Below are 288,358 nucleotides of genomic sequence, written 5' to 3'. Positions count from 1 at the left end.
GCACCAACATTGTGATTATTCCGACAAATGTGACAGATAACAGATGCAACATGCCAGCGTTTCATCAAACAAACGCAGGCACATTTCCCAGCATTTCCACCTTCAAGAAAAAAGGCGATGCAGTGGGCTTACAAACAGGCTGATCAAACGCTCGCAAATGATGAAACCTCATCACATGCACAGATGCAAACTCTTTGAAAAAAACGCAGAGTGGAATCACTGAAACTGTTCCACGGTTTGGTTTTAATAGCAGCTGTTTAACAGTCTGAACTACCAGGACATAGATAGATATAAGGAGAAAATGCAACTTTGTTTAAAGCTTATATTGAAGGTTTTGGACCCTTTTAGATGGAGGAGTATTATTTCCTCTAGTGCTGCAGATCTGTTGGAAGTGGAAAGGTATATGAATACATGCTGATTAAATATGAAGTTAAATGTAATTGAGCTCAGCAGCTTTAGCACTAGCCACTCCATTCGGGCAGCTGAGTATAATATAATGTTTAATTAAAGAAACATTACCAACCGTAACATACTTCTCCGACCAGCGAAGGCTCCGATATGTCGTCATTATCATCTGGGCATCGCGGTTTAAAGCACATAACTGTGTTCGTAATTAAACTCAATAGACATTGTTCTGTTCTGTACATTAAGCTCCGGAGTTCGTCAGCACAGACAGTCGCGCAAGTGAAGGGAAGAAAATGCCGACTTACACGTAACAGTGGAGAACGGTAGCTGCATTTGTGCTCAGGTCCATTTTGAGGTTCTGCAACAACTGAAGGAAAACGCGTTTTAAAGATGCCATTGCTCACTTTATCAGTATTTGGAACAGTCATGCACATTGTAGAATTTAAATGTTGTTTATTTAGTAGCACTTGTGTCTGAAGACAATGCATCACAGACATTAATGTCAGTTCTGCAACTCTTAATTTTTGGGTTTTTAAAATGACAACTTTGATTTATGTTAAGTTGCTCAAACAGGTTTATTCTCCATCGCCTTGAAATTTCAAAAAGATGAGGAACGATAACCAAAAGTCACGTTAAGCCTAGCGAACGTTGTCAGCCACACGCTGGTGTTCCAGTATAAACTCTGCAGCTGTGCTGGAGTTGTTGCATTTGTTTAATTTCACCGTTTTAAATCTGACTGCCCACTGCCACCCAGTGCACGCTGGTTGTCTTGCTGGACGTGAGGAGGCGTGTCTGCTCTATAAACTGTGCATGCATGACGACGATAGTGTGCTTCACAGCCCCCCTACAGTATTTAGGCCTCATGTTTGTGTGCTCCCTGATTAAAGCATGTGTGCTGAGCAGAATGAGTCATTCACTCAGTCAGCCAGTCAGTCGGGCCCCTCTTGGCTCCTCCTGCAGGCCATTTGGTTCCTGGATGCTTGGCCGTTTAACTGGCCGGTGCTGCACAGGCACCGCGGCACGGACTGCGCCTGCTGAGTACCTACTCTTAGCTCGTCATTGGCAGCAAGCTCACGTCAGCCTCCCTCTCTCTCACAGCACGCCTGCAGGCTTTGATTATTGGTTATTGCCTATTTATATGGAGATACAGGCTTCAGCTGGATGGGGGTGCACGCTGCAGTGAATGTGTTGTTCTGGAGAGCGTGGAACCAGGAGTGCAGTTTTGGATTATTTGCTTTAACCAAAAAATAAAGGCAAATGATATATTGTTGGATTTACCACAGATAAGGACACATCTCTGAGTATGTGAGGGGGGGAAAAAAAACCTTGAAAATATTTACAAGCTCAGAGTAATGCTCTCTAGAAAAAAATAAAAGCTTATCACTAATGCTACACATCCAGTTGCGTTAATGGTTTACAAGCTAACCAGCGCTGCAGTGCTTCGCTGATTCCAGATTTTCTTACAGTCACGGAGCTTCTTTCCTCCACTGTGTCCACAGCGTGAGCCCCCTATCAGTGTCAAACAGTAGATGGCTGCTGGCAGTCTACGGATTGACCACTTTGTATAGATTGCTGTGTAGGCAAATGGCAAAACACCGGGGTTGATCTGATACAGCTCTGTGAGACTTTGTAGCCCAATAGATTATAGGGGAAATAATTAGGGCTGCAAAGGACCAGGACGAGGCGTGCATGATGTGGCTTAGTGTAAGACGGATATGTCTTTTGAATACGGTGAGGATTTGGTTAGGCCTGGTTGGGCTGACGGCGGAGCACAGAGAATCAGACAAACTGGATTTTCCTGACAACGAATGTCAATGCCTGATGTACGGTTTCCAAATTGTCCACACTAACTGTTGACTGTGAATGTAGTAGACAGGCTACGGACCTACAGTCAGATCTTATCAGAATAAAAGTCTAGAGCCAGAAAGAGTCACGACACTTTTACTAGTCTGTCCATCCTGATCACAAATTATGTAGGTGGAGAGAGGTTGGTGTGGCTTCCCAGCTACTAGGTGAGTAAAGAGAAATAAAGGGTTTAGGTAATTACAGTCAAAGTCAACTTTATTGTCAATCTCTTCACTTGAACCAGGCAAACAAAGCAATCAGGGAAAATTGTCTATCTAATTGTCTAAACTTCTATCCCACGGTAGAAGTAAACTGAAGTAAACAATAACTTAAGTGCTCAAATAAAAATGAAATGCAATAAAATAGTGTAGTATATGTAGACATAGAATCAGCCAGTTATTTTCTGTGTGATATAGGATTGTGAACATGCAAAAGACAAAATAGTAAAAATAGTTATAGCAGCAGTGAGTTTTCATATGATATATGTACATTTGCATGTAGTCAGAGGTGTCAGAGTCCAGAGAGTTTTGGGGAGAGAGTCCAGCTCCTGATGACTCCTGATGGCTCCTGATGACCTGGTGGATGAAGCTGTTTGTGAGTCTGGTGGAGCGGGAACAGACTTACTGGACACTCTTCAACACAGATGCACAAGTATAATATTTCTGTTTCATTGGTTTTCTTTGTCTATCTTCAGGTCTTCAATGTGAAAATGTGTGTACACACGAGCATACATACATATACATAAAAAGACAGGTCCTCCCTATTGTATAACAGGTGTTTTTTGAATAACAAGCCAGGTGCTTAGAATAAAGCATCAGCTGCCACCAATGAGCAGCATATTGCTCTGGATGATGGCAGAAAATAACGTGAACGTCACAGACTCGCTGTCACTGTGTGAACTAATCTAAATGCTAATTGTTTACGGACTAGTGTGTCTTGAAAGGGTCAATCCCGAGAATGCCACAGTGTCAGGATCATATACTCACTGCTGCTGCTGCTGTTACTGGCCTTACTCACAGTAACAGCTTTACATTTTCCACAGTTTGCAGGACCTTAAATTACCCTACAGGAAATAGCGTTCCCTTGTTTCCCCCACATAAAAACATAAGGAACTATAGACAACGGTCTCTCTCACACTGACTCATCTTCCAGTTTTAGTGCCTCACTCGAATTGTAAAACTGCGTGGGCAACTTTGTGTATGTTCTTCGGGGGGAGTGTCACAGGAATCTGAAATGAGAAATCAGGAGAAACGCTTTCGACAAGATGTCTTACACAGTTAATCTCCTGTGTGGATTGTGGGGAAAATGAAATCCTAGCCAACATTTATGGGTTGGTGCTATTGAAATATAAGCGCCACACATTTCTAGCAGCATTTAGAAAGCAAAAAGGGGGGAATGGGGACATGGTCGAAGGTGTGTGGATTGAGTCGGGATCTACGGGTTTTAATGGGACCTGTCAAATCTGTCGCGGGTTATTTATACAAACATTAAATTTATTCACAATGACGGCACAACCCCGTCTGCAGATGTTTATAGCTGCTCCTTTATAAAAGAAGAGAAAGAAAGAGTCGTATCGCTTCTCTCACAAATGAGAAATTAAGTCCTGGGAAGGGTATGTATTTTTACTTACAAAATATAAACGTAATTAAGAGAGGGCCACTTAATAGATTGGATTAATTGAAACTATACAAATATTCTGCTGCTCCACTTTCAACCACACCATCAAACAGCCTCCAAAAATGCTTTGTTGGTATAAGCTGCAGACAATTTATTATTTTCTGCTGTCATTCATGTTAGATTATGAGCAGCCAAACTCTGTATCACTGGTACATTCAACTCATGACAGGGAGACAAGGAGCAAAGATGCAAACAAATACAACATGAACTTAAATATCCCAACTCCCAACTCAGATCACTCAAGGAAAAGGATAATCTTTGTTACAACTTAACCAGCTGATTACTGTCATTACACACTGGGTTTATAATATATATTTTCCTCTTCCCAGTCCGTTTAATCCTTCGTTTGTCTGCGCTCGATCTCTCGTCTTGAACAGAGTTTACACCCAACCATTGTTTTCGTCTTTTTCAAATCTCAAGTGCTGACTTTGAAAGAAAGGCGCACCCAATGTACAGTAAGTAGATTTGTGAAATCAAAGAATGTGTTGTGCTTCTGGGCCTTTTAAACTTTCGACTGAGCAAATCCTCTTGAAGGAAACGGGGGGGAAAAAAAAAAATCCCTTTGTGCATAACAAACCCATTGTAGTCTTGAGGTTTTCAGCGACGGATATAGATGCTGTTTGTGTTATTTTTCTGCTTCGGGAAGAGAAAACTCAAAGACGGACAATGTACAAAAAGAAAAAAAAAAAACAGAATGTTGAATGATTGATGATGTGAACTGACTTCAGTTATTAGAATTTGCATTTCAGCTTGTGAAGTGTCATTTTTTGCGATTCTTTGTGACCGGCCCTAATGAAGAGAAAATGACTGCAGAGCAGATCTGGCCTGGTCTAATTTTGTATTGTCACCAGGCTTTATGAAACAAAAGGTGACCTAGCTTCCGACACTCATCTCTCACCGTGCTCCTAATTTCTCCCGCTCTGGATATCCGGCCCTTTGATGACCACTGCGCACGCACTTCCGAAACCGGGCTTAATCCTCCGGGTCGCATAAAAGACTGACGCAATAAAACGCAGACCTGCCTCCTTTCATCGCACCCACTCAAAGGGCATCAGCGCAATTTGCTCTGAAACAGATGAATAAGTCATTGGTGTTGCGCCCTTCGCGCCTCACAGGAACACGAGGTTAAGATATTATTGCCCTAATTAGACTTTATTAGCGCTGTTATTTCTTCACTATCATACTTCTTGCTGTTTTATTGTTGGGATGTGCCACAGATGTGCCGTTATTTCCTCCCATTGTTGAATTTTGCTTAATCACTGATGCCTTTTCAGAGACAGTAAAGTGTAATTGTGATGGTTCTGTGAAGGATACGTATTCACGTACAAGGTTTGTGTCAGTCACTGAAGATTTACATGTTTAAAACCAGCCTGGCATAACATTATGACCACCCTCCTAATATTGTGTAGGTCTCCCTTGTGGCTCGTCAGAGAATGGTCATGGGCCTTCTGAGGGTTTCCTGTTGTGTTTGGCATCAGTAGGGGGGTCTTCGAGGGGAGGGGCTTCTTCTATGGATCCTCTCATATATATTTGATCAGTTTGGGATCTCGGAGGCCAGGGCAAAACCTTGTGCTCTTCTTCTTGTTTTGTTTTTTTGAGATGTTCCTAAAGTGTTTTCATGTGTTGCATCCTGCTGCCATCAAGTAGTATCATTGCTATGGGGTGGGGGGGTCTGGTCTGGTCTGGTCTGGTCTGGTAAGAAACATCCACAAAACTGCCAGGTCCAAAAGTTTCCCAGCAGAACACGGAATTGTCACAAGATGGTTTTTAATGTTATTTACTCTCCTGTCCCGTCAGTGGTTTTAATGTTGTGGCTGTTCCGTGTTCATTCACTGAAGCATCTGTGTTGCAATAGCCAGAACAACACCATCATTCTTTTATTGGCTCTTCATTTAGGCAACGTTCCATGTTACAATCAACCTTCGTGAAATTCTTTATAAGACCAGATGTTTCAGTTTGTGAAATTAAAGTGAAAATGTGATTTGAATGTGAAACGTTGCAGCCTATAGGGTCCTGTTCTTTGATCAAACAAATTAAATCACCTTGATTTATCTTTCATAAGCAACAAATGTAAAAAAAAGAGGCTGAACATCCGTCTGTGACAGTTTGAAAAAGCGTCGGACGGTGTCAGATGAAGGGACGCCTCCGCATGCGGCTTTGAACCGAACAAACAGGGAGAACGTAACGCGGCACAGCGGCACATTTGATACGGCTCTGATTTATGAATTGCTTCGGCGCCAAGCAGTTGAATGGCAACCACCGTCATTTTGTCACTGCCTTGTTCTGTGAACGACTGAAATCAGTGCAACGAGAACGTGCACAATATGGCCTCACTTCATTTCCTTTTAGACATATTAGTCAATCTGTAAAAACCAGCCTGGAAGGTTATTATGACGTGTGACTTGTTCCTTTGTGTGCAGCGACGAGGGAACAAAGAAAAGACAATGAAACCCTAAGAAAAGAAAAAAAAGAGAGAAACATGTCCTAGAGACAGTTTAATTAAAGTGCATGTGATGGGAGATTCATCAGTCTCTTCAAAAAGGATCTCGCTTTGATTAATTAGTTAGCGCTTACCTTTCGCAGTAATTGGATTGTTAGCCTTTGCCAACGGGAGAAGGTTTGGTACAGTACCAAGAGAGTTAAAACGCACACCAACAAACTGCTGTGGTGCAGTGGGATGTAATTTAATAACACAATATTCAGCGTCATTCATCATGCTGTGGCACCCGGACCAATCTGGAAATTGTGAAACGATGCCTCAAATCCTTTTTCTTATATTATTATTACGATTGCCATGGACTGTATAACGACGCAAGTTAAAGCAGCCGATTTTATTTATGAACACCAATTAAATACCAGCGTCGGTATAATCAACCAAGCTGGAGCGCGGCCAAGGATGCAGTGGTGTCTTTCCAACGGCCTCATCAGCATGCAGCTACGCGCATCTGCTCAGAAGTGCACGTTAATGACGCGCAAGACGATGTTTCGTGTCCGCGTAAAAGACGAATGCTGTATTACAGTATTTAAGCATCTGTGACTGTTAAAAACTATTTGAGAATTAATAATTGAGTGCTCCATTTAAAACACACAGACACTACTTACCTTTTAGTCTGCAGGAGGGGGGGTAACCTTCCAACCAAACTGTAAATTCTCATAATTTATTAATCAATGCCTGTAATGTGCGGTGGAAACCGTTCAATGTGTGAAAGTACCAAGAGTTTCCTGCTTTAAATCACTGTAGTAATGTTGTTGTGTTCATTTGATTTGATAATAAACTTGGCTTTCACCTTCCTGGTTTATAGGTAAATACTCAGCCAATCACAGCGGAGCTCCAAAGACACAGTTCATTCCCTGTGATACCTATAAAACCGTCTTTTTGCTTCAAACACCAGAATAAAAATAAAGTGGGTCTTATATAAGTAGAAGAGCGCTGGAGAAAAGTGAAACGCAAAGTTACTTTAGGATCCGGTGAACATAGGCAATTCTCACATTATGGCGTGAAATGTAAAATGCCAAGTCCACCCTGTTCACTTAATCCTGTGCTGACACTGTTGTAAAAATGTGAAAATACCTCCTTCCAGCCTTAAGGACCCATAGTCCCCAAAGCAATTTAGAAATATTAACAGTGATACTGCTCCGGGCAGCGCGGTACGGTACCGAGTTAAAATTCCACCCTTCACGTCGAAGCAGAAGCTTCCTAGTCCCTAGGTCAGTGAATGAGAACCTTTTAGTTTCCTGTCAGCGCCACGGCTTCTAAACACAGTTAGGATTCAGTGCAGTGCAATTCAATTTTATTTATATGGTGCCAGCAACAATCACAACTGTCTGAAGGTGTTTTACAGAACCCGGTGCCTGAAACCCCCTAGAGCAAGCTGCAAGGCAAAGCGAAAGTCAAACGTGGACTGAGCAGCTAGTATGGGGTAGGTAGGAGGGGGGGGGTAGGTGGTGGGGGCAGCCGGGTAGAGAGACAGCAAAAAGCAATGAGAAGTAGGACAGAAGGGTCAACCTGAAACCAGCAAACACATTCATACATGCATCACACTTTGAGTGACAGGCCCCTTATTTGTGTCACAGCTCAGATATGATGAAATATAAACAGGAAAGGCAGAAATAAACATGTGTGAGGATAATATAGGAAATAAGGATGTAGAAGAACAAATGGTTTGGTTAATACATAACTAAATACCTATTTAGTTTATTTATTTGATTTAGAGTTTGTTGCTTTTTGATATATTTACTATACATTTAGCTATTTCTTATTTGTACTTGTAGCCAGGGCTTAACATTAACTTTTTTGTTCACCAGCCACTGTGGCTAGTTGCTTTTTTGTAAAAAAAAATTTTGTTGTTGGGAAATTATGGTCCTCATTGCAGCGTGGGTTTGATTCCTCCGATCAGGTTCTGCGTCGGCCTAAAGCTGGTTTCTTATCACATACGAAAAGCCGGCTTAGAAAACGACATACAACAAAATAATCTAGTAATGTGACTCAAAATAACGATCCAAGGACATTTTATTTGGGTAAAATTAGCTTCCCAGTTATTTTCTTCTTCTTTGGTGCTGTTATTCTTCAGCCATGTATCAAGTGTTTTGTCCTCTCCAAATAAATTAAATTTTATATTGGGAAAATACTCCATTCATCTAGTTATTAAGTGAGTTAAAGTTGGGTGTTGTTGGTTGCCAGGGGCAACAGTGTCTGTCTAGTTGGTGGTGAATATTAAATCTAATTTTCGCTCAAAATTTTTTTTTCCATCTTCATCTTCACCGCTTCACAGCCGTAAAATGACTACACAACTGTAGTCAGGCGTGTCACAACACCTGACTACAGTGACGTCAGTCACAAATGGACCAATGAGCAAACACTGTGCGCACGCAGTGCTCATGGGAGTTGTAGTGTCGAAGTCTCACTTTGCATTTCGTGTAATATTTCAGATGCCGTTTGAGACAACTACAAACGTCAAGCCCTGCATGACCTGCAAGCTTTAAGTACTTAGACTTTTCTCTTTCTGTTTCGGTTCGTACATCAACACTCGGCACAAAAATCTACCGCAAAGACGTTCAAACGAACAAATGGAAACAATATTTGAATTTCTTGGGCACATGCAAAATGTGACTTGTAGAGTCACTGCAGAGAATCCTGTGAAAAAGGCAACAGCTGGCACCAAAAAAAAAACAATTATCCGGCACACTGTGGTTACCTGACTGCCAGTTCAAAAGAAAACTCTTGTCCTGTTGCCAGATAAGTGTTCAGAGGCTTGGCCCAACTCCCTGCCTTGTCGCAATAATGCTGCTGCACAATTAAAAGCAGGATGTTTAATCTTCTCTGGTGGACATATTGGAATCTAGTGTACATTTAATTTTACTTTACAGTGAACATATTGACGCAGATATAAATAATTACCCAGTGAGTCTGTGTGTAATTTAATTTAACTCTGCAGGTTGTTTTTTACATGCACTTATTTCTGCGCGTATGTTTTGAGGAAAATCCATCCTTTCCTAGAATGGAAAAGTCCTGAGGCGTCCAGTCAATCTGACAAGTTTCCCTCGGTGTGTTTTTTGTGTGTGTGTGGGTGTGTGTTGATGCGTGTTCATTGGTATGCTGAGGCTTCCAGGTGAGCAGCCTTGACAGAGACCACAGTGCTCCCCGATGCTCCACGCTCCACTCAGGCCAAACACGCTGAGAGACGGCTGCTCCGGCCTGTTTCTGCATATTTACCTCTTTATTTCCTGCTCTGCTATTCCAGGTTGATTTGCAGCACGTGAGGTTTGACACGGTGCGAGAGGTCCCACCGTGTCCATGTGTCATAGTTGATCGTAATGTCATTCCAAGTACTTGAACAGTTAGGGCTGCATACAGATTGTAATTTCAAAGGATTCGGTGGAGGTGAATTAAAGATTGATCTGCAAAATCGACAAATGTAAATGAAGTGGCGCTGAAATACTTCGAATTCAATAAGACGGTGTGAGGAAAAAATAAATAAATCAGAGACTCATTGGAAATTCCAGGCGTTTTTGAAGGACATGTGCTAAGTGCCTGTGCCATTGTTTTTCATTAAATTTTCATGTCCCATGGTGCCAACCATTGAATGACTAAATCAATAACTCTGGAGGGAGGAGGGTCTATCAACTTTCAGTTAGCTACTTCAACCTGACGCAATATGTAAATATATATATTTTTTTTTACCTTAACATATTTACTCGGGGTTGGAAAAAATATCGATGTGGCAATAAATACTTTTTCTTCTGATACAATATTGATTTTGAACGTCTTAATATCGATTTTAAAAGAAAAAGAAAACGTCATGTTTTGGGTCCACCACCACGATTTCTGTACAAAGGGCAATTTATGTTGTTTTTGACTCAATTTGTCCTCTTATGTCATCTGATGCACATATATACATGTGTGTTTTAAGCTGCATTTAAAATGTATCAGTAAACTATGTAGAATATCACAATATTATACTATTGCAACAATCTTTCTACACAGTCTGTGACTGAATAAAACAAGCGCAGTTTTTAAATCCTCATCCATCACGACAATCAACATAAAGTTTAAATTCTGAGGTTTAACGTTATATTTAAATACAGACGTCGAAGAATAAAGAAAAAGGAACATTCCCCCCTCGGAATGAGCGACCGCATGCACATGTGCGCGGTAACACACATGCAGCACATATAGACAAAGTTCTGGTTGAGCTGCTCTTATTTCACACCTGACCTGTGTTTGGACAGACGGCCAGAAGGCTGTCAGCAAAGGAACTGCTTCACTTATTTGAGCTCTTCTCTTTCCTGCCATTTAGAGGGATGGCAAGGACGCTGTGGAGAAGGAGCATGAAGCGGATTCAGTGGATTATTCAAACCAAAAATTGGGAATTATTCTTCACGCTTCAACAGCTCGGATGCAACTCACTCTATTTACTTACATGCAGATAAATGAACTCCTGAGCTACATGCACTTTATTTCACCTTAGGATGTTTTTTTTTTCAGTGACAAGTGGTCTGCTGATTTTATTTCCCTCTTAGAGTATGAAGTGATGTGTAAAGAGGAACGGTTTCCAGACAAGTGTCACGTTTGTGACTAAATGAACGAGCCTCAAATTGCCATTCAGTGACACTTTACTGAATCAGAACTAATCCTGGGAACCAAATGCCAGGTGCTAAGTTAATGGCCCAGAAAAAAAGAAGTTTGTGATCTTTGTGTGAGCTTTATAAATGTCCCCGTCTCCCCAGCGCGCACAGACGAACGTCTCTGCGCCATTTTGTGACAGAAAACAAGCCCCAACTCTGCATCTGCACCTCCAGGCTTGAATGATGGGATTCGTAGCACCTCCGGAGAAGAATTAATAGTTCCACTGCAAAATGCGTTTCTGGGTAGAGGAGAGCAATGTGGATGGAATATGGGCAAGTGAAGGAGCCCATGGTTTTTAGAGAGGTTAGAGATGAGAAAAAGGTTTTAACAGATCATGCCAGGAAGAGAGAAGAGATGAAGATGCAGGCTGTGGGGTTATTTGTTTGGGTGTGTTTGGAGCCCCAGCTGGAGGCAGAGAGGGGACCGGGTTCTCTTCGGCAGCGCCAGCTGCTGCACCTGTTTCAACTCAAGAAACGGTTGAAACTCAATTACTGACGTGCATTTATGTCAGCTGAACTTGTGCCCCGGCAAGCAAATGAGCATATAGTGAGCTTCAAGTCGAGATGACCTAAATCAGCCTGCTAGGGAAAATAAAAAATAAATAGTAAATGCATCAGTAAACATCAGGACAACTCAACGATGCCGGCAGTTTGTTGAAATGAATAATTAGACCGGGCTCCGAGGCAATCAAAACATCATTTTGTTTTTGCATGTTCTTTCACAAACACAGTCATAATTATACTGTATGTAACTCCTTTCTCCGGTAATAACTGCCTGTCTCAAACATTTTGTCGCCCTATTTGTTGTTATTGTGCGTAATGTTAATTACGTAAGATTACAGACTTATTGACAACAAAGATGTCAATCACTGTTAGCGTTCATTGTTTGAGTATTTGGGTTTCCTGTTCCTGTTTCAGCTCATTACTCTTTCTCTGCCTCTGCTCATCACATGTTTACCTGAGTGGGAGCACGTCGCTGTGTAGGCGTACGCTGACGAGTGGCTGTGTCTTTGCGGGTCCGTTAATAGATCTCATATGCACAGGTCGGCGCGCGTGTAGGGGTTTTCACACGTGCGTCCGCGCCGGTGTAGAACACAAGCTTTTAATATGCACGGCATCCGCAGCGGCTCCTCTGCGCGTCCCATTAGGAATAGAAATGAGCCCCGTGATATGATGAACACGCCCGTGGTGTCATTACGGGGTCAAACCTTTCGCGCAACGTGGGCGGAGAAAAATGACGCGCTCCAACGTCGGAGCATTTATTCCGTTTATCTCTTGCCAGGTGCATTTCCAGCTTTAAAGTGAAGTATTCAACCCTGCACCCTTCAAACCTGGATTTTGTTTTTTTGTTTTTTTTTTGCATATCAACAAAAAAGTCTAGTTATATTAATCTGAACATGGTCTGTTTTAGATAAAATCACTGAATGAATGTTCCCTTTTCTTTTTAGTGTCTTATATGGAAATTCATACCAAACACTTTCTGTTTAACACTTTACATTAAACCCAACTAATTAGCAAACCGTGATTCTTTTTATTAATTAGTTATATGAAATGTAAGTCATTGCCACTGAGCTTTGTGCTTACAGCTATATTTCAATAAAGGCAGAGATTATCTTGAAAGCAGATCTGTTTGAAATATTGCATACTAATGGTGTAATAAAGAGCAGCCACAGTGAGCTGTTAGATGAAGACGTAGACCTCTAATCTCTCAAAAAGCTAAGCAACTCTTTACTGTTGGTTGCATGAACTTAATTATTTACATTGGATGATGTATCATTAGATATATTTTAATTATTTCTACATTGAAATCATCGGAAACAAAGCCACAGCAACATCAATTCAACAAGCACTTTTTTCCTAAAATGCATTTAGAAGTTCATAAATAAATAAATATAATATAATATAATAATATGACGGCCTCTTCTTTTTGCTGATTGCATCAGTTTATAAATCAGAGGCTCCTTATTTCAGTGGTCCATCACATATTAGGTTGAAGGTTGTAGCTGCTGACACAGGCATTGGATTTAATTTGGCCAAATCCTGCATGAATTAGCTCATGTTCATTCAGCTGGACAAAGAACCTGCAAATAATATTTAACAGGTATTAATATGTTACCATGTTTATTTTTGTTTTTTTGTCTTGGTGGTTCAACACTCATAGTATTTTCATTCTATGTACAATAGTATTACAGACTGTTCCTTTAAAAAAAGAACAAAAAAGGGTTTACCAAGCATCAGTGAGCAAGCTGAATTAAGCAAGAAGTGGGCACGTGTTTGGGAATTGAGAGTCGCCCCTACAGTGTTTGACAGAGGCCTGACAGCCCTTGAAAATACATTAATACTTGCCACAGTGTTAAAACTAACCCAGTCTTTAGCACCATAACAACACAAAGTCCCCGTAGATCCGACACTAATAAGAAGCTTGGAAAGTAATTTTGGGGGGGGAACCCAGGAGAGAGAATAAAGTAATTCTGACCCGTTTAAAGCTTCAGGGATCACGTTCAGAATCAGAACTGTGACCTGTTCTCGGGGAGTAATTATTCTTCAAGCGGCCTCGAAGAGGAGGAACATGATCAACCTACCTCAGTGTTTTCGCGAGCCGTGCAGAGGGGAGTTCACCGAGGGAATCGTTTTGTCCCTAATTGTCTTGTCAGATTCTGGATTCAGGGACCGAACCGAGGGCTTGACGTGTTCACTGACCTGGGCTTCACCATTCACAGTCATGTTGTTGCTTCAAGGTTTCTTCCTTTCTTTCTCGAACAAGAATAATCAGTATGCACTGTCTGGCCAAAAAAAACATCACCTAGGTTCAAACAACTAAGAAAATAGGTAGGAGCTTCCTTTTGGATAATTACTGCATGGGTGATTATCTTTCAGCTGGTATTCAACAAATAATTTAACCCCAACTGATGCAATGAGCAGCTTCTCATTTCTTAAACAACTATGTGTAAAGACACATCCAGTGGTCATGGAAAAGGTGTTAGTCTGTTTCAGAAGGGTCAAATTATTGGCTGCATCAAGCAAAGAAAACATCTAAGGAGATTGAAGCAGAAAACTGCTAAAACTGGGTTAAGAACTGGCCAACGTTGCATTATTAAAAACTGGAGCGATTGTCTTCCAGGAAGAAATGTGGTTGGAAAAAAAATCCTGATTGATCTCGAAATGTGATCACTTAAACGTTTGGTGAAATCAGATCAAAGAAAACCAGCTGTAGGACTCAGGGCTATGTTTAAACTCAAGGGATTGGGACTGAACAGCTGTGTAGCCTTAAGAAAACCACTTATCAGTGAGGCTAACCGGGAAAAAGGGTTCGGTTTGCTAGGGAGCCTGTTACAGAGTGATGCCCCCATCATGCCTAGTGTCTACTGTACCAGCCTGTGGGGGCAGTGCTATAATCTGGGGTGGCTGCAGTTGCTCAGGTCCAGGTTCAGCATTTTTCTGCCCAAAGAATGAGGTCAGCTGACTACCTGAATATACTGAATGACCAGGTTATTCCACCAGTGGAATTTTTCTTCCCTGATGACATCGGCATATTCCAAGATGACAACACCAGGACTCATGGGGCTCAAACTGCTAAAGAGTGGCTCAGGAAGCATGAGACCAGATCATTTTCACATATGGTCACCACAGAGTCCAGATTTTAACCCCACTGAGAATCTTTGAGATGTGCTGAAGAAGCGTTTTTATGCATTGGTTAGACTCATCATCAATACAAGATATTGGTGAAAAAATAATGTAACACTGGATGGAAATAAATCTTGTGTCATTTCAGAAGCTTCTTATGTGTGACCTTTCTTCCAATGTTCGAAACCGTACAATGTGAGTATTTAACATGCATATTTTTTTTGTTGGCTTTTTTATGGCATCTTTCGCTTTATATTTACTCTTCCACTTATCAATCGCTTTTTGCCGAAGCCTTAGCTCTGACATTAAATTTATTCAAGATCGCGAGCGTGACGGTCATTTCTCATGGGCATTTGGACATACTGTACATAACACTCCAGGGCAAATCTCAGGTTGGATTATCTGGTGTGCATAACTAATGTATAATAAGCTACTGTAGAACACGTAACTGCTTTGGCATTTATTTATTTCCAGTGAGCCTGGAGGGCGGGTTGACACCGAGAAGTGATTTCAGTGTAAATTAAACCACTGACATGAGCTTCATGTTAAAACACTCGTATGCAGCATGATAAGTGGTTAGTGTTTTGGTGTAAAGGGCTCTCTGTGTATTGTACATACATGTACGGCTGATAACTTAATAGTGTTTTTCTCATTTTCTCTCGGTTGATACAGAATGTCACTCTGGAATCATAATTCCCACAACAGAGCCTATTTATTTTGGCCTAATTATATGTTTGTGTGCAACAGCAACCTTCTTCTACATTAATCTCGTCAATTTAGACCATTGAATTAAGAATTACTTCATTAAAATATTCAAATTTTTCTGTTCCTAATCAAAGGTCTTGTCTTGTGTTTGTTCAGTTCTATTACATTTGCGCTTAAGAACATAAGCTGAAACACAATCACACCAAACTGGCATTTTATGCACTTGTTAAGTGTTTGCTCCTGCGCACAGCAGTGGAGTTAATAATCGACTTTCAGGGAGACGTTGTGTTCTCGTCTAAAATCAATTGTTTGTAATAAAAAACAAACCTAAAATTGTTAATAAATTACGACATAATTATGCTCTTATGTGCAACAAAGTAGACGTGGAATTCTAATTTTCTGTTCTTTGTCATTTGAGGATCAGACAATCTAAAATCTTTGTATTTTTTGAGATATTTAAGGCTCTTTTGAAACGCTGGCTTAACGTAGAAGCTGAGTAATAAGTGTTTCGCTTGGCACCTGCACTGCTAATAGTTTGCTAAAAGCTAAGTCAACATGTTGTTTTGGTTTTTCACTTGTACTTGCTCCTTAGTAGTCTGAGATTAATCGTATCTTGAATTCTACGCAAAGACATTTGCATGCTATGTAACCACAGGACACATCTGGGCGTAGTGGACGTTAAGAGCATCTTGGTCGTCTCATTAATGGCGGCGTTAACTACGACCTACTTGCGTGCTCCTTGCTTAAAAGGGAGCAGGACCATAGTTCAGCAGGGAGAAGCGTGGGGGCATTTAAGAACAGGTCCTCTGAGGAGACCATTAAGTGGTCTTCAGTGTAAGAGTCGCCCATTAACTGGATGATGTGGAGCTGTTCAGCTGCGTTTGGTACAATGGGAGAATACTTTGGCGACAGACGCTCTGTTCCTGTTTTTGCTTTTTTTCAAATGTAACCTATAATTGTTGGTATAGAATAAATGCTTCTTTCCACGGTGGTGTCTTTCAGTGAGCTTTCACACTGCTCTTTAACATGACTATCCAACAACCGTCACATCTTGCACATTCACTCTTAAAATTGGTGGGTTGTTTCTGTAAACACATATTTTATCAACCTTTTGTATACAAAAGTTGTAAAGCGTTCTAGTATTTCCTTCTTTTTTTATTGATATGTATGCAGTTTAATATCTCATTTTACATTTTGAATGAAAGCATAGACCAAATAAGCATCTTTGAGCTATTTAACATGTGAATAGTTCATGACAAACCAGCTCCATGGGGTTAAATCTAAAGACCGGGCCATGGTCCACTCCATGTTTCAAGCTTTCCATCTAGTTTTTTATCCTGAGGTAGTTCTGGTAGAGTTTGGAACTAAAGTTTTGGGTCATTATCTCGCTGCAGGATGAAGCTCTGACCAACTGTACCAAAGGAGACTGATGCTGTTCTAAAACTTTTGACCGGTAGTGTACTTATTGCTCTAGTCTGTGTACTTTTAATACTTTTTAAAGTCAGCTCATACATTTGTTTTCACGTTTTGTATTTGTTAATGTAAAAGGACGTCATCATCTGACTGCAAAACAAATCTACCTACGAGTAAAAATGAAGTAACCTTAACTTGAACCCCGTCTTATTTTTGTGGCTCATTTTTTAGTGCCCATGAGTTTTCAGAATGTTTTATGTACCTCAGTTGAATCACACAGATCTGGGCAGTTTCTAAATAGAAAGGAGGAGAAGGTGATACCGATCTGCTAACTGATTTCATCAATCCTCACAATCTGAGATATAAAATTCACAGACAAAACTCTCACACATACCACATCCAGACGTAATGCAGGCACAGATAACACAACCCGACCAAACATTATCTCATTTTTGTCTCCAATAACAAATAAAGAGCCATGGCAGCAACTTGATCTCAGTCTGATGTTTCCTCACCAATGCTCATCGAAAGTTTTTCCTTCCTGATGGTTTTAATGGGTTGAGAAGGAATCCAGAACCAGGGGGATACGCAACGTCTTCAAGTGAGATGGAATAAAACTGCACTAAACTATTCATCAGCTGAGATTGTGTTCAGTGCAAGCCTGAAACACACACAGACACGCACACGCTCCAACACACAATCTAAGTGCTCTGTTCTTCCCTACCTCCCTTGACTCACCATGACAGCCTTCCAAATTAAGGCAGCCGTGTCTGGATGTTGTGTAAGTTAGCGGAAACTACTAGATTGTGCGCTGCTTTGACTTCCTGAGATGAGTCATGCCCTAAGGAGATTCATCCTACAGACAAGATGGAGGACAGATGCTTTCATTTATCTGCATATCTCAGAGGCTATCCCCCCTTTTTTCTGTTGCTTCCATTTCATGATTGGAGAATATGCGGCACGATTTCCATCAAAATGGGACTCTGTCGAAACGCGTGCAGCATAGTACGGGATGAGGCCTGCGCCACCAAGAATAAAGTCCGTCACTGTCCAGTTTAGCTTCGTTTGAGGTAACAATGGTTGTCAAGTGTAAAAGGAAGTTTGAATGGAGTTAGTGTGGACACGCTGGATGCTGCTAACATGAAATAGTTTCGGTTCTGGGCTTGCACAACCGTAAAAATCTTACCCATGGAGATCAGATTGTGTATATTCGTGCTGGTGTGGTTGCTATACTGATATACACCAATCAGATCAGGCATAACATTATGTGTATGTCAAGGTTCTGTGTTTCCTGTTTTATTTTGACACAGTTTCCAGATTTCCTGTCTTGTGCCTCTTTGTCTCTTGATTAATAATTGGTTTCACCTGTGTTGATTGTCCTGATCTGTTTCACCTGTGTCTTGTCAGCCCTGAGCCCTCTTGTGTGTATTTATGGCCCTGCCTTTCCCTTTGTTCCTGGTCGTTAATGTTAGATCCATGTTTCCACGGCTTGTTTCATGTTACCTTGCCATGTTTGATCATTTAGATTTTCGCATTTTTGGTTTTCCTGCCATGCACAGCACTTTTTTATTAATCATTAAAAACCATTTGTTTGAACTTTGTGCCTGCACCTCCTTACTACCTGGCAGTCTAGGTCTCCCTTGTGCCTCCAAAACAGTTGTGGCTCTTCAGAGAATGGACATGGGCCTTCTGAGGGTGTCCAGAAGGGCCCGGGTCAAGTCATTGCTATGGGGTGGAGGTGTTTGGTCTGGTCTAGGTGGTTGCTAAATGTCTAAGTAGCATCCACACTAATGCCAGGGGTAAATGTTTCCCAGCAGAACGTTGCGTTGTTACAAGATGTTCAATGTGGCTCACGTCTCCTGTCAGTGGTTTTAATGTTGTGGCTGATTGGTGCATTTCAAGCCCGGGGGAAATCTAAAATCTGACTGTGGCTAATCCTTCCTGCACACCAGGTACCAGCTTATTCCGAGGCTGGGATTTCACAAGTAATTCATTCTCCTTTGTTTGTCCAGCGGAGGAACGCTGCCAAACGGATTCCTATTGTGTTACTCACACTTTTTGTTCTACTACCGTTACTCTCTTCTCATCTCATCTCAGTACGAGATGTTTTGCTCACCCATCACTTTCAGCAGCCAGATCTCCTAAAAATGAAGCCTGTATACAATTTGTCTAGAAGAACGGACGTGTATGGTACTCGTATTTATTTGTTAAATGGCAGAGAAAGATTGTGACCTTGTTTAGATACTGATACAGTCAAATGAGGCTTGAAGCAGACATGTATGTTCTTTATTTGATATTCAACCTAAACCACAATCTTCTCCTCAGCTTCACCAAAAAGTCTTGGTGACAGTGTTTTGAACTGAAGTGATGTCATTAAATATATGTAATCTAGAGAGGTGATTGCTTCTGTGTAATATCTGTGATTACGACTTTCAATCAGTACGTTTCCATGCACATGAAAAAAACAAATTATTGCCTTAATCCGACTTTAACTGGACAATTTAGGCGCATGTAAACATGTTACTCTGACTAAAATCTTTATCTGACTAAGACACCCAGATAATGCGATTGGAAATCGATATTCTCCAGACAGTTGGACGAGACGTGTGCACATGCTCCACAACCACTTCGCTGGCGTATGATCCCAGAGCAACAACATCCAAGAAAGTCGGTCACAGAAGAAGAAAGTGAACAGGGCCGGTAGAAGAACCACCTGAGAGATAGCGCCATCTTAGCTGCACCAGAAGTAGCGCACACATTACGTATGAGATTAAAACAGCTGAACTATTATCCATCTGGTTGTTGTTTGAAATGACTCTTGTTTATTATATGACATAAAGGTCAACCGGAAAGGGAGCCTTATTAACCCACTGAAAAGACACATATCGCCACCTAGTGTGGAGGAGGAGGACATGTTCCCATCAGTTATTCGATTTTCTCCGTTGCATGTAAACTGGGACAAGGACCAGGATCGATTAAACTGTGCGTACAAACGTACCGAAAGTGAAGAATTGTCCTGTTTGCGTATCTGTCTCTAGCTGCGAATAGACAGTCGTCTATTGAGGCAAGCGCCTGTTGCCATTCTCCACCTGTGGGCAACTGTGAGTAAGAAGATAATGAGTGAAACGGTCAATGAGACTGAGAAGAGGACAGATGGAGTGACTGAGTGAGAGAATGGCTGATGGCAGATGGAACGGCTGAGAGTGGGAGAACGATGGCGAGCGGCGCAGGGATTTGTGAGAGGAGCGGAGTGAGTGATTGCCGTTGAACGGCGCGCGCCCATGAATGTGTCAGAGGTGGGGGTGGGTTGTCCTATCAATGTCTAATTGTCTTTGTCTTAAATTGCAATTCCACTGGTCTGCCAGTGGCACCATTAGGATGACCTTCAGTTGTTAATGGATGGAGAATGGGGAAAAATTGTTGTCCATGATGGGGGAGGGACACAGAGAGAGAGGGAGGGAGGGAGGAGGGAGGAGGTATGTGTACATGACACCAAAACAAATGCCAGCCATTTGTTTTGGTGTCTGTCCAGTCTGTTGTTTTCCAATTTGTCCTTCATAGTACTCTGCTACTTGGACCATGGAGTTGGCTCAAAACTGCAAATGTGGTTTGGAAATGAAATCGGCTTTTAATGTGGTTTGTAGCTGTCCAAACTTTTGAAACCAGCCTTGATTAAGGCTGCAGCGACTCGTCGACATCATCTGTGACATTGGTTACAAAGAGGCCTCGTCAATATGTTTAGAATACATCAACGAGCCACCATGTTTACTGAAAAAGTCCTTATCCGAATGTCAAAGTAGAGGGCAGCAACACGACCAGTAACTCAAACCTGACAAAATCCTGTTTTGTCCTTACCAGTAGGTTTGTTTGTTTTTTTAGAAAAGAACTTGCAACACTAATCACTAGCATGTCAGCGCTGCTTCCCAGTCTATTCACAAGTTGTAACCAGATTGTTTCTTCACATGTAGACGTGTAAAACAGGGTTCTTCAACGTTTTCCAGGCCAAACTGATGGAGAGATTAAGCAGGAACCTCCTACCTGCTATATATGTTCTATATATGCATTTAATATTTTAGGCTAGAGACAGGTCCTGTATCGCTGAATGAGAGAAACGCTGACTGAAAGATCACATTTTCTGCCTCCATTTATCTCTTTACTAAAATAATCAGAATCAGAAAAACTTTATTTATCCCCGAAGGGCAATAAGAAGGCGAAGAGCGGTACATAAAATAAGAGCAAGAGAATAAGATAACAAAAGAATAAAAGTTGCAAATATATAAAAAATGTCTAATCAAGCAAAGGTTTTGTGATGCCCCTGCAGGACGCCCTGTTGAAGACCTCCCTCTGCAGCTCGTATCCTTGACCTTCAGTTCACACCTTTCAAAAATTCAAAGCACCTCTTCACGCATGCACACAGCCAAGGTTTGCCTCCACAGTGTGATCAATACGGCATGCAGAACACATTCCCTGTGTGTGTTTCCACTTCCCGTTTGACAAAAACAGAAATGCATCTCCGATGGGGCCTGGCCACCGGCACAAAGAGTCCCGTTTCTGAAGGGCATTTAAAGTAAAATCCCCCCTCCGCTCACGTGAGATGGCTTACGCTCATCAGCTTTGATTCATGAGTATGGATAGTATAGAGGCAATGTGCATCTCAACAAACTAGGACAAAATCAAATCTAGGTAACAGCCGCACAGGCAGAAGTGCACACACACACAGACGTGGAGATACACATGAGATTATTTTACATGTCAGTGGCATGGCATTGTCCTTGACAAAGCGTTACATTTCTTAAACACAAATCAATCACGCTGAGAAACGATTAGCGGCCTAGGAAATTACCCACTTTTTTTTTCTCTCTCTCCTTTTCCCTGTGCTCCCTTTTCGCTGCCTTTCTATCCAAGGAATATTTTAGAGGAAACACACACTGAAAGTCATAGTCCAAAGTCAAAGATCTTTACAGAGAACAGTGTCACCTACTGGCTTAGCGTGAATTTATTTCAAACCATGTGAGGGTGAGCGGACTGATGCGAGGCCAGATATGCGCTGTTTGCATCCACGTCGCTCGTGGCCGAATTAACCCACATTAGGAGCCACGGCGCACAACACCGTCAGTTTCAGCACACTGCTAAATGCCAAACAGGAAGTGGATCATCGGCGATATTAAACTCGATCTATCTCACAGACCTTTAAAGCTATACTTTACTTACTGGACCTCACACTTTGAGGCTTTAAGGAAACATACGCCGTCTGTTTAATCACACACACACACAATCTGGAGCTGTTTGGATACCTCACGGTTTAATGGCGCCCCGGGGCGGTTTTTGCTTTGCCTGGTTAGTAATCCAGTGTTGTCGTTCAATAGCTTCTTCTTCATTTATCAGCCGCAGTCATAGAGCAGCATATCACTTAAGGACGCCAAATAAAATAAATCTTAATTTGTTGAGCAAAGGGGAAAATAAAAACGTAACTGGTGAAAACGAGATGATCACTCCACTTCACCAAAGAAGATTGTGATCGCACAACAAAATCAACATGCGGTATTTGATATTTGGCAAAAAAAAACTAAACAAAAAGCTTCTGGGCTCCATTCCTGCAATGATTTACAGATTGAAAACCCGGTTTTGTTTCCATCAATTGGTTAAAATGATCTCTTTGTTTTTTCCTTTTTAGTAAAACACCATATTTCAGTTTCTCTGGCACGATTTTTTATTTTTTACTCCCCTTCCTTTCCTTATCGTTCCCCTTTTTTGGATCGCACGCGGTATGAACGCCAAAACTGTTTGCATGACGAGGCAGATAGGGGAAGATCCTGATCAGAGTTGCAGAGCATGATATTAAATTGCCCCTCTCAATGGTTCGCCTCTTTCACCGCTCTGTGCGTGTGTCTTCGACCCATTGATTCTTGCCCGCCCAATAACAAGACACAGTTTAGTCTCTCTCTCTCTCACAAACACACACACAAACGTATGCGGTGTCAAGGTTTTACCAAGTATCAAGCGCCTTGCATCATCGAGCACTAGGGGCGAGGCAGCTTGTCCCCCTGTGCAGCAGACTGGAAGGCTGGAATCCCAAAGGTCAGCTGTTCTATGCATAAACAGACATGAACCACTGGCCCGGATGTTTTCGGCAGCACGCGACGCAGCTCGCAGCCAGATAAGCACAAATCAAAAACAGCGCCAGTCAGAACCTTTAAGCCTTTGAGCACCATCTGGTTCTGAGCCTATCCAGGAGGAGCAAATCCCAGCAGGTTAGGGAGGGCAGGAGGATAAACAAGGAAAGGAGACATGAAGGAGCGCGGGGAATGTTTGGATGGAGGAGGAAAAAAAAATTAGCACTAGAAGAGAAAAATAGCTGCTTCGGTGTGGATGCTGGTGATGTTTACAACAGGAGACCAAAAAGTAAATTAATGCTTATAAACTAGTACAAGTTACCTACTTATTTACTTCCATTAAATCACAGAAGCTTTAAAACATTTCTAGAATAACAAGAAAAGCACTTAGAAAAAACGTGCTATGCAGTACATGTCAAAGCATTTGTAAACTGTAAAAGATTCAGTCCTGGTGGTGAAATAACACATATGATTTGTGGACCTTTACTTCAAACTGTGATTTTCTCGGTCGCGCTCTCAATGCGAAGCCGGAGGGATCAGAATGTACAGTTTGAGGCCTTCAGAATCTGCCGCTCCGTTCTTTGCAGACGATGTGGTTTTGTTGGTTTTTATGAGGCCACGACCTTCACCATGAACCGGAGCTGTTTGCAGTCCAGTGTGAAGCGGCCTGGATGACGGTCTTCGCCTCCTCTGAGACCGATGATTTCGATTTCCTCTGGATCGGGAGTGAGGAGTGAGCTGCTGCCCCAGGTGAAGTGACTTGAGGGTCTTTTTTTTTCATTAGTGAAGGAAACATCAAGCGTGAGACTGTTGAGCAGAATGGTACGGCATCAGCAGTAATGTGGAATGGGTGTTAAACTATTATGTTTCCCAGTGCTGACGCAAACCGTAGTAACCAGACCGAAAAGCAAAGCAGATTTTCAGTGCCAGTAATTTTTTATTTACCAGCCCCTTAGCTCCTTTTTTTTCCTCCCAGAACTTTATTGTAAATTTTTTAGATAAATATATATCAAAAAGTCCCACATGCCGACGCTATACGTGACGTCACGTCAGTGTTTCACCTTCAAAATGCAACCTGCAACAAGGGAGGTAACAGCTGGAATTTGATTAAACATCTGACAACGCACAGCATTTTTTAAAAGCTGAGAAATGAACCAGCTTCGATAACCAGAGCCCACGCCACTGTTTTTATTAGTTATGACAGTTTGTTGTGAATTTTATTTTATTTTGGTTCATTTATTCCTTAGTCTCAGTTGTATTTATAGTGTTTAAATTAATGTTCTGTCAACAAAGTTGACATCATCTGCAAAAGTAAACTGACTTTACTTACGAATTAATCAAGACGACTCTTGTTTGATCTACGGGATGAAATGAAGCAAAAAGTTGCTCTATTTTTTTTCTAAGTAGAATTAGCACCGTATGTTTATCAGTGCATGGCCGACTTACAGCTAAAACCCTTTGCTAACTATGTTAGCTAACAGCTGACCGGTGTTAGCTCCATAAGCTAACGTTATGTAGAGGGAAAAACTCATGTCTGCTCACTTTAAATTAGTCATTTGCAAACGTTGGCTTGAATTTAAATTTGAATCAAGTGTTTTAAAACAACTTGCTGATATTAGTTTTACCTAAAAGACTATTGAAGCCACTGTTGTTAATTCCAAATTACATCAAGAGTCTCCAGTTATTTTACTTATTCATTTCTACAACAATATAAAACCTGAAAGACTGCAGTAATTAACCAACTATATCACCAACATTAACTTCATTCTTCCACTTTCTTCTTTCACGGAGCTGGTTGGTTGGTGGGATTTACCCAGAATTCATTGCAGTTAGAGCCACACGAACTTTGTAACTGTACAAAACATTGCTCATCTGTAGTGGTCCCTCCTGAAACGTTTGAGGATAAACAATAAACTTAATTATTCATGCAGATTTGTCTGAGAATGACTCTGCTGATAATCAGTTTACACAGAACTCAAGGAAGCAGATGGAAGCCACAGACTTGTCCTTCTTTATAGCCTCAGTGGTATTTTATTTTTTCACAGAGGCAAAGTGTACCAGACAAAATCGTGGAACAACACCAGACAAACATCTGGGGTAAAGCTTAAATAGCCTTGGTGTGTGTGTGTGTGTGTGTGTGTTACTCACCGACGTGTGCGATAAATGATACGTTGATGTGTGTATTCTGGAAAGACATTTGATTGCTCAATTTTACTCTGGCAATAGATTCATTAGGACAGATGTTTCTTCATCACATTTGGTCCTAAGCCCGGGAATTCTTTCTTGTTTTTCTCGAGGTCACCCTGGGTAACTAGTGTGCTGCCTTGCAACCTGTTTATTATATGCGCAGTCTGTTTATTTATTTATGAATCTATAGGTGTATGGGATTTCTGTAGCAGCATACAGTTGTCAAGCTAAAGTGCCCTCTTTTGGAATTTATAATTAATTATTCTGTTCTCCAACTGAATTAGTGGATTTAAGTACAAACATTTCTTCACAAAGGGTCAAAAAGGGATAAACATACACACATCATGCATAGCAAATGTTCACAAAAGAAAGAAATCTTAGTATTTAACTTAGTGTCATTGCACTTCACTGACAATCTTTGATTCGCAGAGCGCATTAATTGGCCTTTACTCTGTAAAGTTGACCACCTTGGTCGCCATTGACTCCCCGTCTATGACACATCAGGGTTTTCCTTTTCAAAACGCTATGAATCCGTCGTCCACGCTGCTGCAGGATTTCCAGCTCAGGCCGTTTTAATGAAAGAATGTGCTGTTAAAAATGTCCTCTCCTGTCCTTCTCCACTCCAGAGATTTGCAAAAAAAAAAAAAAAAAATGTCATAAAAGTTGTCATTATCGACGTATCTCATAAATGCTGTGGATTCATCCAGCTGCAGGAAAAAAGAGGCACCAAGCTTTTCAACTACTTGCTCGATAATATTTGTTCCCATTTTATCAACTTTGTGGCAAATGGTGTCAATGGGCAAAGGGCATTTTTGTCCAACGTCGTCTCCGCAGACAAAACACAACGCAATGGGTCAAAGCTTTGCCTATGAAGGATGATTTTCTAAAGGCAGTGGTGAATAAGGTGAATAAGGCCCATTGACCATGTAGCATGTGCCAGGTTGGGTCAAACCATCCTGGTATGAGGGACGTAGGGGGCTGGATAACTTTCAGCTGAAATATTTATTAAGTAACTGTTTTGAAATATACACATACCCCTTTTGGGAACCACTGATTCAGACTACATCACTTGGTCTGGGACCAAAGTGCAGAAAAACACTTGGGAGCAAATAGCGCTGAGCTCTGACGCTCCAGTGACTTGACTTTCACCTTGCACTGTTCGTTTCTAGCACTGCAAAGGGAATTGTGCGCAGTGGCAAAATAACAATTGTTTCTTTAAAGTCTAAGCAAACAAATCACCCCCAGGCAACAACTCCTGAAGAAACAAGAACCAGAACGTCAGCAATGTAAGAGTTTGCTGTACTTACATGGTTTTGAATTCTGTTAGTGCAGCGAAAAAAATAAATAGTTTATTTACCGAGCTCTCCCTGTGACACATGCTTACTAATGTAGTTACAGTGCACTGAAAAAGTGTTCATACCCTTTGAACTTTTTCACATTTTGTGACCTTGCAATCACAAACTTGAATGGATTTAGTTGAGATTTTAAATGACAGACCAACAAAAAGTAGCACATACTTGTGAAGTGGAATGAATCCCAGCATCTGTGGCAGGACTTGAAAATTGCTGTTCACAAACGCTCTCCGTCCAATCTGGCCGAGCTCGAGCTATTCTGCAAAGAAGAATGGGCAAAAAAATTCAGTGTCTACGTGTGCAGAGCTGGTGGAGACATACCCCAAAAGACTTGCCGCTGTAATTGGAAGGAATACAAATGCACACCACATTTTTCTCATTTTCATTTGCGTAGAATTTTGAAGACTATGTATCATTTCACAATTATGTGCTACTTTGTGTTGATCGATCACATAAAATCTCAATAAAAAACATTCAAGTTTGTGGTTGTAGGTCCTAATGACTACTTTTTCATTGTAAATTAAGCTGGAAAACATAGTTGAGCTTTCTATTCCGTTTGTTAAATGCAGGGTACAATAAAGTTTTTCTGAGATTAATTCAGCGTTTTAGCGAATTCAGTCCAACAAGGGGGTTTTAACAGTTGCCTCTGTTCCGTCACTGCCTCGTTGAAGGGCTCCATTACACCACGTTAATCATTAGTGCACACTCACCAATTGGTGCTAAATGAAGTGCAAAGATCACTCCCTGCACCTCGGAGGACATTACCTGCAGAGGTCAGACGCCACAGGAAACTGGACACAGATGTCTGACCACTACATGGACATTTCAAGTTTTGATATGGCTGGAATGGGTTATACAATCACAGCATTAGTTTCACTCAATCTCTATCCAAGAAGTTTAAATAGTGCCACCTTGGTTTGTGTTTTTCCCTTGACCAGATATTTGTCCTGCTGGAGCCCGAACTCAAACGTCCCCGTTGGTTTTTCATTGGCTCAAACTCTCGCTCGCTTTTTACTTAAACTTGAGTAATTTAGTTTCGCTCCATTTGTTGTTCTAGTAGCAACAGTGATCTATGGAGGATGATTGTTCTGTTGACAGTGCGTGTATGGCCAGCGATTTCAATGATTCTCCGAGGACCTATAATGCCGTTCTAATTACCGATCGGAGCGTCTGAGGGAATTACTTTGCTTATGCGAGGCGTTCATCATGCTTCCTTGTGCCTGTGGGCTGCGCAGCTCCAGTGCTTGATAAATTGAACACTTGGAATAGTGGATTCTAGCCCTGAATAAAGATAAGACATATGTTGGCACAGTCAGGTGCATCTGTAAGCTCAACCATGCTACCCGATCCAATTTCTCATTGTGAAGTAATATCCTTCAAAGGAAAGTCCTACAAACTTTTAGAGTCTTCAGTATTTACGTTTAGATGCAGTTTTTTCAAGGTGTTAAAGCACGTAAATGAACTTATAATGTATAATAGACATTTTTCATATAGATTTATACAAAAAAATACACTGATCAGGCATAACATTATGACCACCTTAGTGGTGGACATGGACCTTCTGAAGGTGTCCTGTGGTGTCTGTCAACAGGATGTTGGTGGGGGCCATCCCACAAATACTTGATCGGTTTGGGATCTAGTGAGTTTGGAGGCCAGGTCAAGACCTTGTGCTGTTGTCCACACAAATGCCTGGTCCAAACGTTTCTGAGATACGCAATATTATTTATTTCTCCTTTCAGTGGGTTTAATTTTGTGGCTGATCAGTGTATATACATGCATTCTCTCTACTACGTAGGTCTTCAACAGGGGGCACTGCAGGGGGGGTCAGAAAATCTTTGATTAGAAATGTTTTTGTGTATCTTTCAAATTTTGCCCCACGATTTTCCCCGCACTTTCAGCACTTCACTCATTCAGCGACACAAGAGCTGTCTCAACAGCGCACCACTTTACACAGACCCCCACACTACCCGAGGCCTATCAATCTCAGCCCCCTTTACACAGTAGACCCCACCCCTATCGATGCTGAGCCAATCACGAGGATGCATATTACACTGACTCGGTCAGGTTACCCGCAACTGGCCAAGAGCCTGTTCAGTCCCTACGTGAGATCCCAGACGCTTGTTGCAATATTAGCAAAAGAGAAGCTAACAGTGCAGCTAGCTCCCATGAGGCCAAAATGGATTGCTTTGTTTGCATATAGTGTGCAGTATGTGCACATTTGCACATACTGCACAAAAAAAATAATATTTAAATCAGTGCATTTGAATAGCTGAATATTGAATGCAAAACTATAATAATAATAATGTATATTTATAAATAGCACTTCAACATCTGTTCTCCATCCAGTTCTCCATCAGTTTGGGGTCCTTGGTCTGAAAAACATTGAAGACTCCTGCTCTACTACAACTACACACACCACCAGTCAGACGTTTGCACTTTCTCGCTGAATTGAACGAGCTGAGCTGTGTCCAAACTTTTGACTGGTAGTGTACATCAGAGTTGTATTTGTTCCGAACACAAAGCTGACATTTCCTGTTGCTTGACATTAAAGGTACACACCTGCCAAAAAAGAAGGGAAAAAAGAAAGAAATGTGATGACATTTACTTTTAGGAGCATAAGGGAGAATGTTAAAAGTGACTGCAGTGAGCTGTTTGGTGAGGAGTCGCAAGTGACAGGTTGTTCCTGAAGTCTGTGCAAAATGGCAAGGACGAGGAAAAAAAACCCCTAGACTACGTGTGCTTGATAAACTGGTATGTGTGCGTCTCTATGAATGTGTTTTATTTCCGTGGAGTGACTGTGCACACAGATAAAACCGGCAAAGGATCCAAATCATTTTCGCTTTCGTACATTTTCGCATTCAGCGGCATGTCCTTGTTTCGCGCTCTCAAATATTTGCACGGGCAGGCCTGTGACCGCCGTCGTCTCAGTGCGCGTTTATCCAGCGGTGTGTGCTCACCCACTTGTGGCGCCCTCTGCACAACCAGTCAACAAGCAGCCGCTCTCGCTGCACCCTCCATTTCACTATTCAGGTCAGCTGTCCTCCCAACCTGCCGGCGCTGCCCATGCAGCAAATAGGACCTGACGTCGGTAAGCAGTCCTCCCCGCACTACGTGCAGGTGGCCCTGCAATCAGCTGTCACGGCCTTTAAATGGGACTGACTGTTTCAGCACTTTAAAACAAACAGGGGAACAGAATTTCAATTGCCTTTTTATACCTAGATATGGTTAGGGATAACAATCCTGCTTTCTTTTATTATCATCACCCTCGGTTTTTATCGTGTCTTGTTGAATGCGTGCGCATAAAACTGACAGGTTATAAATGTCAAGTCTAGTCGTTCACAGTGCACCGCAAACCGATGCTCTCTCATGCTTGTGGGGATCAAGCATGATCAAAAAGTACGTATCAGACAGGATGCGGTGACACTTTGAGTCACTCACCAGCATCTTTGGAGCGCAGTCTACGCTGCATCACGTTAGATTGATCCCAGTCAGTGACGCGCCCAGTTTACTTTCCTGGACACAGCAGCGTTCTGCCTGTGGCCAACCTGGTTCCACCTCTTTTTAAATGGTTGTCGACTTGTTGCCGACTCTTCGCGTGTGAGTTATCACCCGGGATGTGCTAATTGTGCGAATCACTGTTCCACTTACCGTGGAGGAAATAATCCGTAGTCTTGACGAGTATTTCTTCCCCTCTTCTTCCCCTTTCTCGCTAACGATGGGAATCTTTTAAAAGGTGAAGCTCTATGAAATGGTGAAACAGTCGTAACCCCCCCTCCTCCTTTTTTAAGAAAAGCTTCAACGCCTTAATTATCACGTAATGCTGTCGATCACCTACTCACCTGGAAAGTTAATTAGTTACTTGGGTTTTTCCCAAATGCAAAGGCTCCAATTAACAATGCTCAGCCATGCACTGACTTTTATTCCTTTGCGTGCTGCTCTGTAGAGAAACAGAAGGAGCAGAAATGTCTGAGAGACATGGAAGTGGAGTTCATAGACTCCCTTGCATAAATGCTCAAGAATATTAAACAATGAATTGAGTTTCGACATGTGGCAACTGTCCTGATCAAGCAATATGGACTTAACAAGGCAAAAGCGTTTGAGCTGAAGAAAATGTGAAATATCAACGAGAGACGAGGCTTAAAGTCTCACTAATGAGCGGTTGGAGTTTCTTTTCGTTACGCTTTCGCAACAGTTTGTCTTGGATTTTAAGTGGCCTTCGTCAAAAGGGGGCGTTGACAGCAGCCGCGGCGGTTTTTAATTATGTTGTCAGCTTTCCTTTAAAGCCTGCAGCTCACTGACTGCAGCTCATTCAATCTTTTGCTGGACGAGATTGTCGAGACAGCTGTGGGCCGCCAGGTTTGTAATTTTCAGTTAAACCTCTAAGGTGACGCTCAAACACCTTTTATATCAGAAACCCATTCCACATTTTCTATTTGTAATCTGATTTCATGCATGTACAGTTCACCTAATGAAAGTGAGTTAGACTTTATATTTAGACTTTTAGGTGGAAAAAAAAGATGTCCTGTTCTCATTTTCATAGCACTCCAGCGTAGTCATTATCAGCTGTGACGGTGAAGTGACACGCTATGCTGGTGTAAAGCTGTAGCTCACATGTACGTTCAGGTCCAAACAAGAGTTACACACACAAAAAGTTATTTTCCTTTTCTTTTATTCCCGTTCTTTTTGTACAGATTCGCTGCCATGAGTGATGCTGTTCCAGAGGCCTTTTTTTTTTTTTTTCCATTTTCCATCCATAATATTTGCTTTTGTGAAGAATTACATGCCTTACATGCTGCTGTGAGCAGCTGGTCTCTGCCAGGAAAGAAAACGCACACGTACAGATTCATGTGCGTGCAAGACAGACACAAACTCACCATGACAACAGTATCTGGGCCCGACATTCTTCCATATCTATTACAGTATTTTCTGCTCTCGTTGCCTTTCAAGTCACAGCCTCGCAACACAACTTCTCCACGTTTCCACCCAGGATACGACTAGTACATGACTTACTGTGGAGCTCCATACAAAATGTACACGTCTTACAATGTACACTTAATGTGTACAAAATATTCTTTCATGTACAGTAATATCACTCTGGCCAGATCTCAGATCAAGACACAGAGTTAGGGTACCCTTCTACATGTCCCATGTAAATCATTTATCATTAAATTCATACTTGACATCCTAGTACTCCCACTCCTTCCTTTATATCTACTTTTTTTCCATTTTCATTTATTATAACTTCAGACCCTTGGCAGAGATTTGAAATGCTGTTGGTGGCACAGCTACCTTCTCCACCACCTAGATTTCTCTTTCTCTCTCAGGCTTAATGCTCTGCTCATACCTTTCCACCTCTAAGGGTAATTAAATCTTAAACCATGCACATCACTGAACTGGGTTTTCATTACAACAGACAGGACCCTGCTGGAATTAATTGTTCCAGCCAGTCACATTTCAGACACACAGTAGCCAAAGTGAGAGAAGAGAAAAGATAGTGTGGAAAGAGCTGGACAGAGAACCAAGGACACTCTGGCATAGTATTAACAATGAAGGCCCTGAACGTCTCACTATGTACCTACTTACAACTTCAACACTGAATTCACAGAATTAAGACTCACTTTCAGTACATGTAATAACAATAAAATTATTGCCTATAGAAAAAATCCCAGGGTGAAAATATGGTGATCTCCAAGAGTCAAAGAACCTCAGTATCATGAAACTCCTCATGAAGCCTGAAAACAGCAACTTGTAACTCGTTTGTCGGGGGGTAATACATGAGATGCGTGTGTGCACGTGAAGCTGTACAATTTGAGCGTGAAATTGGACCCATGACCAGTTTCTGGGTGGGTTCATAGATGCATAACACCTCAGCAAATGCATAAATCATTGAACAAGTGCAGATTAAAATGCACATTTAATGAGTAAGGTTAAGGCTATTCTTGCTTATATTAATATTGGATGCTTCCCCTGCTTCAGGGGAAGACAAAAGCCTCACGACTGTTTGCATGAGGGATGAAGATGAAGCCCGAAGTGTCAGAGGCAGCTGTGTGCTTTGATCCCTGGAGAGGGTCTGTTTCTGTCGTGCAATAGTAATATTAATAATAGTAATAACCTAACTTGGGTCTGTGTGTTGTCAATGACGACGGTTTGCTGTCTTGGAGAATTAAGGTAGTACACACCAAAGCACTTCAAGCTGTGTTTATTATTTTAGAAATAAAACCATGTACTTTTGCTCAGGTGCAATTCCACAAGTACTCACATCTCTGATTGTAAGGAGTCATGAACCCAGAGACATTTTATTTCTCCGCACAAGAAGCTGTCATTATGTGCATTGCCACCCAGTGTGTATTGTGCATACCGATTATCCTTCTGCCGTTATTCGGTGCACAACTTCTCCCAGGAGTTCTGGGCGATATGGACAATATTATATCAAAACGTGTGTATCCATTGGGAAAGGTGTGCTATGACTTTTCAAAGAGATTCTTTCAACGATGTAGGAATAAACGACAAAAAAGCTTTGGCCCATTGAAATAAATGGAGAAGCCCCCAAAAAATCCAAAATTACCTCACTCGCTTTTCTGAAAGATTACCCAGCCATGCTTTGGAGGAGAAAAATGATTGAAAGTTTGTAAGAGGCACGACAAGTGTGGCATTTTTTCTGCTATGGTTTGGTCGCATTCGCAGTTTAAGTTTTGAGAAAATTTTAGAAAGAAGCATTTTAAAAAATCTCGTTTAACATGGGAGTCTATGGCTGCACTCTAACTCGCACTCTAACTTCAGACTCTCCTCACATTTCATGAACAAAAAGTTCTCTGGTGGTTTAAAATTTTGAGGTACAGAGATGGAAACTACACAAAAACAGGAATATTTGTTGTCTTTCACATGGTGTGGGTGTGATCTTTGTATAGCCTACAGTTCGGACTCCATCCTCAACTGCGCCGAGTGCGCCCAGCACTTTTCAGCCTTTTTCCCATTCGCGTGTATGTGATAATTGGGTCCAACAGTGGCCACAATTTCCAAGTTACACGCATGGAGCAAACCTAGAATCGAAGAGGACCCTCAGCTGTCGCTCACGATGTGTTCATTTTCCCCATACAACTTCTCGTTGCTGAGATATAAGCATTTGTTCAGAGGGCAAAACCTAGGGTCCAGTCTTTGTACCTGCGTTCAGGCAGCAGCTGTTGGCTGTGGTAGCCATGGCAACAGAACCTTGACGAGCAGGCACACACACCCACGCAGTCTGCCAAAACATTATGACCCCCTCAGACCCTTCCATTCAAAGGAGTCCACCATAACATTATGACCACTTAGACAATTACAGCCACATCAGGACCTCATTAACGCAACAGTTCTGGAATTGGCAACGTAATCCCGAGTCTCACACACACCGCCAAAACATTATGACCCCCTCAGGCACTTACAGCAATAGAGGAGAGGGCTGGTCCGAGTCCAATGCCCGTCTCAGCATGCCCCATGACCCCCCACCATGAAATGTGCCCCTCCCATTCAAAGGCGACCCCCGTAACATTATGACCCCCTCAGACCATTATTGCGATAGCCGCTTATTGCAGCATTAATTGTGCTTTCTTTTTAACTTGGGTTTTAAGGGAGAACATCTATTCTAACCATCACAGATTACATTGAGGTTTACCCCTTATAAACCTGCAGAGATGTATGGGAATATTAACTGCTTGCTAACGGAAAGAACAAAAAGCTATGGGACTAGTTTTTTAGTTTCTTCATTTTCCTAATGACAACAATGCAAATGGTAAGTAGTAGTCCTTGCTGGACTCCAGGGGTGGTAGTTTCACACCAAGAGTGGGGGCCAATAAATTACTTTTGACTTTCACACTTCATTGCATTCATTATTGCTCTCCCGGGTCAATTAAAATGTACTGACAATTCCACACTCGATACAGTATACATTCAAACATACAATGCTTACAATATAATGTTGCACAATTATTCAGAGGCCTGCCTGCAATGCCGCACATGCTATTGCACAGCTGAGTGACTCAGAAGATGTGTGATCGAATAAAATCACTTTGCAGCCAGTAATACATTTAAATCAGCCTTCACCTATTTGCAGGCATGTGCATTATTCATAGCAGCTAGCATTTTGACTCTCTTTTGGAGCCAAGCCTTGGTTATGTATAGTATTTGTAGACGTGTGTATGTGTCTATTGAGGGTGTTAAAATTGCTGTTCGTCGAAAAATAAATTTGTGTTGCTGAATAGGTGCAACATTACTGGATGGTTTCCGTTTGAAATCATTACTTTGCAGCAATGCCATTGGGAACTGTATAATAAAACAAAAAATACCGCCGTGGTCTGAGACAGAGCTGTAGATACTCTGCAGAGTTCCTCCATACCAGTGATTCTCACTGATTATTCAGCAATGTACCCTCTGTGAGATACTTTTTGAACGATGTGCCCCCTCACCAGAGAAAAGTATTTTTTGGCTGAAAGAAATGCCTACATAAAACAAAGCGTTGAATTTATTAAACTGTGCAACTGTACAAAACCCATCTGTAGTGGTCTCTTCTGAAATATCTGGAGATATAAAAAAGAAATACAAACAATAACTTAAAACTTGTTAAATAATAAACTTAATCATGAATACAGATTTGTTTGCATTGTAGTCTGTGAGAATGATTCTGCTGATAATCAATTTATTTACTATTAGAAATCACATAGAAGTCAAAGTACCCGACAAACAGGACAAACATCTGGAGTAACGTTTAAATAGCCTTGGTGTGTGTGCTACATGATGATGTGTGTGATGAATGATATGATGTGTTTATTCTGGGAAGACGTTCGATTGCTGAACTTTACTCTGGCAGTGGACTCGATAGGACAGATGTGTCCACATCACATTTAGTTCTTAGCCCTGGAATTCTTTCTTGTTATTCTCGATACCAGTGCTGCTAAGGTGTTGACAGCACTTAAAATGTCCTCTCCTGTCAATCTCCAGAGATTTGCAGAAAAGTATGTGGTCACAAATGACGTCAGTATCTCACAAATGCTGTGGATTCATCCAGCTGGAGGGAAAAAGAAGTTTTTCCGTAGCTTGCTGACTTTGTTTTCATGAGGATTGCGTTAACCATGACTCCACTGTTTCCTAAAGGTAGTGGTGATTGACAGTTGAGGCCCAATGACCATGTAGCATGTGCCAGGTTGGGTCAAACCATCCTGGTATATATTTATCAAGTAACTGTTGAATTCATGTTATATCAAAATATATATTTTTAAAAAATCTCTCATGCCCCTTGGAGTGCCTCTACTACCCCCAGCGGGACACGTACCTCCATTAGAGAACCACTGGTCCACACTAAGCAAAGCAACATTTTTACAAATATGAATTCATGGACATTTAATTTACAAAGCAGACTGAGATTATCAGAAGAAACCCTGATTCATTACTCTGTAATAAGAGGCTCGCTCAATCCAAGCTGCAGCTAATTTCACTAGCGTCATGAGGAAATCAGTAAAACCTTGCTGCTGGCTCCCTCATTGAGCCCCGGACAAATCTCAGCTAATTGCTCGAAATGTCATGTCAATGGGTGAATCTATTCCAGTTTTCATTTGCAAAACATTGTCTGAGCTTCACTTACTCGGGAACTCACAAAATCAAAACCACACAGGCTGGCTGCAGATGTTTCAGAGGCTGGTGGAGAACGTGCAGCTGGAGCTGTTGAAGAGGGCGTCGTGTTAAAAAGAAGCGTTAAAATGATCATGACTCGTGTACATATACGACGCCCAAGACTTCCCAACTATAACAGTTTAAGATTTAAAGTTATAATTCTTAGGATTTGTTTCAATTTATTTGGCAGCAAAAGTTCCCACAGAGTAGATCTGCTTTAGTTGCCTTTGAAAAAACGCACACAATGATGAAGGTATGAAGCCGACTATAAATAACTTTGCAAAAACCAAGACTTGTTCATGAGGTCCACAGTGGGCTGTGACCTTTCCTCTCATATATGTTCTTGTCTGTTTAAATGTCTATAGACTCTCAGACCAAAGGCAATGAAAGATTCCATTTGATGAAATCAAACCCATGTATAGTGAGTATATATATATATGTGCTTACACAGTATGTAGACTGTCTATATGCAAAAGTTGAAGAATGTGGTAATAAAACTAGGACGAAAGATGATGAGGAATATTTCCATGATTTAGTGATTTGATTAACTACTTATTTATTTATTGCCGTCAGTGAGAAGCAGGATGCTGTTCGTTTTTTTTCCATGGTGAGTGGCAGGTTGCGGTAGAGTCATATTTCTGGCGCAGCTTCATCTACTTCCAAGGTGTGTGGAGGAGGAAGTAGCAGATGGACCAGTTTTATTAGACGGGCACATTTCTGCATCTGCATATTCAGTGTAACTAAACTACACAGCAATTCCTTTATTGCAGCATAATCATAAAAGAAAAACAATCATCCTCTCTTGGAGTCCTGAGAGTTCCATAAGAAAAACTAAAAATTTTCCTGCCTGGGTTATCTCATTCCAGATGCACACATCGTCTCCTCCTCACAGGAATTTGTACAGTATGTGTGCCTCTGGTCTTATCTGTAAACACACTTTTCTATTATTTGTTAAGACCTGGATTATGACACTCTGAGAACAATTTCATATTCTTCTGAAGTGTGTCTGGGAGACGGAAATAGTCGGTGGAAAGGCGCATGAGGGTGGAGATCAGCTAACAGCGAGAGAACCGTACCCCTGCAGGCTGGAGACCTGGATGTTAGCTGTAGCTTGGTGCATCCCTGGAGAGGTGGAGGCTCCAAAGAGGAGCTTCTTTGTCCCAACAAAGTCAAATTTGCATCGCTGCAATAGGTATTTTCCCCTCTTCAAGGTGCATGAAACATGAAGTGTCTCAGGAAGAACGGGGTTAATGTACAGTACGAAATCCGTGGCTCCTCCTCAACACCTGCTGCACACTCTAACATGCACAATGAAACACCACGAACATCTGATAGTAAATAGTATCTTTTTGGTGAAATAATGTGCCTGGTTTAAATAATACTCCAAAGTACCGGTGGCCTGAGCTAAACATAAAGTACAGAAGGCTGGTAGGTGATGAGTATTTCTCTCTTTCTTTCTTTCTTTTCAAGTGTAACGTGATCGCATCATGTTGGATCATTAAGCTCAGTTTGTTTTACTAAGTGCGGAGGACTGTGTCCGGCAAAGCAGTCAGTCAGAACTAAACGGTCACGTAACATTTGCTGACTCCGGACTTTCACGCCGAGTCAGAAAGCAGAAGCAGGCGTGTCCAGGAGGCTGTGGGGTATTAATGCAGAGGGAACCCTCAGTTTAGCATCACACCAGCTGCTTCCTCTGAAGCCCTAAAAACTGCTCCTCTACACTTCACCAGACTCCTCTTCCACCTCTGCAGGTGAGTCCATCTCCTCTTGTGCCTCTTCTCCTTCCCTCTCTACTTCTTTTGACTATTTTAATTCATCATCAACTCATCTACCTTGCTGTTACTCCTCTTCACATTCTCCTGCTGACATTTTCTCTTCTTATTTCTACATTATTCTGCGGCTGGTCACTATTAATTATTTATGGAGAAATTGTGCAAACTTGAAACCTAACTATTGTTTTGAGTGGCGAACTTTCCTGCGTCGACTTATAATTTCTTTTTTTTTCTGTGTGCAGCTCCTTATGGCGGTTCTGTGGGTACATGCAGTCTCTGTGCTGGTCTTACTGGTAACTTCATGCGAGGGCTTCCAACCTGTTGAAGGACAGCGCCTATGCGGCTCTCACCTGGTCGATGCTCTTTACCTCGTGTGTGGACCCAATGGTTTTCACTACACGCCCGCGAGCGGCGGCAGCCTTCGGCAAAGTGAGGTTACGCGCAGCGAAACAGAACGGCTTAAATTCTCCTTAAACCCCACGTCGCCCGTACATTGAGCAGCGATTTAGCGCGTGTTTCTTGTGTCTGCTAACTTTTAAACCAGCGTGATGACTTCTGACCGTCTGTCCCGTCAGGTTTCCTTCCTCTAAAGGCAGACAGAGCAGCACCAGATGACCAGATGATGGTGAGGCCAGATGTGGTGCAGCGGTGCTGTCTCAACTCCTGCAACATCTTTGACCTTCTGGAATACTGTTTGCCCGCTTAGCTTAGCTTAGCTTAGCCTAGCCCCCTACTGGCCGACTAAGTGTGCAGCCTCTCCCATGACTGATGTGATCTCTCTCTCTAAGCAAGCTGATTGTAATCTTAACGCTAACTGATAAACAGCATTATTTTTACTAGAAAATAAAGTTCTGTTAGTTGAAAAACATTTTTTTAATGATTTCTTGTGGTGTGTATCGTTCTTTTTGTCTATCAGCTGTTGGTCTCTCTCCAGGTGCGAACCATTGGCTACTCATCTGATAAACTAGTAATCCGTCTTTTATTTATATTATAAATAAAATAAAAGGAAGAGTCATTGTGGCTGTTTTTAGCTTCAACTTCATTCAGCAATGCTGTTGGTGAACCGATGCTGTCAGGACACTATCTATTCTCAAAGTATAAACCACTGCTTCAGTGGCTCCATCACAGTTAAATGAAGTAGGGCTCAGTACCTAGAGGGTGTTTTAAGACAAAGTCCAAATGTATTTTTGGGAGAAAAACTCACAGTTGTGTCTTGGTGCATCCCTGGAGGCTCCAAAGAGGAGCTTCTCTGTCCCAACACTCTGGAGCATTCAGCCCAAGTCAAAGTTGCATCGCTGCAACAGGTATCATCCCCTCTACAAGGTCCATGAAACATGAAGTGTCTCAGGGAGAACAGGGTTAGTGTACAGTACGATATCCGTGGCTCCTCCTCCATGCCTGCTGCACACTTTGACATGCACAATGAAACATAGTCTGAGTCAGAGAGTGGACAAATCTTGAAGCTTTTAGCGTCTTTGATAATAAATAGTATCTTTTTGGTGAAATAATGTGCCTGGTTTAAATAATACTCCAAAGTGCCGGTGGCCTGAGCTTAACATAAAGTACAGAAGGCTGGTAGGTGATGAGTATTTCTTTATTTATTTTATAAGTGATCACATCATGTTGGACCATTAAGCTCAGTTTGTTTTCCTAAGTGCGGAGGACTGTGTCCAGCAAAGCAGTCAGTCAGAACTAAACTGTTACGTAACATTTGCCGACTCCGGACTTTCCCGCCAAGTTATCTGATCTGTGTAAACTAGTTTGGAAAAAGCAGGCGTGTCCAGGAGGCTGTGGGGTATTAATGCAGAGGGAACCCTCAGTTTAGCATCACACCAGCTGCTTCCTCTGAAGCCCTAAAAACTGCTCCTCTACACTTCACCAGACTCCTCTTCCAACTCTGCAGGTGAGTCCATCTCCTCTTCTGCCTCTTCTCCTTCCCTCTCTACTTCTTTTCACTATTTTAATTCATCTGTCTGTCATTAAATCCTCCTTTCATCCAACACCACTACCAGGAGTTTGACCTCCTCTTTTGCTCTAACTTGTTGTTACTCCTCTTCACATTCACCTGCTGACATTTTCTCTTGTTATTTCTACATTATTCTTGCGGTTGGTCACTATTAATTATGTATGGAGTCATATTTTTTCTGGTGTTTTGTGTTTTATAACCACATGGAATTGTAATATTAATATATTATAATATTATTATGAGGTGGAGACTTTAAATGAGCCCAGTGTGGGGTATTTTTGCCTCTCCCTGCACTGTTTGATTATTATTTGTCATATTTTATGTGCATTTTTAGAAATTGTGCAAACTTGAAATCTAACAATGTAATATTTTGAGTGAATAGCTTTCCTACATCTACTTATATATATATTTATTTTATTTTATTTCTGTGTGCAGCTCCTTATGGCGGTTCTGTGGGTACATGCAGTCTCTGTGCTGGTCTTACTGGTAACTTCATGTGAGGGCCAACCCGCTGCAGGACAGCGCCTATGTGGCTCTGACCTGGTTGATGCTCTTACCTTCATGTGTGGACCCAATGGTTTTTCCAACGGCAATCGGCAAGGTGAGATTACGCACAGTGAAACAGAACGGCTTAAATTCTCTCTAAACCCCACATCACCCGTACACTGAGCAGCGATTCTTACGTGGCCCTGGCCTCGCTCTCAACCTTTGTGTCTGCTAACTTTTAAACCAGTGTGATGACTTCTGACCGTCTGTCCCATCAGGTATCTCTCCTCTAAAGCCAGACAGAACAGCACCAGGTGACCCGATGGCGTTGCCGTTAGAGGCGTTGCGGCGGTGCTGTCTTAATTCCTGCAACATCTTTGACCTTACGGATTTCTGTTTGCCTTCTTAGCTTAGTTTAGCTTAGCTTAGCTTAGCTGCCTACTGGCCAACTAATTGTGCAGCCTCTCCCATGACTGTGCTGTGATCTCTCTCTCTAAGCAAGCTGATTGTAATCCTAAAGTTAACCCATAAACAGCATTATTTTTACTGGAAAATAAAGTTCTATTAAATGAAAAACATTTTTTAAAATGATTTCTTGTGGTGTGTATCGTTCTTTTGTCTATTAGCTGCTGGTCTCTCTCCAGGTGCGAACCATTGGCTACTCATCTGATAAACTAGTAATCCGTCTTTTATTTATATTATAAATAAAATAAAAGGAAGAATTATTGTGGCTGTTTTTAGCTTTTTTTTACCAGATGATGGTGAGGCCAGATGTGGTGCAGCGGTGCTGTCTTAACCCCTGCAACATCTTTGACCTTCTGGAATACTGTTTGCCTTCTTAGCTTAGCTTAGCTTAGCTTAGCTTAGCTCCCTGCTGCAGCCTCTCCCATGACTGTGCTTTGATCTCTCTCTCTAAGCAAGCTGATTGTAATCGTAACGCAAACCCATAAACAGCATTATTTTTACTAGAAAATAAAGTTAGTCTGTTCGTTGAATTTTTATTTATTTATTTATTTTTTTGTGTGTGTGCTGTTGGTGTACCAATGCTGTCAGGATACTATCTATTCTCAAAGTATAAACCACTGCTTCAGTGGCTCCATCACAGTTAAATGAAGTAGGGCTCAGTACCGAGAGGGTGTTTTAAGACAAAGTCGAAACGTATTTTTGGGAGAAAAACTAATTAATGTCAGTTTATGCCCAACTGAACTTTTGAAGGGTGTGTTTTCTGCTTCTTTTGCTAACAAGAAATTAAAAGCAGAAGCCATCAGAGCCTCCAAAGCTAAATAATAACCACTGGCGTTTAATTTGGTCTGTGTGTCTTAACAACATGTTGACAAAGAAGGCAGTAAGTCAGCTGCTGCTTTTTAATCGCGTGCCTAAAAACACGTTCATCGCTGGACTGAATAAATCTTTCAGACGTACTTTTGACGGTTGAAAAACACAGCTGAAACTAAAATTTGCATTTACATGCAGCTGTGCGTTGTAAAGCTCAGTCATTTAGTCTCAACTGCTCATGCATCTTTAGCATGGCCATCTGGAGACGAGCACCACTCGTGCATCATGATCCAGACGTTGTGAAATCTATAGTCCCATGCATTCTGCATTCCTCCCAGATGTGCACGAGCAAACAGAGCCCTCCATGGTCGAGCAGAACTCATTCCCCCCTACACCTCCAGCCTCTTCTCAGATCCACAGACCAGCATCTCCCAGGTAGTAGCTCCAGGTCTCTGGGAATCACTCCCCCTGGACCTGACACCTGCCTGTATCATTGCTTTGCACTCGTGCTTTTCAAGGCTCTTTATTAGTAAAGTTTTACTTCCACTTACTTTAAAATATGTCGTTTACCTTTGGGTTGAAGCAACTCAGGTTCTCTGATGTTCTTCCTGACACAACACCAAAAAAAAAATGTGGTTGCTGCTTGAAGAGATGGTCACAGTTGTGCCAGGTAAGAGGACGAGTTGGATGGGTTCAGAACGTTATCTTATGAGTGATGGAACCGGCTGAGGACACTACACTAAAACATTCATTTGTGAGTTCTGTATCGTGTGGTTGTAAATAGTCGTTCTCAGAACAAGCAGTGGAACAAAATGTGATTTTTTTTTTGTGGTTGTGTGTGTGTGTGTGTGTGTGTGCGTGTGTTTTGTCACATTTAGCAGAGATCAGCACTCCCCCCTACTGGCTACTCTGCAGACCTGCTGGAATTCAGCTGCCCTTTGAAGCCTCTCACACAGTATGACGAAACAATGCATTATTCTTATGTTATTAAAGTACGTGAAAATGTTTTGCTTAAGAGGCCAAAAGTCATTGCAAGCTCTCGCTAAAGTACAAACTGCTGCCTAGTTGTAGTGTGCCGTGTTGGGTAGGAAGTATGGCGTCGTAAACTGAGCACTTACACAGTTTATGTGTGTATTTGTGGTAGTAATAATAACAATGATAAAGTAAATGCATTGGGGATTTCACTGGAGCGCTGCCCTCCACTGCCAGGAGAGGATGGGGGAGGGAAGAGACGGAGTCTGTTAGTATTCCATTTGAGACACTGTGCCTCCATATTGCAATTTCCTGTTTCAGTCTTATCTGGAGCAACCTGGAACTGCACTCCAGCGAAGCCTCGCCCGGCTCCCTCCGCTCACCTTCTGCTTTTCCATCTCTGTTTCTATTTCTCGCTCCCGTTTTCTCTTCTTTTTTTTTTTTTTTCCCCCTTCACACTCACTTTCACCCTCTCCCGCTGCCCGCGCAATGTCATGATTAGTATGCTAAGGAGTAGTAAAGCTTTACCTGGACACCAGTCAGTCAGTCAGTCAGTCAGACGATCCGTCAGCTGTCTCGCTGTCTGTCATTCGGCTGATCAGTCCCCCGCTCTCACGGACAATCCAAGTTTGGTCTTTAAATTGCAAAGTTTTGCTCTTTATGTGTAGTACATCCTAGGAAACATGTATGTACGAGACCCACCGAGAAAGACATATTCCGGTGGACGTTTGCTCTTTGCTTTTTTTTGTTTTTTTAAATTCCTGTAAGCGCTTTTGGAGCTGGCCTCTGGTCAAAACAGTCGAAATTGCTTGTTTGAGCAACTGCTGAGTGCTCTCCAGGACAGAAACAGCCCCGAGTGCTGGTGATGTTTCGACGTAAAGACAGGGGGGAAGGCACTTCTTCTGACAGATGCGGTCCCGGCTTGTGCATTATACATACGGAAAGAAAAACCGACCTGACGTTTTCCAGTCAGATGTTACAAGATACGCTGCGCGGCGTTGACCTGGGGGGGATGGCGTGCCTGTTCTCTAGCCACACGTCAACGTATGTTCAACAGCTTGCCTCGGAGCTCCGGCCTTTATAATCTGTGAATTGTCACCACGGCAACGGCAGCGGTCCTCTGCCTTTTCGCAGGGGAATCGAATTACGTCCGTTAGACTGTCTGACATTTGCATCCTTTTATGGCAACTTTAAGGTAACCCCCCCTTTTGATATTAAACATTAGGCACATTTCAATATGAACGGAGCGATGCGCAGTGGCAGCTTAGATGAAAACACTGATCCCCTGTTCCTGCCGTGATTACATTCTGTTCAGGCCTTGTTGCGGGGGAGAAGGAGGAAGATCAAGCTTCGGCCACAGAATATGAATTTTGTATCTGCAATGCAGCCAGGAGGCGCTTTCATGCAACAGCCTGGTTTTGGCACTGAGCGGTGAGGATCAGCTGTTTTGGACGTGGCGGCTGATTTGTATCGGCTATAGCTCGGTTGTTTAATATGAAACGACAGTGCTTTGTATTTCCTTTGCGCTTCACTTAGAACTTCCAGCAAGTGCATGGAAGTCAACACCACGGGCGAAATTCGGCGAAGCAGAGAAGTATGACACAAGAGACATGTGTGTCAGGCTGCAGAGTGCACAGTCAAGTTCTCGTGTGATGAAATATTCATGAATTGGTCCATGTTGCAGTCACAGTGGGCTATACCGAATGAAGGGTCATTAAAGTCCACCTTAGAGCTGTGTGATGGATGAGTAGATAAATGCTGACAGGTGCTTTCCGTTTCCTTAATCATCAGAAAGGTTTCACAGTCATGTAATGAAGGTGCTGTTTGCAGGGTTCATTTATTTAAGTGGTGGATTCTTAACTAAGGTAAAGATTACTACAAAAGAGAGGGAGAGGTGTGAGGATTTTATTTAAATCAGCAGTGAATTTTTATTTGTATGCACGTTCATTCGCCCTCGGCATGCGGACATCTGGCATATCAAGTGGAGGCTTGGGTCGTGGTCAGTCAGATAAAGCCGTGATGAATTTGTGCCAATTTGTGGGTTGCGGCAGGGTTAGTGTGGCTGAGGAACAAGAGGAGAATTGTTATTGCAATATTGCACATTACAGATTTTCCTCATAAGGTGCAGGGCTATTTCAGTTCAATTTTATAGAGAGGGACACACGACTGGTAAAATGCTTTGCACCTGTAAGTAAGTAGTAAGTAAAACTTAATTTATATAGCACCCCTCACAGCATGAATGCACAAATGCTTTACAGCTATAGAATAAAAAGGAACAATCAACAATACATACAAAATGCAAATGCATGTGTACTTACAGAGAACAAATATAGAGGATAGGAGCTTGGTGCTGGAGAAAGGAGAGTAGAGGACAGGTGCTCAATGCATCTTGCCCCAGCAGCCTATAGCCCTATAGCAACATAACTAAAACATTGAGTTTCTGGCAGTATATTTGATTGTGTCTCTGAAATTCTGGCCCTACATCACACAGAGACGGAGATTCAGACATTCTCCAGTGTCTCAAAGTTAAACCTTTATAGGGAATTCATTGAAATACTTGGACATTCTACATCACAATGTTTTTACTTTTGTGAAATCTTTTAAATGTTTTCATTTTTATGGAGAAAAACAAGATTAATGGATTTTACCATATATGGCTCCTTGACGTTAAGTGGTTAACAAATGCGTATTTAGAGTATTAGAACATAAGAGCTGATTCAGCTGAATTATTCCACTTCCTCATGATACCTAATAAATCAGTTATACTCCTTGAAGACCACATTTGACCTGAGAATGTTTCCTTGGCCTTCAATGATTGGCTGAATGGAAACCACATGCTTGTAAGTCTCACTGAGAGGCACATTTTAATGCATTTTAAAATGTGACCGAATATGGTTCCTTGCCCCATTAAGGCTTAAGCTGATCAACTCACAGTGGGACTGCTGCTGCGACCTCGTGTACGTCGACTAACCAAGAAATCAATGCAGTTTGCTGCATGAAATGACGACCAATGCCAGACATTACACAGGTTTTTAGAGCCACAACCAAAGATATTGCCTAGATAGAGCTTTTTGTTAATTAATAATGATATTGGTTTGCAATATCACACCTAGCAGATTTTTCTCAAATCATGCGCTGTATTGTATTGACGTGTTAATAATAACTGATAACTAACTCTTACCAAAGAAACATAAAGAACTTCATTAGATGTTGATGGAAGGTGCCAGCTGATGGAAAAAAAACTGTATCAGCACAATACTTCACAAACAACAACACATCAGATTGGTTAGGATTAGGCCTCAGGCCACAACAACCCATCGCCAGGCCCGATTTTCTTTAACTTTTTCTGTCTGGAACCTGGAAGGGCTCTATTTATATAATGACACGCCACCACCGCCTCAAGGCATGTAAACATCCTATTACATTATAGCTGTTTTTTTTTTTTTTCTTGACTGCTGTAGAGTGTGGTGTGTTCTGTTTATCAGCACTTCTTGTCTTTTCCAGTTCTTCAGTTGTTCCATGTGGTCTGCATTTCGTCTCAGCTATGTTTCAACACAGCAGGGGTAGAAATCGTGCAAAGAACGATGCTTTGTCAATTAGTAAGAGCAAGAATTGAATGCAGTGTTTTAGTATTTATAGTATTTAGTCTAGGATTGGTGCACATTCTGGTGCACATTCTGGCCGCGTCCACAATCCCAGTGGTTGACTTATCTGATTCTGTAGGCCTGAATTAAGCTTTGAAACAACACCTTACATCTATAATTTCACGCTGATCACCTCCACTGATCTTTTCCTATCCTGTCCTTTTAGATTCGAGTCAGAACGAGATAGTTAAGCCCGTCTTTCCCAACCCTACCTGGACAATGCACCTTCAAAGAAATCAAAGGACGGGAAATGTCACAATGTCAATATGACATTTTGTTGCTTGAGGCAACATGGCATTGAAAAACAGCTTGAAGATTAGTAGATCGGATAAATCCAGACAGCTCAAGGTCATACAACACATGCGCAAAAAAGAAATACACATTTGCAGTCAGACTACTGGGAAATACACTCAGAAAAGCTCCCGCCAGACACACTTGCGCATTTGTATCAGCCCATTGCTGTTAAGCTTGTCAACAGATCTGCCCTTCATAATACAAAACAGTAGATTCCATTGTTGCTCAAATCAAATCAAGTTGGTTTTAACTGTGCAAATTCAATTTCAGCACTGATAGGGCCTCAGAAATGAAATGAAAACTCTTGTCTGTTTTCCAACAAAATTCGTAATCGGGAAGAAAACAAGTTTATTACGTTGTGTTTGTGAAGCTGTGCACGTTTATTTAGGTGATTTGCTTAAATGGCTCCTCTGGTGCCTTTCAAGTCGAAGATAAAAAAAAATAAAAATTGGAAATAGAGGAGCTGGTTCAACATGCACCTCCATTCATTCATTCATTCATTTTCTATAACTGCTTGTCCTCTGGAGGGTGCACCTTGGACTAGTCACCAGTCTGTTTCATGGCCAACACAGAGAGACAGACACTAACCCTAACCCTAAAACCACATCTGTAATCTAATGAAATTATAATCCGCCCGATTTTCTTCTGCGTACTTCCAATTCGCAGCGTCTGTCTTGCGTTGCTTTGGCTGAGCCCTGGTTATTTAATCAGGTGAAGTGAATGATGACCATATTGAAGAACAATCTCCCCTTAAAGCATTAATCATAGGGTAATTGGATTGAAAATTAGGGAGACGTTGTCTTTGTATTCCATTAGCTTGGAGTGGATTTCTCATCACTCGCTGGCAGTGACTGCGTCTTTCTTTATTTACATACTTTGTGCTCCTCCTGCCTTCCCTCAGGCTTTCAGACGAATACAGGGAGAAAGACGGAGAGACGGAGAGAAAAGACAGAAGGGGGGGATTGCAGTGGAAAAAGAGAGAGTGGGTAGAGTAAAGAGGAGGAGTTTGGTGAATCTGATTCACTTAATTTGGTATAAAGGGGGCTGGTGTCCTCAAAGGGTAAATTGATCCAGTCATTGTGATGAATAGGCTCAATTAATCTGCCCAGCGTGGGACAAGGGTGAATACATGTGTTAGGAGACGCCCCCTTGTTGGCTAATTTCTCAGACATCATCTTACATCTCTTCAAGAGAAGAAATCATTTATTGTCCCTTTCTCCTTCCGATGTCTTTCTCCGCTTTGTTTCTTTCTCCGTTTTAACACAAAACTAACAAATCATTTGAGGGAACTTTTTGTTTGATTGTTTTAATGTTGGTTGAGATGAGACAGTTCACAATGGATCGGTCTCTAACACGTCATAGCGAGTGTTGTGTGTAAGGTTTTACCTTTTTTCACACACACCTTTGCAAACTATACATAAGTTATTATAAAAGAGCTTAAAATATGTGTAAAACAACCCCAACTTAAGCTCAATTTACTGTTTTTTTACACAACTGTGAAATTTAGTCACTCACCATATGAACCAGAGTTGGGTAAATGAGAAGAAGAGTTTTTAAATCAGCCCAGGCATCGTCCTACTCCGGCAGGGCAGCTGTTAGCTTTAGCTTAGCATAGTCGCTGTAATGTAGCGTTTCAAATTAGCCAGTCGTTTGCAAAAGTGATGAATAAACTCAAGAAGTTTCCTAATTTCTTCTTGTGGCCTGTAGATTCATATCAAGTACAAATGTCAATGCAATTAACACAAAGGGATTTTCTACTCCTCATTTCCGTTAACACAGCGGCGTGACTGGTTTTCAGGTGCTGTGTGGTGTCTTTGGCAGCGGTGCTTTGCCGGAACATAGTCCCAAGTCTATATCTGCCCTAGGAAATACCTTCATGTTAATTGCATTGACATTTGTACTTGATATGAATCTACAGGTCACAAGAAGAAATTGGGAAACTTCTTGAGTTTATTCATCACTTTTGCAAACGACTGGCTAATTGGAAACACTACATTACAATGCATATGCTAAGCTAAAGCTAACAGCTGGACTGATTTAACCCTCATATTGTGTTCGGTCAAATCTGAGCGAAGTTTTCTCTTTTAAGAAAATGCACTTAATTTCATCTGTTGTCATGAGATTCGATGACTTCGTTCACACAGAGCACATAAAATGAATTTGGATTTTTTTTGTTAAATCTTGTGTGTTTTATTCAACCTGTACAGACTCAAGGTCAAAAATGACCAGAAACATTATATTTGATTACAAATCCATGATAATACGTCACATTATCACCTAATGTTGTGTTACAGTGTTAAACGTGTTCATATTTTAATTGTGGTTGTAATGTGGTCAAGTTTAATTAAATAATTTAACAAAATAAAATAGTTTGAAAACAGTATTAAGCATTGAGATAAAGTACTCTGTGATAAATAGTACAATATGTTCCATCTGATAACTTGTTGTGGTCAATATAATGGCTATATAATGTTTTTTTTTTCCCTTAAAATACGAGTTGTATGAGCTAAACTGGGCCTAGAAGGACAAACAGTACATGGCAAATAGAAGTCCAAAACTTTTCACAAGAGGTAATAATGTATATATTATTGTGGATTTAGAATCAAATACAATGTAAATGGTCACATTTGACCGACAACATCATGAGTGTTAGTCCAAACGAACACAATAGTGCTGTTAAAAACACTTTTTCTCACTTTTCTCCCTCTGAAGAATACGGTGAGGGACTAAATTTCACATGGAAGGTGGCGTATCCCTTTAAACTTTTATGTTTCTCGCTCAGCGTTCCCTCTTCACCCCACTCAGGTCGTATGTTTAGTAAATGCCAAGTAATCACGGCTTTGCAAATTAAATTGCAGAAGATGCCATCAACAGCAGATCTGCAAATCTTTGCGCGCTAGTAGCGGGAGACGGAAGTAGATAAATTGCAGCTAATGCTTCTTGTGGGAATTGTCATTTGCCGGGTGCGTGTTCATGATGTATGACGATAAACCGCGTGCTCGTGGACGCTGGCAGGGATTACGTACTCCCGTGTAGCATGCAGATTCTTTTACTCATGAATCTGTAAACTTTTATGCTTCTCGACCCCGAAGTTCAGCCAAGGCTTTCAGTGGTGTGAGCACTTAGTAAATTTCCGAAGAGTAATTTTCACAAGGCTGATATGATATTCTGTACATCTCCCCATTCAAAGAAACCCCATCCATTCATGCCTCTATTCTCCTGTTTCTCATTGTACTCCTGCTTCAGTGTATTACTTTTTCATCACTTTAAATTGGATATCCCAGAATAATAGTTGGCCCTGTCTATTATTTAAACACTGAATCCATAATGGTACAAAGAATCAGGGTTTGGAAACTCTGAGGAAGATCAGGCTTGGGGGAACGTTTCCGTATACAAACCCTCCGCAACTGTTCGTGTTGGTTGTTTTAGTGGCTCCTAATTAGAAGAATCTACCTCACAAACAGCACAGTTCACACAGGAGAGACGGACACAGAACACCATCTGTTGTCTAGTCAGTTTAACTTTTCTTCCCCATGCATTTTCTCAAGTCTCACTCATGGGAACAGTAAATCCAAACTGACATTTTAACTGATTAAGAGATGGTTTGAAAATCTTCGATCCGAGCGTTTTTCTGTCTTTTGCAGTGAATTATGTCAAATTTGTGAAGCTTAAACCTTCAAATTAATTACAGTGTTGGTAGTTATGCATGTTGCACAAAACGGTTGGATATAAAAGAAACACCAGAGACACCTAAAAATAAATGTTCTATTGTCCCTTGTATCAGCATTTAGCTTAGACTTAGACTTTATCATTTAGAATTCCATCGAAATTAAATAAAATCCAATCATTCGTCGTGGGAATATGAAATTAAAATATTAACTTTACTTTGAAATCTTCTCTACCTGTACACAAATTGAATTTCTCTGCAACTCTCAGCTCCTTCCTGTGAAGTTTCATGGTTCCTTATCGGACATTGTTACATCTACCATTTGTTCGATCTCAAACGTATGGGCCGCAGGTCAAAACCGGCCCGACAAAGGGTCCGATCTGGCCTGTGTGATGAATTTTCAAAGTGTGAAAATAAGAAGACGTTAAGGGCAAAATGTAGTAAAGGTTTGTGTGTATAAAAACATGTGCAAACTCATTGTGCGTGCAAAAAAGATGCACAAACTGATTTACTAACAGCGCACACTAAGGGTTCGTCTTTCAAAGGTGTGAAATAGCACGTCAGCGTCCAGTTAGCACGTTTTCCTCAATGAATATGCAATATGGATAGTTTTGTGTGGGCTACATTGATTTAGTACACACAAAGGGAATTATCAAACTTGAAAGCAATTTTGCAAATAGAAACTGCGTCTATATTTAACACTACTCAACGGTTTGTCTTATGCATAACTGCTGTTATTGTAGCGAGGAGAAATTCATGCAACTTCATTTAGCAACTAAACTTTACCCCATGAAACACATTGTTTTTTTGTTTTTTTTTATTCTGTAAATATCCAAACAGGTCAAATGTATCCAGTAAATAAGTTGCGTGTTTCATATGAGCTTATCGTGGTCTACAATGGCTATTCTGTTGTGCGATAAGTCAATCCATCTAACTCTGTGATGCGTTTTTTACCTCTTCAGCAGACACCTTTGATGTAATGTCACCAAATGTCATTTTGCACTTGCAGTCTCAACGGTGAACACGAAACCCTCATTTACACACAGCTGTCATTTACACCATCAGTCTCAGTAAATCACCCACAAACCGCAGCTCCAGCCCAAACGCAAAAGACAGAGCAAGCCGATAAAAGGGACAGGAATCGTTGAGATATTATCATTCCCATTTATGATGCGTTTAGGGAAAATACGTAATGATGTGTTAAATAAATTACACTGAATTGACATGTGAGTTTAAAATGGACACTCAAAAAATATGCACGGCCCGCCTGCATGAGTCCGTGTCTGTTTGATCATTTCTAATGATTTTGGACTTGGTTTAACCTTTTAACAAGTTTGTGGCAGCTCGCACAGCTTGACCTTTCATTTCTTTGAGCCGTTCTTCTGTATTGTTCCTCCCACGTTACAGAAGAAGGTGATGGGCCCCATCACCAGCTAATTCACCGCTGTCAAGACTCATACTGGTCTGACACTATGGTGCAGTAACTATGGTGAGCTTCTGTATAAGAATAATTGTAAGTTAAAGCAATAATGAATAATAATAATAATAATACAAACGCACACCATTGTCTATTGTCTATTGTTTCCAAGTCACATCCTTTGTAAGCTCAAGACTCGCTCACTTGCTGCAACCCTGAGAAAAGCGTTGCTGCTGCTGTTTGCCAATATTTGCATCATTACTAAATGGAAGCAGTTTTATTTTTATTTATTTATTTGTTGGTTTCATTGCAATCCATTCTTGACAGTGTGCAATCTGGAGTAACTGAAACTTGCAGCTTGAAGGCAGTTGTCTCCAGGTAATTGAGCAAATAAATGACAGATAACGTTTTGCCCTCCTCCGTTACGTAGTGTGTGACTTTTTCTTTAACCCTTTCATGCATGAATTATGAGAAACTTAGACAAGGACAAGATTTGTTTTTCTTCCTCTTTAGCCATATAAAAAATTATGCAATTGATTTTTTTTTTCAGGAACCCATTTTTTCATGAAGCTACAAAATTGTCCACTCACATGGTTAATTACAAATTTCTCCTAGAATAAATTATATTAATTCTTAGATGATTCTTGGTTGATATGCACTTACAACACCAAAAAAACCATACACACACAAAATAATCAGCTTGAATAGCTGCACACTATAGTGACCACTATAAACCCATCTCTTTAACTGCAAACCTGTGAGCCACCACCTCACCCAACCCCCTTGTGTTTAATACAATTACCGAACAAACAGCCTTTAATGTTGTTCTTATTATTCACGGAGGCGCCGGGTACCTCACATTTTAGAGCAATGTTCTGCTTCTGTTACGGGAGTGAGTTTTAATAATGGGCACGCTGATAACATACAGAGTAACGCGTCCGAGCCGCACTCATTACACCAGCACGAGTGTCTTCATGTTAACTTGTGGGTGTCTGGATGCATGTCTGACACATTGTTCGCCGCGTGTTAACGTGTATATTTGCAGCGCACTAAAGTGCCTTTCAGAGCTTTATTGTTGTCATTTTGGCTCCGCATTAGAGGAGTTCTTTGTTCGAGGTTGAGGGTGTTTGTCTCCATTAGCTGTACTTTGTCGCTTTCTGGTACTTCCCCGGCCTCAACATCAAATTGAATGCCTTGTTAACATTTACTGTGGGAGTGGAATAACAACGCGGCGCAGGTTTCATATTTCTTTTATAACTCGCTCGAGGTTGTACTAGTTTTAACAAGGAAAAAGTCAGAGGTGCAGTTGTGTGTTTGGTGCGTTTGCTAATTTGGCTGTCAGCGAACGAAGCTCTCATCAGACCGGTGGGATTGTGGGTGATTCACAGAAAGGCTGTCACACAGGGGAAGCAGTAGGGTGTTTATTAGCATTGTGAGTACGTTAAAATGATTAATTTTTCCTAATTAATTTGAGGGGAAATGATTTATCCGAAGATATCTGAGGGAAGGGAGTGTCGCTTCCCTCCTGCGGTGCACTCACAAAAAAAACCCATTTCAGCTAAGACCAAGTGCATTTGTCCAGAAGCAGGGATTTAACAAAGTTGTTTACACAGAACGTGGAGCAGCCAGATGGGAGAAGACATTTGTGAAACATAGGTCCGCTCAACAAAACATCGCCCTCAGCACCTCACAGATGTCTCTACCAGAGTTGGATAACTGTCTCTTTTAATGTTCATCAAATTACTGCAGAAATGTTTTCGGGCTTAGTGGTGCAGTACGTGGCGTACACGCACCTGTGAGCATAGAGGCTGTCCAAACATCTACCTGAAACCCATGCACATATGTGTCCAGGCACGCGATGCTAAGGCAGAGACTTTTGTTTAACCCCCTCCTAGACAACATGCTGTAACCACCTCCATAAATCTTTATCATGTTTTGGGGGAGAAACTTGTCTCAAGGCCAAAGTATTAGCTTCGGAGTTTTGAAACTTCATATGAAGCAGAGACATCACTGTATATCGAGACTCCGCCGTCTCGTCTGCCAAGTGTAAGCCAGCGCTGTGAAGTAGGGCACAATCCAACAAGCATAACTCGACAGGCTCCCGGGTGAGCTCTTGAGAGAAACCTTAAACCCTTGGCAACCGCCCAACTCCTAGATTGCTCCCCGGGTGCTACCCAAGTGGCAGCCCACCACTCCGAGCGTAGCAGCTACTGTTTGAGCGAATGGATGGGTCAAACGCAGATAGAGAGTTTCCCCATGAGGGATCAATAAAGAAATAACTCTTTCCAAAGTTATATAATAACACTACCAGGGGGAGATATGGGTGTGCGTGTTGAGTGTTTGATGTATTCGGTTTCACTAAGTAGCAATCCCGCCATTTAGAAAAAATATTCCATTACCAGTAGAAGTTGTATACTGAATGAATCCTAATGGTATATGAAGACGTTACATAACCCGCTGGATGGCGGCTTATGGTTGGCATCTTCTTTTCCATTAGGCTCAGGGCCTTCCTGCCACCTCCCAAAGGCAACATTAACTTACTGGAGATGGAGTGGTCCATGATATTAGGTTCTTTATATATATATATATATATATATATATCTACTGTGATAAAAGAAGAGATGTCGTTATCAAGTTGGGACATTGAAATGATCAGAAGTGAAAACACTGTAGAACTTTGTGCCTGTGAGCACGATTCTATTTAGAGGATGAGGATGAGAAAAATGGCGCCAAGTCAATTTCAAAATGACTCAACATATGGAAAGTACGGAAGCTGATCACCCTCCTCGTTTTTGTTGTTTTTCCTTCATGACAATTGAAAGAAATTTGAAACAAACTGCCATTTCAGTCTGAAATATTAAACTTTTTTTTTTTTAAATATTAGGGTAAATTCCCTTTAGATTTTAAACATAATCACGTTTCAGTTTCAGAGTTCTAGGCAACTGCTTAGAGGAACAAGTCGTGTGGTTCTTGTGTTGGAGAACATGGGGGTAGATCGATGGTGCTTTGGGTTTGTATTGAATCCAGTGGCACAGAGAGCATTTCATGTAGAGGGTTGAATGGATTCAATTAGATTCCAACAAATGCTCTGGAAGCAAATGTAACTCCAGCCGTAAAAAAAAAAAAGCTGACGCCAAAAAGAGGATCGCTTCTACAGACGGAGAGTCTCCCTAAACACATCTCAAAGGCTGAAAGGTTTTTCTGTGGCCTTCACTGTCTCCTGACCTGAACATCATTGAAAACCTGTGGATAGACCTCAAAAGAGCAGCGTGTGCGAGAAAGCCCAGGAATCTCACAGAACTCGAAGACTTTTGTGAGGAAGAATTTGCGAAAATCCCTCAAACAAGAATTGACAGACTCTTGGCCGTCTACAAAAAGCATTTACAAGCTGTGATATTTGCCAAAGGAAAGGAGAGAGGGGGGGTACTACGTATTAACTTTGCAGGGTGCCCAAGCTTTTGCTGTGGGCCTTTTAAAAACATGATTCTGTTTAGAATGTAAACCACTACTGTACTAACAATAAACCTAAATGCTAAATCCAGGATTTTTGCCGACACAGTAAAGCCTCTGTTCTCCGTAAGCATGAGTGACATTCTGTTTGTCCCGTGCACGTCTTTTCATCTGCATCACTTGTCGCTCCAACAATGTTTTTTTTTTATTTTTTTTATTTATACCAGTTGCTCAGGGCCCTGTGGGGAACTGGTGACCTAGAATCCAGCTCAGATTCTGTCAGTTGGCTCCAAAGCAAGTTTTTTTTTTAGTGGTTTCTCTGGTGCACGTGAAATAAAAGAGTGTGATGTTGAGTATTATTACTCAACAATCACAATATTCAACCTCCTGCCAAGTTGAGCGTTTATTTTTGGATTAACAGCTCTTTGTCCAAAGGCAGAAAAGGTTAAATAACTGGATCTTGGCATGTAGCGGCTGAGTTTAGGGTTCGCTGTGTGTGTGTGTGTGTGAATGATTCCCCAAGGAGGCAAAACTTAATTTAATCTTTTGTTTATTTATGCTTTCATGTGGCACCAGCGATGTATGTCCTCAACCGCTTTCCCCTCAAACTTGACTTGTATGCCACTGTTAAAAAAAAATAAAAAAATCATACAGCAACAATTTGCTTTAGAATAAAAGCAACTCGAGGGCCCCTCAAGGGAAGCATGGGTGGACACGGCTAAAATCCTCTGGCAGAGATGGAGATTCTTCTCTTATATTACAAGGGAGCAAATAACTGAGTAATTAAGGTTTGCGTAAAGTGAAACACACCATTGGAACCATTATTTCTGCTGTGTTTGTTCATGACAAGTGTCCCGTGTCTAGCTAGGAGCTATCCACAGATATGAATGTCATGTATCTTGAGCTTTTAGGTGACCGCCGTCTTCACGGCCGTCACCTCATCAGACATCTGCAAACATCACAGCCGCTTCTCGCTGGATCTCTCTCACATCACATTTGCCTCTCAGAAATATCTCAGCAGATACAAAAATTGATCTTTCGTCCACGAAATTTGATAAGTGTGTCATATGGTCTGGTTTAACTGCTGCTAAGAAAATGGCTGTTGTTGTATTTTTATCCTGCCAAGACAATGGAACAATAAAAAAGCACTTAAAATAACCCAAACTCTAATAGGTTTTACTAGAAGAGCGTGTTAAATCCTCTGCTTGTGGCTCATTAGAGATAATTTGTGTAAATTAAATACATGTGCTGTTTCTCTGCAAGTTTGACACCTTATCCACGCTTGTTTCTTTTTAATGATGTCTCGTGTATGTATGCACAGTTACTTAGCTTAACCTGCACGCAAGCATTTTCACTATTTGTTTTATTTTAAGTTATTTATTTAAGTTACAACTTGCACTTTTAATATTAAAAAAATAACTAAAAGGGCCATTTTTTTGGCAACGCCACGGTCTGTAGTAGGAGGGGGGGTATCGATGACCGTAACCATAGCGCCGACACTGGGGGAGAACCTAGGGGTTGTGCTTGGTCCTCAGCTTTTATTTACATTTAATACATTGACAAAAAGCAGAATGTGCATTAGAGATGAGAGGCTGGAGGCTAGAGACATACTTGTTTAGTTTTTTCTATAAAAATAAAAAAATCGTATTTAGATGTGGAAAACCTTCTCTCACATGCATCACTGCTCCAGGGCAGTCAGTGTAAGGGACAACAGAGGTTTTTTCCTGAATGCTGGGGAAACTGTCTGGATTGCTCGTGTTCACTGCATTGACCAGGTCATGCACAGAGGAGTTTCCCAACGCTGGCTTTAAACGCATCATCTCTCAAAGTGTCTGTCAACAAACGTTATGCCGGCCGCATATTTTTCAAAGATTTCACCAAGTGTGACAAAACTGTGGAGGTTTTTCACTTTAAGAGGCCAGGTTGCAGGATCAAAAATCAAAAACTGACCACATGACTGGAGGGGTTCATATCTGCTTTCAAACTCATGACGGTGACGGTGATGATGCTGTATTAGTGTCAATTCTGTCCAAACCGCTAACATAAAACAGCCCTAATGGGCACAACGTGCATCCTCTGTTTTGAAGGACACTTAAAATTAGCCACTAATTAGGCTTAATTATTATTTTTATTTATTTATTTAGCAAAATCCACTGATTGGTGTGAAATTAAATATTACGCTCCCCGAGAGGAATTGTTTTATTTTGAAGATTAGACAATCAGTTCTCACATCAGGCAATTGTGCTCATCTCATCTGCTCCGTCCCACACATTCGTGTCCCACATTCACGGCGCCTAATTAAGCTCAGGTGGTTCCTCTGCCTCGCTTTGTCAGCTCGTATAAACTCCGTCCCCGGGTTCCCTGCCGCAAACAGCACTCAACTTCAGTCTGCAAATTTTTCATCTGATAAGGTGGCCATCGCATCAGACAGTTTCTCCTACACGATGTCACTGGGAATGAAGTTGAGCTGTTTTTCACTTCACCAAGCTTACGGTTGGACGAGGAAGTCGTCTTCTCCTAAGTGACATGGGACACACTGTTAAAGTGGTTCCAGGAAGGCGAAGAAAGATCAGACTCATTAATCTTTTTGTCAGGATGCTGTGAGGTATCCAAGAGTCAGGCCATCTCTGTGTCTCTTATTATTACTGTAACATCCATATTTGTACCGTGAGTTGTGTGAAATTTCTAGCTGATTCTTTTTTCTTTTCTTTTCTTTTCTCACAGATGGCTTCTGTCATTTTAGGTACAAGGTGTTCAAGGGTCAATTTTTTTTAAAGGTTTCGTTTGGTTCTCCTCCAAAGCAACAAGATGAAACTGTATTCCTGGGAAAATAGCATCAGTCTGACCAATGCAAGAAAGTAGAGATGCATTGTCCATATTTACATACATAAATATACATATATATGTATATATAAAATTTAAAGTGTGGCTGAACACTGGGAAGTTGCTTTATGTGGGAAAAAAGCTGCCATTACGGTAATGATGACACACCATTGCTGTCAGCTGCAGGTTGTGGAGCGACACAAGACAAGGGACACTCAGGGAAAGTTGTTTGGAGGAATTTGTTGGTAATGACAAAGTTAATTATACCCTTGAGATGGCACGAAGGTCTTCCAGACAAAAGCACAACTTCCCAGTGTTCAGCCCCACTTTGAATTTCGTCAGTAGCCCAAACCACTGTGAGTTACGGTAATTTAAATACTGCTTAAACAGATCGGGTTAATATTTAGCAAAGTGTAGCGTTGTCAGGGTTGGGAATGAGAAGGTTGGTCAGTTACACCAGCATCATTCCTCAGATTTTTTACATTATAATGTGGATATAAAATATTAGGACAATTGTAAATGTGCATGTGCACGTCCAATATTTTCAAAAAAAAAAAAAAAGGACAAAAAAGAGGAGAAAATCCCCCACTAACAGCAAGCAAAATGTCCTTGTCTGCTCTTTTCTTCTTTCCAGTGCACATATCAAACTCAAACAGGACAAGTTTGGAGCTTTGATGAGTTGGCTTCGGAGAAATTGATGACATTAAGCAATGGCATTTGAAGTTTTCTCAACTTGTGAACTACAAAGCATGCCTCGTGTCTGACACTAGAAAGGCTTCTACGTGCGGCGGCAGAGGCTGTCAGACACATTCACAGGCTGGCTTCCTTTCTGACGTTGCATCACTGGAGCTTCCTCACACCTCAGGATACAGAGTCTGGTGTGTTGCTCAATGAAACACATTTTTGAGAGGCTGCAGAAAACCTGCAAAGGTTTGCAACTGTGGTGAAACGTGTTTCGTGCGTCTTGGGTCAGTAGCGCTCGCTATAGCATAAATAAAAACCCAGTGTGCCTGGTACACAAAGTTGCAAGTCACTGCTTGCAGCCTGGATTAACAGTTAATTTGATTCAACTTGATCAAATATAATTATTCAGCCCCTTTCCAGTATTTTCACTAAGCCACAGATATCCTGGATGGAGATATAAGGCTTACAGTAATTATTCAAATAATACATCAATAACTTGATGTTTAAAAACCTGTTGGTTTAATTGGATGGGAAACTAGTTTGTCATATTGAACATATAGTCAGTGCATGAAAGGGAAATCCTTAAACTACACATTTAAAGCTTCTCTGGGAACTCTGATTGGGACAACATTTTCTTAATCTGTCCACATTTTCAAGAGCACACGTGAAATTAAAGCATCCAGTTTATTATGTTAATGTAGGACATGCATTAGTGAGAATAAAATGTGTCCTGCCAGTGTAGCTTAATGGCATTTCATCAACAGGGACGACAAGCCAGTGATTGCAAAGATGTTTTAGTCTATAAATCATCATGTATAATCATTTTTTTTTTCCAACTGAGAGACATGACATGTTGTAAAAAGCTTTTCCATTAAGTGCTTTCAAACCAAAAGAAATTAAGAGAGGCATATTTATAGCCTCCAGCTTTATAAACGCACACGAATAAAACCACACAAACACCTCTTCATAAAATCTTTTTTTCCCAAACATCGTAAGCTCAGGAACAATATTCACATATCTCTGACTTATACCATGTATCTTCTTGCCCTTTAACCATCACAAATCTCTAGCCCCTCCAGCTCACACAGCTATTTGAAGGTCTGTGGTACAAATCTCTTTTCAAATGTCTTAAAGTCTGTAAGTTCTCCCTATAAACACGTGGCGGTTAGGTAAAACTACCTGGCAGCCATCTGGGTATGTGAGATTGTGATCTTCAGGAACCTCCGCTGCTCTGTTATGTCACAACACTGTCTCTCAATAAAAGCCAAATTGCAGAATTTATACTTCAATTACATGGTTCCAGTCTGCAGATGTGAGATGCTAATCACATAATTCTTGTTGCATGTAAACAGTTCTCCGGATAAACATTCACCCAATCCAATGTATGTCACCGCGTGAGTCACGGTAATCGGTAGCAACCTGGAAGCGGAGCAGGATGATGTGTGCAGAACAGACTTCGCAGCCCGAGGCGTCCCTTCAGAACGTGTCTGTGTTTATTCTATATATGGAAGCGGCACTGAGGCTAGAAGCAGAATTCTGCTTGAATGTGTCATATGTCCTGACAAGCCCGCCGACATCCTTTGCTTACAATGACAGCCATTCTTACACATCACTAACTCCACAATGTCAGCCCTTCCCAGAGTGACATCTGTGTCATATATATCATACATGGGCAGTATTAGCTCAATTCCTGTGAAAGGAGTTGAAAGAGGACGAGGCTTGTGTTTAGTGTGAAAATCAGAGCACCAAATCAGGCTATGTTTAAAGGGATACGGCACCCCCTATGTGAAATTTAGTCACTCACCATATTCCCCAGAGTTGGATAAATAAGAAAAAGCATTTTTAAAATCGGTCCGGGTATTGTCCAGTTAGCTTTAGCTTAGCATAGGCGCTGTAATGGAGTGTTGCCAATTAGCCAGTCGTTCGCAAAAGTGATAAATACACTCAAGAATTTTCCTAATTATTTCTTGTGACCTGTACATTCACATCAAGTACAAATGACAGTGCAATTAAGGGCAGATATAGATTTGGGAATATATTCCGGCAAAGCACCGCTGCCAAAGACACTACGCAGCACCTGAAAACCAGTCACGCTGGTGTGTTGGCGGAAGCTGGCGGTTTTCTTGAGTTTATTTATCACTACATAAGAGTGCCTATGCTAAGCTAAAGCTAGGACAATGCCTGGACTGATTTAAAAACACAACTCTTGGGGATACGGTGAGTGACGAAATTTCACATAGGGGCTGCGTATCCCATTAACTTGCCACTATTTTCAGATTGTGAGGAGAGGAGGACCAACACACCATGTACCATCATATGATACCATGATACTTTGTTTAGCCTCTAATTGCTCCTCCATGCTTTGAAATATATTGAGCCTGTCAAGCCACAGTGGAACCAGATCCGGGATCAAAGACTTAGAAGATAAAGAGAAATATATGAAGAAGGAGATCAAACATGCTAGCCTCACAGAATTATGATCTTCTACTTCCTAATATTGTAGGTCTTGCTTGTGCCCCCAAAGCAGTTGGGACTCATCAGAGAATGGACATGGGCCTTGTGAGGATGTCCTGTGGTGTCTTCCAACAGAATGTTGTTAGTGGGGGCCTTTGAGTCCTATGGATTGTGGAGAAGGGTCTCTATGGATCATCAGTTTATGATCTCTAGATCTAGTAAATTTGGCGGCTAGGTCAGGCTGCGTCATGACTGCTGCTGCCATGAAGGAGTGTCATCGCTATGTGGTGGGGGTTTCTGGTCTGGTCTGGTCTAGGTGGGTGCTACATCCACCCAAATGAATGCCAGTCTCGGCACAATATTTCCCAGCGGAACATTGTGTTGTCACAAGACAGTCACTATTATTCACTTCTTCTGTCGGTGGTTTTAATGTTGTGGATGATCGGCGTACGTGCTAAATGTGTCTGCTGATGATTGATGGAGGAGAAGCATTAGTTTGGTTTGTCAGACGCATGATCAAATCAAAGTTTTTCCTTCTATCTACAGAGTTGGTTAATCTCCAGCATTAAGCGTTGAATAGCATGGCATCATTCTCCGGCTTTCAGTTTCATTATTGCACCTTATCTGTGCTTTGCAGTGGGATGTTTATTCTGAGACTTTCACAGCTGAAATAGAAGCACATGCTCTCCACCAGGACCCGTGAGAGAGTCACGTTGAATGCATCTCGGCACATATACCGATATAGATCAAAACGACGCCGTCTTATCATCTCCATCCCTCTTCCCCCGTATACCAACAGTGAAGCAATGTTTTATTCAACAAAAACATCCACAAAACGCTTTTTTCCCCCGCGAGATTCTTTGATTGAGGATGCTATCACAACCATATTTCAAGTTACATTTGTATTCACAGGGCTAACAAAGCAATCGAGGCACTCACACAACTGTTTTGTGAACGGTCGAAAGTACATTTGGTGGAAATTTATTATCATGATTATTCAGAACTCGGCGTGTGTAGCTAAATATTACATTATAGTTGTTTGATGGAGATTATATTCTCTATAATTACTGTTCATTAGCTGCAGGACACCTTTGAAAAATCTCCTGCAGGGAATCCTCAATTTCTCCTCGTACGTGTCTTCTTTAATAATGAACGAGACGTTGTGAGCATTATTATTCCTATTAATAGGAACTGTTTTACTTAAAGACCAGCACGTCTCTCTTTAATGGGTGTGACAGCTGCTGTCGTTTCATCAGACGAGGAGTTGAGACAGGAAGAGGCGAGACATTTGTGTTCATTTTAGAAACGTTTTATATGGTCTGTGGTTTTATGTACCTCATTGCTTTTCACAGCATGGGTGGTGTTGCTCAGTTGGTGTTTTGGCTGTTTTGACTTTTGGATAAGCTAAAGCACTATCTCAGCCAGATGTATGTACATAAAAAAGGAGTTTACCATGTCCGATGGCCAGTTTCCTGAATCGTTTCGTTTCCGATTGATAAGGTTTTGAGTTGATTCATCATGATTCTTTTCGATTCGATATTGATTCAGTATTCATTGATCTTTCAAATTTTACTCGGACATTTAAAAAGATTGTCAGAACAAAAGCTGTAGGTGTTGCTATGAAATCTCTACCTGGTAAATTATTAAAAATATTAATGTTTACACGAAGACGCCACTCCAATGCAGTCATAAAACACAAGCATAGTGAATCTTTTGGAATAGTTGGAATAGTATAGTTGGAGTTGGAATATATAGAATTTCCAACTTTTCGTGAAGGCATCATCCAAGCCGTGTTTTATCATCAAAGTCTGTTGTTGGAAAGATGGAGAATACATTTACTTTAAGCCCTGAATACGTTTCATGTATAGATGGAACTGGATATTCTAATCTGTTTGTGTATGGGGCCCCTCTTTTAAGTTGACAGGGGCTCCAAGTTAAAAAGGTTGGGACCCACTGCACTAGACCATATGAGATAGTGTAAATTTACTCCAGTGTGCTACATCTACTCCAATAACTTGATGGCTATATTGTGGTTGAGGGCATGGGGAAAGTTGTTCTAAAGCTGCTACAGTCGGAGAGAGTTGAGGAATATTAAGCACTGCCAGACTCCCTCCTGTTTCCTAATCCTAAATGAGCACGGGCACAGTTTGTCTGAGCACTAAATTGTAAGAAAACTGAAAGGTACGTTCGTGACTAGCCGCGTCTCTGCTCAGAAAAACAGACGGTGTGCGGTCAGGTAAAGCCATCAGTGAAGTGGGTAAATAATTAATGGTGGAAAATAGGTTTTGGAACAGCGGTATGGTTAACAGCGAGCGAGATGATTGCCTCTTTTCAGCGCCGCATTGGTGAGGTCACAACACAACATGCCTGACAGCGCAGCAATCAGTATGGGGACAGTGTCACAGACTCCACAATGATGGTCAGTAATGTTATGTAAATATAGAGGGAAGCTATTATGTTCACAGATGGGAGGGAGGTCAGCCGATTCCAGCTGTCTAATGAGTGTCATTGTGTGCAAGCGAAGCGCATGTTAATCGCTGAAGCTGATGTTGGATAGCAGCTGAAATCAGACATGAGGCACCGAGCTACATTTTTGCTGTAATGATGTTATTATTGGCTACATTTTTGTTGTGATCTCCTTTTCCCATTCTGTTATTTGTTCATAGCTTTTTAGTTGTATGCAGTATAAAATACGTCCAGAATTTGCATTTGATGTGACTTATTTATTTATTTATTTATTTGTGCATCTTGGGTGATCAGACAGAGCTACCCAGTTGTGTTTAGTTGTATGTACATTTAGGTATAAATGCTTCCAATGTGTATGGATTAGGGCTGGGTATCGGTAACGACATAATACCAAGCAGTATCGAAAGTGCGCCTGTCAAACCGTACTGTCAAAATTAACTGTTTCTATGGTTTTGCTCGCAGCCAATCAGCGCAAGCGTTCTTCAAATCAATGCGCCCTGTGATTGGTCCACCGCCGCAACAACAATAGTTTGTATGGCGGTAAAGCGGGAAGCCGTTGCCCGGTCCGCTTTCCAAGATGTCGGCAGCAAAACTTTCAAAAGTATGGCTATACTACACGCCTGTGGGGCCGGCTACAAATAGATGTTTACAATGCGGCAAGATAATTTCGGGAAAAACGGGGAATACTAACATGATGATACATGATGAAGTACCTCATCAAGCACGGAACAAACTTCAGGGTGGAGAATTGCTCTGTGTTTAAGAAGCCGGCTTCTACGACACCAGCATCGACGTCGTCGTCATTTCAACAGGACACGGCGCAACTGTCGATAACCTCAGGTAATATAAATGTAATATAAATGACACTGGTTAGATTCAGAATATTGGTTGTGTTGTTTAAAAGTATACATCCCAAATAATACTTTGTATACATGTTTGTGCAGTTATTCAATGCATATTTGATCACTGTCAAAATGTATTTATGTAAAAGATCTTTTGAATTTACGCAACCGATTGCTTGCTTTCTTTTCACACGATTAATATCGAATGAAGTTGAAAAAAAGTATCGAATGAAGTACTCAATTGGTATCGGTATCGTTTTAAGGGTACAAGTATCGGAACTGGTATCCAGTACTCTGTTGTTGGCTACACCATAACAGTTACCCTTACACTTAGCGGAAGCTAACGTTGACTACATGCTAGTAACTGTAACAACGCATACGATCAAACTGAGTCAGATTCTGAATCAAACTGGTAAAGTTGAACGTTAGCGTCTCTACCAGCCATAGCCATAAATCCACTGTAAACATTAGCGCATGGTAACACCAGAGAGGGGCGTGGAGTAGGCGTGGACAAACACACGCTCATTAGCATTTAAAGGTACAGGCACAGAAACAAAATGTTCTCAGTACAGCTCAGTAGTCACTTTTTGACTGGATGAAATTCAGGACCAAGGCTGAATTTGTGGTAATACACTTGACACTTACATGAAATTACTGAAAAAAATAATAATAATAATAATAAGGGAACTTTAAGTGGTACAAGCAAATCTGTCAGATGCTTATTTAACATATTTCCAGCAAAAAATGGACAGACATCTTTCAGGAACAGTACTCTTAGTTATGTTATGTTAGTTACATTTACATGTAATGTGCACAATCATAGATGGTTATTATATAATATGATTCCGGGTAGCTCACCAAGGCAGCTTTGGAGGTGGTTTTTGGACTTAAAGAATGATTAGGATGTTCTCTTATGGTGTTAAATCTTGATTGCATAGGATAATGCCTGCCTTGTGTGGTTCCATTCAAAATCCAATAATTGGATTTGCAGAAAGTGAGTCAAATACAGAGATAGGGTGGGGTAAGAGAGAACACGGCAGGGTGGAGAAGGATGGGGGGGGGACTATTTATGTTTTTTGGTTCACTTTCCATTAACGGAGATGGATCATTGCGAGGTCGACCCTCAATTTTTTTTAAATGACGGTAGTGAGCCCCAATCAATCCACTGAAATGTTGTGAGTAGTTTCATTTTGGGAACAGTGGATTGGGGAAGGACAAGCGGGATAGAGGGAGGGCAGTGATGAAGATTAATGTTAAAGCCGCCTAATCGACCTTCTGCCCAAGCCATTACCATAGACAAGGATGCAGAAGGATTGTGTATCGCATTTATGTATGTTTTTTTTATCCTTTAACAATTTGACTAATTTCCCAAAGCTTCTTGCGATCTCCATTTAATTGTCATTTACGCTATTCCCTGTGGCACAGTTCTCTTTTATTGAAATATTATGACCTCGAAGATTCATGTTATGTCTGTTTTTCTTCTTCCCCTAATCCTCTTTCACTGGTCTGTGTCAAACTTTCTCTTCTACTCACAGAAATGTGTCACATCACCTAATGTTTTGCCCCATGTGGGACAAACATGTGCAGAACAAAAGGGTTTTTGTTGGAGGGATTTGGGATTGACAGGATAGGTCGACACTTATCTTTTCAGGCAGAACGTTTATATCGACACAACATGACACAAATGTTTAATTTAGAGCTGGACCTGATCATTTTTCGATTTCACAGGGTTTCACATATTATGTTAATACTAGATTGCATTTGGTTTGCAATTGTGGTTTTCAGGCAATCATATATTTTGACAGCAAGCTCGGAAAGTCCCCTAAATGCTACTGGTCTGTTGTTCAATGGTGTAAAAAACCATGGCCATACTAGCTAGCTTAATTTAGCTAATGTCTGTTGTTCTATTGATGCAACAAAGCTTTGTGTTGTTTAACCAGTTACAAAGGGCATGTGTTGCAGTGTTGTACTATAAGAAACTATTTTCAGCCACCCAACCATGCTGAATTATTTATTTACGGTTGATTGCTGTCCAAGAAACGATATTCAAGTATTTTATATGTTCTAATACCGCTGCTTCGAAGGGAAAATTGGTATTTAAATGTGCAATAAGCTGCTTTTGAAACTTGAAAATGTAAATTGCAGAGTTAAGTACGTCCTTTCAAACTTTCCTTTTATATTTTCCTGCCTCATTATATGCTTCTAATGCCACGCTCGCACATTTGATGCAATAAACTTCAATCAGCTTCCGGCATAGCTGAGCTGAATGCTTTGTGGCCACCCTGCGGTTAATATGATTACACTAAACAACACTGGCACTACAAAGTGGAGGCGGACAGCTGTGCCACGTACATATATGAAACATCCATGTTGCTGGAGACAAACGCACATCACAGAAAGTGAATTACATGACTCCAGCGTTGAACGGCAACATCTCAGAACAAGATTTGATTTATTTATTTTGTTTAATCTTAAATATCAGACAGATGTGAGGCAAACAGCTGTCAGTGTTTTGTTCAGACAGTGAAAAAAAACCTATTTAGTGATTTACTCCAAACATCCAAATGATAATATTAAAAAAAACGGACAGTTCATACAATAATTGGTGTATACATACATATATATACACAGATACATAGGCTGTATCTTCATATATACATATTCGAACATAAGTATACTTAAATACATACATATTATCTTACATATTATTTATATGAGTAACTAATAATTAATTAAAAAGTAAAGACTTTTCAAAGACATTTCAGAGATGAAGAAGAACGTTCCATGTCACATTATTTCACATCACCGTCCTGTCTGGTGTATTTTCTCAGCGTTGTCCCGTTGCCATGGGGATCACAGCCAAGCTGCCTCTGTGTCCTGTCAGGTAATGGAAACGTCTCTGGCACAAACATGTCACGGGCGTGTCCCGAATGCAAAACGAGAGCCGTCTCACTCTCCAGCCATCAAAACGCTTCGAAAGGACGCTTCAAATCAGTGGCTGGCGAACGTCCGCAGGCCGACGGGGCCAAGTCGCAGCGGATCCCACGAGGCTGCAGAGATGGCAGCGAAGTGACATTTAGATTCAGCCGACCGCAGAATCACAGATCCCCGCTGATCGAGTATTGTCTTGTTTTTGGTTGTCAAATCTGATAACGTAATTAGCTGCTTGAATTTCGGAGGTGATTACGGCTGTGATCTCTCCTCCTATCTGCAGAGGCATGTTGTGCACAAAAACCCGCCCTTCCGGTCGTAAACAAACAGAAAAGCAGCAGGATTCGCACGTTGCAATGCTGATAAAATATTCCCCTTTTACATTTTTGTAAAAAAGTGCTCAATATCTCCGGCTACGACACTTACGCGACGCCTGCAGTTGTCAATCATCGGTAGTGGCAGGTTGTCAATAATACGACAAATAGTGATTATGGTTACGGCAGAAGGAGAAAATGTTTGACACGTTTATCAATGGCTTTCAGTTTGATGCATTGGCCGTGACAGCTGCAATCTCTTAACTGTGTTCTCCCCTATTGAGTCCATGTGCAATGATCTGCGACATGCGAGTAAGCAGACATCAATTTTAATTTTGTAAAGACAAATGAGGAAACCCTTTATGTTGATAAAGTCGTTCCACCACAGTGGGATTTATTGGCAGGAGTCTGCCCTTTGGGTAGAGGCGTGTTTGTGAGTGGTCACGAGCACATGTGTATGCTGATATTCACATGCTTTTGATTGTTATGTGGTTGTTTTTTTATTGTTATTCAATTTTATAATTTGAATTGGGCTGTTCAAGAAGCATTATATGATCTAATCATTAGTGCTCCTGTCATAATCGTCAATTTTGTATCGCATGTTGACCAAACTATTTGTATATCGTTAGTTACGCTGCGCGCCACAACACAAACCTATATGTTGGGAAAGTAATTACACTAAAACACATTTAAACACATTTAAAGCCCACACTTTCTGTGGTTAGAGCATATGCCTCCCAGCGAGAAGGTCTGGGTTCGAGCAGGCTGCAACATCCAGGTCTGAGCGATGAAGCCCATGTGGAAGTGCAAAAAGCTGCAGTTCATCGAGTGGCCACTAGAGGCTCCAAAAGGGAGCAAATCCCCATAGACCCCAATGTTAAAAAGCCCAAACATGTTTACAGCCTGGTACAAAAAAATATTTTGGTCGCTATAGTTTATTTCACTATTCATGACAACTGTACGAGGGGTTAATGTTTTACTTTTAGATTAAGGTTTAAAATTCTGCATAATTAAGGGTGTGACTGCTTTGAGTGACAGCCAGTAGCCTGAGCTAACAGGTAGCAGAGAGTTGGGTGGGTGGAGTAAAGCTCATTCAACATGGCGACTGCAGGCTCCGCCCACTTTGGGCTTACTTTTTCGAGGTTCAGAATCCAATGGGTGATGTCACAATGGGTTTGTCCGTAGTATATACCAGGGGTCTTCAGTGTTTTTCAGACCAAGGAGCCCCACACTGTCACATCACAAAAAAAAAAAAATAAATAACAGAAAGCAATATGAAAGTAGTACTTTGCAACGAGAAATGAAATCTGTATTCTTGACCTGAATATGTATGCTGAGAACAAACAAATATGTATAACCTGTATAAAAACAAGCTGCAACTCCAATGGCATTTAACAGTACATGTTAACAGTAAATGTGGTGTTTCTGTGAAACCTCCTCCCTGTGCTAAAGGTCTAATATCTTTGACAATGACATTCACCAGCAAAAAGCCCTCTTGCAGTTACTTTTTCTTTCTTTTTAATTGATATTGTTTGTCTTTGTCATTGAAGTGATTAAAAAAAAAAACACAGATGAAATGGTCCATCATAAGGTCCCAGAGCTCAAAATGACAAATTGCTTGTTTTGTCCTGCAAACAGTCCCCGACCCAGAGGGATTCTCTTTCCTAGTCACATAAAACCGAGAAAGCAGCAAATTCACACTTTGCTTAAAACATTGTCAAAAATGTCAAGTACGCTCAATCACACCGAGTTCCACCGTGTCCCATCTGTCTCTTTTTCAAACAGCGGCGCGATGAGGACTGCCCCAAATTCATTTTCTTTTTTTTTTTTTCCCTTCTTTCACCTGGCCCCCTCCTCTTCGATAGGCTCGGTGAACTATTCAATAAAGATTACGGCAAACCTTGACCACCTCAACCGTTACAAATTTCCATTGATTTTAATTTCCACACATAACTGCTGGGCATACACGGCGAAGCATGGGAGACTCGGGAGTGTCGTACCTTATTACCTTGAACAAGGCGTGCATATGGATGGAAAAGCCTCGCGGGGCAAGGTGATACCAAACTGTGAGGAGCCCCCGCTGGGACCGAGGTGCGGGGATCCGGCGGTGTCAAGCCACCAGTAATGGGCAAGAGAAGCTTTAGAGAAATGGTTTCCACAAATCTCTGTGTTCCTGTGACAATTTGTCTCATTCGTGACCAATGATAGTGTTTACCTTTTTCTCCACCGGGATGAACAATGCAGCATTTTGGTGTTGTCATTGATTGACTCTGACAAGGTGCTCTCGCAATGATAAGGAGACGCGGCGGTGGTGGATAGAGACGAGGAAGATTAAGTCGAACGCCCGTCCCCGCGTAAAGAAATCCTTGCAATATTTCATTAAGTAAACTTGTGCTGGTTCTTTGCAACAAAAGAAAAGTATCAGAGAAACAAAGTGCTGTGAGATGATAATAATGAAGATAATTTCAGAGACGAGGCAGTGATTAAAGCAGATGCACGTGGACTGATAGGCCGCGACAAGGCTGTCAGAGACGGAGCTGGGACACCTCTACTCACCGGATGCCAGTCGAAAATGCCGGCATCTGCCAGGCAGCCTCATGTCTGCCCGTCTCCCCTACCCGGGGAAAAGTATTATTTATGAATACCAGAGTTGTTTATTCACTGCAAAATAACACCCTGAGTGGGTCAAAATGGATCCTGCGCCGTGATGGGAACCGCATTACTTTCATTACACCTGCCGAAGCCGACGAAGAAAGTAATATGAAGTGAGACGAATACCGTCAGCGAATCCCATTAAACCGCTTCACCATCATGTTATTTGACTGGTCATATTAGTTATATAATGGCAGAATGGAGGCTGCCAGAGTTCTCGCATGAATGACAAGAGTATTATTTTGCTTTTATTTTTATATTGATTTCTGGAGGGCCATTCTTTTTTTTTTTTTCTATGTTAGGGAGGCCAGGCCAGGGTCAGCTGCAGGTTTATCTTGGATAACTGTTCTTCCATCTTAAATGATCCATGTCTGCAGAAGTCCTTATTGGACAATGTGCGATAATGAGATACTGCCTAGAGTTTAGAATAGGATTCTTGCAGTGACCCCTGGAAATGGGAGCCCCACAGGGTTATATTTGCACATAAATATGCTTGGGGGGAAAAAAAACAACAATTAGATACTCATAATAACTTACAAATTCTGCAGCCCAACAGATTTAGCCTCTGTGTGGGAGTTTCAGTGTTCATAAGTTCATCTCACTCAGAATGAGATTTTTAGTGCACTTTTCTTTCTCAAGACACAAATCGACAACAAAGAACTAGCAGCACTGATGGCCAATTACGGCGTCGCCTCAAGTCAAGCACCACAACTCATTGTATACGTTTCAAACGGATTATTTTGACGTTCCTATGGGAATGCTTCACCAACTGGTTGTAAATGGAAACTGTCAGTGATTGTTATAATAATAAATAACTAAAATGAAACTTCTCTGAAAAATGGACATTTGAACATATGTCACCATTATATTAAACACCTAAAATGACAGAAGATATCTTTGAAAAACATTTGATGTTGTTGCAGTTTGGGCCAAATGACTAACATGGAGGAGGTGGAGCTTATGACCTGTACTGCAGCCAGCCACCAGGGGGAGCGCTACATGTTTTGGCTTCAGTTTTGAGGAGCTTTGAGGAGTTCACATTTTTTTACAGTCTGTGGGTCCGACTAGCGGAGACGATGCCCAAACTAAGGTCACTTATGGAGTGCTCTGCAAATGAGACGCACATGTGTACGCCTGTGTTTAGCTACATGCCCGTTTGCGTGGCTGAGTTACACTTACACACATGTAGAAATCTTAGTAAGTAATGAAGTCCCTTTCTAATCCCTGATTGTAACAGACACAGAACATTTCCCAAGTTTTACCTCCTAAAAACTACAGTAGCTAACTACAGTCTGAACATTTTATCATCACTGTGTAAAAGTCAAACATATTAATGCAAACCATAAAACGTAGATATTGCCAGATATGTAATCTGTGCTGAGGGCCTGAGGCCCAAATGGTTCTCCAAGCCGGGGATAGCAATTCTATTTATTCGGCCGCACACGTACATGAACGATTGCGCACACAGATGGGCATCTCATACAGAATGGACTGTTTTGCCAGTGCAGCAAAGCTTCTATTACTGCCAGAGCGGGGATCTTGATTATTCAGTCTATTACAGTGGCACAGCGTGGTACCTTTCGCCAGTGTTCCTAATGGGCCACTTATTATCATGCGGTATTCTGCCAGTAGTTCATCTGGCCCGGTTCTGCAAAGATGATTGCCGTGCTCTCAGAATGCACAGAATGACAATAAAGCGTGCCCTTTCCCTTTCCTTGATGCCTTTTCTTTTGATAAATGGCCTGTTACGATACAAAATTCAGTGACACTGTCATGTTTTAATTTTTCTGTTGTGCGAGGAAACTCTGCCTTTCGTTTATCGAATATGTCAAAGCAATTATCGGTCAAATTGTGAGAAAATGGACCATTTTATTTCACTTTAAGTGTATGCGCATGAACTCCGCGTGTGATTATCTTGCAGCGTAATTTGCGACGTAGTGCATTTTGGTTTCCAGTCCCTCAGTTTCAGTTGTCAGACACTCCGTGCAGGGCTGATTGGGCCTGCGACCGGTCCTGTGGGTTTGTTGCAGAAATAAATGATGATGAGAACATTCCTTACAGGTCATGCATACGCAATCACTGTCAGAATTATTTGCAGGGATGGCTGTCCTGGTAAAGCGTTTACTACACCTCACTGGAAGCACTTGAAAACTTAATGTGAGTTCGGGTTTCGCTGTGCCACTACCTTGTAAGTGTCAAGAAATAGGGTGAAGCTTCACCTCAACATTTTGGAGACAGATATTTCTGCCAACTTTCCAGGTTGAGAGTCCTTCTGGGGGAGACTGAAAATATGAGCCTGTATCTCCATATCTGAATGATATCATGACCTTCCTGTCGACTCAGGCCTCTTGAACACCACCGTAACTCGTCCTCGGTGAGCACAGTTCAGTTCCAGTTCAACCGGTTGGTTTTGGTACCAAATAAAACGGTGAGAACACAATTTCTATCCTCACCAGGAGGATTCAAAGGCTCTCCGTTCGTGTTAACACGCCACTGAGCCAATGCAACGAGAGCCCAGAGTTCATTTCAAAACACTCACATTATTCATCTCCATATGGTCCGGCAGTTTGGCCCAAGTAGTTGACCACGGGACGAGGGCTCTGTAGCCGAGCCCCCCCTCCATCTGGGCATATGGCCTCCCCGGCTCCACCGGGCGCAGATGATGCTCCGGCCCCTGCCGACCGTCCGCCTCGCTGCCAGGTAACTCCCACCCGCAGACGCACCTATCGGTGAGTTCTGCGATGGCGTGGAAACTGCGCTTGTTTTTCAGCAGCGCTGGCTCACGCAGCTTCTGTCATGTTTTCGTTTATTTGCCTCGGGTGTCCGCCCCGTGGCAGGTTACGCAATTGGTGCGAAAAACTGCACGGCGGAGACGCGCTACACCAGCCAGGAACTCTGTGACAGCAACATTAGCATCAGGTTCTCTTTTCATGTGGAGTCGGTCTGCTATTTTCAATCCCTGCCTCATTATTTGCTCACTTGTGTACCGAGCCTGTGCAACACCCCTGTCGGCTTCAGACATTTGAAATCACACATTAAATAAACCGAATGTGACTTTAATGGACTGCACTATGCTACTTCTTTGACTCAGTCAGGTCCTGAACATAATCATTTAGTCATCTCCGCCTCATCTGACCCATTTAAAAAGCGAAATCGAAATCAAAAATGAAGTGTTTACATATACTGTTCATGAACATGTTTTTCATGCTGCATGAATATACACAGCCACAACATTAAAACCACTGATAGGAAAAGTAAATAACATCGACCACATTGTTACAATTCAGTGTTTTGTTGGGAAACTTTTGGACCTGTCATTGCTGTGGATGTTACTTAGTCATGTAGCACCCACTGAGACCAGACCACATACCCCAACCCCATAGCAATGACACTCCTTGATGGCACCAGCCATCCCCAGCAGGATGCAGCCTGATGCAGGCACAAAAATGGTTTAGGTACAACCTGGAAAACATGAAAAACAGCACAAGGTGTTGACCTGGCCCTTAAAATCACTAGATCCCAAACTGATCAAGTATCTGTGGGATGATCCCCTCAAAGGCCCCCACTAACAACATTCAGTACGTTTACATGCATGTAAAAAAAAAATTGCCTTAATCTGACTTTAACTGGACAACTGAGGTGCACATACACATGTTACTCTGGCTAAAATTGGAGTTCTCCTTATTTGATCAAGACACGCAAATAATGAGATTGGAAATCAATTTTCTCCACCGTGTATAAGCCTTAATCTGACTTTAACTAGACAATGCGTATGTGCATGCTCCACAACCGCTGTGCTGGTGTGTGACTGCGGAACAAAAACATCCAAGCCGGTCACAGAAGAAGAAGGTAAACAAAGTGGGTAGAAGAACCACCTGAGAGATAGCGCCATCTTATCTGCACCATAAGTAGTGCACACATTGTGTACAAGATTAAAAAAGCTGAACTATTATCCATCTGGTTGTTGTTTGAAACACAAGTCTGACACGTGAACAACTCCAGTTGTTTATCATATAACGCAATATGTTAACAGAAAGGGGGCCATATTAACCCGCTGAAAAGACACATATCGCCACCTAGTGTGGAGGAGGAGGAGGACATGTTCCCATCAGTTATGCGTTTTTCTCTGTTACATGTGAACTGGGACAAGAACTGAATTCAGAAAGTCTAATTCAACAAAGCTCGATTAAGAAGTGCATGTAAAGGCACTGATTGTGTTTATCAGACACCACAGGACGCCCTCAGAAGGCCCATGTCCATTCTCTGATGACTGTTTTGGAGGCACAAGGGAGACCTACCCAATTTTAGGAAGGTGGTCATAATGTTACGCCTAATTGGTTTTATGGTGTTGATGCTAACACTACTCTGTAGGACATTTGCAACTATTACATGCCAATTTAAACATGGATGCACCATAGTATGAGGAATAGCTGAGAGGTCAGTACAGCCATGGACCTGCCCTGCAGTATGGCCAGGTTACGGCTTCATACGGAGAAGAAAGCTAAAGTAAAACAACCCGCTATCAATAAAGGAGCGTGCTGTGCGATGAGGCCTCAAGCTGTTTTCCTTGTGTCAGTCATTGCTTCTAATTAGTGTACATTTAGAGGATGTCCTGACATGCTTCGGCTGAGCTCACGCTGTGCCTTTTGATAACAAGCAGCCAGCGTTGATTGTGACGATGAAAAGAGACGCGACCCTCGGTGCCCTCCTCTCCACCGAGCCAGCTCCCACCTTGCCAGACTTTTCTGTGGATTTAGTCTGCGGAGGTGATGAGGAGGCTTCACCAAAGGCAATTAGCGAGTCTATAATAACAAGCGCTGCCTGTGCTGCTGCTAAGGCTTCTAATGCTTCTAATGCGGTTAATTAGCGTAAACTTTAATGAGTAATACCCAATTAACTCTTGAGCAGGATCAATAGAGCCAATGAGTTATCAATATGATTAGCTCTTAACCCCGCAGTTTAGAGGTCGGGGAGGCTTAGAGGAGATCAATGAGAGCACGTTTGTGAGGTTTGTGTGAGTTTTATTTTGTATGAGAGAGAAAGAGAGTCTTTAAATTTAGATTGTGAGTTTTTGAGTCGGCCAACAAACACACAAATGGGCAGGTTTGACGTTTGCGCTCAGTATATTCAGGAAAGGCTTGAGATTTAAGTCTCAACTTCTGGCTCATTGCTTGGACGGTGCTAGTTGCGCAGCCTGCCCTGATAGCCATTAATCATGTAAACAGAAGCTCACCATGTCCTGCACTCACCCACTGAGGTCAAATGAGACGTCTTAAGATTTTCATCACTGATGTCTCTATTCTGTCATGTTCTCCGGGCTTAAATGTCCTCAAAGTCAAACTACAGTCTTCTCTGCTAATGTGTGGTCCATGCGATGACCTTTTCACTGACTGTTATGTTTGTTTCTGGGGGATGATTGTCTATTTAGTTTTGTTTGGTGAATGCTGTTGCAGAACCTGTGTGGTGACCCACAGACATTCGCCGGAGGACTTTATTGTGAGCTGTAGGGGCAAAGTGGTTCCGGGTTAACGGCATATATTTCCGGTTGATGCAGTGTTGTGTGTTTTCTTAATGGATAGTAAAGCCGATCAGATGCGTTTCAGTCTCCTGCCTCTCGCTGGCTTTTGTGCGACTGTGGACGCTTTAAACAGACGTCAATTGCTGCAAGAGAGGTGTCAATCAAAAGCTGAGAGATTAGAGATGTTTAGGGTATGATGGTGCAAGCAAACTCACATGAATGTTGTCAGTCTTCCAGGTCATGGTACACCCAAAAGGCGTTTAAAAGAGGCAACTGGACTTGTAGAATTTTGAGAAGGCGTTTTGCTTTAGTTGAGGTTTAAATGGGAAACTCTGTGGGTAAAACCTCAACTTCTCATCAGTCCCTTAAAACTGAAGAAGCTCCTTGGGTGAGTGGTGAAACGTCTTCTCAAAACAGTCCAGTTGGACAAGCAAACTCGCGTTTTATGTAAAATACGCGCTTCTAACGGGAATTGTGAAACTGTGCAGCTGCAGACGTTGTGCCATTAGTTTGACCTGGTCTTTGGGGCTCAATGGATGAGTCGTATACATTTTTGTGTTGGTTTGATGTAAGTGTTAACTGAGCCTGACAGTTATGATCGCACCCTGATATGGTGCGCAACATTCTAATCCCAAGAAATCAAGCTTTCCAGTGATGTATAATATATGTTGGTACATAGACAGTGGGCTGTGGTGAGAGAATCTTACAGTGAAACTCAGTTAAATGAATGAGATCATTGCTATTTGCTTCTCGCTTGCTCAGTCTAATCAGACTTGAGATACACACAATTAATTAATAAACTATAATAGACCTGTCAAGCTGTTCACATGCTTAGTGCGTAACTGCTTCATGCTCACACTAGGGACTCGGAAGTCGAAAGGGTCACTGGGGCCGCAGGTCCTTGGAATTAAAGCGAACATCCACTTCCAACTGAGCAGATTTGTTGCTCGAATCCGACACAACCACAGCGGCTCACACTACAGCTGTGGATGCATACGAGCGCACACTCACATTCTCCGGCAGAGATGCAGTCTGGTCACGTCCCGAAGCGACTGCAGTTCAAAGAGACGCTACTGACTTCCCCGGCCGCGCGTGTCTCGCCTCCGTGCCCCACCTGTTCCTTTTCTGCCCTGACACCACATGCCGCCGGGGCAGCGTCCGCGCACGCAAACACGACGCACGCGCGCACGAGCAAACGCCCACAGCGCTTAACGCTGGCGTCGACCGCGCTCTCACGCGCGTTTACACAAGCGCAGAGTTCCCCTTCCCAACCTCCAACAGCTGCGACAACAGTAGGTTAGAGGAGGGAAATAAATGAACAACATCTGTAGACTGCAGATTAATGGGAGAAATCATCTGTAAATTAGGCGCGGAGCTTATTCGTCCGCTCGTTCATGCACCGAGGAAAGAGAAACGAGAGGGATGCGAAGTCACATGTGTCGAGGGCTCATCCTCTGGAATATTTTTAGTGTGTTAATTTTGCCGAGAAGCATTTCTAATGGTTTTAATGTCTCATAAATTCTGATTTGTTTTCCCGTGAAGTGGAAATTTTCCTCTCACGGCTGTTTAAATTGGTTACACAGTGTGTGATTATTCCTGCACTGTGAATAAATTCAAAGGGTTATAGAAGCAGACGCAGTTAACATAAAGTATGACCCATTTTATTTGAGCATATGCAAAAAAGGAAAATGTTCATTAGACCAACAGTGTTTCCCTCCGACTTCAACTCCCTGCAGGCTGGAAAGTGTTTTTTTTTTTTTTTTTTTTGGGCACTCTAATATTGACACCATGAGATAAGATGAGACGCGTATCGATCGGCTGTGGAAGAACAAATAGAACTTTTATATGAGTAGAGCAAACCTCTAATTAGTTCGTCGAGTTGATGTATCACACAGGCGACTAATCCAACTCGGTTCCAGTGCAGAAGCGTCCTCGGCTCTGAGCGCAGTATCCGTTTCCTTTGTGTAACAACAAGCCAAGCTCTTTTGGCAGAACGGCTGGCCTCTGTTTCACCTTTCAAGTCGTCCGGTGAGGCCTCAGTCAGGCAGGAAATTAAAAGAGCCTCTTCATCCGGGCGTCCTGCTTTGAAGTCGGGGGGAAGCGCGTGTGCCAAACCCGGCCGAATGTGGGTCGCGTTCAAAATGAAACAAAGCAACCGCAGACACGAAAGAGCATCTGTATGTGTTCTGTAAGAACAGAGAACAAGATAACAAGGAAGTCATTCCTTCAGATGCATAGGTCTTCAATGGGGGGGTCCGCAGAGGTTCTGCAGGAGATTTGCAAAATCTTTGATTGATTAGACATTTTTTATATATATTTTTGAATTTAAATTTCTTTAAATACACATTAACATGAATCCAGCATATTTTAGTGAAGGGATAAGTGGAGGTAGAGCGCGTTATCTTTCAGTCGACACTCATTTAGCGATGCAGGAGCTGTCTCTACAGTGCACCGTTTCACACAGACCTGTTAACCTAAGCCTCCTTTACACCATAGGACCCGCCCCTATTGCTGCTGAACCAATCAGGAGGCTGCACGTTACACACTGACTCTGTCAGTTACCCTGCAATTGGCCAAAAGCCTATTTATTCCACAGGGGAAATCCAAAAAATAGCACAATATTAGCAGAAGAGAAGCTAACAGTGCAACTCGCTCCCATCGACATCCAGTCACCCAAGGTTAGATGAGTTATGTGCTTCTCCTCGGACATCTCACTAATGTGTGCCATCAGATGACTTGATTCACTGCCCCTGTCCACTACATTTAACTATGTTTAAAGTTAAAACTCGAATGTGTCATTTCCATTTTTTATCTGTCAATTATATACACAGGTTTATGTCAGGTATGTTTATTACCACCATACTGTTGCATAGAAACAAAAAAATAACATTATTCGTATGATTTGAATAGCTTAATATTAAATGCAAAATGATAATAATAATGTATATTTATAAATAGAACTAGGCCAAGTTCACTATAGAACACATGTAGTAGGTGGGGTTCTCTACTTAATCCTTGGCCTTAAAAAATGTCCCCTGGGTTAATGTAATGATTTTTAAAGTGCTTCACTGTTGAGTGACGACTTAATAAAACCTACAACAACTGTGAGAGACAAACGGATAATTGACTAAAATGTCCGTAAGTTGAATAAAACGTAACCCAATAAAAGGAGAAAAACTAATCAATGCCATTAAACATTAATATGAAAAGCCAGGTATCACAGTCTGACTGGAATCCACAGAATTTATTTCACACAACTAAAAGAGAGAAAATCAACTAATGGGTTGAAATCCAGGCGAGACGGAGAAAATGGCCGACTGCCAATGGCTCGTTTAGCGAGTGGTCAATTAGTCCGGTTGAGCTGAGTCTCCCCGATGAGCCCAGCGCGTTGCCTGTCAGGCTCCTGCAGGGAAAGACAAGGAGTCCTGGTCATCCACAGTCATCGCACAGCTTTTAATGTTAACAACCATGTAGATATTTTACTCAAAATATCAACTTTTGATTCGCACCCTGCAGCTTCTCTTCAGGAAGCCGGTGGTTAAAGATACAAATTCAGAGGAAAAAGCAGCATTTTAATTTTTTTGTTTCGTTTCTTTCTTTCTTTTCGACTATTTGCCGGCCGATTTGGCCCTGAGCAAAGATCGTCTTTCATGAGAGGCCAATAATTGCTTCAGTGTCGGAGGTCAAGAGATCAGAGCGAATAATAAAACATAAAACAAGTTCCCTCCAGGGAACCTCTCTCCTCTTTAAGAAGACGTTACTTTAATTAAATGCTGTCCGGTTTGTTTTGAGAGTCTCATCAAAAACTAAATAAATAAAAATAAATCGTGCCCTCTCCTTGTGACAGTGTCTTTTCATTTTAATTATTGTTTGGAGAGCCGGATGTGGACTGTCACAGAGAGAAAGATCCAATGGAAGCGCACACATTTCACTGTTTATCAGCGCAAATCCCTGTGGGGCCGGACCACAGTCTGAAAATGACGCTAATGAACATTAATTAAAATTTCACACACGATGAGCACTTTCTTCAGATACCAGGGGATGCAGTGAGCCCTCTTTTTCTTTCTGGAAGAACTTATTTATTTTATAGCTCAGACTCAGCCACGAGTTTAACATTTTCATAGCTGAGACTCATGTATTTACTCAGAAAGATGAATGGATTATGGAAACAAATGGTCTCAGAAAATTAGACCATTGCTTCATTAAATGTATTAGTTGGTGAGTTATTTATATATTTATACTATGTTAAAACACCTTTATTTTTCCCTATTTTCCGCTTGTTTATTCATTCTAACCTGGGTCTCTTAGGAGATATGCACCGCAAAGACAACACAAAAACCCACACCATTAAAACTGATGTAAAGCGTCACTGCACTGTAAAACCCTCCCACTCACTGGAGCATCTTGCAACTTCTAAATTTCTCCTTTCGCTCCTGCACTCACGCAAACTTTTGGCTCAGTGGCAAACTGACGAGTAAAAGCTGCTACACACTCTGAGAAAAGCGTGAAGTTTGAAGAACATAATGACGCCATCTCGTTCTTGAAACATCAGCGTTTTTTTCTCATGTTGTGTCCGACAGCTGTTCTGTGATTGGTCAGAAATTGGAAGTGGGTGTGGTTGATGTGGAAAAGCAGAAATGCTAGCAGCCCCTCTGTGAGCTCCTAGATGCTAATATTCGTAGTGCGACCGCTAGTCTCTCCCGGGTAGAGATCATCATACTGTGCGTGGGTGCACGCTGAATGAACGACGTAATCCAACGTGTGACATGCGGCCTCGTGATTGGCTCAGCAGCGTTAGGGGCGGGTCCCACTGTATACAGGAAGCTCTGTGTGAGGCCGCTCCTGTATCGCTGAGTGAGTGGAGTGATCACTGAAACATAACGTTGTCTCCCTCCATTTATCTCTTTACTAAAATATGCTATTGTGCATTTAAAGAAATTTAAATTTGTGGGGGAAAATTAAAAAATCAACCAAAGATTTTGCGACCACCCTGCAGTACCTCCGCGGCCCCCCTTGGGCTCGTGGACCCCCTGTTGAAAACCCATGCTTTAGAGGATGCAAACAGGAACAGTGCAGTGACTCAGCCTCCATTTCAAACCGTCACCGTAAAGAGCTGAAACCTGCTATGCAAATGTGACGTATTAGCATACGGGAAAGGCACAAACGCGGTGCTTGTGTGATGAAATTCAGAGTCCGTCGGTACACTTGTAAAACTGGATCGAGGTCACACCGTCCCAGGGTAATGCATATCCAAATGTAGTCATTTGTCCAGTTTTATTGATTCTACTGCGGCACTGCGAGTCTTTATTAGTTGGCATATAATTTTCCCCCTGGCTTGGCCTGTGAAAATGAGCTACAAGCTTAGCGGTGGCCCGTGGCCAGGCGCCGCCTTCGTGAAGAATAGGCATGAAGCGAAGGGCTAAGCCATTACCATTGCACAAATTGACTTTGCCTGACAAGATCATTTTAAATTGAACCATATAGAGAGATTTTTTTCTTCTTCTTCAGCCAAATGAAAACATTGTTGCTACGAGTTAGGAAGGGTTGGACAGAGTGGAAGCATTAATGATCATAACTTGTAAACTAAGACCAACTTAGCCTTTATTGGCAGCACTGTATTTATAACATGCGATCTCTGCAGCTTGCAACTACGGGTGAATTAAATTGGCGACAGGAGGTTATAAGGCAAAGGTAAACTTCACCAGAGGGTAATAACATGTTCATGTATGCGTCTCCGCCTGAGCCCAGGCTTTTTAATACAATGCTCAGCAGACAGTATCATCATTAAATAAAGCTTGTGACAGCACGTAAGGCGGCATCCATTTCGATGATGTCCTACAGCATGCCATCACTGGCAATAATTACTGCTGCAGGTCTTTTGCATGAAGTAGGTGAAGCTAATTATATGGCGCCTGGACATATCGATCCGGTGCGACAAGCTGTTTAATCACAGGCCTCGTGCTAATAAAACGTTTGCGGTCGCTGGAGTCGAGCCGTCGGTTCCGTGAGGTATTCTTAGGTTTCCTCCCCGCAGCAGGAATCACATTGATCAGAAAGTGGGCACAGACTGGAGCCGCCTGTCGTCTTCATCCGAACCTTTTCATCGTGACGGACGGCGGCTTTACAGCTTCTTCCCGTTCCAGCTGCTAATGAGAGCACGAGGAGGCAGGAGTGGACAACTTTTTGTCCTTCAAGGAGACGCCCAAAAACATTTGAAATGAATCCGCATAAAAATGCACGGGAGAAGTGTTCTGCCTCCGCACTCGCTGCCTTGCTGACCTTTATTAAATTTGCTCTGCCGTTGCTCTCTTCCTGTCAGCTCGGCTCGTTATGCGTCCTGCCTAACTTTGCCCTCGTTTTTCAGTGCCGCGCACTTTCAGATCGGGTTTGCTTTGAGTGAATTGTTTGATGCTAATAAGCCATCGCAAGACTTTGATGAAAAGGAGGAACCTGAACAACTTTGTATTCCCTCTGAGCTCGAATCTAATTGCCTTTTAATTGATAGCTCTCAGCCTGTTTCGTTGCCTGCTGCGTACGTGTTCAGAAATCCCCCAGCTTGAGATTCTTCCTTTTTACGGCGTCTCAGCCAAAGTTCAGATTATGATTTGCATAGCGCAAATTGGTTTATGTTTTGTCATTCGGTTTTTCATTTTCCATTATCATCCATGTGAAAATGTCCTGTAACGGCGCAGTCGTGTTTGAGCTCGCCCTTTCAACCCGCCGCGTTTTATTATCTGGCTCTAGGTGGTTAAAAATGCAATTTTCTTTTTTTATCACGAGTGCATGCTACGTTTAATCATGTCATATAAATTATTTGTGTTATTCACTTGACTAATTCAAGTGTCCTAGATTATCCCATTCGTCATTGAACATATGAGAGAGGAACAGCAGCCTATTGCTGGTTTAAAGGTACAGTAAACGCTTTAAGTCAGTGCCGCATCAGGAACTGTTAACTGGGAGGTTGTTTATGGACTAGCAGGCTAATGCGCTAATATCCTGACAGATGGTCGACCACCGATGAGACTTAATTGGAAAATATGATGCTAAAAGACAGGAAGAGAAACAGAGAAAGAGCTCAGCATCAAACCTCCAAACCTCAGTATGGTCTGGTTAGCTCTCGTGGAAGCCATAATATACATAATATATATCGATCAGCCACAACAATAAAACCACTGATAGGAGAAGTGAATAACATTGACCATCTTGTGTTAATATGTTGGGAACCATTTGCACCCACAGAGGCACTAACAACATTCTGTAGCCGGACGCCACAGGACACCCTCAGAGGTGGAAGGAAGGTGGTCATAATTTTATGCCTGATCCGTATCTTTGAATGTATTCTTCATATGGCTTTGCTGCAATGCTGTGTCTATAAACAGGAGCCTGTCCTAAGGACTGGTTTTGATCATTGGTCTGCAGGAGACTTGGACAATTAGCGCATGTTTGATGTGTAATTATATGATGGCGTTATATTGATCCACGTTTTGATAAAGAATAAACAGACTATGTTTTATTCATCATGAGGATCAGTGTGTCAATTCAAACCATGATAACATCTCAGTGGCTTAGCTTCTATAGCCGTCTCTACTGCAATTTACCCTTTCCCCAATTTTTTTTTATTTTTCTTGTTCAGACTGTGAAGGTTTTGTTTTATACTTTTCTCTGGATTACAAACTCATTGGACTGTGCACAAACATGGTCGTATCCTCTGGAACGTCATCCACAGGTTTTCCAGAGGAGGCGTTTGGAAGGTCCGTGTGGTGGTTCTGGGTTTTATCTGGGCAGAGCCAGAATCAGGTTCTCCTATAACTGAAGCTTATTAACATGGTGGGCGATGGGATCACTTTTGGTATTTTCTATTTTGGCTCCGCTGACAGCCCCTGACAGAGTCGGCGTGTTGCGTGCGGCCTTGTGATTGGCTCAGCAGCGATAGGGGCGGGGCCTACTGTGTACAGGAGGCTTAGATTGACAGGTCTGGGCTTGTTTGGTGCTATGTGTGAAACATGCTGTTTCAGCTCCCGTGTCGCTGAATGAGTGGAGTATGACTCAGAGATAACATCTTCTGCCTCCATTTATCCCTTTACTAAAATATATTGGATTCATGTTGATGTGTATTTAAAGAAATTTAAATATGTGGGGGAAAATTTTAAAAAAAAAGTCTAATCAACCAAAGATTTTGCGACCCCCCTGCCGTACCTCCGCGGACACACTAGGGGCTGAAGTCCCCCTGTTGAAGCTTTATTTATTAAGCTAGCCTGGCAAATAAAAACACCTTTAATGGATTCATGTAGAGTAGAATTCCTCTACAGAATCCGTGTTAAGTAAAGATCATTAATGCATTATGTCAAATTTTGCAGTTGGACAACTTGACTCAGTTTCCGTCTCTTCCGAATGTTGCCCCAGTCCTTCAATTATACAACTTCATTTAATCCGTCTGTGCACGCTGCTACATTAACAACGCCTCCTCCCCTCCTGCCTGTAAACCGTCAGCGTCGTACGTTAGAGCTGTTAGGCTGTATTCACGTGTTGGGAAATCATACGCGTTGTTATATGTGCGCATGTTTACAAGGACCCCGCTGCCATCTCAGCGGGAACCTGGTGGCCTCGCTCCGGCGCGTGGCGGCAGCTGTCTCCCCGCGTGTCCCTGTTTCAGGTGACAAGGCGGCTTCTCATGTCACGACACCAGAACTCCGGCTCAGCTGCACACGCCGAGACCGGGTAGCTCTCCCCGAAGAAAGTGGTAAAAAACAAGAGCGCTTATTATCACGCCAGGGCTGGTTGTCGTGGGTAGGTGTGTGTATTTGCATGCCCGAGTGTGTGTCCTCTCTCCTACATCGTTCCTCCAGTATTTTGGGACAACTGTCTCCGAAACTCATAGTTGGAGAAGCCAGAAAAGAAAATAATTCACTTTAATTTCTTTATTATCTTCCCTCCAAGGGCATACGGATATAATGAATTCATCATTCTGTTATCAGGAGTGAGCAGTACATTTGCTGATAAGTTTCGCCGAGTGGACTTAAATGACGTTAGGAAAGTTTCGCATTGAAAAACATGTTCAGTCCTCCCTTTGTACGCTTAAGTAGTTTATCTGTGGTCCTCTTCTAAGGACTGAAGCCATGTCAAGGTGATCCGAGTCTGTGTCTGGATGCATGACGATGGGTCTTTTGAATATGTAGTCACTTCAAGGTCCATTCACAGACCAAAAAAAAAAAAAAACAGTACTTGTCTCATGTCTATTCCCAGAAAACTTCCCTTCACTTCAAATTCACATCTGCAGGTGATTTTCTTGCAGGCGCGTTAAAACTTGCAAACATTCAGAAATGAATGCCTCATCCTCAACGCATATATTCTCCAGCTTTACAATTCAGATTCAATTACGACACTTTAATTTTCCTCAGTAGCTCGCAAGACCAAAATACAGCCTCTCCTCCACCTCGCCCGTCTTCTTCTGCAAGATCCAGACTTCATCTTGGAACATGGAATGTCTATTTTCAGACGAATTAAAGTTTGATGAATGCATTTAAAAGCAAAAAAGAAAAAAAAAAAGGGTATTGGTTGAGACGATGGACAAGGAGCTAAACCTGAGATATTGGCACTCGGGGAGGGAGAGGGCTCGAGACTGGGACACCGTGCAATTCATCAGTGGCTGAGAGCGCCGTGATCCATGGCAGCCACCAGCATGCTAATGTTCTCCTCCTGACTGGATATGTCACTCTTCTCCCTGATGTCAGTGCGCCAGGGTGCCAGTTTAATCTCATATAACAGATGTTTTGAGTGAGACTATAGAATTTAACTCTCCTCGTGGCACTGGTGAATAATCCATTCTGACACTTCCTCCTACACATCGGCGAAAGCAGTTTACGCGCTCGTCGTCGTTAGGCAGAAATTAATTCACGTGAGCGTTAATGTTTCAGCGGGGCTCTGTGAAAAAGACACATTATTTGATCTATCGCAGCCTCTAGCTGAAACCAACACATTCCTTTCAATTAACATCACTGAGACTTACGAGCATCCGCAGATTCAATGTGTCTCAGACAGGAGTACTGTGAAGAGTCACACAGACGGAAATAGAACTTGTACTTGTTATGTAAGATGAAACTTCTGCAGTGAGTAGAGGCAGGAAACTCTTCCAGTCTTGGGTCAACTAAACAGAATTGGTCAAAGTTTGTTAAAATGCTCCAGACTGGCCCTTAAGTTGAGTCAATCCCTGTCAACTTTGCCCAACCTTAGAAGAAATAAACATGTTTGCAGTTTGGTACAAAAATGGTTAATTAGCCTATTTGTGCCACTTGTTTTGATTACAATAAGGCTTAAATATATCTATAATTTAGGATATTTGCACCTTGAGTGACAGATAAAGAGGGAGCACCAGCAACAGGGAAACAGTTTGAAGCTTGGTGAAAATAATGAGAATTTGAGAATGAGAATTACACAGTTAAACAATGGCAAGGTGATGAGAGTTGAAGCCACCCATCCTGATCTTTAAAAAACACTCTTTACAAGTCCCACACTTAAAAGTTTCAGTTTACTTTTCATTTCCTTTCTTTTTTTTCCCAATTACCTTGGTAGTGAATTGTAGGGACTGCATGGCTTCAGATTTCTTAGATTCTGTGGTGAAAGTCAAGTTGACACCGACATCATAATGAAATCCATATAATAATAATAATAATAATAATAATACATTTTATTTATAGGTGCCTTTCAACACACCCAAGGGCACCGTACAGAGTAAGACAGGGTTAGAATGCAGACTCTGGACTTCTGTCTGTTCTCATTGTTCTTGACCTGACCGCAGGTTTTGACACCATCTCCCACTCACCGGCATCCATCAGATTATCCTGCACATCTCTGGACTGGTTCCATTCATACCTCACTGGCCAAACTCCATTCACTCAACTAGAAACTTTCACATCCCAGCCATCTCCCATCTCCACAAGGTGTCCCACAAGGTTCTGTCCTCGGTCCTCCTGCTTAGTCAAATGTTCCATAAATATAATATTACCTTTCATTACTATGCGGACGACACGATATTCTTAACCTGAATACATATGCTGAGAACAAACCGTTAACAGCTGTAAACACGCATCATCTCAGCACCATCAGTAGTATTTTATAGTGCTCTGCTTGTTGGTTAATAGTTTAACCAGTTTAAAAGCAGCATTTCTTTAAAACCTCTGTGTACTGCAGGTACAGGTCTAGTATATGTGGCAATGAAAACGTGAAAACGTTACCACAACATGTTTGGTGAAGTTGTTAATGGACCGTTCATCTGCTAGCGTTAGTGGACGCCTTTTCAGATGAGTCTGCATTGCAGTAGTGCTTTCTGACATGACGATAGTATGGGATTCATCTTTAGTGAAGTATTTGTTAGTTTCCTGCAGCGACCGGGTGGGCTCCTTACATCCCAGAGATGTGTGTGTTGTTATTATCACGTGATCATTGACTGGCCGACGTGACGCTTAAAGCGTCGTGGTACAGCAGTGAAGTTGACAAACCGACTGATAAACTAGTCTGTACAACAATTAGTGTAATGTTGAGTTTCTCCAACATTTTGCATACTGGGGATATACATTGTTCTCCACGTGACACATTTTAAAAACACCCATACCCCTACATTAGGAAGTCCAGCATCAGTCAAAGCTGCATTAACTAGAGCCACAGTTCTGATCAAACATACACACAACGTACAGCACAGTGTAAGGACACTGACAGATGTGTTCCAGTTTATAGTAGTGGGTTTTGTTATCAGGTCATTTATCGCGACTACATTTCGGTTTCACCTAGGAGATTTCATTCCCGCATTGATATTCTGGTCTAGGTGAGGCATTCAGCATGCTGAGGGCAAGCGGCACAAGACAGGATTTATGAGAATTTCCCACGCTGTGCATCACTTGTTTATTCAACTGCTCTGAAAATGTGCAACCTGTAAGAGCTTTAGAAAACAGTGCCAGTGTTTTGGCCCAGAGCTACAAAATCAGCCTACACAATTCATTGACATTCTGCATAGATGACGGTATTATTCTTGCTGTGTGGCATACTGATCATAGTGCAGAACAACACAAAACGCTGCATGCTGAGTACTTTGTGCAGACAGAAAATAATGGCAGGCATAATATAGTCAATGAAATGATATGGCATCGAAATAAAATATGCCCAGCTCATATTTGCTTGTGGTGCAGGGGAAAACAAAACTAGAAGGATTCATCATCTCCAATTAATCTCATAATTAATCGATTGCCATGAAAATCAAATCATCAAACCAACGTAGATAACTGCATTAGGTTGCCATTAAACTTAACTTAATCTTAATTTACGGAACCATAAATAAAGTTGAGTAAAGACAAGAGTTAGGCCACAATATTAGATATTCTTATCAGTACACAGAGGAAACTGGAAACTTACCAGCTGACAAAACTGGAAGGGAGGACACAGACATATATATATATATAAAAACTTGATTGAGCTGCCGTTGTATTCCCAGTGGTATTCAAATTAGAAAAAGGGACGCCACTGCTAAAACAAGGTTCATAAAGCCCATTTCTGTCGTGACCTGAGGTATGTAACTTTGTTACGTTTTTTTAGATTTATTTGTACGTATCTTTTGCTTGGCTGTGGCAGTGCAATGCAACTAAACAATCTAAACAAATGCAACCAGACTGTTGCACGGTTTATGCTTTTGCATCTATTAGACACCTTATCAGGCCAAACCCTGCACAGACTCCATGCACCGCCCCAGAAATGTAGCTATGCTTCGTGGTGATTGGTCGATGTGGTGGTAGTAGTAGGGGCGGGCGATACTGGGAATTTTGGTATCAATCCGATACCAAGTAAATACAGGGCTAGTATCACCAGTACTAGCCCTTTACTTTAAATGTCAGGATCATTGAGTAACTTTGTAATTTTGCCTTTAGTTCGTTGATTGTGATTATGATAAAACACAGGACAAATATTTTAGGCAAATAAACCAGTTTCTATTGACTAATTATATATAAACTAATTTAACAGCATAAAAATGAAACAATCCCCTTTATACTACACAGAATTGCTTTAGGGATAAAAGTAATTAGTGCAAAATAAGAAATAAGAAAAAGAGAAAAAGGAACAATGGAAAAAAAATGTAAATATATAATAATGTAAACAAAATAATGTAATAATTAATATAAAAATTGCTTAATTCCTTCATTCATTTTCCACCAAAGAAGTGGGTCTGCATCCCACATAGTTGTCTTCTCTTCCAAGTACCAATGCATTTCAATAATAAAATGCATCAGTCCCAGTTGTGCGATGCTGCTGTGATGCTATGATTTGAGTATCAAACTCTGTCCATATCCACCTTTTACTACAGGTGGCGATGGAGATGGATGACGCACACAGACCTGGAGAGAAGTTGCACTCAAACAAACTCTGTGAGGAGTAATTTACTGGACGTATAGAAGAGAAACTGTAACAAAGGTATCAATCTCATTATGCTAGTATCAATATGATATCGATACTAGCCGTGGTATCGATACTATCGATATTTAGATCGTTTTCCCCCGGCCCCAGGTAGCAGTGTATTTCCGCTTTAGTATTTCCAGCTGTTTCTCCATCTCTGCAGTTTTCAAATTGATTGTTTTGGATCCATAAAGATGGATCCAAACACATCGAGGAAAGGTTAACTGAGGAGGTTCAGAGGTACAACAAATTGGGAAAAAGTTTCAGTCGTTGAAAGTGAAGCAGGAAGTAGAAACTAAGATTTAACCCGACATGGGAAAAAGACACAGTGCGGCCTAGAGTTTTTATAGAGTGAGCCAGACTGACGCCATCTACAGTATGTCCCACAAAGGCATAAACCACACATGAATCAGTGGACTCTGTTAACAGCTTCTCTCTGAATGCATGACTGATCTTTTTCATCCTGAAAGTTGGAGGAAAAAAAAATCTTATTCGATTATACACTTGGCAGATTTGATGCTTCACGGTGGCGATAACCACTTTTAGCCATGTCAGTTATATTCCGCTTGATGGATCCTTTTACGTAGCCTCCATGTTGGAATTTCTGATCAGAATCAGGCTGAAGAAATGCAGCCTATTAGTAAAATATTAAACGTATCATACGATGGATGGCTGCATGTTCGTGTGTTATCCCCTTCCACGCTTTCCCGAACCTATATCCGCACTTTGTTCTGTTGTATGGATGCGGGGTAAATGAAGGGTTGGAGTAATCACACCGTTCACCCACACCCATTAAATGATAAGAAGGCCATCTGCTGACAGGTCTGCGCGTTGAGAGACGCGCCACTGACAAAAACAACAAAGTCAATCCAATTGTTCTCTTCCGCATTGTTCTTCATCAAAGGCAGCCCAGGGGTGGAGGTTATACGGGAGAACGTCTAATGATGTATGGGCTCCATCGATCTGTTCACCCTTCTGAGGCTGCTTTTCTCAACACAATAAGTAGATGGAGGATGCAGATGGCAGAGGAGGCCCTGTGTTGTGTTAATGTGCCAAGAAAAAAACACAGAAACAAATGAAAACAAGATAACAAGCGAGGCGTTTTTGTTTTATACGGGTTTTAAAGAGAAGCTTGTTCTGCAGCCTGTATAGAAACTAAAAGAAGTCATACAGTGTTGCTTTCCACTTCGGCGCCACTATAGATCCACGGCGTCTAGTCTAGGGGTCCATCGGCTACTGTTTGATACCTGGAGCTAATCTATGGCCAGTGTTTTTGGTGTAGATCCACGCCAAGACTTCCTATTTTCTAACAATCATTATCCTTAGCTTTATGTAATTGCTTCATAGTTCTGGTTCTTAGCATGTTTGCTGTCTTAGCTTGCGCCTCATGAACATACATTTTTCTGTTTGGAGATGTTTGCTGACCTTCAGAAGTTTGTTCAAGGTTTAAGCGTCAACCCAACTTTGATTGTCCAAAACCTCAATAATCAAATATTGATCAATACACTAAAGTATAAAGCGCAGCTGATGTTGGTTTCAGACTCGGCAGGCAGCAGATGTGCCATAACTCTGGGCTGAAGGACACATCGTTGGTTTTGAGGTCAGCAGCCCTGTAAGTCTGTCGGCCTTAATCACCTCTCACATTAACACGTCGGGGCTACCGGGGATCGACCGCCTGCCCGCGCTCGCCACGCGACCCGGTCTTTGTTCAATCACATGTGCCTTATTCGAATCAACAATAATTCATTTGTCTTACAAGCGGAGGAGAGGGATACCGAACGGACTTAATCACTGTTGGAAGGGAGAACGCGGGTAACGGATCGATCCCTCATTATCCCACCGTGGGCACGTTTGTGGGGAGGAAGGGCGCCAGATACAGATGTAACTGTTGCGGCCACACCTATCAGGCATAACATTATGACCACCTCCCCGATATTGTGTAGGTCTCCCTTGTGCCTCCAAAACAGTTGTGACTCATCAGAGAATGGACTTTCTGGGGGTGTCCTGTGGTGTCTGGTAACAGGATGTTGTTATTGGGGGCCTATGAGGGGAGGGGCCTCTGTGAATCATCCCACAGATACTTGATCAATTTGGGATCTAGTGATTTTGGAGGCCAGGTCAGGTTCATGTTGTCTTGAGTTGATCCTAAACTACACATTTTTGTGGGTGTGTCTGTCAGCACGTTTACATGCACATGCAAAATAACAAATTATTGCCTTAATCCGACTTTAACTGGACAACTTGAGTGCATGTAAATACGACTAAAATCTAAGTTCTCCTTGTCTGATTAAGACACCAAGATTTAACTGGACAACGCGTGTATGCATGCCCCACAACTGCTGTGCTGGCGATTGACTCCGGAACAAAAACATCCAAGAAAGATGGCTGCAGAAAAAGAAGGTAAACAACATCTTATCTGCACTATAAGTGGCACGCGCATTATGTACAAGATTAAAGAGCTGAACTATTATCCATCTTGTTGTTGTTTGAAATGCCAGGCTGTTGCATGAACGACTCCTGTTTATTATATAACGTAAGAGATCAAAAGGAAAGGGGGGCGTATTAACCAGCTGAAAAGACTCATATCGCCCCCTAGTGTGGAGGAGGAGGTCATGTTCCCCGTTTTCGAACATGAATAACAGGTTTTACATACGACTTAATAAGCCTCTTTTTGGAAAGTTACTTATGCGTTTTTAATTGCCTTACAACTGTATCCAACAGGCATTTGGTTAGATAAGCGTTCATTCGTAGAATGGCATTAAGACTCCTTAAGGTCCTGAAATAACATGTCACGAATTGAGAGAGTTCCTGGAGAATTCATTTAAACTATGCTTCTTCCTACCTCCACAGCTTTCTTGGCTTTAATTTTGACAGTCTCAATGTCTCAGAGAGCCCTTATGGATGTCTCACCATCTGCTGCGTCTCAGCTCTGTAACTCAGCCCACATATATCCACCTGTCAAACCTGCAGAGTTCTGACAGGCTCCCCAATTTATTCTCATGCGGCTTAATTCCTGGGAAATTGTCTTTAAGGTACAGCGGAGAACTGGGTCACGCTGCTGAAGGAGTTGTGAGGTTGAGAATGTTTGAAAAGTGGTTTGTTATTCGGGATGCGTGAATGCACTTAAAGGTTCTTCAACTGTCACTTAGTATACAGTTTTCTTATAATTGTTTCAAGATTGTGTCCCTTTGTGGTGTTTAGATTTTCACATCATGCACTCAGGTTGTCTAAATTATACAATTTCATATTTACTTAACTTTTTTTTCTTTTTTTTATGGAAAGTCCCAGAAGCAACAGGCAAAGAGGTTCTCATGTTTGTCATTTAGATCCTTTATACAAACTAAGTACTTAAATGTTCTCTTCAAAGCACTTGGCACAAAATGCTGTTCAGTCACACGAATGAGATGAAGTTCAGTCACAGCACATCTACAATATAATAAGAGGCAGAATCCACTTGACAACCACATGTTATTATGTTTTTCAGAAAGCCACTCGCATGACACATTAAATGAGAAATGTAGCCTTCTTTCGATTTGTTAATGGAAAGGGATTTGGGGTGGGATTCTGTTACAACCCTGCTCGTCTAGGGAAAACAGATGCAGTACAATATACAGAACTAAAAAGTTATTTATTGACAGGCGTTTAGTGGAAATAACACGAAACTCAAGTTTTGCCTGAAAATGTACAGGGAGAAAAACAGAAGGACTCCAGTGGAGCTAAATTGCTTGAGGTGACAACGTAAATAGGAACTATGGAAATTAACAAAAGGTAACAACTATTTCTCAAAACCTTAGGGACCCACCAAAGATCACATCAGGATAATCAGAATCACCCCACCGGGGAGTTTAACAGCAACAAAAAAAAAAAAGGAAATTGGATCTGAGTCCCTACTAAACGAAAGAGCAAATTCAAAAGACCTGGTCCAGGAAACACACTCTTAAAGACAATAATGAAAACTAGTCGTAAAGTCAACTCAGAAAAAGACCATGGAATACTAATGCAGAGGGAAACGGACAGCTCTAAATCCTAATGCTTTGACATCAAAGTGCCAAGAAGTCTGAGCTTTTATATCAATGTCCCATCCGAGGGGTTAGGATTGGCCAGAGTTCAGCCAGTAAGACCCACAGCAGGTCTGCAGAGTGGAGGGGCTCAGCAGAGTGGGGGCAGGCTGGACCAGGAGGGATTCATTTATATGTTAGGTAAAAATTATATGAAATACTGTCACTTCATCAATAAACCTATGGAATGGCTCAGAAATATCCACAGACTGCACAGATGATTTGCAGTTCACCTGGTCATGATAAAGGTCTTCAACTGAATGAAAACAGTGAACGTTTTAGCTTGTGCAAGCTCTATTGAACGACATCAGTTTGCGATCCAACCACAGAATATCATAGAGTTAAAATTATAAAAAAAAAAAAAAAAAACCTTTGTTAAAACACTATTTGTGTGATCAGAATTTTTTATCAGAGAAGACGTATCTTGCCTGCATGTAAATGTGAAGCAGCAACTGGAGCCGAAAGTCAATGAACCAGTTTAGCTTTGGCTTAGCTGAAAATGCAAATGAACACAGTGCGTGTGTGAGTGCATATGTGCGTCTACTACACTGTGTGTGTGTGTGATTAAAGTTAACTGGCATGCTTTGAAATAACAAGTGATGGCAATATGGGATTCCCTGTCGGGAACCAATTATATGGAAGCTGTGAGAATGCTTAGAGCCATACGTAAGGTTGCCAGCATGCAGCAGGCCAAACTTCCAGCAGTCACAAGGGCCTTGCCGTCTACACACAAACACACACACACAAAGCAAATGCACACACAGGTCCCTACAAAAGCACATATGCAGCAACCGTACCCAAATTATTTATTTTTTTCAAGTGTTTAAGTGCTTAAAATGAGCGGCTTGGGGTGAATTCTGTCATGTCGTTATCATCTCTTTGTGTTTTGAAGTCTGAACGATGTTTGAGGAGTCGAGAGCACTCGAACAAAGTATTTGGTCCAAAGTTTCGTTAGAAGATGGGATCTGAAAGTAGGTTACAGACGAGAGGAAAATCATTGAACCCGGGAAAATTATTTCTTCACATTTCCTTTTCTGCAAAGACAACTCTCCGTTAGTGGAATATACGGCATGAAGCGCGGCGCACAACAGAACAAGGATACCAGCTCATTGTGCCACATATCGTTAGCCTGATAGCATAATTGCCTAAGTCATATTTGAACGTTTTCAGAAAAAAGAACGAAAAAAATTAGCAAGCATATTAGTATTTTTATTGCTATTGTAAAAAATGACATAGGCAATTATGCTGTCAGGCTAACGTTATGTTTATTTGTGGATCATATTTCGTATGTGACGTTTGCTTGCTTCTGTCTTCCTATTCATCTGATCAAATATCGCACACACCACCTGCACTAACACCCTGTTTAGTTGAATGTGTGCCCTGTGTAGGCGTTCAACACTGGCTTCAATCACACAGGTCCACTAAGCTACAGAAACAACCACCGCTTAAGACCAAGATCTATTCAAGTGATCAATATCACAGGGTTAGTGTTAGTATTTTCTCCCTCCACAGTTTAGCATCACTTAATCTCCATTCTGCAGTTGTACACACATGTAGGAAGAAACAAAAAAGCATTAGTCATCTGTCTCTTCCATGTAAGCTCGGTTGATTTGTAGTGGGCTAGTAATTAGTCAAGCAGGTGGGAAGTCGTTAAGGAACAGCCGCTGTGTTCTCGCCACATGAGAAACGTACTTTTTGCATATGTATGAAGTAGCCAGTGTGTGAAGAATCTGTTTTAAGCAATTGCGTTTTTGTATTATTATTATCGGGGAACCATCAAGACTAGGGTGAGGGCTTTCTGAAAAAGTAATCATCTGATGCGACTTTCACGTACTTCACCAAGCTATGTTTTGCAAATATCACACTGCTTGCAATTACCTGCTGCAGAGTAAGTCATCACAACGTCGTGTAAAGTTGTTTTAGAAATCGTGCTCGCGAACAGAGGGCAATAAGAATGAAAACTGCACAAATGATGAAATGGACAAAATCCCATGCTGTCTAGTTTCATTCTGTGTCCAGACGCGAACGGATTGCAAACAAAGTCAGACATAAGGGGATATGAGCTTGCTCAAGGAAATATAACAAAAATAGAAGATCTGATATCCTTGGAGAATTCTGCAAAAAACACATTTATTTAGGTTTTCCAAGGGTATTGAGAGCCACTGAGCGAAATTCAAGGTGCATCCATTGAACCGTTGAGCATATAGGGTGAATCCATAACGCTCCGGAGAGGTAACATTATGCTATGCTACATTGCCTTGGAATACCAGAGTACGCAGGAAGAGCCGGACGGTGCGACTTGAAAGAAGGGCATGTGAGTTACCTTGTGTAGCCTCAGGTCAACGACATGAATGACTGGTTAAAACTCTGCAGCCTCAGCACTCCTAACCTTTTCCGGAACTGCAGATTCTGCAGCTCGCAGGCATCACCCCGCGCTGAACGCGAGTCAGTTTACCTCACTGACATTTCCTTCCTGTGCAACATGCTGCAGGCGCTAAGGGAGATAACACTAACTCACATTGATCCTCCTTTTCAGCTCCGTTGTTAGCTGATTACTGGAGAGGCTCGGGGCCTCAGGCTGTTATATTGCCCGACGCCCAATGTCAGGTCTAACTTAGGGCAAGGAAACTGGAATACATTATGCAGAGGGTTTCTGATATATCCCCGAACGCTGTTAATCCCTGATGATACAAAAGACGCCAAAGGCTTATTGCCCCAGAGGTGACGTGAATCACCCCCTTACACAGAATTTTGCATGGGAAAAAGCAATTGTCTGTTGTCTCTAGAAACTCTACACATGCAGAAGTGAATGTGATCTAGCACTCAGTGTAGCCGAATGGAACACATGGTACTCTCCTACGTTTAGGGCAAGATGTAAAGGTTTGCGAGTATAAAAACGTGTACAAACTCATTGCACACACAAAAAAACATACAATAATGCACTGGTTTTCCATAGCGCTTTATCAAAGACGCTTTACGTTGGACACTTTAATTATTCACTCACACAGTCACACCCTAGTGGTGGTAAAATACCACAGTTGCCCAGTGGGCAGACTGACGGAAACATGGCTGCCGATCCACGCCTACGGCCTCTCCGACCACCACCAAACATCACTCACTCAGTCATACACCCGGGGAGTTCACAATGGGGGCAAGTGGGTTAAAAGTCTTGCCCAAGGACACAATAGACGGAGTAGGGATGGAGCGGAATCGAACCTTTCAGGTATTGGACGACCGCTCTAACTCCTGAGCTACTACCGCCCCGAGCTGATTCACTAATACGCACATATCAGAATCAGAATCAGAATTACTTGGTTGATCCCAGGGGGAAATTGCTTAATATATATGCAATATATATTACATATATGCAATGTGAGGAGGATAAAATGCTAATATATTAATTTAGCATACGCAAAGCGTTTTATCAAACCTGAAAGTAATTTCGCTCATAGAAATTTTTGCATTATTCACACGTCTCGAAAGGACGTGCGAACGGTTTGTCTTATGCATAAATGCGCCACATGGCGGCTGTTATTGTAGAAGAGGAATTTACACATCTTCATTTTGCAACTAAACGTTACCCTGTGAAACACAAACCCTAAGTGTTACATCTGAAATATGCTCGTGATAGATGGAAAAGATACCAGGGACTGTGGCTGCTTTATTTGATAGAGATCTGCCTTCTTTAGTTTTAAAATGCAGCACTTCCTGTTTGTCTGTGAAGGTTCTCAGTCATCCAGGTCATGGTAATAATCCAAAAAGGTGTCGAATAAAGGCAACTGGCCTGTGGGTAAAACCCATCAGAAACTTGCTTGACCAGAAACTGGTGCCACTAATTTCCATAATGAGTGGCAAAACGTTTTCAAGAAATTCTACAAGTCCAGTTGCCTTTATTCAGTGCCTTTTTGGAGCACCTACTGTTGTGCCTCAGTGGTGGTGGATGAAGAACACAGTCACTGATAAACACATTCTTAAATTTTCCCCGATAATTTCATTTTATTTAAATACATATTAACATAAATGCAACACATTTTAATAAAGACATAAATGGAGAAGACGCTACTGCTGAACATGTGTATTATTTGAATAGCTTAATACTGAAATAAAAATAATAATGTATAATTATAAATAGAGCTGAGCTATAGAACACATATAGGTGGGGGGTCAGGGGGGTCCCTACTTGTTCATCAGTTTGGGGTCCTTGGCCTGAAAATCGTTGAAGACCTCTGCTTTAGGCGATCAAAGAGAAACGGACAGACTTTGACGTCTCTCTCCAGTTAGCACCGAAAGTTATGAGGGGGCTCGAAAGCATTTAGGAATCCACATGAAATCATCAGGGGTCTCTAACGCTGAGAATCTCATCGCCTGGCACAAAGTCAAATAAAATCAATTTTACACAGCCCAAGGTCATAATTCCCGATTGGCCGCGAGGGTCTACAATCCATAAAGCCGCTTCGACTTAATTTGTAGCCACAGCAGGCTGTTTTCAACAACAGCATCACCTGCCCAGTGCCAACCGCCAATGGCAACAACTGTCTGTCTGAACACAGAGAAACAACTATACAGACACATGTGTGATATATCTTTGATCTCTGATGTTGGCGGAGAATGAAACTGACTTAAAAGCAAAGTGGAAATGGCATTTACTCAGTGAGTACCAGCGATGGTTTAGAGGATCTGTCGGCAGAGATGGAACATGATATTCATACTGTGTAATAATCACCTGGACACAGCAATTGTTGTGTTTGAATTACCATTGATTGCGAAATGATAATAATAATGTATATTTAAAAATAGCACTAGTTTAATATAGAACACATATAGTAGGTAGGAGGTCCCTACTTAATCTCTCCATCAGTTTGGGGTCTTTGACCTGAAAAACGTTGAAGACCTCTGTCTTAGAAGATGATCGGTCAGCACAGTAAAGTGATTCCAATTTGTTTAAAAGCTAACTTCTTTAAAACCGATGTCTCTAAAGCAAGGCTTCGTCCGGCATCACATTATTTCAGATACCCAGAACCCAACGCTGCAAGTAACAGAACACAATATTTGAGAAGGTGATCATGTCCCTCTCTTCGCTGCCTCAGGAATCAAACAGGACACAAAGAGATTTAGCTAGAGGGGAATTTAATCTTCCAGAGAACGCTCTCAAACTATCGCTTAACTCGCTTCGGGGGTCAGATGAGGAGATGGGACCTGTGAATTGAATTTTGGCATAGCTTGTTTTTCCAGACAGGACAGTTGAATGTCATGTTGCTCCGAGCAGTGCTTTCACTTCATTGTCCCCCAGCTTTCAGACAAACACTTCCTGATGGCTCGGAACAAACACAACATCCATTTTCCATTAAACTGAATTGAGTCCATGAATAAATGCTTACCAAACCCCCAAATAGTTCTTGTAATATCCTTGGTCCATGTCCATGTGCAGGCGACACTGGTGCATTTAAGTGTTTATCCAGCAACTTTCTTTTCACTACCTGCAGATGCATGTAGAAATATTTGTGCTTAATTTGCATTGCAACTCAGACATGAGCTGCAGACGATACAGATGCTTTAAATCGTAGCAGCTTTTCTGTGTGGTGCAAGGTCGACACATGACTGGTTTATAATGTCGGTTATTTTTTATTTTTTTTCTCCACACGCTGATGTGTTTCCTGTGAAGACAGAGCCACAGAGGGCTACATATCCTGGCCCGAGGGGAGGACTCGAAAATCCACGGAAGCCTTTTAATTGGCTGCAACGTTTAGTACAGAGGAGCAGGATGAGCCGTGGACATTTTTAAACAGTTTCCCAGTTAAATCGCAAAAGTAGATTCGCAACAAAATGAAGTGTTTTAATTGAATGTCATATGAAAAACAATTGCACATCAAATTTTATTCCATGGAGGCGTGAACCGGCTGGTGGGCTTTGCTGTTCATTTAGCACAAGATATGTTTTGGTGTTTAACTCTTCTGTTAATCTAATCATTATAAACACTGTATTGTTCTCCAGGTAGAACGTGCACTATGTTCAGAAAATGAAGACTGATCGATCAGTTGATTGACAGAAGAAACAGCAACTATGAATTTTAATTTTTGCACAACATGCAATCCTTCAAGCTTCTCCACTGTGGCTTTTTCACAATTTTATGTAATTACAATTGATTAAAATACAAATGACATTCGGGGGAATTTTCTGAGCTCAGGCTCCTGCACGAACTCGGCGGCGTTTTGTTTGTGACGCTGGCTATTTATATGTATTAAGAGCGTAATGGGATCAATGTGGCTGTGGTGACAGTGCAGGCTTATGACTGCTCTGTATTTGAGAGATTTTGCACCAGCTGTATCCATAGCAACCAAGGAGCGAAGACTGCCCCTTTTGGTCCTTTTATGCTGCCTCACAGTGCTGCTCCCGTTTGAATTCAGATTGTCATTCAGAGCAGTCAACTCTCAGGCTATTCTCTGTCACTCGCCTTTTATTGTTGGAGTGACTTAATTACACAAGTTTTGTGTACATGCAAATAAACCAGCTGACCTCTGCTTTCATCAGATATCCCGTTCCTCGCCTCACTCCACACCGAAAAAAAAATAAATAAATAAGGCTCGATCCCTGCGTGAGTCACCTACAATGGCTTAAGAGACTCTCCTCGGGCCTTTGTTATGTCCACTTACTATGTCAGAAGCAGCGCTCGTTGCAATCTGTCTCTGAAAATGCATCAGCGCTGCTCCTCTTGTCAGTTCTGGACAATGTTCCCTGTGATGGGAGAGTGAAGGAGGTGGAGAGGTGCCAAGGTAAAGGAGTTCCTAGACATTTATCTATAGAAAAACATGTGAAGGAGAAACAACTGTGTAACATAGTGATAGATTCTGCAAGATATAGGCGGCATCTGCAGCACCTGTGAATGTGCAAAGAAGCCAAAGGGAGTGAAGTGGAGAGATACTAGACTCAATGTGATGTTCAGTCAATCTCACTTCTCTTCGCTTCTCTCACATGTGATAAGAAACTAAAGCACAGGTCTTCAACATAGGTACTGCAGGGGGAGTTGCAAAATCTTTGGTTGATTAGATATTTCTGTATATATTTTTTAACTTTTCCCTACATATTTCAATTTCACATCAACATGAATCCAACAAGCAACAAGCCCTGTGATAGACTGACCACCCATTCAGGATGTATCCCACCTCTTTCCCAGTGAAAACTGGGATAGAAAAACCACAAAACTAAAACACAAGTGAGCACGTTAACTGATTAACACTATCTACTGTATATGCTTTTATATGCACATATGAATAGAATCTTTCCAAACAAGTTTACAAAAGGCTAATTATGACCACAGTGGCAGGTAAATCACTCTGTACGTATGGATGTTACCAGTAGTGCTGTGATTTAAGCTCACCAGAAATCATGGGTTTGCCGGAGTTGAAGAACTGTAACATCAGGAAAAGAGAATCAGATTGAATTTAGGAATCTAACCGTCTAAGAAAAGCTTCTGATTCTCCATTCAACAAACCCAGAGGGAGGATTACAGTCGAATAAAAAAGTCGATCAGTGGCAAAAACAAAATGAAACATGCAACAGGCAACATGATGTTCTTTTCTTTATAATTTCATATTCACTCAGCACAAGAGATCCCTGAAATAAAACAATAAGCTAACTGATAACGATGACAACCCACTGAACTACTAAAACATACCGTGCTATGGAAAGTAGTTGAACTTCAGCAGGATGTAAAATATACATAAAGGCTTCCTGTTCAACCATTAATAAATCATTGTCGTTTTGAGATGATGCACTTTTAATTGTACATGGCTAATGGAGGTCATCGCGTTGCCACGGTGCAGCATACAGTCAGAACACAAAGCTCACTCACGAAAAGGTCAAAGTCGAGCATTGTGACAGACACTGTGGATGATAAATACAGGATTACTGGACACATAAGATTAAATGGGAGCTGTGGGGCAGATTTATAAATGTGGGATTATAGGGTAAAGAGGGAAAGCTAAAAAAAAAAACAAGGAGAAAGAGTTTGCAGAGAGAGGACAGGAATGAGGGGTTGTCTGAAGAAAGAAGGAGCGAGAGAAAGGAGCAAAAATAAGAGACTTGGGCTCATGATAGAGCATTAAGAGAGAAAAAGGGAGGACGTGGAAGGTGAGGACACAAGGAGAAAGAAATGTGAAGATGGAGGTGTGGTTGACGACAGAAAGACGCTCAGTGTCTTCACCGAGTGATGAAAGTCATTTCGGTTTTACAGCCATGATGACATGTCGCCCAGCGTGCAATGTCAAATTGATCAACACTTGCATGGATGCACACTTGTGTTGATATGTGCAAATTCGACCCATTAACAGCCAATGGCCGCCCCTGGAGTCTGGAAATACATTGCAACTATTTACGAGTATAATTTTGCTCCTGGAGTGCACACATGAGTTTGAACAAGTGCATTTTCAGTGGTTTTGTTTTGTACTATAGAGAAGCGTCCATGTTGGAACAGGAAGCTCTTTTGTCAAAGAGATATTTTTTAAAGCAAAGTTATGAATGTTTTATTGCCTCGTGACGCGGTCTTTTGCATCTTTTAAGAACGTAGCTGTTAAATGTTGTCCTCTGTAGCGTTTAATAGTGTCTGTCTTCTTCCTCCAACTTTGGAATATGTCTCTGTCTCTGCATACCTTCTTGTCTACCAGGGTGTTCTTTGGTGTGTGTGTGTGTGTGTGTTATGATTTCTCTTTTGAGGATGTGTGAATGGACTTGTCATGTTCTTGGCAGCCTCAAGTGAAAAGGGGGCAAGGCGAGGGTCTTCCTAGCCTCTTTCCTCTTCACCTCTGATCTGCCCTACTGGGTGGTGAAAGGGTTGACGTGACCTGCCACTCTCCTTTCCGTCGACATGCACACACAGACGCCACCAGTACAGCTAACACACACTTCATGGATCACCGAGTCGCATCGGGCTCGCGACACAAGGTTGCACATTTGTATACAGAAGTAACATTCACACATGAGGCATCGCAAGGAGGCTCGCTGACAGTGAGTGTGTGATTCGGTGTGCGGCCGTCGACGAGGAAAGGCCGATACATCGGCGGTGCTGAGCGCCAGAGACGTTCAAGACAAGCTTTGACCGGTGAGCATCGGTGGCATCTTCATTCACTTTGCTTCTGATGAATGTGCAGCAGGTCATCACCGGGGTAGCTGTGGTTGCTTCACAGACAATGAAGCAACCGTCGTGTGAAGGTTTTCTATCTTAAGCCCAAATTTTTGGGCTCTGCAAAACCCCCTGGACCCAAAGCCTTTGTCAAGGTTTAGGTTTCTTGCTTCCCAACAACTGCATTGAAGTTCTTGGGCCAACCATAAAAGTTACTAGGCCTACGTAGGACTTTAGAACTTAGACGGGGTTGTGTAGGACAAGGAGCCCATTTTGGGTCCAACTTTTCCAATTTTTTGGATCTCAGGACCAAAATGCACAACATCATTTCCACCCAAGTTGTAGACATCAGAGGAAGCTGTTCAGCAAGATTATCCAAATACTACATTTCCATACCTTTGATTGGATTTAGAGCTGTGCACAGGTTGCTGCATAGCAATACCTTTCTGATGAAAAATTTCCAGAACTAACAGTCTAATTTTTTGTCTATATTTGTGCTATTTTCTCTTCTCAAGGACAAAGCTGTGGTTGCTACAGAGACATTGGCAATGGATGGTAGGTAGGTAGAAGTTTTCTATCTTAAGCCCAAAGCTTTACATTTTAAAAACTATTTATTGTTATTTCTAGACCAAAAAAAACAGCTCCTTCCATGGTTGGTTGAATATGCGTCCAGTAGAGAGGGAGGACTGATTGAGTGGGTTTTCATCCAATCAGTACAACATCATTCCCAGCGTGCACTCGCATACTATACTAGTATATTTCATATTCAACTGTAAACATGAAATGAACAACAATCAAGTCATTCAAGTCATCGTGTCTCAATCATCTCTGGCGACGTGTTCATGTAAACCTCAGCGATCTCACCCAGTGCAGAGTTAAGCTTGTCCTACCGTTCAAATACATATTCTCTATGTATTTTTGATTTAAAGTACGAGATTTGCAGAGGTACGTGTGTTTACTGAAGCCAAATCCGATGTTCGATTTGCTTTACTCTGCCAAATTTGACAGGGATTACTGTGTCTTTGCTACAGAGAGTAAATACAATGAGAGTACACGTGTAGCTGCTACAGTTTCACTTCAGTCCGTGACGGATAATTCTGGAGATCTTGGGTCGATGAGCGACTGTGTAAAGTTCTACAGTATGAACGTGCTGTAAAATAATGAAGAACCAGTCTCGTCAACATTAATGTACAAGTGCGTTTTAGAATGTTGAATCATTATTGCACCACAGTTTGTCTTTATGACATGGATCTACATTTGACCCCTTTTATTTGGTGACAGGATAAGGCCCCTCGTAAATTGCTTTCTGCAAAGGTGAGCAATTCAGGAAAAAAGAAAAAGGTGAATGATGAATGACAATTTTCATCCGCCTAACCTTTGATTTAGCGACTCCCTGGGGAGACTAGAGGAAGTGAATACCTTACAGCAGGTTAACTATGAATTTCAGATCCCGCTCACCCTAAATGCGTCTTCTCTTTTCAGACTCTTTTCACCTATTGCGTCATTTACTGCTGCTGTACCCAAGAATACATCCGAGGCACTTACCCATCAAACACCTCGTTCTTATGTGTCTTTCTGTGTTTGCTGCAAGGTTGTTGGGTTCACTCAGCAGGCAGACATGCCATCAAGCACTGCAGACTACAGTTTTCCGAACTTACACAAACACGAGGAAGGTACTAAGCAAATGCTGAAGATAAATACTTGTAATAAATGCAATCTGTCTTTTTACGACGTAACCTTACCTTGCGTTACTGAATAGTGCACCAGGAGCTTAGGATGTATTTTTGCAGAGAAGCTTTTGTTCCTTGCAGGTTGACAGACCCTGAGGGAGGCTAATCCCAGAAAGGTGGCAAAGCAATACACAGATGCAGAACTGCGACATTAAGTTCTACGTCTTGGGCCAAAACTTAAAAGTTACAAGGCCTACTTAGGACTTTGTTTCTATTGTCAACTACGGGGATGTGTAGGACAAGGAGCCCATCTTGGGTCCAAATTTTCCAATTTTTGGATCTCAGAACCAAAATGCACAACTTCATTTCCATTCAAGTTGTAGTCTATCGTAGCAGAATCCAAATACTGTGGGTATCATGGCACATTTCCATACCCTTTATTGGATTTAAGGCACATTTTTAGTATTTTTGGTTTTAGATTAATGGTTTATTTTTTCAACAATGACATTTTACAAATGTTAAAAGGTTATTTAACAAACTGGGAAAGTTATAAATTATTAGTTTATATGGGAGCATGCAAAGCACTCTAAATCAGGGGTCTTCAACGTTTTTCAGACCAAGGACCCCCAAACTGATGGCTATTTCTATATACTTCTATATTAAACTCAACCTACTTATAAATATACATTATTATTGTAATTTTGCATTCAATATTAAGCTTTTCAGATAATACACTGGTTCAAACTGGTTGAACTTTTTATTTCCAACATGTGCCGCAGTAAAAATATATACAAAAATGTCTAATCAACCAAAGATTTTGCGACACCCTCCTGTAGTTCCTCAGAGGACCCCCTGGGGGTCACGGATCCCCCCATTGAAGACCTATGTTCTAAATTTCCCACCACAGTCGTCTAAGTCATTTCAATATTGTCCTCATATGCTTCAAATTGTAAATGAATTTGTGCTTCATAAAATGAGTACATAGACTAGAAATATTCCAACATAGAAAAAGTGAACTGTGAACAGAAATGGGGTGGAACAAACCCCTGTGGTCTCTGAATTACTTTGCCAACATTTGAATATGTGTTGTCATCCGCATGCACCCAGGATCTCCATCTAATGTGAAATTATTTTCCTACGGCACGCGCCATCATCGTTAAAGGAATTCCCTCCTGCTCATATCTTGTCTAAATTCCGATGCAATTCTGAAAGTTTCTTGGGTCACATTGCCTCCCTAATGTATACCCCTCAGTGCTGTGCCAAGCTAGAAAGAATACACTGACGCTATGTCTATGTCTTGACCCCAAAGAGACACACATCACCAGTCCTGAGAGATTAATACTTCCTCTATAAATATTTTGCCGTCACTTCATGAAAAATTGCGCACAAGGACGTTTAGAAATAAAGATGTGTGTATAAAAAGCATCCCGGTGAAGGAGACACTCTCAGAAGTAGGATGGCAATACCATTATGTCGTCTTTATTTAGTGTTTCCTCCGAAAATCCGGATCATTCTACAGCGCAAGTCAACCTTGTCGCAACACTTTCAATACATTTATGTTTAATTTGGTCCATTTTCATTTCCGTACCGTAGGAAAACGCCTGTCCTGGTTTTCCCCACACAGAAGTCACTCCTGGGTGCACTTGTAAGGGACCTCATTGGCACAAAGACTCAATAATGTCCTACTCAGGACAATCTCTCTGCAGTCACATGGAAAAGGCAGACACCCATTGTCACTGCAGAGAATCTTTATAGCCCCAGATACTGACGGGATGTTGGCAGAAGTCCAGCTACAGGAGAGAGGGGAGTTGTAGAAGAAGTCCTCCCTTTACTTAGGGAGAAAAAGGGGAAAAGAGAAGGAGGAATGGTGTGTTTCTGCTATCTTGAAGTAGGCCACGTACACAGTGTAGCATTTGTCATAACTGACAGCCCTATTAATCATAGAAGGGGCAGTGTCAATGCCCAATGGCTCTGCTCTGCAGGCGGGTTGTCCCACTGGATGCCAGGGCTTCAACCTCAGTGTTCTACCTGTGTTCTTCCTCCAATCCTTTCCTCCTTATCCCTCGATGCTCCGGCATTCTGAAACGACTCTCCTTGCCCGCCCTCTGTACAAATCTAACTCACACCTCTTTCTTTCTTTCTTTCTTTCTTTCTTTTTGTTTTTTTAAATCTGCCGGTTGCCCGCCCTTGGAACTTTTCACCAACTCCGTCTCCGACCTTCCACACTAAAGGTTGACTTTCACGGATCTCCTGAAGTTTATTGTCTTCATGTTTTTTTCAGCAGCTTGTCTCTGTTCCTCTTTCACAAACATGAAAGAGGAGCCGGGTTTTTGGGAAAATAAGCAAAGCCTGTATCAGTAATGAGCCAGTTAGCGCTCAAAGCTTTGGGCGGTTCCCAGGTGTAACGACCGGTCTTGCACCACTCTTGTTCCACCTGCCTCTTCATTCCTTCATTCCATCCACTCGTTGCTGCTCGTAGAGTTTTTGGTTCGGGCCTTAAGGGAGGAGAAAGTGAGCGTAACTGACTGGTAGTTTGCAATTTGCTCGGCTTTCTGAATACTATGGGGATACTGAAGTGATATTCAGAATTAAGAATGAGAAGTGAATAATTATTCCTCAGAGAAACTAAATGTTTAAACACAGCAGAACGCTGGCATGTAGCAGGAGCTTTTATGTAACAGAAGAGGAGAAATGTGACTACTGCTGGATCAGAATTTATTGGACGTCCAGCACCTGTTGACCTAGCTCAGGACTGAAGGCTATCACATCCATAGAAGTACTATAAAGATGAACAAATCCTCTGCGACGTCATTCAAAGGTTTCTTGAAGAGTTGTGAAGCTCGGTGTGGTCTCTCTGACCGCAGTCATCTTGGCAGAGCCAGACTATGCCTAACTCCCCATGGGTGGATAATTAAATCTAAACTACCATGCCGTAATTATGCATAAGCCTTAATTGCATTTAAGCAAGTGAATTAAAAAATAACTGAATTAAAAACTCTCCCTTGCATAGCTAAATGGAGATATAACTGTGGAAACAAAAGTAGTTTTGGTCCGAGCTGTAAAAATGTTTTCATTTCATTTTAACATGGACGCCTATGAGGACTGACTCACTTTTGTAGCCAGTGGTCATTTAAGGAACTGCAGTCGTTGGCACTTGCACATTCCCCCAGAGTGAGACTATCAGTGAGCTAAGCTGGCTGCTAATTAACCACATTTCCTCTATTTCTTTTCTGCACTCTTACACAAATTAAATACAGTAACACAAACATATTGCATGTTGTGCGGGTTAGATTTGTAGTTAAAAGGCACCTTTAACGCATTAACAAAAGAAAAGTACTTGGCACACAGATGGCTCTTAAGATGATCAAAGCAGCACGGCCTCTTTTTCTGCAACTGCAAACACTATTCTTCTCCTTCACAACTGCCTGCGCATTTATGTGCGTGTGCCTTTATTATTCACATTGTGGCAACATCAATGTGTTTTAAGTCAAGCTGGGGAATCGCATTAGTGTAGGGCAACCTGGAGAATATCGTAACAACTGAGATTGTCCTCGATGGAAGGTAACAACTCGAGAGTGTGTGATCGGTTTGGAAAGGGTTCGTTCCACGTCATAGTTGTATATATACAATAACAGGATTCAGGGCACTTTCGGGTAGCATTGAGACCAGCATAAGAAGGATTTATGAACGCGTGCCCTTGCTAAAGTCAGGTGTGACGCGGAGGAAATTGAAATAATGTGCTGTCGGAATGTCGCAAATTTTGTTTGACCCAGTGTAGTCGTGTGTGTGTGAGAGAGAGTATTACTTGGTGCGTGATGTATAAAATTTTCTCTCCCTGTGCACAAACTGTTCTAATGCTAGATCATTACTGTTGTTGTTGTTTTTTCAGTGATTAACTAATAAATTTTACCAACTCATCCTAATTATTTCATCCAAACAACTTCTCATGGTCCAGAAATCCACATCTATTTATTCTTTATTATCCTGCCCAAACTAATTGTTTTTGCAAAACTATTTCAAATTTTTTTATTTATCTCGAAAACAAATTATAAACAACATGGTCACACTTCTCACGAGAATATTTTTTTTTACCCCAACTCATTGACCAGTACTTTAGTACATTTGCACTATGATAGACAACTTATACTGACCAGTTACCCCCCAATACAATTGCAACTTGCTTGATTAGACATATAATTTATTTCTCTTATTTTAATGAAATAAAAAAAAAAATTCATCAGCATATTGCAATAAAGAAAACCAAACATAATAGAGATCCAGTCAACCTTTTCACAACTGTGACACTAGCACCTAAATTTTCCAATATTTAATTTGACCTGCTTCCATCAGGAACAGCTAATGAGCCCAGTGGTGAACCTGTGTACATTTCCTCCAAGGTAACAATTTTCAAATATGGATGAAACTACAAACTTCCTGCTGCTACCCACAGCCGCTCATAGGTTTCAAATTCAACCAGCAGGACCACAGTATGTATTAAGGGCGGTTGCAAAAACTTGGTTGATTAACATTATATGTTTTTTTTCTCGCACAAATTCAAGCTCACAATGAGTATAACAAACAAAAAACTTTCACTAAGATTCGCAATTTTAGTAAGATGCCAATGAGCATTTCCTGACATCATTCATCAGTCCTTCACTGTCATTCAGAGCCGCTCAAACATCACTTTTGCTAATGCAATGCGCCACCCAATAGCTCAACAATCCTCCAAATCCCATGCAACAACAAAATGTTTAGACATAACCCCTTTTGAAAACACATGCATTGACAGTATTATGTGAATAGCTTAATATTTAATGCAAAATGGTGATGTATAATGTGTGATATATTATGATATATTTTTAAGTCCTTGGACTGAAAAACGTTGACGAACCCTGCTCTAGCTAACCCACAGCCGCCGCCAGCAACTCTCTCTGTGCTTTTCAAATGTATTTGCCACCTGAGAAAACTACAGTATGCACCAGGGCCTTTACTGATTGTGGTTTAAAATAGTAACCACGCATGTTGATTCTAAATAAGGAAAAGGACATCAAATGTTCACAATGGGTGTAGCACAACTAGGGCAAAAACTGTGTCACTAGAACGGCATTTTTAATTGTCACGATGCCCATCTGATGCTTCCTGAGATAACATTAATGAGGTGTGGCCTTTCCATCTGTCATTTCTTATTAGCGAGTAAAGGGTCATTAGACAGAGCATTAGTGCTAACTTTGTCTTTTTATATGGGTCAGTTGCCAACCTCAATTTATTTGCCTTCAAACAAGCTCCACCTTCACTATTTATTCCACCGTGTTGTCCAACAATCAGAAATGGACCAACAATGGGCCCTTGATAGGAACTTGCTCAAGTAACCCCCGTTTTTCTGAGAAAGTACACTATGCACTTGACAGTTTTTGTAAATGATGCTAATGACGTCTTGTTTGTTTTACTCTGATCATTCCATGTACGTCGAACGTTAAGTTTGATAAATATCCAATATCCAACCGCCAGAGACCACCAGCCTCCCGTGAAGCATGATTAATGGAAGTGATTGATCAAGTCATCAGTCCGATACCTTCTTCTCCTCTCATGTGAAGCCTCTTTCTCTTTATGCTTCACTGACCCATTAGGAGCGTGTTTTCCGTGTTGGAATTATGGCTGACACTTGACATTAGTGTTGCTTCATTTCTGTTCAGCTAGCCAGTGAACTGGGCACTTTACAAATTAATTATATTACACGGCCCAATCAGTGTTTTAATATCAGCGCTGGATCAAGTAGCTACGTGTAATGGTAACGAGGTCACTCGGTCACCCTCAGATTTCAGGGGGTTGTTTCGGGTTTGGTCTCTCAGTATGAACATTCTTTTTTAGCCACAACAGGCAGAATTTAAATCCGTCAACAAAACGTAAATAAATCTTTGAGCAGCATTAGCAGCTAAACAGACATTTACAACAGTAGTTTGTTAAGAAAGAAGAAGTTGTTTTGTTTTTTTCCATCAGGTGCAAACCCACAGCGAATTGAAGTAATGCTGTTGCTTATGTCTGCTTTGCGTCTGCTCAGTGTGAATGGGCAGCTATTTGCTCATGAGTGCAACACATAAAATGCGCAGGGTTATTTTACTGGAGGCTGTTTCTGAATGGTGCAGCTTATAACCTCTTTTGTTGGCCAAGAGTGACCAAAAAAGCTAAAGGCCCCTCTTGACTTCACTCAAAGGCCCCGCTAAAGCAGTAATCCATCTATTTAGCATTGTAAACTTTGGCATGTTTGTCAGTTTTATATCGAGATGAAAATTATACCAGCAAATCACTTCCTTCTTTGCCATTTGTGAATACAGGGTTTGAATAAAACCTCTCAGACAGTGTCTTAGTAAATTACTACGCTGAACTTAGTGAAGAAGAACTTGGTTGTTATTGCAGTTCAGTTAAAACCACACAACGGTTGTATAACTTCAATTTATTGAATCGGGTCAGTTTTGGGAGTCAGTGAAATATAATCTGGGGTAGAGAATCCCACCAATACTTGATGAGTTTGGGATCTAGTGAATTTGGAGGCCAGGTCAACACTTTGTGCTGTTCTTCATTCCTACACCGTTGTAGGTACTAGATTTGCTCGGGGAGTATCCAGTGCTTCCAGATGACGTCACAGTCGTCAGGGATGTTGAAGTCGTGTTTTATAACTGGTTGGACAACAGGAAGCAGCGGTAGAAGAGGACAGGTTATCGGTTTTAGCTGTTATGAATGTTTTATCTCCTTTTTTTACCCATAAAATGAGTTCACTTGGAGCCACACAGAGACCCTCATGGTCCCAGAGCTGCTCCTCCTCTATCGATCCACAGCTCTACAAGGAGGAAAGCGTGGTCTTCAGGTTTGGGAACATTTTCTGTTGTTGTTTGTTTTTTGAACAGTTGCACAGGTGCCTGCAGAAAAGTCGATTTTTAGAAAACAGGATTGGAGAGGAGAGCAGTGTTGGCTGATGTATGTCACTCCTCATTGTGTGTCTTTCCATCCCCACCACCCATCCACCTGCCACAATCCTAACTGAGGAGGATCAGCCCTCGCACAACACAGCGACTCCTGCCTCTTCGTATTTTATTATTTCATTGAGGATTCTCTGTCTTTTTGAGCTTTTCTTTCGGGTCTCCTTTCCCTTTGCGTCACATAACTTTTCCTCCCTGCCTATTTCCGACTCCTTACCCCCTCAGGAAGAACCCAGGAGCCTTTCTCTACTTTCTTTAACACACAAAGAGCTCTAGGTAGAAAACTGATCAAGATAAACGGATGTTCTCGAAGGGGAGGGGAGGGGTCTATTACACTGATAAGACGTAGCTATAGTTTGCTTGCTAATGAAGTAAGCCATTTCACGTTATCGATTTTGGGTTCATGGGACCATAGCTCAGACTCAAGGTCATGGGATAATGAGAACACAAGTCAGAGAAGGATCTCTACACTTTATCTTAGTGGTTTTCTTTCTGTCGTTCAAATGATACATTCAGCGATACAGTCTGTGAAGGTTCTCAGTCATCCAGGTCATGGAGTCTACTGAAGTCCAGTTGCCTTTCTTAAATACCTTTTGGATATTTAATGATACAAGTGCTTTAAATTAATCCATGTCATCTTACGAAGTCTCTTTCACAACAAATACAACGGTTATATTCATAGTTTGAAGTCTAAACACTTGGAACAGTAGCTATTGGTTTGCTAGGTCCTAGCTCAGCTCAGCCATGGACACAGGAGGATGCAAATCTGTGACCCAGAGCTTCTAATTCACACCTGTAGACATGTTTCTTATAAAATACAAGTCAATTAGAACACAGCGTTGTCCTTTATCTATCCCATGAGTCCACACTAAGTAAGTCTCCAATAAACAGCCTCTTGTGTTCCTGTGTGAATTCTCACTTTAAAGTTATGTGTACAGTGTATTTGCGTACCGTCACATAGATGGAAAATATTCAAACCACCTGTGATTCCGGTGACAAACTACAAATTCCCTACATGGGGATGGTAAAAGAACACTGGTGCCATGGGGGTGCAGCGTAATTAGAATAAACTTTTACACATTTTACACAACTCTTACACGAGGTTCTTCGCCAAGTTGGTCAGTGCTTTCTGTGCTAAGTGGGCAAAAAGGCACCCCCGTGCATAATTTATACAATTTATGTCTGCGGCTGTGGTGACACTAATGATGCCTGTTAACAATGGCCATGCTTTAAGTCCACGGTTATAGTCCATGGGTCCATTAGCGCACATTGTAGCTCTCTTTTCCTTCCTGTCTACCAAATTGCACCTTTCATTTTAAGACATGTACGTCGGACACACGATATGCACATGACAGCAGATACTGTACAATACACAATATCTGTGGCCCTATTTTTGCGGAGCAGTCGGACCTAATTCAATTGCTTTTTCGGCCGATTCAGCGTGTTGAATCACCAGCAGGGCATCTTTTCAGAGAGATAACTCTTTACAAACCAATGCACAAGGAGGAGAAAGGAAGGGACATGAGAAAGCAAACATCCACATCTCATCTGAACATTCAAATACTCAAATGTTTTCAGAGCAGTACACCCGTCTAGAATGGACGAAATGTGGACAAATGCTTAGCATGAGGGTTTCTGGTTCTTCCCAGCGTCTTAGCTAGTCCTTGCTCTTCCAGTTTCTCTTAAATACAAACTATCACCAACTCGTAGTTTGGGGAGTTATTCCCTCTCATGTGGAAGCAGAACATACACCAGCTGTACAGTGCGGTGTGTTACAAATGTTTTGGCTCAAGCTCAAGCAACATGAGGCGAGGCCACAGTTGGCCTTCGTTATAGCTGGTCCTTTGAAGTAGTTTTTTTTTTTTTAATTGGCCTTTTTATGGTTGTTATTTTGATAGCTGCTAGTGGAGAGAGATGGCAAATAATGGGGTGAGAGAGGATGGATGGCGCACAGCAAAGTGTGCAGGCTGAAATGGGACGCTGGTTCTTTGATGTCGATTTGATGTGTCTAGGTCTTACAACCTTCTGATTTTGTCTGGTTTTTAGACTACGCGTCCTTCAATTTCATTCACAATTTGATCAGCGGCTGTAAAGATGGTTGGTTTTTGGTAACTCGACGTCTATCTTTGAAAGGATGTGCTGGGTATAGTGGACTAAAGGTGCGACCTTACAGAAAGGTCAGCTGTCCGCCGTGGCCAGAAGAACTTAAACCTATTTTGTGACTTTCAAGTGTGTTCATTTTCGCAGCTAAGCGTGATAAAACTGTTTTTGTTCCTTTCGTCTTGTCTCCCTCACAAAGTTTAAATCGATACGCTGACTTTTATTGAGGAACCAAAAATGCTCAAAGCATTCTAGTTTTCTAGGGTCTGCAGTTTTCCATTCATGAAGTCAACATCTTAATGTGAAATCGCTTTGCTCTGAAAGGAACAAGTTGTAGGTTGATGGTGAAACATTTTTGTGCGGTCAGTGAGCGTGAGAGGGACGAAACCAAAACTCCACACTTTAAAAAAAGCCCTGCTCTGTTAACAGACGCTGTCTTATTACTGATTCCCCCCAATAGTGTGTTACCTAGTATGAATATGACAAACTATGTGGCGTCCTAATGCTCCCCATGCAAGTGTTAATGCAAAGCGTGGCGGCATGACTGGCTGTGAGACAGAGGCAAGAGACTCAGCAGGAAAAGTTTAAATAAGTAGAATTATTAAAAAACCTGATATACGTTTGGCTACTGTTGAAATATTTAACAGGTAGAGTGAATGACGGCCTCATAGGGTTCCAAGTAAAACCCAAACTGCTTGTTTCTTTTAAACAAGCAACCCTGAATGTGTCACTTCTCTAAATGACCTCTATAGGAGGAGGAGGAGAAGTAAATAACGTTGACCATCTTGTGGAAATTCAGCATTCTACTGTGAAACTTTTGGACTGGCATTCATTCATGTTGATGTTACTTAGACATGTAGCACCCACCTAGACCAGACCAGGGACCCCCCACCCCACAGCAATGACACTCCTTGATCCCCAGCAGGATGCACACTTTAGGAACAACTCCAAGACCATGAACAACAGCACACGGTGTTGACCTGGCCTCCAAATTCACTAAATCCCAAACTGATCAAGTATCTGTGGCATGATCCACAAAGGTCCCTGCCATCAGATGTCCCCCACAAACACCACGGGACGCCCTCAGAAGACCCATGTCCATTCTCAGCCACAACTGATTTGGAGGCACAAGGGAGACCTACACAATATTAGGTGGGTGGTCATAATGTTATGCCTGATCTGTTTAAGTGTAATCACTGGTGGAGAGAATCAACCGTCCTCATTCTTTACCAAACTACTGGATCTAAAGTTCAGCTGAAGTTAATATGTCTGACCTAAAATACGTCCGTGTGAACAAAAGTCTTCCATTTCTGGCATCTCATATAAAGAGCACCCAAGACACACAATCTGTGAATCTCTACCCCTGTACATCTAACATCTCAGATTAAATTATGTGGAAAAGCAATCAGATTTCACAGACAGTTATGATCCGTTTAAAGAGGTCTTCCCTTGTGTTTTTACGCGGATCGTTATAGAAAACTGAACACAACAAACCGAGCAGAGGTGACGATTAGCAAGCAAGCACAGTGACACAGTTATTGGCAGGCAAATCAAAAGTTTTCTCTTTTATTTTTATCCCCCCTTCCCCCCCACTGCCCGCTTTCGTTCTCATGCACATTTTCTGTTTATCTCTCTCTGTGATCTGCCTCTGTGCTTCTCTCCAGTTAGATACTATTTGAATGATCACGTTCCCTGGCATGAGAGTGCTATGTAATTAACCTATGAGATTCCTGCTGTTGCAACGTGCCTCCTGCGCGGCCTCGCCGCCCTCCTCGCCGCCCTCCTCTGGTGGATTATTACTGCCATCTTCTGGCCAGGCGTGAATCTGAGTTGTCCCCCGGTGCAAGTAGATGGATTCGACAGAGGAGCGAGTTGACATTTTCACACCTCGGTTTACCTGAAATGACGGATTCAGCCGGCCAAGTCAAAAGTTATTAACTGGTAACCATTGTCAGTGACCGTTGGCAAAATTCTCTCTTATATCGACTTATATGGCTTCTGGAGCCGTTAAGAGCCAGAGTTGGAGATACTCGGACAAAAATCGACACTATAGGAAAATGATGCAGTTCATTCCCCTGTGCTATTGTCCAGTGGGCTGTGGACCGGCACCAGGCAACAAAGTATTTGCTACCAGGCCGTGAGGAAACAATATGATTTGGGCCAAGAAAAATATTGAACATTGACACATAACATCCTGGGCTGCTGGCCGTCTGCGCTCCACCTAACCCTCCCGCCCACATGGGGGAGATCTGGCCAGGGTTCATTCAGGGAAACAGCAAAAGGAGTGAACAGCAAAAGTCACTTACCTGTGTGACATCTCAGGCTCGACACTTGAAGGGAGGCTGACGCGCGTCTCCCCTGAAAGTGTAATTGTGTGAATGGTGAGTGGACAGGTCCGTGTAATTGACATGTTTGCAATAAAAGCCATGAGCGAGGATGAACCATACTTGTCCCTTGGTCCGTGTGTTGGTGGTTGACAGAATTTGACCATGAAACGCATCAGAAAGCTTGTTTAGTGCAACTTTAGTCCCAATAAATGGTGGTAAAAACTCACAGAATAATTGTATAATCCACAGGTCTTCAACAGGGGGTCCGCGACCCCCAGGAGGTCCACAGAGGTACTGCAGGAGGGGTCTGAAAATCTTTGGTTGATTAGACATTTCTTATATGTATTTTTTTTTTTTAATTTCCCCCACAAATGCAAAATGATAATGTATATTTAGACTTAGCACTAGGCCAAGTTTAATATACACATACAATAGGTAGGGGGCCCTGCTTAATCATTGCAGACCCCGGGTATGAGCAGCTCCCCTGCAAACAAACTTTAAAAAGTCTGGGAACTTTGTTATAGACCTAAAGTACACTCTGGTCACCTTTACACAATAAAACCTGCAAACTCAGTTTTTTTTTTTTTTAGATTACTGCTCAGCCTTGTCTCGTCTCTTCCTCCTTCAATATTGTTCCGCTTTGTTTTTGTGGCTGCATGAAGGACATTTGTCGTTTTTGCTGGTCGGGAAGATATATCCTGCCTCAGAAGAAACTGAAAGTCACGGTAGGTGACCGAAATTACACGCGGCCCCTTAAGGGGAGCTTTGCAGGTTTACGTCGTTGCGGCAGTGGCTTTTCGAAAAAAAGGCCGGAGACGTCGCAGGGTTTGCCAGCACCGTGGAGCCAAATCAGTTATACTCCTCAGCGCTTTACTGCAGCGAGATCGTCGTTGGGGACAGTTTGTTATCCTCCCACCTCTCTGCAGCGTCTCAACCTGTGGTGTCTCGTTAAACAATAATCCGCCGAATGGTTTATTTTGATACTACAACTCTTTATTCCCTGCCTGCCAGACAGGTGTATTAGTATCAATTCCTCTCTAATTACGTGTGTAGCAGGAGCTCACTAATGCTAATTATACACCGAAGCTGCATTGAAGGAGTTTTATCTCGGAAGCGTGATGTAAAAATACTGTAATTATAGATAATGTGGGTGTAATTGGGTACTTCCTAATGAACAGACTTTAAACGGGATGGTGCTCCGATGGGAGCGGGAGTCAGATGGGAACTTGCGCGAGGCGTCGCCCCGGCTCGCCGAAGTCCGTCGTCCCTCCCGTACGCGTTCGCGGCAACAGCATTGGCAGCGAAAACGGGGGTCATCTGCGCCGCGCGCTCATCGATGCAGCCTCACAGTGCAGGCGCATCGATCCGGGGGCTGCGCTCGCCACGTTTAACACCTGGGATATGTTTCGTGATGAGCGGAATATCTTCGTCTCATTTTCCCCCCGCTGAGCGTTGCCCTTGGTGCCAAATATTCTTCCAGACTAAGAGGTTTATGACGGTTTCATGGTTTTTTTGAGGCAGAAATTAGAGTAGCTACGCCTCTAAAAGCTCCGTGGAAGAAAAGGCCCTAAATCAGACTGTGCTCCCGGTGAGGGCCTGTTTCGCCGTGTTTCTCAGCTGTGATTTTGCCCCCTTTTAATTGATTTATCCCCGTACTCCACCTCCTCTTGTGCCGCCTCCTCCCTCATCAAAGCGTAAGGGCTGCGATTTAGAAATCCTCCGCGACGCGTTTGATATTCCTCCTCCCCGCCGCTGATCTATCAATCACGAGGCCGCGCTTTGATCTCGACATGATCGGCCGTGACATGTGAGACGCTCGCCGCCTCGGCCTGTCACATCCGCCGCCGTCGCTGCGGCCGCTCCTGCGCGGTTCAAAGCCTTCTGTCTTGAAAGTCTGAGCTCTCCCTTCTCCCCGACTTTCCTTTCCCTCACATCTGTGGCTCCGTCGCCTCTCTAAGAATGAAGGGAGCGTTGCAAGTAGGAATGTCAAATGGGGCCGATTGTCTGAAGGGCTTAGATGGATTCCAGCGTTATTATCGGAACTTACCCGGGAGAAATGTAGACGCTGGCGAGTGTTTAAACAGCTTCCGGATTCGTATTTTTGCACTCGTGGGAAGAACATACACTGGACGTGGTGATAAATGTAGTGGGGCTGCTGTGTCGAATATACACTCGTCTTTTGGAGAATATCTGATTGTTTATAGCTCTGGGATAACACATCTGACGCGTGCACATGCCTGCGAGGCCGTGCGGCCTAAAGATTTCAGCAACATGCATGTCTTCTTTTGCTCCGTCGTCCCCCTGCTTGTCGCTTTTAACTCCTTCTGTGGGGGAATCCGCGGGAATTCACAGGAGACGCAAAGAACACGGATTGACATTTGTGTATGTTAAAGGTAATTCCTTGCCTAAATGTTGTTGTTTTGTTCCCTGCGGACCGAGAGCAAGACGGAGACGCGCGGCCAGACTTCAGTCCATCCATTAATGCCCTTTGAGAGGCCTCCAGGCGTCAGACATGGAAACGCTTTTAATGGAGCAGAATTACTTTGACTTTGGTGCCCCCTGTCTGCCGCTGACGGCATCGCAGCGCTCATTCCGTACCCGACAAGACTATTCAGGCTTTCTAAATGCCCCCTCCCTCAAGCCCTGCAATATATATGTTTACAAATTGGCACAACCAAGTGGGTGTGACTGGACACAAAAGGCGATTTTAGACCCTCAGACCAGGTCCAGTCCACGACTACAGAACCTTTTCACCAGAGGTGTTTCTTTCCCCTGAATGGCAAAGAAAAGAAAATTATAATCTAATGAAAGCAGCTCAGAAAGTGAGATGTCGCCGTTTTCTTTCAGCATATAGTCTGCAAACTGTCTCTCAGTTGCAGTGCCTTCAGCCTTCGCAGGGAACCGCCTGACTGTGAGCGTTTTCTTTACAGATGACAGCGGCCTGAATGTCATTTGATGCAGGGCTGACGGTCTGCTGAAGGGAGCGGGGTGGAGAAGGAGGGAGAGTCGGGAGAATTAGAATGTATTTCAGGTCTAAAGCAAGTGGTGCATTGCTGCAACTCGTATCTCAGGGAAGGAGGGAGTTTTGGGGGAGAGCAGGTGGGAGGAGGAGGAGGAGGAGGAGGAGGAGGTTTTTGCAGCAAACTGTTGCTAGGAAACACTTGTGGCATCTCTTCTTCTTCTCCTTCCCCTTGAAATGCCAGAACAAACTGACAGAGAAGCAGGAGTGAAATGTCGCTTTGTATCCTCCCGGGAGCTCGAAGAATATGCCGCATGTTTCTATTTAAGTAGCCGTGTTTATCAAAGGCTTCTCCCAGATTCAACGCAAGCCTTTCCCCCGGCAGAGCAGGAGCAGGAGCAGGAGCAGGAGCAGGAGCAGGGGCAGGAGCAGGAGCAGGAGCAGGAGCAGGGGCAGGAGCAGGCCGACTTTCTTTTCTAATTTCAACATGACTCTGGCACTTTTTCTAAGCGCTCTCTTGTTCCTCGCTCCTTAACCCACTCTCTCCTTTTCAAATTCCACACCACAGTGTTTATCCTCTGCCCGGCTATTTGATTACCGAGTCTGTTTGGGTGTGAAAGGATCAACACTCCACCGGCTGCAGCTCAGTCTCATTCATTCTCCCGCGCTCAATAAGTCAGACAGAGTCAACAGCTCAGAAGTGGAAATAAAAAAATATTCAAATTCTACAGCGACCTCATCTGCGCCACAGTGCATCAGGAGAGGAAGTAGACAAGGACGTGCAGACGGGGAGAGACTTAAATGAGTAAACAGAAATGAAATAGCGCTTCGTTTCTGGTTTCTCTTTCCTTGCTGCAGTGGTGACGTTATTCACCTTAATTCATTTGCACGTGCAGAGAAACATTTATCGTCATTTTTATCAGACGGCTAGTTTCAGAGGCCAAATCCAGACCGTCCCTTATGCTTTTATCTCATTTCTTTCTTCTTTTTTATCCTAAATAGACTGAATTAGCTCAGTTTTGGGCTGGATTACCACGCACGTAACCTTGAAGCAAACCCGAATTGTCTTTGGCTTTCGCAGCTTACGCGCGGCACAAAGCAAACTCTTTAATCCGCATCCTTTCCAGCTCTCCTCCACGCACCTACTCCTCAACCTCCCACAGGGAGGAGAGGAAATTCATCCCATTGATTGACTTCCATTGCCTAGTGTGAGGCCTTAAAGCCAATTATCTCTTAATAGATGCCAGGCTCTTGTGCTGAACACAATGATATCTCTCTCTCTCTCTCTCTGCTTTTATTATTTTGTGTTCCATTGTTGTCTCATTAAGCTCGACACAACAGCCCCGTGCCTGGTAGCCACACTTCACATGCTAACCTCATTTATATGAGGAGGGCGTAAGTGAAAGTGATGCGAAGTAATGCGACGCAAGGAGCGCTTTAATTTCTCACCGTAACGTAATTGGGAAACCGTGTTAATACTGTATAAACTTAATTTACTGGAGAAAACTTTACAAAGGAGAGGAAACAACACGCTTCCAGCCTCGGCAAAGGCGTAATTATATTTTGTCATATACTGAAGCAAAGCAAAATATAATTGAACTCGAGGCTTATTTGCTCAAGCGTCACCGCTAGCTGCTTTTATTTTTTCTGAATGCCGATACCCAGCTCTGTGTAGCATTCTGAATAGCAACAAAAAGTCAATAAAGTCTCTCTTTTCCTGCCAGTGAATGGGTGTGTATTCTAAAGGCCAATATCAATATTGACAGTGGGGGAACGTCCCGTGGTCCCGGCCTGTAGCTCCCACCGCGGGTTGGTTCTCCGACAGTCCCTGCTCTGTGTTTCTGCTCAGTGTGCCTGCAGCCACATAAAGACTGCTCCATAACTCTGGTACGTATGGTTTCATTTTCTCATACTACAAATTCTAAATTTAGTCAACTTGATTTGAATTCTCTGGTGCAATTTATAGGTGCAAATCCCCCCCTGTAGACTCATTGGCCTGCTGCCTTCCTGGCCGTCTTTCATGTGTTTTTGTGTTTTTGCAGATTTTCTTTGCCTCCGATCCTCTAATGATGAGAATGTCCTTGAGGGTCTCTCTCATAGCTGCATTTCTAGTATTCTGTAAGTAGCCTGTTGCACTTTGCTGCAGCTTACTACAAAGGATACACTATGTTGGTCTTCCTGAAGAAACTTCAGTTTATATTAATTAGAAAGTAGAGATCGACCGATATGGATTTTTAAGGGCCGATACCGATTTGTTTTTACGTCAGCATTGGCCGATAACTGATACGTGCTGCAGATTTTTCTGGGCCAATATTTGGAGCCGATATTGCTTTTTCTCCGTCCATTTAATGATAGAAACTGAACTCAAAGAATATTTAATGCTCTTATGCATTCATACACTCTGCTAGTGGGGGAGGAGCAATGTATGGGCTGCACGGTCCGCAGAGCCTCCAGCAGCACAGGGCGGCCTGTGGATGCGCCTGTCTGTTAATCTTGCCGGTGGAAAAAATCTATATCTATCGGCGAACGCACCTGTGTATCGGCCGAAACCGATACCAGTAAAAAAATGCAAATATCTCTATTGGAAAGAATTTTTTTCACATGTACATATTTTAGGTTTCAGATGTCGACACTGTTCAAGAATCCTTGGAACCGTTTGACTTCATTTGCCTGAGTCGGACAAATTAACTTCAGCTGAGCTTCACATTTAGCAGTTTTGTAAAGAATGAGGACGGTTGATTCTCTTCCCCAATGATTACACTTACACAGATCAGACATAACATCATGACCACCTGCCTAATATGGTGTAGGTCTCCCTTGCGCCTCCAGAACAGTTGTGACTCATCAGAGAATAGACATGGTCCTTCCTGAGGTTGTCCTGTGGTGTTTGTGGGGGGCATCTGAGGGCAGGGACCTTTGTGGATCATCCCACAGATACTTGATCAGTTTGGGATTTAGTGAATTTGGAGGTCAGGTCAACACCTTGTGCTGTTGTTCGTGTTCTTTGTGTTGTTCCTAGGCTGCATCCTGCTGGGGATGGATGCTGTCATCGAATGAATGCCAGGTCTAAGAGTTTTTCAGCAGAACACTAAATTGTCGCAAGAAGGTCAATGTTGTTCACTTATCCTGTCAGTGGTTTTAATGTTGTGGCTGATCGGTGTATGAATGCACAAGATCTATTCACAAACACATAATATAGTCAGGCATTTGTAACCACAGCCGCACACACACACACACACACACACACACACACTTATTTTCCTTTAAGCAGTGTACACTAATAAGATTCCTATTATGGAAACAATAAATGGGGTATAAATGTCTGCCTGCCCCTGCAAATTACCATGAACCGAGCCCTATTAGGAGGCTGTAAACTCCTGTAAACACAAACCTTGGGGGGTTTCGGGGGCTTCGGGGGTTATTGCTAGAGAGACTGTTTGCTGGCGCAAGTGGATGACACATTTAAAGCATGACTGAGTGCTTAATGCAACATTACATCATCGCATCTGAGCGAGAAGCTTAAGGCGCGTTCTAACTCTGGGGGATTGTTGAGCGACATGGAAATGAGACGGCTGCCTTGTTACTGAGATCAAGTGATTCACAGTGGACACGGGCGTGCAGCGGCAGCAGAGGTACCCGGGCGAGTGGAGTTATTGGACACGTGGTGGCCCCGTCGGTGTTGTGTCTGTGTCTGGTGGCATTATTCTGTTCAGGTGAAGAGTTAATACTTAAATAATTGGAAGTTAAAGTTCAGATCAGCCATAACATTATGACAGGAGAAGTAAATAACATTAATATTCGGCTGATAAACTGTTGGACCTGAGATTAATGGTCATAATGTTATGCCTGATCCGTGTCTAGCAATACATTTAGCTCTAGTATAATAACCCCAGTTTTTTTTTTTTGTCTCAACATGAATTCTAATTTTAGCTCACATGCTATACCTCAACCGACTGTTCTTCCTTCCATCTCTCAGTCATTAAGGCCTCCAGAGATAAGCAGCTTCTTTCAATCACTCAGCTCATACGCACTGTGTGTGTGTGTGTGTGTTCCTGTGTCGGGGTGGCGTGACTGAAATATTTTCCATGCGTCTGAGGTTAATGAAGATCAAAGACTCGTGTCTGGGCAGGATAATTAGTGCGCTGTCAGAATTAAACACACACACACACTGAATAACCGAGCTATGACGCCCTCTGTCTGTCGACTCGGTTCTCGACGGCTATAACCAGGCGCTGGGTTTAGACTGGCGACGTTAACAAAATGTCACGAGTAACTACGTGCGCCACAAATATTTAATCACAGTCGTAACCTTAGAAATTCATTCATTTCTTCGTTTGTCGGTCGTTAATGTAAGAGCTCTGTTCGTGGTGTCGTGTTGAAGTGATAATCTGGGAGCATCGGGACATTTTAATGGTGAACTAATCTTGTTTTCTTTCACTTTATTAGGAGGTTTCTTTGCGATATCTACATGTCCATCCTCTGATGAGTCACAACTGTTTGGAGAAACAAGGGAGACGTGCACAATATTAGGAAGGTGGTCATAATGTTATGCCTGATGGGTTTAATTTACTTCAGATGCTGATATATCAGAAGCATCCTTTAAGCGGTATTATCTGAGCAGTATGTAAATGTGTAGCGTCTACTTCAAAGTACGTAAAGTAACTAAATCCAAAATTGACGGTGAGCCACAAATATCAATCTCACAGAAGTTTGGTTCAGTCCTTAAACCGAGAAAGTTTCCTCGTAGAAACGTAATCCTTCCTCCCTCCCTTGAATTCTAACCTCTCATCTCTCCCTAAGATGTGCTGTTAAGTTGTGCTCTGGAACACGAGAAGAGGGGAAGCGAATTTGAAAGCCCTGACAGGCGCGTTGACGGCGGCGTCGGGGTGAGGAGGAACGACACGGCCGCTAATGACGGGAGAGCCGAGGCTGCGGCTCCGCGAGGGAAGGTCAAAAAGACGACGAGGAGGAGAATGTTAACGGGGCCGAGGAGCGACCACGGCTGCACCGGGCTGGGGGGCATCTGCCAGTCAAAGCGATACATCTGCCAAGGCCGGTACCTGAAAGGCAAATGTTCAGGAGCCAAGTCGAGGCGGTGCTGCGTTCAAGGTACGGTGACACAACTATACATGGGACTTCAAATACGTACCTCCATGTGTGCAGATCTTCTTGCACCAAATCGTGGAAGCGTGTTCTGTGACGACACTGATAACAATCAAGCGAAATAGGAGCATTTGTGGTGGATTTAAGAAGTTTGAGATGTGCTACCATTTTTACATCATTTTAGGTTTGGTACCGCTCTTGTCTGACTCATGAAAATGTTTGTGTCGAATACATTTTGAATCGTGTCTTTCTGCTGTAATTGGCCTCATTTCCACATGAATAGAACATACGGTGACTCAGACTCTTTTTATTTTAAATATCATCCCCACGCTCGGTCTTTTGGTATGCGGCGCTGCAGCCTCCAGTACGCTGTGTTTTGGGAATAAAGTATAAACTGACACAGTGCACTTGCCTTGTCATTGTAGCTGGAGCTTGGAGTGTCCTTTGTGCAGGTCACCACAACAACAGAGTGCGGGCCTGTGATGCGCACGGCTGCGGAGCTTTCAACTCCAAAAGGTGATTCCCTCCCACCACCACACACCCCACCCTCGATCTGACGTTTATGCTTTAAACACTTACTGTTGCTGCCTGCACCGTGCAGACGGCGATGCATTCGCTCCCATCCAATCAGGCTTGTATCCCCGCTGTCGTGTCTTCCTGTGTGATCAAACTGGTAATAGATTCATCTGGCCTGGCAAGTGCTTCACATCAAAGACAGACCTTTTTTGTTTCACCCACTCGAGTTGATTTCACAGCACCTTCTGTATTGGATTTGTATTGATTGTCTATGTGGAAGGCTCAGACATGTACAAAGTACTGGAGGCTCAGACTTGAGTAAAAGTACAAGTACTCTATCAAAAAAGTGACTTCAGTAACAACTGAAGTATTCTTTAAGCACCACAGTTAAGTAGAAGTACTAAAGTATTCAGTATTTTTTGTACTTAAGTATTGCAAGTTGTTTATTTTAAGATTTGCGACTACTTTAATATTTACTCTGTATTTAATATTAAGTATTGTGTTATGTAGTTATTAAAGGAAGAAGTCGAAACTTTGAATATCATTGTTTCATGTTATTTCAAGTGTTAAGCCTAAAGGACACTCACAATTCATTTGGCTGTAGCAGCAGTGCAGGAACAGACATGTACAAGACAGAGTACATGTACATGTACAGCCAGTAGCCTCAGGAGTAGACTGTTCGTTCACAAAATACTACATGAAAGGTGAAAACACAATAAGTTAAACAGCCTGTTCTATTGGGACGCTATGTTCAACTTTGGTGTAACATAACGTTAGAGAGAGCTCCCAGCATTGAGACCCAACGCTACAGTTAAGGTTAGCCAGCGAACATTAAGTTAACTACTGTTAGTTAAGCACTGATATTACTAATATTTGCTAAAACTTTGATATACAGTTTTGTATATGTGAGCGTCTTGCTAGCTGGACGTTAACTAGCTAGCTATTGCTAAGGCTTTAGCCCATTCTAGCCTTACCTTGGAGCAGACGTGTGCTTGCTTGTTTATTTTCTATAGATTTACCTGGAGTAGGGCCTTCCAGAACTGTTCGATCCACTTAAGGCTCCGCTTCTGTTGGGCAGAACATGACTCCCCCAGCCAAACTCTTGGGGAACCTAGTGTCCAACCACACTGCTTCAGATCTTAGCTTATCGGAGGTCATCAGTTTGACAGATCCTGTTTACATAGTAACGGTTACTAAGATGTATGATTGGACAATGACTGTTTGGGGGCGGGGTTTTGCGAAAAGGTCAGTGGTAACAGTAACGTAAAAGCATTAAACTCATCGGAAAAATGTAATTAAAAAGTGAAAGTAGGAGAAAAAAAAATCAGAATACAGATACGGCATTTTAGTACTTTAGTACAGTTATGAAGTAGTTCTACTTCGTTACTATGCAGGAAGTATAGTAAATGTGGGAGGGCTGGAGTATAGATGTTCGATACCACCGATTTCCTTTCCGATCCTTTACTGAGTAAAATTCAAGCTGGTATCAACGATACCGATCCGATACTTGTGTTAATACACCCTAATGTGTATTGTTTCTGTGTTGTGGTTTAACCTTAGGTGTTTCACAGGGTTTGTTGTGTTGCAACAACACAGTAGTTCAGTTACTTTCCACTGTGTTCCTACATTTTCTTGAATAACTGAAGTATCGAAAGTATCGATATTTTGATTGGAGAATCAATTTTAGAGCCTAAAGACCTGGTATCGGAAGTATCGATATTTCAGTATTGATCATCAATATAGTATGAAGCAGATGACATATACTGTATCTATAACCAAATGTTACATTTTTTGAGATGCCAAAGTTTTTCCAGTCTTACCTAACACTCCTCCTGCAGAGATAACGGCCTGCATAAAGCAGTGGACCTGGTGTGTGATGACTACGGGATCATCAACACTCCGTTCACTGGCTCTCTGGCGGGCCCTGTGAGTCGGAAGGACACAGCTGGTAATCGGTACGATGGGGTCAAACTTCTCAGCGATGGTAAGAAGGACGAGACGCCGGCACAGTACTTAAAAAGCACGTGCAGCGGTGGAAATACCAGCACACTCAGGAAGATTAAGTGGCAGTCTTGAGGATTTTCATCTTAACAAAGCGGTGAAGGCCTTTGCTTTTACAGTGTTATAGGAGATTTCAGAAAAGTGAGGTTCAAAACCGTAACTACAGTTATCACATGTTGCCATAGATGCTTCCAAAAACAAGCAAACAAACTGATAGCTCCCATTCTTAATAAAGAAAACAAAACAGTTATAAAGACTCCAAATCTACAGGTCTGCACCAATCCAGTGAAATATTTCAGTAGAAGATTTTCATTTTCTGTAACCACTTGTCCTTCGGAGACGGGGGGGTCCATTAGGCGACACCCTAGTCAGGTTTCTAGTCTATTACAGGGCTAACACACAGAGAGACAGACAACCATTCACACTCTCATGCAAACCTACGGCCAATTTCAGAATCACCAATTAATCTAAGGAGCATGTCTTTGGACTTTGCTAATCACCAAACCGCTGTGAGTTAAAAAGTTTTGGTGGTAGTAGATAAAAAAAAAGGGAATCGTTACGATTTGTCCTCTGGGTGCCATAAATATATCTTGTGCCTAATTTCATGACTAATCATCCAGTAGCTGCTGTTGGAATATTTCATTTGAATATACACGGACCCACAGACATTAAAATCCCTTTAGACAAACAGACATCGCAAGTGTGGTTAAAATTTCTGGACACATTTGCTGTGAAAATCTGTTTTGAATTTTAAAATTGCTGTTATCAACTCAAATTTGCATAACTTCTACAAACCGTTTCATGTAATACGTAGCGTATGGGGCCATGGCGAGGGCAAAAGAAACGCTACACTGTTGGAGGAGGTGGGGACATTACATGAGCTTGAAGAAGCAGTAATTTGGACGTGGATTAGCCAGGTGTTCAAAAAGCAGAGCTGAGACTCCATTAAACCCTCGGTAGCCTCTAACACCGGGACCCGTCTTTCCTGTAAATCCCCTTCAAAGGTTGTTGGTGAATAATGATCCCCACAAAGGGGCCGTCATTACAGAACAAAGCAACGCATGTGTATTTCTGGCAAACAAAATGCACGTTCTATGGCGTTCGCCATTTACATTTCTGTGTTTATGCGCACAGGCGAGCAAATGAGCTTGGAGACCACCCTGAGCTGATAAGGCCTCCAGAATGATGAGTAAACATCATTAGTCCTCATTTTGCCTCTACCCCTAATTGAACTGTGTTATCAGTAGGACACATGTTCTGTCAGCTCCTTTCATCTCCGGCTGAAGCGCAGACATGATTAGACATCACAGAGACACATTACCTCGCCATGATACCCACATTAATGGTGAGACGCTGATCATTAGGAGCGAGGGTTTAATGGCGGCAGACTAATTTCAGGTTGCTTGTTTCTAAGTCGGCAGCTCGCTGGCTTTTTTTTTTTTTTTTTTTGAAAATGGTGAAACAAAGAGGGTAAGACACATTTTCTGGAGGAGCTCAAGCCTTTGTTTGACTATTTGGGGTTAAAAATTAGCAATTATAAGTTATCTCAACATTTCATAGCAGATGCACAACCTACGAACATTTCCATCTGCGAAAGTAAAAGGAAAGCTACAAGTCACCATTGTCAACGTACACATTTTTTAACTGATTGTCCATGAGTCATATTTTACATGTACATTTAGCTTTGCAACTGTCTTTTACTTAAATCCACTTTCTTCTTCCACTCATCCACTTCCACGATTATAAATGTGAATTCTTTTCTCATAATCCGTCCCCACTGAAGTAAAAATGATATGAGCAACCTGGATAATTTTCCTAAAATACTCTCAGTGGTGACTATGAACTGAGCTGAGTCATTGCTGGCATTACCGTCATCTAGAAATGTGAAAAGACAGAGTTAAACAAATTGGATAAATTCAGGATTTAATGCCGTGAAAATAAGGATTTAATATTTGTCTCTGTCTCGTTCAGTGCACTGCGTCCACATCTTCAACATCCGTCCGTACCGTTACTCAGGTCCGGTGGCTCAGGGAGAAGCCTTAGGATACCTGTTACCGCTGCAGGAACGCTTCTCCGGCATTACATCACATCTGGAGCTGCAAATGTGTGATGGTACTGACCCTTCACCTTTCATATGAACCATGATCTTGAATGAATTTTTTTATACAACTTCTCAGTTGACTTTAAGATATGAGCCACGATAATGCCTAAAGATGTTTATAACCAGTTATGTGCTTTTAACTTTCCTCTGCCCTATGAAGGAGCAATTTTAATTTTAATATTTCTGACATAACTGACATCTTACAACCTCTAATGTCTCATTCTAATAACAGAAATTTATTTTTCTTACCAGCTTGTAATTACCAGCTCTTGAATAACTGATGACAATCTCTCAGTTACTCCTCCTGAATATTTTTGTATTATCATTATTATCTTTTTCCAGTGTTTCCATTTTGAAAAAAAAAGGAATATTCCAGAATATATATTTTTCTTCTTCATTTCTGTAAAAAAATAAATAAATAAATAAAACATGTTCCATTCCACAACATGGATTAATTTTATGCAGTCGCTTTATATCTGCATGATGCAATAAATTCCTACTTCCGTTTCTGCATAAGTGGTTTCTGTTTCCCATTACAGCTCAAAGTATAATGTAGGATTGAGGAGTCATACATTTGTATGACTTGTCAGTGCTATATTAATATAATTGCTATTCTTTTTTTGTATTTTGTATGAATCTGCAGAGGTTCTTCTATTGCGGCCGTGTCTCTGCACGTAGGGGAGAACTGCCACATGTACAGCATTAATGTAATGAGTACAAGAAACCAAAAGATGGAGCTATTTTGCAACAAAATTGTCAAGTAAAGCTCTGCACTGGTCTTACAATCTAGAAATAACAGCGATGACATATGTTTTAAATTTAATTTACGTCTATTTTGCATGGCCAACATAAACTGAACAGAATATTTATAACAGCAATAAGCTAAAAATAATGATCACACTACTCATACAAGAATAGCATTTTTCCAGTTTACCTGTCATGTCATCTTACGCCTGGAAAGGAAACACTGAGACAGGAAGATGTGATGTCAAAACAATGACTCATTGTTGCCTTTCCATTTCTCCCTATTATTAGTAGTAAATGTTTACCTGAGCTAATAACAGACAGCCGGGGGCATTTATGCTACAAAGCAGCTCGTGTTTCTGTCTATGAATCCAATTTCAACACCTCTGTACCACTCATCACACATTTGACCTTTCAACGTGTCAGGTCATGCATGAAAATGTTGAAGTGAAAAGGCAGAAATTACAACCTTATTACATGCACGTGTGCCAGACATAACATCTGGAAAATGTATTTTGTAATTAGATCCACGAAAGACGTTAATACCAGTGAACACCCAGAGAAATAAGCTAAACAACTGGCTAAGCCTGATGGCTAACGCTTAGTGATGTTAGTTGAAACAGATTAAATGAATATAACAGCCTGAATAGCCAGCTCAAAGTGGTGAAGGGTTGAACTAGTTAAAACAATGGGTACATAGTTGAAGTGTCATTGCATAGATAGATAGATAGATAGATAGATAGATAGATAGATAGATAGATAGATAGAAAGAAATGAATACAATAAATGGTTGATGCTAATAGCTTGCCAAAAAAGAAGGTTGATGCTAACAATTAGCCGTGGATAATTAAAGATAAAGAACTTTTCATGTGGCTGAAACTAATAACTAACCATAAATAATAATGGCTAAGCTAAGGGTCAAAATGTTTGATGCTAACAACTACACGCTGATGGTGGTTGCTAATAACTAGCCATAAGGGTTGAAGCGGCTACATTTTGCATAGCCAGCTATTAAGCTAATTGCTACATGATGAAAACATGCATGTCTAAACTATTTTAAGTAAAATAAACACTGTTAACACTGAAAACTAGCTGTTAGCTGGGCTAGCTTGGTTTAACAGTTAAAATGTCAACTAAAAAGGTGTAAAGGCAGGTTAGCTGTATGGATAGCAGGCTGAGATTTACTTTTGTTACTGCACTTTTTGAGAAATATTTTAACAGTGTGGACTTTTGCATCATTTAGTTAATAATGCACCCCTAAAAACACGTTTTTTTGTTGTTTATTTAAAGGTCTGTCTATGATAAAATGACAAATAAATAAATAAATAGTAGAAAGGATGTGGTTTAAACCAGAGGGGGGTTGGGTTGAGTTGGCCGCTAAAAGTCTGCAGTGTCTGTTCAGTCCAAAAGGAGAAACAAGGATATCTTTAAGTTTTTTTTTTTTCATTTGTCATTCGTACTTCTCATTTAAATGTTCTTCTTCTTCTTCTTTTTTTTTTAACTAAATGATAGCTTCGTGACACAGTAGTTTGACGTTAAAGCCCCCCCTAAAGCTCGCCCCTGGGAGGGTGGTTACGTCTCATCCAAGGAAATAAAAAAAACTCAGCTGTTTCCTATTGACATTAAAAGCGTTTGCCGTCGCTGCATGGGTGTCACTGAGCACATGCAGCGATACAGCTTTAAGTGAACGGATTGAACCCTGCGCTGAGCTGAGTGATCCTCCAGCAGACTGTGGTTTGCTCTGACGCTGGAGGGTTGGTCCACGGAGGCATTAAACGCAGCTCGAGTGGGAGTGGGCGAGCCGGGATAGGCTGGGAGTTTGGTTGGAGCCGTCAGCGGGTCGGGATAAGGCACAGGAAAGGAGGGCGGAAAAAAAAAAAAAAAAAAAAAAAACGAGGTACCCGACCGAGCGGTAACTTCTGGCTTAATGTTGGCACAGACTGTTTGACGTCGCTTGTCGTGCGTCGCGGATCGCAGCGGCGCGGATGACAAAGGAGCGTCGCGTTGCAAACTTTTTTCTTTTTATTCGACCGGGTGTGATCGCTCGTTAAAAAAAAAAAACCCAACGGTGGGATTCTGCTTTTCTTCTTTTTTAAACCGGAGCCACAAAGAAGAGGACGTCATGCCACGGCGCACCGTGCAAGAAGTAACCGTGCAAGATGTCCAGAAGAGAAGGAATCCAAACAAACACTACGTAAGCCTGTTTGCTCCTTATTCTTCTTTTTAATCATTATTATAATAATCGTGACACCGATTTGCTGCCTCGGTTGAGAAACTGGGCTTATTCTGCGGCTCCTCTCCCTTTCCTGTTGTGAAAAGTAAAAACCAACAAAGAGAGTGTCGGATTACAGTTTAGCCAAATCAGCCGAAATGGACCGGATTTTTTGGAAACTTCTGCTCAAGACTATTTAGATCAAATTGCGATTTCACTGTGAAGATGACAGTTAATTTAGAAACCGTTAGATCTTGACAACCCACAAAAAGAAAAAAGTAAAGCAATGGACTTAAGATGGTGTTTGGGGTCTGAGATTTTAGAGTCTAATCTCCCCATGGTTGTTTTGGGCATCATTAAGGAGCATTCATGTGGATCTGGCACATGTGACCTATGGCCCTCCCTCACACTTGACCGTATCACACTTATTATGTGTGTGAATATTGGCATTGCACTGCCTCCCTAATCTCTTCCAGGGCTCCCCACTGCAGGCGAAGGTCCTAGAAAACCTCATAACGGGCACATTTTTTTTTCCAGCCGGCACACCACGCAGCCTGATCCCTATGGTTACAGGGTTCAGACTGTGCAGTGACAAAGAAAAAATCCAGGCACCACAAACAAGGAAGTATAACTAACACATTCTCTAAGGTCATCAGAGGGAAGCCAGTGTTTGAACATGGGATGGGCTTAAGCATTACCACATGTCGCGGAGCGTTTGCAGTTTCATGACTTCATTTTAACAGAGCCGTTCAATTTATGATTCAACTCTTAAGGAAGAAGAAGAAGAAGAAGGTACGTTATTCCTGCTGCCCAGGAAATGGATTCTGTGCATTCGCCCCATAGATTTGGCGCATTGGGCAGCCGCGTGCGGGACTTGGGCCGCTCGGGCGGTTGAGTGCCGTGCTCAAGGGCACTTTACCCACAGATGACGAGGGGAAAGCGCTGCTCATGCATTCACTCCTCCCCCTGCAGACTTCTTCCTATCAGTCCTGGGTTTCGAAACCATTCCTGCGCCTCTTAACTCAAACCACTAGGCCACTCTTTCCCCTCTCTCCTAAAAAATTAGGATTGCTGCAAAAAAAAAAAAGTGTGATAACATTTTGGCTGTGTCTCAGTTGGATTTCATTGTATTTGCCCGTTTATGGATTTGTGTCGCCTCGCTCAAATTTGTTTACTGTTTGGAGGACTGAAGATAAGGAGGGAACGAAGCAGCAGAAGAAGAAGAACTCGTCCCTTCACGACAGTCACTGCAGAGCTTGTGTGGGAGACAAGACCACAAAGCTTTTAGCAGTTCACGCACAATGAAGCTTTCATGACTTTTGTCTGAATGTGAGTGGTGGGAGCGAGACGTGGGTGAATTTGCCTGCGAAAGCTCACACAGAATAACCCATGACATCACACAGCCCAGAATGCCGACCGTGAGAACGGCGGCCAAGGCCTCGGCAGGTGTTTGTGTTAGTTCCGTGCACATGTCGTGTTGTCGTATGTCGCTTCGCGCCCGTATACGTGTGAAAATTAAACCGGGGACGAAGGGCCAGTGGGCCGCTGTGAGCACTGCTGGTCAAGGACACAGAGTTCTCGTAGTCCTGCGTCTTCTCCGTCTGTCAGTTCGCTCCCCGGTGCATCCAAAGTGGTTTTGCGTTTTTCCACTGCTCGCGCTGCACCTTAAACCTTCCAGAACCCTGAAGGGTGGTTAAGAGCGAACAAAAAGCAGCTTAAAGCTCATCTCATGGAAAGTAAAAAACAAACATGGGAGGTTTGTAAGCACAGGAGCGTTTATGGGTAAAGTTAAAGCTTTTCTTCTCTCCCACACATTTGTCCATCAGATTTCAGATAAGAAGAGTTTATTCGACCTTAGGGTCAGGATAATGTGTCCTCTTCACATTGAATGCTTCATTCTACAGGTGATAACCTGTAATAGATTTCCCTCTGAATACGGAACGAACGTGTTCTGCTTCGATGTATAATGAAGACCGCTTCCGTGCTCGTCTAAATGGCTCCTGCAGTCGGTCCGTCCATGGCTACGTCTGAATTCTAGTGCCATGAAACAGAGCACGAGGCCAGAGGAGCTCTGGGAGTGGGGCCAGCAGCATTCAGCCAGACACAGCGAGCCACCCGGGAGTTTCCAGTCACCTCCTTGCCTCTCTCCTCCTCTTCTTCTTCTTTAGAGAAGAAAATGTGCCTGCTTTTTTTTTTTTTTTTTTTTTTCAGAACGATTAGATGAAGATGTGTTAACATTGATATGTGGATAGTTGGAAAAAAAAAAAAACCTAGGGCCATTCATGTTGCAAAGACAATTGATTATTTCCCAAAGTGTTGAGTCTGCTGCATCCTCACAGGAAGCAGGAAATGATGCACGCGTTTGAAATAATTGGTTTATGTTCATGTGAGCGGATGATGGCACCGGCTGCTGCCAGATGTGGCCAGACGAGTGCCTGCCCTTCCTCTGCCAGTGAATAGGGGCTGTGAGTCAAAAGTGATGGCTCAGGGAGTTTACCGTCATCACTGCAATGACTGTTTATTATTCGCCATATTCCAGTCATTTGACTTCTCCATTTTTTTTTTTCTTTGCCAGGTTTACATCATCAAAGTGTCCTGGAGCGATGGCAGTACAGAAGTCATTTACAGACGCTACAGCAAGTTCTTTGACTTGCAGGTGAGTTGCCCGTCTTATTTTTGTGCTTTTCATTTTATACTGTTAGTGTGTGAAGTTGCAAGTTTTAGAGGGCAACGAGTAATCGGCAGAGACGGGCTTAATCCATCACAAGGGAACCGGAGGAACCGTATCTATTAGACAAAGCTCTCACCTTCTAGACCTTCTACTCATAAGCAGCCTCTTCCTGCTCCACCCACACGACACTGGTAATTATATTGCGCGAGCGGAGTCGGAAAATGCCCCGGCGATGTTAATGGAGGACAGCGATGAATGCGACGGCCGCGCTCATGACCACAGAAATGTCTGAATCACCCTCAAACGTCACGCTCTCGGTGCGCGTTGCACGAGGAGGGAATTTCGTCAGCATCCCCGTTTCCCCTTCCTCTTTTGAAGGTAATGGATCTGACCACGTCTGAGCCTGGAGGAGCGTGGACTCCAGAGGAAATCCAGAAAGCCAGTTCGTTTTTAATGAGCATGTGGTCACTTCTGGCACAGCCTTCTGTCCACCCTAATTGGATTAGAGTCCTTTTAATTGATCAGGACGGTCACAGCATGAGCAGTGAAATAAAGGACTATAATGCCGCCACCGTGGTGCGGCAAGCGTAATGTTAAACCTAAGAATGTGGAGTATTTTATTACTAATTTAATTTGTTTCACTTGAACCTGTGAAGTCTGCCAACAGAACACTTAGAAATATGCCCCTGTGCTGTAATATTTGTAATGTTTCATTTGATTAAAGTACCTTTGTGTTAGTGGAGTTGGGGTTAGGGTTGTGGCTTAGGGTTAGCTTTGTCACTGATCATTTTCATCAATATCATTTCATGCTTATTATTCCGTCCTAATTTTACCAGTTGCTGTGACGTTGAATCAGATGGCATTTACAGTGTGATATATTTTCAGCATGGAGTTCCCCCCAGTGCTGTACAGCTGCTTTCTGTCGTGTTGACAACCTGTGGGTGGGCTCGCAGTGCAGAGGCAGATATAGATAAACCTAACTGAAGAGATTGCTAAAAGAGTCTCTTATCTCTCGTTAGGTTTGGCATGAACGTATTATGAGCCTGCTTTGTAGAAGATTGCCAGGTTGGAAGGCTTTAAATGTCGCCAGTTTCACGATGATAACGAGATTTTTTTGTGTGACAGAGTTTTGTGGAGTTGAATGTGTTTACGTGAGCTTTTTGACTTGCTCCACTGTGGGCTATGATGAAGCAGTGCGGCGGTAGTTTGGCATCCTCCAGGTGCGAGGCCAGGATAGTGACAAAGACCTGACTCATTCAAGTCTTCCCGTTACCACTTTTTCATTTCCCTTTCACCTCCCTCACACCATGCCACCTTTTTCCTGTCTGCTGATGAGGTCATCCCGGCCTGTGGCTTCACGCTGTTGTCTTGTGATTTATGAGGAGCTTGCACTTATATCAACACGGAAAAGAAAAGACGATGCTGTAACAGCTTGTAGGCTGAACATCTGGTTCAGTGTGATCAGAAAACCAGAATTTATTTATCTATATTATTACCTGTACACCTTTTACCAGTGAATAGCGAATAGTTCAGTCCCAATTTGATCTCAAGTGGCCCGGACCAGTAAGAGAACAGCATAATAACCTATAAGTAACGACAACTTCAGATTTTTTTCCATTAGTTTTATAGCAAAGAAGAACTAGTAAATTCAAGTATGGGAGGGTATTGGCAAGGACTTCACGATACGTATCGCGATACTTGAGTCATGATACGATACATTATTGCGATATTTTGATATTGTGATATTCTACATAGTTCACTAAAAAATGTTAAGTGCAGCTTAAAATACATGTCGTATACATGTACATCAGATGACAGTGACAATTCAATGGACAAAATGAGTCAGTGACTTTTTATATTTCTTTTAAAATCAACATTAAGACATTCTAAATTGATATTGTATCAGAAGAAAAAATGTCGCGATATATTGCCATATCGATATTTTTTCCCTCCCCTCATTATGAGAATGGTTACATTTACATTTACAATAGAGTATCCTTAGAAAAAAATAAAAGTTATTCAGAAAAATAAGTGTGATTTGTCCTGGGTCTCAGTGTTGTGTTCTGTCCATTTCTCTGAATACAATCTTCTATGTAATTGTTACACTTTGTAAATTCATGCTGCAGTTTAGACTCTCTGATGAGCCACTTTTGCAAAGTTGAATAAGAAGTAGTTGGATCAGAAGTACAAAGTGTGCAAAAATGCATCATCAGATATTTATAAATTAGCATTTCTTAAAGTCGTAATGACCTTTTTGCCCGATTAAAGCACTGTTAATGAAAGCAGTGCTTAATGAGGTCTACCACATTAAATGCACAGTCAGTCTGCTGCTGTGGATTGTCCCTGTAATTACAGGCATTCAATGGCATTCGGCTCCTCAGAATAGTTGACCCAATATATTTCTGTTTCCTCCGGCTTGTCTTTGTCCTGCAACGTCCAGACCAGAGTCTACGTAGCTCCACACGCTAATTAGCACAATGTTTAATCCAGTGCGTGAAACTGTTAATAAAATTAGACTGCACTGTTGCATCAGAAAGATGGAAAGAGTTTTTTTTTTTTTTTTTTTGCCATGTGCTCATCCTGGCAGCTCTGCGGTTTGATTTCTGTGTCACCGAGAACCATTTTCCAAACTGCACACGTGTCCAGTCCTCAACTTCCTGAGTTTAGACTCCCAATAGTTCCTGCTGCTCTGTGATGTAGGATACATTTCTACTTTAAAGTTGTAGGGGGGAGAAAAAAAGAAAGAAAACAATGTTACTTGAACGGCTGTTGCATATTTTCCATCTGCAGTAACCAGCAGCAGTAGTGTTTCATGGGGACAACTTTTTTTTTTTTTTTTTTAAGCAATGAAATAAGAACTGAAGCTGTCTTCCATAGGTGAACATGGTATATTGCAAGGATTGTATTTTTCACAACAGTGTGAAATTAACATGAAACAAATTACCTTGGTAATTTTTTCAGTGTGTTTTTTTTATACACTGTACACAGATCAGGCATAACATTATGACCACCTTGCTAATATTGTGTAGGTCTCCCTTGTGCCTTCAAACCAGTTGTGACTCTTCAGAGAATGGACATGGGCCTCCTGAGGGGGTCCTGTGGAGTCTAGTTTTTGTCCCATGTTTTAAAGGAAGGAGCCTCTATCGATCATCCCACAGATACGTGATCAGTTTGGGATCTAGTGAATTTGGAGGGCAGGTTGAAACCTTGTGCTGTTCTCCACGTTTTTTTTTTTAGTTGTTCCTAAAGTGTTTTTATGTGTGTGTCAGTGTCAGGCTGCATCCTGCTGGGGGAGTGTCATTGCTGTGGGGTGGGGGTAGTCCGGTCTGGTCTAGGTGGATGCCACATGTCTAAGTAACATCCTCATGAATGAATACAAAAGTTTCCCAGCAGAACACTGAATTGTCACAAGATGCTCAATGTTATTTACTTCTTCTATCAGTGGTCATAATGTTATGCCCGATGTCTGTATCTGTTCCATCATTGTGGAGAATGAAAGAAACATCTTTGCATCAGGGACAAAGCTCAGAGAAAACTGTGAAAAGTGAATTCCGTTTTGATTTTGCTGTCATTTTTTGATTTGGTTTGGCAACGTTATCTGTAGCTGTCTAACAAATGACAATCCTTGATTTGGTGTAATACAAATATTTAGAAAATGGCTTATTGTTGATTGCCTAATTGAACCCACTTGTGTTTGCATCATTTCATTTCGGCTTCATGGTCCAGTTCTTTATCAAATGACTAGTACTAGTTCCTCAGGTGCTTGCTGTATTAACACTAAGTCCAACAGAAATAGTACAGGAGGTGTAAAAAGATTAGTTTTCTCTGTCAGAGAAAGAAATCTGCTCAACCTGTCTTTGTGTTGTTAATGTTATTATTACATAGGATACTTGACTGGAAAGTGGCAGAAGTTGTGTAGTACAGAGCATCATATACATGGGCGGTTAATGGTTAAATTCCGTGTATATGACACTCTGCACTGTTTTCACCATTACATAAAAAATTGATTTGGCACATGTGACAATTGCCACTGTAGTGAAATGAAGCTTTGTTGAGGGCTGAGGATCTTTCCTCCCCCTCCAGCGCAGCAGCGCCGACGCATTGAGCATGAAGTCACTGTTTTGCAATGCGCAAATGTCGGAAAAATGCATCCACATCGATAAGAAGGAATTGGATTGGACGAATGGGACGATATGGGATCCGTGCCCAATGGTTGTTCTCTTAACTCAACAAGAGGTTGAGCTATAACGTCTAATGTTTGACTTCCTGCGAAGGGTTAAAAATGACCTCAGACATGAATGTACAGTGAGTGGAGTCAAAGGATCACAGGACTGTTGAGATGAGAGCGCCCATTCTTCATGGACCTCTTCTACTCTGCTACAGTCAACAGTCTGGTGCTTCTTAGATCTTCTTTAATAGGTCTTTACCCGAATGCTGATGATGTAGCGAAGGCGGATGTGGACTAGACAAATGATGGCCTCTTGCGAGATTACGTTACCCTCTGAATAAGCAAGAATTTCTTGGTTAAGATGACAGTGTTTAAAGGATTACATCATGACAGGCACATAAACAGACTGGGTGACGTTAACTAGGGGAAATTCACTGTTTCTTCTTTCTGGGATATTGATTCTGATATTTATTTTTTTTATTTTTTACATCATTTGGTAAAATAATTAACCAACTTCTAAGGTAAATACAATGATTTTGTTTTCAAAGTGTATTCAGCTTTTCCTTATTCGGCAGATTTTTGCTGAAGTTTTCTTTTTTTTTATTGTGGAAAGTTTTTATTTTTAGAAAAACCACAATATTTCCCTGGCAGTGTTTTTAATTAACAAGCTAATCCGATGCATGTGGCACCGCAGTTCAGGATTCGAACTGAACTTTTGACACTTTAATTTATTTAGATGTTCTGTCTGGTAGTGATACAAAGAATGCTACATGGTCGGACTCTGAGAAGGCAGGACAGGAGCCCAGTGGGTCGTTACAGCAGCGGTTCATCAAGGATACTTGAGATGAAGCTCATTCTAACGTGACATGCAGAATATGCAAGTCAGTCCTGAAATGCAACAGATGCACTAGTGCAGTGTACACTCATCTGAAAAGGAATCCGCTAATGCTAACAGAGGATCCAAACAGAGGGAATCCTCTCAAGAGCTACTTCAACTGTGAGAGAAAGAGGCTGCACGTCAACAATTTGTTGGTGAATTTCATTGTCTAAAATTATTAGACCGTTAGCGGCTACACACAGGAAATGATTCAGAGATATTCTGCTTTTTCTTTTTTATATTGACTACATCACACTGTCTTAAAACACGCTGTGAAGTGACTATTAAACCCTATTGAAGGTGCAGATTTCTACAGGCTAAACATATCTCACAGTAGTGATGTGATTTAATTGTTGTGTTCATTTGTGTTGTGTTCTATGATGCAGAAAAGCCTCCGTAGCTTCTTTTCTGTGAAGCGCTATAAAATGAATTCAGGTCAAGAACATAGATTTCATTGTGGCAAAGCATTACTTTCCACTATTTATGTGTCACGTCGTCAACTAATCGACGTCGACTCGACTTTGACCACGTATTAGCCGCAAAAATTCAACCCGTCGTTCAGCCCCTTGTGAAGCTATATTGATCTAAATGTTTGCCCTAGGGCTGCACAGTTAAACAAAGTTTAATCGTGATCATGATTTTGTCTGATCGTCGGCGATATTTATATTTAAAATGCGGTTTCTGCTGCATATCTAATCAAGCAGTAGTCAGCCAACCAGTTAAGTTAAGGCTTCAAGTTACCCGGTGTACTGACTGAGTTATCGTGGACTGGTTTTGGATTTAGGGCGAATGACGTAAAACAAGAACAAGTTGTGTGCTGCAGGGTTGTGTCTGCTCCACAGGGTAACACAACTAATCTGTTCTAAAAAATAAATAAAAATCACACTCCAAAGTACGTTAGCCAAAGCTAACGGTCCTCGTCCGTGTCCATCAGCAACCCAGACAGCCATTCGTGTACATTTTTATTTCTCATTATTAAGCATTTATTCTAAGTTAAAGTTTCATTTTGCAATGAAAAATGTTTGAATATTGTTTGTTTAAAAGTAATAAAAATACAGATGTTTTCCCTGACGTGACGAATAATCGCGATCATCATTTTGGCCAGAATCGTGCAGCCCTCAGTCTCCCACATTAAAAGAACTAAACGGTTATTTGGACTGCTGAACTGTTCTTCAGGAAAGGTAAACTTAAAGGACTGATTTTGTGATCTGGCCCAATATGGAAAATACAGTTAAACATTATAATAGTAGAGGCCACGCTGTAGTTCATATGTTGAATCTTGGAGTTGTTTGCATCTGTCGTGAGAGTGAGACGCTGAACTTTGTAAATGAGATGGAATCAGCAGCTTCGTATTTAAAGTCACATATTTTTGAACGGCTCTAGACTCTGCTCTTCCTCAGCCTGTCCCATCCTCCTCCCTTCAGAACATGAATATTTGATGTTGAGTTTGTGATGTAGCTGGCATGTTGAAGAGATTCTTTCTCTATATGCTTCTCCTGGTTTGAGTGGTTCTGATTACAGAGTAGATACGAGGCTTGGAGCAGACACAGAGGCTCGGGTGTGTCTGCCCCCTCAGACAATTACAGTGCGCGGGGACGTTGGCCTTTTTCTCTGTTTGTCTTCTATCTCTTTGTCTCTCATCCATCTTAAGGCAGTGCTACGTTATAAAGCGTCTGTACTGTAGCTAATGCTTTTGGAGTTCAGGGCTTTTTCTTCCTCCTTTTCTAACTTCGTTTTATTGCCTTCGGTCGTATCCTTGGAAACTGCAAAACTCAAGATGGGAAACTGACTCACCTCTTTTTGTTTTTGTAGACAGAGAGACTCACTTTTCTAACCGCTTTTATTTTATTGTTTTTGATGGTTGTTGTTTAAGAGGGGACATACAGAACATGTCTAAGTCAGAAGTAATTGGGAGTTATGTGTTAGAAACAGGGAGATCTTTAGTCTCAGGAAACAACACACGCTCTTATTTTTTTTCAAGTTTATGAAATAGTGTTCAGTGAATTTAAATGAAAACTGTTCTTGTTGCTGGCCAACATGTCAGACACCCTCTGAGACGTGAGAGTAAATTAGTCAAACATTTTAGTGCCGTGCTTCAGCTGCTTAAATCTGCAGGGGTCATAAAAGGGCTCGGAAAGCTCATTAAAGATTTAAAGGAGGTTAAAATGAGATTGTCGACAGATGAACAAGGGGAAATGCCTTTAAATATCCAGGCTGCTTGTTTCTTCTGTGTCTGTGGTCAGGCGGTAAATTACACACAGCTACAGAAGAGCCGCTATGTGCATCATGTTTAAGGTAACTCCGACCAGACTGAGAGAGTTCATTTTGGAAATGCCGCTTGGCTCCGGTGCTTTTTTACATAAGCTCTCAATCCTTTCACCTCATACATCTCCGGTGTGTGTTAGCTTTGGCTCGGGTCAACTTTTTCTTTTTTTCTTTGAAAAGTTGCCAAAGGACATTGAATCAACATCTTTTTTTTTTTTAAACTCACTTTTCGTTCACATTCATGGCAAAGCTGGAAGCTTCTGTTTATCATGTAGGAAATGAGAAAGATCAGCACTTCAGATGCAAAATCCGCTTTGCATAACACATAGAAAGTCTGTACCCTTAGAAATACACACCGATGAGCCACAACATTATGACAGGACAAGTCAATAACACTGACTGGAATTGTTACTTAGAGATGTACCACAAACCTAGACCACAGCAGTGACACACCTTGATGGCAGCAGCCATCGCCAGCAGGATGCACACACACAAAAACACTTTAGAAACAACTCAAATAAACATGAAGAGCAGCACACGGTGTTGACCGAATGCACTAGGTCCCAAATGGATCAAGTATCTGAGGGATGATCCACAGACGCCCCTCCCCACTAACATTCTGTTACCAGACACCACAGGACACCCTCACAAGGCCCATGTCCATTCTCTGATGAGTCACAAGTGTTTTAGAGGCACTAGTGAGACTGACACAATATTAGGAACGTGGTCATAATGTTATGCCAGTGTATGTTCTTGGTGCTAAATTTAGGTGGAAAGTGATCAGTTTACATGCACGTTGAAAAACAGTGTCCGACTAAGACACTCAGATAATGAGATTCGCAGAAGAAGAAGGTAAACGGAGCTGGTAGAAGAACCACCTGAGGGATAGCGCCATCTACCTGCACCACAAATAGCTGAAGCATTATATACGAGATTAAAAAAGCTGAACTATTATCGATCTGGTTGTTGTTTGAGAACGACCTTTGTTTATTATATGAGGTAATAGGTCAACTGGAAAGGGGGCCGTATTAACCCGCCGACAAGACACGTATCGCCACCTAGTGTGGAGGAGGAGGACATGTTCCCGTCAGTTAATTGATTTTCTCCTCAGCATGTAAACTGGGACAAAGACCACATTCAGAAAGTCGAATTTCGAGCCTAACTTGATTAAGCTGTGAATGTAAACTCACTGACTGTGTAAACTTAGCCATTTTGGGTAAAACTATTACATCACAAGGGCTCGTGGCTCTTTTTGTTATGCACTACGGCACGACTCAAGTGCATATCAGTATTCTTGTGACCAGACTCGCTTGCAAAGGAAGTAGGATCAGAAATAATAAATAATAACCTGTCACGGTCCATTACATTCACAATAGTCTGTGACCACAGTGATTAAATAACCTGCGTCTTGTTCCATTCAGCCACTGATTAATTAGACTTTTTAAGAATACGATTGAGGTTGACAAGAGGCTGGTTGATTGATCGCTCATTTCTAATCCAGAATACTTTTGTTGAAGGCTGCATGTGTTGTTTCTTTTTGTTAGACAGTGCATAGCTGTTGTCAGAAATGTGCACTGCAGAAAGTGGGTTAGAGTTCATTGGGTCAGCGTGACGAGGTGCCAGTTTATTGGCCTCAGCTGCAAGTACAATTAAGGACAAACACATACACATGTTTATTTACACATGCATCAACATCCATATACACACACACACACACACACACACAAAAACAGACAAACTCTTCAGATAGAAAGGACGAGCCAGGGTTCTTATTAAGACGAACAGGGAACCGCTGCTCACTGGTCTTTAAAATAATAATGGAAACAGAAATGTTCCACTATGTCAGTGGTGCCTTACTTGCCCCTTAGCTGCAGCCACATATGAAGAAGAAGGGGAAAACCGTACCATCTGCTCAGTTCATTCCTAATCATTGGCAGACCTGCCCCGCACTGGACACATTCCTTCTAGGAACTGCTCATTTATATATTTATATATATATATATATATGTGTAGTTCCTACAAGTTCTACAGTTCCTTCCTAAACACCTTCAGTGTCCTGTTTATTTATATGTGTGTTTATTGTACGTGTTAAAATTAAATCCTGTGTGTCCTAAATATGTGTTATTTAATTGTGTGGTTTCAGATGGAATTGCTGGACAAATTCCCGGTGGAAGGAGGGCAGAAGGACCCGAAGCGTAGGATCATTCCATTCCTGCCAGGTAAGAGTTTAACACACAGCCGCGTCCCCCCAACGGCCCAATAATACACTCAAATACACTTAATAACACACACACACACACACACAAGAAAGTGAAAATATTTTTTTTTTCTGCCAACCAAGCAAGAACATGTTCGTCCACGCGCTCCTAAATCCCTGAGTCGGCGTTGAGCGTTTGAGTAGAATATCTGCTGATGTTGAATCGTAACCTTGACTGAGCTGCTCCCTCTGATCCGACTGAAACTTCATTCTTTCCATTTCTTTCCTACGAGTACTCGTGGCAGTCAGGTTTGTTTGGGATAAGGTTCTTTTGTGTGCGCTCTTGACCAACATGTGAGATCCTGCTGAATGTAGGCCTTTATGAGATGAAGAAAAGCCTCCTCCTCCCTCCCCCGCTAGGTTTGGGATGCTTGGGGGAGAGATTACATTTTTCTTTTTTTCCTCTATGCCCGTGCAGGTCTGGAACTCATTGAGTGAACACACGCACTGTTGGATGAACTCTTGATTCTTGAGTAGGAGGGGAAGAAGGAAGGGAGACTGCCTCTCCTCTACTTTCCTTTATCTCCCACAGACATGAAACCACATCTGCTTCCATTGTGTTTCTTCGAATTTAACATTTTCTCTCATCTTCTGTCCTCCTGTGAGACTTTTCCGTCTTTGAGTTCCCCCTAGGAAAGACTTTAAATCCCTTCCTCCTCCTGCAGAGCTGTGCAGACACTAGACTGATTGGAGCTCCACGTGGAACCGTCTAGAGATGCTACTGTGAAACTTTTCTTGTTGTGGAGGGATGATGATGATGATGAAACTAAGACAAGCTGAAGTTTCCTGACAGCTAAGAAAATCTTTCACTTACAAAGCAAAAGCTTTGAGAGCATGGGCCGAGGCCAACCCAACAAGGGTGTTTTTCTCCCCTTCTTGGTTTGGTTTGTTCAAGGCCCCAGGTTGTTTTTCCTTCTTTGGTATCTCCACATCAGCAAAGTGGTTTGTCTGTATGTGTACACAGTGCAGAGTTTCTGCTCGGTGTTTTTGCCAGGTGCACAAACCAAAAAGCTCGCCTGCGTTTTACGCCATTCCTTCGAACTCTTAAGAGGATTTTCTCTCAAAGTGTTTCATTTAAACCCACCAACTTTTATTCTTTCTTTTTTTTCATACGAAAGATCAGCTCTTGTCATCTCCAGATCGCGCAGCATGTCTAAGAAATGATTCATTTCAGTTCATTCATCCCAGAAACCCGAGCGACTCTGTTTAAGTCGGTGTCAGCAGGTCAGACCTTTGAAAAAGACGAGACCTAAGATGGAATGTGGGTCTGTTTTCTTTAGGGCCTCCGGAGGATTAAAGAGGTGATCTTCTCTCACAAGTAGGCTTTGAGTTTTCCTCCCCTACTTTAGAAACTTTTCCCTCTGTTACTGTTTAGCTGGCGATTTCTCTGCCTGGTGCCGGAGGAGGAACAGTGTGTTTAACAGGTCAAGTACATTTCAGTTGACACGGGTTGGTTCTTGATGAAGGTCAAAAAAACAACAACACACAAAATCACTGCAAAGTTTCCCAACACTCATCAGTAACACATTCATCTGTTGTCAATTCTTACCTAGATACCACTCATTCCTTGTTGAAGAGATACTGTAAAATTCCACCTGTAAGAGTTTCAATTAGAGAGAGTGTGGCCAACTAGAGATTGGACCGTCTGAGCTGGTCACGCGTTTGATGGGCGCCATGTTTGATCCATCTAACCAATATAGAGAAGTGGCAATAACATAGAATAAAGTTGGATTAAAGATTAAAAGTGCTCAGCCTGCGGCTCCAGCACAGGATCAGGAAAACACGGAGAAAGTTATGGGAGCAGAAGATTAAGAGGAACAATTGGATGTCAACTGAGTTCTCCCTGTTATATGAGATAAATGTCAATGTCTCTCTTTGACATTTAGTAAGATTAGGACAAATAAAGTCATACCATCATTAATGTGAACCCTGAGCTCAAAAGAGCCCAACACCGCTTTACAAATGAGTGAAGTTAACCAAGGCTTATGCTAGGCTAATGCTAGCTAGTTATCTAGACCATAGGTCTTCAACAGGGGGTCCGAGGAGGTACTGCAGGGGAGTCGCTGGAGTTTAATTTTCCCCAGTTTTCTCCTACAAATTTAACTTAACGTAACTTTAACTTAACCTAGCCACCCCATAGGGTTACACTGTAGAAAACATGGCGCCCCCTGGTGTTGGAGCAGTGTATCGTATTTCACTTAAGGCCCGTGTCAGGTTTTCTTGCAGATTTCTTCGAGTGAAGTGAGTGACAGCAGTCCTCTCCGTGGTCCCGTATCTGTCTCTTCTCACCATCTACCTCTTTCACTCCTCCAAGGATACAAATGGTCTGAGAATTGCCATTTACTCTACCTTGGCTCGAGGGCAGCAGCTTCCTTTCCCTCCCTCCGTCCCCAAACACTCCCTTTTTCAATCGGCCGCATCCATGAGCTGCCGCGCATACAAAGTGGGCAGTGTTGAGTCAGTGCTTCTCTCCTGACCCCGGAGAGCGTTGGAAAACCTTCAAGAACGCTTTCTGTTGAGGGGAGAGGCGAAGGGAGGAGAAGGAAGAACGGGGGACAGAAATGGAGGAGGAAAAGTAAGCGTCTGAGGGCCGGCTTTCAGATCTCGTTAGTTTTCCGGAGCTGTCCAGGGAGGAGTGTGTCCTTTCAGCTGCTCGGGCGAGATGTTGCCAGCACCTTTTTAGAGATTTGGAATGTCTTCTCTCATTCTTCATCGAGTTAATCTCATTTGGGAAAAGTCTCTCTTCTCTCTTAGTATACGGTTCTCCTCTGCATGAATGTGATGGGGGGGAAATTACACTGTTCAGATCATTAACATTTTCATTTCATTACTGGAATATAGTAGTGTACAGCCACGCTAACAGCAGAACCAAGGCTGCAATTCTACTTGTACCAAATCTGAAAAGTGCTTAAAAGCTGATGTATGACTGCGGTCTTTCCTATAAATAATAAAAAAAAAGTTATTGGTATATAAAGTTTGACCCAATCAGACCCTTTTTTGGGAGTCTGTATAAGTGTAAACTAGCTAATTAATTTAAGGAATTATTCAATTAGCAAAAAAAAAAAACAACTGTAGTTCATATTCTGAATCTAAATTGCTAAATTTACATCCTACTATTTAATATTAGTTATTATTATTGTCATTATTTTAACTATTTTTAAGTCATTTGTTTGCAGTTAGGACACATTCTCTTAGCTTCATAAATTAAGCAGCGACTTCATTGAAAAACCGCCAGCTTCGATGATGTCTTCATAAAAACTCGGAAATTCTTTATTCCAACTTGGAAATTTCAGATTTCCAATATCGTGTTCATGCTACAGGTTGACTCAGAGAACAGGAACTAAATAAGCTGAATATGAACTATTTATGTTTTATTTTAGAATGAGTTATTTCTGAGTTTGACAACTCAGCTTATTTTTTTCCAAGTTTAGTTGAATGCAGCATCAGCTGCAGCTGGATCTCAACCAAACTTTCCAAGAACCACCCTCACCCTACTTCTGATTGGCTAATGATGTTAGCTTGGAGGGAAAGCTGCCTCACTGTTATTCCATTGGTAGGACTGCTCGAGCCTGACAATATCCACCATTTTTTTTTGTAAATGTTTATCAATCGTGATCAAACACCACATGCCAGAGATCTGTCACGGTGCTGGAATACTTTAACCTCATGAGAGCTGAGCTTTTGTTTGGTTTGCAGTTTTAATTTCTCCAAGGTATTTGGGATTAGTAAGATTTAAGAAGTATAAAAAAATATGTCCTCATATGTGGACACGGGGATTATTTCGCTGTATGTTACAATAAAGTCACCACTGTGTAACAAAATGTAAAACTGTTTATTTTAATACCGGACATGGCTACGCAAAGACAGAATTGGAAACAATGAAATCCCAACGTCCTCAAACAAGTACTTAATTAGTACTAGCTAATTAGTTATGAAGACAACAGGTCAAAATAAAGTAGAATTAGCTGCCACAAACCTACAAGTCAATGTCCCCATATGAGGACATAGGGTCTCAGGAGGTTAAGTCCTGCACTTTGTACATGTAGGGAGAAACATGCAATACTGGTTAAAACGTAGTGTTGAGATTTTGAATACTGGCACCAGCTATTTGATTTGATCACAAAGTGTCTCCTTGTGCCATTTGTCTTCTCATCAGTTAGTGAGTCACACTTTGATTTTAAGCTACACCGGTTTAAAGGATGAAGCGGTGGAGCTGGTGGTTGAATGGTCAGCAGCATCCTCCAGTTAGCTGCAACAGATTCATGTTTCAGCAAGTTGAAAGCAAACGCTCTTGACGCCTTTCGATGAGGGTGATACAGTAACTGGAAAGAAAAAAAAAAAACTTTTGCGTTCTTGATCTTATTACATTCCTGACTTCCTCTCCAACTTGTGTTTTCATTATAAATGTCTCGGTGAATTATGTGGTATAACTTAAGGACCCTGGACGGGGAGAAAATAGATGCTGCCGCCTTCTCAAATTTCCTGCATACCGTCAAGTTAGGAGAGTGTTTTTAAGAGGCCTATTTGTAGCCGTTTCTTGTTATTGTTATGGCGACCCGACTCGTCTGTGCCTGTGGTTGTGTGTGGTTGGAGATAAGAATGGGGGGGGGTAGCATTTAAACTGTCACGCAGACATAATTTGCTTTCCCAAAATCATTTATTCATGACTTGGAAAGGCCAGCTATTCACCTAGCTCCTTACCCAACTCATTGTGCTGTCAGTGTTATTGATGACTCGACTGTATTGTGTCTGCATTCTAATCCCCTAACCGTATTTCCTAAAAGCCTCTGAGTCCCTACTGTCCTTCAGTGGACCTCTGATTTCACTAAAACTTGGCTCTTGAAAAGAGCAAACTTTTCTAAACATGTGTGTACATTTTTTTTTGTCAATCTTGCTTTTGTGTAGGTTACATTAATATACGCCGATCAGGCATAACATTATGACCATCTTTTACATATTTTAAGGTTCAGATGTCGAAACTGTTCAGGAATCCTTGGAAGTGTGTTCACTTCATTTGCCTGAGTTGGACATATTAACTTCAGCTGAGCTTTAGATTTAGTACTTTCATAAAGAATGAGGACGGTTGATTCTCCCCACGAGTGATCACACTTACACAGATCAGGCATAACATTATGACCACCTGCCTAATATTGTGCCACTAAAACAGTTGTGACTCTAATCCAGTGAATTTGGAGGCCAGGTCAAAACCTCGTGCTGTTCTTCATGTATTTTTAGTTGTTCCTAAGGCATTTTCGTGTGCGTCTGTGTCAGGCTGCATCCTTGCTTTGGGGTGGGGGGTGTCTGGTCTGGTCTGGTCTGGTCTGGTCTGGTCTGGTCTAGGTTGGTGCTACATGTCTAAGTAACATCCTCATGAATGAATACCAGGTCCAAAAGTTTCCCAGGAGAACACTGAATTGTGACAAGATGGTTGTTGTCATTTACTTCTCCGGTCATAATGTTGTGGCTGATCGGTGTACATATTTAATATAAAGTATGATTATTGGAAATGATATAACGTTGAGGTAGTGAACTAATCCTAAACCTCTGAGGTTTACATTTGAACCTTTTCTGCTCCTGACCGAAGCTGATGTGTGTTTTTCTCACTTTGTTTCAGGGAAGATTCTGTTCCGGAGGAGTCACATCAGAGACGTGGCGATGAAAAGGTTAAGGCCGATCAACGAGTACTGCAGGGTGAGTGTCCGGCTCAAAATCTGTAAATCATTTTTTCTTGTAGTTAGTCAGTCTGACTTAACTTCACGGTGAGCATTTATGTTCTTGGCGCTAAATGAAGGTAGAAAACGGTCAGAGTTAAAACGAGTATCCCACCCACGTTGTAAGGACTCGGTCGTGAACTTGAACATGGAAAAAAATATTCTTTTTATGTCGTCTGTGTTTATTTGAGCGCCGTCAGTATTTTTAGCACGTTTTGGATTCGATGGAGAGAGCAGACTTTTGCGATAACTCAAACAAAAGCTCCTACTTTCACTTTAACCATTAAAACTGATCATTATATTGACTATTATTGAGCTTTCAAGATTTTCCTAAGAGCAACGTTATGTTTACATGGTTCCAGCGACATCTCCATGAATAATGCTATTGTCCTTGCCTTGTAAATTGCCACTTTGTGGTGTGCGTCACGTTAAAGTCCCCGGAGCAAAGCTTTGTGACAACAGGCAACCACCGTGTCGGGGTGTTCTAAAAGCTCCCCAGGTCCTCTGTTTCAGGCTCTGACCTCCCTGTAAAGAGAAACACGCTGAAGGACATTGTTCTCAAGGGAACAGTAGTGTATAAGGAATTTTTGTAGCTTACTGAAAAGAGGATGTGATTGCAGGTATGCTTCCCTTAGACAAACGAATGAATTACTGTGCTTTTTACATTCATTTTGTTAGGTTGCAGTCAGCGATCTAAGAAAAACAGCATGGACATTTTGTGCTCATGAGCTGTAATGTGTAATCACTTTGATAGAAATGTAACCCTGCAGCCTAAATGAATTCATTATGATTGATGTTCAGGTTTCTGGCAGCAAAGTTTATTTAGTTTTAATCCTCCAAAATAAATTCAGATGGACTTCAATGGTTTGAAGTTTTCCCAGTGGGGCTCCGAACTGTTTATCTGCAGTAATCATAGACTGTATATAAATATGGTGGCGTCATCTTGTTGAGTTTGGAGCCATGGAGCAGTATGGTTGAAGAGTGGAGTTGCGCCTGTCCGTGACGAATGCTCTACCTTGGATTACACACTGTGCTTATCTGTTTAATTATTTTTTCCAACTCTCACAGCTCTCACGGCCCACTTTATGGAGCGGTTGGCATGGCAACTTGTAGTCCTCATGATGTCACATCCTGTTTCTATAGCATCAAGTTTAAATTCTAAATTTGACGCTAAAATGAAACTTATTAGGAAAATGGACCCTTGAATATGCACCAGTATTATATTACTCATCGAAATAGTTTAAATTCTAAACTTCAAACCTAAAGTGTTATTGTAGGGCATAAGAAGACATTTTTACTTTTATTCATTTTTTTCTTTATAATTTTCTTGAAATTTTAATGAAATTAACATATATGGTTCCTTGTCCTTAAGTGGTAAATGAATATGATCATGTATTTAGACCATTAGAAGAGACTTGCTGATTCAGGCACTTGTCAGTATTATCACATTAGACGAGATTAGGACAATTCTTCTTCCTGGTACCTAATAAAGCAGCTACGTTGCCTTGATCTTCTCTGATTGGCTGAGTGAAAACCACATACTTCTAAACCTCACTGAGAGGAACAGGGACGCAATTTAAAAATGTGTGCTGAAGTTACTAAATATGGTTCCAAGTCCTATAACGACCTAAAATTACTGAAATTATCCTGACTGAATTTGATGTGTAAATTCTTGTTTCTAATTTGGCCCAAGACCCATCCACTAACATGTAGGGGGCGGACCTTATGACCTATACTGCAGCCTCCAGCCACCAGGGGGAGCACTTCCGCCGTCAATCTTTATACAGACTACGGCAGTAAACGAGAAGTATTCTCGTTTTTACAAACTGCAGTCATAATTTTTTATGTCTGTGGCTGCAAACTCACATGATTAAGGTGCGGGAGAAATATCCGTTTCTTGCTCTATTAAATATTCAAGTTGTGGGGATTATCGTAGAGTTGTGCCAAAAGGCAAGGAGCTTACTGTTGCTGAGCTTGCTCCAGTCAGCATATTCACAGCCCTTAGGCTTTGTTTTTGCAAAGTTTGAGTGGGTTGCTTTGGGGTTCTTAACCATGCACACCTCTTCCTGTCTCCCTGAGAAGGAACGTTTACTTAACTAACATAGTTATGGCTTTTTGTGCTTTAAACCGTTCTTAATTCCATTCCTTGTCTCCATGATTGCACTCATAAAACCCTTACAACTACAAATTAAATTCTAATATGGAAATCAAAGGTCGTTTCCATCTTAATAAAAAGAACACTCTGTCACAGACTGAAAAGATTTATTATTTATTTTGTCTGATAAGTAACGTTGAGGACTGAAGGGCCTCCGTGTCATGTGGGGTTAAAGGAATGTACAGCTGGTGCAGGCAACATCTTTAACCACTTATGTGTTTGGGGAAGGAATGGGTAGAGTTGTTGGTTCATGTCTGTGGGTGTGGATGTTTATGGGAATGGCTGGGCCAATTTTGCATCAGTAGGGATTCTGCACTGAAAGGTTGTTTTTGTGGAAATAAGGAGTGGAAATTGAGGAGTAAAATGGCCATTGATTGTTTCCATGCTTTTGTCAAAATTACTAGAGATTAAGACTGAATGAAGGTTAAAGAGAATAATTAAACTGAACAACATGGTGGCCAAAGTGAAGAAGACGAGATGAGTTGACAACCAAGCAATAAATTAGAAAAAAACAAACAAACTGTACAGTACAAACACAGTAAAAAACAGAAACTCCACGTTCATCCACCCCCACAAGAAGTCAGGTTGACGAGGTGAACCTTGGGTTTTCTTATGGAGGAGCTGAGTCAGCCCTTTTCTTGTAGAGCTGAGGCTTTAACCTGACTCATATGGAATTTCCCTGGTTGCGTAGTCTTATGTTTTTCATTCATGTCAAGAAACACAGTGTGGACGAAAGAAAGAAAGAAAGGAAAGCAGGGAAAATGTTTACTCAAATCAAGAGTCAGACTGCTGAGCTAGAACCACTGAGCATGCAACTGGAAATGCAAGTATAATGAGAAAGATGTCAGAGAATGGACATGGGTTTTCTGAGGGTGTGGTGTCTGGCAACACAGTGTTATTAGTCAGGAGGCTTTGGGTCCTATGGATCATCCCACAGATACTTGATCAGTTTGGGATCTAGTGTATTTGGAGGCCAGGTCAACACCTTGTGCTGTTCTTCTGCCATCAGGGAGTGTCATTGCTTCTCTTGTCAGTAGTCATAATGTTATGCCTGACTGGTGAACACGTTTTCAATCAATTATTTATAAAACTACATCAATTACCATCTTGTCCCCATTAACTGCATGTGTCCACATGTGCAATAATATCGATGCAGTCGCGATGAACTGTAGCTTATGAGAAGTACGTCTTCCATTTCCATTGTATACACAGTGTTTTTCCTTGGAAGGAATACACATATGCACGCATGCGCGCTCTTGCACAATCTCAGGACCACACAATTACCTTAATGCGGCCTCCTGTAAAGAACAGCCATAAAGTCCATTTGCTGTAATGTACCCTGAGCCTCCCTCCTGTCTCCTCCCTGGGGAGAATTGTAATGAGTGGACTGGGCCACAGGCTGACACGAGGAGGGAAATAAATCCAAGGACAGGATAGTGAGTTCAGAATGCACTCTGACCTCACAGTGGAGTGCAGCATTCAGTGTGTTCGCTGGTTGTAAACAGTAAAACCTCCTAAAACAGCTGCTAAGATATGGGTTAAACAAATGTAAAATTGGAGTTTTTGTTGAAGCGTGTCAAGGTTGTGTGAACTGTGACTCAGCAGACTTCTCCATGGTGGTAGTAGTACTACTACTCTTTCCCCTTTTTAATACGAGTTGTTGGCATGAACGTGCGGTCATAAATATGACGCGGGCAAATGTGGCGAACGGGACGAGGACACTTGAGTTTGGTCTTTGGCTTCCGTTCCGTATCCATCAGCTTTGACGTTATATCGGCGAGTGTCAGGAAGTGTGAGAGGTACTAGACTGTGCTCCCTCGAAGGACAAAACAGAAACACTTAAGGGTATTAAAATCAGAGGTAGAGGCTAGCGGGAGGAAGCTTGATGGATGGCACTGAGCTTTGCTTGCCAGCAAATGGAGGAGGAGTGGCTTAGCTCCCGTACAAGTAAGAGAGATCGTCTCCACAGTGTCGTTGGGGGAAGTTGTTCTGTCTCATGGTTTGGGGCATCAGGCTGTTGATGTGATTATCTGTTCTTTAGAGGTTTGATTGTGAGCGAGTGAAAGACGGAGTACGAGGAGCAGGGTCTGGAAAAGAAAGGGCAAGAAAAAGAGACTTTGTGATGACGTGTCCAGCTGCCTGTGTGTGTGTGTGTGGGACCGAGATCACACTAATAAAGAGAAAAGTGAACGTGACTGTTTGCCTTTCATCCCCAGCTGTGTTGTCAGGGATTATCTGTCTGCTGCTGGTGAGTTTCCACAGAGACATGAGGTGACAGATCAACAAACTGAGCTCAAGACAAGACGATGGAACTGGTGGGATAGAAAATGCTGAAACACTGCTAATGTTTACACTGTAAAGGACCCAAAGGCCCCCACTAACAACACACCACCCATGTCCATTCACTAATAAGCCACAACTGTTTTGGAGGCACAAGGGTGATGTCTAATGTTCAGCATTAGACAGTCTCCGTATTTTGATACAGGTTGACCTCTGTATTCGCTGAGGTGACTGTACTCGTCATTTTGAACGATTACCAAAGTTTCCTGATATCCTTTGTTCATGCAGGCCCTCATTCAGCTGCCAGTCTACATCTCCCAGTGTGAGGAGGTCAGAGTGTTCTTCGAGACCAGACCCGAAGACCTCAACCCACCAAAGGAGTAAGTACTGCGCAAAACACACGCACACGATACTTGCCAACGATAGCAAACCATTGTTTAGAGGGTTCGTGTCGTGTCACGTCCTCTCAGCGTTTACCCTCCGTCCTGCTGATAATGAGCATTCATTACACCCCATAATGGATATGATTTCATACTGTTGCGCCACTTCCTTTTGGGTTTTTTCTCACAGGAACACCTTTAATGTGTTCCCTGTTAGATGCTGAGTTTGCATTTGAGCATGTAGCTACGGCCCAGTTCAGACATGAGGCTCCAGACAGCTGAGAGTACATGGCAGCTCTGAAGGCATGTAGACCTGCTCTCGCGTCCCTTGTAAAGATAAATCAACACATTAGCGTCATAAAAGAAAACTTAAGACGTCAGCTGAAAGTGAATGCCACCGCGCACGCTGTCCTTGGCTACAAATGTGTTGTTGTTATTAAGGTTACCGACACCTTCAGGGCGCTAGAGGTTATGAGTGGCTGGCTTTCAGAGAGACCGTAATATGGAGCTCACGTTTTGACCCTAGACATTTTTCACCAGCAGCTGTCAGCGATGGCATTAGTTTTAAGCTTTCTGTCATCACATACTGATGTATGGCGTTGAGAATTTGCTTCAGTAGGAAGGAAGTTGAGTTGACGTGTCCTGTGACATATACACGTAGGGCCAATAGTAAAATTACATGGAAAACTAACAATTCTGCAAACCTCTCATAACTTACTGCTATTACTACTGTATAACAGTATAGACCCCCTCATGGCCAGAAGGAAGCTTGAGGTGAAAACTGTCACCGCCAACAACGAAAATGTCGTCTTGTTATATTTTTGGTGCCAAAGCTGAAAAAGCAGAGACACTAACCTGAAGTTTTATCGCACACCAGCTGCTGCCAGTCGTAGACGACTTTGTCTGAATGGGATTAAAAGAAAGGATTAGGGTGAAACAATCATCAACTGTTCTCTGTTTGCAGTGCACACTTGATATCACATCTAATGCATAATAACATTATAGGTTAGACTAAATTGTGACTGAAATTAGGTTAACTTGATCATTACTTGGGGGATTCTTGTTACATGTTAATGCTAACAGCCAGGCTAGCTAACTCAGCGTTAGTTGCATGTTCCAGTGGTGTCCAAGTAGAAGTTGCATTTACTACCTTACCCTCCACAGTGGCCCACTTACTTCTTGTAATATCTTTGTTGGAGAGACTTCACTTGATAAACACAGACCAGACTTCGTCCCCTCTGTGTCCTCCTACAGTCAAATTGTCCACTCAGTGAGTGAGAGTGAGAGCATCAACTTTTTAAAATAACACTCACAGACTGAGGGAGTGAGCGTATTAGTATATTCTCTAAAATATATATGTTTTCCTCGTCCATTCTTGCCAAAACAGTCCGTTGAAACATGCTAACCGCCGTTAGCAAGCTACAGTGTTTGAGATCTTTTGCCTCCAGCTAAGCCCCGCCCCTCAGAAAATGTCACACTGTTTGCACACTTTGAAGGGGCTAAACTAATAATATGAACTTCACAGCAATATGACAATCTCTGTCTTGTTCTCTTGGGCCTGGGAAGTCCTTTAAGCCCTTTTTTTTTTTTGGCATATTAATAAACTGAAGCTACAGATGCAACAGTGTGGATTTGTTTAGAAAAAGGTTAAACTATTAGGAGCTAGGAACTCAAACATATGATGTAATTAAGTGTTAAGACTTTTAGATTCCTTCCACTTGATTTATTTTTCTGTGTTGCTTTGCCATGTAGGCAGTTTCTGAGAAGATTTCAAAATCCTGAAAAAACAAGTTGAGGTGCAACACTTGAATCAGAGTATTTTAAAAGCTCACAAACAAGTATTGCCTAACATAGCGTTGATGCATCATATCAAAAGCACTAGGAGTAAAAGCATAAAGGAGTATATTTGTATTCCTAATACTTCCCAATAGTGACTCACTGACTGAGCGGCTGGAGATTCTTGTTCAAGGTCAATTAATGGGATGCATAGCTGATATGGCGACTGAATATTAAATAAGTACTTTCAACCCGGCCGCTGTATTTACATCTATAATGTGGATGAATATAATGTCGCTTTGTCGTGTTCTTTCTGCCGCAGTCAGGCCTTTAACTGAGCCTCCAGTTCTACAGCCCAGTGATGGCATAAACAAGAGCTTTTAATTTACTATCCAACTATCTGCCTCAATATCAAAGTACAGTGTGAAAGTAATAATTCACCAATGTAAAGAACTCATTTACTCGATGATTCCTCGTGTGTTTTTCATTAGGATGCTACTTTTGCTTTGGCAGGAGTTGAATATTTCCCCCGCCTCTGATATTATGAAACAGTGGATGCGCAAGAAGAGTTAATATTAGTGTCCTTTTTGATGTGGGGAAAACATTGCAGTCAAATATAGCTGCTTGCCATTTTCTTTATTAAAATCAGAGGGATCGCTGAAATGGCCCCGATCAGCCACAACATTAAAACCACTGATGGGAAGAGAAGTGAATAACGGTGACCATCTTGTTACAATTCAGTGTTCTGTTGGGAAACTTCATGTGGGGACGTTCATGTGGACGTTGATGGCAGCAGCCACCCCCAGCAGGACGCAAACACAAACACACAAAAACGCTTTAGGAACAACTCAAAAGAAATATGAAAAACAGCACAAGGTGTTGACCTGGCATCCAAACTCACTAGATCCCAAACTGATCAAGTATCTGTGGCTCAAACACGAACACAAACTCCATTCCTCCCGGTGGCGGTTGCCAAGGACACATTCCTCCTTACTCCTCATACATGCTTGTGTCAGGAGTAGCAGGAATGAAAATGAGCGTTCACTTAAGGCGGATGAATATAGGAAAGACCTTGGTTTGTCTTCATTGAAATTGGATTACTGCTTTCTGCTAGTGCAGCCTGTTGTTTGGCTGACTGACAACGAGGCCGATGTAGAGACACAGCAACCGCTCTGGGAGAATATTTATCACGGCCTATAAATCTGTGGCCGTGAGAGGGACTTGTTAGACTTTCTTGGTAAGAGCAGCAAGAAAGAGGGGAGGAGCAGAGCAAGAAAGAGAGGAACAGGAGGACTCGATTGTAAAGAGGAAGTGTGTGTGGTCACATGGTCAGGAAAGATGCAGGAGGAAGGAAGAAAGCTTCAGAAAAGAGGAACGAGAGTGAGGCACGGAAAAGAAAAGGAAAAGTAGACGGGATCGTTAAAGGCCACGAAACAGAATAAGATAAGTAAGTAAGAAGTAATGCAGGGGGTGAACGTCGCTGGTGATGGATGTCATTGGTCATTGAAATCAATACCCTGACTCTGCACCTGTTCACCGTCACGAGTTACTAATATGAAAACATAGGTGGGAGGATTCATTTGATTTCACTGTAAACTAATTAACATAATCGTATTAGGCCACTCGCTGCAGTACGTGACCCAGCTTTCACCTCTGTAAAAAAAAAAATCAAAGTAGGGCTGAGTGTATATCACGCATTTTTCAAAATTCTAACGGTTTATTATGGTATTTTTTATTTTCTTGCCTGATCACGTATTCACAAGGTTTTCTGCTGGTTGAGAGAGGAATTAAGGCAGTAGATTGACTAAGGATGGACTATTTTACTGTGGTGATGAGTAAATATTGTAGAATAATCCTACATGAGTAGTAAAACAGGTTTACATGGCCCTGTGTTAGCACTGACTGCTGATCTGGAGACATTTACAGCTCGAAGATAAAACAACACAAAAAAAAAAAAAGAATTGAATGTTATCAAGATGACAATTACTGCTTCATTTATTTTGACATATTTATTCATAGTTAAACATATTTAGTCGGTGTCTGTAATGTCAATAGCAGCGCTACCGTAATAACTGTAGTCTGCGCGCAACGCTTTTTTTTTTTTTTTTTTCATTCATAAAAAGTAAAAATTTGTGGGGACAGCTCTTTAGCCGGGGGACAGGTCATCCAAAAACAGGGCTGTCCCACGTCTGGGGATGTCTGGTCACCCTAAAAAATCCCCCAAACAACTGACATGGTACCATTTTTTGGTAGAAGTCCTTTTGCGTTTTACCGCTCCTTCTTTTTTCTGATCTTTCCGTCTTTACCACACCTCACAGCGATGCAGTCGCACCATGCGTTTTTTGAACTGCTACATTGATAATGAAACAGTGTCCTGTGACGTAGTGTTCCAGACGCTGTGTAATCAAATACTGGTTTACCCATAATATACCGGTATGCTGTTATATTTAAAATTCACATCACAACGGGAAAAAAATCCCAGTATTCAGTATGAACCGATACACCACCCAGCCCTAAAACAAAACATTCACATACTTCCCCAATGATCACAATCACTGGTGCCGCTTTGGTTGGCCTGTCTGGGCGTTTCTTTTTATAGTGCGCTAATGGGATCACTTAAATGGGTAAAGATTTATTGCGACTAACGTCTCCACAATTAACAGTTCTACCGATCGAACAATCCTTTATGTGGCTGAGAGGACTCGAGGTGATGCGGGGAAAACGGAGGAGGGAGCAGCTGCCGGGGAAAATGATCGAGGGAGATGAAGGAGCGAGTTAGGTAGACGTGGAAGGATGAAAAAAGGGAAGGCAACGTTTAGATACTGAGGAGGGAGGGGGGGCAGAGTGAGGGAAATAATGAGCATTAGCCACCAATGACTTTTCGAAGGCATCTGCTCGTTGAATCATCCCCCGGCTTCTCCTGCTGCTGCTGCTGCTGCTGCTGCTGCTAGTGCTCTATTTATCTGGCTAATGTCTAAACCAGACACAGTAGATGCTGTATTGAATTTAACAACAGCCTAAGTGTACGAGGTCGGATATTTAGAGGCTCTTTGATTCGCAGTGACCTGGGTCCGACAGAGAGCAGAGGCCGTTCCTTTTTCTCCTGTGTGTCTGTCTTACAATACGATACGTGAAGATGATGCTTATTCTTAGAGAAGCTGACTTACAAATTCACAAATCTTAAAATCTTAGATAGCAGAAGTAATGTGAAGTACATGCAAGTACTATCACTCCCTCAGGAAATACACGTAACCAGGGTTGTTATTTACTGGTGGATTTCAAATAATCAAATCCACCGTCGAACTAAAGGAAATACATGTAATTACACATGGAAAAACACGTATTACACACACACAGCGACATTCAGACAGACACGCTTCTGTTAATTAGCTTAACGAGCAATTGAACTTTAACAAAAAAAAAGAACATGCATGTTACAACTTAAAGTTGTCCCCCTGCAACAAACACACAAAATAATACTAAATGTTCCTCTCATATAATTCCATCAAGTTACTATGTATTAAACGAGAAACACAAGTAATACATGCAAACAAGTGTATAAAATGGCAACATAAATAATACTTATGTCAGCTAAAAGAAGTGAGAACACAATAATGCATTCCTCTATTGATTTTCTGTGCAGTCATTGTGTTGCTTTCTTCTCTTTTAACAGGGAGCCCATTGGAAAGAAGAAGTCTGGTAAGACACTGCTTTCATTATGAGTTTGAAAAGGAAAGTGAGCTTATGTGGCCTTGTAATAAACTGTCTGTTATTTGTTTGTGTGAGAGAGAAAGAATCAGGTACTTTACTGTTGTAGTTTTGCTTTTTATGGACCTTATAATGATGAACACAACCCTTCCTGTCTAATATGACATTACCTCCATCTAGTGGCCACTGAGTTTTCCAAAAACTTTTTCCACTAGTGCAACTTTTTCCTCAACAAAGGCATGTTCTGTCTGTACTCACATGTCTTCCTCAATGTTTTCCTCGTTTTTACTGTAACAGAACAACAAAGAAACCGCCTGTTTTTTTTTTTTTTTTAATGCACTCTGTATCTTTTTAGAAATTCATCTTTTATCCTTCAGTTGCATCCATGTTATTTTGATTTTGTTTTTTTCAGTTTTCTTCTCCATTCATTTTCCTTTCCATCAGGGTTTGCAGAGAGAGCGACTACTTTCCTAAAGCGAGGTAGTAGTAAAGGCACTGTCATGCTTGGTCGTGCTGTGTGTGTAACCTGGTGGGTTGCCTGTACCCCTGTACACCCTGTCCTCACCCCGCCCACCCCCCCGCCCCACCTCTCTCCTCCCCCGCCCCGGCCTGGGCAGGGGGGATGTGGCTCTGTTGAAGGCTTGGGGCTTGCATTGGCTCTGTTTCAGAAGAAAAAGGAAGCGTAGTTGGTGATAAGAACCCACGTTGGCTCATGTCCTGGCTGGATTTATGTTTGGAGTAGATGGAGGATAACGGCAGCGTTTCAGCTGCGGTCAAAGTCAGGGAGGTAGAAATAATAGAAATACATGTTTGTGTGTGTGGTTATACAATAAAAATAAAATCTATTGGAAAGTTACTATTATTAACTTTGCATTTAAATAAGTCTAATAAGTTACTGTCACTAGATACTTATTTAAAAGCAAAGTAATATATAAGTTACTATTATTAGATATGTATTTAAATGCAAAGTAACATAAATTACTTTTAGTCGATAGATACTTAAATGCAAAGTAATATTCTAATGGTTGTTTTCGTCAGTTGTGCTTTTGAGAAATGAGACTTGGGCCTCACGTGTCTCAGCTTGCAGCTGCTCACTGAAGGATGTGCACGGATAAAAGACGAGCTGTGGTTTCTCAACCAGCTTTAAAAAGCAAATCATTAGAATTTTTCCCTTGTCTGCTTTTTATATTTTATGTTCTGCTTGTTTTTTTTATTTTAAGAAAAAAAAATGTGTCCCTGAGCCCCTTCAGTGATGTGCATGCTGTGCTGGATGTTGCCCGTTGCTCGTTTTGATGCAAATGTTGAAAAGTTTCCCTGCATCAACCCAAAAAAAATTGCTGTTTATTAATTAATTGTTTATTTTATATAAACGTCCATTAACAATAGGTTATTTAGTTTGCAGTGACCTATCAGGGTTTTTAGAAATGAATTCCAAACAGCCAGAGTTCTGTGAGGTTTTCTCTGCTGTAGATTTGGAGCTGATGGTGGCGGTGGGTCTTATTGGTGTTGGTTTGTTTCTACGGTGATTCCACAGCCATGTTGGTGATCAGTTAACCACCTACCAATCAATCAATATCCTTAACTTCCATCCTCTAAATCTCCCTGTATTTCTCTGTTTCCCTCCTCACGCCATCTTTCCAATCACGCGCGCTGCCTCCGCCCCGTCGTGTCTCGGTGAATCTCCATACTGAAGAAAAGCTTCCTCCTCCCTCACACCTTTTACTCCGGCGCAAAAACCTGACCTCAGAGTTATTCTTGGCATTTCACCAGAGAGCGAGTTGTTCACCTCACTGCTGAAATTTAGGACCTCACAGAGACTGACGTTTCAGTGACGTGTTCTTTTAAAGTGCGTATGAAATCTGACATTTTAAAAGGCCGTATTACATTTGGTCAATGAGATACAAAAACCTTTAAAGGTCAACACCACAAAACCACGCAGATGGTTCCTCTGATATCACAGCAGCAAACGCTGTCAAAGCACTTCAATGAATGACAGACATTAAGTGGAGGCTTTTTTCCCACGGTATTGAGATTTCATTCTTAACCTCCCTAGAAAAAAAAAATGAATAAATAAGGGGTTAAATTAAAATCTGCTGCCATTTTCTTTTCGTTTTTCTTTTTCCTTTCCAACAGGCGACTCTTCCTCAGCGGATCCTCTGCTCCTCGATCAGTACGTGGCAGTGACAGACTATGAGAAGCAGGAGAGCTCTGAGATCAGTCTTCACGTGGGTCAGGTGGTGGAGGTCATTGAGAAAAACGAGTCTGGCAAGTTTTAGACGACAAATCCTGTTTCTCCATTCTTTTACTCCTATCATTCAATGATAACTGATTTCATGTCATCCTTTTTTTTTTCTTAAGTCATTATTTATCCCTGCAAGTAATTAACAGTTTCTTTTTAAAGGTCCCATATTATGCAGAATTCACTTCATAAAGGTTTTTATAAAGGTTTTCTAACAGTAATATGTGTCCCAATAGTAACATTTACAACATATTTGAAAAAACTTAACATACACACAATATTTTTAACTAACCATTCAGAAACATCGAGCTGCAGCTGCAGAATCTGAACGTCTTCAGGACCCCGCCCCCCCCACCCCCACCACCCAGTTGTCATGAATAGTGAAATAAACTATTTTTTGTACCAGGCTGTAAACATGTTTAATAATGCTGTAAAGTTGGGCTTTTTAACATGGAGGTCTACGGAGATTTGCTTCCTTTTGGAGCCTCAAGTGGCCACTTGATGAACCCTCTAAAATTACAGAACGGGCGACATTTTTTTCTCCTCGCAAGTACACAGGACAAAGGTACAAGCAAAGCACGGCCTTTGCTCTGTTGTTGGCTTCATCAACGAACCTTAACTATTATAGTTAGTGGAAACTAGCGTTAGCGACGTGGTTGTAACTGTAACAACACATAACTAAGTAACATATTCAGACACACAATATTTTTAACTAATCCTCCAGAAACGTCCTGCTGCAGCCGCAGAGTCTGAACTTTTTCAGGTACCTCAGATTCTGGTTCAACGTTACCGTCTCTACCAGCCATAGTCATAAACATTGGCGTGGAGTAGGCGTGGACAGACACAGCTCATTAACATTAGAAGGTACACATTCAGAATCAGCCTGTTCTCAGTACAGTTCAGTAGAGCCACTTTTTGACTGGATGAAATTCAAGACCAAGGCTGAATTTGGGGTAATACACTTTGAAAAACAATGATGTTGAAGCTCTGACACCTGTATGAAATTGTTGAAAAAATGTATAATATGGGACCTTTAACCAATGCGGCAGAATTTCCAGAGATGCTTAACCTGAAACCTCTCCAGATTTCTCATATGTCCATGTGGTTATACGTCTCCTCGTTTAGGGTGGTGGTTCGTGAGCTCAGAAGATGCCCAGGGCTGGGTCCCTGCCACCTGCCTGGAGGCGCAGGACGACCCAGATGACTTCACTATTCCAGGGGAAGAAGGTACAGAAATGTTTTACATCCGGGGACGAATTGTTTAGAATATTCCTTCAAGGAAAAGCTGAAAAATATACTCTCAAATCCAACTATGTATGTGCACCTCATGTCTCACCCACTAGATTAGAATATTGAGCAGTTTGAGTGACACATAAGCTTCACTATTACGCAGCCATGATTAACGAATGTGTGCTGTTATGTTTCTAAACCCACAAAACATGTATTGCAACATGAGCTTGAACTCCCCGTAGGACGTGGAAGTCCAGGCAGCATATTGTACGACGCTGTAACGATAAAGCACAGCACATGCAAGGGATGCTAGCTAGTGGCAGGAGCCAGTACAAATTACAGAACACATTTCAGGTCTTGGCGAAGCCTTCAAGCGTGCATGTTTAAAAGTAGAACTGGCTGCAAAATCTTTGTTGGGCAAGTCGACCACATCTAACATGCACATTCACTCAGATTTATAGAATTACATTATCAAAACCAATACATTAACAGTTGAGCAAGTTCATGATGAAATGTGGTCAAGTTGGCATCAGTGTTTTTTTCCAAGTGTCCCACTAATTAATGTGCACCCACTCATCCTAAGTTGCCAGTTGGAAGTAGTATCAGCAACATGTTGGTAAGGACAGTGCATTGAGACTGAGACTGGAAGCTGCAATGTAATGATCTAATACAAGGTCCAACACTTTCAAAATACTTTCATTTAAGATGACAACGTCCTCCAGAAAGCATATGTAACGTTCACTTCCTATTTTGCCCCAATTACTGTGCTGGGATGTCAGTCCCTCGGAGGTTCTGGTCACTGCCAAGGCACGTGGGTCGTCGCAGAACTTTAGGGGATCTTTTCAGCACAGGCTTTGGGCAAGGTGGAGCGCACGCCTTTCTTCCCCCCTCCCCCTCCCCCTCCCCCCTCCCCCCTCACACCTTTACTGAATGTGTGTGTTCATGCAGCATGCATACACGGCCGTATGCATGTTTGTCCATGTGTGTGCATGAAGTGTATGTTGCACGAGTGACCCAAGCATGTGGATTAAATCCTTGCATGTGAATTGGATTGTGTGTTTCCATGTGTTATAAATAAAAAGAAAAAAAATGTGTAGTTAATAATAATAATAATAAAGTGTCATTTCAATTAACCAGCAATAATACAATACATAGACTGTTGATAGTGTTACATAGACTATCTGCAATATAACTGTAGAAGTAATGATAAGTAAATTGTAGATGTAGCTGCATTTTTTTGTCAGTAACAAGTTTGTCATGTCTGTGGTCAGTACCTGTGGAGGATGTATGTGTCTTTTGTGTGTTGCACACTTGTATCTTACGTCTTCTCACTCCACTAGATGCAGCTCAAACCTTGCCTCTTGAAATAAGTTGGATAAGTCTAGAGTATCTCATCCTAAACTGCACAAGGCCTCAGGGTTTCAGTTTGACCTAAAGTTACCGATTTAAAGAACCTACGATCCATTGTAATCCGAGTGTGTCATTTTGTGCGTTGCCCTCCCCAGCTATTACCCCACATTAGCATTTATTTGTGCATCCGTATGCGTGGAACTGTACACAAGTGATCTTCAAAAAACGTCTGTCTTCTGACGTTTAACAACTCTTTCCTCTTCCAACTCTAGAGGAGAAGTATTCAGTGATTTACCCGTACTCTGCCAGAGACCAGGATGAGATCGACCTGGAGAGAGGCATGGTGGTCGAGATTATTCAGAAGAATCTGGAAGGCTGGTGGAAGATCAGGTAATTCAAGACATGCTTAAAGAATTCAGATCTTCCAGATTTTGGAAGATGGATCAATTTGCTCTTGCTTCCATATTTTGGCCTGTAGTGGAGCTACAGAGGGAGAGTTAAGATGGCTCCAAGCCTTCACTAGTCTTTGTCAAAGAATATTCCTCCATATTTTCCTCTTGGGCTGTTTCACATTCGTCTCTCCTTCCAGGAGTTCAGCTTGTTAGCCAGGTTTTTATTCTCCTCCTCTCTCTCTGTCTCAGTGTTTTACCTCAGGCTGCACAGCTCAAGGACCAGCAGGAGATACTCACTGATTCTGACAGTTTATTGGATTGGAGTGGCCAGCTCTAACTTAGAAAATCTAACATAATTCTTTGTGTGAAAAGTTCTCCTTGTGCTATTTTCTTTTAAATAAATAAATATGTATTAAATTGAAGTCAGCTTCTCCCACCCACAAATTTCTTTCTTGGTCACTGATTATACTCCAGCGAAGGTTTGCCAGGGATTTAGATTCACAGTATATTAGATATAGATAAATCGGTTCTAAATCTACCTAGACAGTTCCTTAATTTTTTTTTTACCCAGTATTGTGCTTGACATATCTCTCCTTCATCCAGGTACCAAGGTCGTGAGGGCTGGGCCCCCGCCTCCTACCTGAAGAAGACTGACCTCCAGAGTCAGAAGCAGTCAGCCGGAGCCGCCAGTACAAACGACATAGACGGCTTTTCCAAACAAAACCAGCAAAACAATGCAGCCAGAGACAACGGGCAGAAAGAAAACAGGCTCTCACTTTTCTCTGAAAACACCAAAAGTAAGTAACAATAGAGGTACTTTGTAGTTGTGTCTGTCAGCGATGACACACTGAATCCTGTAGACTAGCACAGCAGTGTTTGTTCTAGCTTTACAGCTTTTAGGGGTCGAGTTTGTCCATTTTTCAAGGGTTGACATGACTTGTTTTCATGTGCATGTGTGTGCACGTGGACTCACTACAGAAAGTAGATGAGAATCGTAAACCATGTTGAGACAGAAATGACATGTCGCCATATGAATAAGATAAATAACATAAAGTTTCTTAGTTTGTTTAATTAAAGAAATGGGGGAATATATCTATTATATAGGAAAACTAACGTTAAACGATTTCAGTAGTAGTTCTGTAGTCTTTTTTTAATATATAAAAGTAAATTTGGGGATCAGGGCGCCCCCTAATAAAATGGTTGGGGAAAGTTCACACAATACAATCCCTTTACTTTTTGGCCAGGGAAACATTTGCTTCAGGTTCTACTGGCAGAATACCCAGTATGAAGAGAAAATCTAAATACAGAATGTTGAAGAATTGTGTAGTGAGCAGATTGCTGCTTTTTGTTAATCTCAACTCATTGATGCATATTTTTTTTTTCCTTCACAGAAGTGGGATCAAGACACAGACCTCCACCACGCAGAGATCTTACCATCGTAAGATTTTCCTCTGTGATTATGTGTAGCAAGATACCGCTGTGTTTCTCAAAAAAAAAAAAAAAAAAACACGTTTTCCATCAACTTAATCTACCTTCCTGTATCTCTCTCACAGCCACGTGGTACAAACTTACCCAAGCCGCCCGTTCCTCCACAAGTTGAGGAAGAGTTCTACACCATAGCCGACTTCCAGACCACCATCCCTGATGGGATTAGCTTCCAAGCTGGAATAAAAGTTGAGGTGAGTCAGGAACTCGGTGAAATGTTTGATATAAATGAAGGCAACTTATTAAATAGCATTTTTTTTTTTTTTACCTACTAGGTGATTGAGAAGAATGCGAGTGGTTGGTGGTACATCCAGATAGATGAGAAAGAGGGCTGGGCCCCGGCCACATTTATTGACAAGTACAAGAAAACCAGCAACGCTCTGCGACCTAATTTCCTTGCCCCACTGCCGAATGAAATGGAGAAGCTCAGGCTGGAGGATGGTGGTTCTTCAGGGGCGGATGACAGCTGGTCCAAGCCTCTTCCAGATGAGCCAACCGAGTCCTCTGCTCGACCTAAGCTGAGAGATTGGAAGTCCAGTAAGGGGGCCCCTGCCTTCTCTGGGCCCCTGCCCCCAGCCCCGTCTGCCCCTCCGGCTGAGGAGAAACCAGCTCTGCCACCTCGAAGGGAGTCCATTAACAAGAGTTTTGAACTGGAGGTAGCGGAGAAACCAAGACCGGATCATTCCAAGCCTTTGCCTCCAAAACCCCCAGCTCCTGGGGTCATCATGCCGCTGGTTACACCCAAGGCCGCCCCCTTCAAACCGGACAAGCCCTCAGAAGCCAAGAAAGAGGATAAGAACAAAGCTCTCCACCTTCGGAATGAAATGGGTCTCGAATGTGGCCACAAGGTCTCTGCCAAAGAGGTGAAGAAGTTTAACCTGAAACCTGTTCCTAAACAGCCACCAAGGCCCAAGTCAGAGGTGGCAGAGGAGAAACCTGAGCCCCCGGGCCCTGCAGCCTTTATGAAGGCCAAGCCAGTGGTCCGACCAAAACCCGTTCCAGCCGCCAAGCCGGACCCCCCAGCGGAAAACAAACTAGACATCACCAACTTGAGAAGCAAGCTTAGACCATCGTCAAAACCAGCAGACCTTGGCTCTGGGTCAGTGGAGGCGAACCATCAGAATGACGCCTCCGCAGCAGTGAATAGCTCCCACCCGAGTTCACCCCCTAGCTCCCCCCCGATCCACATCCCTTCCCTTAATAATGGTAAGTACTCCGAAGAGCCAAAGCTGCCCCCAAAACACGTCAACGGCCATAGCTCCTCACCCCCTGCAAAACCAGCCGTGCCTCCCCACAAGGATGCCCCCCAGAGACCCCCGGCCATGGCTCCACGGAGACCACCTCCTCCAAAGAAAACCGACCCATCGAGCCCGACTGAACTCAAACCTCCACCTGCTCTAAAGGAATCCCAGGACGCTCCTCCCAAGCTTCCACCACCACAGCTCAACAGACCCCCTCCCCCGAAACCTAAAGGGTTTGTTGCGTCACCACCGAACAAAGAGAAGGAAGAGTCCAAGGGGAACAAAGTCCCCGTCCCTCCCAAGCCCCAGTTAAAGAGCGAGAAGCCCGGGCCGCCCAAGGACAAGCTCCCGCCTTTAGTCAAGGAGCCCAGTAAGGACGAGCTGTATCTGGCCGTGGCGGACTTTGAAGGCGAGGACCAAACATCCAGCTTCAAGGTGGGTACGGTCTTTGAAGTACTGGAGAAAAACAGCAACGGCTGGTGGTTCTGTAAAAATATCGCCGCAGAAGTTGAGGGCTGGATCCCCTCAAATTACCTGAGCAAGAAACCTTAGGTAGAAAATGTATTTTCAAACATCACCTGACGAAGAAAAGAAAAAAAAAAAGAACAAAATATCAGTAGTTTTTAGCTAGTCGGTGTTTTTTTTTATTATTTTATTTATACGTGTAGGTACCTTTTTTTTTTGTTGTTGATTCATTTTGATAATATTCTACCAGCAATAACACGTGACCTTGTTGGGTTTTGTGACATTTTACTTTTTTCTTCCTAGATATTATATCAAATCTAAGGTAAAAAAAAAAAAAAATGCTTTTATCGCCCTGTGCTAGTGACGGCGTCGGTGTTGCCATAACTCAGGCTAGACACTAGAATAAATGTATCCACACCTTTGCCTTTTATGATACCGTGCCTCTAATATTATATGCAAAGTGCTTCAGTGCTTCTTAATAAACTGTATGCAACTGTAGACATAGTCCTCGTTGGAATCTTGAAATCATTCGACTTATGACTAGATGTTCAGATCCTGCCAGTAGACAAACAAACAACCTTAGATTAAGACTGCACATAAACTCACTGGGGGAGTTAATTATCTGGGCTTTCAAGTGCTATTACAGATGTATCTTTGCCAAGTAGGAGTGCTGTTTGTTATACGAGAAACATGCACGTTAGTTTTTTTTTTTTTTCCTTCTTCTGCTATTGCAACGCTTTTCTTCGTTGACTGCATAATTATTGTTGCAGTGACTTGTAACAGACGTGCACTTTCAGTCAGTTCAGTTGGGGTGAGTTTCGGGTTTGCACACACTGAAAGAAGGGAAAGAATGCCGCAGTGCATTTTAGTTCCTCTAGCCATACTTTTTATTATTGTTTTATTTTTTTGGCCACAATATCAACCCATGGTAATGAGGCTAGATGACCCAAACAAAAGAAGAAGAGGAGTTCTTTGTATCTCACACCAAAATATGAGATTTGTAAAATGTGAATCGACAGTTGAGGGAGAAAAGAAAAAAAAAAAAGATGAAGATCTACAGTGATTTGTGCAATGATTTACAGTATTGTGAGTGTATAGTCAGTTCTTAACCGAGGTTTGGTGCTCAAACAACAACAAAGTATGACCATTGTATAAAAAAAAAATAATGTTTTACATGAATGCTTGACTGGTCTCAAGCACGGTCAGTATAGCAAATTATTTTTATTGTACAGTAATGAGACTCGTATCTTAACTGTTGTCACTTTTCTGTCATGGTCCGTCTATTTTAGCTCTTTGCTTTATCTCTGTGCTGATCGGGGGGTGAAAGAGGAGGGACGTGTGTTGACTGAAAAGCAGGTCACTTGAGGGAGATGCGTGAATTTCACATCATGGTGATTTAAATATGAGATAAAAATCCTCATCCGTGGAGCTGGATGATAATAATTAGACAAGACTACAAGCTGTAACACTGATTCTGTTCTGTTTCTAGTTGCTTTAATGTTAACAGCGCCTTCCAGTTGTGTTTTATACAGAGAATCAAACTAAAATGACATAATTCAGGTGTATGTTATGTGGAAAAGGGGGCAGGAAGGTACAGTCTGCAGTACAGTGCAAGGCAAATGTATGTGTTGATGGTATCATTTCAGTATTGTATGCTATTTACTTTCCTTTTTTTGCCATGTATTTTTTCATTACAATGAGTCTGCTTTTTGCTTTTAGTCAATAAAAGTTTCCGATTTTTCAATTTCTGTGTCTAAATCTGTCTCAATATCCGTCTGTAGCAGGGGTCCGCAATTGAGAATAAACCACGGCTGCAAAGGAACAATGACAACTAAAAAAAATATAAGGTTGGTAGTATGACTAGAAATGAACAGGATACTGAACAGGATACTTACTTTCAGAATAACTTTACTGGAACATTATTCATTCTTGGTGTAATTCTTTTCTTCACATCTAAATTTCTTACAGCTTTTAATGTCAGAAAGAGTCTCTCATCACAGCCGAGTAATTAGAAAATCTGCATTTATTAGGAGTTATTATTTACAACAGTGGTTCCTTCTGATACAGTTTCATTCACACTCACAAGCCCTCCACACAAATAATGTTATGTAAACTGAGGCAGAGAGGAAGACATGAGACGGGGCCGTTAAACAGGACAGAACATATGTTTTCAAAATAAATTTAAATACTTCAGAGAGAAAGGGAGCTGTACCCGACTGACGCCCTGAATCATGACTCTACAGGCCAGGCCGCTGCTTCTTAAGTCTACGGGTTCGTCATGATGTTCGGAGAATTCATGCAGCTCACAACGTTTTGTTGCCCCCTCCACCCCCTTAAAACATCTTAAAGAGCTGCGTTTCAAAATCACATCATCAGTTACTAAATTAAACCACCGCATTATTGCTTCCGACTCTCTAAAAAAATGATTTACTTGTTAAATGTTTCTTTCACGAAGGTTCCGCGCATCTTTATATTATTCCCCGTCTCAGTGCAAAGGAAGGTAAAGTTTAGGAAAAATAAACCTCTTCAAGCAAAGACATACATAATAATATTGCACATTGATAAGCAGGCAGTTAATCCGCTGCGCATCGTATTGTCCTTATCCACATAATACATTTCTTTTTTTTTTTTAATTTTTAAATCCGGATTTGAATCACCTATCTATATTAACATCCTTCAAAAAGCTTTGGCTTTGTCAGTTCCCATCCAGTGTGACAGATCTTTACAGTAAAAAATAAAAATATAATAACAGAGCAACACTATTCATTTGTTAAAATCTAAAGAATCATTTAAAAAGAAATCATTAAATTCGAATAACTTTGGATTTAGCCTCATCCCTCATTAAAAGAAAGAAGACGCACACAAAAAAAAAAAAAATAAGCACGTCCTTCATACCATTGGTTTGGGTTAAAGAGCCAAAGAACAATATTTAAATCAAGATTTACAGTGAGACATCTGATATCATTGTTCTGTTAGCGGTAAAAAAATAAATTAAGGCAGACTTTGGCAGCTGGGGGCAGAGGGGAGTAACGGGGGGTGTTAGTAAATCATTTTTAGGGAATTTAGGGTTAACAAAAGGCGCGATGGCATATGTTCTCATCATCCAAACAGAAACTCCCTGGCCTGGCTGAGCACTTCGAAGAAACTGCTCGCTCCCTAGCATAAAGATTAATTCAAATAATTCAATTTGGGATATTTGGCTTGTCAGAATTATTCTATTCATGCCTTTTTTTTGTTTGTTTTTTTACTAGAAAGCTAGTAAGCTAACAGTAAAGCAGATCTTTAGTGAATTATGTGAAGCACAACAAACCTATAAAGAAACCTAATGGAGGGATGGCTACGCTGCAAAAATTCAAACTGAGGCAGCAGGCGACTCCAACGCCTGCGGCCGTGTTCAGTTCTGACGACGGGCGGGGAAAAAAAAAAAATTGTGCAATGTCACAGCATCTGTTTTTATGAGTTTGAAGGTTCTTGGTAAGGCACAAACTTGGAGAGCCTGGTGGGGGAACTGGGGTTGGGGAAATCAAAGCTCTCGCTCATGCTGAAGAAAGCCTCCTGCTCCCGTTTCCTCAGGTTCAGCTCATCTTCCAGCGTCTGGGAGGACGGAAACCAAGGTGAGTTTAAGACGGAGACGATGCACAAACAGTCAGCAGAATCTAATTTTAGACGCATGCTTTGCAGGATAAATCTGTTCATTAAATGTGGTTCTGAAGTAGAAAGCCAATTTATGGAAAGCAGGTAATGATGAAAATGTGATGATGGAAAGAAAACATGCAGAGAAAGATCAAGACATGAAAAGATGAAGGTTTAATATTTTGTGTTTAAAATCCAAAATATCGTTGCTTTAAACATGAAGCTGAATACTTTAGCTGAGCTTAGCTTAGCATAAACATCGTAAAAACTACTAAGAAGTTACTACACCAGACTGTTTGCCAAAACCTATAAAACCGCCATCTATTTACATTTGGAGACACAACTTAGTGCGAGTAGTAGAGGTGGACGTAGGGATATGTTTAAAACTTTAAAAGTGCCAGGAGAGAAAAAAGGCAAACGATTCCTTTAACTTGAAAGCTAGGACCTAGCTAGAACAGAGGTCTTCAATGTTGGTCTCCAAATTGTGTTTGCATTAGCCTCTTATCAGCCTAGTTTTGAATGAGTCTTAGTTAGTTTCTAAAGTTCATTTAGATTCCTTCTATGCTGAAAATTGTGTCCGGATCATACACTTCCAGAGCCCACTTTGGTTTTTCCTGCTTTTTTAAAAAAATTTTATAGTCAGCACTGGAGAGATTCACATACCGTCTTTCTGGGCTTCAGCTTATCCCTCCACTCCTTCAACCTCTGGTTGTGTTGCTCGTCCAGTTGCTTCAGCCTCTGAGTCTCATTCTCGATCAGCATGTGACATTTTTCATTCTGGGGGAACAGAGTGAGCTCTGGTTAACAAATGCAAGCTGGCGTATTGCGCTCACTTCTGTCTCGGACAAAGAACTGTGGAAACTGGGAACGTGACAGGACAGGGACTCACCTGCAGTTGCTGCAGCTCGCGGGTGTTGCTTTCACACTGACCGATCATCTCCCTCATCTGGTTCTCGTGTTTCTGCTGCTGATGCATCCTCTCTGCCTTCTGCCGCTTCTCCTCCTGCAGAGTAAACTGGAGACAGACGCAAAACGTGGTGAATTAGCAACCGCGACCGACAACGCCCGAGCTCAGAGCGGGGAAGGCCGCCGCCCGTCTCCTCACCTGTTTGATCTTCTCTCGGTCCTCGGCGGCGCTGCCCGTCGAGTTGATGCGGAGGCTCTTCTTGAACATGGCCAACCGAGTCTTGGCCTCGCTGCGCTGGATTTTGGGCAGGCGGCTCTTCTCCTGCTGCTGCCGAGCTTTGAGAATCTCGGTCATTCGCTGGTTGTAGCACTGCATCTGCTCCTGCTCCTGTGGGGTCACAAGCAGTTGAATTGAAAGTTCATACATGCTGAAAGTTCAAAGCGTGCAGGACGGTGGCTGTGAAGTGATCGAGGTCACTCATTTACCTTTTCGTGCTTCTTGAGCAGCTGATGCCTCTGCAGGAAGTACTGGTCTTTAAGCTGCTGCTTCAATAGCTGGTGCATCTCGTAAAGGTTCTTCTCCTCCATGTCCCACATTGTAGCTTCACGCTCTGATCAAATAAATCGAAAAAGAACATGTTGTTATTATTATTATTAGTTTATTGAATTGGGCTGATGCACATTAATCAACGTTGGTGCCATTAGTATAAATGCGCCATTAGCACAAATGCTAAATTTCAGCCAAGGCACAACACAGACACAAAAGACTATAAAACAACAAACTACAGATGTAGACAGACAATGTCAACACAAACCAAGAAAAAGACACAGACAGACAGAACACTGAAACAGACAGAACATTATAACAAAACATTTGAGATTAATGGACCGAGAACCCAGAAAGTATGCATCAGATTAAGAAAACTGTTTAGGCTATGTGAGTACATTTCCGATTTATTTTTAACCAGTGTTTTTTAGAAAGAAAGTAGCTCGGATGTGTGGTGGTGGTAACTTGCTCCAGGGATGTTTCAGTTCTGTGCCTCTTTACAGTCACCTCAAGTTCAAGCTCTCATTCTTTGTCCTTCAATGTTTTTTTTCTGGATGAATTCAAGAGTCATTATCAGTTTGAAAATTAGACAAACATCCATAAAGTTTAGGAAACTGTCTAGATCAAGAATATTATACTTTTTTTTTAAGACATTACAATAATGAAAATGAAAAAGTTTAACTGCCTCCTTTAATAACTTGATAGGTTTTACTGTCCTTTCTTTTGCGTGTGTCCAGGTTGTAAAACATTATCTTTGTGTGAAAATATCATGCCATGCATATAGACTTTAGCTGTTTTGGAGGTAAGAAATGACAGAAATCTGATAGATTGAATTTAATGAGAGAGAAAAACATGAAAAAGAGTCTTTTTAGAGTTGCAAACAAGGTGCAAACAAGACTGATTAAGCCAATGAGATGTAGGCGTCAGTGCAGCTGATAATTTTGCAGTAGCTCCTTGTTTTGTTTTTGCATGGACATGTAGTCCTGTAACATCAGCATAAAGGTGCAGATTAAAACCTGGGCAAACTTTAGGTAGGTCATTTACATAGAGAATGAATAGAATCGGGCCAAGAACAGAACCTTGGGGTACACCAGTCAGCATTACAAATGTAACCTCCCACCGAGGACAGAGGCAGTCGGTTAGTTTTACCTCGGATCAGCTGGTGCTTCTTGTTGAGGCATTCCCTCTCCATCTCTGCGATCTCTTTCTTGTTGTTGGAGATGATTTTGTTCAGCGTGGCGTCCAGGTAGGCCTTCTGGTTGGACTGGAACTTGTCCTCCTGCACCACAAAGAAGAGAAACAATATTTTAGTCGGGTTAAAGCAGGCAAAGAAATCCCATGAACTCAACCAAACGAGCTGTACCTCTCTCAACTTCATTGTCTGGAAGGCGGTCATGCTCTGCTTCAAGGTGTCTTTACGTTGGTTTCTGGGCAGTTTATCAATAGATTGCTTCACCTAAGAAAAAAAATACAGGATTTAAAACTCAAGAAACATCAGGAGATGGACAGTTAAGGCTGGAAAATGAATCATTTCAAATGTACCTCCTTCTTCTTTTGTTTTACTTGTTCCTGGAACCTGCGGTAGTCTCGTTCCTGCTCCGCTTTGATGCGCTTATTCTCTTCTTTGAGTTTAACGTTGTGATCTGTCTCCATTTTCTCAATAGTCTGCTTCTGGTGCTTCTCTAGATTCTCTAGCTCTGTGTCGTAGTACTTCTTCTTGGCCTGGGACACACAGTGGGGAAAGAAGCACAATGCAAGTGTTAGGTGGCAATAAAGCAGCCGCCTACAGTCCCTTTAGCAAGGCCTTTACAAACGAGTATCTAGTACACTGTACACTATGGATGTGATAATTTGACCAACTACAGGGTGCAAACATCAGTGGCTGTTGCACTGCATTATACGTTTCAAGTTATCCTTGGGAAACTTGTGGCTGACTGACTGACTCACATTTATTTCCTGATCGAAGCGTCTTTGCATTTGCTCCCTCTGCGACTCCAGTTTGGCGTTCAGAGTAGACAGAGCGCGGTGCTCCTCCTTCTGCAGCAAGCGCAGATCACGCAGCTCCTGTCGTCTGAAAAAACACAAGTTTTAACATGGATTTATCTTCTCTTTAAGCCTTTAAATGTGGGAAAATAGAGTCTCTGTTCCGAGGACATACTGCAGTTAGTGGTTTCTAAGATATGAACTGAAAGACTGAAAATTTTTAGATTTTAACCAGGTTATTTATGTTAAACCTGGTTAAATAAAAATAAAAGAACTGTGCTTCTTGATGCTGTATATTGTACATACATAAATATTATAATTCATTCACTGCATAATAAAAATCTATCTATTTTTTGGGGAAAAGAAGGTATTGACAGCATCATTGTTGAGGTTAGTACTTAAAAGAAAAACGCATTAGCAGAAAATAATCGTGAAGAAGTTTCTATCGAGAAAAAGCAGCAGCTGGTATAATAAAAGAAAAATTCATGTATATCTTTGTTGATGATATTTTTTTAATGTATAAGTCACCAAATATAATGCACTGGATGACTTGCAGAAGCCGAGCACAGATTTCACTGCAGTCATAGGTGTAATGTAATACTCTAGCCACTAGATGGCACAGCTGACGCACAGGATCTGCTTCAAATCTGATGCAGTGTGTTCTATTATGTAATGAAACTTTTATTAACCGGAGAAAAAAATGCTTTAACAGCAACAGATTTTAACAGTAACATATGTCTGCTCAAAACTGAAAAATAAATAAATAAATAAAAATAAAAAACAGCTGGACCATCTTGAATCCCTGCACCAAAACACAGATAACCTCATCTTCACCCTGTTCTCAAAGTGACTTCAGAGACTTTTTATTTTTCCCCCAAAGCAGCCCAAGTTCAGTAGTTTTTCCACAATAGTTGGGTTATTTTTAATGTCAGGGGGACGAAAGAGCCCCAAAGAGCACGCTTCCATAAATGGTAAGTGCACTAAAAGCAACAACATCCAAGAGGCCACTTATCACAGCGGAGGCTTCGCCCTGCGCCGAGGAACGAACAGATGAGCGAAGAGTCCGTGGACTTGTTTACAGAGAAGGGAAAGATTACGTTTCTCCAGGAAATAAGTGGAAAGAATCGAGCCTGTGCATGTAACTATATCTCTGAGTGCGGTATGATTGTTGCGTGCGCTCGACCAACATACCTCAGGAATCTCATCTCCTCGTCTTTCTTCTCGTCATCCCTGATGATCTTGGAGGTGGTGACGCTCACCTCCACGCCATCGATGACAAACTTCCTGGTTCGCTTCAGGGTCTTACTGGAAAAGTCCTGATGGGGAGACAGAGGAGGGTCAAAGGTCACAGGGGGAAAAAAAGAAATAAATAATAATAAAAGAGGATGTATGTAAGGGACTTGACAATCTTTCATGTTAAAATCATTACCCACAATGCAACGTCCTCAGTTTGGTGCTCATAGTGATATTTTAAGTTTAAAGACCCAACTCATGCAGCTCCCTGTAATGAACTCCCCCCTGAAAAGTTTATGAATCCCAGCACGGTATTTGAATCTGGTGGAAAGGAGAGGCCGCTGTTTGTGTGTGTTGACGAAGGCATTAATATTCCTGTCAATCAGGTTCGACTTTAACAAGCGGCGCAATCCGTCAGCGTAACGAGGAGCGCCCGCCGCGCAGGGAGTAACCAACAGCAGCAACAACAACACGGCCTCCTCCACCAAACGTGACGGCGTGACCTCAGCTCGTCTTTATCTGGATTCTTGTAAAACTGATTTGGCCGGTACTTGGAATTTAACTCAAGGACCAGAAGTCAACACGCAGCCGCTGTCATAACAAAGTGGACATTTGTTGTCACGCACTTTTTCCATTATCTCATATCTAAATTAGCATCCTGAGACAATATTTACAAAAGTGATACGACCGGTGTACTCGGTAAACAGTGGGCAGGTCAAACCCTGGATGTCGTCACTTCCTAGTTTATAAATAGATTCCGTATATAGGGACAGGTGGAGGTGTGTTTCAAGGCAAAACTTTACTGGCTCACAAAGGTGCAGGATGGAAAACTCCACAAAGACTTTATTATATCCACGCATTTCTCAGTCACTGATGATGATTGTTTTGTTTAACCTTTATTTTATTTTCAGGTTAGTCCTGTTGAGATGTTCAGGGGAGACATGGTCAAAATAGCAGCAGCATAAAAAGCTACAGACAACAAACTATAATAAATATATTAAGAGTAATATTAATCCAATAGAAATGATAACACTGAAATGGCTACAGACAATGACAAGAACAAACTGATATATTTATCATTATTCATGCTGCTTGTTGCCATGTTTTTGTTATTGTTTGTTATTTGTTATGTTTTTTTTAATTTTTCAACTTTATTTATCTCATTTTATTTATCTTGTTTAGTCACGGTTTACTAGTGTCTATATTATAGTTACTATGGGTAACAATCCAGGACCTGAGTGCATAATTTTGTTCCTGCGTCTGTATGGTTGTGAATGACAAATAAAAATCCTTGAATCCTTATCATTAAAGATTTTTCCCATACATCCCATACATTTGGTACAGACACATCGTGCTCTCAAGCTGTAGCTACCACCAGCTTTCTGGACAATCAAAGACTAAATACAAGCAGGGAGCTCTCCTAGCATGGCTTGAGATGAACAGGTACCACAGTGAGTGAGGGCCGGCTCAATACTTAGAGCTCAATCAATGTGAGGTCAGACTGAACCGAGGAAGCTCTCCTCCGCGCACCGACGGATTTATTTTGCCTGAAATGTTGCTGGCTAACTCGTGAGGCCAACACAGCTGAGCAAACACACTCCGCATGAGGCCGCGTGCGTCTCCTCTCCCGTCACGGTCGACAGCAGCTGGATGCTCCTGTGCCGTTTAGCGCCTCTCTACCTGCTGCGCTGGCGTGGATGTGTTATTAGCTACGCGCTGGGCACGTCAACAAATCCCCATTCACAAAAACCACACGCCTGTCCAGAAACAAAGACAGCCCCGTCACCCCTCTCCCTGCACGGAGTCGCCTGCAGAATAATCTGGAAAAAAACTTTAACACGCCGCAAACAGACGTGACTCCGCGAGCAGCCAAAGGGACTTCAATCGAGGTCAGTCCATAAGGCTCCAGAAGCAACTGGGGGACAATGAGCTGCATAGAAGCTCCCATTCAGAGTGGTGAATGCTGGACTGTGCCCGCACAAAGGGCACCACTGCTCCCGATGAATGGAAAGTGTCGCATATTTGGCTTCTCTTCTCTAACTTCTAGCTTCCTGACCGCTCTCCCTCAGTGGGCGTAGACCCAGCGATCAGTGAACTGTGAGAAACTCATCGGGAAGTTGATACAAATAAATCAGAGGTTTTTCTTTTTCGGGGGCGGAAGCCCAATTCGCCGCAATTAGTAGAAAACACAACAAATAGTAGAAGAAAAGAAATAAATAACAGCGTCACTCTCTGTTCCTCATGGGTGCAATGTGTGGCGCAAGCCTAAAGGGACACAGGCAATCGTCTGTTCAGACGGAGCCGACGCCCACTCCCAAAAACACAACACAATGCAGTTTCAGTTCCTCCGTGGATGTAGAGAAATTATTTTTTCCAACGAGGGGTTTTCCTACAGAGGCAGGGGGCTGCACTCGAATACTTTCACGGTGAGGAAATGCCCGTCTGAAACACTCCAGGGACACATCTGCATCAACAAAGCCATTATCTCGTCTCATCATGGTTAATCTATTCAAATGAGAGGATGTCTCGCTGCGCGTCGACTCACCCTTGCGAACATGGTGGAGCTCTCCTTGTGGATGGAAATGTCCATGCTGTCGGACGCCATGCTGCCCGCGTCAGAGCACCGCTTGTTGATGATCCCTCCATTGATGAAGGCGTTTCCTCCCAGCGATATCCGCTCCGGGGTTCCCTTCGATAGGTTTTCTCTGGGCCGAGAACGGGCCGCGGGCACTGCCGTGGGGGCGAAAGCGGGAGCGGGCGTAGGAACGGCAGCGGGACTCGGACCTGGAGCCGGCTGTTCTCTGGTGGCTGTAGTGCTGTTGGGATGTTCCTCAGACGACTCGGACTGACGGCGAGGCGGTGGCTGCTCCGTCTCTGGGGTCTCCACGGCAACCTTAAAATAAATTTTATGATCAGTTCAGTCAGTCAATCAATCAATCAGACCTTAACTACTTTTCATGCAAAGAGCAGCACAAAGCGTTGAGGGTTAGGGTTAGGTTTAGCTAACCCTAACCCTAACCCTAACCCTATATAATAATTCCACCTGTACCCCCCTCTCCTCCAACACAGACACACAACTTAAAAAATGTAAAACAATTAAAACAATATTCAACACTATAAACTACTGGGACAATAAAAGAAAAACTTAAATAGTCTGTCCCGTAATGTAATGTCTGGGCTGTAACAGTAAAAGTGCCTTGTCGTGGGTTCTTGTTCTACCTCTGGGTTTTATTAAAAGGCCACAACCAGAAGAGTTCTCTACGAGGTTCATGTGATAAAAGCTCAGACTGACACCATTAAGAGCTATGAACAAATTAAAGAAACTTAAAATCTAAATCAGTCAATACTTCGATGGAGCAATGAGTCATTTTCTCATCTGAAAACTTTTTAAAAAAGCACCTTCTCCTCCTCCATCGTCGGGGTGCTCTTCCCATCCTCGATGCCCGAGTCTGAGCTGGACGTCTTGGTCGACGACTCGCTCTCCGATTTCTCCGACTCGATGGTCGCGACTTCGTCGGCCATTTTGTCGGCCATCTCTTCCGCGTCCTTCGTAGGGAGGTTGTTCTGCGGCACCACAGCGGGGCCCACCGCCGCCACCACCGCGGCGGCGGGGCCCGGGGGCTCCTCCACCGGCGTTTCAGGCTCGGCCTCTTTCCTGACGAAAGGTACTGGTGTGTTTGAGGAGGGCGTGGTGGGGCTCGAGGTGTCCGGAGTCTGGTCTCCCTCCAAACTGGCATGACTAGTCTGGGAACAGAGAGGTGCTGTTAAGCTTTGGTGGTGGTTTTTAGGCTTTAAGTGACTGGTAGTCTCCCAAATGTTAATGCTTTCAACCTTTTCTTTTAGTCCAAATGCTAATGGTTAAAGGCCTCGCTGCTTCCTTAACACGAGCTTAGCAGGAATGACTGCATTCCTGCTTTTAACTGGAGGAGCCTTGATCTAATGAATGTATTGTGTAATAAATACAGTAGACATGGAAGGCCTGTGGCAGCGCTGACAGTACGGGAGCGAGCTACGTGTTTACAGCATTTCTAATATTCATATAGCCACAGAATGGATGTGATAAGACTTAGAACATCTCACAAATTACATTTAACAAAGTCTACTAGACAGAAGTAATGCCTGCAGCGACAGCAATCCTGAAAAAGATCACATGCTAAAAACATCAAGGTAAAAAATAAGTAAGATTAATCCAAAACTAAGTTAATTAGTGACCCCACTACATACCCTACATGTCCCAGATCTGAAGGACCAGCATCAGTAAAGTGTGAGACTAGAATCTCACGTTCTATAATTACAAAAACTGGCAAAATTGTTGTTTGGTGCTTAAGTGTTGATGCCAGCATCTCTACATCTGAGCAGCCCTCCACATTGGAGAACCACTTCCTCTGTGGTAAACAATACCATCAGACATGTTTACGATGAATCTCAACCACACTCAGTCTCACGCTCAGACGTTTCAGTCTGACCATGTGTGATGTATAGGAAGAGATGGGCGCTTTGGAATTTTATGCGTCAGAACCAAATGACATGAGAAATGTGACGTGGTTTTGCCAGTTAACGTCCATTATTATGTTAATAAAGGAAGATATGTAGATATTATATATTTTTTTAATCCAGATAAAAGCAGCACGGCAGCAATTTAAACCAGTTATTTTAGGGAAAGTACATTTTCAGCACTCATGCATTGTGCAGAGGCAAGTTATTGTTCTCAAATCTCTTCTCCTTCTTGCCTTTTAAATCCCCTAAAAGAGGCGATATATATATTTTTTTTAAAGCGTTCTTCCTTAGCTTTCACTCCTACAAAGTTTCATTAACGAACCACAGCACCATGTCCACTTAGCACGGCAGACGCTGCCAAAAATTAAGGGTGTACGAACTCTAACTTTCCTGCCACTGCACCGGAGTCAAGTCATTTGCCTCAGTGGATTTAAAATTTGTCAAACTCAAAGTGCAAAGAGATCAGCGAGAAAACCGTTCATCTCCGTGACACGCAACACATTTGTCTCATTCCAGCTTCCTCTGCTTTCCTTCGCACTTATTTCCTTATTTAAGGGCCAGGGTATCTTGCCAGAACAATGAGCGACCTTAAATAATTTAGTCCATCGGGGGGTTTGTGAGGCGACGGCCACTTTTACGCAGAAGTGAGGCCAAAGGCAGAGCCTATATTTAACCGTGTGTGGGTGTGGGTGAATGCCAGTATTCCGGGTTCTGTTCCTTTGTTTGTGCAGAGGGCAGGAGGTAAACTTCGCCCCCGGTACGGAGCGACTTTCTAATCTCGTGGCCTCTGTGGATTTATGAATGACCTCTGCAGAATGCATCATCGATCTCGTGTCTGGGAGGCTATGTTTACCGAAAATAAATGAAATAATGAAAAAGTGCAGTTCAAATGGGGTCGGTTAGGGAAGTGTTTACCGCATAAGCATGTGCAGGTAAGTGCATGCCTGTATGTGATTGTGGGCATGAGTTTAATCATCCTCTGGTGACACTAAATGAAGGCCTGTTTTTTTTTTTTTTTATATTCAGACCACACACAGAGTCAACAAAATCCTTCTCACACAATTAAGACAATACATTTTACTAAGTAAACCACAGCAAATTTAAATCACTGAATTCACTCTGCCATTATCACGTTGTAAATTCAAATAACTCTCACGATGCAACAGATTAAAGCCACCAGACCTTTCAGGAAGAGACTACTGAGGCTCCTTAGGAAAGAAAAAGAAAGGAATAAAAAATTAACAGAAAAATAAAATAAAAACAAGATCCAATTTGGGTACCCCAGTGAGCTCCATGGCGTCGTCCTCCTCGCCTTCCTCTCTATTGTCCTCTATTTCCTCCATGACCTCAGCCTTGGCCTCGGCCACCAGCTCTCTCAGCGGACGGTTGGACGTCACCGATCTCACAAAACGGTGCTGTGGACAAAACATGAGTGGCCATTAAAAAAAAAAAAAAGAAAAGCAAAGAAAAGCAAAAACAAACAGACACTTGTTAGTTTTAAGGGTCGTAAACAACGAACAGTTGGTGCCTGTACAAAGAAGGAGACTGAGACACTTGTGACCACAAGATAAATAACTCATGAGAACATATTTGCTGGGAGCTACATTATACTTTATCCACAGATCAGAGTAATCTGAGCCGCGGCGCGTACGGGGGGGGGGGCTGTCATATTAGCTGTAAAGGCAAACGCACGATGTGAAAGTGCCTTTAATTAAAGAAACGTGTGTAAAACTGGTCACACATCTCAAAGGGCCACCAGGAAAATGAACTGTTTCAATTTCTAGAATTTTGTGCATTCATCCGTTTGCGGAGCAGCAAGAGTCCACGGGCGCACATGACGGCTCCAGGTAACTTTCCCTGCAGGAGACACTCTATCCGCCACCTGCTTCTTCCTCAACGCCCACAACAAAAGCTTTACACTTTACAACACAACTCTCCCTCTTACTTAAACCCGACGTCACGCGCTCAAAATAGTAAAGCGACTTCAGCTCACGCGTCGGCCGTGGAGAAAATGTGTTTCGTAAAGTGCAAATGAATTATCAGTTGAGTGCATGGGTAATAAAAGGCTAAATTAAAAGGCTGATCATCTATTATTTAGATGCGTTGCACCGCCGTGTAATTTAATTGGAACAGCTGACGAAGGGGAAAGGCTACAAGTGGTGCTGGACCGTGAAGTGTGCAGCGAAGTCAGGACGTGCGCGTACGTGCGCGGCCTTTTCCTTGAGGACTGCATTAGGCTTTTAGCTTCTCCGATGACAAACATCAGTCAGCTATCGCCTAATGAGTATGAGGCGCATGCTGAGAGCCAGGTCACCATTTGTTTAAGCCACAGTGGAAACAAGAAGAACTGTTGTTTTTCCTTTCTCTACACTGGGACTTGTTGTTTGTGTCTGTGCCCACCTTGTGGCGTGAGATTAAGATCCAGATGAAGCTGTTCTTCCATTCAACTGTGAATCTTATTTTATGCAGTTTGTTTTTTTGTTTTTTTTTATGGCTGCTAGAACAGCAAGTGTGTTTTCACTTCAAGCAAATATGAGAAGTCATGACTTACAAGCTGCATTATGTATGTGTCTGTATTGAAAGAAGATTGAAATTTTTTTTGTGTGTTTTTGAACACCAGAAGTCAGAAAAACAGACCCTTATTTAGTTTTCTGCTTTCATCGTTTTCATATAATAATGAAAATAAACTTATATTCACAGTTTTTCCACAGTGAACTTGATCAAATATCAGATGAAGGAAGGACACACAGATCTACCCTTTATATAAATAGATAAATACTGGAGAGCCCTCGGTTATTTTTTCATGATTACTTCAACACGAGCTGCAGCTGATGCAGAGGACGGCCGCGCTGGTTAATTAAAGACACACACACTTGAGCCGAAATGATTCGGATTCCAACAACAACCACAGCACCGCTTCCTGAGTCATCAACCGAGAGGCCGTTAAAAACCTGTGGTGGTACACATGTCACAAAAATGGATTCAGTGATGCTTGGAAGAGACAGTTCTGCAGCGCACACATGCATTTAGGGGTCAAAGCGAAGGGATCTGCACTGGGAACGCTTTATGGACGGACTTAAAGCTCGAGTTTAATATAAGACTAAGTCATGTTCTCAATGAGTGGAGGGGAAATATCCACCGGTGCAGTTCAAGGAGAAAATAGAGCAGCTTATTCTTCAATCCTTTGTTTCATATCCAAATTCCAAAGAAGCTGCAACATTAAAATCCCTGAAGGCAGTTGAGTTGAAGGTTTGATGCTCGGGACAGTTTGCATGACCTCTCTCCTCTCTGAGCTGAAAGCTGCATGTGTCCAAGCAGTCGATGCTGTTCCAGGTATGGGAGGCCTTCTAAGGGCTTCAGAGCTAAAGACTCTGCATGATATTTATATATTTATCTATATCTATCGAGCATGACTTTAGTATCAGTCCGTCTATAAATGACGGGAATAACACAGATAAAGTTCATATGCAGGAAAACTGAACATAATATTGTTGAGACGTGGTATTTTATGGACAAATGTATGTAAGATTAAATGAATTATCTTTAAATAAATCTCATTAAAGTAAATTGTTGACTTAACATTTAGCATTTAGCTAGGTCACGTTACGTCTGGAATCGCTCCGGGTTTTGAACAACTCTCTTAAATAACTCTTAAATAATGTTAAATCTCCACAGTCTAAAAACACAGTCAGTTCATTAAATACAGCACAGTATCTGGTTCTACCCTTCACTACTTTCTCTAATGTCTTTCTTTTTTACACTTTCGTTTTTACGCTTATTTAAGCCAAATTCCTTGTATGTGCGCTCATACTTGGCCAACAAAGCTGATTCTGAAGACCGTGCTTGAGAAATTAGATCCTAGTGGGCCACCGTCGTATTAACATCATATGGGAAACACTGAAACAAATAGTTTTTTAAGCACAATAGTGAACATCTTAGTAGTCAGCTTCTAGTTATTTATTGTTACAACTTAAATCAAAACCTCACAGTCTGAAGGGAAACGCAGCTTTTTTCTTTCTTTCTTTTTTTTCTGACACTATGGATCAGGATGTGGATCAGTGGAGCTTATTCTGTCTCTCTTAAGGTTCGCGTTGCGTTAAGGCCAGAGGGGCTGGAGATCAGTCACGCATGGCTGGGTGTGAAAAGGTTAAATGTTAACAACCTTCGCCTTCCAGAGCAGGAGGCTTCATTCAGGGCTGAGTTACCTGACGACGGCGGTGGCTGGATCTTTCTGTCTGGACATATTTGATGTTTTTTTTTTTTTTTTGAGGGGGGGCTTTTCCTGTTTGACTGAGGAGACTTGGGTCAACGCTCACGTCTTTGATGGGTGGCTCAGAGGTTAAGAAATGTTTTTAAGGGTTAAGGTTATAATTAGTTTAAGGAAGTAGCAATTTTGGTTTTAAGTGAGACACGACTTCTTGTTTATTCAAATTTTGAAATATCAGCCTCAGATTTCTGTTTCACATGAGACACATGCTCGCTGAACTGGAATATTTCATTGATATTGTATATATTTACAGAAAACAGTCTCGTACTTCCTTTCTTTCTTTCTTCTTATGGCAGAAACTAAATTGTTATCATCACAGACTTGTTTGGACACTTCTTCATAAGCTGAAGCGTTGCCAGCGACACCGTAAAGCTTCTGACCACAAGAAGCTATGTGGGAGGAGAAGCTCCACTCAGTATAATGAACACTAGTCACCCAGATGGTTTCCTGCCAGCCGCACGGCCACAGTGACTGATACTGTGTCATGTTGTTTTGTATACACATGTGGGACAGACGGAAGGCTAGAAGGAGCACGAACGAGGTTAAAACACGTTCGAACTAATTCCCGTTTGATGACAAATGTTTCACGGAGCTTTGTAGCCGACGCGCTTATCTGTGATTCATTTCCATGCGGCCGAAACCTGTCGTATATCTGACATCATGAACGATCAGCAGAATGCAATGCCATCATTGCACAAGTATCCGCAGCCGTTGGGAGCAGCAGGCACGATAAACATCTGAAAGTTCCAGCACGGCACCAAAAACTGGGCCGCGCCCGTCTCTTCTCCCCCCAAACCAAACCCAACCCACCCCCTCGCGCACACACACACACACGCGCTGTAGAGCACATGCAGGATTCCCAGCGGGCCTGGGTCTAGGATTTTCATCTTTCCCTCTCTGTAATTGGCCAGAGGTGGCGAGCGCAGGGCGATCCAGGCGCGCCATTGGCCGAGCAGCAGGAATGTAAATAGCTGGCATTCCCTCAGCTGTGGGATACAGACAGGAAACCGTGGCTCTGAATTTTAATAGACACTACCCTTGTTCCTTAATCCACACCCTGTTCAAGGCTTTCCTCTGGATTCCGAGAAACACTTGTCACAGCTCATATTTAAATTGTTGGCATTTTAATGCCAGGATAAATGTTATTGATCTCTCGCGGACGCTCGCTCATGTGAAGCAGTGTTCAAACATTTCCGGTCCTCTTTCCTACATTTACATGTCATTCTGCGAAACGCAAACCGGACAGAAATATGAAAGTAGAAGAACAAGATGAGCAGGAAGTAACAACAGAGAGAAACAAATGGATGAATTGTTTACATGGTTATTAGACACTTGTGTGTCTCATTGAATGGATCATCAATGTTTTACACCAACCCTCTAAATCAAATTCATTCCCAACGCACCAGTCTGTGGTGACTGGGCTATCAGGACACACACAGAGTAAGAATATTGATGTTCTCAGTTTAGGTCGACTTAAAATAGTATAAGAAGCTTCCTGTTGTGCAACTACTTGAGAGTGGCATGTTTGTGCGTTAGCGCGTCCTTAATCGTGGTTTATACTTGTGCAAGATGTAGACGCTGTAACCAGCGCACACAGCCGTTTATAGTGGTTTTTATAGTTGATGGACTTGTTTTTATACTTTTTTTGCCAGTCAGGTGAATTTTTGTCTCAATTTCCTACATTCCTGCTTCACATTCAACAATGGTGACTGACACTGAGTATGAGTTTAAATAAATAATTATATATGATGACTTATATATGATCATAACTGAGTTTCTGGCTGGTGATGTTAGTTTGGAGAGGGAAAGCTGAGTCACTGTCATTCCATTGGGAGGTGAACTCAAGTGACTGCTTGAACCTGACAATATCCCGTATCAGCATTCTTTTATTTTTTTAATCGTGATCAAATGCCACACGGCGGTGATTCAGCACAGTGCCAGAATACTTTAAACCCTGAATACTGTACATGTAGGGAGACACACGCAATACTGATTAAAAATCGGTAAAACAGGTGAAAACTGATGGTGGGCTCAGATTAGACAAGTTTTGGCAAACCCCCTGCCCCCTTGGTGGGGCGCGGACCCCAGGTTGGGAACCACTGCTTTCTTGTACCCTTGTTTGTTTTTTCTACTGCATTTCGTTCCCACTCTTTTCTACGAGCCGTGCCCTCCACAGAGCACGCTCACTTCCCTGGCGTAGATCACTCCATTCAGGTCTTAAAATAGAAGATTAAGTCGCCGAGTATGTGTGTGTTCGTTCAAGATAAAGACCGAGCAAGGACAATGTTCCATCACTATGTCAAAGTGCAGCATTGTATTATATTTTCTAGAAACTTAGCTGCACATGCTGCATCGCCGCCTACCTCCAGGAGCTGTGCTGCGGTTGGACGAGTCTCTGGGTTTTTGTCCAAAGCCGTCTTCAGGAAATCTTTAAAGTCTTGCGACCTTGAATGAAATACAAGAAAACGCCGTTAATCAAGGAAGAAAACAAAGAGGCAGGGAAAGATGGATGAAGGAACACTTGCGACACGGCTAAAATAATTTGTGCATTTACAGATATACGATGTTGATACATGTGGATCGTCTTTGTGCACATCTGCGTTTCGTAACACGAAGCTTTCGGCGGGGATGATGAGTCAGCGCTCCACCTGATAACTTTGCTTTTGCAGCAATAAATCTGCTGCTGTGGAACAGTCGGGCTCATAAAAATGATAGGAAAGAAGTTTGGCTGCTCTCTGCTGAGCTGTTGCTGTAGTTTTGGAAAAGGCAGAATGAATTGCAGGTGGAGAGGGGGAGGACACGCTGATTCATGGAGTGTCTACTGGAGATTACAGCAAACCGAGTGTGCAGAAAATGGTCATCCACAACGTAATTAAAGGACTTGATGAAATCATGCAACAGCTGAACTCCTTTCTAACGGACCCTCACCATTTGCTGGCCTGCTCCAGGGTGGGAGGGTCCGACTTGGCGATCTTCAGCAGCACCCTCATGGGGTTGAGCTCATGGTGCGGGGGCTCGATCTGCGCCAGCTCGATCAGCGTGATTCCTAGAGACCAGATGTCGGCCTTGTAGTCGTACGGAGCATCCTTCATGGTCTCGCACATGACCACCTCCGGAGCCATCCTGAGACAAAACAAGAAGGTTAAACGTTTACAGGGGCCACGGCATATAGAACATACGATGTAGCTTTCCAATAAAGCTGAGCACCACGTGTCCAATCAGGGCAAATAACCGGACCATCGTGGCCTAGAAGGAAGTGAGAATTATTAAGAACATATTACAGTCTGAACAACACAACACATTCCAATGAATTTTTAGACTTATTCAGATGTGTGGTCGTGTATAATAGTGATCACATGTTCCTTTTATATCACAATTTATCTTTTTCTTTCTTTTTTTTGTCATCTTGTCTGTATATATGCATTTTTATCCCCCGGCAAGATTTACAGATGGGCGCATCCACAGGCAGCCCTGTGCTGCTGGAGACCATGCAGCCCATACATTGCCCCTTCCCCACTTGCAGAGTGCATGCAACTGGAAGCTGGAAAATACCCCTAAAAGTAGAAGTTGAAATAACAAATATTGCTTGTGCTATATTTCTTTTTAAAACGGCAGCACATATCGGCCATCGACCAATACTGGTGTAAAAAAAAATGGTATCGGCCCTAAAACTCCATATCGGTCGATCTCTACACTGTACTGTTTATCAATGTGCATTGTGCCTTCTTTCTAAAAATCAAAATCAAGATCAAATAAATAAATACAATTATTCCTTCTAAAGCATGCTTGCCCCCATGTGGGTTAAAACTCTGGTGACATGACAAGTTTCCAGTAAGGACAGAAACATGATGAATGGAGGTAGCAAAACAACACCTTGTTCCAAGGCGATCAAAGCATCAAAACTGGAATCTATGCAGGCAGCATTACTGAAAACATGGGTCAGTCTCCGTCTTCTTTCCACTATTAAACCTTCTTCTTCTTCTGTTACATTTCATGCAGATTTAATGCTACACAAAGGGCATAAAAATTAGAGCTTTGGCTGCATGTAGACATCAAGTCGGATGGTTTCAGTCGAGGTAAACTCTAGATCAGATTGAGGTTGAGGTTCAATGAGGTTGCAGAAATATGGTTCAAGTAAACTCAGCCACAGCTGACTTCAGCAAAACTTTCCAGGGCCAATGCGAATTGCGCAACACGAGGGCGCGGTCATATTTTCACCAATCTGGGAGGGTAACCCTATGGACGATAAGGTGTTCTAGTTAATGGTTAACTGCTTCCAACCATATACGCATTAGGAGGATGATACTATGGAACAATGTTCACTGAGAAGCCTTTCCAGTTTGTTAACTTCTAGAGAAAAGACCTTGCACTGTTGTGACAACAACGAAGGGTTGAAGCATAGAGTTGAGTTTCTCTTAATAACATCACGCTCTTTCCAGGACTATAGCATGAACCCAGTGCCTTTATTCTCACATTCTTCCAGTGTGTCAGGGGGAGTCTTACTCACCAGTATGGCGTTCCAATGAAAGAATCTCTTCTTTGTAAGGTTTTGGTATTTTTTGCAGAGACACCAAAATCAGCTGCAAGAATGAAGAGAGAGACAAAAAAAAAAGGTCATGACATAGTTGAAGTATGACACAATAAGAAGGACTTGAAATTAAATCAAGATCAATTTTATTTCCCTTGTATTGGGTTGAGAGTTTGCAGCTTGTAAAACTGTCATGACTTTGTAATGGGAGGAGATGCAAGGCCAGAATCGAGTGAATTTATAGCAGCCTTGTTTCTCAAACTAGTCGCCCCTATTCCCTGACATAACCCTCAGATTACAGGCGTGCTGTTTTCATTTTGGTGGAACACGTTTTTTTCTTACTTTTTTTGCGCTTGGCAGAGGCTCTAAGATTTTGCACACAAGGAATCAGGCTCACTGCTACAATTACAACATGGCATGTTCTATTACAGGGACTCTCTCGGTTTCGCAAACCACAATTCAGAAAAAAAAAAAAAATGTGACTTGCAAGTCAAGCAGGTCATTTGAAGCAGACTAAACTTTAGCAGGAAGGATTTTCACCTCCTACGAAGAGAATACATGGAAGTAGTGATTTTATTTTGAGTTGGAATATGAGGTTACACACCAGTTTTCTGCAGAGCGGTGACTTATCCTGGTCAAATGCAACCAGCATTCACAACATTCTGTCAGAGACTCAGCTCTCCTCTTCGACTTCCTTCCATTCTCTTGGTTTAAACTGGAAAATGTCTCTTTGAAGAATCACCCTGTTTCTCTAGAAGACTCATTAGCATTGTATCATATTGTGTGTACCACTCATGCCTGTCATACTGAACCACGCTACCAGGAACTAAAGAGTGCACAAATGCAGATGGGGATTCCCAGACTTCAAGAACGGAAATTATGCGAATGAAAACTTCTGTGCATCACCCCATGTTATTGTGTCTTGCTTTTTTCTTTGCAAGTGCAATAATCCATACTAATGTTATATTGGTGCAATGCATTGGTTTTCGAGAGATGTTCCTGCTGTTGGAGTTTGTCTTCACTGTTGTCCCCTGACATTTAATTTAATAAAGTCCAATCTTATCTCTTATCTTTCAGAATTTCAAATGGAAACACACTGTATTTAATTCAATGAATATCGCTACTATGGTCTTAATTGTTCTGTATCGACTTTTCAATCATTGTCTTGACAAAGGAGAAGCAGTAATGATGGAAATGGACATTTTTTCCTTAATAATTTTGACCATTCATCATGTTCTATGAACCGGACCCAACGAGAGCTGCACCAAGAACATTTAATGCCACGATTCGGCGCATTTGGCCGACCTCAGTCAGTTAATTGCCGTCTTCTTGTTTAAATTAACATGTAGTTAGAAGTTTGGAGACTGCAAATAAGTCGGTGTCATGACATAATGAGGTAAAAAGAGGCAACTCCCAGTGATTAAATCCAACCGTGCTGGAATGTAACACAGTGGAAAAGAAGCGTGAAGCGTACGAAGCTCTCGTGCAGCCCTTCCTAAGCCTCTGCTCAGTGTTTTTAGTTGTTGTGCAAACATCATGCATGCGAAAAGTGTGCCAGATATTTCTGTTTTTTTGAATCCAAATGCTGGGCACGTCACATTCGCCGACACCTACGTGAAGCACATCAAGAAACAATTTCATCCTTTCTGTAAAGCTCCACTTTAATCCAAAACACACTGGCCCCTGGATCGGATCCACGACCTCAGCTGTGTAATGCGAAGAATGCGGAGAACTCTTCAAAAAGCCAATAAACGAAAATATGCAACATTCTCAGAAGGCGGTTTTCCCACACAATACTCATTTGTGATTCTGTGACAGCGCTGCGGGAGGAGCGCAGAGGCCTCTAACTGTCTGCGTATGCCAGAGGAACAATAAACCAGGGCCTCAGAGATAACCATCAGTGGGATTCATCTGAGAATTTGTTCCACATTATCATCTGGTGTTCAGCAATGAGCTGAATTTCTGCATTTGCCAATATTTCAGCTGTAACATTTATTAACTATTATTGTCTTGTACTCACATACAGACCTTACAAAACGTATACAAACGTCTTTAGTTTCCCGTGTACATTAATCTGCATTTAGGCATCACTTGTAAGAACCTTCAAACAATATGTGTCTGGATGTGGAGTATATAAATAGTAAGAGGTGAAAGACTAAAATGCGTGCAGCTGACACGCTGTGACGCTCCAAACAGGGTGTATTCTGCACACAATTATGACTGAGCATTGAATTAGGGCCTTAGTCATGAATGGGCATTGACAGTTCGCAAAACTTTTCCATTATCTTAACATAAAGCTGCGTCACTTCAGCAGAGGCCTGGTTTGAACAAGTTACTTTACATGGTCAGTGGGGTGCAGCTCATTGACTGCAACTCTTTCCATCTTTTGCTCAGGAAGCGCTCAGGAAAGAGGCAGTTTGTACCTTTGCAGGAGGAGCGTTTTAACCTCCTGGGACCCGGTGTCCTCATTTTGAGGTGTTAAGTTTTATGTTTGTGGCAGCTTCTTATTCTGCTTCATTTAGACCTCGGTCTAGGTCAATACACTAGTCAGTGTAGTAACATGATAGCAGGTATTTCATCAGATTCATTGTGCAGCTGATCACAGGACCAAAGAGGACAAGGGACAAAGCAGATTTAGTTCTTAATAAACTTGTTTACTTATACTTATTGACTTTTCTAGTTTGACATAATGTGCACATTTAACATATTCTGCCACTAGTAACGATAATTCCTTTTTTTGTCCTGTTATGTCCTGTTTTTGCTCCACTTCAAAAATTATGCAAAATGTTTTGTTTTTACTTCTTACGTCGCAATAATCCCAGCCACCTTGGAGAAATTAAAAATGTATTCCAAACAGAAGCTTGGGTCTCAGGAGGTTAAATGGGCCCCGAGGCACCTAAAACCAAACCCCTTACCCAATTTGATGTCCCCGTCCAGCATGAGGAGGATGTTGCCGGCCTTCAGGTCTCTGTGGATGATCTTCATGGAGTGGAGGTATTGCAGAGCCTCCAGCATCTGGCGGCATACGACCTTAATCTGCGGCTCCGTCAGCCCACGATCCAGCTCTGATAAGGGCAGGGGAGGTGGAGGCGAGACACGAGATGAAGAGTTGGATAAGGAATCAGGATCAGCGAGGGCTCTAAGTGCACACATGGTATATTTACACTACTTATAGACAAAATCTTGACACTGAACTACTGTGTGAACTGCAGAGAAATCGCCACGAGGTAAATCTGCGATAACAGATCAGATAGTGTTGCTGGATGAGTTAATCCGAGATTAGAGGAACTTTCACACATCCAAGCGAGTCCTGCCCTGCAGACTTTATTCTATTTTGTCTGTGTTTGGTTAGCTGCGGAGAGGTGCAGGCGGTTGTGAGAACGTGGATTACCCAGTGAAAACACAGCACAGGGATTTCCCACACACAAGACCTCTATGGTGTCTGAACGCTTCAAGGCCCAGCTTATTAAAACCCTTCTAACCAATGGAGGCTGGAGAAAACAGTATCGTGATATGTATATAGCAGATTATGTGCAGTAAAAGCAACATAGTACATCCTGAAAGTCCCATGTGAAGAGACAGGTGCAGTGAAGGCGCTGCCACAGGTGTGACCCTCGTGACAGCTATGAAGGTGGAGTGTTTACAAAGACACACAGAAGGGCCTACCTAGCATTATGGCATCCACGGCACCTCCAGGGCAGAACTCGATCATGATCTGAAGGAGGGGAAGAGGAGAGGAGGTTAAACTTTACCCAGCTTTATGAAAACAATGTATGAGCACAGAACTGACAGGCTTTTTTAAAGGAATTTATATGAAGAAACACAGATACAAATTAGACACCTAATGGGACCAGCTCCTGACCCATATTGTTTGTTTGACTCACTGGCTTCGGAGCTTTCTGGACATTTCATATTTGGAACCGTCTTCAGCAAGAGTAAACAAGGCAAAAGTCAAGTCATGAATTTAGCCGTCATGCTAAGACCGGCACATTTACACCTATGCTCAATGTATTAGTGTTGATGAATGTGCGTTGTTCCAATTCTATGAAAAAAATAAATCGAATTGAATTAAAAAACAATTCTTAAATTTGATATCTGGTTTATCTGATCTTCTGCAGTGATAAGTGCGTCCTTTGAGAATATGGAACGCTACGTGGTTAGGTGAAAGGATGGGTAGGGGAAGGGCATCATTTAAAACTGTAACACCACAGGGGATGCCTGGTCTGGTCTAGGTGGTTGGTACATTAAGTAACATCCTCACCAATGCCAGGTCCAAAGTTTCCCGGGAGAACATTGAATTGTCACAAATTAGAAGATAATGAGGCAATGTTGGCGTGTGATGGTGTGATGCAACTCCTGCAGACTTTGAATTTATAATTGATTTGATCAGTTGCATGTCAGTCAGGCTGTAAATCAGTGGAGTGTTTTTTAAAATGGCAATCAAGATGTTCAAACGTTATCGCGGATTACATGACCCTTGTCTGTTCGCAACTACCACCACTACTCGGAGAGCTTTCCTCGCGCTGTAGTTTTTGACATCCAGCTGGGAGAAACTAATACCATGCACTCACTTTGCAAAAGTGGACGTCTGGATTCAGACTGAAGGGTGTGATAAACTGCCAGGGTCCAACTACAACACACTACGCTGCGACACGCTGCCAAATACCAGTTCAGCAATGGAAGCAAAAACACAGGCCAGCGTTTCAAGAGAGCAACAGAGAGAAAATAACACTTTCCCTAAATGGAGACTTCCAGCATTCACCTTTCATATCCTCTCCTTACATAGTCAGTCTCTTTCTGACACACACAGATATTTTATTCATGAAAAGTTGGAGGAAAAGTAAATAAATAAAGAAATAAAAGAGCATTTCCTAACACTCTGTGGGTGAGCTGAGCTACTTTCACAACTCTTAATTCTCTTAAAAGAACAATGATCAGCCTCAGGTGGTGCAGAGCATACCTGTTGGATGATCTCATTCTTACATAATCAACCGAGTCCTTCTTGCTATGACAACAGAGTCACAGGAGCAGTAGCAGCCTGGCCCTGGACAAGGCGTGGAGTTTCAGTCCACACAAAGAGAAGGAGAAACAAAATGGTACACGCGATTGATCGGGCAAATCTGAGAACAATGTGGACGTAGTCACACTTCTGACACTGCAGCAGAAAGCAGAAGATGAGGAGGAATGTCATTCTTGGCATAGAGCTCGAGGTGGAACAATGGTGCTCTGTGACATTGGGCTTGACAAACTGCTTTGGTTCAGGTTCTGTCATGTTTTAAAAGGCGAGTTCACGTGTCAGTTTAAAAAAATAAATGATCTGAAGCATTGTCTGGTAAAAAAAAATCCACTCTCGGTTTCTGGCATGAGTTCTGTCACCTGGGGGGTCTTCAATCAAAACGCTCCATTCAAAAAAAGCAGACTCGCACAACCAGTCAAACCAATATCACATATTTGTGAACATGTGATCAAGAAGTTACAAAAAGTAATTTACAAATTCCAACACAGAAAAGCTTGTTAAAATTGTCACAGTCAAATTTCTATGTAGTAAACTGTGAATTTGAATATGACTCTTGCTGGAAAACACACAATATTTATGCATTTCTTTGCTTTTAAGAGGGAGGATGATCACACTTTTTTTGCACAAACCACTTCCCTGTTCCGGGTCCCCCGCTTACCAGACACACACTCTTCCGTTTAAAGAACAAAAAAACAAAAAACACCCTCTTTAAACCAAATATGAGCTGCACCAAAGCAGTAGCACATTGTACCGGTCAACCTTAACAGCTGTTACATGACAGTGTCAGAAGCAACTGGTTCGCATTGTCCTCAGAGTCTCTGCTGACAGAATTGTTTTCCCTGCCTGAGGGAATGGCGCTTTGGTGCTTTGGTGAAGAATGTGCTCCAACTGGTCAAGCTGCATGTGAAGCATAGCCGTTGTGGGCTGAACACGCATGCACATTCAAGGTTTATCCAGCTCGTGGAAGCTCCTTCAAGCTTCCTTTTCTTTCTTTAAATTAAGCCTGCATGCACAACCTTGAGTCTTCACAACCCTAAAACAAAAAAAGGTTTCAAATAAATGGAGCAGGCCTCGCTGACGCTGCACTGTTCGTCCAATTCACCGATCGTTACTTTCACGGTGATTTCCCACCTCATTTTGCCCGAAGCCTTAAGGAAAGTTTGAACCGAGAAAGAAATATGTCTACACAGTATAAAACCAAAAGTGTCTGGATGCGATACTATCGACATAACTGATGCTTCAGAGATCTATGTCTGCTTTAAAGTGCTTACAGGTCTTATTCAGTGCATCTGAGGTGGAGCCAGCAAAGACATAGTCATTGATCTCTTTGAATTTCAAGCAGCAGCACTTACTGTATGCAGACAACACAATTCAACAAAAAAAAGACTGTTGGAAATCTGCAACCAACAAGACTAAAGCCAAACTAAAGCTCTTGAATTGGATTACATGGACCCCTTCACGGTTTGTTAGCGGTGTGATGTTTTTTTAAGGGGCAGGACTTAATTGGAGACAACACATCTCAAACACTACAGCCTGTAAACGCTGGTTGGCATATTTCAACAGACTGTTTTGGAAAGAATGGACGAAGAAAACATATATTTTAGAGAATATACTAATACGCTAACACCCCAAGACCCTGACCAAGAAGTAAGTGGAACCACTGTAGAGGGTAATGTAGTAAAATGCAACGTCTGCTTGGACACCACTGAAAGATACAACTAATGTTGAGTTAGCTAGCGGTTAGTATTAGCGTTAACATGCAACAAGAATCCCCCACAGATGATTAACTTAATGTTATTTGTATAACTGTCCATCATAGAACCACTGTGGAGGGTAACGTAGCAAAGCTATTTAAGCTTGGACACCCCTGAAACACGTTGCGTTAGCTAGCGCTTAGCATTAGCATTAACATGTAACAATATATAACATTATCCAGGCTGAAACTAATGATGCATTAGATATTAATCTTATCTGATCATCCAGTCCTTTCTTTTAATCATCAAAGTCAAATCAAAGTTGTGTACGACTTGCAGTGGCTGGTATGTGACAAAACTTCATGTCAATGTTTTTGCTTTTTCAATTTTTCGAGCCAAAAATACAGCAAGGCAACGTTTTCACGGTTGAAAGTGACAGTGTTGCCTTGAGCTTGTGACGTAGGCCATGAAAGGGTCTATACACTTCTAGCACTGGCCTTTACAGCACCCATAGAAAAAAAGCAGAGCTGTTGGCAAAACTGCGAAAACGTTTTCTTCTTATTTTTTTTTTTATTACCTCATAGCATGAAGCCAGTGTGAGGTTTTCCACCCAGGTCATGTGATCCTTGTCTATCGGATTACGTTATCCTCCCACGCATGATAGGAGCAGATTAAATGTTATTATTGTCCCAGTTACTCAAAAGTTTTAGCTCAAGTGCTCTCCATTGGGGAAATTGTATCTATGGCATATTTAATTGTCATTAGAGGTGTAGGAGGATGTTTTTTTGACACTTGGGCAGAACAACCCTCTAAACAGACTGGTTATTCTTACAAAATGATGCGTTATCTGCTGTGTGTTTTGCATTGTTGTGCATCATTTTAACCGTCTCGCTCTCTCTTCTTTCCTTCTTTCTTTCTTTTCGTCCATCCTTCTCGGTGCGCTGATGTCAGCAGTCCCGTTCCCATGTTAAAGGCCTTCTTTTTCTCACGCTGTGGGCCCGGCTGCCTCGCCATGGCCTCGAGACCAGATCGTTCCTGAACTGGAACAAACAGCCTTTCTTTCGCCGTCTCTCTTTCGCTCTCTCTTCTTTCTTCCTCTATCCCTCTTGCACTCAGCAGAAAGCAGAACGGGTGGGTCGGCGCTGGAATGCATCGGCTCACCCTGCCCCGGTCCACCCAAACCGGAGGTTAGTGAGCCCTGACCACCAACCACTGGGCTAATTGTTCGGATCCTGAGGCCAGCAAATGCACTTGAGGCAATGAAGACAGCAGGCATTGTTCACTTGTCACTGTCGCGTTGTGAAGAATTATTACGCTGATTTGGCGACAAGTTTGTGGACTTTAAAATAACACACGCTAAAGGACTGCGATTGAGATTGATCTTAAAGTAGAGGCATATCAGCATGAGGAACACGGCTCGGAAGTCAGATGGTGACGCAAAATCCGCGACACTGAAGCCTCACACACACACGCACACAGACACAGAACCACAGGAAGCGCGTGGTTTGAATGCAACACGCAGGCAGGGATGTTAGTTTATGTTGATGAGTCAAATGTACAAACAGTCTCACAGAGTCCAGCTTCAACTGATGAGGAGCGCTCACCTTTCGCACTCAGGAATTCCAGCTATGGTCCACACAGACAGGACCATGTGCGCATGTAGGGAACGTCTGGTAATTTATACTGAAGTCCCAGCAATCAGCCATAACATTATGACCACCTTCTTAATATTACGTAGGTCTCGAAATAAATGACTCATCAGAGAATGGACATGGACCTTCTGAGGGTTAATGGGGGCCTTTGGGTCCTACGGGAGGAGGGGACAGGGATCTGTGGATCATCCCACAGATACTTGATCAGTTTGAGATCTAGTGAGTTTGGAGGCCAGGTTGACACCTTGGGCTGGTTTTCATGTTTGTTTTTTTTTTAGTTGTTCCACTTCTGTATGTGTGTCTGTGTCAGGCATTAAAGAGTGTCATTGCTATGGGGTGGGGGTGTCTGGTCTGGTCTAGGTGGGTGCTACATGTATAAGTAACATCCACATGAATGAATTCCGGGTCCAATTGTTTCCCAGCAGAACATCATATTGTCACAAAATGGTTTAAATGTTATTTGCTCCTCGTGTGGTCATAATGTTGTGGCTGACCGGTGTATTAAAGCACCATTTTATCTCAAAGCCAACAGCCTCACCATTTGTGGTGTCAGAGCTGTATTGAGTTACTGCTAATGTACGCTGAACAACCTCCAGGCCGACCCTCTACTCCACTTTAAAAGTGTTCAAGCGTAATTTACTGTGGAAGCAGAAGCAGGAAACAAAAATGCGTTTGTCACTGCAGCTGGAGCCGACTGTGATCGTTCAGAGATATCCAGTGTTCAGCATTTTTATCCGTGGATTAATTTTTGCAAGAGGATAAGGGGAAACAGAAGCAGATTCCTCAGCGAGCGGTGGGTGACCTTAGGGGATACCTACGTCACACGTAGCTTTGTAGGAGACGAAACGCTAAATTCTGATTTCTGAGTAAAAGGAACTCCCTATTAAAAACACCACGGGTTTGTTTGGCTGCGCTGTGAAGTTGTGGAACAGTTGCTCTTCTGTTGCATTTCTGACAAAGCAGCTGCTCAGCAAGTATGTGTGTTAAGCACTTGTTGTTGCCACAGTAACCAAATTAGCCAGTATGTAACAATGTGCTGCCAACAGGTTAAATCTAATTTTTAGTGATATCACTAATAGATTGGTTGCAGCTGAAAGATAATGAAATACAGTGGCTCATACAACATATTAGGGCTGGGCGGTACCGTAATAACTGTAGTATGCGTGCAACATTTTTTTCTCATTCATAAAACACTAAAATCAGGGACATTTTCAGGATGGGGGACGGGTCATCGATAACAGGGACTGTCCCCAGAAATCGGGGGCGTCTGGTCACCCTAAAAACCCAAACACCCATCCACACCAGTATACCACCTAGCCCTACCACACATACAAAAATCCTCATCTGCAGACTGTCGCTAGGCTTTCCTCTTTCCTGTTCCTAGCCTCCTAAGTCAATGTCCCCTTGCGTCTCTTCACCTTTGCCATGAGATCTTTCCCCGACCTCCCACATTGAGCTGATGTTCATGCACATGACCTCTTGCAAGTGATTGTACTCAATCAATCCAAGTTGCTTAGCACCACAACATGTGTTCTTGTTCATGTGTAGGGTCATTTTCCCTATTACAAGACGGTTTACCACCAAAATGACTTAGAAGCTGTTACTTTAAAGATAAAATAATCTAATGTAGCCTCCACACCGCCTTGTAATTCCTCAGATATTCAAGGTTGTGCCCCAGCGTGAGGTCACCATTATTTTCCTTGGCCAGATCGAGTGCGAGATTATAGAGAGAGTTGAAAAGTTTATACATGACACAGTGTGCGAGTGTGGAGAGAGAGAGAGAGAGAAAATACAAAAAATAACACTGAACCTAAACTGATCTTCATTCCTGCAAAAACATGGGGGTGAGACTGGGGTCATTCCTAATGTATTATGTCACCGGGGGTCTAGGGTCGTTCTAATTTAAGCAATCCACTTATTTCTCAACAGAGCTATGATGTGTAGGAGAAATATACTCGAGATGGGACGTTGTTGCAGTAAAACAACGAGACTGTCACAGAGCGAAATGGAGCATCCCAAGAGTCTGCCATAAACTCCATTTTGGAACGGTTGCAATGAAAACTCAAGTTAACGGACACAGAAACTCCCCAAGTCGGAGAAACCAAAACATCCCGTGGGGAAGGCAACAGTGTCAACAGAAGATAAGATTCCTCCAGTACATTACGCCCCAATCTTCTATGATAGCTTCCCTTACCACAGTGTTCCATACACTCTGTTGCTGTACATTCAGAATTTCAGAATAAATGAACAACGCGTCTCCACGTCCTTGCATTGGCCAAACTGACGCTATTTAACATTACATTAACTACCTAAAATGACAGAAACCATCCTTGTACTTTACTGTTTTAGTTCGGCCCAAGTCCGCTCCACCAACGTGGATCATGTGACCTACACTGCAGCCAGACACTAGGGGGAGCTCTACTCGCTTTGGCTTCACTTATGAGGAAAGGTTCTGCCATGGATGTTTAAACAAACTATGGTTTAAATATGAAAATAAGGTCAATCACGTGCCTATGAATTATGAACCTTTTCACTGAAAGATGACACGTTACAGAGGCCTCGTATAAGAGCACGTACATGATGTTTTTTGCATGCGTGTGTCTCTTGGCAACAGTGTACCTGATAAAACCAGTCAAACGGAAAGTGTGTCACGTCGGTGACCTAGGGTTGATCAGCTTGCTGCGCTACCTACCCACAGGTTGTTGTCATGGTAAAAAGCATCAAGCAGCTTGACGATGTAGCGGTGGTCACATTTTGCCAGGATGTCGATCTCCACGATGTAGTCCTCCAACTCTTCCTCAGATTTTGTCTCGATGACTTTGGCTGCAGCCAGAACTCCCGTCTCTTTGTTCCTGGCCTGAGAGAGAAAGAAGAAGCATTAAATTTAAAATGAGTGATGATTAAGAGGATTCTAAACAATCCCCCCCCAGCAAAAGTAATTTAAGGGCATTCTTTTCAGTTTAGCTAATCCTATGATTTTCAGAGTTTCACTTCTCCAGAGAGAGCAATATTTATCACTTAAAACGTTCACAGCAAACACCAGCAGTGGGGGAGGTTCAGGGTGGGGCTGTGTGATGTAAAAGGGTGTAAACAGAAATAAAGTAACACGTAATTTTTTCCCCCTCAATTCAGAAGTAGGAATATCAAAATCGAATGGTAAATATCTTAAAAAAAAAAAAAAAAAAAAAGCGCGACCAGTTGTACATTTTCCATCCCAGAGAAGAGAAAGCCAAAACATCAAGATCCACAAGACAGCAATTAAATGTGCTGACTAACATTTAAAAGACAAAACAGGAAAGAAAGCTCCACGCCCTCCTTGAGCAACTGTGGAGAGACAGGAATTGGAAAAAAAACAAAAAACAAGTGGAAGTATGACTAAACTAAGGCACACGCTTACAGACGTAGGATTCATCGGAAGGGAAGAAACCAAAAAACATACGATAAGATCCTTCGGTGCACGCACCCAGACCAGTGAGTGGGCGAAAACCAGAGCAGGGTGGTATGACCAAAACAATCTATATCATGGTATTCTGCGGTTATATTGTTTTCCGTGCATAATCACGTGTTCACAACATTTTCTGTTAGTTGAGAAAGGAATTAATGCAGTAGATTGACTGAGGATGGACTATTTTACTGTGATGATGAGTAAATATTGTAGAATAATCCCACACTAGTGGTAAAATGGATTTACATGGCCCTGTCAACAATCTGTGGAAATCTGGTGCCATTTACAGCCCAGAGATAAAGAATTAAATGTTATCAAGATGAAAGGAAAAAATGGGGACAATTACGTATTTATTTTGACATTTTTATCCATATTTAAACTGCTATGTCTGTAACGTGGCCGGCTACCGTAATAACTGTAGTCTGCGTGCAACATTTTTTTCTCTCATTCATAAAAAGCTAAACTGAGGAACGTTTAGCCGGGGGACAGGTCATCCAAAACGAGGGCTGTCCCCAGAAATCGGGGACGTCCGATCACCCTTAAAACATTCCAAAACCCCCGGCCTTTTTTGGACATTTCCATCTTCACCACGCCTCGCAGTGACCAGTCGCACCATGCATGTTTAGAAGTGCTACATTGAAAATGGTCTGGTATAAAACAGTGTTGTGGTGCAGCATTCCAAACACTTTGTAATCAAATACACCGGTATGATGGTATATTAAAAATTGATATCATAACAAAAAAGGGCTGGGTGGCAGCCCTAGCGACTGCTGTTAGCAACATATGCGTTATGAGAATTAACAAGAGTGCAAGAGTTTCAGCCTGGACAGCGACGTGTTCCGGGGAGAAATGGGCCGTTGTGTGTTCTTCTGTTCCAAGTGACCTGCAGAAAAGTGGACAGACTAAACAGCCTGCTGAGGTCCGATGCCTTCCGCGCTTTACGAGGGGCTGTGGGAAAACATCTGAACAAACAGACCAGGCTCAGAGCCACACATACTCATGGCAGTCGGCTATGTGTGCATGTGCGTTTGTCAAACAGCCCCCCCTCCTCCTGCACTGGAGTAACCTACAGTGTGAGTCAACAGGACGTCTCCTCCTGCCATCAAACCGTCAGTCGGCCAGTTAACAGGCCTCAACAGTAAACAGTGAGACACCAGACACTTTCACTCCTCTGCTAACATCGCAGCTCCCCGCAACAACACTCAGCCTCCGGGGTCCGATTGCACTAGCCAGGCTCGCTGGCATACATGCTCGTCTCTAATCTTTTGGTGTTCAGCCATCCCTTTCAAAGAAAAACGTTGTGCACCAGACTCATTTTTACTAAAAATTTAAAACTTCAAGTGCTGGTTAAAGAGAAGCTTCCAATTAGGAGTTGTAGTGTGTGAAGCCAGATTATCACAGATTTACTACGCAGAAAACACACCACAGCAGCCTCCAGCTGAGTCCATAAATGTCCTGTTACAGAGAAAGAGCCTGTGCAGGACACATTAAATTACACGCACAAATGAGCAGGATCTCCAAACAAGCTACCTGCATTGTGTTCGCAGGCTGCAGCAAAAGCCAAACTTTTTCCACTCCTTGTTATTGCACATCTTCCTTCCTTGTCAAGGCCGGGCTTCTACAAGTCTAAATGTTATGCAAGTAGTGTTTGCAGGCGTCAGACACTACTGCAGCATTAAGCAGAGAGAATGAGCGTGCAACACGGGTCCGGTAAACTTCCACTTTCAGACTTCAGCCCCCTGTTCCGTGGTGTTTACTTTTCCATGACCGACCCCTGCGACCCGTTTCAAAAGGGCATTCCCTCCGTCCCCCCGTCCCTCCGTCCCCCGTTCCCTCTCTTTTCTCTCACACACATGCACCTTTACGTCTCAGTGGGAACAAGCCTGAGGAATGTGTCTCTGGCCTTCAGATGGTTGTGTGGGTGGGGGGGAGAGAATCAAACCTCATGCGCTCTGTATGGTGCCTTTCTGTGCGGGGTGGGGAAACGGGTGACGTCAATGGGGTGGGGGGGGGTCCTCAAGTACGGTATATAAACACGTGTGTTTGTTTATGCGTGCACGCTGCCATCTGTATACATTCCACAGAGAGGAAATAACACGTGACGTGAAACACCTCATTGCGTATCGCTTGGGACACCCCCCACCACCCCACCACCCCACCCTCCACCCTGACTTCCCGCGAATTAGCAGGACCTCAATGCACCAGTGTAAGTGGACCAGGGGCGTCACTAGGTTTTAAGGACAGGGGAGGCTTAGCCCCCCCAGGAGATGCACAGGATGTGCGTGAACATAATTTCACAAACAGCTCACAAAGCTAACAGGATTTATTTACAGACCCTCCCACATCATGAAGACCCTTGAGAGACTCATCTTGGAGGAACTCCGGCCCGTGGTCAAACAACATTTGGACCCCCTCCAGTTCGCCTATCAGACCCAACTTGGAGTTGAGGATGTCGTTATCTTTCTGCTCAACCGCGTCTACACCCACCTGGACACGACAGCGAGCACTGTGAGAGTCTTTTTGCTTTCAACCACATCCATCCGTCTGGTTCTTCTGGATGAGATGATGATGGTAATGATGGTGATGCAGGTGGATTCCGCCCTCCCTTACATATTTCCTTATATACTACTGGACTCTGAACTCACCATGTGCAATAACCCACAACTATAACCATATTTATACTGATATTGTGCAATAACTCATGCTCACTTTATTTTCATACACTTGTACATATTTCCATCTATATTTATATGGACTCTGGACTCATCATGTGCAGTAATTTCTGTGCAATAATTTCTCGCTGTGCAACATATTCAATGTTACTGTAGAGCAACAACTGTGTCCAAACTTCTGACTGGTAGAGTATTGGGAGCAGTGTGAATTATTACAAAATGCACAACCACCATCCTGAGGAATGCAGTTAACCCCGTCCCAGAGCTGCTGCAGTCATCCCAGGAGGAAACAACAGATCCCTGTCTCAGATCCTACAGCATCTTTAAACTAATTCCAGAGGAACACAACAGTCTTGGGGTTTGTTTGGGTCTAGTTTCCATGGTTTCCATCAGAAGGACTCGTTTCTTCTGTCTTGTGGTTTGTCTCACTAGTTCTCTGCCCATTTATACGACTAAACGAGCAGAAAACCAGACACAGCCGGGTTATTGTCGGGTCTGAACGTACAGCACCAGCGCAAACCATGAAGCATCCATCATTTTTGAACTAGACTCTAATAAAACCCACATTTATCTGATCAAACCGCACGTCAGCATCCTCTGAACAGAGCCTTTACTCACATTACAGGCAGTTAAACTTTAGGTTGAAACTAAGAATTATTTATTATTTAATAATCCGAAGATTGTTTTGTCGATTGAACTGTCAAATGTCTCATCACTCCGTGAGACATGTCTGAAGACATTTGTGGGATTGTGCCTCCTGAATCTAAAACGTATATAACAGTATACAGGAGTTTTTTTGCCGTTTGATTTGGCGACGTCTGCGCTTGTGCAGCAGCGATGCGTTTTCCATCAGTCTGTAATTAATATTTGCAGAGCGAGGAGGGGAGTAACGTAGCCACAGACACTGGGTGGTATGGTCCAGGCATAGAGACAAGGGTTATAGAGGCTGGTGCCCCAGATATAAAGATAGATTTAAAGTTGAGGTCAAACATCGCTGTTCTTTTTTCCTCATTATCGAGCATTGAAAGGAAAGAGACACCGATCAGGCATAACATTACGACCATCTGCCTAACACTGTGTAGGTCTCCCTTGAGCCTCCAAAACAGTTGTGACTCATCAGATAATGGACGTGGGCCTCCTGGGGGGTTTCCTGTGGTGTCTGGAAACAGGATGTTGTTAGTGGGGGGGCCTTTGAGGGGAGGGGTCTCCGTGGATCACCACACAGATAGTTGGCCTTAGATAGTTGAGTTGTTTGTGTGTCTGTGTCAGGCTGCATCAAGGAGTGTCACTGCTATAGGGTGGGGGGTGTCTGGTCTGGTCTAGGTGGGCGCTACATGCCTAAGAAACATCCACATGAATGAATACCAGGTCCAAAGGTTTCCCAGTAAAACACTGAAGTGTCACAAGACGGTTTATTGTTATTTACATCTCCTGTCGGTGGTCATAATGTTGTGGCTGATCAGTGTACAGTGCAGTTTAAATGTTTTTTCACACAAGTCCTGTCCTGGAAGTAGACAACGATAAAACTACTAAAAAAATATTAGACTTTTGTGTTCGTTTACAGAAAATATTTTTTTTTCCACTACCAGGGTGCACATATGGTGTATATCATAGACACAAACGGTGTCATTGTGCCTCAGTGACTGAAGGGGGAAGCTCTGCATTGCAGTTGTAGCAGCTCACATATTATTATGTTTTTTATCCCGTTAGATTCATCTCCATTTACAACTTGGCTCAGTAATGACTGACAGAAATAAACCCAAATAAAAGCCTCTTAGATGAGTAACATCCAACCAATAAGGAAACCGGATGCCTTCCACTTAGCAGCAGTAGCAGTATACCTCTCCACTCACTTGTTGTTTGCCACACCTCACCAAATTTGTCCGTCATCCCTGCGCGGCCATCTCTCCCCACTTGTCACACGCACGCACAATTGATCTGTTTTCAGCGACCGTATGAAGCGGCCGCTCGACAAAAGCCCTAGAAAGCAGATGTTAGAGGCCCGTGTGTCAGCACACGCACAGGCAGAAGGCGCTGATAGACAAAGCAAACACGCACATAAAAGCGCGTGCTTCCAGTCCCCTGCACATGTGTGCCGTTCATTATTCTGACGCACGCAAAAAAAATCATCTCAAGGTGGAAAATAATTACGTTCGGGGCAACGCTGTGTTGACCAGCGTGTTAATGATTAATTTGGGCGTGCAGGCTCGAAAGCTGAATCACGTTCGAGTTGAGACATCATGTTCTGAAGAATTTGAATTATTTAACAATCTGTTTTTGTTTTGTTTTTTGATTCCAGTTCATTAGTTTATTGAAACTAAAATAAAGGAGAAGTGACCATCGCGATGAAACACCACATGACCGCATGTGAACGACAGAAACACAAAACTTTCTCTGGGGTCAGTCACCTCCTTTCAATCGTTCACTGCACCAGAGTCTCTGCAAAACACACAACTCCCATCAAGGGAATGTGTGTGAGAGTGTGTGTGTGTGTGTGAGTGTGTGTGTGTGTGTGTGTGTGTTTGTGTGTGTATGTGTGTGTGTGTGTGTGTGTCAGACCTTTGGCCCACCATAAACCTGTAACCAGCCGCTCCTCTCTAGAATCACCCCACATGTCTCCGGGCAGGAATGTGGCTCCCAGCACTGATATAACCTGTGACAGACGGCGTCTCTGGAAGAGATGACCTCCCATTCACAAGAACGGGGTGCACAACAGGGCGCGTTCAACCAAATCTCTATTTTTATTTATTTTTTTATTTTGCTGGGGATGGGACGATTCACTCGTTTGTCCCATTTGTTTTCCACCCTCACATCTTCACAGTTTTAAATCGTGCCATTTATATGCCCGTTTATACTCTGATCCAAAACCTTAAAATGTTAATATGTGTCACTTTCACACATAGAGGTTATGCACGTTATGTTTACGGCCACTGAGTGGCAAAAAGTGACAGCTGAACATTGAGATTAGCAGCATTAGTTTGAATCATGGGCTTTAATAGCGTCTAAATTATAAAAAATTATTTAAAAAAGGTGAAGAGCTGTTTTCTGATTGACCGAATAGAGAAAAGAGAAGTAAATGTATCGCTGCATTAAGAAGAAACAACTGGAATCCAGACACAGAAACCTGGTGTTGTGGTTCACATTTAGTGTCAGGTAATATTAATTAATGCTGTATTTTTTGATGAAGTCAAACCATAAGTTACTTTTTGAGTTACATTATGGAGGGCTGTCAGATAAGTTTGAGGATGTCGTTGTTTTGTTGTAGTTACGGCCGACAGTAACTATTTCAGTTCTAACAATAAGTAACAATAAAACAATAAATAGAATATTTATGATCACTTCTCGTCATCCTTTTAATGCTACAGTATTGTATGGCTGACATTACTGCTCAGTAAAGCTCTTAGCGTCAGTAACTTTTATTTAGCTACATTCATCATAACTGAAATGAACTAAAACCAACTAATCCACTTTTCCAAATCCATACTAGTTCGTATGGATCATTGTCCTTAATTTGATCAGATATTCTACATTTCTCGGTCTCGCTGTATTCATTGCTACATTTCACCATGTTTTTACCAGTTGTACCAGTTTATTTATATTTGCTTCTAGAAATTAAACTAGGAGTGAGTCCCCCCCACGCCTGGAATTCACCTTCTAGGAAACATACCGACAACGACATCAACCTTCTTGATGAAGGTTGGTGTGATTGTTGTTTTCAGATTGTGAAGAAAACTACAGTCGTTACTACAGGGCTTAGGAAAAAGTTTTGGCCAAACATTTCTGAGGGAATTATATACGGTTAATCTTAAAGAAAATACTACAATAGGTCAATCAAACATGTGGAAATACAGTGCTCTTTGTAGGATCTATTTTATCTATCGTCATAAATCATTTATCAGAAAAGGAAAAATCAGAAGGAAAAATAGGGCACCTGGAATGCGCAGACACCACTATTAAAGCTACTTTACAACCCTGACCTGATAGGTTATCTGTTGCTGAGAGTTGTATTCATCAGTACTACAAGAAAAACTTCCTTTTACAACACATGGACCATCTATTACTGTGCAGGAACATTACAAAAATGCTATTTCAAGGCTGCAAAGGTTACCTTTCACCTAGACATGTGAGGAAAAATACGAACCGTACACCTGCTTCACCTTCAAGAGAGATAAACTAGTGTATGTCGTGATGGTTCTTGCAGAGAATGCAGACAACTCAAGACTCAGTGCGACTCCAAATCTGTCAGAGTTAAAGGTTAAACTCGAATAAACACCATGGAGCAACCTGTCTTTTCAGGATGTGAAAGTCCTCAAACACTGAGAAATGAGCCACACTTGGCACAATGGCACAAACCTTGAAATAGTAGAAGTCACAAAAGCAAAGCAGGGCAGTGAGGCAGGAAGTTACTTTTGTTTTACTTATAGACACGCAAGGCCTTCAAAACCACGAATCTGATGACAGACAAGATGCACTTCCTGAATGCAGCCCACATGAAGCAGGTAACAACACACTGCACACTCATATTTTGAGCACGCTACTAAAAACCGAGCTCACACAGGCTTTCCGAAATGGAAAATGACTAAGTTTAACTCCATCCAGAACCAGTGTAACTTCATGTAAATTACACAGAGCGTGACAAAACAAATCCAAGCCGCAAGCAAGTCAAAGATAATACTAAGACAAAGCCAACTAGTGTGTTCCTGATAGTAAATGTGTAACCTGCTTCTTGAACTGATCATAAAATTTTATCATAAATTCTTTTGCAGGTCTTGACCCTCCAGAACGCCAAAGGCCTAGGTCTCAAGCTTCTTGTGCCATCAACGGTGTCGTCATAAAGATGACGGGGACTCCTGCCACGCTGAGCCCACACCCACCCGGGGGGGGCTCTTATCAGTCGCTGTGGGTCCGGCTGCTCCCCCAGATTAGACCCAGGACAAACCTCCGCTTACGTATGGTTTTTGGTGGCACTGTCGTTTTCTTTATCGCTATGAGCGCAGCCTGCCACTTGAACCGTGTGGTTTTCTTCCACAAAGAGGATGTTGCAACCTGTGTCCCTTCCCTCTCACCCGGTTCGTTTCGCTTTCGCTTGAGTGACGATAACATCTTAAGGGATTTTGTTCCAATGTCGGTAACCGACGCTCTAAACTAGAAGAAGAAAACTTCAGTTGTTTGCCAGGAGGCAGAACTGGTTCTCTAGGACAGGGGTCTCCAACGTTTCAGACCAAGCAAGTTCAATTAAAGAAAATTCAAAAAAATAAATGAATAAACAAATATATATATATAAAAATGTCTAATCAACCAAAGATTTTGCGACCCTCCTGCAGTACTTCTGCAAACCCTTCGGGATCCCCTGTTGAACATCTGGGCTGGTAAATGACCACACATAACAATATTTTCTCTGACTTCTCACTTAGATTTACTTGGTAATTAAAAAAAACTCAAAAGAAACCGCGCAAGTTTTCATCACTTCCACAGGAGGTTAAACAAACTTCCTCTACCGCAGTGAAAGCCTGAGTTTAGCACACCGCCTTACACTTAAGATCAGCCCGGACAAGATTCACTGTGGTTTTAATCTCACAATGGGAATTTGACGGTGCGTAACCCTGCGGCCTGCGCGTCTCTATGGAAACATGTCACCAGCAGCAGCCGGGCAGTGTGTGTGTGTGTGTGTGCGTGCGTGCGTGTGTGTGTGTGTGTGTGTGCGTGTGCGTGTGCGTGTGCGTGTGCTCGGCGGCACGTGGCCCATTAATTAGCGAGACTCATCCGTTTCATGCTTCAGCCGCGGCTGCGAACGTTCACACGCACGCAAACTCTGTCCAACAAGTGTGAGCATGCACAGACCAAAATAAAAAAAAAAATCCTACGACATACTGGATGTACAGGAAGTCAAACATTCTCTTGTCATGACTGTAAGTATGCGAGAGGCATGGGGGGGGGGGCGGCGGCTGCGGGTGAGAAGACACGTCAGAAAAACAGACGTGTCGCGGTATGAAGAAGGTTTAGAAGATTCAATAAAACAAGATTAAACGCGAGCGTAGCAAATAAATGAAAGAGCTGTTTGAAACTAAAAGGAGCAGAGATTGAGCTTCAGAAATGATGCTGTTCATTTAAGTTTCTTTCGAGCCGAGACAACTCCTCTGTGGTCAGGACTCAGAAGCTACATTTCTCGAGTAAGCTGCTGGCCTTTGTATATGGAAGCAAATCCCAACTACCTCTTGTAAACACTCTTACAAACACTGGCTCGCAGCGTCTTCTCCGCTTACCCTACCGAATAACACCGACACTATAACCTCGTGAAACAGAAACTTAAGGCGGAAACAACAGCATGTTTGTGTACATGTCACCTTCTTTGTAGTCACATGCTAACCAGAGACATTTACGAGGCAGAGCTGCCTGAAAGTTTTCAGCCTTTAAAAGCAGATTAAAAACAATAAAAAATGAAACGATATATTACGACAGAGATCAGGATAAAAGGGAAAAAATTTGCATGGCAGCCGCAACGTCCACTCACATAAGGCCTCAGCTTCATCCAGGGGCCATCATCATCATCTGGAGCAGGAACATTACAGCTCCAGGGTAAGAGTCCAAAAGTACAGCAGGACATATTTGATAACGGAGGCACTATATTGAATTTTATGGGATCTCTTCTTTCACTGTGTCCCTGCGATATAAACATTCACCCGGCTTGATTTGTCCTTAGACTCATTCTCTAAAGGTTAATGTCACCACTGGGAGAATAACAACTCTCTCGAGTGCTGGCAGGAGCTCTGTGTTCTCTCTACCGGCTCTGCACGGTTAAAAAATTCTCAACGACGGACCAGCTGCTTGACCGTGTGCTGTGAAAATAATTTAAACATATTCTTATAAAAAGGTGAGGGGATCTATTCTGATCTGATGTTTACATGTACGTCTACTTTTAATCGGAACGAGCGTTTTATTAAAGGAGCAGCTTCAGTCTGAAAGTTTGCGGGGTCATATCCGCTTTTCTATTGTTGTTGTTTTGCCTTCTAGTAGCCCGACTCCAAGGTTTTCCAGTGGCTCCGGATTTGTTCCACGCTTCAGTCTGTCCTGGCTTCAATTCAGTTTTGATGGAGCTTTTTGAACAGTTTCACCATATGTACGATAATGTCTAGTTCTTTCAGATTTATTCAAAACAACCTGTCCGTGGAGCCGCAGACCAGCACCATCAACAAACTGATCCAAAAGGTTGGACATGTCATTGGTAGGGAGTTGGAGTCGTTTGTCTCAGTGAGGGACAGGAGGACACTGGGTAAACTGCTCTCCATTATGGACAATCCATCCCATCCACTGCACCAAACACTAGAGGGTCAGAGGAGCTCACTCTCCAGCAGACTGATTCAGCTCCGCTCCTATAGTGAGTGCCACAGATACACTATTAAAACAGCTCATCTTTTTGCAACAACTAAGCTGCTATGACCAAGCAGTTTCCCTTGTGAATCATTAAAGTCTAAGTCTGAGGAAACATCACTCGAACTTCACTGCAGATTTACGTAAACACAGAGCATGCTCAGACAGAACAGAACCTGACTTCATTCTGATTCACCGTTTACGTGACTTTAGATCGGTTTGGGTGCATTCATTACTTCACAAGATAAGATGTTAAACACATTAAGAAGCCGAGTCCAACTGAAAACCGACCAGCAGGCTAGCAGTGAGCTACCAACTAGCAACTAACAAGAAGACACCAGCTATCTTGCCCTAGCCTTCGTTAAGTCAGGCCTACGACACCTCGAGAAGGTTTAACAGTGAGCTCCAACTTGGAGTCACGCCCCTCCATGCTGCCAACACACAACCACGTGAATATCGCAGAAAAGGAATATTCCACCCCTGTAAAGCCTGTCTACTCCCACTGAGGTGTTTATATGGAGCATTTTCAGTCAGTTTGGGCTTCTAAACTGATTCTAATTGGAATATTTGTCTCCATGTAAACCCAGCTAAAGATTGACATGTAGCGCCCACCTAGACCAGCCCCATCGGTGCAGCTCCCTGTCCCACATAGACGGCCTGCTTTTTTATTTGCCCCCGACAGCCTGTTAAGCAGCTGATTTCACTTGTGACACCGAGCCTCCTTCTCCTCCTCCTCCACCTCTACCTCCTCCTCCGCACACGCCTGCTCCCTCAAAAGACTTTAACAACGGAAAACATGTGCAGTTCACCACTCGAGGCCTTCCCCTCCCACAGATGAGCCGATTACTCTGAGATTTGGGAGCTGCGAGAGGAAGTCGTCCCCCTGACGCAGTCCCACCGTTTCCTCTCACGGCCATCATCTGCTCCCACTCTCTCCTCCGCCCGCCTCCCCTCCATGTGACAGCTGCAGGTGCGGAGCCGTCCTCCTCCAACCCACTTGAGGAGGGGAAGCCGTAGCCAAAGCAGGCGTTTTAGAGTTGGATTGGAAAAGGCAAACATAGTGCGTCGCGTTTCAGAAGGCTCGCCAATTATTCAAGTGGCACTTAATCATAGTAAATGTGCCAGCCACGTTTGTGCCCTCAGTTCTGAACATTCTGGGGCTTCCTTCCTGTTTACATGTTAAAGTTTAAAAGGAAACTGAAAGTATTATTTGTTTCCATGGTATAGTCTAATCTAAAGAGAAACTCACATGCTCTGCACTAAACACATACCGTACGACTGTTAATGCAAATAGTGCATCTACTCTGCTACATCCACAGAAAAATATGGAGGTGCAGTTTTGAGTAAGAAGTTTGAGCATTCATCTTCCTCCTCCCCCGTCCCCCGGTGTTTGTGCGTCATCCAGTAAAAACTAAATATCTAAACAAGGTGGAGACCTTCCAAAAAGACTGCGTTTTCTGTTCAGCGCCCAATTCAGCTGAAGCATCACTTCTTCCACCGGGGGCCCTGCAGCGCGTCAAAGACGTCCACTGTGCTCCGCTGGGCCGTGCAGACACAGAGGGCCTGTGCCCTGGTTTGCAGAGGGGACTGACCAGCTAACAGATCCTGATTAAATGCCTCCTCTGAGCCAAAAGTGCTGCTGCTGCTGCTGCTGCTGCTGAGGTTGGGAAGGAATGGAAAGAAGTAATGAAAAGTGCTTTCACTGTCTCCATGGGTGGACTCACTCACAGGAGGTGTCACGGGGGCGAATAATGACTTGTACTGCACATGTCCCTAGACAATCACACAACACGCAGGTGGTCTGTTTAACGTGGACTAGCAGAGTTAGAAGTTGAAACTCGGAGAAAGAGAAAACAAATCATAAAGCATATCACAGCTTTGAGTAAATATAATGGATCACAGGGGAGCAAGCGACCTATAGTTAGAATAAATACTAAACGCTTGTGTTTTAAATTCCTACAATGATTCATCAACCAATCATTTATAATGGAGCAAAACTTCTACCCAGCGTTGAGAAATAACAACCTCACTGTGTGTGACAGTGGAGCTCCGGACCGACCACATAATTAGAATATTTGTCACAGTCAAAGCAGTGATGGGGATGGTAAAGCATCCACGGGTGATTAAATAATAACAGTCCACACCCCGACACATTCACAGAAGATACGTTTAAACGGTGCGTTAAAGAAAAAACGACTCGAACTTAAAAGGAAAGTTGAGACAGGTAACAGGTGAGCAGCTCATCAGTAAAGTGCGGGACAGTTAAGAACTAGAAACAGCGGCTCTTCGGCAGCACACGGTCATCTGTCCACAGGTGTGTCGTGGCTTTCAAATTACCTTGTAGACTTTTCCAAACGCGCCGTCGCCCAGCTCGCCAACAATTTCCCATATGTCGTTGGGGTTGATGTCCCGGTGGACGTGCTCGTACTGCTTGACTTTCTTTTTGATGTCAATCGTGGGCAGACGGAATATTTTGCTGAATCTGGCGAGTGCCATTATTGTTCGCAATGCGTCAACTTCAAGTTAAAAAAAAAAAAAAAAAAAGAAAAACAGAAAAACAAATAAAATATATATGTATCAGAAATTAGCTCAGATCTCTGACCAGAGAGAACGAAGCGCGCAGGAGACGCGCGACCCGTCAAAAGCCTTAATCAAAGGTAGTCTTCACTCTCCGCGTCCTTGAGAAGAGAAAAGAGAAAAAAAAAGGAGAAGTGATCTGGTTCGAAAAACAACCAAAAGAAGTTATTCTACTCCGTCCATTTCAGCCGCGGCTCTGCGGGCTCTGGGGAGAACTCATGTCCTAATCCGGATCACAGGCTGCAGGACGCGCGGTGACCACCTGCCGCTGCGGAGGGACGATGGAGAAGCTGCTGCCTGCGCGACTTGTTGATTCAAACTGAGCGAAATAAGCCACACCTCGTTACTCAACCACGCTCTCACTGCCGCCGTGGGAATGTAGTCCCTGAGCCGGAGAGCGCCGCGGTCATCGCAGCTCTGACGAAGTGTAAGGGACTTCATTTCCGGGTTGGTGGTGGGCGTGTCCTCTGCGTCTGTCACGATTTAAACAGCTGGAAATGGCACCGACCTTAGTCACGTTAAATGTGATAACAAACATATACGTAACACGTTCTTTCTCCCGAAGAATTTGCTGATTTTGTTCATCTGAAAAACAGTAAGAGTAGCCAAAGTAACGTAGTTATTGATCATACGATTCACATGTGAATTTAAAGAATGTGAATTTAACTCTTTAAAAAGTAAAAAAAAATGTTGAATGATATAATACATGTTTTAAAGAGGAATAATGTATATATTTTCATTTCATCTCTCTATTTTATTAATCTTGTTCCTTATGACCAGTGGTTGAGCACGTCTGCATTATTTACATTTTTTTTTCAATAAAGTTAAAACAAAACAAAACAGACAAAAAAAAAAAAAACAGGTGGGCCATCAGTCTACATCCCGTTTTTAATATCTGATTGACTAATGTGTTTGTTCTAAGTTACAAAATAAAACAACATATATTATAGTCTATTCCGTGGTTTCTAATTGTGGTTTCTCTCCCACGGTCCAGGCGATGTCTAGCGACCTCTAGTGTTAACCTCCACTTGTGGAGAACACGGAAAACCACATGAATGAGATGAAGTCATACACACACGTTCCTGAAAAAACAAGGGCGCGCTTTTCCTTAAAGTAAACAAACACAGAAGTCTAATATTTTAGTTTCATTGTTTGACCTAGTTTTCTTTGTCTACTTTCATGTCCTGTGTGAAAACCCACTGTTTTTGAATCTTTTTTATGCAGAACAATAGAAACTTCTAAACGCCACGAAAAACATTTAATCTGTACTGTACACCGATCAGCCACAACATTAAAACCACTGACAGGAGAAGTAAATCACATGGAGCATCTTGTGACAATTCAGTGTTCTGCTGGGAAACTTTTGGACCTGGCATTCATTTGTGTGGATGTTACTTAGACATGTAGCACAAACCTAGACCAGACCAGACCAGACCAGACCAGACCAGGCCTGTTTGGTGCATGTACCGTATATATTTTTCACCCAAGTGAAATGAATATGTTCAGATTTTGAGACTTTGTTTTGCTTGAACAAACTGAGCCATTTGAAGACGTCGGCGTTTCCTGCAGAGCAAAGGAAACGGACATTTTATGTGGTGAATAAATAATGAAAATACATATTGATTGCTGCCCTATAAATGAACAGTTTACTGAAAGCGTAGTGCAGCCATTTTCCATCCTCTTAAATAAAGCATTAACTTACACAGCAAATTAAATGTAAAAATATAGTTATGAGGTTTATGGTTCAACCTCCTCACTTTAGTTCAACAGCTATTAAAGGTTCTCTGCTCTGCTGCAACCTATAAAATGCACAACTTCCGCTGATCTCAGCAAATACTGTACATCCAAGGTATGAAATGATCTGTCTGTGCTCAGGTTAAATCCATGCGGCCGTCCCCTGCTCAGAGGCACAACGCTTCTTTAACTCTGCATGAGTTCACAATATAAACGCTAAAAAACGAAAGAATGAGTAAGATCAGGTCTGAGAACGGAAATGAATGTTGTCACTGTGAATCCCAGGTCTCGATACGAGTCATTATGTGAGTCTCTTTATTTACTGTCTCATTTGCATAACTCATTTTCTCGTTGAATTCTGTGGAAGGATTAGCCAAACAATTAGTTTCAGAATGATCAGCTCTGGGGTGAAGTTGAGTTTCTCTCGCTCATCAGCTGAGCAGTGAGCGGTTTTTAAAAGCAGATCTGCTCGGGACTTTCTGGTTTCCCCTCGCTCCATGTTTCATGTTCGGTCTCCTAGGAGCCCAAACTTGAAACGAAGCTCACTCCGCATTGTTTAATGTTTTTGTAAAGAGTTTCATCAAGTGTTAATCCCCCGCTGGTAACAGAAGAGAGACAAGCAAGTCCACGCAAACCCACAGAGGTTTCCATGTCACTGTGCACCGATCAGCCATAACATTATGACCTGATGTTGTGTAGGTCTGTGGTGTCTGGAAACAGAGTCAGGTCTGAAAGTTTCCCGGCGGAACATTTAATTGTCAAACGCTATTATTTTTTTCCTGTTAGTGCTTTTGATGTTTGGGCAAATACATTAACCACCAATCTCCATCAACTCCATTTACTGCAAAAACGATTGGAAGACTGGCAACTTTTTCAAGTTGATAAGAGGCATCTGCCTCCTGTTCAGAAAACGTAACATACAAGTATGTAACATACATGTAAGTATGTAGTTTTAAGTGTGTGCAAAAAACAACTTCTCTGTAAACCTTCAGATAACTACTTACTTTAAGACACTTTGACTCATAACATGACAGGAGACGTTTTTCACACTCAGCTGTCTCAGTGTCCCGCTGTCCCCGTTTACTGGGATTGTTAAACATTAAACAGAGTCAATTAACTTGCACTGTAGATAATAATAGATATCTTTATTGTTTAGTGTAAAAGTGCAGTGAAATGCAGATGGAGCAAACCCATAATATACTCAGAAATACTCAGATAAACTTATGCATTTCTCAGTTTCAATTTACAAATTTAAAATCAATATGTGTTACCATATTGTGAGAAGACAATACTTTAATCCGGTGGTTCAAACTTTTAACACTAACACTAACATTTATTACTGATTTATTGATTTATTTTGGAGGGGATGTACATTATTAATTCCGCAATACATACGTGTAAATATTGGTCCTATTTTGTATTTTTCTTCCCATCTTCTGCTGTAGGAAATAAGATCAAGCATTTTAATCAAGTTTATTTTACAAAATGCACTTAGATGTTAGAGCTGTTGGTTATAAACCTCATTACAGGAATGATAAGAATAAAAAAGATCATTTATGATGTTACAAAATCAGCTTCATTGCTCTTCAATCTTGTGACTTGTCATGTTAAACAGCGTTGTCATTATTATCATGACACTGAGGTGGTCTCCTCTCTCCTCGGGCAGGGACTCGTGTCTTCAGTAATTCCAGCGTCCATCCTGATTCCGCTCCAGGGCGGCACAGTCGTGGCTCGTGAACGCCAGCTCCTTTGAAAATAGATGCCGAGTGAACATGTGTGAGCTCATCTGAGCCAAAAGTCCATTCAGCCCAAATCATTTTAAACCCTGTATATAAAGCACAGATCTAGTAGAAGGTCGTCCATGTGACCCGCTCACTGTGTATCCAGTCTGCCGTGGACCGGTCTGCACAGACAGTCCTAGATCCAGATGAGTCCGGGCTTTCTATTATCTTCGCCGTAAACCCTGTTTAATCCTGTGAAATCAGCCGCTGAGTGACCCATTACGCTGCAGTCATTCTGAATGCATCTCATCAGCAACTGTGTTTTTGTCCCACGCCAAGCTTCGGTCTGACTCACCTGATATGGATCAAACACTGATTAACCAGTCTTACTTTAAGCTGTTAGTACTTTCCCTTGCACATGTGCTCTGCACCTGAGTCAGGACGGTTCTTACTCATTTACACCGACCACGACATCAAAGACACAGACAGGAGAAGTAAATAAAACTGACTAAATAAAACTTCTCTTACCCCGTGGCATTTCTCCGACATGATGTAGAGGAGCTGTCCCATGGTGACGTCCAGCTTCCTCACGTCTCTGGTGTACGCACAGCGGCGCCGTCTCAGGCCTTCAATCAGAGACTTGTAGGTCCTCATTTTGTGCATCACGCAGGCGTTCTGTTCATGAGTAACAATTAGTGTCTCTGTGCAGGATTTACAGCGGCTGACAGCGGCAGCCGAAACACCACATGGGTTAGTGGAGAAAGTTGTGGGCTTACTCAAAACAGAGAGTAAGAGATAAACATCCATTAAAAATGCAGTTTTTTTTTCGTTTAGATAGCAGGAGACGATATCTACATTATCCTAAATATACTCACATGGACGTCAAGGTAGAGATCTGGAATGTCTGCCATGCAGTAACCCTGGATGAAAACAATGACATGATAATGTGGTGCAGCTCTTAGCAGGATAATATAACAGGTGCTCATTGCTTCTCTGATTTAATTAAACTAAATTAAGCATGCCTGTCTAAAAAAACAAAAACAGAAGAGTAGAAACCAGCTGACTTACAGTGTAAGGGTCCATCTTCAGATCCGCGGCCCACTGTGTGAGCTCCCGAGCCATGACCAGGACCTTGGTGTAGCACGTCGGCGGGTAGAACGGGTAGTTCAGCACCAGCGGCACCAGAGACGACACGAGCACCAGACGCTCAAAGATCCCCATGACTCCCAGACGCCTAATGCACCGACAGAGGCTTCCTATGTTTGTGTGACCAATGCACACATGCAGCCACGTATGCATGCGGATCGCAGATTGTAGTTTTTTTTTTTTTTTTTTTTTTTAACACACCCTTTGTTTACTCCAACGTGATTATGCAAGTGACAAAGCTGGATGATCCTCTGGGTTAAGATGAGACAGCTCTATTGTGACTGAGGGCAGTTCAGGAAGATACTCAGGAATGTTTGAATAAAAAAACGTGCTTTCAAACTGAAAACAAAGCAAGTTTATAAAAAGTTTATATAAAAGTGCCAATAAGAACTCACTGTGCAAATTTGACCATTTCAGAAATATACACTTTACCTTAAAAACCGTAAAAATTCACCATCTACAGTTGACCTCTTAGTATCAAGAATATTACATAAAAACCTGTGTCTATTCTTCATGATGATTTACAAAACATGTTTCTGTAGACTTAAGATCCTCTGTTAATATGGTACTTCAGCTGAATTAGATGCATGTTTTAATTCCGTCTAGTTGTTATATTCTTGTGCCCAGAAGGGACCAGAGAGTTCAAATGTTTTAACTTTAATGAGATAGGAGCTGATTAATAATACATACGTAATATTCTACTAGGATTTAGAAAACACAGCCAGTAGCATGACATTTCTTCGCTAAAAACGTTATTTTTTTTTTTTATCTATTAATAATAATAAAAACTACAAAAAGACTTATCAGGACTTAGTTTATCTTGTTTTATGAATCCCAGAGAAAATGTGTAACTGTTTCTTCACCTATACTCTACAGGAAAATGTACAAAATAAATGTCACATATTAAAAAAACAAAAAAACAAAGAAACTTGTGCTTTAAAAACACATGCCTTGGATATGTTTGCTATAATTAAGCATGTTATTTTGTATTGGGAAGAAGGACACTTTAGAGAGGAATCTTAACCATTTAAGTGAAGGAAATCCCATAAAACCAGGTTTATGTTATCATGTAATTTCATTTTCATCCACTAGATGGGGCGAATTTCACAGAATTCTAGTATCATCACCTTTTTCAGCTCCTTTTTTTTCCGTTTTTTTTTCTTTTTTTTAAAAAAAGAAGAAAGACATTCCCTTATTGATTTAAAATCTGAATTCACTATGACACATGCAGTGTGCTCCTGCGTGTTAAGGTGTTAAGTTGCTCAACTTTGTCTCTGTCCAGGTGTGGCACGACACCGTCATCACTCATCACATCTGAAACTCGACCGCTCTTCCTGATGCGGCCGAGGGCCCAGTAAGGGACTGGCCTGGTTTTGAGTGATGTTTGCCGTCTTTAGCAGCGTGAGAGTCAGAGGTCTGTCCCCTACCTCCTGATGAAGATGGATGACCCACACTGAATGTGTCTTGGAATGATGGAGAGGCTTAAAGAGGAAGAAAATGTGCCGTGCACACTGCAAGCATATCTTTCATCCACGAGTCCCAGAACACAGCCGGTCTCCTCCTGACCTTGCCGTGCTCAGTTGTCAAGGGACAGGGCGACTGTGTAGACCCTATAATGGATGAATGTGTTTTACTGTTGGTTGATAAAGGCTTCAGATGTAACCAGAGAACCATTGTTCTGTGGAATAAAGCATTTTGACAAAAGGAACCAAATTCCTTAGACAGCAAACTTGAAACGTTTGCTGTCTAAGGAACATCTTTATTGTGCTTCACGTTTAAGGAGAATCTCAGTTAAACCCTGATTCATCATTTTAAGCCAATGAAATGAAGCTCTCTGTGAAGGGCAGAGGATTAACCCGCAGGCATCAGTTTAATTTACTACCCTCTTGAGGCATTAAGGACAAAAATGTCCAGGTCCAAAAAACTGCTATAAAAAAAAATAACCGACTAATGTTTTGTTCTGCTTTTTTTCTGCATAAATCTATTAAACCACTACACAGACCTCCAAGAATTCAATCCTTTTCAGGGTCTGAACACTTTAAATGCCAGTTTGATTCCTTAAAGTCACCCTTGTGAAAAAAAACAACAACAACAAAAAAAAACATGAGTCATTTTCCAATAAACCGATGTTGGGTGGCTGGGACTTTTTTTTCCAAACCAGTCTCGGATATGACCAAGGTGATATAAAATAGTGACTCGATTGCATTATTAGTTTTTGTGTAGCAGAAACTAATTTAGATTTAAAATTTACTACCCCCTTGTGACGTTAGCGGACAAAAATGCCCCATTGACTCCCACTATAACTACATTTTTTAATCTCTCAACTATGACACAATACAATCATTCACTTTGCAATATTAGTCTCATTTATTAGAAAAATTGTCAAATTTGTCATTTTTAGTGTTCAGTACTTGTTCTGTTTGGAGCTGGGTTTTCTGGTCGTTTCCTTCCCATGACAACCAGCCACCAAGGTGAAGAGGCTCTTCTTTGTGGAAACGGGTCAGAATGAAAACATGTGGCCTGTAACTCCCAGAGAGAAGCAGGGAAATGAAACATCCTCAGAAGGAGAGTCTGATGTGGACTCTGTGGTGGATTCACATCATTCTGCTTCCTCTTCTTCCTCTTCTTCCTCTTTTCCACTTTTGAGTGGAGACGACACAACAGATCCAGGGAGTGACTTTGTTACAGAAATTGTTCCATGTGCACTAACAAAAATGTCTAATGATGCCTGAGGGCTACGTTCCTTGCTCAAAAGGACAGTAACAGTAACAGTAAGTAGTAATGTGTCAGTCAGTAATATCCCAGAGAAATTAGAGATTCTAAACGCTGTGAACATTTATGCTGCTTAACTTCATTTTATAGCAAGTGGGGAATCGTAGTGATCTGACCCAGTATTCATCATAAACTGCATATATGACCATTTAGCCATAAACTGAATCTTGGGGAAAAAGAATTTCCCTGGAGAACAATAACACTGCGTCTGTGTAGACTCACAATTGGACACTGGAGGGAGATGAGCGCTTGTTGTTCTCCATGCATAATTACTATTTCCATATAACTTTAAAGGCTATTAAAGGCAGCACACTCCGATGGTCTGTAAAGAGACTGACTTTCGCCGGGGGAGTCAGGTTGAACCAGCTTTCCCACCGCAAACTGCCTACCGTGCATTTAACTGCTTAGCGAGGTGGCAACCCCGTGTGGCCTGCAGAGGGCGCTGTTTTAACGCTGAAAATGACCTCTGACTCCATGGTGGTAAGTAGAATTGATTAAAAAAAAATAAAAAATGACTTTACTGCAGATATAAACGCAGTGGAATAAAACGGGGAAAAGTCATTGATGGTAATTTGATATATTTTAACCTGAAACTCTACTTCTACTGTGACTCTGCAGAAACTTTTGAACCGATTCCTCTCTCTGCATCATATCTAAAAGGTGAATTCTTTTTTGTTTGTTTGCCATTTTTATTTATGTAAGATAGTGAAAGCAGGCTAGAGGGAAACGCCAGCCCCGGCTACAGCGGATCAGCCGCGCAGCTTATGAAACGTGCCTCTCCAGACGCACGGTGGTGGCCAGCCCATCAACGCAGACTGCGATGTGGAGGTCAGTCTCTCATCAGTGCGACGCGCCGAGCAGTTTCCCCCTGAACCTCCCGCTCGGCTCCCCTGTCTCTTTTGTCCTCCAGAACCACTGCACGGGATTTCGCATTGCACTCCGTCGGCGCATCCTGCAAGTCACGTCTGCGAGGTTCCAATTTTTATTTTTTATTTTTTTTTTTAAATTTATTTATTTTCTCTGCTGGTGGCAAGTGTCCCAGTGCGTCGTCGTCCGGACACCGGACAAGTGATGCTTTGAGCTGCACTGTTGCGCCCCCCACCCCTCTCATCGCATCGCATCTCTGCAGCAAACCGGGCTGGAGATGGTGCCATGCTCAACTGACCGGCAGCGTCCAGAGGTAGGTGCCCGCATGCTGCTGCCCTGCACGGATGCGGGAGGGAGCACTTTCTATTCAGCCCATGTCCTCCCGTTCGATCAGATAAGGGGCTCCGAGCGCGGTGTCCTCTGCGGGGAGCTTCGGCACTGCGGCTTCCCTCACTAGTTTTTGAATATTTCATTCAACCCGAGAGGGATGTTCAGAATTCAGCTGTGACTTTATCATGCAGTGCTGAAATGACATTCATTAACGGATTTCCCGTAACTGTGTGAATCCTGCCAGGTTACCTGTTCAGCCCCAGTTCATTCACTCATTCATTTATTCATCAGATCGCCTGCCACTCACTTTAACAGGAAGCTACAGTACAGCTATGATTTTGTAGGATGTTCTTTTGCCATTTAAACAACTCAAACTTACTTTTTTTTTCGTGTGCACCTCGTCCTAATTGTTCATGGATGCCATATTCTAAGTGTAACAACATGCCTGCACTAAAACACAAACCCAAATGTACGCTAACTTCAGCTGCATCAGACAGTAGAGTCTTCTTTTCATTTTTTTTTCTAGCAGTGGAGCATAAACGTAGTAACTCATGAGATCTGCGGTCCTGGAGAGGGCAGCCTGAGGGATTCCATTTACAGTACATAACAGCATCAAACTATAAATCAAAAGCCTCCAATTTTGTGCTCATAATGGGAAAGTGGGATCCTGCCATTCGTCACAAACGCACCGCAGACAAGTGCTCCTGTGGGCTTTATGATTAAAAATATAAAAGTTGAATAATTGATAAACGACAGACGGGAGGGAGAAGCGGAGGAGGTGGGAAAACGCACCTGGTTATGTGGACCTGGCAAAGCCCATTTCAGCGTCAGCGCCACGGCCACTATTTCTTCCCTCAGAGCATCATTTTCCCTCCCTCCCTCCTCCTCTGTCTCCGTCATTCTGCTGATGGTGTCATGTTTTCCTGCCTCCCCTCACAGGTTAGACTCTCAGTCAACAGCGGGTCACAGCCACTAACACATCACCCTCCCTACTCCTGGCTGGCAGGAGTCTCCCGTTCACCTGCACTCATCTGAGCGGCAGTGAAGACAGACAGCAAACCGTGGCGCACCGTAGTGTGTGTGTGTGTGTGTTTAGTCCTTAACTCTGAGTGTGTGCAATGATGCGTGGCAGTGACAAAGTTAAGAGTTAAGAAGAAGAAGAAGAAGCATTCAAGACTCGTACGTGAGACTTTGAGTGTGTGTGTGTGTGTGTGTTTGTGGCTGATTGTTGACCGGGCTATGAGTGCGTCTCAGAGGCAGAGACGTCGGACGCTGAGTTGAGTTGAGCAGAAGAGGAAAAGACGAAGAGGAGCAGCAGCCATGGGGCTCGGACAGTCCAGCAAGGCTCCGGTCACTGATGACGCAGAAGAAGGTGAGCGTTAAAATGTTTTTTTTTTTTGTTTTTTTATGTGGACATTTGTTGGTTCAGATGCGTAGCAAGAGAAATTTTAAAAAATGACAGAAAATACAGAGGACGCGTGGGCCGTTGATTGCCCGTCTTTTCTGCAGCCTCGTCAGTGTGTTAAATGATTTATTCGGCAAACCCACTACTTACACTGATGTGGAGCTAATTACACCACCCGCCCTTTGCCAAGATACATATTATTAGAGTGAACAAAGTTGTTCTGTGAATCTCAAAGATAATCGTTCATTATGTTTCTGACGCAGAATCTTCATATCTTTGATGGCTGGTTCCGTCAGACATGCCTCACTGTTACATTAAACCTTTTTTTTTTGTAGACTTGTGAAAATCAAGGTCTTCTTCTACGAAAGATATTACTCAGATTGGTAAAGCTCTTGGTTTGAATGAGGCTCTCGGTTAAAATTAATTTTCCTTTTCTTTGTGTCCCACATAATACACTGTGAATTTATTGATCTGAGTCAGTCCCTGAAACAAATTCCAGTCCGGCTGCACCTTGATATAAGCCAGTGTTACATGAGTCAGTGATTTAGTCAGAAGTGACTGTTATATATTTTTTTTCTTACCATAGAGGTTTTTGTCTGTATCACAGAGAGATTTTTCTTTTTTCATAAAGTTGCTCACTAAGGCTGTAAAACGTCTTTTAACTTCTGTCTGCTGGGATGTGATTTTCACCATTGTGCAAGAAACCAAATTTCTTTCCTTCTTTCATGCCGACTGTTAGATTAGTGCATCGCTAATTAAAATCCACACACACGGCTTTTCTCCTTTTCACCGTAGGCAACCTCCGTCAAAGATGAAGTCATTACTCCCGGTTAACCTCGCTGCCTAGTCGTCTGGTGTGCCGCGCTGGAAATGTCACTCATAACGGCGCTCCTCTGAACTCCCGAGCTAATGCAATAGTGCGTCTTCTCCTCCGACTCCTCTCTCGCAAACGGCGTGGGCGCTTTCACAGAGGGCAGAGGGATGATAAACAAAGGGAACGTTCTGAATTAGAAAAAGCCCCGCGCACTGGAAAACAAAGTAATCCCCTCGCTGATGAAACCCACGTCACAGGCAGAGAGGGCTCTCCTCCTGAGGTCAGAGGGACCAAATGGGTGTTCCTTTACTCGTTATTGCTTGGTATTGCAGCGTGTGCCCTTACTGCTTTATATATATATATAAACACACTCTCGAGATATCTGGGAAACACAGGTCATGATGGGAAGAGGCGGAGGGATAATAGAGAGAAGGAGGACATAATTACAGATAGAGACTGAAAAACTAAGACACTTTAAACAAGAGCTGATAGCTTGCAGAAAAAAAAAACACACAGAAAAAGATTGTTGACATGGCAACGGTGGCTTCCAGTAGTAATGTGCACAGAATTATTAGAACTGTTATATTTTGATAAGTGTCACTCCGTGCTCCTTTGAGTAGCAATAAAGATGCAAATCGAGGTTTCACTTTACACTTCAGAGGTATCCAATGTCACGGGAAGGTGATAGTGGCCGCGCCGATGAAATTTCTATTTGTTTGTTACTTTTCCTGTGAACCATCGCACATGCTGACCGTAGTATCTGAGCAGTTAAGTTTTAAATACAAAATGTGTAATGTGAGCATTATATTTTTTTAATTTGTGACACATTTATGTAGATCACTGCTAATTTTGTCCTCAAGTTATCCAGGAGAACTATTTAATGAAAATAATCTTGTAATGAGACATTTTCAAACTAAAAGCTTTAGACTCTTGAATTAAATGCATACCCTGTTTTCTCTGCTGGTTTCAGCGCAGGGACAGATGCATATTTCATAGTTTATAGTGACTTCACATCAGCTGGTTTACACTGAGGTGCATGCGTGAAGGTGAACTCTGCCAAGACATGTTAATCTCTTCAGAGATCGCGGTGCGCACGTCACGCGTCCCTCGTGTGGCGCGTGCACGTTTGCGCACGTTGCGCAAGAGGAACACTCTGGTTAACCCTTCACGGGGCGAGGAACCACACAAGGGCACGTATCGGCACAACTTAAATTGCGTCCCCGTGTCTCTCGGTGAGGTTTAGAAGCATGTGGTTTTCAGTCAGACAAACTGAGAAGATCGAGGAAACATTCTCAGGCCAAATCACGCGGCAACTTCCAGGTCTGAGCGATGAAGCCCACGCGGACGTGTAAAAAACTGCAGTTCATCGAGTGGCCGCTTGAGGCTCCAAAAGGGAGCAAATCCCCATGGACCACCATGTTAAAAAGCCCAACTTTACAGCATTATTAAACATGTTTACAGCCTGGTACAAAAACGGTTTTGGTCTCAATAGTTTATTTCACTATTCATGACGACTGTACGGGGGTGATTTTTTTAACTAATTTGTTTATTTTTATTTTTTATAAGTTTAAAATTCTGCATAATTAAGGGCGTTCCCAGTTTGAGTGACAGGTGCGGATAGTTGGGTGGGCGTGTCCATATTGGGAGTATCTGTGTGTGGGCGGAGTAAAGCTCATCCAACATGACGATCGCTGGCTCCGCCCACTTTTGGCTTCGTTTTCGAGGTTCAAAATCCCATGAGTGATGTCACAGTGGGTTTGTCATAGTATATACAGTCAGTGATCCCTACTCCATTGCACTGGCCAAACAGATGCTATTTTCCTGGAGCCACAGTCTGATAAATACGGTCCAAGAGTAGAGCCATGCAGAGTTATCAATGCCTCGACCACCTCCAGACTCACTTGTGTTTTTGTTGAATTAATACTACGCTCTGCTCTACCTCCACCACTTATAAAGAAATGTTGGATTATACACAGCATTTATTTATCCCAGGGGACAGTTTCACATTATATAAACCACTGAAAATAACAGAAACCATCCTGGGGAAAAAAAAAGATGTGTATTTTAGTGCGTTAGTTCGACCCTTGTCCCCTCCATTAACATGGAGGGGGTGGAGCTTATGACATATACTGCAGGCAGCCACCAGGGGGAGCTATACTTGCTTTGACTTCACTTTTGAGGAGCTGTTCCATCCTCCATCTTTATATTGTCCATCAGTCATACAATGATAATGCATACATTCGCAGTGAACAAGCATAGTGGGATAAATACTCCTTCTTAAACAGTAATTGCATTTTTATATATTTATTCTAGTAAATTCAATGGAAAGACCAACAAACCGCTCAAACAGTCTCTGTAGCCAAAGCACATATTTACAGTTAGATACATACATGTTTAGAAATTGGTGCAATTGGTGGTATTTAAGCTGTCTGACAGAGCTGCAGTTAAATAAGGCTAATATAGGTTCAAAATACAAACTCTGCTTTGATTATAGGGTATTAACGTCCAAATCGGAGGAAGGGTCTTAATAATGGCAACCATTTTTATTTCTAGATCCCAAGTGATTGAACACTCAGAAATCCTAGCTTAAGGTTCTCTGGCTCCTAGCTAAGGACTGTTTGGCTGCATGATGCATATTTCATCATGTGTTCTGGTCATTGAGGGCCAATGTGTAAATCAACATGTAGTCCAGGATGCATCACCAGACGCATTTTCAAAGCTGGACAGCAAAGGCTGGACATACTCGAACAGAGTAACCAATCTGCCAGTCTGTACTGCACTGCACTGCACTGACACTGTGTGAGGCTCAGAGAACAAGCGTGATTACTTCAATCCAAACTGATTAGCATGTGTCAGTCAAATTCAAATTGACCAGCAGATGAGTCGATGAATGATTTCCTCAGTCAGTTTACGCCACAGATCAGACTGTCAATGTGTCAATTCCACTCATGTGCAGACTTTGATCATTACACGCTGAGTTATTCGTGTGTCCATCATTTAATACCCGCACACCGAGACATCCAAAGCTCTGCTGGTAAAATGAGAGAGTCCACCGTGCCCCCTGCTTCTCTCGCTCTTTCTCCTTGACTGTTCCTCTTCCTGCAATCACGGATCATCCACGAACCACAGCTGTCTTTCTGAAAAACCCATCAGGACGTAATCTGAAAGTAGCTCAGCAGGATAATTACCATGTACATCTGTGTGTGTGTTACACAGCACACTTTGTGCACAATCGTTTTCATGGATATTTTTCAACTTGAAAACATATAAACTTGGATGCTTTGATATTTATTTTTGTAAGGGGGGAGCACATCTAAAGTGATAAACATCTCATACCAAGGTGTAGAGAGATTCATTACCTCAGGTGATATGGGTTTAGGGTTGTGCAAAGCATCCAGTATTTATATTCGAATAAAATTCAAATTAGGTGTGAAAAAAGTTTTTTTTTTTAGTTGCTTCTAATTTAGGATATGTAAATGTAAAAATAAGCATTCTTTAATTAGTCATTATAATAATAATGGATGTATATGTAATATTGGCTGATGTTTAGCGTTAGCATGCAGCTAACAGGTGATTTATTCTTGAAGGGGCAGAACATGACTGTGATGATGATTTGGTGCTCGTAGGTGACGATACTGAAGTGTCTTTGAGCAAGACAGTGACCCTCTGTGACTATAAAGTGCTTTGATAGATAGACCATTTACCATTACCACTACACAATAGTTTGAATTATCGAGCTAACGGATGCTATCTAAGACAAATGCTAATGAGAGAACCTGACAGCAGACGTCTCAATGCTAATAGAACGGAATAATCTCCAGGTCAAACTCTGCTTCCCAAATGTTATTTGTTGCCTCTGTTAAAAGAAGTTAAAAGAAGTTAAAAAAAAATCTATTCAACAAAACTAGTGATGCAGTTAAGTTGTTTTGTCCAGTCAGAACCTCCTCTGTTACAGAGTCAAGACTTTTCATCCCGACTCCTGAACGTCACTCAGTCCGGGCAGATGCACAAATATTTACTGCAGTCACATGACAAAAAGCAGCTTTTTGATAGGTTGTTCTCGAATACCACTAATTTTAAAACTATTTGTTCGGGTTCGGCTCCACCCCTGTATGGGTGAGTCTATTTGACTAATATTCAAATGTCCAAATTGTCCAAAACTGCCTCATGTAACACTCTAAACAAAAAGAACCAAGAACGAGGAATCATTTTCCAGAGCCACAGTCTCTCTGAAAATGCAACTGTTCAGAAGTTTAAGTGTCAGGTACCAGTAAGGCCTGGGCTGCTACGCTTAAGGAAGGCTAGATGGACCTTTTTGGATGGACTAAAAATCGTCTACCAAACCTACTGCCAATTTCTTTGTCACGCATGACAAAATACTCCAATGCTTGGCTATCCAGTAAAGGCCTGGCCTCAAAGACGACCCGATAATGACTTGGCACCCATCCTAACCTGTCTTAAATCTCATCGGGAGATTTACGGGACAGTGAGGGGAGAAAGCACATCTCTTTGAACAGAATCAGGGGGGCTGCAGCTGCTGCTTCAGCAAATGTTTTTTTTTTTTTTGCACATACAGATCAAGAAAGTGACAGGTCCTCATGGAGGAAAGCTTCATGGCAGTTTGTTTTAGGAGTGGCTATATACTCTATGTCAGTGTTGGTTTGTTGGTTTTAGGTTTCTGTAACCGCTTGTCCTGTAGAGCATAGTTCAACTGCAGGGAGGGTCGCAAAATGTTTGGTTGATAGACATCTTATATATATATATATATATTTCCCCCCCACAGATTAAATTTTTTTTCAAATACACATTAACATGAATCCAACTTATTTTAATAAAGGGATAAATGGAGGCAGAAGATGAGCGCCACACTAGTCCAGACCTGTCAATCTAAGCTTCCTGTACACAGTAGGCCACACCCCTGTCGCTGCTGAGCCAATCATAAGGCCGCATGTTACACGGTGACTCAGTTGTATATGTACCAGTTAGGTATGTTTATGTTTACGGCAGTTGCACGACCACTCTGCTGTTGCAAATGTTTGAAATGAAAAAAAAATTCAACCTGTGAATTATTTCAATACTTTCATACTGAATGCAAAATGATAATAATAATGTATAATGTATTTATTTATAAACTGCACTATGTTTAATACATAGTGCAGTTTATAAATACATATAATATATATATAGTAGGTAGGGGGTCCATACTTGGTCTCCATCAGTTTGGGTCCTTGGCCTGAAACACCTTCCATCACAGGGCTAACACACACAGAGACAGAAAACCATTCAGCATTGTTTATAAAGACTGTAAAAAATACTATTGAACTGCCCTTTCGTGACACTTATTTATTCCACACAAAAACATGTGAGATGGAAAAACTGTAGTTTATCAGCCGCTGTGGACACACACATATGTAAACTCTCTTCTACTCTCATTTTCAGAATGGAGTTTTAATAACATTTTGGATTACCTTGGAGCATTGTGTGTGCAACAATAAAATGAATCCTTGGGAATACGGTTTGGCTAATAAATGTGCGCGCAGCGTAAAGCAGGCCTCGTATGGACGCCATCAAGAGTGGGCTGTGTAAACACTCCAACACAGATAGTGTAGAGGGGAAGAAGTGCCAGCGATACGTGACTAACAGAGCATAACATTAACTGTCACATCCAATAGATCCGGTGACTGCAGGCAGAATGAGTGAGCGCGCACGCGTTGTGCCCTGCTGCAAAAAGAAGCAGGTAATGTTTTAAGTCAGCACTTTATGGCCAATAAACGTGTGTGTTTTCGATGATGATTGTGAGTGCGTCGTGTAGATCTGTGTGTGTGTGTGTGTGTGTGTGTGTGCGATCAGATGAGCACAAAGAGAGGGCAGCAGCTGTTCCATCCTCGGGGAAACGGCAGAGAGGGAAAACCTTCTGTCCTGGTTGCCATGGCAGCGAGAAACAAACAACCCCATCCGGTTCCAATAAGCGATAAATGTTGCTGATAGATGGAGGGAGAGCGAGGTGGATCTGGTTTGGGTTGTGCGTGAGTGACACGTAGAGAGGAGGAGAATAAATAGAAGGGCTGGGAGGAGAGGACAGCATGTCTGAAACAACACGCTTCATGCTGAAGGTTATTTGACATGTGTCAGAGGACTCGACCTGGCAACCTCCATCAGTCTTAGCTTTAGCACTTTAAATCAACCACAGGGTGTCGAAGTGCTGTACAGAAGAATAAATAAAAGACAGAACAACTCGCACACGGCATGAATATAAGATGAATTAAAAAGACAAAAGAATAAAATAAAATGAAAATCAAATCAATGTCTTACAGGGTGAAATGTCACGGAGAAGAGATGAGTTTTAAGAGGAGATTTAAAAGGAAGGACAAGGACGTAGTCTCTGATGTCTAATGTGCAGAATCAAATCATTCCACGTTTTAGGGGCTGCCACAGAGAAAGCCTGGTCCCCTCTGAGCCTGCGCTTAGATTTTGCCGCATGATGCCGCTCATTTTATTCTTTTTTTTATATGTGATTTAATGTCTGCGTAGATTTGTATCTACCTGTAACACAAGGTAGAGCAAAATGCACAATAAAATCACGTTTTAACCAGATGAGGAATACATTTTTAACGCTGTGCTCGAACCTGCATGATTCAAGGCTGCTGAGAGGAAATAATCGTAGCCTCTGTCTTAACGTCGTTTCGTTAGTGAGTTATCGATCCTGGAAGTTAAGTTGACAGAGCAATAACGATGCCGTCTATGTAAAAGTATCTCTCTCTGTCTGGAGTCCAAATCACAATAAAACTTGACTGAGCTAAACAGACAGAAAGACACTGAAACATAACTATTTAATAATTATCTCCATTAAAACAGAATGAATTTATTTTTTGCCCGCTCCAGTGCAATATGCTGAACGAGTGCTGATGAAGTAAAGGTGCTGGTTGTTGTCGGTGTCAGCGTCCTTGAAGGAATAACCAGGACATTTTAAGGTCTTAAACCATTTCAGGCTTGAATTTCTGTTTCATGTTCATTGGTAATTTTCTCTCTGTTTCTGTTTTTCCCACCACAGTCAATTTCGACCATTTCCAGATCCTGAGGGCAATAGGAAAAGGAAGCTTTGGAAAGGTAAGTCTGCATTAGTGTTTCCGGACTGTTTCCGATTCCATCAGAGCGGGTACAAAAGACAAAGAATTAAATTAGAATTTCATTAATCCCAAAAGGGTACAGTGCTTAAGTTCCCCGTGCAAAACAATAAGAAAATAAGTCTAATAAGTTACAGCAAAGGAGATGATAATGAGAAGGCAGCAGTAGAACACAGAGCATCCCAACAAATATACAAACAGTTCATCCAGTATTGAAACACCAATCGTGTATGTGATTCTTTGGCTTCAGCTGTTTCTGATTAATCGGAAAAATCATTAAATATTTGCTCACTAACACTAAAAGAGCACTAATATGTCTGTAGACCGGCGACTAGTTTGAGCTCCACGTGTTAATACATGCTAATAACAACATGTTGCAACTTGTTGTTACAAATAATATTACTTCCTGTCTCCTAGGCCGTACAGTTCCTATCATTAACGGTCCACTAAAGCTTTCCGGCGTTAACTTGCTTGAGAACAACCAGCAGAGTCTGAGCGGTCGTGTTCCGTCTTATCGTTACGCCACATGCAGCGCAGACTAATTCAGATCGGCACTTGCAGCGCATGAAAGCACATATAGACATGCATCCACGCATGCATGCGACACAGGCGACATCAGCGAGAGATAAGCGCTCTAATCACTGTAGATGGCAAGCTGTTCGATGGGAGGAGTGATGCGGTCAGGGTTTGGCTGATTAACTGAGCCAGCTGCTCCACAGATCACTCTCTTAGATAGCAGTAATCACTGGCTTATTGACGCTGCTAGCACAGACGAGCACGGCTACTATAAATACGGGGCATCACACCTCTGCATATTGAAAACAGGCGTCCGTCTATTATCAGACGGAGAACAACAACAGTTTGACGTGTACAGCACGTGCAACCGCAACCGCTCAGATCCCACAGCTGTGTCTGGCTGTTTTACATTAGTCATTCTTTAGATTTATTCATCCTTTCCCGCTGACATGCACTCGCCGACCTAATGACTGACCGTTTCTGAAATGCAACGTATACTGGTGTGAAAAGTTCTTAAAGAGAAGATTGAATTCACAGAGACAAAAGACAAATCGTTTAAAGTTTCCTTTACTGTCAGATTACTGGTTATTGCAGGAATGTTACATGGGTTCATGAGGCACATGCATTAAGTAAAGCCTTAGAAAACACACTAATCATTTTCCTGATGCGCCACTCCATACGTTTTACATGTTATTTACTGATGATTTAAAAAAAATCTGGAACACACCACGTTTTTAAAATGATAGATTATCGCTGGGGTGACTGGATGTTCTCTTTTTCCCAGATATGTCCTCTTTTTGACACCTAAAATGCATCAAACTCAGCCCTTGAAAGAGTTGTCTGTGGTTTTATTCTACTAGAGCAGTGGAGGGGCACCAGAGATCACAGCGGGTATGCGCCTAAACTTGTGGGATCTGAGCTCACCATCAGTTTTCACCTGTTTCATTTAATATGCAGGGAAATGGCAACTTCGGAAAAAAATTTGCTCTGAGTGGTCAAACTCAGAAGTTACTGCTTTCAAAATAACACGTTGGACACAGCCATTTTAATCAGAGTTTCCTTCATCAAAGTCAAAAAGACGGAGACTCAATTTACGAAGCTAAGAGAATGTGTCCTATATGCAAACAAAGGACTTAAAAGTAGTAAAAATAACAACAATATCTAATATTATTGCTATTGCTAAATTATTGCTAAATTGCTAACCCAGGCCGGTTCTCTCTAATGTTTCTTAGATACAAGTAGTGGGGGCTCCAAGGACCCACTGTACTAGGGCCTCGAACATATTTATATCCAATTTGCGTTGCGTGTTCTTTTCCAAAAACTGAACTCGCCAGCCTAATTATTGCAGAAAAAATGGGTTTCTCATGTTGACAGTGAGGATTTAATGGTCATTTTGTAAGAATAATGTGAGCTGTGTGTCAAAGTCACTGCATGCGTCTTTCTCTCCAACGCTGCAAAGCACTGAAGCGTTTCACAGCAATAAAGATTTTAACCCAATGTGATCTCATCAGGTCTGCATTGTGCAGAAGAAGGACACCAAGAAGATGTACGCCATGAAGTACATGAACAAGCTGAAGTGTGTGGAGCGGAATGAAGTGAGGAACGTCCTGAAGGAGCTGCAGATCATGCAGAACCTCGAACATCCTTTCCTCGTCAACTTCTGGTAAGCCACCGCGCTTTAATGAGTACTTGAGTGCGACATGTCTCTGTAAATGGCCTCACAGAGAGTTCGGGAGCTAGTTTTTGAATTCTTAAGATGACAGACTACACCGGTCAGGCATAACATTATGACCACCTGGCTAATACTGTGTAGGTCTCCCTTGTGCCTCTAGAAAACTCATGAGAGAATGGACCTGGGCCTTCTGAGGGAGTCCTCTGGTGTCTGGAAACAGGATGCTGTTAGTGGGGGGTCTTTGGGTCCTATGGGTTTCTTCTTCTCTCTTTTGGGAGATGAATTACCCTCAAAATAACAGATGGCAGATGTAAAACGCCCACTGCGTTCAAGTGGCATTGGATCATTAACACCAGGGGTTCCCACATTCTTCCCAGTGTAGGGTTGAAACTGAATCTGGAGGACGGGGGTCGTGGGCCAAACTGTTAATTTTACAGCAGTTTATGTTAAATGTGGGCGAATGGAGCATGCATGTTCAAAATAAACACTATCACAAAATCATTTTGAAAAACGAATTACTATATTACATTTAACACGATATTTAAATAGATTTTTTTTTAATTAACACAATTATCATCAATACCGGAATGGATCATCCCACAGATACTTGATGAGTTTGGAGGCCAGGTCAACACCTTGAGCTGTTCTTCATGTTCTTTTTAGGTTGTTCCTAAAGTGTTTTTGTTGTTGTTGTTATTCACTTCTGTGGTCATAGATTCTTCCATTCAATAACTACGTATACAAAAAGCTGCTGTGAAAATCAAATGCCTTCCATTTGGGGAGAACATCTCCACGAATACGGAGCAGCTTTTTGATGGATTTAGTCGCCTACTCCGTGTCACACATTTCACTTTTACGGCGTCTGCATCGTATTCATTAAATCACTGACTCTGCAGACACAAAGAAAGAGCATCAGGCGGCCGCGGGTCTCATCCTGAAAGGTGTTGACCATCAAGGAAGCCTCCGTCCATGTCATCTCACCCTTTGAAGCCGCTAAAAGGGAAATGTAGTTTGCTCACTGATCCAAGCTCAGCCTTTACGCTCATGACGCTCCTCTCTTGGCAGCTCCTCGTCTGCCCCACCGCAGTTAGGAGGGGGGGGTTTGGAAGTCTTTCCCTCGGCACTGAACACGCTTGTTCAAACTGTGAGTGCTAATCTAAGATGACTCATCAGGTACTTTTAAGCAACTCGTTCGTCATAATTTGAAAGCCAGAGTTTACAGAGCACCAGGAATCGTACTTTCGCGATGCCTGATAAGTACGGCTTGTTAAGTCTCCGTCTGAAAGGCGTCATTAATTCTTGATAAGCACTCCCACACTGCAACGTTCCAGAGAAGCCACCCTGGTTTTCTGTCAAGGGGGGGGGGGGGGGCAGCAGAAGTGGAGAGGAGGGGATGACTGTCCATAGATGAGGAATAATAGCCAAAGTCCCTGCTGTGCAGATTTCTAATATCAAAGCACATTTATTTACTATATATCTCCCAACAAAGACGCAGGTAGTATGCACAGTTAAGTGACATCATTTGACTTGTGGCGCCGATTCTTTCCAGTTTTTTTTTTTTCCTCCTCTTACTCTTTGTACTTTTTGCTTTGCTATCATCTCTGCACCTCCTCTTGTCTCGGATTTCCTTTTGCGAAAGCCACTCCGCCAGAATCAATGGCAGTCTTTTTAATAACCAGTGTAAGGGAAACAAGACAAAGTCGTCCCTCTGTGGGAGTGAATACATATAAACTGGAGCGCATTAAAAATAAAAAAGAGAGGCACATGAAAAGGCAGAAGAGCTACAAAGCCTAGTGGAGGTAGGGGAGCGCACAGCGTACAGACTCATCACACAAACTACGCGAGTTCTTGCTTCATTACTTGCTGCGTTGGACTAAAGAAAAAAAAAAGTTGGAAGTTAATGCTGCTGGCAGCGTAAACCCCCACCCCTCTCCTGAGTGGAGGTGATTTCCTCCAGAGATGTGCTTGGGTCAGCGCTGTGTGCCCACTCACCCAATCCTCCTCACCCCCTCCCCCTCTCGCTTTCTGTCCCTCTCACTATGTCGAGTTGGCATAAGTTATAATTGTCCTGAGTAAAGCGCTCAAGGTCAGAGACGGGGAGAGATTACCTGCAATGAAACGCACTGTCGCGATGTGCAGATCGATACCGAAATATCGATACTTCCGTTACCAGGTCTTTATGCTCTTCTCAAATCAAACATGCAACAGAGAAAATCAAATAACTGACAGGAACACGTCCTCCTCCTCCACACTAGGTGGCGATATGTGTCTTGTCAGCGAGCTAATACCATGTTAATACATCCTCCTTTCCAGTTGACTCATTACATTTTGTAATAAACAAGAGTTGATAGTACAGCTTTTTTAATCTCGTACGTAATGTGCGTGCTATTTATGGAGGAGATTAGATGGCGCTAGCTCTACGGTGCTTCTTCTACCGGCTCTGTTTACCTTCTTCTTCTTCTGCGACTGGCTTTCTTTTTGTTCTGGGGTCATACCAGCGGTTGTGGAGCATGTGTTGTCCAGTTAAAGTCTGATTAAGGCGTATACATGATGGAGAAAATCAATTTCTCTGTGTGTCTCTATCAGATAAGGAGAACTCTGGTTGGAGTGATGTGTTTGCATGCACTTAAATTGTCCAGTTAAAGTCGGATTAAGGCTTTTTTTTTTCATGTGCATGAAAATGTACTGACAGTAGAAAGTAACTAAACTATTAAGTTGTGGCAACACAACAAACCCTGTGAAACACCTCAGAAGATGTTAAGATGGCGTAATTTATTATAATGCTCTTATTATTTTACTTATTTCCCTTTTTAGTGTTTGAAACAGCATTTTCACATATTTTTTATGATTGTGTCTCTGTTTGGTTTAGGGTGTATTTACACAAAGTATCGCTATCAGATCGGTATCACCAATACCAGCCTGAATTTTACTCAGTATCGGATCGTAAAGAAAGACGCTGATATTGAACATCACCGCCGCAGCATTCAGAACCCCGCCCCCTCTGGTCTGCCCCCTCTCCCCTCTCATTCCTCCTCCATCCTCCCATTCATTCACTCGTCCACTTTCACCTTCCTCTTGTTTCTCCTCTTCTCCTCTCCTATTTCCCACCTGCTTCTTGGCTTCCTTTTCTCGCCCCACCACCTCCCTCCGTTTTTGCTGTCACTGCATTTGCCTCTGGGCACGAACTGGGATGTCTGCCTGCACGCTTGCAAGCGGCCAAACAACAATAAACTTGGAAGACAGGAGCAAAACAGAAACTAAGTATACGCATGCGTGCAGAGTCTGAGGGGATACTTAGTTCGAAGATTTCTTAACCTTTGGTACAACCAGTTTACTGATGAGACAGCAAGTCCCGCTGTGTAAGGGGAGCCTTTGTTGGCACTGAAGTGCTTTGAAACACAGGCCGCGGAAACACCTCCACTGTATATGACAGCGACTGCAACCAAAGATCCAGCTTTTAGTCTCGTCGCCTGCTTCAGTTGATCTGTGTGTTGATGGAGTAAATGTCAGGGAGGAAGAACGCTGCACGTTTGCTGTGATGTATGTGTCGAGGGCAGATTGCGTTATACGTTCTCTGCGAGCGGAAGAAAAACTGCACGTAATAATGTTTCCAAAGCCGTTTGTTTCACATATTTTAATATTCCACAATATCTACAATACCATCTGTTAAAACTAATTTGATCGAGAGGTGTGATATCAAAGTGACATTATTGGAATCGTGTTTCAGTGGTGCACCACTTCAGGGAAACTGTGCGCGTCTGGGCGTTAAAAGCCTTTTAGGTGTAATTTTATGGCAATGAATGACGCAGCAGACGGTGTCAGGGATGGCCAGCCCTTGACCGCGACCACACAATGTGAAATAACACGGCAATGTGAACACAAAAAGGGTAGTGATAGCGTGCAACATGACACGCCGCGTTACGCCTTTCAATGAGTGTTTTGAGTCTGTTAGACCTTCGACTCTTGTTACTCATTCGAGGAATATTCATGTTGAGTTGCACCTCACAATGAACCACGCAATCCAGATGTGCTACGACTCAAGGCCCTGAATGAATGGATGTTTATAAAAAAATGTCTAATCCTTAGGTCTTCAACTGGGGGTCTGTGACACCTAGGTGGTCTGCGGAGGTACTGCAGGGGGTCGAAAAATCTCTGGTTATATATATATATATACAGTATGTTATATATTTTTTTTCTTTTGCTTTTTCCCCACACTTTCTCCCCACCAAATATCCATTTATTTTTATTTCAAACAACAGCACCCTACTGTTGCACGTGTTTGAAATAAAAATAAATGGATATTTGAACCTGTGTATTATTTGAATAATTAATGGAAAATGATACTAATGTGGATTTATAAGCACTAGGATGAGTTTAATATAGAAAACCTATAGTAGGTAGGGGGTCCCTGCCTAATCTCCCCATCAGATTGAGGGTCCTTGTTTTAAAAAACATTTAAAAAAAAATATAGGAAAATGCATAATCAACCAAATGTTGCGACCCCCCTGTTGAAGACCTATGCTTTAAATGAAAATGTAGACAAATTATTTTACGTTATGTTTGAATTCCGAATGGAATAAAGTTTAAAAAAAAAAAGAGAGAAAGAAAGAAACATAACAATAATACAATTTCCATTCAAAGCTCCTTCCAACAAATTCTATAAGACACTCTATGTTAATGGCATCTCCCATGTGAAAGCTCTTTTGACTTGACTCTTCCATGGGACAAATATTGCTATGATGCAACGTGGCCAAAGAAAACAATACCATTCAAAGAAAGAAACAGAGCGTTACGTCACTTTAACAGACGTAACATTGTGCATTAAGAGCTTAAATCGCTTTAGGGAGTCCCCCTTTTATGCTTATGTAATCTTACTAATGCATTACATTTCTATGCAGAGCGAGACATCATTCAAAGCGTGTGTATTTTTATTCTCAGAAAACCAAACTGTAGCACTATTATGTCTTAAACAAGGCAATGCTCTTCTCAAAAATAGCCAAGAGCAGTGTGTCCCCCGCCCTCCCCAACGGACTCTCAAATAAAAGGTCAAGCAAACCAGTCACATTGTGCCGTGCAGGAAATGGTTTCCTTAAGTTTTGAGTTTGAATGGAGTTAACCTCGTATCATTCCAGGCTTTTTGCAAAAAAGAAAAAAGAAAAGGAACGCCACCTATTTAGTAAAGTAAATTTAATGCTGTTCATGAACATGTTGGAGCTTCTGCAGGATCTTGGTCTCTTTTGAAAGCCAAGACTCTGAAGTTTCTATCACAAATGTCAGTCTAAGTGGTTTTGTTCTTGACTAATCAAAGTTGGCACACATTTAAAAAAAATAAGAAGCTTTTGTTTTAAAAAAAAAACGTGTTGGTTGAATCATATAATGACTTTTATCAGTGAAATCAGAAGAATATGACATATCGTATGCAGCATTTAGAGCTGTGATAGGTTCAATGAGTTGCTTCCGATATCACGAGGACTGTGAGCGTGTAATAATCAGGTCTAAACGTTGTCCTTGTGATTCTGGGAAATGTGCACGTCACATCCTTATTTTCATTTTAACACTGCAGGAGCTGAAGTGCGTTAGAAAGCAGCATGTCAGCATGTGAAGCATTTGGCCTGATGTCAAGGTGACCCACTGGAACAGAAGGAATATCTTTTTTCCTGTTCTTGCCACTCCACGTTACCGCCTAAGTGTTAGCTCCTTGGTAGAAGTAAAAACACGAGTGGAAAGAAATACTGAACTCAAAAATGTATTTTATTTAAAAATACGTTCCACTGATAAATCCCCTCCAGAAACTATAAACTGTGAGCGGAGCCATATATCACACGGACATGCATGATATTCTCATGCTTTTTTTTTTTTTTTTTTTGTAATGGATGTGCGTATTGGAAAGGCAGTGCAGCCATGCGTGGGTGCTCAGGGAGTCACAGACTGATGGGAGCCGTCAGTCAGAGGGAGGCGTTTGGAGATGAGGAGGGAGGAAGGTCGGAGGGCTGTCGGCATCGATCCAACGTGTCACAGTCTGAGCAGCGTTCGTTTCAGCGAGGTGCTGTGGTCAGACAGTGTGTGTGCGTTCCCCATAATCGCCTCAATCAGTTTCACAAATTACAGTTCAGAATATATTTAGTTTATCGACTTCACTAAAGGGAGGAATCATCCGTCCTACTACTCATCCACGGCTGATGAGTGGTTGTTATATTTTGGTATTTACTTTAAGGATTAGAAGCACCAGGTCCTGACATTTCCCCATTAGATCCTGCCTTGTATCCATAGCGAGCTCACAGATGGAGCTCTGCGGACCGAGGCGTCACATCATTTTTGCGAGTTAAGTGAGTGCAGTGGTTGGACAGCTGGCGTAAATCGGTGGCTCCCATTGGTCAGGATTAAGGTTTAATAGCACCTTAAGTTTAGTGTTTCCTTTGGTAATTTTGAAATGGTTGCTGCTTAAGTTTTACACATCTGCTTTTTTAACAGAGGGAAGGGTGCTTCCCCTTAGTAATGCATTATAATTATTATTATTATTATTTTTAAAGGAACTGTTACCATTAGCCCGTTAGCTTGTGAGCCACCTGTGGCTTGTGGAGTCTTCTATTACTGAAGTGGCCCGAGGTGCCTCTTCTTCTAAAAGCTCCACACAGGATGCGCTCCCATCAGACGGCCTGCCTGCCTGGAGGCCACCAGCGGGTCACATTGAAATGCACATGTGGCCGAGCAGATATAGGCACTGAAAGGGGAAAAAAAAAAGGGTTGAGATAAGAGTAGTGGTTACAGGCGACTAACAGACAAGAGAGACCGAGAGAACGGACAAGAGCAAACAAGCTCGCTACAGAGAGAGACGCAGAGACGCAGAGACAGAGACCGGGCTCGGTGCCAGGAAGGCTGATGAAGAGTCTGCGCCTCTTCGACATAATGTACAGGTGCAAAGCCGCAGCCTCACTGCTGCTTTCTGCTCTCTACCCAGAATCAAACAACAGCTGCTAATGGATGGTTGAGAATTTACTCTGGTCTTTTTCAGTCCATCGCAGGTGCAACATAAAAATGGAGACAGACGACTCGCTGGGTTGTGGGTCATAGCACTTTATGTATAAGTTAGCATTAAACACTGCAAAATCCCATTTTCACACTTTTCTTTTTTTTTTTATGCACATGTTCCTGTTGCAGTTGTAGCAAACTAATGTGATATACATCACTGTGCAAAAGGCAGGTGTGAAAAAATGCTCCAAAGTATGGATGCTTTCCAAAATGGAAGTGTTAATAGTTTATTTTCACCAATTAACAAAATGCAGTGAATGAACAGAAGAGAAATCTAAATCAAATCAATATCTGGTGTGACCATCCTTCCAGACAGCATCAGTTCTTCTACTTGCACACAGTTTTTGAAGGAGCTCGGCTGGTAGGTTGTTTCAAACATCTTGGATAATTAACCACAGATCTTCTGTGGATGTAGGCTTCTTCAAATCCTTCTGTCTCTTCATGTAATCCCAGTCACACTCCATGTACTCTGAAGATAGTTCTTAATGACCCTGGCTGTGTGTTTGGGGTCTTTGTCCTGCCGCAGAATAAATTTGGGACGCCTCCCTGATGATGGATCTGGAAGTATCTGCCTGTATTTCTCAGCTTTGAGGACACCATTAATCCTGACCGAATCCCCAACTTCATTTACAGAAATGCAGCCCCAAACTTTCAAGGAACCTCCACCATGCTTCACTGTTGCCCGCAGACACTCATTATTAAGCCCAGAGCACCTGCTGCCATTTTTCTGCACCTTAGTTCCTATGTTTTTGTGCATACGTGAGTCTCTTGGCCTTGTTTCCATATGAGAGGAATGGATTGTTGGCTGCATCTCTTCCATGAATATCGCTTCTTGCCAGACTTCTCCAGACAGTAGATGGGTGAACCTGGGTCCCTCTGGTTTCTGCCAGTTCTGAGCGGATGTCTCTGCTGGACATCTTCACATTTCAACGAGAAATAAGCTTGATGTGTTTTTCATCTGCTGCAAGTTTTCTTGGCCGACCGCTGCGTCTACGCGTCTACAAGATTGATGCTGGTTTGAACCCAAAGGGTAGTGACACCAGATATTGATGTGACTTGTACATTGATAAAAATACATTTTTGAAAGCATTCTTAATTTACAGCTTTTAATTCCACACCCGCTTTAAGTTTTTGCACAGTACTGTAGATTAAACTATACTGTATATCATCAATCTTAACATCAGTGTCAGGATGCCTGTTTTTCTATCATTATTATTATTTATTTTTTTTAATCTGGTTATTCAGGAGGTGATTTGTCCAGCATTTGATGGTTTTCAGTCACGCTTCCCACATAAAACCACGAATGAGAAGGCGCCTCTTAAATCACATTAGTCATGTCGCCTTATTAACGGAAACTCAAGTGAACTTAGGTGGCCCGAAGCCTACCTGCGGCGGACAACTTAATCAGTGCCATGTCTAATTCATTTGGACAGCGGTGGCGGCGGGCCACTCGGGATTCAATTCATATTCAAACATCACCCAAGAGCCGTGTCGCCATGGTCAGAGGTCGAGCGAGAGAGGGAGGTAAAGAGGAAATGTTGGAGACCAAGCTACACTCTAAATGGATTGCAGGTATCGCTGGGAGAGCATGGAATAGAAAGCTCAATTAGCACCGGGTCGGTTAGTTACAGGTATGTTGTTGAATAGCAGATATAATACCAAAAAAAGTAGTTTTCATACTGCAGTGTCTTCTCATAGAATCTTGAAAAACAGTACTCACACAATAGGATGCAGTGAAGCAGCATAAAGTGAATAAACTTTAGTGCACGTGTGTTTAAAACCGTTCCATAAAGGCCTTCGTGGCGGCTTATTTCCTGAGCAACAACAACGTGAGATATTGCTCAGTCTTGATTACTCGGAAGACTTTACCCCCCGTCAGTGACGGCCGAGCCCATTCAGCTTTTACCACCTCGTGTTTTTTGATTGAAAGACTATTGGGACAGACAACATGGGAACCTCAGCCAGGCATGAGAGTTGGTTTTCTACTCGATTAAACTGGTTTCACGGAGGACTCGACTCTGCTATCGATTGACTTGATGGCTTTGCTGCCCCTCCGTCCATAACAGCAACGCCATCTTCCCCAGCCAAAGGTCTGAATTCATCTTGCAGATACGTAGGGAGGGAAGAAGGAGCCACTGTCACAATCCAATACACGACACAATATTTGTTTTTCATAACAATGTCCAATATATTTTCAGGTCTGCGATATGAGCAACTCTGAACTGTTTACACTGCACAGCCTCAGTGAGTTTACCCCAAGACCATGTCCTGGCACATTTTGTCTGTTCATATATATTGTATGTATTTAGTATTTTTATTTTTATTTTTTTAGTAATTAATTGTATTATACCCTTTTAAAATGTTTAAATTTAAACTTGACTCCAGGAAACATACCGGAATTCTAATGTATCTGTGCTAAATGGCAAAAATTAAAAAAAAAAGGAATTTATTTGCACCATAATACAGACACAATAACGTAGAAGAGAAAACTAAATTAAAAAAAACAACATGCGTAAAGTGCCTGAGGAATAAAAAAGGCTTTATAAAAAGGAAATCCAGTTAAAGACATGAAACGTAAGAAACAACCTTGGTTCTGCTTGGCTGAGAAGCAAAACTTTGGTCAGTGCAGTTAGAGGCATAAATTATAAATGAATGTAAAGAAGAGCAATGTGAACTCTTAAATTTGATCAAGGTTATTTTAGATAATTCCAGTTCATGAAAATAAACCCAGGTCTGCAGTGTCTCTCAAAGGATCGACTCAGGGCATCTCAAGCAACAACAAACAAAATAATAAACCAGAATATAAAGATTAGAAAACTACGTTCAATTATCTTGTAACAATTAAATAAACTGCAGTTTTTTTTTCTGAAGGTGCTGCAGTATTTTTTTTTTCTTTACCAAGAAAAGGGAGCAATTACGTCCAGTGTGTGGCTCCTAAATGCTTGCGACAGCAGCCACTTGGACTCTCCGCCACCTTAACTAACTCTGCTGCATTAGAGGTATTTACAACAATGTGTGTGCGTGTGCGTGTGTGTGTGTGTGTGTGTGTGTGTGTGTGTGTGTGTGTGTGTGTGAGGGCGAGAGACAGAGGGAGACAGACACGGTGAGAGAAATAGGCCAAAAATGAGAGCAAGGGAGAGGGAATGACAGGAAAAGACAGTTAATCAAAAGATTAATAGAGAAGAGTAAAACGGAGCCAGTCCAGCAAACAAACTGCTGCCTGACTCACAATAAACCACACAAAGGCCTGTTTTCCTTATCTTGGTTTATAGGTTTTTAGGGAGTTTTTTTTTTTAGCTTTTGTTATCACATTTTCAGTCATTAATATTTTATACACGTTGAGTTTTGCTTTTATTTTTTAAACACAGTTTTGCATGCTTGGACTCACGCTGTTGCGCCTCAGTGAATGTTAATTCACTCTTTTCGTGCTCGAGCCCGAACGACACAATTTACCTCAAATCACTGAACAAGCTGATGAAGAATTTCCCTTTTTTAAAGTGTGTGCTTCACATGGAGTACGGGGCTCTGTGGGTATGTGGGAGGAAACTATGAACACAGTTTGAAAATACAAATCCTGAATCAGCAAAGTGCAGCGTTGCTTTTGATATTTAAGAAAATGTGATGAGTGTTTGATGTGGATCCAACGTAACCTTTCTCTGATCTCCCACTCTGTTCATTCATTTACACCCCCCATAACTTCTAATGACAGATCTTCATAGACTCCTCATGCGTGTCCATGCTTTTCAGAATATTTCCAAATTATCTGCAAGGGACATACACTGATCAGCCACAAGATTATGACCACTGACAGGAGAGCATCTCGTGACAGTTCAGTCTTCTGCCGGGAAACTTTTGGACCTGATATTCATTTGTGTGAATGCTATTTAGACAAATCACCCCCCCATGACACTCCTTGATGGCAGGCAAGGTTAGAGCTCTAATAGTCTGCTGATTAACTCGTATCAGTCACACACTTATTCTTTTCTCATTGTGCATCATCGTCCTAAGACCAAGCATCCTCACAAAAAAAAGAGCTACTGTCTAAAACTAATTAGGGACCCATTACTTATTTAAAGGTAAGTTATTTACATGAGAGCAGAGGTATAAATTATCCAATACACAATGTCTTTAGGGTATTTTGTTGAGCTTTATTAACAGCAACTAGTAGAGAACGTTAACGGCATCCCAATTTCTCCAAATTCCAAATTCACAGGATGACACATAGAGACGCAGAAGGCCCATGTCCATTCTCTGATTAGTCACAACCCTCTTGGAGGCACAAGTGAGACCTACACCGTATTATACTTCCGTCTTCTCACGGGCCGTTTCGTATCAACTGTTTGTGTGTTGCTCCAGCCCAGTTACAGTCTGGCTGTTAAGGGAAACTACAGCAAGTAGAGATGATGTGACACGTTACCTGATTTATTTGGAGCTCGTTACTCATTTAAAAGGCAGATCTCTGACACTAGCCAGACACTAGCTGTGAGCACAGGTGCAGCTGCTCTGCCTGACTGTGACGCTGATGCTGCGGCTGCATATGGTTTTTGTCTGGAGACGGTTTGCTGTTGTGGTGCAGTCTGTGGTGTTGCAGCGCTACTTGAACCTACAGTGCTCTGGAAGATAATAAAATAAAATCCGCAGCAATGTGTTTTATGCGTCTATGCAGCTCTTTGTCAAACATGCATCTACGGGACGGCTTTTTTGCAGATAGTCTTTCCACGCTCCGAGGCCATTGGAATTCAGATGTTAAGTGGTCTCAGCATTATCTGAGCCTCAGCAGACAGTTTGGAGTCAGCTCAATCAATCCCCATCCGTCCATCCAGCGCAGAAACGCACCACCGTCACTTTATTGGTGAAGGCCCTAGAGGAAGGGAGTTCACCAACGTGGCAAAAAACTACTCTTGGTCATTCAGCATTGAGCCTGAGCCAAGCTGAAGATCCTGACTGCCAGCAGAAACCCCCCATGGATTCTTTGCTGAGATAAATAAAAATAAATCACTAGTCAACACGGAACACATCTAAGAAGTTTGCAGTGAAATCGAAGCCTGTTTTACTTCAGATTCAGAAAACACTGATGAAACTGAGAAGGACAATAGCTTTTTAGATTTTGATGTTTTGGAGATAGGAGGTATTTGTGTTGCAGAATGAGCTGCTTCAGTTGTTTTTTATGTAAACTGATCAGGCCTAATATATCTATAGGTTGTAACAAGGTTTTCAACGATGCAACATAAATAAAGGTGCAAATAATGTTACTAACTTCCTGTCTTAAAAGGTGTGATTTGCCTGAGAAACGCAAGTTGGCATGAGTTCGGTTTGTTATCCTGTTTTATATCTTATGGGAAAAGGTGATGTATATTTTATATTTAAATGTTGGAGTAATCCAGAAAGTTGGAACAAGTAAAATCTGCTCATTTAAACTCCTCAGTTCTAGATTTTATTGCAGCTTATTCTTCTTCATTTAAACCCTTTGTCCACATTAGTGGACACTTTAGGCTGCCATCTAGTGGTAGCAAATGTTAAAACTTATTTATTCATGCTTGTCAATGTTTCTAGTTTAGAGAAGATTATCGGGGCCACCCAAAAACATTAGAGGAGGTAAATGTTTTTTTCCATCATGCACTTTGAGAAGAACCTGGAAATTTTGAAAAAAAGACGAAACTTCAACTTTTTTGTATTTTGATTTTTTTTCTTGAAATTTTGATGAAATTATGATGAAAAAAAATCAACCTCCTTTAATTTTTTTCTTTCCCATGGATGGCCCTAATAGTCTTCCATATTAGTTTGATATGACACGCAAATTTAACTAATTAGCAATTTTTTGCTAATTACCAAGTACTCGTTTGAGGATGTTGGGACTTAATTGTTTCCAATTCTGTCATTGTACAGCCATGTTCAGGTATTAAAATAAACAGATGTTTATTTTGTCACACATTGGTGACTACTATAATATAAATAATGAAATACTGTAATCCCAGTGTCCACATATGAGGACATTTTTTTTTTTTTCAAAAACTACTGCTTCCTGTTCAGTGATGATGCTGAGGTTTTATATGCCTTAGGTCCTACCTTGAAGAAAACACATGCCAAATAATAGCTCGGGTCTCAGGAGGTTAAATAACCATTTAGTTTTGAAAGCTCCCCATTGACCTTCCACTCCTGTGCATCCTACTTTCCAACATTTCCTTTCTCTACGTCCTTGCTGCTGTCCTGCCATGCCCGTGGCCCAGTTCTTCACTCCAACTCGTCTTCCCCTGCAGGTATTCGTTCCAGGACGAGGAGGACATGTTTATGGTGGTTGACTTGCTCCTGGGAGGAGACCTGCGCTACCACCTCCAGCAAAACGTCCACTTCTCGGAGAGCACTGTCAAACTGTACATCTGTGAACTGGCCCTAGCTCTGGGATACCTACGCACCAAACGCATCATACACAGGTGAGAGGTTTTTTACATAATTTCCTTCCATTTGTTTGTAGTTAAATAAACAGTATGTTCTTCCTTAACCTTAAATAATGCAGGGGACCATGTATTTCTCTTCGAGTCTATATAAAATACTATGAGAGAAATAGTCTGTGACTGGTTGCAACCCTTTCTGTTCCCCTGCCTTGTTTTATTTATTTTTTTTCTCCTTGGTTGTCCACTTCCATATCATTTTCTAATATGAGAGCTCCACCACTGCGCAGAAAGGTCAGGATGTCTTGACATGAAGGTCACACCTGACACAACAGTTTACCCTGAGCTGCAGACCGTGGCCCATCATCAAATTAACCAGTTCTGTCTATGCGGCTGTATTGAGGCCGTGTTTAATTTGTAAAATGCAGGTTAAGTGCTTTTTCGGCAGAATTATGTACTGTTATAGCAGAGCAACAGACTCACAGGGCCAAGAATGTTATTAATTTAAGTTGCTGAAGAGACTCAAAGTGCTCAGACTGCCCAGTTACAGCCAAGGGTTGAAACATTCAAAACTGCAACTCCGTTTTAAGAAGAAGCTAATTTTGTCATCTTACAACATGACGCTGCAGTTCCCAAACACATTTGCCTCAGTGACAGTGACGATTCAGCATTTACCTTGAACCAAATTTACATTAATATAAACTCAAAGTCCCTTTTCTTTAACGCCAATGCAGTTTTTTATTCACTGAATAATTCAAGACATCATCCGTCAATGCATATATAATATAGATAACCCCAAAAAACAGATTTGGGCTGGCAATATGAACAGGGCATTAAGTGCAGTTCATAACTGCGGGACTAGATGTACCTACCGTATTTCCTCTAATAATAGTGGCCTGTATTCAGTTAATAGCTGGGTCTCTTGTAATGGCCAGAGATGTGGTTTACAGGAACAAATAAAGGCCGGCCTCAAATACCGGGTGCACTAGCCAGCCAATCATAGATGTAGTAACACACAGGTACCACAGGGGGCAGTAGCTACATTTGAAGTGACACATGAACCCAGATTTTCAACAAAATGCTGTCGAAACAACAGAGAGCTTTAACAACAAAGAAGAAAACTTGACGTAACTTCAGGGAGGGGAAACTGCGAAACGCTTTAATATTGACCCGCGAAGAATATAATGTTATGACACTGAGGCGGTTACGCTCTGGTATGTTATGGTGTAGTATTTTTTTTTCTTTCGTGTGTCATGTGTTCACAACATTTTTTACTGGTTGAGAGAGGAATTAATGTGGCAGATTGACTAAGGATGGACTATTTTACCGTGATGATGAGTAAATATTGTAGAATAATCCCACACTAGTAGTAAAACAGGTTTGCATGGCCCCGTGTTAGTCTGCTATGACAGACTACCGTAATAAGTGTAGTCTGCGCGCATTTTTTTTTCTCATTCATAAAAAGCTTAAATTGGGGACATTTTTGGGGACAGCTTTAGTCGGGGGACAGGTCATCCATCCGGCACCTTCTTTTGGCACAAGTCCTCTGTTCTGCCGCTTTATTTTTCAGACTTTTCCATCTTCACCACACCTCACATGTGTGTTTAGAAGCGCTACATTGAAAATGGTCTGGTCTGAAACAGCGTCTCACGGCAAAATGTTCTGAACGCTGGTATATTAAAAATTCATATCATAACGTAAAAAAGAAAAAAACAGTATTCAGTATGACCGGTGTACCACCCAGCCCTACTTTGAACCTCCTCTGTCAATCTCTCTTCAGTGTGTTCCATCCTTATCAATCTAAAACAAGATGGTGAATCAGCCATCTCTCTTTTTTTTTTCTCACAGTATTAAAACTATAGTGAAGCTTTTCGAACATTCTATCCAGACCTGTCTGAGAAGTATCAGTTTGTCAGACGCAACTGGAGAAAAGTGGCTGTCATGAAGGCTCAGGTGGAATAAATCAGTATTCACTGATCCTATTGATTTACCCCACCTGCTCCGGAGGGCTAAGGCGTGTGCATGGATTGGCACATTTGATAAAGTGGACATCAGACGTCAAAAACACTTTGTGCGTGGAGCTTTTTCTTACTCCTCCTCTCGTGCAAAGAGGTAAACACAGAAAGAGAGTGCTCCTCACATCATGACTAATAGGAAACATAACTGCAACGGAGACAACTAATTTATCACCCCCAGATAACAAATTACCCCATTTAACGTTAAGCGGGCTACTTGCTCTTGTCCACCCTCTTAAAACCTCCACAGGAAAGAGGCAGAAAGAGAAATGGGACGGATTAATAATTTGCTTATTCATTGAGTGCATTGAGAGATATGAATATTTAAATGATGTTCCTATTTTAGTCCTGGAGAGGACAGACTTGCCACTTGATGTGCAGGTGTTGGGGGCGTTTGTTTAGACGGAATCAACATCTTTTCAATCTGCATTCATTAGCTCGAGATAGGAAGACGGGCTGAAAGTAACTTGCAGCTCATCTCTATGGAAATTGAATATATATAATTTCCTCCCTCAGATGTGGACGTGGTGAATTTCGGCGCGAGTGCAAGTAAATGCACTGGAAGCATTCCAAATGGGTTTGTGCGTGTATGCACCTGCCTCCAAATGTGTGTAAACGTAGGATGTACATGCTCTTCCTTCCGCTGGCCTCTGATGAGTTTGATGATAATGAGGAGGGTAGTGATGATAATGACACAAATTACATGCGATGTGGCGATGTGGTAATTATGTTACTTACAAGCCCATATGATGCTACATGTTCGCATGAGTTAGCGGAGCATGAGTTAGTGTCATTCTCACTAAAATCAAGCTCTCATTATCATTAACAAATAATACGATGCCCATATCTACGACGATCAGCCACAACATCATGACCACTGACAGGAGAAGTGGATAACATTGACCACCTTGTGACAATTCAGTGTTCTGCAATGACACAAACAACCCCACTAAAACGGTCTGTTCCAGACACCACACCCTCAGAAGACCCATGTCCATTCTCTGGATGAGACACAACTATTTCAGAGGCACAAGGGAGAGCTACACAATATTAGGTCATAATGTTATGACTGACTGGTGTATACTGGGATCTGCAATGCCACAATGTCAAAGCAGCGGCAACAGGAGGCACCTACGTGTTTATTTTTGCTAATTGTTTTTAATAATGAGCTCTTCCACTGTGTGCCCTCGTGCGCTAAGCTCATGGGAGCAGGTACGGAGAAGCGGTGAGCTTCCTAAGCGAGCCCAGGTGGAAAATAAAAGAGAAGTCAGTGTCATCGTGGGACGAGCCGGCATGAAGCGTGACGCAGGATGGATGTCAGTTATTAAATGTAAACCTTTTCATTTATTCGCTTATTTTCAAGGTGTTGAGCGTTCTTGTCTTAATTGGGTCCGTTCGATGTCGCATTGGTTGTTTCGGTGCTTAGTGTCATAATTAAAGCAGCTGGATAATAATAAGGGTGCTACATGAATTTAACCGAAGCAGGAACCTGTAATGGACTTTTGCAATCAAGTTGATTAATAATTTGCAATAATTTGCTGGTATTGCTTCTTTACAAAATGACAGATTGCCAGTTCAAAAAAACCCGTGGAGTCGTGTGACTGCTAAATGTTTTTTGCAATCACAGAAGTATTATTTAGAATCTGCCAGCGTTGAAATGAATCAAACAGTCAAACCTCTAACCGCGCCACACACCCTTTGACACTGGATTAAGGAGAGCTTAAGAAGGGTTTTAACTTTGTTCGGTCGGTCTCTTTTTCATTTGTCACACAACCATTTGTGAAGTGCAACAGTATAAATGCTCCTAATGAGAGACCTGTTTTTTTAAATCCTCCAGGGCTTTGGTCACGGTTTTCCTTTCACTGGTCAGGATATAAATATAAAATACATTCTATAAATTTAATTTACCGTTTGATTTTTTATTTTTTTTTTTTTAAATCTCCGTGGGTGTGTTTTTGTTTTCTTCAGACCTTTAGCCTCAGGCCTCAGGTAACAGTATCAGCTGAGTGCTTTTCCAGGGGAATCCCCCGAGGGTTTGACAACACGGCATCTTCGCATCCTTACTACAACTCTTATTTTCTTCACCCTTGAGTGCTGATAAATACTTTTTTATCCTTGACATGAGAAATAAATGTCATACTACAGTTAATTTTTAATATTTCCTCTTCTACATGAATATTTCTTCAGTTATTCATGAGTGTTTGCTTTACGAGTGTTTATCACGTCCCTCTTCCCCCCAGCTTGACGGGCTGTTGTGTATCTGGTTGAATCCAATTCTAGATCAGTTAGTGTTTTAACATGAACCTCTGCGGGGAGTTTGTATTATTAACAATAGAGTGAGCCTCAATTAGATGGCACCTTCGGAGATTTGACGACAAGTGGAAAGATAAATGGCGAGTGTGTATGTGCGTGCGTCCTGTGGTTGAGGTGGTTGTGCACAGGTCTACCACAGCCTCTTTGACATCAACAACAATTATCTCCAGGCGAATCCTCAGGTGCATTTTGGTGCCTCCTAGAATCCTTGTAACGGAAAGAATTGCATGTTGTTGGTCGGTGGACGCTCTTAACAAGTCAATATGCCGCAGCGTTTCATTTAGGAAACACTTATGTTGTTCAGGGACTAATTGTGAACGGATGGAAGCGACAGTTGCTCTTCAGACAAGCTGCAGTTTACAGTTGAGGTAGAAGTTCACTTTGTCAATCGTAACTGTGACACGTACTGATAGCAGCCTGGTCTGAAGCATCGATAATGAAAAGCTGACTGGGTGTGCTGCTGCAGTGTATCCTCTATGAATTATTTTATGTGAAGTACTGCAGCCCTGACTATGCCATGCATAGTTATGAAGTGTTATATTCCCTCCATGTGGCGTAAGAGGAAAAAACATTGATCGTTTAAATCAAATACTTATGCAAATATAAGTTGTAAACAGCAGCTGATTGTTAAATATTAAAAGGACTGGCCAGACCCCTTCATGGTTTGTAAACAATGTGACAAATACCGACGGAAACGCATATTTTAGAGAATATACTAATACACTCACTCCCCGAGACCGTGAATGTAATTTTAAAAAGTTGACTCTGACTGATGGGACTTTATTCACCCTACAACCTCACACACTCATACACAAGAGGGGACAAAGTCTGGTCTGTCTTTATCAAGTGAAGTCTCTCCAACAAAGATATTACAAGAAGTAAGTGGAACCACTATGGAAGGGAATGTAGTAAATGCAACTTCTGCTTGGACACCCCTGAAACATGCAGCTAACATTGCATTAGCTCGCAGTTAGCATTAACATGTAACAAAAATCCACTAAATAAGTATCAATTTAATGTAACTTCAGTCAAGATTTATTCTAACCCATAACTTTTCCAGGCTGAAACTGATGATGCATTAGTGTGCAGTAGATGTGCACATTGTTGTCTGACTCGAATCCTTTCTTTTAATCGCCACAGCCAAACTAAAGTTGTCTATGACAGTGTCTGGTTTGTGATAAAACTTAAAGTTAGTGTTTTTGATTTTTCGGTTTTGGCTCCAAAAGTACAGCAAGAGGACACTTTCACAGTTGACAGTGACAGTGTTTTCGCCTTAAGCTTCCTTCTGTTTTGCCTCCAGCTAAGATCGTGACGTCACAGTGACGTAACATTGTGACGTCACAGTGACGTAGCCATGAAGGGGTCACAATGGTCTGCGTCACGGATGTCCAAAAAGTACTGTAAACTCCGTAGTGCTATTGTGAGTGTACTCATCATTTTAGTAACTGAAGATCAGTTTTTCCTCTCCAACAAATGCGTTGGGGATTAGTGACACACGATGCCTGATAAAGTGGAAGAGAGAACACAGTTTGTTTGTTTCTGCGCAAAAGAATTCAAGCATAAACTAGCTTACTTCAGTCACAGAGGAGTCTCCGTTGCAAGCTCTGATCTCTTTACCCTCTCTCCCACACAAACAGTAGCTTTTCTTCATAATCTTTACCTTCTCTCGCGTCCTCATTCCTCAGTCTTAGTTGTGCAGTGTCTCTCTCTTATAAGGGAGTGGCACGAGCATAGCTCTGCTTCAAATTATTTATTTGCTCCTTCAACCCTCTTCCCCTCCAGAGGCCTTTTGCCAAGCTGCCAGAAGGGAATACTGTCTCAGTTCTCATATCTGGTTAACTGAAGCTGGGTCTTTTCATGGATGGCTCTTAAAAGGGAGAGATAATATACACCGCTGCAGACTGCGCGGAGGCAGACAAAGACGTAACTCTTACTCTTCATCAGCTGTTTGAAATGGGCAGCGTTTGTCATGTCTGCAAGTGAAGTATTCTTTATTCATGGAGTGTGTTAATGTTTTATTTCCCAGCAGAAGAAGAAGAAGAAAAAGGAACAATGAGGGAGAGGCGGGAGGGATGCAGAAATTATATGTTCATATTTCATAAATGCAGATTATGTCAGCTTTCTGATTTTCCACCATGAAATTGTGAATTGAGCTTGAAAATCAGCTCACAACGGCGTGTTAGATGGTGGGAGGAGGCTGGTGCTCTCAACACGAAAAATCACTAGTTTCCAGCTTGTTTATCTAACTCACGTGCTTGTCTAGAGGAGAAAAAGTAGAAGAGAGACTTCGGCAGAAGGCAGCGTTTTCCAGAGGTTGCAGAGAGATAAGAGAAGAGAAAGATAAAGGGTTAAAGAGCCAGAGAGGGCGCAGAGAGCTGACATTTTCTGTAACACTCTCTAAATGTTTCTGACTTGGTGAATTATTCATCGCGGGTAGACTCGTGATGGTGACTAGTACACAAAGCATGTGCATCAGCCCTTAAATTTGTAATGTTGCTCTGAATGAGCTAAGTATATGTGTGCAGATTGCACTGGCTAAGACTGACGTGCGTAGGTGAACATGGCATCAGCTGTTATTTTCAGCATAGGTCATTGTACAGACTAGACCAGAATAATGGTTCCGCTTATAGGAAAAATAGCAAAACTCGCTCACACATAAAGACTTTTATTCTGAGCTGATGTAATTTGCGCTAATTTCTGCACAAAAATGACATTTTCATCAACAGATTTTCACATTTATTCAGGAAAATTTGCCAGTATTACATATCTGTAAGGTGCAAACCCAAGTGCTTCTCCAAGATGAGAAGTTCTTAGGGAGGCAACTTAGTTTCCATGTGTTCAGAAGTGTTTCCAATCAGTATGATGCTGTACAGTGGCCGGGAGGTGCTTTTTGGGGGCAACATATGAGCCGCTTTGTGCCATTTTATTTGTCATGTGGTCGGTCTTTAGACTTTTTAAATGGCTGAGTTCTGTAGCAGAAATAGCCTTTTTACAACTAGATGCGGTTTTGCGATGGATCAACATTTATGGAGAAATTCTCGACACTAAGGAAAACCAGAGAAAGAAAGATCGTTTGGCTATGTGTCAACGTGGCCAAACGATCTTTCTTTCTTTCTGTAAAATACAGAAGAATCTGTTAATTTGATTAATTTCCGTAACTCTGTGCAGTGTGATCAGAAGTAATGTCCATGTTACATAAACTTAAAACTTAAAAAGCAGCATTTTCTTCTTCAACTGGCTCTTTACATCAGCTACCATTGGCCAGATGCTTGGAGCCAAAGAAGAAGAAATGCAATGATTCCAGTCTCATACAACAATGATCTGATCTGTGACTTCGCTACATCTGAACTGACCAAACTTGGAAAAGGGTGCTTCTTTCTCGAATTAAGCGCATTTTCAAGAGACACCTTTTGTAATGTGATACGTCAAAATGTGCATCAGAGATTCGGACATGGCTCGCATAGGCTGAATATTAGACCAGTGACCAACTTTGTCAATCATTTCATCAATCAGCAGCACTTAGCATGTGTTCCCACCTGAAGAGTTGGTACCATTATGCACACAAAAGAACGATTATTCACATGCCAGTTGACAGGTTCACACACATTTGCAACAGCTTGCAGGAAGGTTGAGCGTTGAGAGCTGCAGCCGTTTGTTGGATTGGAGATGTTAGCCTCTGTGGCTTGGGTTGGCTTTCAATTCATGTTCAAAGGCAGCGGCTGTCTGACTCGCTCCTCGATGGCTGGTGGGCGTGGGTACTTAGAACTGAGGGATTCTGACACTGTGTGTCTCTCCGAGTGCGTGCACATTTCTGTTTCCCATTAACAGTGTATTGCAGCGTTCATGCATCGCTGGTTTTTGTGCGTGCGATGTAGCCGAGCTTCCAGAGCTGCTCCACTCCTGTGACAGAGAGGGAGAGGCACGATCTCAAAGAGCTCTCTGCTTTTATTCCAAAGTGGAGAAGAGAGTCACTAAAGCATCAGAGCCATGAAAAGCCATGTGGTTAAACTGCCTGCCCTCTACTGTACGACCAAATAAAACAACAACACGTTTCTCTGAAGCTTTGGATTTTGTCCTTTTTGATGATTTAAAGCATAAATTAAGTGAGTAAATTCAATTTAGTCGGATTTCCGTACACGGCCTACCTCCACATCGCCCACTTTAAATCGCTATTTCCATTGCTAGAAGGTCAGTGCAATAAGGCCAAACAAATACAAATACAAATACATTTTTTAAATGATGACTTGGAAAGTAATGGCGTTCTGGACCAACCTGGAGGTGAGGGCTTTTCTGTCCTTGTTGGGAGAAGAGATATACGGCTGGAGTTGGATGGGACCTCTTGGAACGACAAGGTTTTCTAGTGGATCATGGCTGAGATGGCTAAACTTGGCTTTATCAGGACGGTAAAACAAATGAAAGAGAAACTTTAAAAAATTTAAGGCCAATTATCGGGTATATACGAGTGGTGTTGACCGAAAGGTCCCAAAGCGGTATGAGGAGATGGACGCGATAAACGGCCACAGACCAGGGAGCACCAGTAGGTAAGCTTGATAAAATGTAAAACTGTTTTATTTATTTTAGAGAAACCACAATTGCGAACAATGAAGTCCCAATGTCCTCAAACAAGTACTTGCTAATTTGCGAGGTTGTAGGTTGTTGCTCTTGATAAAGTTTGTTAAATTTGGTGCGTCATATCAAGCTAGCTGGGGAGGAATGACGGGTGGAGCAGAACGTGTTTTCAATCAAACTTTTATACTCCTGTGCATTATCATCAATAGAACACTTATGGGTTTTGTGGCGAAACAATAATGCATATATTATAGCACTTCTATTGTTTGTGTTATTTTAAAAAGTGTTCTTTTGTTAATATATTATTATGATTATTAAGAACAAACCTGATTTTAGACCCTGGAAAGCCCCCAGGTGCCCTTAATGTCTCACAGTTCACATGTGATGGAAGGAAGCAGATTTGCTTCTCTTCTTATGAGGACCTGGTCACTATATGGACGCTCTTTTTGTGATGTGTATGTGGTCGAGCAGTTGTGTGACCTGTGTGTGTGTGTGTGTGGAAATAAGGCTCCATTTTCAGGTGTGTGGGCCCACTCCGGTATCGGCAGAGTATCGTATGACCAGGTACGGGGCTCAGTTACCCCTCTGCCTCTCATAGCAGGGTGTAATGAGGCCATTAGATCCTGCTAATAGCTTGTAGAGCTAGTCAACTGAGAGAATAGCCAAGGGGATCAGATTGCACCACACTGGCCTTTCATCGCAGTCCTCATCCAGTTCCAAACTTTTACCTCCATTGTTCGCTTCCTCTATGCTACTCGCTTCGTCCCTTTTACCCGACTTACTCAATTCACTCTCTGCACTCGCCCTCTTAATTCAGCCGTTGCTCTGAATATTCTCTCCTTTCTCTTTCTAGCGTGTTGTCTCATGGGCTCGTGATTTAATTTTCTCAATTTATCCATTCAAAATTGTCCCTTTGCTCAAATTACCACTATCCCAGTTAACTCTCCAAATTATAATTCTACAGTAATAGGGGTGGGATTTGGCAAGGACTTCACTATACGATCCGTATCACGATACTTGAGTCAAAATACGATACATTATTGCGATACTGCGATATTGTAAATAGTTCACTGAGACATTTTAAGTGAAGCTTAAAATACACATTGTGATAATTTATTGGACAAATTGATTTTTTTTCGTTCTGAGCCACATTACAACCATGTAACTCCATCGTCTCCATTTCGCTGTGTCACCCTCTGAAGCATCTTATGCAAAGCTGTAAACGCTGATGCAGATGGTTGAGGTGTCACCGAGCAGAGCGGACCAATCTTCACACGGCTCTGGTTGCGACCAACGCTGCAACAGACCCATCTGTTCTTAATAGATGCTGCATTGCAGTTATTGCGGCCGATAAAACATATGACGAGCAGCTGTAGATCAAATAAGCATCTCCTCTCCTCTCATACTGCGGGATAGGATGGTACTGTTTAGTTTAACATTGAACAAATGTGTGTTTTGAACTGTAATTAAAATAATAGCCTTCCTGAAGGTGTCATTAAACTAAATGTGGAGTGGAGTAAATAATGTCTGCTTCCTGAGTAAAGGACAAAAAATACAATGTGAATATTAGAGCTGCTTTTATTATCATTATTTTATTATAATCATTACAGCGCTGTCTGACCTACTTTTCATTATGACCATTGTTGAGAGAAAAGCCTCAGTTGGTAATTTTCATTTCAGCTTCTATGAAAGAAAACATTATTATTATTATTTAATTGATGGATCATTTAACTGAATGGAGCTGAGAAACTGTGAATATTGATTCTGACTGTTAAAATACGCTCTGTTGGCTCTGGGCTTTATGAAATATTGACTATTTTTTTATGCGTAAACCTTTATGTCGGACTCGAGGGTGTCTGAGTTTAGTGTGCGTGAAATCTTTGCCTTTGATGGTTTAACATTTTAGAGAAAGTTATGAATACGAGATATTTTCACAGTGTAATATTATTAAAGGCAATATGCAACTTTTGCATCATGACAGCTTTTGCAAAGGGGGCAAGTTGCTCATTAATGTTGGCGGTTCGAAGGAAAAGTCACTCGCAGCCATCATCACCACCATCACCTCCATCTCAGAAGCTTTTGCCGTGCACCACCTCCTAATGAGACCTGCTGCTTTGCTCCCCGTCTTGAGCCAGGTGTCTGTGCCTCTCCTGGTCCTGTGGTTTCACAATGACAGCGTGGCCTTTAGCTATAAAAGCAGCCTTGTTCTTAGTTGCAGCCTGTTTTTTTTTTTTTTTTTTTTTGTTTAGCAGAGACATGCGCCCCTCCCCTCTCCCTCAGTGCCAGCCTTTGAGGCAAATGTCAGCTAATTAAGGGTTACATAGTCGACCTTTCTCACCCCCAACTGGGCCTGCGCCGCGCTACTCTACCTGCCAAAGCAACCAAGAACCACACTGCATACTACAGGTTGTCCTTGTCTGCATGAGGATGTCACAAAAACAGACGTGAGGTACAGGTCAGTGTGGCCTCTGATATGCAAAATACTGCTGTGATCCATCCTATAGATCAGGCGTCTTCAACGTTTTTCAGGCCAAACTGATGGAGAAATTAAGTAGGGACCCTCCACCCAACATATCTGTTCTATATTAAACTCAGCCTAGTGCTATTTATTTAAATATATTTAAATATACATTATTGTTGTAATTTTGCATTCACTGTTAGGCTATTCAAATAATACACAGGTTCAAATATTAATTTTTTTTATTTCAAACATGTGCAGCAGTAAAAAAATACGTATTTGAGGGGGAAAATTTAAAAAATAAATAAATAAATACATAAATAAATAAATATATATGTCTAATCAACCAAAGACCTTGTGACCCCCCTGCAGTACCTCTGCGGACCCCCTGTTGAAGATCTATGCTGTAGACCCCTTCACTGTTTGTAAACAATGTGACTTTGTTGACGGGGCGGGGCTTAGCTGGAGGCAAAAGAAAAGACTTTAGCTTGTAAATCTCAGTTAGCATATTTCTGTTTTGGCAAGAATGGCCAAGGAAAACTCATATTTTAGAGAATATACTGACAAACTCACTCTCCGAGACCGTGTTATTTTAAAAAGTTGACTCTGACTGAATATTAGCAAGCCTAGCGGTTAGCATTAGCATTAACCTGTAACAAGAACCCCCCAAAATAATGATTAACTAACGTGATTTCAGTCACAATTTATTCTAACCCATAATGCTGTCGAGGTTGAAACTGATGATGCATTACATCTTTATTCAACACCTTTTGGATTCCATCTGACCTGATATCAAGTGTGCATGTTGTTGATGCAGCTAATGCTGTGACGTCACAGTGACGTAGGCTATGAAGGGGTCTATAGGTAGTAGACTAACACCGAACAACAGAAGGACATTTAAAATGTAACGACCCTACACAAATTTTAACTCACGCTTGTGAATATTACTGAAATATGTCCGTCCCAGTTAACCTACGCACAATAATCACCTCTCAAATATCTTGGTTTGGGAATGATGATGTCAAAACGAATGTTGCATTTGATCATCAAGCACAAAAGCAGCATTTGAGAAGGGCTCTGAATATTGAATATCGTCTCTCCAGTTCAAAGCATTTTTAGAGCAGTGGGGATACGTTCCATAGCGAGAGAACAGAGACGCTGAGAACACACTGTACCCTTTCCCTCTTTTTAGTCAGCAGCCACACATGTCAGTCAATAAATTTACTGTTTAGGGCTAGAAAAAAAAAAACAAAAAAACTCAGGTCTTAGGAGAAGGTGCTGATTATCAGAATACGATATGGCCCAACTCACTGTGTTGTTTTCCGCGACTTTCCGAGTTGATATGATAAGTAATGAATCGTGTAAGTGGCACAGACAGTGTTGGGAGGGACAGTATATGAAAGAGAGCTGACAGAGTCAAGGACAAATAAAGATGAGTGAATACAAGGCAAAATAGGAGCGAAATGGTGCTTTGAATTAAAATGAAATGGCCTAGAGGGAAATGTGTTTCCTATCCTTATTCAGTGATAAGAACAGAGTTTGCAAACGGAGTAACAAAATGTGTGACATCAGAACTAAATTAACAAAAGAAATGTAGAAATTTGTTGGATCAGACCAATTTTTTGGGCTAAACTAATGGCACATTTCCTCAATAATGTGGATAAAAGTCTGCACGTGGAATAACATGAAAATGTTCCCTGTATTTGGAAGCATTTTGTCTGTGAAACCAGATTTCAAGTAAATCTGTATTTACTGTATACAATCAAGTCAAGATTGAACTTTGGAAAGTCTTGAAATTAGATATAAAGTCCAAGCAAAGAATATACTCAGATGCAGCATCAGAGAATAGACACGGGCCTTCTGAGGGTGTCCTGTGGTGTCTGGAAAGAGAATGCTGTTAGTCAGAGGTGGGCTCTATGGATCATCCCACAGATACTTCAGTTTTGGTCAGCAGAACAGTGAATTGTCACAAGATGGTCGATGTTATTTCTCGTCATAATGTTATGCCTGATCTGACTACGTGGCCTGCACAGGGTGCAGACAAACAAGCATCTGTTAAAAAAGCACCAAGAAAAACAAAACCTATGACAGATGATGAGAAACCGACAGAAGCTGTGACTTTGTCAGGAGCCTCAGTCGACACCTGCTCCTCTTCTCAGGTGTCTCAGCTTCTCCCGCGACTCGTTCTGTCTTCCTTCTCAAATGTATTTAAAGTGCACACAGCAGGTACACACTGGTGAAACACACTACAATTTTAAAGTTTCAGTCAGGGGTATTGTATGTCCATTTTTGTCATTCACTGAAGTGAAATAATCCAAAACAATAGCAAAGGCAGATGATGGTGACGCTTTTACATGAAGTGAGTCGTGCATTCGGTTTTGAGCATTTTCAGTGACTCACAGTTGATGTTTTGTTTAAGGGGCAGAAATATGGTTTGTTTAAGATCTGGGGAATTAATAGGAGCAATCTAACCTCCCTGCTAGGACAGACAAAGAGGAGAGTGCCACCTACAGAAACTCAAACGTCATTAGCAGGAAATGAAACAAGAGTACAGTTCCACCTACACGGTTTTATTTACAGGTGAGCTGTGGGAAGAGCAGTGGAACAAAGCTTGGTGTGCCAATTATAGACGATGCTGCAACAAGCCAAAGTGAAGGAGTTTGTAGATTTCTTGTTTGAGGCAGTTTTTGTCAATGAAATCATTCCTCTCGGGTCCATTATGATACAATAACTGAAGAACAAAAATGATTTCCTTGTCTAATTTGAGTAGAATTTTAAGGTATGACGTCTGTTGTGAAAAGTTGTTATACTTACACAACAAAGCAGATCGTTTGTGAAGGGACAAAATAGACATCTAGAAAACGGTACATCCTATATGTGTATGTACCTTCTGTAGGTGTATGTACCACAAATACATAAAACAAGGCTTAAACTTAAAGGCTCAAACTTAGGCTTGGTTACGTGTCACCTCTCATCTAAAGACTTCTTCAGCTCTACGTGGTGGGTGTCCCAGGGTTTCTAAAGCCCTGTTTGGACGTTGGGGTCATTAACCATATTACTGACAAAAATGCCATAAATAGTAACACACTAAGGCCACCTTAAGGACAAACTCACAGACATAAGCAGAGCAATGTAACCATAGTTTAAAGAGGACATGAAACAAACGCCACAGGCACCAATATAGCATATGTGTATAAATCTTAAACATAATACTGAAATAAAACATAAAAATCAGCTGTTTTAAAGAAAATCAGATATTTATGACCTGTTTTGGGGCGTACTCTCCGCCATCTTTATTTTCCATCACTTCCTACGTCATCAGGTATGTTAGTTGTTTGGGTTGCTATTGGAGAAGACACAATTAAGGAGAAAATGTGCCAGAGTACGAGGCGAGATTTTTCTCTCAACTAATCCAATGGTCTATACGTTTGAGCCACTTACTAAAAGAAGGGTTGAGAGACCCATTTTTGCAGACGATGAAGTAGATTCAGCAAGGGTCAGCAACACTTCATGGTGGCTTATCAGAAGATCAAAAGTTAAAGGCAATAGCTCAAACAAAAAGAAAACCACAACAAAGGACTCAGTAATGAGTAGCCCCACCATTCTCTAACCCAAACCCATTGAACAGCATATTTCAGTTAATTTGTTGTTTTCAATAAATTTCCTAATCAAAATGTTTGGTGTCTTGCTCCCATCTTTTTTGAAGCTTTACTTAGAATCTTCTTAAGATCCAACAGTGCAAAATGAAAATTCCAATTCCAGATTCCTCCTTTCGACTGCAACTAGCCAACGTGGGAGAACAGGTGGTCGTGTCAGTAGCAAATGGTGGAAATGAACAGGTTTCTCCAGGTTCTTTAACTTCATAAAACTCATTTGAGCATCTTTGAGCAATGCCTCCTTTAATTGATTTTGTAATCTGCTCCTCTTTCCCTGTCATTTTCAATGTATATGTAGTTGCAAATTGAGCCAACCAATCCAATGATGTCCATTCCTTTCGCCATCACTGTTAAAACTCAAATAACCATTTTTGGCATCAGATACCTTCTTTTAATTATCTATGTTTAGTGTTGCGTGTCCTCTTTAAATTTGCAAGGAATGCATGTGTGCCTGGGACAAAAGTAAGAAAGTCAACTTTTTGGGTTAGTCCACCTACTTCTGAAGGACAAGTGACGATGCACACATTTTGGGCAAAGAAGACTGAAAGAAGGTTAAAATTAGACACTGGTGTCACTACAGCTTGGGAGTATCAGAAATCAACCCTAATGGAACCAACAAATCACACAATGTTGTCAATAACAGGGTAAACAAAGTCAACAACCTCATAAGAGGTTAATGAACCTGGGTCTGAGGTGGAACTGCTATGATGTTCTAACGCTGTGAGAAAGTAGAACTAATTCAGACGTTACAACGAGCTGATGAAACCAAGGTTAAGGCTCAAGTGTTAGCTGTGCATTACATACAGCTATCAATGTATTTTTATGTAATTATATACACTGTAGTCTTTGTATTCTCCTGCTTGTTCTTCAAACAGTGCTGCCAGTTTTAATCAGAGCTTTTTAATATTTATACAGACATTACATGCAAATACTGTCTGATCCAGGTTTTACTCGCTACACACATGCTAATTCTCTTCTCTGTGCCTTCCCTTTCAGAGACATCAAACCTGACAACATACTACTGGATGAGCACGGTAAGACACCTTTTCAAAATGTATTTCATAATGTTCGTATTTTTTAAACTATTCATTTACACAATTTGATCTGACCTTACTTGTCGTGCCATTCAAATTTTTAAACAAAACTTCCTTTGAATGAAGCCTTCAGCAGGCTCAAGCCTCACTTTTGCTCAAATGAAAAAAGCTGAAATGCTCAAAGGCAAGTTTCAAAGTTGATGCCCAGATGAAAAATACTTGGTTCCGTAATTTAATACACATTAGCAAAGGTATGCGCGACTGAATTCTTATTTTAAAAGACATATTTGAAACCCCGCAACATTTAGCTTGATTCTTTTCTTGCTGTCTGGGCTATGGGATGAAATAAGAGGAGTGTCGTAATTGTAGTGTGAAAGACAAGGAGATATTTATCATCTCTGCTCGGCTGTGAGAGAAAATGCATCCGAGTGATGGATTGAGTTCCATCACAGGTTTTAGTGTCTGCTTTAATTTTCATGCAATGAGACGTTGCCATGATCAAACGCATACAGTGAATAAAGAGACAAAGGGAGCAGTGTGTGTGTGTGTTCACTGTATGTCAAAGGGAGGGGAACAACTGTAAATCAACAGAGCACCAAGACATATTGTAAAAGCTTTCTTTAATTACTATGTTAATCAAGAATGTATCTTGGAAAAATTCCAGCATACGCATTCACTGTGTGTATGCAGACACAACAGCTATACAAAGTTGTAAAACAAAACCACAGGCATTCATGTTCCTTGATGCGATTCAAAAAGAAACTTGGTGAAGTCGAAGGGCGACAGAGCCAGAGTTGGGTGAGGTGAGAGTCACTTTTTAAAAAGTATTTTTTATGGACTCAGCTTAATTGTCGCGTTGAACAATAAGTGCATTCCACCATGTTGAAAACATTGTCTTGCATGGAAGGCTTTTACGCACAATTCGACCTCAGTCTCTGCTTGTTGCTTGGCAACCTCGCAGCGATGACGAGACTCAGGTATTACTGGCATTTTGTCGTAGTCTGGCATTTTACACCACATAAAACCACAATTATGATATTTGTATTTGCATCAGATATATTTTGAGGTGTTCATCGGCACGCAGGGGTTTGTAGGCCGATTGTGTTACCTCTGTCGAGACGAGTAGCAGAAGTGGGGAGTCACATTACGACACACTTTAGTAAAAACAAAAAGGGCCAAGTTATTGCGTACATTGACCTGATGATCCTAGTACTGTGTATTTCAGGTAACAGGACATATAGAGCTTAATATACTATTATTATTGTACTATACTATCGAGGATTAAACCTGCTGTGACAAACTGTGGCTCAGTTTGTGTTGTGGCTCACAAAAGGCCGACTAAAGTGGCCTTGGGTGAGATCCTGAGCACACAGTTGCTTCCACTGATATATTCTGAGGGTGTCCTGTGGTGTGTGGTGTTGGTAGTGAGAGCCTTTGGGTCCAATGGGTTTAGGGGAAGGACCTCTGTGGACCAGGTTTGTTCCAGCATCCCACAGATACTTGATAAGTCTGGGATCTGGGGAATTTAGAGTGGAACAAGGAGTGTCATTGCCATGTGGTGGTGGTGCTACATGTCTACGTAACATCCACATGACAGGTCCAAAAGTTTCCCAGCAGAACGCTGAATTGTAAATGTTATTTACTTCTCCTGTCAGTGGTTTGAACGTCGCGGCTGATCAGTGTACGTGGAAGTTTTGAAGCGAACTAGGAGGATGTCTGAATATGTGGAATGGCAGCCCTACTGGAAGCAGACAGAGAGGGAGAAAGACTGTGAGCCGAGAGTGACAACTGAGAGGGAGACCAACGGAGATATGACAAGGAGGGGGAAAGTGATGAGCAAACATTTCTGTAAAGAAAGATTTTGTCAAAGGCAGAAAAAAAGAGGACAGGCAAACAGAGACACATGTGGGACGAATAGCGATAAAAGAACGGGGAGATTGAGGGAGGGTAAAGGGAGAAAGGCGACCTTGTCAGCCTCAACCTGATTTCCACAGGACAACAGTTATCCACCTGTGGTTTCCCTCTCTCTGTATGCGTTTGTGTCCTTTCAAACCGAGTAAGCAATTCTCTCCTCCTAATGCATTCTGCCCACACTGTTTTTCTGCACAAACCCATCCACAGTCTTCCCTCCTTCCTGAAGTCTGAAACAACATGAGGTGTCAGAGGGTGGTAGGAAGCTGTTTTCTTTTGCACATGTGATTTCTGCCGGTTGGAATTGAGCCATGCTCTTATATTCCTGTGGGAGCCAACGTCATATAGAGAAAAACAATTTACTCATGCAGGTGCGACGCTGCTTTGTTAAACGGCGTAGCCCCAGGATGCTGAGAGAAGTTCCAAGAGGACCGTTGTCTAGGTTATCCACCGAGAGCTCTCACGCATACAGAAACACAGTAATTTAAACAAAGACTCTGAAGACAACTTCTTCACTCCAAAACAAAGTGCAAGGGTTAGGATTAGGGCTTGGGTTAGGATTAGGGTTGATGAGTTTTGGTGAAATTAAAAGATAGGAATAGATGTTTCCTGTGAGCCTAAAATGTTGGGTCTTGGTTAGGGCTGAACGATATATCGTTATCATATCTACATCTCGATATTCAAGATATTAATATCGAAAAAGCAATGATGTAGACGATTTCCCCTTCCCATGCTCGCCTTGCATTTTCATTTTGAATGCATCGCTAAGGCCAGTCAAGCTTATTTCATGCTTGCTGTGGATCGACAGCTGACGCCAACCAATGACAAACATATGAGGGCGGGAGTGAGGGAGACGGAGACCGACGCACAGACACAGCAGGGAAATTAAAAAGAAAGAAAGAAAATGAGTGCGGAAGATAATGCGGCCGGTGGCGGTGCAGAATCTGACTTGGTGCCAAAACATAAATCATCCTCCATTATTTGGAGGTATTTTGGATTCAAAAAGGACGACGTTAACCAGAGCGAGGTGTTGTGCAGGCAGGTCGTGCTTAGCAAAAATTGCTTTGCACCAGCTGCGGCATTTGTTTTTCTATTTTTAAAGCAGAGCTGCAGTAAAATGTTTGATTTGTAATTTATTTATTCGTAATTTATGTTAATGTTGATGACATTTTAAGAATGTTAAGTGAGTTCTTAAAAATAAAACTGGACTTTACACATTTTTTTGTATTATGATGTTTTTATTTTTCTGAAAAAAAATTGAAAAAATTCTTAGTCATATCGTATCATATCGTATAGATATCGATATCGTATCATATTGTATCGTATCGTATCGATATCGAGATATATGGCTTGAATATCGAGATATGAAATTTTGTCCATATCGTTCAGCCCTAGTCTTGGTGACTGCATCGCTAGGGAGTGATACTTGGATACTTTGTAGACTGACTTTCATTGTACACGTTGTTGGATGATGTTGCATTTTTGTCTGGAAATCAATTGAACCAGGGATCACATTTCTGGCCATAGGACCCTGCAGTTTCACTCCTATGTCAGTGAAGATAAGGAGTTAATGAAAAGAATAAAGATAAGGATAGACTGACCACAGAAGCTAAAAGTAGGCCCATTTATGAAATCATTTGCATGTGTACTGTATGAATTATGTAGTTGTCATCCAAGGTGGGAGGAACCTGAGGTGCTGGTAAACAAAGAGACATTAAAAATAGAAGAGATACACAGCAGCCTGACATCACCTGAGGATCAAACCTCGACGGTTGTGGAGGTAATCCCACTAAAACACGTTAGATAACTAAGCCACCAGGAGTCATGCACAAGCATTGTTCAGTGGCTGCACATTTAAACACTCACAAGCAGAGACAGCGAGGAACTCTCCCAGGAATCCACTTTGACTTTAACTCACATCGGGCCGCTGTTGTCACCAGCAGGTTTTGGATGGACACTACACACTGTTCCAAACAGAACAAACTACTTTACAAACGACAAAAATATGATCTATAACACCGAAACCCATTAATGTAATATCTGTTATTGGATGTCTGTTTCCTCCCTCGTGTCCTACATGTGTCGTCTGCAAAGCCAAAATGAAATGTAGACAAAAAAAGTGGTACGTACACCGATCAGCCATAACATTATGACCTAATGACCCTAATATTGTGTAGGTCTAACCTGTGCCTCCAAAACAGTTGTGACTCATCAGAAAATGGACACGGACCTTCTGTGTCAGGCTGCATCGTGCTGTGGATGGGGCTGCCATCAAGATGTGTCAATGCTATGGGGTGGGGGTGCATGGTCTGGTCTAGGTGGGTGCCGAATACCAGGTCCAAACGTTTCCCAGCAGAACACTGAATTGTCACAAGATGGTTTTAATGTTATTCACTTCTCCTGTCAGCTGTCATAATGATGTGGCTGATTGTTGCAACAAAAAAAAACAAAAAACAAAACATGGATGAAACTCTTAGGAAAAAATCCCCTAAGGTGTAAGCTGACATTTACGTCCTGCAGCACCTTTTCCAGAGTTATCACACTTGAATAACAAGGGTCCTTTCATACTGAAAAAAAAAAACCCACAACCAATTTCTCCCTCTTTTGCATCATCACACTCACTCATGCGCCACAGCTTTGAATAAAGCGTGCGAGCAGTTTTGTTCAAACTGCAGGACACGGAGGGGCGAAGACATAAGGGCATAAAGCAGTGGAAGACGGATGACGGGGTTTATCAAAGAAAACGTGAATACGAAGTGGTGAGTAGGAGGAAGTGAAGAGGTGCTCACAAAGAAAATGTGCGATAATGAATGATAATGCACGGTGACAGGGAAAAAAGGGGAATAGAGCATTGCAGAGAAGGAGAAGGAAGAGGAGTGGATATTATTTTTGCGTGTGGACGGGCTTGTTCCGATGGTTCGTGTGTCTTTACGACCTAATGTCTCTGTGTGGTCTACTGTATGTGTTTGTGGGTTTACTGGGGACGCCCGTCCAACGCTCGCTCTGCGGTAAAAACTCTCTTGTTCTTTCCCTCAGTATAATGCACACACACACACACACACAAAACAACACACGCACACAAAATACACTACATTCAGCTCATTAGCTTGTGCTCAGTGTGCATGCCAAAGACTCTGGGCCATCCTGCAGCATGGGGAGACACAGGTCAATGGTTTGACTTTGAAAATTTGGCTTTGCTCCTACACCTTTCCAAAAACATTACGACATACAGCTGTCAGTAAAACTCAGTTAAATTGCATTTTGATTATGCTGTATATTAAATTCATCCGATCCTATTTTTTTGTATATAACACGCACACGTACAGCATATCAAGTAGAATACCCGGCATGTGTATGCTGGGACTACATTTAATTCCAAAACAATAAACACGAGCTGAAGACACAGATGAGACGGATGGTGTAAACAGAGCTCTGTGACGGTGAAGCTCTTTGCCACCTCAGAATTTACAGAAATGACAGAAGTGAATCACTTTAAATGTGTCACTTTGCAGTAACATAAGCTCTCTGTTCCACAGGGCACGTCCATCTAACAGATTTCAACATCGCAGCCATCGTGAAAGACGACCTTAAAGCAACATCCATCGCCGGGACCAAACCGTACATGGGTAAGAAAATCAAACTCGTGCCTCTCCAGGGAAAATGAACACACGTGGGCCACAGAAATGAAAATGGGATGAGTTTCCATTCATAAGGAAAGATATTAAACGTAATTAGCAGGGCATTAAGGACGTAATTGCATGTCTCATTTGTGCCGAGAGAGCCACAACACTTTTGTTTCCCTCCATTCAACCAAAAGTAGGTCTGGTGATGTCACAGATAATTTGCATATGAAGCAAGGCAGCCTGGCTGTATGGTACAGTGAACTATCTGTGCTGTATCTTCGATTGCATATGTGTACGTGCATGTACAATTGCGGTCATATATATATATATATATATATACACATATATATACACACACACACACACTAGTGCACAAAGCATCCAGTATTTGTATATGTTGAGGGAAAAATGTATTTGTAATCAAATAAAAATCAAAATAGGCGTAAAGATCCCGTTTCTTCGAGTTACATTTCTAATTTAGGATATGTAAGTATTCTTTAATTATCCATTAGAATAATTATAGATGTATATGCAGTATTGGTTGATGTTTTGTATTAAATGCAGCTACATTCACATGCCAACGTGTCCTTGAGCCTGACACTGAACTTCCACTTGCTCCCATTGTGTGGCACTGGTGTGTTAATGTGTGTGTGCTTGTGTGAGTGAATGGGTAGATGTGTCTGTGACTGTATAGCACTTAAAATAATAGTAGATAGAAAATATCTATATAAAAGCAAGGCCATTCACCGGTAGACAATAGGCTGAATTACCAAGCTAACGAATGCTAACAGACGAATGCTAACATGAGAGAACCTGACTGCAGACGTCTCAAAACTAATTTAACGTCAAACTCTGCTCCCCAAAAGTTATTTGCTGCCTCTGCAACCCAGTTAAGATAAAAAAAAATCTATTTGACAAAAATAGTGATGCAGTTAAGTTGTGTTTCATCCAGTCAGAGCCTCTTGTTACAGAGTCAAGTGTTTTCACCCTGACTCCTGAACGTCACTCACTCAAACATTCACTCACATGAGGAAAGGCAGCTTTTTGATAGGATGTTTGTCTTGTTCTCGATTACAAATAGATTGATTTGAAATAAGTATTTGTAAAAAACACATTATTTCTGCCTTTCTGAATATCATACTCAGGTTTGGCTCCACCCGTAATATACACACACAATATATGTGCCTGTTTCCACCCTCATCCTGTAACCACATGTGGCAAAATGTCGTGCAAATACTCTGTGGTATAATAGATAATTCATGTGTGCTCTTGGAAGAAGAAGAAGAAAATAAAGTCTCTCCCAGAAGCATCAGAAGATAACCTGCTCCTTTTTTTCTGCTCTGCAAGAAAGCAGAGTAAACCAGAGGGAGGAGGGGGATTAGTGCACAGACACAAAAAAAGTTCTACCATGGCATTGTTGAATGGAGCACGAAGTCATGTTAATAGCTCATTACAACTTATTTCTGTTTTACTCCAGGAAGACTGCATGTAAAATAAAGTGCAGAGTTTCCCATCTAATACGTAAGAAAACTGATGAAAAACTCATGAAGGGAGTCGTCATAACATAAAAAGAGGGAGCGAGTGTTGAAGTATTAATTCCATGCCATGTATTGTGCATGCTCTTTCTGGAGCTGCTCTGTCTAAAAAAGCTGTTTGAGAACATCTAGGTAGCGACTAACAGGCATATGTCTGAATCACATAACAACAGATAGATGACACTATGTGTTTAAAGGGCGTGGTAAGAGAAAAGTGCCATCATGCATTAATTATCCTGTGCAATATTTTCTGTCCATTAGCTCCTGAGCTCTTTCAGACCTTCGAGGGATCCCACCCTGGCTACTCGTTCTCTGTGGACTGGTGGTCCCTGGGAATTACAGCCTATGAGCTACTAAGAGGACAGGTATCCAGAACACACAGAGGACCATCAGCATGACCACATCATAGCTCACTTCTGTTTTCTGTTTTATTTTACATATATACATACGTGTGTGAGATATAGTTATGGTTAGAAACCTGTAGAGGCTTATAGGAAAACCACACCCAAAGATATAGAGGGTATGCAGTGACGTCACTGAGGCCACGCCCCCTGAGTGGCAAAAACGTGGTGAAATGTATCAGTAAAATACAGCGAGACCAGGAAAAATGTGGATTAATGTGGACTGAACAATGATCCATATGAACTAGTATGGATTTGGAAAAGTGGATTGGCCTCAGTTTCAATTAGTTTCGGTTAGTTTTAGTTCATTTCAGTTATGATAAATGTAGCTAAATAAAAGCTTTACTGAGAAGTAACATTAGCCATACAAAACTGGAGCGTTAAAAGGATGACAAGGAGTGATCACAAATATTCTGTTTATTGTTGGAGCTGAAATAGTTACTGTCGGCCGTAACTACGACAAAACAACAACATCCACAAACTTATCTGACAGCCCTCCAGAACGTAGCTTAAGAAGTAACTTAAGGTATGATTTAATCAAGAAATACAGCATAAATTAATATTACCTGACACTAAATGTGAACTACAACATGACACAGTGAATAAATTGTTGTGCAATCACACAGCTCCACCAGAGTTTAACAGTCTTAATCTTCTGAGTCTCTGATTTGTTAAATTTCTATTTGAGACAAAAATGCTGGTATCATCTGCAAAAAGAAATGGCATTGTGACGTTAGACACTGCAGCAAGGTCATTAATATAAATATGTGTAGCCACAGTCGATAATGTGCACCACCTACGAGAAAGAAAAAGTTCTGTAATAATTCAGACATCCAAGCTCCACGAAGCAGAAGGAAGGTGAGGCTGTAACTGAGTTCTGCATTTAAATTGGCCTCACTAAGGAGGCTGTTAAGTGTTTAGTCATGGTGCGGCAAAGTCTCCGCCGGAGAATGAGAAAACAGGTTATTCTAAGAGCCATGTAATTGGAATTGATTTTTAAAATAGATTTATTTATTTCACGCCGGTCCCATCTGGAGGAGTTTAAATCTGATGTCATGGAAATAAACACAGCACATAACGTTTTCACTCCATCCTCTAACTCCATAACACCGCGTCTCAGACCTGAACCCGAGCGTTCCTAGTGGACCTGAATCAAAAAGCAGCAGCAGCAGAACGGACGAGGAACCCAGACGGATTCTGATCTGTGGCGCGCATTAAGGGTTCCTGAAATAACTTCAGATACAATCTCTTCTCACTTTTCTCCGTATAAATCTTCACACTTCTCTTACCTCATCGCTTTTCCCACGGAAATATCTTGAGTCAAGCTTCATTTTACTTCAAACCATTCTATTACTGCTGTCATTCTGGTCCTTTTCTCTGACCTCAAAGCTACATCTTCATCTCTCCCATGTCATCCTGCAACACGTCCTGGTTTTCAACCATTCTTTAAGATGCACCCATGCACATATTCACACTGCAGAATTACTTTTTTTCAGTGTCTTTGAGCATATGCCACGTTTTTTTTGATGCCAGTAGTTCCTCTAGTCCTCTCCCTGACATTCATTTACACATCATCTCCCTGTCTCCTATGGGTTCCCCAACAATTTTCTCTGACTGACACATTGTAACGCAATCTACGAGGCAAGCGTCGGTGTTAAAAAACTCACTCGCTGGGTATATTGAATCATTTGACTGTTGAAAATTGAAATCCAGTTCGCTATTATCAAGCTCCAGGCATCTTTCAATCACTTCCTAACTTTTACTTTGACTCTCTCAGGCTCCTTCCACCACTTCTTATATTCACACTACGTTTTCATTCCATCGTTTACTCCCTTTCTCTGAGAGAGATCCAGGTCTGTGTCGGCATCTCTCCAGACCCCCAAATCAGTCAATCACTTAGTTTCTGCTAAATTGAATTAAAGTCACCCCACTACAGAGATGCATTTACAAAACCTGACAGAGTCAGCATGTAATATGCAGACTCGTGATTGGCTGAGCAGCAATAGGGGCGGGGCCTGCTGCATGCAGGAAGCTTAGATCGACAGGCCTAGTGTGGCAGGAAAATTTAATATACATATATATATAAAAATGTCTGCCCCCTGCAGTACCCCCGCAGACCCCTAGGGGTCTGTTAAAGACCTATGCCGTATACCCACCCATACACCTACACTCACACATACACATTTACACATGCAAACACACAAAAATACCTTTTCATGTGTACACTCATTCTTATTCATGCACATACACGCTTGTTAACACATAGAAAAATTAATGACAAAGAAAGAAAGGTTGTGCATCTTATATATACGATGTGTTTCGCTAGTGAGTTCCATTCTTTTATAGCTTTCATAGTTTTTACTTTAGGGAGTGTTTTCCTCCGATTTCCTCCGATAGCCTGGGGGAAATTTTCTGATTATTCAAATGAGGGGTTAGTCAGGAATAGCAGTTGACCAAAAAAGAAAAAATGCAAATGTCCACAGCGCGGCCAGAGATTACCTGGGACTCGGACACACACGTTTTTCACAAAGCAGAACCCCGACATAACTAGCAAGAAAATGCCACATCACACTAAGGCTTTAGAAAACGACCACTCTGTGTCGCTTTGTCTCATTCTGCATCTCCAAAATGAGCCTCTCTGTCCGAGACTAAGAGGAAGCCACTTCACACTGAAAGGCAAAGGCTTTTTAGTTGGAGTTGGAGAGAATACCTCCTTATCCTCTGTTCTCTGTCATTTGTTCCCATCAGTGCAGAAGATGTGAACACAAGGACAGAAGGAAGAGTCCAAGTGCATGACAAACCCTAAGAAAAATAAATCCTCTAGCCTGTGTAGCACCGTGAATATAAGTTGTCTTCTCTCCTTATTCCAGAGGCCATATGTGATGAGATCGAGTACACCAGCTAATGAGATCCTACAGACCTTCCACAAGGTCCATCCCAGTTACCCAGTAGCCTGGTCTTTGGAGATGAAGTCCCTCCTCAGAAAGGTAAACCAACAGTGCATGTACTGATAAAGTTAAGCTCCTCTTCTTCATCGTCCTCTCACCCCACACCAGGCCCTTTGATCCTTCGTATGACACGGCTTGATTCGTTCACTTAAAACTGAAACTTTTTCCTCCCCCTGGGAAAACACTTTTGTATACCTGACACCACAAGTTTGTTTGTGCAGAATCTTAATCAGGGGGTCACTTTCCTTGCTGCAGTCTTATTTGCATGCAGTGAAGCTGTAGAATTGTAATTAACAAGTAAAATCATTATTCAGGTTTTTAAATGTGTGATGCTGCTGCACTTAAACAATGTAAAGGCAGATTTGCACATTTGGCACGTGTCATTTAGAATGCGTAAGTCCACTAATGCGGGTGCCAGTGTTTGCATTTCATGTCATTAATAATGTATCGTTTTATACGTCCACGCTGAACTTTCAAGCCTTTCTCTTCTCGCCACGGTGAAGCCGAGCGCTGAACTGTTGCTGGAAAATTTGAGTTTTGTCTTGGCAGCGATCCACTGCAGTCAAACTGTTGCATTGCTTCGTGCTCAGACTCCTCATAGCTCATTGGCATTCCAGCTGCATTAGTATGTGTGTGTGTGAGAGTGTGTGTGTGTGTGTGTGTGTGTGTGTGTGTGAGGGAGTGAACGAGGGTGTGAGTGTGACCAGGAAAAAGATGGAGCGATGTAAAGAAAGTGTGAATGTAAAGAAAGAATTCCATGCTTGGCATATTTGTCCTTCATGCTTCACAGCCCGGTGAATTCTCCTCCTTCCAATGCGTACAGCGATCAGCCATAACATTATGACCACCTTCCTGACATGGTGCAGGTCTCCCTCGTGCCTCTGAAACAGCTGTGACTCATCAGAGAGTGGACATGGGTCCACAGAGGGGAGGTGCCTCTGTCATCCCACAGATACTGAGTTTGGAGTTTGGAGGCCAGGTCAACACCTTGTCCCTGTCTGGTTCATGTTTTTTTTGAGTTGTTCCTGAGCCGTTTTTGTGTCAGGCTGCATCAAGGAGTGTCATTGCTATGGGGCAGGTGCTACATTTCTAAGTATCATCCACATGAATGAATGCCAGGTCCAAAAGTTTCCCGGCAGAACGATGGAATGTAACAAGATGCTCTTACTTTCTTCAGTGGTTTTAATGTTGTGGCTGATCAGTGTATATCATTTTCTTTTCATCTGCTACCTCCTTCCTCTTTGTCTTTCTGTCTCACTCTCTATTCTCTCCCGTCCCGTCCTTTTCACGATATCTTCCACCTCCAACACCTTTGTCCCGGTATCCTCATTTTTCCAGCACATCCTTGAGGGCAAACACGTGTTCGCGTCTCAGCGACGCCTCCCGCGGACAGTTGCTCTAAGTCCGATCCTTTTATCTCTTTCAGCTGCTGTGCATAGATGTCCAGAAGCGCATTTCCTGTCTGGCAGAGCTGCAGGATCTGGACTACATGTCAGACGTCAACTGGGATGCCGTGCTGAACAAGCAGCTTCCTCCAGGCTTTATTCCCAATGTGAGTATCAGAAATTAAGGGAGCGCTGCTACAGTGGGCAACACGGAGCAAAATATTCCCGATAAAACTGAATGTTATTGACATTCTCCTGCTGCTTTATGCTGCTAGTTAGATACAGTATATACAACACTTAATCCAATACAGGGTCTATTCTTGTTAGTCAATAGTTAGAAATAGAGCAGGCACAGAAAGAATTTCATCTCCACCTCTCTATGAATGAGTCACGGTCCATGGATGCTTTAGAGTATAACGGTATTTTGTTCTGTAAAATATCAATCCTCTTTATCTACTGTTCTTGCATACTAATTTCTATACCAGTATTTTGCCCAAGGCTGCAAAGATGTGAATAAAGAAAGATGTACCCACTCTTCATCTGAGCTTTTACGCTGAGACTGCAAACACCACCCCCTGCTGGGCGGCGCTGGCTCACCCGCTGTAGACATCCTGCAGCACACGCGTCTGTGTGGCTCTCAGTTACAGGCAAAGGCTCAGGAAGGATCGTTGTTTCTGCTTGATTCTCCACTGGTGGTCTCACTGGATCATAATCACTGGACGTAGTGCTTCCCTGTTATGACACGATGAAGCGGGAAGTCAGGCCGATGCACCGCGCTTGGTAGTGTTTTTACAGTGGCTCTGCTGATATACAGTGGTGCCGTCGCAACAGGAAAAGATACTAAAATGTCTAAATGGGAGCATGGAATGAAACTTCATACATGTACTTTGTTAGAGAAGTAGTAAGCTAACAACGTCTGTTGTTAAAAACCGAAGAAAGGTCAGATAATGAGGAAAATCGATTACTAAATGACTTTAACTAATTTGAACCTAATGGTGATTGGAGAGCAGCAGGATTCTGTTCTGGAGGGAGGAAAGTACAGAGGATCGATGAGGAATTGACAGTGTGGCTTTTTTTTTTTAATTACAGGCCTGTCCCCCCTTTAGTTCCCATTAATGTTGGAACATGAAGAAAAAAAACAACCATGTTTTCTTTTAATTTCCTGACATTCAGTCAGTCTTGACCCTGATTTGTTCTGTCACGTAACTGTGTTCAATGCATCATAAATAAGGATGTTTAGTAGTAAACAGTGTTGCCACAGTTACCTTGAAAAATAATCTGACTACTGATTACTCCTTTAAAAAGTAGTTACTTATTTACTGATGATTTGATTTTAAAAGTAACTAAGTTAGATTTTGCCAATACTCACATTATTGGAAGTGTGTTTTACCAGCTTTAACTTAAAAAACATATTTTTAAATGAAAAATGAGGATTTCCTCTTCAGCGTATTCCAACTTCTTCATCTCTCCCCCACTCACTGGTTTTGCACCAACGTCCAGCTTTTCTTGTTTGGGTGATGGGCAGTGATGCCTGTAACGTGTTGCTTAGCAACGCGTTACTCTAATCTGACTACTTTTTTCCAGTTACTCTTTACAAACCAGTAATCAGATTAAACTTACTTATCCAAGTTACTGTGCGTTACTATTTTTCCCCATTTTATATTTTTGCTTCCTTCTTCTTCTCGGGGTGTGACGCCACGTATGCGACAGGTCACGTTTTTAGCGACTCACGACTCACATGTAATACCAAGCAGAGACACAAACATAAATAACAATGGAAGGAAAGAGGGGTCAGAGGTTCGCCGATTTGCTCCCAGGGGCAGGGATCAAAAACTAATAATAAAAAAAGACCTAAAAGTCTCTAAGTCAAGACTTTGGAGCAAAACCAGTGAGTTGGGGAGAGTTGGTCGGGCAACATGTAGAGGAAATGCTGCCTCTTTAATAAAAACATATTTTATTTATTTATTTATTTATTTATTTATGTGGTCGGCAGCTGCTGAATGTAACTAAAAAAGTAACCTTTAATCTAATTTAGTTACCTTTAAAATCAAATAATCAGTAAAGCAACTAAGTTACTTTTTAAAGGGGTAATCAGTAATCAGATTACTTTTTCAAGGTATCCATGGCAACACTGGTGGTGGGACGTCCTGTGTGAGGTGCAGCTCTTTCTGTAAATTCGATGTTGTGTTTTTGAAGCTAGAAATGACTTTCACTGGTAGTACAGGACACATTTTTGTGTCATGTTTTAATCTAAAGACACTGTGACACAACAACAACAACAACAACATACCTGTTTGTGTGTCTTTGTTTCTACAGAGACGGAGACTAAACTGTGACCCCACATTTGAGCTGGAGGAAATGATCCTGGAGTCCAAGCCACTACACAAGAAGAAGAAAAGGCTCGCGAGAAAGACCCGGGACCAGGGGTCTGACGGGTCTCCACAGGTATGATCGCACATTTTACACAAGACCAGGGGAGTCAAACGTACGGCCTGTGGGCCAGTACCAGACCGCCAGAGGGTCCAATCTGGGGTGAATTAGTAGCGCAAAAGTTTTATAGAAGACATTAACAGCAACTTTTTAAAATTAAATTTTGCAACCTAATTTTTTTTCAATAGAGGGTTTAGGAAGTTTTCTGTGAGCAACTAGTATTGGTTGATAATATGACACAGAAAACCGATGTCTAAATTTGTGAAAAGAAGAAGAAAAAAAAGAAAGAGAAATCTTACGTCAGTCAGTTTTGGATAAAATAAATATGTGGTTATAAATTTCACTAAATCTAGTGAGTGTGTATAATATGATTCACTGAGGATGAATAAACCAGCTCTCAGTTTCTCACTGTTCGTTATTCATTTAAGAAAACTGGCTCCGTCTGCTACAGATGATAAGTTACTTTAGTTTGTCTTTTAAATATGTCTAGAGTGCTTTTAAGAAGTGTGTCTGTGTGTATTAAGAAGGCAAAGAACACAGTCACCTGGAAAGTTTATTACTTCCTGTCTAATATCATAAATATTATTTTTGCCTTGTTGCAGTCTCAGCAGTTCAGCAGAGCTGGGGTCTTTAGTATTATTTATTTTTCTTTATTTACTTGCCATGAGTGCACATTTGTCCATTGGCACGAACATAAAATATCTGTACGCATACAAAAGCCGCTAATGTGACGGTGCATAACAGATACAATAACTCGTACTTACTTATTACTATTCCTGTCGACTGAAGCCGTGGCAGACTTCAGCCTTTAACTGGGGACGTCATGTGATTCAGAAATGATCGGTGTTTCATGTTTGCACGGGATAATTACTATCCATAGTTATGTTTCTGCTACTTCCTGCGTCACTCCACTGCAAGCCAGAGGTCATTTTACACTTTTGTCAGCTTTAGTTACTGTGTATGGAAGCTTTTTGCATTCACTAAAAAAAAAAAAATTCTAAATCTGTTTTTTTTTTTCCTAATATATTTCTTTGGATGTTTTTCAGGCTAATTATTTCTGTTTTTCTGAGTAATATATTTCTTTTTTTTTCTAATCCCCTCCTCTGTTTTTCAGGGTAATTTCTTTCCCTGAATTATGAAGAAACTTGGAAGTCCTGCAAGAAACTCAGTCTCTGATCGTCTCTTGATTTGAATGCATTTCAATTGCATCATCTTACAGCCTTATATGCCTGCATCAATAAGCACAATAAATAAATAGCAATAGCAGGAATTTATTTACTTATGGCAAATATATTTATGTATTAAGTTATTTTTATTTATTAAAATAAAATTAATTTTTAATTATTATAGCGTAGAGTTGGTCCTCCGTGCTGTAAGACGATGCATTTGAAATGCATTCAGGCTATAGAGAATGCATTTCATTAATTGTAAGTAGGAATAGTGTTTGAAAACTTCTGTCTCTCCCTGTTGGGAGCTTGGTCTAGATGATGTGGTCAAACATCCTTTTCTGGTATCATATTTTGCCGTGTGCACTGGTCTGCCAGTCTGTCAGGGAGTCCGGGAGACGACTCGCCTTACGGTCTATAAATATCATTTTGTGTTTGCGCAACACTTTACCATATCCATTTACAGAGGGCCTCTGGGGCCACTTGTGATGGATTCATATAAGAGACAAAGAAAAAGTGAGTGCTTGACGTGTATGTGAGAAAGAGAGATGGAGATGTCCGTACAGCACTGCTGAAGCGTAGCAGATCAATATTGAATGAAGAAAGCTTCCCTAATGTCTGTCCCAGCCCTCCTCTCACTCATTACCCTGGGGCTGCTCTGTATTCTTTTTCCATATTCCCAGTCTCTTGTCATTTTCCTCGTCTCCTTTCCAACCTTCACTCTCTTCCTTTGTTGTCCAATATGCCGTCTACACATCGCTGCCCTGTTCAGTCAATGGGCCCTTCCTAATCCATTTTTCTAGCTGCTCTTTTATCTTTCTGCCTCCCCCTTCTTTCCACTGCTACGCTCATAATGTAGCATGGAATTGGCTCAATTAAATCACAGATAATATACGGCAGAAAATTCGACCTGCTGTGAAAACTAAATAAGTCTGTGGACTTCCATTCTGCACAGACAAAAACACACAGACATAGACCTTTCTCCTGATAATAGGAGTCCTGTATCTCACACACTGCACGTGTGAGATACATTGGAAATATGTCTAATCGCTTTTATCTGCATAATGCACACCTAAATCATAGATCTTCAACACGGGTCTGCAACCCCTAGGTGGTCCATGGAGGTACTGCAACGGGTCTCGCAAAAATTTTTGGTTGATTAGACCTTTTTTATATATATATATTTTTTTTTTAATTTCTTCCCACAATACTCCTATGCATTAACACAAATCCAACATATTTTAGTAAAAGGGTAAATGGAGGCAGAAGATGTTACCTTACAGTCAACACTTCATTCATTCAGCAATTAAGGAACTGTCTCAACATCAGCTTCATACAGAGCCCCCACACCAGACCTGTCAATCTAAAGCTAAGCCAATCACGAGGCTGCATGTTACACGTTGACTCTGTCACCTTCTCCACAATTGGCTATAAATTGTTTCAGTCCCCAGGTGAAATCCCAGAGGTACGCTGCAGAAGAGAAGGTTAAAACTTCAATCTCTCAATTATTTTCTACTTACTTTCTATATCTATATATAAACAGCAGTTGCACGATGTATTATTTTTATAGCGTAGTACTGAATGCAAAATGATAATAATAATATATATTTATAAATAGCACACACATATAATAGGCAATACTTAGTGTCTCCATCAGGTTGGATGTCCTTGGCCTGAAAAATGTTGAAGACACCTATCTTAAATAACAGCTGTGGAGAAGGTGAATAAGAATAATTGTTGATGCTGAGAACTTGCTGCTAATGTAATACCCACATTGATATGGGTATTATCAGGGTATTGCCTCATGGATGAGACAATGCTAGATGGTTGCTTCGTAGATTGTTGCTTAGCACTAGCGCATTGTCTGGACAAGTGCCTCTCTATGCCATTTTTAAATTGTTTTGTGGGAATCAAGCTTTTCCCTTTGGTAAGATGGTGTTTTTTGTTGTTGTTGTTGTTTTTTTTTACAAAATAGCTGGTAATTTACCAGGCACTTTTCAGGTATCAGGGAGTGATAACATGGTTTTACATGACTATTATTCTAATTTCTGACACTTTTAAATTATATGACAATATGACTTTTATATTACAATGCTATTATCAACCAGATCTATATTGTTTTGGTAGTGTGAAATATTCATTGATGCAGCAGTTGCCTGTTTTAAGAGTAAAATCTTTGTAACAACAGACAAAACTACACGGTGAATATGAACCTAGTCATCAGTATTTCAAGATGACAAAGTAGTTTGCGGAAGAGGCTGTTAACATTCTCTCCAATCCTTTCCAATCGCTGGCTCGAGGAAATAATTAAATGTTATAAAACTGAATGTGTGATTGCTTCTAAGTAAACAGACGCTGTATAGAAGTAACGGAAATCCATTTAATTAGTATTAGAGTCAGGTAAATTGATGGGCCGCTGGAAGGGAGGCAGCTGCTTGTGTATCTAGGGGATACAGCTCCGTGTGTGCCACTGATTAAAAGTGCAGAGTCTAAGTTTTGGCTCGCATTCGTTCTGAATGCAGGGACATCACCAGACGCAGCCAAACTGTTGCAGCCTAAGAAGTACAACTTGTTCTACATAGACTTTGATACTCAAACGAAAACTCACTGATGCAAAACATGTCTGCACTGCTCAACTTATAGTTTGAGCATTCTTATTCCCATTTTTTTTTATTATTATTCACCATATTCAACAATATAGAGTATACTGACATTTGATGTTTCATGTGTCATGTATGCATTTGGCAATGTCCATACAGTGTTCCCATTTAAAGGACTATACACATTAGTAGTCTCAGACAGAAACCCAGGCGTGGACCTTGAGAAATGTCTCTTTTGGGCTCCCATCCAGCAAAGCACTCCCTTTTGGTTTTTTCCCATTAAATGGAAAGTGTAGTCTCGCATTTAGAATAATCAGCTTCTCTACCTTCTTAAACACATCAAATAAAGAGCTAAAAGAAGAGACAAAGAGAGAGACGAACAGGTGGTTGGTTTTCTGCACTTGAAGCATTGTGGCTTCACTTAAAGGCCACAGGCTTTCCCACTCCTTAAGGAAAGAGTCTACAATCTCCACCTGATTCCCGATAGTCAAGATGAAGTAGGCATGGAGAAGCAAAAATCCTACGGTATTAGTGCATTTGCATGCACAGCTTAATGGAGCTATGCTCTAAATTTGACTTTCTGGGTGCGGTCCTTGTCCCACTTTACGTGCAACAGAGAAAATTGAACAACTGACAGGAACATGTCCTCCTCCTCCACATTAGGTGGCGATATATCAGCGGATTAATTACAGCCCCCTTTCCAGTAGACTTAATACGTCATACAAGAAAAGATAAGATGGCGCTATCCCTCAGGTGGTTCTTCTACCAGCTGTGTTTACCTTCTTCTTCTGTGACCAGCTTTCTTGGATGTTTTTGTTCCCGGGTCATACACCAGCAAAGCGGGTGTGGACCATGCGCACACGCGTTGTCCAGTTAGAGTCCGATTAAGGCGTATACATGCAGAAAATCTATTTCCAATTGCATTATCTGGGTGGCTTAATCGGATAAGGAGAACTCTGATTTAAGCTGGAGTAATGTGTTTACATGTTTGTAAATTGTCCAGTTAAAGTCGGATTAATGCGATAATTCTGGCTTTTCACATGCATGTAAACGTACTTAATGACACGCCCGGAAATTCTGTTTTACTCAGTAGAAAGGTGGCAGAGGATGGAGCAAGCTTCAAAAAAGGAGAAAGAAAGCTTGTATCACATATATAGACCTATACTTTTTGCAGACAGACTGAAATAGCTGCATGTTGGCATACCATCCAAGATGTACCACTCATTTTGTGTGTGGAAGCATCTACCCAGCTACATCCCAAATGTGATGGTAAAACTTCCATTTTATTCACAGACCATTCATCCCAGAAATCTACTGTAGTTAATGTATTCCTAGGAAAACTGCATTGCAGAACAGAACGGCCATACTTGCAATTATTATTCCTTTCTTCTTTATAATGCTTGTTTTGTTTCTATAATGGGTTAATTTACGTCACTATGATGAGATAGCAAGGCTTATTTTCCTGTGGTAAATAGTTAATTATGTCCTGTTTCAGTCTCAATAACTGTAAAATTTATATGTATTACTATCACCCTTTGAATTGAAGAAGGGTCTGTTTATCCTATCAGGGTATACGAGTGTGAATAGGGCTATAGGTTGTATTGAAAGATAAAACGGATATGGGCTAGAGAGTGAGATAAGATGAAGGATGGGGCCCTGAGTATCACAAAAGATAAGCTTGCATTAAGTCTGATATATATCTTGTTGAGTTGAAGCATAACGGTGATGAAGAGCAGTGGGTTCATGATTGTTGTTGGTCTATGAGACTAAAATGCTATATGTTTGTGAGGTACAGTTATACAAAGGTGGTGTTTTTATTGTCAGGTTCTGTTATGCCTCTAACATGTGATATACCATCAGCCTGCTTCACGTCTCATCTGTTATTCCTTGTGTGCATCACATCCCAGTAGTAGTAGTACAAGTAGTCCTCCTTCCTTTGTCCCTTTTGTAGTCTGCATCCCCCTTACAGCAGCTCACTCTGTTCTCACAGTCTATTATTTTCTTTTGTGATAGTACAAAAACTAAGAAGCTCACCTGCAATCAATATGCATGCCGATGCCATGCCCGCTTTGTATTTCTTCACTTTCTTCTACAGTCTCCTGCATGCTCACACAACTCCTTCTGTTCCTGCCCTCTGGTTTGCCTCCCCCCGTTCTCCTCTCTGTCTTCCTGCCCTAAATTAGTTGATGGCTTTTTAGATGCCGGTGGCTTCTCCCCTGCTGTGACAGCACCTGTACAGAACCTCTCTGCTGGGCTGTGTGACTGACAACTCTGGGCAGGACGTCATCTATTTCAGAGTTTTCAGGGAAAGCGGCGCGCATCCGTACATGCATGTGGGACGTTACGTGCAATCCTGGAGGGCTGCGTATCCTCGGCTGATTAATACATTAATAGGAAATGATCCCATTTAGGACTTGAGGATTTTTGAGTGAAGGTTTAAAACTGGAATATGCGTTATATTTAGGGTCCCTGTGTCTCTGCAACTTTGTCTTTCTCACATAATCAAGGAGCACCGTGTTATAATGATGATGTATCTCTATGATCTCTCTACTCATTGCCCTCCTTGGGAGAGTGAGAAATCACCTGTCTACTTGTCTTGGCACTACAGTACTGAAGTGTGAGGACAGCATGGCATAACAGAGCCGGATGTTCCCAAACGATTAAGTGGGCCAAATATGTATGAGCTCATAAAGCGAGTGGGGACGCCACAGCATAAGTGTCCTCTAAAGTTAGGTCAATACCTTATTAAAGGGAAAAGATATTAAGTTAAGTGTTTCTGTGTTTTGTCTCTTTCACAGAATGGACAGTTGCAGCAACGTTTGGATAATGTCCAGAGAGACTTCATTGTTTTCAACAGAGAAAAGTAAGGAACTTTCTGCTCTATCTGAACCACCTCCACTGTTAACGTGTGGTTATATATGAATATTCAGTAGTTTGTAGACTGCAGTCATAGTTTTAAAGTGACTGTAACCGTGCCTGGTGAGAAGATGTAGGATGATGTGAAAGGACAGTAAACTGTCTATTTGTGGTAGAAGATGAGGCCTGTACTCAGTATGTGGGTGTGTGATTAATGCAGAAATACAGCGAGTGACAGTGAGTGCCCCCCCACGCTAACTGTTCATGTTTGAGAATGAGACGCATCTCGAAATTGAATAATTTACCATTGTTTTGGATGAGTGAATGTTACAACTGGTGTAAAACAATGAATTAAAACAGCTGAAAGACTACAGTATGAAGAGGAATATAATTGTACAGCAAATTGTCTAAGTATACATTCATTATTACACAGGATAAGATGTTACGATCTCTTGTGCCAAGTTTCTGGCAAAACTGGGCAAAATTTAGAATTCCAGTCCAACTCAAAATTCGATCAGCAGGCTAGCAGTCAGCTACCAACTAGCAACCAACAAGAAGACACCAGTACAGTAACTAGCCTAGCCAACAGCAGTATACCCACGTAATCCCACCCCCCAGTAGAGTGTGAGTGGGAAAGCATTTCAACCTCCCTGACAGTATGGGGGGGTGTTCAGTAAGAAGTGATGGGATATGCAACTACATGTCAACCACACTTCTCCCTTGTCAAGATTCGGGGCAAGACACATTTAGATGTCCTTGCAACCAACAAGGAGACATCTGCTAACTGGCCTAGTCAAAAGAAGAAGAATAAGAAGAAGAAGAAGAAGGAGGAGGAAACCCCTCCACATGCAGCCACCACGCAACTGTGTGAATTTCAACCGAGAGATTAGCTTAGCCCTACTACTGACTACTAAAACTACTCAGCTAGCCTTACCCTTAGCATGCTCCCCAGCTAAGATGTTTCCTCCTCAGCCACAGACACTCACTTGCTCGCTCTGCTGCCAGGGACATGTTGTTTACTGCCACCCTCTGTTCTCTCCCGTGAATGCCCAGCTGGCACAGGGGAGCAACGGTGGATTTTGCCACAAATCCACAGCAACCCTGACCTTAACCCTATCCAAGTATAACTGAGAAATGTGTCCAAAAAAATCTGAAAACTAGGAGAAGTGGACTAGAGCTTCTTGAAGAAGCTTCGCTACTCTTCTCAAGAATGATGAGTGGTGAAGCGTCTTCAATGAACTACAATGACTTGGAGACTGAGAACATTAACAAACATGCTGACATAAGCATCATCTAAAACGACTGTGTCTGTATCTTAAAGAGCTGTGTCATTAAGATAGTAATAAGAAATGTTTTTATTCAACAGGTCAAGAAAAGCAGTGGGGGACTCAGAGTCTTCTGAGATGTCCACAAGTGAGAAGAACAAGGCAATAGAAGATGGACAGAACAACAACGTTGAGCCAGCTGCTTACTTATCAGGATAGGTCTCATGACTCTGTCTTAGCCTCTCATCACTTGCACCTTCACACAAGCTTGTAGATCAGCAACGTACACGCAGGCACCTATCGCTCTCACAACACAGGCACTTAAAACTGGTCTGCAATGTCCCTGCACCACTACGTCTACACAAACACAAATAAAACACTGTACGCACTTGTGCATCCACAAAAAAAAAAAAGGAAATAAAGAAAAAAAATGCATTGTCAGGAACTTGAGAACTGTGGGAGGAAAATGGACTCCTGAAGCAGCAGCAACGCTAGAGCTGGGCATTTCTTTTCCCTCTCACCAAGAAGAAGGACTCTCAGCAGAATGTCACTCATATCACGCTCCCTTACATCACTCTGGTGCTCTGACGTCTGCGCAGCTTCTACTCTGGGCAACGGGCTGAAGTGAAAATAAAGTCACTTCCCTACCAAAAAGAAGACGATGCTGCTAATGCTCGGCTGGTCGACTATGGCCAACAGCTGTATGCGCTTTGGTTACGGCAAGAACACTCAACATTTATAATCTAACAGAGGCGTTTTCTGGTTGGATATTTGAATATAACTTCCAGAGCTAAATGGAAATTACCTTCACAAGAATTGGTCTAAGGATGTATATGATGAGTGTGATTGAGATGGGATACAAACATGACACTAAACATTAAAGTGGAGAGCTTAATAATGGAACCACAGATTCCTCTAAGTCAAACTAATAACTATAGGCTTGAGCATGGATGGCTCACTTTATCATAGCAGCAGATTCATGGTTGTAGTAGTCATGATGCTTAGCTTTGCTTATTAAGCTTACAAAGATGGTAGTATTGCAGCATTTGGTATAATTCCCCCAGTTCTGTAAGTAGCAGATATAGACAAAACATGCTGCTTGTTTTCTTGACTTGGTTCAAGTTGAAGCGCTGCTATCAAAGTTTGGTTTTGAAGTCAAGCTTCAAAAGCCTCCGGCCTTGGAAGTTTGTAACTAACTTTTGACTCGGTCTGCAAATAAAAACATAGAAAAGCTAGGTGGTAGATGTTAATTGTTCTGCACTGGACCTTGCTTTGCACATGCTTCTTCATAAAGTGTAGCATTTATGCACAGAGAGACAAAAAAAAATAATCTAAAGCTGTGAGTGAATATTTATTCCCTTAGGGATGGTTTTATAGACAAGGATTAATCTCCTAGATAAGGTTCATTTTCCATCTAGTGTCTTGCACTGAGATTTGTTTCTAATGTCCTTACCGTCCTTCCTCTTTTGTGTTGGATGCAACCAATTATATTTGTGCCACCAGATAATTCTGTGAATTTGTATTTGCTATGCTCCCTTAGCAGAAAATGTATTAGCAGCCTGTCTCTGCAACAACATTCAACCGTAATCAGAAATTCCGCATCAGACTAATCAATATGAGGGAAGGTAAAACGCTTCATTTATGCTGTAAGATTCGCTATAGACTTGTTTAAAATCACATCCAAGAAATCACTCCTGCCTCTGGAGTTTGCAGAGGGATGCCTTATACCATAGATGTGTGGCACACAGCTAATCCCCTTGAATTTCCTAATAACTATAGTAAAGACCTGAGCATTTTTTCCACAATAAGTAAGTGTGATTTCTACAAATTCCTACTCACTCTATTGAGCCAACTGAAATCTCTTGTAATTAGATTTGAACCATATTTCAAAGATCCTTAATATTGGCACTTTTCTAACTAAGATAAGGTTTTGACTTACCTTTGTGTTGTTGCTGTTGTTGTCGTCATCACTAGTGTAATGTTACGATCCAACGGTGGTTTCTTGTATAAGTTGTAAGATAAAGTGGGATAACTTAAGGATGAACTGTTCCTAGATTTACCTGGAGTAAATAATATTTGCGAATGGTGATCATAATTGAGAGTACCAAATAAACTGGGGTCATTGCATTAAAAGCATTAAAGGTGGTGATCATTTGATGAAATGCATTTTACCCTTCCACAAAGCTTTAAATGACAAATAATATTTAACCCAGGTAATGTAATCTGTTCTAAGTCCGTGTATCTCACCCCTATTACAGTTTTGTTGTCCTTCAGTTTCCACTGTGTGTTAATTGTAATCAAATGTGATGGAGTTGCAAACTATTAAGGTGTGCCTTAAATAATAACTTTGTTTTATTTCTGAACCCATCTGACTCGATTTTGTGCTTTATTTCACTTTATTCTCTGTATTTTGATAAAGTAATTGAGGAAAAAAATGGGACAAAGTTGATGGTTGATTGATGCTATAAATACAATGCTGCCCCCTAGTTTTACCTGACTAGTAGTGCAATTAAAGATTAATAGAAGAGTGTGAAAGAAAAACTGATTCATTGTAAAATATGGCAGGTTGAGAACCAGAAATTAAAACGCTCCTGCAGCTTAGTTTACCCTGACTTATATCTGATCTAATTTGGAAAAGTGTTGGGAGGTTCTCTTAACACTTCTCTGGGCATTCCTTATTAAAGCACCCTCGCGGTATCTGACATGCATTACGTGCGCTTCCTGTCCCCTCTCGCCAGCCCACATCTCCAGTTAACGGATCTGAGGCCACCAGTTCCCTAGGTCATCTGGAAGACTCGTAGCCTCAGCTGAGCCAGCACTTTCCCCACATTAACGGCTGAACTCGAGGGCGGAGGACTTTCTCTCGATAAATGCGTCCCTAATCCGCCTGGCACCTCTGCAGATATAAACAGCAAACCTCGTATCACGGAGAAGTTTACAAAAGAAATACTTGCTGTGGTTTGATTACGTTTAATC

General features: G+C 42.0%; 5 protein-coding genes and 1 long non-coding RNA gene across 9 annotated transcripts; 4 read left to right on the top strand and 2 right to left on the bottom strand.

The window, feature by feature from the left end:
* Positions 1 to 39,625: 39,625 nt before the first annotated feature.
* LOC125021231 lies at positions 39,626 to 40,903 on the top strand. The gene is made up of 3 exons (XR_007114316.1): positions 39,626 to 39,763; positions 40,262 to 40,427; positions 40,591 to 40,903. It is a non-coding gene; the product is annotated as an uncharacterized LOC125021231 (long non-coding RNA).
* A 79,216-nt stretch (positions 40,904 to 120,119) lies between these two features.
* LOC125021384 (leukocyte cell-derived chemotaxin-2-like) lies at positions 120,120 to 128,536 on the top strand. The gene is made up of 6 exons (XM_047607434.1): positions 120,120 to 120,239; positions 120,395 to 120,470; positions 123,153 to 123,461; positions 123,881 to 123,971; positions 125,810 to 125,955; positions 127,944 to 128,536. Exons 2-6 carry the CDS (start codon positions 120,419 to 120,421, stop codon positions 128,108 to 128,110), a joined length of 765 nt encoding a protein of 254 aa, XP_047463390.1. The 5' UTR covers positions 120,120 to 120,239; positions 120,395 to 120,418; the 3' UTR covers positions 128,111 to 128,536.
* A 1,872-nt stretch (positions 128,537 to 130,408) lies between these two features.
* Positions 130,409 to 169,423, top strand: sh3pxd2b (SH3 and PX domains 2B). Of its 4 annotated transcripts, XM_047607482.1 has the most exons (15): positions 130,409 to 131,011; positions 133,605 to 133,685; positions 143,154 to 143,229; positions 148,882 to 148,958; positions 153,702 to 153,793; positions 159,243 to 159,268; positions 159,722 to 159,757; positions 161,411 to 161,542; positions 162,642 to 162,743; positions 163,526 to 163,609; positions 164,369 to 164,486; positions 165,092 to 165,285; positions 165,880 to 165,926; positions 166,042 to 166,167; positions 166,249 to 169,423. In XM_047607482.1, the coding sequence occupies exons 1-15, from the start codon at positions 130,940 to 130,942 to the stop codon at positions 167,764 to 167,766; spliced, it is 2,781 nt and encodes a 926-aa protein (XP_047463438.1). In that variant the 5' UTR covers positions 130,409 to 130,939; the 3' UTR covers positions 167,767 to 169,423. The 4 variants fall into 4 exon arrangements, with proteins under 4 accessions (XP_047463438.1, XP_047463439.1, XP_047463440.1 ...); XM_047607483.1 differs by lacking the exon at positions 159,722 to 159,757 and having other exon boundaries at positions 130,413 to 131,011; XM_047607484.1 differs by lacking the exon at positions 163,526 to 163,609 and having other exon boundaries at positions 130,417 to 131,011.
* A 261-nt stretch (positions 169,424 to 169,684) lies between these two features.
* stk10 (serine/threonine kinase 10) lies at positions 169,685 to 214,093 on the bottom strand. Its single transcript, XM_047607481.1, has 20 exons — positions 213,459 to 214,093; positions 200,329 to 200,493; positions 192,940 to 192,988; positions 192,189 to 192,338; positions 189,253 to 189,325; positions 187,674 to 187,868; positions 187,109 to 187,190; positions 181,759 to 181,893; positions 179,381 to 179,725; positions 178,527 to 178,874; positions 175,940 to 176,064; positions 174,713 to 174,836; positions 174,308 to 174,487; positions 174,129 to 174,221; positions 173,915 to 174,044; positions 172,705 to 172,829; positions 172,418 to 172,606; positions 172,202 to 172,327; positions 171,976 to 172,089; positions 169,685 to 171,273 (listed from the first exon to the last, which is right to left on the bottom strand). The coding sequence occupies exons 1-20, from the start codon at positions 213,615 to 213,617 to the stop codon at positions 171,133 to 171,135; spliced, it is 3,048 nt and encodes a 1,015-aa protein (XP_047463437.1). The 5' UTR covers positions 213,618 to 214,093; the 3' UTR covers positions 169,685 to 171,132.
* Positions 214,094 to 216,891: 2,798 nt separating this feature from the next.
* On the bottom strand, positions 216,892 to 218,451 carry zmp:0000001268 (CYTL1 domain-containing protein). Its single transcript, XM_047607467.1, has 4 exons — positions 218,222 to 218,451; positions 218,029 to 218,073; positions 217,682 to 217,828; positions 216,892 to 217,179 (listed from the first exon to the last, which is right to left on the bottom strand). The coding sequence occupies exons 1-4, from the start codon at positions 218,372 to 218,374 to the stop codon at positions 217,111 to 217,113; spliced, it is 414 nt and encodes a 137-aa protein (XP_047463423.1). The 5' UTR covers positions 218,375 to 218,451; the 3' UTR covers positions 216,892 to 217,110.
* A 3,331-nt stretch (positions 218,452 to 221,782) lies between these two features.
* On the top strand, positions 221,783 to 287,749 carry stk32a (serine/threonine kinase 32A). Its single transcript, XM_047608050.1, has 13 exons — positions 221,783 to 222,251; positions 223,208 to 223,640; positions 231,539 to 231,594; positions 233,639 to 233,790; positions 247,086 to 247,259; positions 263,225 to 263,262; positions 268,710 to 268,799; positions 270,593 to 270,696; positions 273,603 to 273,719; positions 275,107 to 275,232; positions 277,382 to 277,510; positions 284,060 to 284,124; positions 285,484 to 287,749. Exons 2-13 carry the CDS (start codon positions 223,589 to 223,591, stop codon positions 285,599 to 285,601), a joined length of 1,221 nt encoding a protein of 406 aa, XP_047464006.1. The 5' UTR covers positions 221,783 to 222,251; positions 223,208 to 223,588; the 3' UTR covers positions 285,602 to 287,749.
* The last annotated feature ends 609 nt before the right edge of the window (positions 287,750 to 288,358 follow it).

Source organism: Mugil cephalus, chromosome 15 (assembly GCF_022458985.1).
Source record: "Mugil cephalus isolate CIBA_MC_2020 chromosome 15, CIBA_Mcephalus_1.1, whole genome shotgun sequence".
Taxonomy (NCBI): domain Eukaryota; kingdom Metazoa; phylum Chordata; class Actinopteri; order Mugiliformes; family Mugilidae; genus Mugil; species Mugil cephalus.
Note: the sequence above shows the minus strand (reverse complement) of the source record. Positions and strands in the feature narration are given on the sequence as shown.

What these genes read in the sequence shown, in the direction of transcription:
- LOC125021384 (XM_047607434.1), top strand. Translation starts at nt 120,419, where the DNA reads ATGATGAGAATGTCCTTGAGGGTCTCTCTCATAGCTGCATTTCTAGTA. An exon ending in AGCTGCATTTCTAGTATTCT is followed by an intron (nt 120,471 to 123,152) that starts GTAAGTAGCCTG and finishes TCTCTCCCTAAG; the next exon opens with ATGTGCTGTTAAGTTGTGCT. An exon ending in GGAGCTTTCAACTCCAAAAG is followed by an intron (nt 123,972 to 125,809) that starts GTGATTCCCTCC and finishes CTCCTCCTGCAG; the next exon opens with AGATAACGGCCTGCATAAAG.
- sh3pxd2b (XM_047607482.1), top strand. Translation starts at nt 130,940, where the DNA reads ATGCCACGGCGCACCGTGCAAGAAGTAACCGTGCAAGATGTCCAGAAG. An exon ending in CACGCAGAGATCTTACCATC is followed by an intron (nt 165,927 to 166,041) that starts GTAAGATTTTCC and finishes TCTCTCTCACAG; the next exon opens with CCACGTGGTACAAACTTACC. An exon ending in AAGCTGGAATAAAAGTTGAG is followed by an intron (nt 166,168 to 166,248) that starts GTGAGTCAGGAA and finishes TTTACCTACTAG; the next exon opens with GTGATTGAGAAGAATGCGAG.
- stk10 (XM_047607481.1), bottom strand. Translation starts at nt 213,617, where the DNA reads ATGGCACTCGCCAGATTCAGCAAAATATTCCGTCTGCCCACGATTGAC. An exon ending in ACGCCATGGAGCTCACTGGG is followed by an intron (nt 179,726 to 181,758) that starts GTACCCAAATTG and finishes CTCTGTTCCCAG; the next exon opens with ACTAGTCATGCCAGTTTGGA. An exon ending in GAGGAGATGAGATTCCTGAG is followed by an intron (nt 174,837 to 175,939) that starts GTATGTTGGTCG and finishes GTGTTTTTTCAG; the next exon opens with ACGACAGGAGCTGCGTGATC.
- zmp:0000001268 (XM_047607467.1), bottom strand. Translation starts at nt 218,374, where the DNA reads ATGGGGATCTTTGAGCGTCTGGTGCTCGTGTCGTCTCTGGTGCCGCTG. An exon ending in TGAAGATGGACCCTTACACT is followed by an intron (nt 218,074 to 218,221) that starts GTAAGTCAGCTG and finishes GTTTTCATCCAG; the next exon opens with GGTTACTGCATGGCAGACAT. An exon ending in TGTCGGAGAAATGCCACGGG is followed by an intron (nt 217,180 to 217,681) that starts GTAAGAGAAGTT and finishes CTATTTTCAAAG; the next exon opens with GAGCTGGCGTTCACGAGCCA.
- stk32a (XM_047608050.1), top strand. Translation starts at nt 223,589, where the DNA reads ATGGGGCTCGGACAGTCCAGCAAGGCTCCGGTCACTGATGACGCAGAA. An exon ending in CTCCAGGCTTTATTCCCAAT is followed by an intron (nt 275,233 to 277,381) that starts GTGAGTATCAGA and finishes TTGTTTCTACAG; the next exon opens with AGACGGAGACTAAACTGTGA. An exon ending in GGTCTGACGGGTCTCCACAG is followed by an intron (nt 277,511 to 284,059) that starts GTATGATCGCAC and finishes TCTCTTTCACAG; the next exon opens with AATGGACAGTTGCAGCAACG.